At 40.1% G+C, this 273,575-nt stretch overlaps 1 protein-coding gene and 1 pseudogene across 13 annotated transcripts; one reads left to right on the top strand and one right to left on the bottom strand.

Moving 5' to 3' along the window:
* Nucleotides 1-19,401: 19,401 nt before the first annotated feature.
* Nucleotides 19,402-20,342, top strand: LOC139158618 (GTP-binding protein Rhes pseudogene; annotated as a pseudogene).
* Nucleotides 20,343-34,257: 13,915 nt separating this feature from the next.
* TNRC6C (trinucleotide repeat containing adaptor 6C) lies at nt 34,258-211,270 on the bottom strand. Of its 13 annotated transcripts, none has more exons than XM_070739827.1 (23): nt 209,563-211,270; nt 173,909-174,005; nt 163,319-163,340; nt 119,298-119,630; nt 99,119-101,695; nt 88,969-89,178; nt 88,552-88,721; nt 88,167-88,247; nt 82,107-82,164; nt 81,668-81,813; nt 70,658-70,807; nt 65,908-66,054; nt 64,936-65,055; nt 62,596-62,679; nt 60,907-61,138; nt 59,055-59,222; nt 57,893-58,084; nt 56,857-57,003; nt 48,043-48,141; nt 42,123-42,317; nt 38,935-39,005; nt 35,293-35,432; nt 34,258-34,681 (listed from the first exon to the last, which is right to left on the bottom strand). In XM_070739827.1, exons 2-23 carry the CDS (start codon nt 173,969-173,971, stop codon nt 34,321-34,323), a joined length of 5,766 nt encoding a protein of 1,921 aa, XP_070595928.1. In that variant the 5' UTR covers nt 173,972-174,005; nt 209,563-211,270; the 3' UTR covers nt 34,258-34,320. The 13 variants fall into 13 exon arrangements, with proteins under 13 accessions (XP_070595928.1, XP_070595929.1, XP_070595930.1 ...); XM_070739828.1 differs by having other exon boundaries at nt 56,857-57,000; XM_070739829.1 differs by having other exon boundaries at nt 88,969-89,175.
* Between the last annotated feature and the right edge of the window lie 62,305 nt (nt 211,271-273,575).

Here is a 273,575-nt window from a genome sequence, read left to right as displayed (position 1 = left end):
TTGTGATTAGTATTCCATTTGTTTATAGATTGAAACCAATTTTTAAAGACATAACTGTTGTGAGTGGTCCCCGACCAGTTCAATTAGTCACAGATTCTGAGGAGGATGAACCTGGTCTGTCTTGGTACCCTAGGCCAGTGTTCTTGACAGATGTGTCAGAGAGTGAGAGTGAGGGAGAGTTGGAACCTGTGAAACCTGGAGAACCACCAGAGACTGTAGAAATCCCAATGATGGTAATGTCTGATACAGAGGAGGAGGGGGACACTGGGGATCAGGAGCCCCTATTAGATACTGTTATGGTTGGCTCATGGCCGGCTCTTCTGGTCACTGATTTTGACTCAGAGGAGCCGGGTCCGTCAAATCAAAGAAGACCTGTTTGGCTTACAGAGGAGTCAGACAGTGAGGGAGAAGGAGAGGTGGATGTGGAAGGTGCCGGAGAGGCAGAGAGTCCTGCAGAGCCTGTAGGATGTCCAGTCAGAGCCTCATCTGGGTCAGATGAAGAGGGGGTGATGGATGACCCCATCCTCAATGTCAGGGTGTGCAAAATGATGGGACTCCAGGAGCAGCTGCACAGACACAGATGGAGATTCTAAGGCACAGCTGTCAGCAAATAAGGAAGCTGCAACAGGCTTTAAAAGGGAAGGGCTTGCAAAAGTTGGTGTGGGAAATTATTGTTTGGAATTGAGAGAAACAGAGACATTGTAGCTTCGTGGTTTAGCCTTTACTTTGGAAAACTTTGGAACACTGAAACTCAGCCAAGTGAGTAATTGGCAGAAGCAGGCTTGAAAGACTTTTGTTGCTGACTTGAGCCATTAAATCTGATCTTTGGATCGTAAACCAACATTCCTTTGCAGTTGCTGTGGCTCTAAGTCAATTTTGTACAGAAATAAAACTTTGCCTTTTGCAAACCTCTGTGTGTGTTTGTACACTGCTTTGTTGGGTGGCCAGCCAGCCAGCCAGAATAGATACCAGGGTCAGAAGGTCACAAAGCAGACAGGAATATCTTCATGGAAAAAAGTTCTAGAAGGTGATATCTCTATGAAAGAAAGTCTAGACAGTTATATCTCTAGGAAACAGTTGACCACGCCAGACAGTATATAAGTAAGGATGTATGGGTAAAGAGGTATGGAGTTTCAACGTTTGTAATGGAGAAGGTCTTAGATCCAGGGTTCCAGAAATGCTTTGCTGGCAAACTGTGGTTTTCCCTTTAAATTCATCATGCGGAGATGCAGCTGTCTGAGGAACATCTGAAGACTGTGAGTGTGTATTTTTTAAAAAAAACATTAGATCACTGAAGAATGTCTAAATCAGCTTTGGCTCTTGGCTGCAGCCATTCGATATCTATTAGGCAATTTGACCGGGAACGCTCCCAATATGGAATAAGAGACTGACCTTGTTTGTACAAATCATTTTTAAATATGCATTGTTCTCCTTTGTCCCGATCTGTTTAGGTCCAAAGCAGAACGATGACAACAGTGTATCCAATACAAAACAGCAATCAACTTGTGAAGAAAGCCTGAAATGATTAGCAGTGAATTCTACAAGCCAGAGATACTGTATGTTCTGTTATTGTTATGATTAGAAATCTGGTAACCTTATTGGAAATGACTGAAGTTTGGTCTTCTAGGAGGAAAGCAGTGTTCCTTCCTCAGAAGAACAATTAATATTTCTAACAATTGGTGGTATGGGTTCTGTCCTCCATGTTATATATAATGAGTATTCTAATGATATAAGTACTGAATCAGAACATATATAGGGATGGTTTTCATAGGGATGCTGATGTATTTGGCCAACTTGGGTCAAAATTAAAAAAAATCTATCTGAAGTATGTAAAATGATTTTTTAAAGTCTCTGAGAATGATCAAGGTGGGGAGAAGGTAATTATTGAGCTACAATGCAAAAGTGGAACTCTTGTTCTGTTTTAAGAGCTAAGATTTGTAAGAGTTGAGGGCAACCACTTATGGGAAAGAAAAACCATAATAAGCCAAACAAAGACATGTTTGTCTTAAGGGAAGTTCAGATATATCAAATAAGTTAAGTCAGGCCAAAATTTATTTTAGCCAGTATCTGAGGTGGCATAGCCTCAAATAGGCCTTATGAGAGATGCAGCTTAATTCAATGGAATAAGGGAGTTAAGTGAAGCATAAGAAATTCAGATAACAGCCTTTAAGAATTTAGATTGGATAATTTCTAAAATGGAACTGTCCCAAAGGATACAATCTAAATCTACATTCCATATAGCACGAAACCCAAAATTTCAGCCTCAAATATTTTTTATAGCTGCTGGTCCATAATTTTTGCAATGTTAATGTTATTATATAATAATAGCAAATGATTTTTAGAAGGAGCTTCTTTGCGTGCTTGATCTAGTAAGTAGAGGGCTGAAAATGAATTTCTAGATAATTAAAAATTGCAGTCCTCTTAATAATTAATCGTCTTCCATTGATCTTCCACCTAACTGGGACATGAAGCATTTTCTGGAATATTAGAACATTTGCTTTAGACTAATCTTCTGATGTTCCTTAAGACAATAAGAAATTCTTGGCAGAAGCTTTGCTAATCTCATCCTTGTGTATAGTACCTTCTAAATTTCAAGAGGTATTTACGTGATTTCATGTTATTTTTCTGGGTTAAATGCAACAAGAATATATTTGAAACAATAGACTCTACTGACCTATTTAAAATACATGATGACTCAACTGTTTCACATTTAATGCCCTGCATTGCAACTCAAAAAATTATGCAAAATGATCTAGCAACTAATCTCAGTACTAATCAGAACAGACTAAGAAAGAGAATTTTCATCTGGGATTTAGATCCAATAAGGAAATATGATCAGATCAAATTATGGCTGGAGGTTTACAAAATCATCTATTTCCTATCTTTCCCTATGCTTTCTATTGATTTGAAAAAAAGGCATGCATTGCAATGAAAGTCATTATCCAAGTATAATAATAATTATTAATAATAAATAAATAAATAATAACAACAGTAACAACAACAGACTTGGAAAGGGATTTCACTTTAATATTGTATTAAAGTAAAATCCCTTCTAAGTCTGTTGTTGTTACTGTTTAATATTGTATTAATATGAGCATTCCTACTGATGTCCAGGTAGAAAACATATGACTGACAGGAATTTGGATTGTCAAGATCAGCGGCAATTATAGAAGAATCTGAAAGGTTTGTTCTCATTCTATCAAAGTGATATTTATAAGCTAAGCCTGCTGCTCCAATCAGTAACCTGACTGCAGGCTTTGATATGAATTTGTAGGAGAAATACCTCTCACAAATTTTCCATTTGTTTAACATTGCTGATTTCACTGAGGCACAGATTTTTTAAAATATTGGTATCAAAGGCAGCAGACTTTTTTTGTATCAAACTTAAAAAGAAGCAGCAATACAAGCCTCTATGTATAAAGTGGAATACACTGGCAGAATATTTGATTGGATATAGCAGCCCATCAGGAATTTAGTGAGATACCGTAATAATGTACAACGATGAGGGAAAGAAGCATTTCATCAATATATTTCCCTTCAAGTGAGTAACTATTAAACTGTCTTTGGTTTTTCAAAATTAATGTCCATCTCCTAGTATCTTCTTCTCAATATATGGTATCCCTCTAAATATTTTATGATTGAGCTAACAGGTTTTTACCATTGTTTTTCAAATCCCTGGAAGGTAAATACAGAGGGTGTGTTTCCCCTTTATTTTAATCTTTTTTTACTTGTTTTAGAACTTGTAAGCCACCCAGAGTCACGTTGTATTGGAGATAGGTGGCATAAAAGTTAAAAAAACAACAACAAACAATTTCACTTATCCTTATCAGTGGCATATTTTCTTCTACAAGATCAAATCTTAAGCAATGTTAGATGGTGTGATCTGATAGAATTTTGGAAAAAATGTACTAATTGACTTTTGACCAATTCTTGGAGTATATTCTGCAACATTTTTAATTAAATTGCCTAGCATATAAGGTTTTATTTATTTTATTTTTAGTTTGTCAAGCACGTACAAAATAGCAGGTATGAATATGAACATGAATATGGACAAAGGAAATGAATACAAATAAATGGGGACAGGGACGGTGTTCTGTCTGGGTTTTCCCAGACCTCCACACCCACTGAAAAAACAGCCAGACACTCTGGTAAAATCCAAAAGTAATTTATAGCAGGAAAAAATAAGCATAAAGGAAGACCTGTCTTCACAGCAGACAGGTTACAATACTTTACAACAGGGTCCTGATGTCCAGTCAATTCCAAAAGCTTCTTGCTGGCACCCCCCCCCAAGGTTTCAAGAGTCCAAGGCACAAACCAGGATTGTAGCCACCAAAGTTCACAGACAGGTCTCACGAATCTCCAAGATAAAACTCCACAAGCCAGGAAGGGTGGGGCCACCTTTTATCCTTTCCCAAGAGCACCACACCCAAACCCAGCTGCAACCACTAATGCTGGTAATACCTAGCCAACTGCGTTCTTCTCTCGTTAGCTCTCCTCTGTCGCATATCTATGAAGTCACTAGCATCCTCCCCCAGGGAATCCAGGCTGCTTGCTGGGGAGAGCTCCCCCTGGTGGAACTCTGGCTGTCCTTCATCTTCAGCCTGGGATTCAGCTTCTTCGTCAGTCTGCCCCTCCTGGTCCTCAGCCTCTGAGCTGGACACCGACAGCAAATCAGCCATTCCCGGAGGGGTCCCAGGCTGAACCACAACAGACGGTAGGCAGGCTAGTGCACCCCCTTAGGAATGGGGTGAGGTCCATTATTTATTATTATTATTATTTATTATTATTATAGATGACTAAAAGCTGAAACATAAACACTGTTGCCTGGCCTAAGCTAACATGTATATACTTTTATAATTATTCTAAAATAAGTCTTCATCATCATTTGAAGCAAGGGGCAGCGGTAATAATAATAATAACAACAGAGTTGGAAGGCACCTTGGAGGTCTTCTAGTCCAACCCCCTGCTTAGGCAGGAAACCTTACACTACTTCAGACAGATGGTTATCCAACATCTTCTTAAAAACTTCCATTGTTGGAACATTCACAACTTCTGGAGGCAAGGTATTCTACTGTTTAATTGTTCTAACTGTCAGAAAATTTCTCCTTAGTTCTAAGTTACTTCTCTCCTTGTTTAGTTTCCACCCATTTCTTGTTGTTCTACCCTTGGGTGCTTTGGAGAATAAGTTGACTCCTTTTTTGTGGCAACCCCTGAGATATCGGAACACTGCTATCATGTGTCCCAAAGTCCTAATCCTTTATATGGATATGCAATGTATGTGTTCTACTTTAAAATGGGGAGGGGCTTCGATGACTTGGTCATACCTGCCATTTTGATGTTGACAATCTACCCTCCCACAGTAAGTGCTGCTTGCAAGCATAAGTCCAGAGAAGTGAAGCATATCAGTTCTAATGCAGCTGTTCTCTCTGTCCCTCTTTAGCTAATTGCCTGTAGGAAGAAGAAGATAATGAATCCCAGTGAAAATTTTGCTTAGTTTGTAACAAAACATTCTTTTTCTTGAAAATTCTCTTTTCCTAGTCTTAAATGCACTTAAAACTGGCGAGCAAACCTAGTTTCCCAGCTTAACATTCATGTTGCCTAGTAACTAAGGGCACACAAGAAGCCTGCTTATTTACTTGATCTTTTCTGCAGTGTTAAACCAGAGAGAATGTATTGTACAGAGCATGTTGCCTATCTTTACCAACTCTAAGACTTCATTTGATTATTTCCTTGCTCTGAAACTTGTGGCACGGCTGAACCAACAAAAATAGCCAACTTCTAATTCAATCTGCTCATTAAATTAATTCTTCTTTTCAAATTTTAATCAGCTTTTGTTAGCTACATCTTTCTCTATCGTATGCATGGAGTCTTTGTTAATAAAATATGTTCATCTGAAAAAGTGCAAGCAGACTTTTCTGCTTTTTAGTGTCATAAACAAGGGTCTCCCCCTACAGTGTCTTCTATCACAGAAACCCAATGGTTGGTTCAGGGAGAATCCCTAGTGAAAGCTTTGTCTGGAAACATCTCAAGCCTCTTTATATTAAAGTCCACTCTGCAAGGAAATTTGACCAAATCCCCTAGGAAGCTAAGTTATAATTTGATATTAAGTATGAGGATATAAATATACATGCAAACCAGGAGTAGCATGAAATGTTTTTGTTGACCTTAGACATTTCTTTGTAATATGCCCAGATGGCATATCAACAAAGATTTTGACACCTGGATATTTTCTAGAAGTTTCACTTTATTCTTTGACAGTTCTAAATGAGTGTGTCCATTTCCCTCCTTGTAATTCTTAACAGAGCTATCCTTTTGCAAAGAAAGATGATCATATTTAATTAAAGCATTAGAAAAATTTCATGGTACCTTCATTTGAGTGTCTGTTGCATTCTGTACATTGAGGGAGATCATGAGAAGAGTGTCGTAAAGACATCATTTAAGATCCAAAGCCGTAACTGTCTGACCTCCAGATGTTGTGGTACAGTTGCCCCTTTCTGGATAGAATTGATTGACTGCAACCATGTATAGTTTCAGATTTCCTCTCCTCCTTAGGCATGCCAGCTGCCAGAAGGTGTCATTCACAGACTTGGTTGATACAACCAGGAACACATTTTGCTGAAATATTAATAACATTAACAACCCACAAAATATTTGCTTAAAAAAGAATTAGATTATGTGCTGAAACCTCTTGAAAATCTAATTGGGGGACTTAGGGGAAATAGCATACATAGGGAAATGGCCTTTTGATATGCAGTAGTTGATTACAACTCTTTAATCACTAGCTGTTTTTCTTCATCAGTTAAATAATATGCCACACATTTTATAGACTGTTTGTAGATTATTTCCACAGTGAGAAGCACAGCAGTTGGGTGTTGCTGCTTTAATCAGCCCCTTGAACTTGTGTTGTGTTGTGTTGGCACATAACACCAAAAAAAGCAAGTGCTTGTGGCATTACAGCGCTTTCATTTCAATGAAAATGATACGATTTGTAAACACTTGTGCATCAGTACGATCAATTTCCGGTCACAATTCAAAGTGTTGGTTATGACCTTTAAAGCCCTTCATGGCACTGGACCAGAATATCTCCGAGACCGCCTTCTGCCGCACGAATCCCAGCGACCGATTAGGTCCCACAGAGTGGGCCTTCTCCGGGTCCCGTCAACTAAACAATGTCGGTTGGCGGGCCCCAGGGGAAGAGCCTTCTCTGTGGCGGCCCCGACTCTCTGGAACCAACTCCCCCCAGAGATTAGAACTGCCCCTACTCTCCCTGCCTTCCGTAAACTCCTTAAAACCCACCTTTGTCGTCAGGCATGGGGGAACTGAAACACCTCCCCCGGGCATGTACAATTTATGCATGGTATGTTTGTGTGTGTGCTTGTTAGTAAATGGGGTTCTTTTTAAACTTTTTAAAATATTTTAAATTTATTTGGATTTGTTACGATTTGCTATATTTTGCTGTGAGCCGCCCCGAGTCCGCGGAGAGGGGCGGCATACAAATCTAAATAATAAATAAATAAATAAATAAATAAATAAATAAATACTTAAGAGAAGAAAAACTGAGATACAACACCTAGAAGAGGATACACCTCCCATCGTTTTCAAATGATAAGTTAATGGAATCAAATATCCTTTTTGAAGGAAAAAAAATTCCACAGATCAGAACCAGGCCTGTTGCTATTCAATGCCTTAATCCAGCGGTCCCCAAACTACGGCCCGCGGGCCACATGCGGCCCACTGAGGCCATTTATCCGGCCCGCGGGTGAGTGACAGGAGCACATCTAATTTTCCATGAATAAAATGCGGTATTTTGTTAGTAACTAATATCAATCATCAAAAAAGTTGCAAAAGTTTTTTTTCTAATTTTGTCATCCAGTTACATTCATTTTCTTTTAATTAAATTCCCTCCTCAAAAAAGTGCAACACCAATTATATTTCTAACTTATTAACTATTATGCCAAAGTGCTTCCGTCTTTCTTTATACATTTTTCTATAAGCCAAGAAAACCTTGTATAGCCAATCAGATGTTAACAAAAGAAAATTAAAAACAAAATATAAACATATATGAATTTCAGATTTCTTTCCCCCCCCCTCTAAATAGTACATTCCCATTTTGTTTTTTACTTTAAAATAAGGTATGTGCAGTGTGCATAGGGATTTGTTCATAGGGGTTTTTTTTATAGTCTGGCCCTCCAACAGTCCGAGGGACAGTGAACTGGCCCCCTGTGTAAAAAGTTTGGGGACCCCTGCCTTAATCTGTCAGTATAACACATAAGATTTCACTTGCTTTTCTTGCCCTTATTTTGAAAAAAAAAGAAGAGGTTATGATTTTCCCAGGATTAAACTGAGTTCTTTACCTAAGCGTTCAGTCCAATGGATCCAACAGGTCATGTTGAGTCTTCCCTGTTTGAGGAATATTTTTAAAAGAAAATGGCTAATTCAATTTCAACTGTCTTTGAAGTGCAATTCTCCGAATTCTGTGATTGGAGAAAAAACTTGTGCAGACGTTTGGGTTAAGACAAGACATTAAAGGGAGCGAGCAAAGCAATCTTGTGGGATCAAAGGGAGGAGATTTAATGGTAGAAGAAATATCATTTTCTAAGCCCTGCCAAAGAAGAGATATTTTCTTTTTCTAATAGTGTTGACTTTTGGCGCCAGCATCAATTAAACGGTGATGAGTTTTCAGGCTAAATGGGCACTGTCTGACTTTTTGATAACTTGACATTTCACTGGCAGCTGTGGCTGGCATTTTCAGAGGCTAAGTGAACTGCTCAGCAGCATAATTCTCAGTTGTTCTGACTGATGTTTGATCATTCATTCAAACTGTTCTCTGGATTATTTCATGGAAATCAGTGAAAGATGATTCCTGATTAAATTTTCATCAATTTTTACATGATATAAAATGGATCTACCCCGTTCTCTAAGCGAACTCTTGTTGTATTCCCGGAACAATGTATCTTCAAACTTATTCCCACCTCTTTGCTGCCAGGGACATTTTAAGAAAAATGTCAGAATATAGAACTCTCATTCTGGTCAGCGAGAAGTTCTTCAGTCTCCTCAGGTCCCTGGGATACTTAGAAACATAGAAACATAGAAGACTGACGGCAGAAAAAGACCTCATGGTCCATCTAGTCTGCCCTTATACTATTTCCTGTATTTTATCTTACAATGGATATATGTTTATCCCAGGCATGTTTAAATTCAATTACTGTGGATTTACCAACCAGGTCTGCTGGAAGTTTGTTCCAAGGATCTTCTACTCTTTCAGTAAAATAATATTTTCTCATGTTGCTTTTGATCTTTCCCCCAACTAACTTCAGATTGTGTCCTCTTGTTCTTGTGTTCACTTTCCTATCAAAAACACTTCCCTCCTGAACCTTATTTAACCCTTTAACATATTTAAATGTTTCGATCATGTCCCCCCTTTTTCTTCTGTCCTCCAGACTATACAGATTGAGTTCATTAAGTCTTTCCTGATACGTTTTATGCTTAAGAACTTCCACCATTCTTGTAGCCCGTCTTTGGACCCGTTCAATTTTGTCAATATCTTTTTATAGGTGAGGTCTCCAGAACTGAACACAGTATTCCAAATGTGGTCTCATCAGCGCTCTATATAAGGGGATCACAATCTCCCTCTTCCTGCTTGTTATACCTCTAGCTATGCAGCCAAGCATCCTATTTGCTTTTCCTACTGCCCGACCACACTGCTCACCCATTTTGAGACTGTCAGAAATCACGACCCCTAAATCCTTCTCTTCTGAAGTTTTTGCTAACACTGAACTGCCAATGCAATACTCAGATTGAGGATTCCTTTTCCCCAAGTGCATTATTTTACATTTGGAAACATAAAACTGCAGTTTCCATTGCTTTGACCATTTATCTAGTAAAGCTAAATCATTACCCTCTCCATTGCTAAAGATAACTCTAATAAAAGTGCCCCCTTCAATTATGAATAATTTCATATCTTAATTATCAAACATGCTTTTAAAATGTTTGATTTTATTATGGAGGGAGAAGGAGATTCATAACCATTATGCACTTTCAGGTTTCTTTCAGTGGCTCAGCTTTTCTGTTTAATAGAACTTTAAAGCTTCTGTCAAGGAACTTCATTAAGTTTCCCCTTCTTAGGGGAATTGTTTTAGCAATAAATAATTGCATACATATATATATATACAGTACATACGTACATACACACAAATGCATGCATACATACCGTATATATGCTGCTCAAGTTGATTGAGGCTGCCTGACACTGTCATTCCATCTGAGTGCCAGGTTAAAGACAATAGCTATGTTTAAAACAAAATTAAAACTGCCTTGCAAAACAAATATTGAAACCTTCAGTGGATTAGATAGTTTTCATCAATTTCTAAAACACTAAAAGGTTGAGGTCATCTGAATCTTGGGAGTAGCATGATCAGTCGCAATGGGTTGTGAGCATGAATGCCTCTCCTTTCAAACCCTTGAGGATAGCATAGCTGAAGCCTCCCTACTCATGGCGCTCAAGCATGGTGCATAGTCTTTAGATGGAGAAGATTATCCTCTTTGTAGTTCTGAACCAGCAGTTTAAATTTTACTTAGAAACTCTTGGTAGCTAATGTCACACTGACAATATGAATGTAACACCATTCAAGCATTCTCCCCCCCACCAGCATGTGGGTTGTTGCGTTCTGTACCAAGAGAAGCTTCCAGGAAATCTTGAATAACTAAAATGCCCCTATTTTACCTATCAAGATGGGTTTTTCATCTGATCAAAACAGGGATAAACTCAACATTAATATTTAAATTGGATTCCTAGAGATCCTTTTGTCAAATAAAGATGTCAAAGCATAACTTAAAGTTATTATTTTCATACAAATCATTACTTTGATCCGGTGCCAAGGCATTCAGTTTCATGTATTGCAATTTGTAGAATAAGCAGACTGGATCCCAATCTCAGGTATCATGAAATAAGATTAGAAATAGAACTTCCAATTCTATTTATAAATCCACAGTAACTGAATTTAAACATGCCTGGGATAAACATATATCCATTGTAAGATAAAATACAGGAAATAGTATAAGAGCATATGGACCGTGAGGTCTTTTTCTGCCGTCAGTCTTCTATGTTTCTATCAAAAAATATCATCAAACATTATCCTTTGGCCTGTATCAAAATTCCATTGATCTTTCCAGAAATTCTTATTAGAGATTCTAAAGCCATATTTTAAAGGAAAGGAGGAATAGGGCATCTTTGACATGTATCTCAACATAAATTTAGCCAAGAAGCCATGTCATTAATAATCAGCATGTGATTTAGGAGCAGAATAGATTATTATGCTCAAAGTTGCAATATTTTCTACTCAACAGTAGTTCAAGCCATGGCACGCTTGATATGCAGTCCTTAAAAATGAACTTTAGAGACATTTGAGAATAGCAGATAGCTGCCTTTTCTTTGTGGCTCTTCATCTCAGAAGCAAAGGCTGTAAAAGAAGATTTAAAAAATGATGTTGGAAGGAACCTGTCAGGCACGAAGGTGCTTTTTCAAAAGGCAACTGGATTTTCTAGTTTTTCTTTGAAGACATTTCACTTCTCATCCAAGCAACCTCTTCAGCTCAAAGAAAAAACAGAAAGTCCAGTTGCCTCTTGAAAAATCACTTTGGGGACAACCGTGGCCTGGATGACTGAGAATCTCCATAGACTGTCAGGCACAGGCAGCCAGAGTTACTCATGGATAGGCTCAAGCAGATATTTTATTGTTGATCACTTATATTACAAGAATCTCACCAGACTTCTGCCTTCCATTGGGAAATGGAAGATACAGACCTAAGAGTTTGACTTCAGACCTTTCTTCTCCTAAAGAGACTATAAGTGTGTACAAAGTAATATGATTGGTGATTGATTGACTGATGCCAATTGGTCTCTGGGTGCAATTCAAAGTGCTGGTTATGACCTATAAAGCCCTACATGGCTTAGGACCAGACTACCTTCGAGACCGTCTTCTGCCTCATGTATCCCAGCAGCCGGTTAGGTCCCACAGAGTCGGCCTTTTCCAGGTCCCATTAGCCAGACAATGTCATCTGGCGGGACCTGGGGGAAGAACCTTCTCTGTGGCAACCCCGGCCCTCTGGAATGAACTCCCTCTGGAGATATGTACCGCTCCCTCCCTCCTGGTCTTTCATAAAGCTCTGAAGACCCACCTCTGCCAGTGGGCATGGGGGCCATGAACGAGGAGGTTGAACTTGATGAATGTGTATGTCTACATATGGGTTTTTAAAAATATTTTTAGCAATTTGCATCAGTCTTTTAAAGTAAGTTATAGTTCTTTTATACAGTATATTGTTGTATTTATGATGTTGTACGCCACCCTGAGTCACTGTGAGAAGGGTGGCATAGAAATCAAATGAACAAACAAACAAACAAACAAACAAACAAATAAATAAATAAAATTTCTCTCCTTATGACCTCTGGAAGGAGTCCGTCCACTTCAACTGGCGGTTCTGCCACAGAATCGCAGTGTTGTGTGAATTGCTCACCCTCTTTGTATTGTTGCAATATACTTCTGCTCAGGGAATTGCTCAGTTGTCACCCAATTGTAGTCATAGACACTGGCATTTACTTGTAGCTTTAAGTAAAGAAAGATATTTTGCAGCAATATACACAGCAAACTAAATAGTAAGTCAAATAGGAGCATCACGAGGTAAACCACAGAGTGCACAGGGCACACAGAAGAAAAAGGCGGGGGAAGGGGGAATGGAAACTCTTCCTCCACAATCAAAGCAACCAATCACAGTGCAGATTGCCTCACGCAGGAGCAGTACTCCCAGGAGTGGGCTGCTGCCCGGATGGGGGAGAACGCAGTGGGGTAGTGAAAATGGAGCCCCAACCCAGAGCCCGCAATTTTCACTGAACAATGTTGAAAGAAAATGCATAAGCCACAGCCACAGTGTGGTAGTAAAAAATTTGATAGCCCTTCAGTGAATATTCCCCAACCAATCAGCTGTAACTGTGTGTTTTGGCTCACCGTGCTACCTTCCTGCTCCGGTAACTAAATTTTAAACATCTCAACGCTTCTCTTGGCTGTATATTAAGGATGGAAAAGTATGGTTAGATGGCTCCATGGGCTCGGTAACCTGGGATAACCAAATAAGAACCATTGATGCTTAATAACGTAGATTGTCTATAGCTGACCTCTCGCCATTTCTAAGAGGTCTGTAAGGGGCTTGCATAAGCGCACCACTGTGCCTACCGTCCCTATCCTACTCTCCTATTGTCCTTATTTATCATTAATTTTTACTTATGTTATGCTTATACAAACTACTATGTTATACAGGTTTGACAAAAAAGCAAATAAACAAACAAACAAACAAAATGAGTGAATGTTAACTGAATCTTTTAAGTTTTAGGATGTTTTTTAAAAGTTTTTAAAATTATTATTAATTGGATCAAATTACTTTATTGTGTTTTCCTTGTTTGTTGTGAGCTGCCCTGAGTTCATGGAGAGGGGCAGCATACAAATCCAATAAATAAAAATATAAAATAAAATAAAATAAAATAATAATAATAATAAAATTAAAAAAATATAAATATAAAAATAAATAAATAAATAAAAATAAATTAAAATTAAAGAATAAATAAAATAAATAAATAAATAAATAAAAAAACTATGTGTGGAATTGGCAGCATCTCTTTCTAAAACTGGCATAATGAGTGAACAAAGATGCTAGATAGGGACTACGTAGCGTCCTACTTTCTTCCATGTCCACAGGCTCAAGAGTCAGATGGAAGCCTGCCCCAAAGAGGAAAGTGAGAAGGGGGAATTATATGCTCAGCCCTCTGTTGATACAGCTGTCCAGACCTAAACCCTGTAGGCTAATAAAGAACACGGCTGATTGCCGAGGCATGATTGTGTCCTAGAAATGAAGTATCTTGACAGCTCCGCAATCCCTTCCTCCCCCAGTTTCTCAGCTACCCTGGTGGCCAAGCCAGCAGAGCAATTGTGACAGCATGTCAATTACACTTAGCATGAGGGCAGATCTGGCTGTGGCTGTTCTTCACATGGAAAATTAGCTCCCAGTTTAACTGCATTAAATAAGCAATGAAAGATAAGGAAAGGAGAGAGGAGAAAGGGGAGACTGCAGCTGCAGCCCTTTGTGCTTGCTGTCTGGGGCGAGGGCAATCATTGCGATGAATAAGTAGAAACAATCGCATGAGGCGAACAGATAAGGGAAGCCAGAATGATTCCTTCTCCCTTTATTAAATAAGAGGGTAGCCCTGGGGGATAAAGGACACCCCTTTATTCAGAAGCGGCCAGCCCCACAAGCTTTTATAGACCAGGAGAGCTTGTAAATTTATGGCTTGCCTCTGTTATCAGCTTTGTTGCAGTCTGTAGCTTGGTACTGAGCAATGCCCCTTGGAGGTTACTGTCTTACGTGCCCAGTCGACAGAAAATACAAGGACATGATGAGTTTTCACACATTGCTGCTAAGTGGAGAGCTCCAAGAGCTGCATTGTCTCCAAGGGGACAGTGACTAGACCCTTCAGTTGCTAAACTACTCCCACAGGGGTTTAATTGTGCTTACAAGCAGTGAGATTGTTTTGATCACATCGGTGGGTGAGGAAAAACTTCCTCTTATTCAGTCCCCTGAACATCTCAGTGCTTTTCATCGACATCAGGCTTCTGGGTTGCCTGACAGTGCTGTCCCCCAGGCCATTATATAGTCAGAGTTTGTTCAGGTGGTCCTCCACTTACGATCACAATTGAGCTCAAAATTTATGTCACCAAATGATCGCATCATTAAGTGAAGTTTTGCCCCATTTTATGACCTTTCTAGGCATAGTTGTTAAGTGAATCACTGCAGTTAGGAACACTGTTGTTAAGGGAATCCGGCTTCCCCATTGACTTTGTTTGTCAGAAGGGGGTAAAATATAACTCCCAGGGCACGACAACCATCACAGGTAGGGATCAGCTGCAAAGGGTTTGAATTTTGATCATGTGACCGTGGAGATGTTGCAAAAGTTGAAAAGTGCAAAAAATGTTCATAAGTCACTGTTTTCAGTGCCATTGTAACTTTGAACAGTTACAATTATCACACAGTTCCTTTTATCACACCTGCTCTGCCATCCTAGAGGAATAAAAATATAATTATAATTATGAAACCAGGAGCCATTCCTTTCCTTTCATGACTTTCAAAGACTGTTTCCAGAAGCAAACCAAAAATGTAAAATTCAGACTGACTTTTGATGAAATCTTCTATTCTATTTTGATGAAATCTTCTATTAGAAAAAGTTCTACCAGCTTTGAACAGCCACTAAATGAATTGTTATTTTGTCGAGAGCTACCTGTAATTCATTCAGTTACATCCAGAAATTACTATACAAATGCCATTTCAAACAATATATGATGTCCTGTAAGGAATCTTGTCCTACATGCTATTTAATTTTTAAACTATTCAGAGCATTAGAATGAGGTAGCACTGCAATACTGATGGCATGTATTGCTAGTACTTAGGAATCACTTGTGACAACAGTGTGTCGTCACGGGTTTGACAACTCTGGTATAGGGTTTCCTGCCTAAGCAGAGGGTTAGACTAGAACACCTCCAACTTCTCTTCCAACACTATTATTTTGTTAGTGTGCATCCTGAGACTTCCAAACCATTTGAATAACTCAATCATTATTCACCCCTGAATTACATTTACTTTGGCTCTGCAATGAGGTCTTGCGGAACCATTCTTAAAAACATGCAGAAGCTGCAGTTGGTGTAAGTTAAGCTAAACTTCTAAGTTACATGGCACCATATGGAAAAAAACCCTGTCTTTTTTATTCTTTTCAACACTTTGGTTTTTCTTCTTCTTCTTTCTTATTTATTACTTCTGCTCTTTATTACTTTTTGATAATTTTATAAGTTTTGTAGAACTTTATTAACCAAATTTATCTGAAAAAAAGATCAAAGATCTAAACTTGGCATGCACAGGTACAAGGACAAGTTCATAGACTGCTTTCTATAAAATGTCCCTTTTTAATCATTTTAATAATTAAATTTTTATGCCCCTTTATTCTCCCCATTCACTATTTCCCTTTCCCTGGCCATGCAACAATCTTGGACTTAAAACATACCGTATTTACAGATGTTTGGAAAAGGAAACTTTTTCCCACTTCTTTCAATGCGATGTCTTTGAGTGTGTGTGTGTGTATGTCTGTGTGTGTGTGTTTGTTTCAAATGGACATCCCAACATTACTTGCAATAAAGCAATGGAAAGTGTCTTCTAGAAATTGTTTATATTTAAAAAAGGTTACCATGAGGAAATTTATGGAATGCATTTATATAATTTTGTAATTATATAAAAATAAATATAAATAAATAAATACAATCATCCCCACCTCCCCCCTACACACACCTTCACTCTACCTGTTGGTCTTTCTTTCCTTTAACCTGGATTAGGTCCCTCTATTATATATACATGTTGGTTTCAAATTCTGACTCTCTGGGTTGTCTATTTTTGGAGGATTGTCCATATTCTCCTCTGGTATGGCAGCAGCTTAATAGTCTACATTGATTGTTTTAAAGATTTTGTTTGATGTATATACAGTAACCCAATTTTCCACCAGTTCCTGAAGGAAGCCTTGTAACATCCCTGCCTTCAAGTATTTCCAGAGGAAGTTGGGCTGAGGGAGAGTGACTATCTTACAGCCCCCAAGATTTGCTGACCATGGATTTCAACCTTGGTTTCCTTGATCCTAAGCCCTGCAGCAAATACATAAAAACAGCCTGAAGCCCATGCAGCTCCTTTCACTCAAACCAAATTATGTGTGAATTGTAAAAGTCTTCTGGTTGAGAAGGATGCCATTTGGGGCATGTTTCCCACAACGATGCTCATATAATAATATAATAGAAGACTATTTAAAACCAAAGCATTATCTAAGAACGGAGTTTAGAAAGAGAGGTTGTTTGGAAGAATAATCATAGCTCTTGTGGCATTGTTTCAATAGCAAGATTTCCAGGAATGAGAGCAGAGAGATGCCATGGATGACCTTTCTTTTCAGCTTGCTTAGAAATTGTCCACATGAGTGATTCATTGAGCCATTGCATTGCTGGGGTTATATATGGTATATGAAAGACACTGTGATGTTGATGCTGGAAGCTATAAATTCCTAGTGTGAATGGCCTTTAAGTGTTGATTCACACATTGCATAATCTATAAAAAGAGGAGGCTTTGGTATGGATGAGGGAAGAAAGCAGGTTGATGGAGTGGCTCAGGTCCTGGACCAGACAGAGGGAAAGGTACATTTTAGTCCTCACTAAGGCATAGACAGTTGGAAGACAGTTGGGTTCAGTCACTCTTTCTCGCAACCCAACCTACTCCACATCATTTTTGTTGTGCGGGAAATAAAAGTCTATGCTTTTTGTTGTGCAGGAAATAAAAGTCTATGCTAAATTATCTATGCTACCTTGAGTTTTACCAAAAAAAGGTATTAAATCTCATGATAAATAATATTTTAAAATAAAATATATAATAAATGGATGATAATGTAGATTTTGCCAAATGGGCTCTTGAAAGGAACTGCTGCTATTGGTAGCATTTCAGTCTGACTATACCTGGGACAGGTGCCCATGGAGAAATCCAGAAAGACCCTGGAACGGTGAAACAGGAGGCCTATCTGAAATGTTTAGGAGACCTAATAATTTAATAATAATAATAATAATTATAATAATAATAATTATTATTATTTATTAGATTTGTATGCCGCCTCTCTCCGAGGACTCGGAGTGGCTACCTAGCCAGATCCTCACTTATTCACTTCTTCTCACTCCCTGTCAGCCTTTCCTCAAACACAGAGGAACAATCTGGGCTCTGAAACATCCTCAGGCAAGTATAACACCTTCCCATATTGTTCAGGGCAATGTCTTTTTCTTGGCTTGAGATGGGCATCTTAAGAGAAGAACCTCTGCCCTGAAATTCTCTTCACAGCAGAGCAATTTTCCCTTAAAATAATATATTTCTGAGGATCAACAAAGTTAAGCATATGGGCGATATTAAGAATTCATGATGGAAGTGAATCAATATCCACCACTCTTTGGAATCTCAGGTAAAATACAAATGCATTGTTATGTTTAAAATGTTGGTTGTCTTTCCCTCTACTGCCCAACCTGACAGGAATATACAGTATTATTTTATTTATTTATTTATTGTTTGTTTTGTTTTATTGTACTTATACGATTTTGATGGCTTTCCATATTAAAAACAGATCTGGGTGGCTCACAACAATAACATCCCATAACCATAAAACCATAAAACACAAAATTGGAAACAAGAACAACAATGGTATCTCAATCCACGGAGAGGGGCAGCATATAAGTCCAATTAATAAATAAATAAATTAATAAATTCATTCCCATGGGGTGCCCCACAACAACTCCAGATATTCTCAATTGGATATCTCTATAGCAGTGATGGCAAACCTTTTTCCCCATGGGCGCCAAAAGTTGTGCGCACACACACTGTGCAAGTGCCCACACCCATAATTCAGTGCCTGGGGAGAGCGAAAAATTGCCTCCCCTGCCCTCCCCTCCCGGGAGGCCTTCTGAAGGCCAGAAACAGCCCATTCCCCAACTTCTGGTGGACCAGGTAGGCCTGTTTTTCACCCTCCCAGGTTCCAGAAGCTTCTCTGGAGCCTGGAGAGGGCAAAGATTCTCTCCCCCATCCCCTGGAGGCCTCCCGGAAGCAAAAAATGCCCTCTCAGAGCTTCCTTGCGAGCCAAAAATCAGCTGGCCAGTACGCATATGTGGGTTCTGCTTATTCACACTAGGTTCATTGAATTTAGGAAATTCATTCCACTCCTGTCTTTCTTTTCCCTGACTGTATTATCTCCTCTTGCGCCAGAGATATGGCACTGAAAACCTGTCAGCGCTTAATGAGTGCATGAGGGTCAATTGGAAAGACTGTGTTGTCTAATCTCAGAGGGAAATTTTTTTTAGTCTTTCACATCTATGGCAGCTCAGAGCCAGACAAGCTTTTACAACATCCAGCCTCTTCTAGTCTCTCTCTCTCTCTCTCCCCCTCCACAGGCTGAGATTTGACTTCAGAAACAGCAGTCAGTGGATTGGTCCAGATTTTCTCTCTCCCCTACATTTTGCCCTTCCCTCTCCAGCACAAATTGGGAAGAGCTTTGAGACACTCTCTCTGTGTTTGTGTCTGTGACAGGAAGGAGTGTAAATAAAGAGAAAACAAGCAGGGAGACTTTGAACACAGTTGCAGTTCTCCTAGTAACTAGACAAAGTTGGTGACAAGAGTGGAAGAGGCTTGCAAGGCAACAGGGGAGAACGAGACTGCTCCCTGAAACCAGCAAGCCGGCAAGCTTTCTTCTCCTGGTATTTGGGACTTGAGAGTTTTGCCTCCACCCATCTGCAAGATCCAGAGAAGCATGTCTCTGGCCGTGAAGAAAAGCCAAGCACGCCTGGTGTTTCTGGGGGCAGCTGGAGTTGGCAAGACTTCCCTCATCCGACGATTTCTGCAGGACACATTTGAGCCAAAGCATCGCCGGACAGTAGAGGAGCTGCACAGCAAGGAGTATGAGGTCAGTGGAATTACCATCAAGGTGGAGATCTTGGACACTAGTGGTAGTTATTCATTCCCTGCGATGCGCAAACTCTCCATCCAGAACAGTGATGCTTTTGCCTTGGTCTACGCTGTGGATGATGCCGAGTCCTTTGAGCACGTGAAGACTTTGCACGAGGAGATCCTTGAGCTGAAAGAAGATAAGGTCCCACCGATTGTGGTGGTGGGCAATAAGGCTGAAGCTGGCAGGGTTAGGCAAGTGTTGCCCAAAGATGTTCTCTCCTTGGTGGAGCTCGACTGGAATAACCGGTTCCTGGAGGCATCTGCTAAGGAGAATGAGAATGTGATGGAAGTTTTCAGGGAGCTGCTTCAGCAAGTCAACCTGCCCAGCTTGCTGAGCCCTGCCCTGCGGAGAAGACGTGAGACTTTCTCCAGCGAAGCCCCACTGAGGCCCCCCATGAACAAAGCAAATAGTTGCATCGTCTGTTGAATGTGAGAATGTGAGCATCAAGATGGTGTTGTTTTTAGCTTTGTTTTGTTTTGCAAAACCCAGTCACTGTCAGTATGGGATGTTGTCTGTAAACAGTGTCATACCTCCAAATCCAACGTGACCTCCTCACCAAATTAAGGCTGCAATTTATAAAGTGGAAGAGACACCTCCTGTATGACACAGAGCTGTAGGAGCAAGATTGGCTACGCTAAAGGAGGGAATATGGGTCAGTTGGCTAATGTCTGAAACAATATTGCAAGGTATAGAGCATGAACTGTAAAGGCGAGCATTTGAGGACTCTATTAAGGAACATTTCATTTTGGGGGGGGGGCATTTACTGATGGTTTGTATTTTCAGATGGCTGAGTAGACTTTGTTTCAAGAAGGGGAAGGTAGACAATTTGATATAATTATGGAAAAGCAGGTGTGTGTGTGTTGCTTCCCAGGCTACATTGTTTTGTTGTTATTTTTTTAAATTTCTAATGTTTGCATGAATATGTCCTTGTACTGGTTATGTTTACACTGAGCTAAACCTTTTCGGTGACATCTCTGCATCTATACTGTGGAAAGAGATGCATCACCCAGTAGGTCAGTTGGCCTGAACGTGATTTTGATTTTTTTTAAAAAAAAATCTTTTCAAAGCTTGTATCCAATAAAAGAAAAGTCAAACCCTGCCAGTAACTCTGCCAGAAGCACATTGTATTTGCATTCTTATTGCAAGAGGCATAACTACAACAGGAGCATGTCACTGTTTTCTACATTCTGCTTTCTGTTCTCATGCATTTGTAGGTCATGCACCTGCTGAGCTTGTGTAGCTTTGTATGCTCTTAGGATTTCTGGGACAGATACAAGACTGAGAAGTTGTCCCTTAAAACAGTGTTTCCCAACCTTGGCAACTTGAAGATATTTGGACTTCAACTCCCAGAATTCCCCAGCCAGCGAATGCTGGCTGGGGAATTCTGGGAGCTGAAGTCCAGATATCTTCAAGTTGCCAAGGTTGGGAAACACTGCCTTAAGAGACATCGATTTCAGTTATTTCTTAGTTATTCCCTTCTGGTCATAGACTCTGCGAATGTCTTGTTCTCTCATCTGGATTTTTGCAGAATGGGAGTGATAACAATCCCTCTTATTGATTAGTAAGATATGAAAGAATTGTGTGTTATTTCAAGACATTCCTTTTTTTTGCTAGGATAAAAGTCCCAATAGCATCAGAAAGGCACCATTGTGACTGATGTGCTTTGGATTTCAGTTCACTTAAGCTATGTAGATTAATACGAAGTATTTCTGAGTTCTATCAAAAGAGGGACCAGGTAAATTTGTTCTGTGTTTGTCACAGCAGAAAAAAAAAGTGTGTATTTTACGAAGAAATGATTTTTCCTGCTGCAAAACAAAGCCATAAATACAGTAAATGGAGAATAAATAAAATTGCAATCAGAAGAAAGGAGTGAATATAAGATGTTCTAATAATCTTCATAAATTAAGCCAGAGTAGTGGACTACCCATTGAACTATCCCATTTGTATTTATTTAAGCATTTATGAGTCAAAGCAATCTTCCTACTTCTGGCTGCTGCTCCCTCTGGTATTTCAATTCCCTTTCACTAGCTGTGATCCTAGCGGATGAGTCTGTCATTCTCTCACATAGCTAGTCCAAAACAAAAGCACAATTTCTCTCTTCTGGGTTATTTGGTAAATACCCAGTACGGTAGGAAGGTATTGGGTGCCTCACCTGTCCACCTGTCCAGTGTTCAAGGTGCATTTCTGGCCTTGAAGAATGAAACAAGGTAAGATACTTCCTGCAGGGCTGGCTGCTAGTAAAGGAATAATTGTGTTAAAATGATAATAAGATTTCCTCCATGTATGCTCATTTCACAGATTATGGTAATACCTGTATTCTGATTGGTTGTAAGGAACTATTGAAGATCATAAATGGGAATCAAGCAGTACGTTTCTCAGGACCATCTTGCTACTGGCATGGTGGCGGGGAGAATGTGGTATGACTCTGTGATGCAGAAGTGGGGAAAAAGGTCCTCCCAGAAGAGTAAGATCTACTGGAGACGTGATGCGAAGGACAAGAATATGCATGAGACATACTTCTATTAGAATGAACTCTCGAGTCAATCTTTCCTTTAGAATGTCTGACGTTGGCCATGCCTTAGGAATGAGAGTTCAGATGAGTACAGAAGAACTGTGATTGGTCCCACCCTATTTGAGCAAAGAGAAGGTTCACCCCAGCAAAACTAGTGCATATTTAATTGACACCAATTTCTCTCCTGTCAAAATCAGGGGGAACTAACTTCCCTCCCTCCCTTCTGTCATAAAGGAGAAAAATTAAAAGATTCCAACAAAAAACCATTTTCCTTAGCAGATAATTTATTTTATATACAATACTTGGATGGCACCAAATATGTCTTATTCCTTTTTATTTGCATAGCATTTGGAGAGGGGAGGAGAGGAGAGGAAAGGTGGGGTGGATATGTCTATATCAGTGATGGCGAAACTTTTTTCCCTTGGGTGCCAAAACAGCATGCACATGCACTATCGCACATGTACCAGTGCCCACAACTATAATTCAATGCCTGGGGATGGCAAAAATAGCTTTCCCCACCCACTGGAGGCCCTCTGAAAGCCGTAAACTGCCTGTTTCCCAACTTCTGGTGGGCCCAGTAGGCTTGTGTGTCACCTTCCCCAGGCTCCAAAGGCTTCCCTGGAGTCAGGGGAGGGTAAAAGTACTCTTCCCCATCCCCCCTGGAGGTCTTCCAGAAGCCAAAAACGCCCTCCCAGAACCTATGTGTGAGCCAAAAATCTCACTGGCTGGCACACACATGCAGGTTGGAACTGAGCTAGGGCAATGGCTTGCGTGCCAGCAGATATGGCTCCTTGTGGCACCTGTGCCATAGGTTTGCCATCGCTAGTCTATATTATGGAAATGCTATATTAGGATTATTTTTTTCTGTACTTAGAACAGTAATGGGTCTCTCTCCCCCACCCCATCTTAATCCTGGAACTGGATTCACACTGGGCTAATATGAGTGGTCTGGAATTAAATCCATCTCTTTTTTCTTTTTCTGCATTTTGAAGATACTATGTAATGTCCCCTTTATCAATCAATTTTTTATAACACACTCAGCGACGGGCCACCATGTCTGGCGCCACCGCAACGGGGCTGGGAGGCGTGCACTTGTGCAGATGCACGGCGTGAGATTCAGTTTCTGTGCATGCGCAGAAGCTGAATCTCATGTGAGGATGCAGGATTTCCAGCATTTTTTTTCCTTCCATGAATGTGCAGAAGCAAAAAAGCCGAAAACAGCAAAAGCCAGGTAAGTTACCCCCACCACTTGCCCTGCCCACTTGCCTGCTCATAGTCTGTCCTGCCGAGAGTCACTGCTCCACCGCGAGTGGCCCAAATGCTCCCCGGCCCACCACCTGCCTTAACTTTCTCTCCGGTGCTCTGGTGCTGAAGGTGGGATGCAGCACAGGGAGCAGGCTGGATGGCCCAAAGCTCTAGCTGCAAGGCCTGTTCTGTTCTCTCCCATGCCGCAGGCATCTCTTGGTGTGGTGATGACACCCCGAGCGAGTCGTGGCCTTCAGGAGCACAGCAAGTGGTGCCAAGAGATGCCTGTAGCACAGAAGAGCAGAAAGCAGGCCATGCAGCCGGAGCTCAGGCAGGCTGCTGTTGCTGCTGGTCCCAGCTGCCACTCTAGGTGCCGTGAGATTCGGCTGCTGTGCATGTGCAACAGCTGAAATCTCGCAAGGACGTCCTTCTGGCAGCAAGATTTGGGCAAAAATCATCAACCTGGTAATTTTTACCGGAATTATGCCAGTTGCACGTGCATGGTGCATGCGCGCATGGTGGCAATGGAGCTAGACTACGCGCTCCATTTCCACCACCAGCACAGCATTCCCATTATTCCAGGGCCTGGTCCATCCCTGAATACACTCCACATGAGGGCTTTGTGGTCCCGAGATGCTGAAAACCACAGGTCTCAACTACCTTAACATACATAATCAATGATGAGAGATGCTTGCATCGATAGTTCAGCATCTTTAGGACCATGGATTTGTCCCTAATGTAAATGAACAGAATTAGCTCTGCAGAAGGCTTCTTAATGGTCCTTACATCTACCTAGATGACGTTCTAAAAGAGCTGCTTTATTATGCTTCACCGACAAGTTGATCTGTAATAAATAATCCACCACAACATAAATATGATTCGGACATTGCAACTGAGAGGTACACTCATGATTTTGAAAAAACGTACTGATCATCTTCCTACCATATTGGAACCGACAGGCTTTCCAACTGACAGGTGAAGTGAAAAAAAAAAAAGAATCTTTGCTTATGGACACCAACATCTAGAACACACAGAATTATTAGCAGGGGATGCATTCATATAGTTTGGTTTGTCTCATCCCTTTAAACTCTTACAACCATTTTAACCTACTCTGCCACTCTCCTTACTGATACCACTCTCGTAACAGTCAGTGTGCCCAACAAGCCAATCAGGGTTCTATCTACATGATTCATGAGACTCATGCAAAGATTGACAGTCTCGTCTCCTATGCTTTGGTTGCCTTCCCCAACAAAGGTTAACTCGAAAATTTTAACTGAATTTAAAAGCGCAGAGAAATGATGCTTTGGGACAGGTGGGCCATATTCTTACCATGATGAGGTACACAAAGAGATTTGCACACTGTTTCAACATTTTACAATAAAGCTTCTCAGGTTTTTATTCAGAAAGTAGGAGAATCCATAAGGAAATCGCCAGTCAGTCAGCATTTCCAAATTTCCAAATATGAGTTCAGGGAAGTAAATTTTACATAACCCCCTTCCTCTCACCCCAAAATTAAAAGGTGAATGTAGATTTGAATTTGTATAGACCTTTTGTGCAGTCTCATGTAACAGGATGAGAAGTTGTGGTTGAGGGTGCTCATGAGGAGGCCATGCTTTGATTCAACATAATTGTGGTTTTTTCCACAATTAAAGATGCAGCTTTAAGGAACTTAACTCCAAAGCATCTTTTTAAAAGAATCAAACGTAAGAGTGCTAAATGCATGTGCTTATTTAAGTACTGATATTTTTCTTGCATGTGATCGAAATCCTTCCCCCTGGCTTTCACTGATTAGTGGGCCTCTATAACAATATTACTACAATTTCTAGTCTAGCAGCCTAGTGGATATAAGTAGGCATATAAGTCCAATAAATAAATAAATAACATCCATTTTGATTCTGGCTGGAAAAATGCAGCAAAAATCGCATCAGCCTATCTTAGCCACTAGAAAAGATAAGCATTCAATAGATTTTTTTCCTGGTAATGTAGCTTTATACAGGGAATCTGGGGCAACCCAGAAATGTTATCTATTGGCCAAGTAATCTTAGTTTTATTTGCATCTAATTCATCAAATGTTTCAAATGCAGTTAATACATTAATGATTGCAATGATTTTCAGTAATCTCTATTGCCTCGCCCTTATAAATTATCACAGTAAAAGCAAAAGATGTGTGGAAAGACAGAGAGGCCTAAGTGGGTCAGAAAATGACAACTACATACAAAATTGTTGTACTGTATGCCCAATTTTGAACTCAAATCAACTACTCCCTCCAGTGACTTTCTCTGGAAGTATTAGTTAACATACAACCAACAGTGCAAATGTTTGTAAATGGTCTTGCATGCCTACTGTACCTCCAACTAGTGCAAATCTGTGGACAGCATCAAACTAATATACATCTCTCCTACATCTCTCCTGCACAAGCTAATTTAGATTTTATATTTAGGCATGGATACTCTAGAGAAGGAATGTCAATCTGGATGCATTAAGCCCTGGCAACTCCCACTCCCAGTTTAACGAAGGGGGAAAATGTTGCAATACATCACATGACAAGCTTGGCACCACTACTTTAGAACATAAACTATATACATTTGTTTGCAAAAATTGAGTGTTGCTCTCATTTAAAATTTAGGATTTGTCTCTTTAAAAACAACTTTGGAAGAATAAAAAATTTGCTTGCAGCTAAGTGTCTTTATGTCAAGTTGCAAGAATATTTCCCCACTAGAGGTTCATGCCATTTAAATCTAGATAGAACATATTAGCTGGGGAATTATGGGAGTTTAAATCCACATATTTTAAAGTTGCTAATAATAATAATAATAATAATAATAATAATAATAATAATAATAATAATAATAATGTATTAGATTTGTATGCCGCCCCTCTCCGGAAACTCGGGGTGGCCAGGATTGAAACATACTGTTCTAGGATTACCCAATCAACATTTAATAGAGGGAACATCAGTAGAAAAGGCATGGGGATTTGACTTCATCACATTTTTTGGGGAAACTACTCCATCACAATTTTTTTTATCCCTTGTGGATACTTTTATCCTAAGATTTAAAAAATAGGTAGATTTGATATGTGTTCCTCTACTGTCTCCTCCACATCACTGAAACCATATTAAAGAGTAGAGAGGCCCAAGGATGAGCTTTGAGGCACCATACTTGATGTCTTTCTTAATGAATAGTTTGCAATTGCATCCTAAACAAACACACATTACAGTATTTAAATAAACTTATTTTATACATTGGGACTGAATTAATTCAGATTCATAAATCAAGGGCTATATAACTAGATATTTTATTTTTTCAAAATAATTTGAAACAGTAGGTGATATGCAATGAATTCTCTTTGATTGCAAAAATCTTGTTTTCATCGTCACTTACATTGCTTTTAAATGAATATTGACCAGAATTAGTGATATTAACATATTAACAGAGTTGGAAGGGACCTTGCAGGTCATCTAGTCCAACCCCTTGCCCAAGCAGGCATCACTATACCTGCCTCTATCTAGAATAGAACTCACAACCTCCTGATTGTGAGGCAAGAGCTCCACCTCTTGGCCACAGCAGCCATCTCTGACATTTTGAGTTTGACCCAAAGTCTCACAATTACCAGTATTTGGATGTATCAACTGACTCATCCAATCACAATGTTCACATTTTTGTAAAAGATATACAGCCTTTGATGAAATATTAACTAAATTGGGGTTTCTATATAGCAATAGCACTTAGACTTATATACCACTTCAAAGTACTTTACAGCCATCTCTAAGCAGTTTAGAGTCAGCATTTTGCCCCCAACAATCTGGCTCCTCATTTTACCCACCTTGGAAGGATGAAAGGCTGAGTCAACTTTGAACCTGGTGAGATATGAACTGGTCAACTACAGCCAGCAGTCAGCAGAAGAAGCTTGCAGTACTGTACTCTAACCACCAAGACTCACTATATATTACAAGTATTTCAATAATCCTACTGAAGTTGGAGGTTCAAACCTTCTTCAATTCATGGAGAATTTTAAAAAATGATCTTGAAATTTTTAATCAGTGCAAATGTATACTGACTAGGTTGTAGTCAGGCTACAACCATATAAGGTTGTATATATGGCTACAACCATATAATTACTTGGTATGAAGAAGGAATTCAGATGAAAGTATTAAAGAACTTTCAAAAAGTGCACAATAGGTGTGAGTATGATAGAGGAAACTAGATTTACATAGGTATTTTCTTGACTTTAATAGGCCACAACTGGTTTAATAGTGTTGAATCTGTATTTAATGAGTAGTCTCATTAAAACAATGCGTTTAGTTTCCCTAATATGACTGGGAACTGCAAGATAAAGGCAATGAACATGAACTATTAAGGTGATCAACACTTTTTCCAGCAATATTTTTGTACAGCAGCCACATCCAAACTTTCATATCACCCAATAGTCATCCAGATTTTTAAGCTCGGTTCTATAACCCTAACGTTCATTCAGTTATATGTTTTGTTCCTGCATTCTCCTCCTTCCTGTAATTCTTACTTGACACTTACTGAAGCTCTAGGGCCAATCCTCAACACTGCTGAAAGAGAAAGGTGTGTCAGCTCTCATAACTGCACTCCTGTTCTCCTCTTGCTGGCCGAGAACAACTTCCTGATCAGTACTGCAAAAAGGAGAAAGAAGAGAGCTGAAGAATTAGACTCGGCAGTCAACCTCCACTGATCCCAGATTTCCAGAAGGAAAATATTGACCCTTCTGATACCTCCATCTGGCATTTAAAAAGTGGGATTGATACGATTTAGCTGTATATGACTTTTGCTCCCTAAAACCACAAGCTGGCTCCATTTTGTAAACCAGCAGCCTTGGCTAAGCACATGCTTAAGTTCCTACTTATGATACGTACTGTGTTGGTGATGGGTATGCTGCTTGTTTGATAAGAACAGCTAACCTGCCTTATATCAATTGCTGTCAGCTCCTTGTTCACAGAAAGGAAGCCCACAAAGCATGACCAAGACCTGGCTTTCCCCACCTCTCAAGATTAAACAGCAGTAGAAACTAGCATGCTGGAGCAATCCAAGTAGGAGGTAGAGCTGTGGGGGCTATCCGGCCTTGGCTTTTGCATCCTTCCTCCAAAGGAACAAACCAGTGGCTTTAAGATTGATAAGGGATGCTCCTAAATTATCAGAATAAGACTTGCTAAAACTTTTCTATGCCACAGAAGAAGCATAAGCAGCGAGCAATACTTGAAAAATGGAAGTTAAAATGAAACAAAGTGGTTCTACATTTAAGAGATATAACGTATTCCTTATCTTACAAATTCCTGCAATTTGCTCTCTGCCCTAACAGACCCCAAGGGTCCAATGGATACAGAACATAGTAACTTATCTACAGATATTAACTGGTCCACAGAATAATACCTATTTTGTGGGACTGATATTCCAGAAATAATTTAAGAATGCTGGTGATCACCTAACCTGTTACCTTTAGGACTGTCTTGTCTTGGTTAGAATCTTTCTGTACCCAGAAATCTAGGTAAAATAATATGATATTGATGCCCACTCCCAAGAGATCAAAGAGGCAGAGAGCCACAAAACACCTTCTCAACAGTAGCAGCTTTTGTGGAATTCTCTGATATCTCGCCTTCTTATATTTTATCATTGAGGAAGAGGAAAATAATCCTGTCAGAGGTAAAGATCACCAGAGCAAGTCTAGAATGTGCAAAGGCACTTCAAATTTATGTCTGAAATATGAACAAGAAAGAATATCTTATCATGTTTGTGGGAGGTGTAAAAAAACCTAGAACGTTCTGGATTCAAATCATCATACATTGATTTAGAGGATTTTAAAGACTGAGATCAGAGGTTTTCTTTTGGGATTCATAAAAATGTCATGGGACTTTGTTTTTGTACATTGTAACTGCACCAAGATTACTGTATGCAGCATAGTACAATGTTGGACAGAGTCAACACCCTCCATAATGAAAGATAGAATATGATGGAAGTACTGAGGTGGCTAAATGACTGGAAATGCCTTAAGGACTTATTGCGTAGAACAGATAAAATGCACTTATGACTAGTACCAGTTTGTGGCCTGTTAGGAATTAGGCCAAACAATTGGAGGTTAGCAGTGGGTGAGCTGCGTGGGATTTAAGATGTGCACTCCTCCCACTGGTCCATGGAAAAATTGTCTTCCACAAACCTGTCCCTGATGCCAAATTGACTGGGGACTATTGATTTGATTATCAGACAGACTAGATTATAGTAAGAGAGTTAAGTTGTAACACAGGGTTAACAGATAATTTTGTAACTGTATTTAAAATTACTATAAAGAAAATCAGAAGTATAGTACTCCTTTTCTCTCTTTTTTGCACTTTTAGCTTTGTCTTTATTATTTCTTATTTTACATTAATATGTATTAGTGTTTAATCTTTTAAAAAATTCTTTAATAAAACAATGGAGAATCCTTAGCAACTGACATCAGTGGAAGATTTTTTTTAACATTGTAAGCTGTCTAGATTCTAAGGAGTTGGCATACAAACTAATGTAATGCATACATAAATTCTAATAGGAAAAGTGCTATTTCTTTCCAATATTAACAGAAAGGAATCAGTGTTGAAAATACACACATTGCATCGTAACAGTAAGGAATAGAACTCTGACTGGTTAATTATGTAATATTTAGAACATATTATTACTTGGCGAGTTTAAACATGAAAATATCTGCCAGCTTTTCTGTGGTCTAGGAAAGTATAATATTTGGCAGTGTTCCCTAAAAGTCCTTTTGCCACTGGTTGTCCTAGTAGGTGTGATCAATTAAAAGAAACATACACCCATTTCTTAAGTCTAAGTAATGGGCACATTCCAAAGTCCTGCAGGACACAGATAATCTTTACCTTTTTTTCAGGGTTCATGTATGTGTTTTCAAACAAAGCAGGATTTTGAAGCTACCTCTTTTTTATTTTTTAAAAGGCCAATGGAACTCATCTGGAAACCTAACGGCAATCTTGTAAATAAGAAACTGGCGCTTTGGTTTATGATCTACAATAGTATTAAGAAAACTGAGCTATGTTGGAATTCTGTAGGTGTCTATAAGCTAATTTAAAATGACAAGAGTTGTGAAAGTCAATATACAAGCATCCTATATTAGCCTCTTTTCCCCTAAAGGAATGTATGAGCCTCTCTCAAAAGTCCAAGTTATTATGATTATTACAGGGAAATCCTAAAAATGAGATTTCACATATTACTATTGACCCATCTGAGAGTCCTCCTGGTCACTTTGTTGACTAAAACAGAACTATTTACAGATTTCTTTAAAAATAACTTATTCCAACATTTATACAAATCCTCCTGTTGTGAAACATACGCATGGAATAGAGTACTGTACACATAACAATTTTAAAAATGGGTATTTCATTATTTAAGCTAGGTCAAGACAATACATGTAAGTAGTCTGAGTTAGCTTAAAAAGTAAACATGGCTTTGGAGTGTATCACCCAGAAAACCTTACTTTCATGTTGAATTTCTTATTATGATCAATCCAATAAAAAACTTTAGTGTTTTACAAATCCTTTTCTTTCTGGAAGCTGTATAAAAGACATAAACGTTTATGTTGATGTAATATTTTGTCACATGAAAAAAAAAGCAAGCTCCCACACAAATATAAAGAAGGAAAAAAAGTCTTGGCAGCATTGGTATACCTAAACCATGTATAATATTGTTTGAAAACCTCCCAGTTATAGATATATGGAAATATAAAATTTGTTGTCAAAGAAGTCTAAAGCAAAGAGAATACTAGCCAGAAATATGACAATATGTTTGTAAAGTATATACGTTGAATTATGAGTGATCTTTTTCCATGTCAGAGACAGAAAAAGAAAAAAAGGGGAGAGAAACAGCATTTAACAAAAATACAATTACTTTACAACTTTTTCATATAAAAATCCAATTCTATCTTATATTGCAAAATTGAAAAGGCAACTAACAAACATAAATAACAACACTAAGCAATCACAAGCAGTGAGTCAACGATCTGTAAATTATAGCATATACACATTGAAAGTGACATTTTAATCATTTCTGATATTTGCTGGCTGAACAATTAACAGGTAATGAATGGGGCAAGTCTTAGAAATGCTAGATTATCTGTTAACAGTCATCTCTGTACACAAGAAAAATACACATGCCTTCTTAACAGCCAAGAAAAACTGCAATTTATTAAGTTTCAAAGAATCTTCGTACTCTTGAAAGCAACTTCTGGTGCATGTTTTTAACAATCACATTCTATGAGGAGAAATAACATTAAAAGCCACAAACTTTTAAAAACTTTTCATCTCAGAGTTACAGACATCTTGAGTTCAAAATTAAAGGCAAAACATTAAAATAAAAAATAAAAATCCAACAGGAATTATTTTAAAAATGTCCATCTCCAATTTCAAATGTTTGTGAGTTCTTTTTCTACAATTCATTACTAAATTTTAGCATGGAAAATTGTATTGACTATTTCAATCCGCACATAGGCACATATGTATTTTATATATAAATATGTGTGTGTGTGTGTATCTGTATGTGTGTTAAAAGAGATATATATACACAATACATATGTAGAGTGCGTGTAATGAGAATGAGATGCAATTGCTCTGAGAAAAGGGTATTCAGCTAAATACACTATGAAAACTTGAGAAAACACAAGTCTGGAACCCAATCTGTGCATAGTTCATGATCCTCTAAAAAAATCCCCCCAAATTTTGTTGATTTGCAATTTTGCAGGGCCCTTTTTAATTCAACAAAACCATTAAAAAGCTAACCTTGAACAAAACAAAACAAAACGTAATGCACAAGTTTCCTGATCCAAGCAGTCAGGGAGCACAATGTTCATATAATTTTTAAAAACATACTCAAAGGGTATGTTATTCCATTGTCTTTCTTCCTTTCAAAACAATCAAAAACATTGATCATTTTTAAACATAAAGCAATTTTTTTTTAATATATAAAGCACTCTTCAAACATCTATTTCTTTTGAGCCCATTATTTGGTAAATATGTAACTGCTACACATTAGATTAGGTATTTTTCTTCTTCTCTTACTGTCTTTTTTATTTTGTTTTTTTGTTTTTTTTAATAATATCTTCAGTGCTAGGAGTTGGGTTTAAAAAATACATGAAATGGTGTGGAGTTGCTCCTCGGGAAACCCGGCTTTCCTGAGACATCTTCCACCATGTGCAAGATAGTGATCACAATATTTTTCGCCACTCTGACGAAGATGAGGAAAAAAAAAAGAGTACACAGCAATGGCCAAAGAAAAGGATCAACAACAACAACAGTAACAACAGTAACAACAACAAACACTGTTCAATCCCAGAGCTCTGAAGTAGCATATCTTCATTCTGAAAATAGGTTTCTTTATGATGGAAGTCTTTTTTTTCTTTTTTTTAATTCCTTTTTTTATTTTAAAGTTTGAAGGAGAAAAAAAAAGGTTTGTAAACAGGTGGGAGCTGAAATCGTAGGCTCCTCCAAAAGCAGTCAAAACCTATGTCCAAGTGCTTGTTTCTGTTCCAGCTTGCAGGGAACCATCCACTCTTTACAAGTATTTATGGCCACAGTTCAACAAGAGTTTTTTTTTTTTAACCTTTTTTAAAAATTTTATATTCCGAATGGGAAAAAAATGGTGCAATACTCCGGTAATTATTTTCTTGCATTAGTCCACGATAAAAAGCTGCTAAAGGTAGATATACATATTATTCTCCAGAGATACACACTGTAAGTTTTTAAAATGCGGTAAGAGTCCTTGAGTAAACATTTACACGTGAATTGTCGCCAGCCCCTCCTATCAGTTTTTTTAAAAATTTTTATTTAAAAAAAAACAAGTAGGATTAGCTACAAGAAGGGCTGTGGACACTCAGTGCAAAGTTAGAAGCTAATAACAATTAAACATTTGACCGATAAGCAAATCAAAAGCATATACTGAAAAAGAAGGGGGGGGGGGGGGAAAGGTCACACAATTTGTTAAGTTGTACACCTGGCACACGCACACATCCATACATTCATACATCAGTCCAACTTGTCCCCAATGCATACATGTAAGAAAGAACCAAAAATAATAATAACCCTAGAGCCTGTTCTTTTGTTTTCTGATACCAACCTGGAAGTGTAATAATAGAAAGTGTTCACATTTTTGTTATTGGCCTGCTGGATTCAAGTATAATTGCATGTTTGATATGTTAATTTTTCTTTCTTTTTTCTTTCTTTCTTTCTTTCTTTCATTTCTTTCTTTTTTTATATAAAAAAAGACCTTTGAACTATTTGGGGGGAGAATTAAAAAAAATGACACAAAAAGTAATGAAACAAGTGTAATGTGCATAGGCAAGACCCACGGGAGTAGTGGACCTGGATATTCCACCCCATCTCTCAATCCAAGTCATCCAGCCAAGGGGGCTTAAGATTTGTTCCCCAATAGCTGCCGACAAGCTGGTCAGATGCCACCCCTCCCCCACCCCCTCTGATTACTGGATCCGCCTCTGGTAATGTGCATAATTATCACAGGCTCATTTTAAATAGGCTTTCTCACCTCCCCTTCATCCCAACCCCAACACCCCCAAGTTGATAAAATAACCCTTTCCAGCCCAAATTCTGAAAAGTGCCCTTCATGATAGAACTAGTCTAAGCAGCTTGTATACGTCTTTAAAAACACCATACAAACATAAAAATAAAATTAAAAAGCCGTTGGAAAAAAACCCACACAAAAATCTATCATTAGCACATGACACTGACCAAAGGGAGCCCATACTGTTAACGCAAACAGTTCACAAGGGACTCCAGCAGAGTTTCATAGTCAAGGTTAGACAGAGGTACTAAAAAAAGGGCTGCCAGTCTGATCTATTAAAGCTGGATCCTTCATGCTGCCCTGGACTGGAAAGGGTTACTGCTATTTCTTTCTTTTTTTTTCCTTTAGTGCTGATGATTGTTACTTCCATTTAGTTCTTCCGGCATCCTACATGGATTCCCCGCTGAGAAGATCCCCTGGGAGCAGAGTATTCAAAGGCGTTGGGCTTCCGATAACCCTGCCGTCATCGGTGCTGGGAGGACCCCAAAGGCTGCTTGAATACTGAGGGACCCCACCCCAGAGCAGATCGCTGCTCCCTTTCCCACCAAGGCAGGGGGTATTCCAGTGGCCTGCATCATTGCGCACCATGCCATGAGAACTGCTTGTGGAGCCCAAACGTGTCTGAGTTGTTCCAGTGTTGGACTGCCAACTGGAAGTGGGGGGCAGTGGCTGGCCTTGTGCTAAAAAACGGTTCACTTCCTCCTCTCCAGCAAACTCAGCCAAGATGGTAGTGTTCCCCAAAACGCACCTGAAAAACAGAGGAAAACTGCTGAAGCATACTTCTCATATACATTCCCTGACTGCTGTATATATATTCCCTTAAACATTATTCAAGAGTAGAACAGGGGTGTCAAACTCAAGGCTTAGATCTGGCCCATGGGGCCACCCTGGATCGCTCCATTTCTTTGGCAGAGGACTGCAGGAGGCCATCGAGAACAGACATTGCGCATCTCCCCTCCCCAAAGCCAAACACAACCCTGATGTGGCCTTCAATGAAATCAAGCTTAACACCCCTGAGCTAGAACAGTGTGAAATAACCAAATATTACAGTGGCAAACCTGACCAGGAATTTTTGAAAAATGGGATGTAACATAATGGACATTTAGACTGACACCCAAGGATGATAGGGAAGTCTTAAAGCAGAAAAGATCTTGGTTTAGTCTTTTTTTAAAAAAAATATAGGATTGTAAAATAAAATTAACTAGTCACATAACTCCCCAACCTTTCTATAAGCCACCCTTCTTTGTCCACTGTTCTCATACCTCTATTTTACTGTCAAGGAAATCATTAAATATATCACAAGCCCCAAGTAAGCATGTCATTCTTGAAAAACAGTAAACACTGAATCAAATAACATACATGTGCAGAGACTTCTGAGCCTTTGCTGCTTCCTCCTTGGAACTGTATCGGACCACAGCATTCCCTTGAGTCAGGTTCAGATGGAATGTAATAAGAGGACCATGTTGCAAGCATAGCGTACGCAGTGTAGAGCCATCAATCTAATTAGGGAAAGTGAAAAAAAAAGTGTGAGCGATTTCTCTCCTCCCCGAATGGAATTATTAGAATAGAATAGAATAGAATAGAATAGAATAGAATAGAATAGAATTCTTTATTGGACAGATAAGAAATCTGTATTGTGCGTATGCTCTCAGTGTACATAAAAGAAAATATATGTTCATTAAGGATCATGAGGTACAAGACTTAATGATTGTCATAGGGTACAAATAAGTAATCAGGAACCAATCAATATTAATATAAGTCATAAGGATATAAACAACAATTTACAATCATACAGTCATTTGTGGGATGGGTTTCCTCTAGCAGTCGCTGCTATTGAATGCGGTTTTGTCCAGTTTGTGTCTATTTTTGATTCTTCTTACCTACAGGTAGGATTTTACTTTTCTCCGTGTTGAATTTTATTTTATTGGCTTGGGACCAGTGTTTGAGTCTGTGGATGTCCCACTGGATTTTGAGTCTTTCCTCTGGAGTGTTTGCTACTCCAGCCAGCTTGGTATTGTCTGCAAACTTGGTTAGTTCTCCTGTTATTCTCTCATCTAGGTCATTTATGAAGATATTAAAAAGTACTGGGCCTAGGAAAGAACCTTGTGGTAGCCCACTACTTACTTTTCTCCATGTGGACTTGGAGCCATTGAGGTCTACTTGTTGGATACACCTGGTTAGCCAGTTGCTATTCCATCTGGTTGTGTAGCTGTCTATCCCGCTTTTTTTCTAGCTTATGAAGAAGTAGGTTGTGGTCTATTTTGTCTAACGCTTTGCTGAAGTCCAGATATATTATGTCTACTGCATTTCGCTGGTCTACCAGTTTGGCCAGTGTTGAAGAATGAAATGAGGTTGGTTTGGCATGACTTGTTCTTCTTAACTGTTAGTACTATGTACAAGACAGCTGGGCTTACAATATATAAACAAGCTAACAATGAATGTTTTTATGTATTGAAGTACTATAGCTTTTATTTATTTATTTATTATTTTTTATTTAGGTTTGTATGCCGCACCTCTCCGCAGACTCCGCAGCTTTAAGAGATAGTGTTGCAAAATTGCCATAAAGCACTATTCTCTCTCCTCCCTTTGTTTTTTTCTGCTGATTCACTGTGAATGATGTAGTAAGCTCTATGTGTTCAATAATAGTTTGATTTATTTGTAAGGTGTAAGGTATGTCTGATATGTACGATAAAGACAGCCTTGTAATATTATTATTGTATTAAGAGATATTGACTGATTTGAATGTGTATGACCGGACTGTTTAACTTGACTGTGCTATTTTTAAACACTAATTAAACTTTAATGTATCTGTTTTGTACGACTGAATAATTACTCATACTTCCTAGATATCTGCTGGAATCCCACATTTTCCTCTATGCATGTTCTTGATAACTCAAGAGTTCTGCATACTCTTTAACATTAACAAATCCATGTTGGCTGTTGGTTATTACTTGGTGTGTTTCTAGATGATGGGAGATCTGATTTTTAATTATTTTTTCCAATATTTTCCTAGGTATTGATGTTGGGATGATTGGTCTGTAATTTCCTGGGTCTGTTTTTTTACCTTTTTTGTAGATGGGGACCATGTCAGCTCTTTTCCAGTCCTCAGGTAGCTCCCCTGTGTTCCAAGATGTGGTGCAATGGTTCTACAATGACATCTGCTAGCTCTTTTAGGACTCTGGGTTCCGCGTGCTTTGTATTCGTTAAATTCAGACAAGTGACCTCTTACTGTATTTTTGCTTCAGTTGAGTCTTGTTTCAAGTCTCTTTTTGACTCGTGCAGTATACAGGTCCTCAATGGAAGACAGGTTGGCAGTATTTTTTTTCTGCAGTTCTAATTATCTTTTGAAGTCTGTGTCTGTCATGTTGAAGTATCCATTCAGGGACATGTTACTTTTCTTCAAGCTCTGCTGCCTATAGATTAGAACCTTACTATTCTTAGTTACCTTCAGAAAAGTGATGGCAGGTTAGGGTCAGAGCTCTAATGAGTACACTTTTGAGGGATGGAGTGGTACTACAAGCACTGGTATGCTTCGTGTTCAAGAAACCATCATTAGACCCAGACAATTTGGAAACCTGTCAACAATTTCAATCTTCCTTTTGTTGTGAAGATTATTGAGAAAGTGTTAGGGTTCCAGTTGCAGAGGGTCCTGGAAGAAAATTGTTTATCTGGGCTTTTTCAGGTCAGTTGTCAGGCTAGAGCACTATATTTAGAACATCTTGTTTGTTTTTGTCAATGATCTGTGGACAACCAAGATTGTGTGACTGTCCTGATCCTCTTTGATCTCTCAACTGTGTTCAGAACCACTGATCACTGTATTGTTCTGGACCATATCTGGAAGAGTGGGAAGCGAGTGTTATAGTAGTTGTCCTTTCCCTAGACCCAGCTCTGGTTGTTGTTGCTGGGAAGGAAGAATTGAAACCAGAAGGTGCTACACTACACTGTTGTGACCTATAGGGTTCAACTCTCTTTCCTCTATTCCTTTACAGATACATGAAGCCAGTGTGAGAGGTTATCTATTGACAGGGGGTCAAGTAACATCAGTTCACTGATGATACTTATTTGTCTATTGAGACACTGGACTGAGTAGAAGGTGTGATCTTAGTACTAACCCATTCCCTTGATGCTATTAAGATCTACATGGAGAAAAACATACTCAGTCTCCATCTCCACAAGGCAGAGTGATTGTAAGTTCAGAGGTCTGGTGAGTCTGAGCATATTTTTGGTTCTAGACAGAACTGAGCTCCCTATTTTTAATTTGTTCATAATTTGAGGACCGCCCTAAATTCAATATTCTTGCTCAATGAGAAAAATGGCAGTTGTGGCCAACAGGATCTTTGCACAATCTCATTTTCATCAATTTCTACTGGAAGTATTCTGCATGGGGCTGCCCTTGAATACCACCCAAACGTTACAATTTAAGAATGCTGCTGGTGAAATATTTTTTGGTATTCTTCCTGTTGCCTGTGAAACACTTTGAGAACTGAAATGATTAATAGTGATCTGGATTTAATAGTTGGTTGTCAATCATCCTACATGATTTAGGATCTAGTTATCTTTAACCGGTCTAAGATGATCTGCTAATCCAGTGAGATCAGGGACAGAAGGTTTTTTCAGATATCCTATCTTAAGAGAATGTAAATCATTATGGAACATGAAAATGGGCCCTCACTATTGCTGCCTCTCTTCTATAGAATAGCATCCTCCCTGTAATTGCAATAATGCCAGCCCTCCATCAAACCTTCAATGATTGAAGTACAGATGGCCCCAATGTAGCTGGTGCTTATGCCATTCTAGCACTCAATAAACAAATAAAAACCTCAAGTAGGTCAAACATACAACTTGCTGTTTTAGAAATAAAATGTTTAAAATGGAAAGCTCCAGGAATTAAGCTAACAAAATTTCATAAGTCACATCAAGAGCAGAAAGGTCCAACAGTTTACAAGTACAACGATGAGTATTTTTATGACTCTTCCTCTAATTTATTGTAAATTCATTTACCTGGGGAGTGAGGTTACGGAGAACTAGCCAGCTACTTGTTCTTCCTGAGCTGTCAGTACTCCAGGCTGAGCCTACAACCCAACAACAACAACAAAACATTAGGGAAAACCCAAACTAACAATTGAAGAAGAACAGAAGATACAGGGCACAAATCTGATGAATATAATTTCTGCAAGAACTAAGAACTTCTAACAAGAAATGTACAGGGGGTGGACACAAAAATGGAAATACTTGACTTTTTGGCATCATAATGTTTGAACATGTTCAAATCAATGAAAACTTGACATATTTTAATGTTTTTTTAAAAAAAAAAATTATTTGATATGTTTTTTTAAACTACCTTTTTTAACAGAAATTTAAGGAAATTGGTTATAACCTTCTAGAAATGGCAGACTTCTCAGCCTTTCAAAGAGGCCAAATTGTTGGTGCTCAAATGGTAGGCGCTAGTGTAACAGAAAGTGCCCGAATGTTTGGCGTTTCAAGAAGTAATGTCTCAAAAGTAATGACTGCTTTTGAAAGAGAAGGGGAAAAGTCCTCAGTCAAGCACAGGTCTGGTCGAAAGTCAAAGTTGTCTGAGAGAGACCGTCGGACTCTAAAGCGAATTGTTGGAGCGGATCGCAAGACCACAGCTCCTAAAATCACTGCAGAGCTCAATACACGTACAGAACCCAGTTTCCACAAAAACTGTTTGAAGGGAGCTTCACAAATCTGGATTCCATGGAAGACTTGCAATTAGAAAACCTCTGCTGTCAAAGGCAAATGTTTCAAAGCGTTTAGAGTGGTGTAGAAACCACCAGAAATAATCCCTCAAGGTGGCAAAATGTGATTTTCTCTGACGAATCATTGTTTACCATTTTTCTGATCTCCAGCCGTGTTTACGTTTGGAGACAGCCCAAAGCATCATTTCATCCAGACTGCCTTCTCCCAACCGTTAAACATGGCAGGGTTCAGTGATGATCTGGGGTGCTATTTCTTGCAAATCTGCTGGGCAGTGATTTCCCTTCATGGAAGAATTAACAACCATCACTATTTAGGACTTTTGGCCGACCAAATTCATCCTATGGTTCAAGAACTGTTTCCAGAGGGGGATGCCATCTTTCAAGATGATAATGAACCAATCCATAGAGCAAGAATTGTTAAAGGATGGCACGAGGAACATTCTAATGAAGTTCAGCATCTCATCTGGCCACCACAGTCACCAGACCTCAACATTATTGAGCATTTATGGTCAATTTTAGAGATTCAACTAAGAAGTCGATTTCCACCACCATCGTCTCTAAAAGAACTGGAGGGTGCTTTAACTGAAGAATGATCTAAAATTCCTTTCAAAACAATTCACAATTTGTATGAATCAATACCTCAGAGAATTGAGGCTCTATTTGCCCCAAAAAGTGAACCAACACCATATTAAAAGATATTTTGATGATTTTTCAAGGTGTTTCCATTTTTCTGTCCACCCTCTGTATTTGGATAAGAAGATTTAGCAAATGTTTGCTAGCCCTCCTTACCTCCCTTCATGTCTAATTCCTCACTGAGTAATTTTGCTTGTCATAAATAGAACCAATTCATAATTTAGATTTCCCCAATATGATACTTTACAAATATATTGGATAAAACTCACAGACTTTTCAACCAGAAATTCTGGAGATTGCGAACCAGTATACTGAAGGATAACCGATAGATAGACAGATAGATAGATAGATAGATAGGTAGGTAGGTAGATAGGTAGGTAGGTAGGTAGACAGATAGGTAGATAGGTAGGTAGGTAGGTAGGTAGACAGATAGACAGACAGATAGATATACTGGTTCACAATCCTCAGAATTTCTGTGTAACTAGTATATGTATGTGTATGTGTGGGTGGGCATGCATGCACACAGAAACACACATATGTATATCCCATGCTTGGAATTCTCTTAGATTTACAGAAATACATTAAATTGAGGATGGGGAAAACATCTGTTCCAACAGTCCTTTGAGAGTGATATAGGCTGATATAGGTTGACTGACTGATGTGAGGATAACAAGGAACTGAGTAAAAGCAGAACACAATGTGAGGAGAGAATAAAAGCATGTCTTACCAGATGAAAGCCACAATAAAATTACTACATTTCAATATAGACTTGTTGAACATTTCTATAGTGTTTTCAAAGCCACACATTATATATCATCTATATCTATCTATGAAAAGTAGTCTGAGTGTAATACAATTTATTGATAGATATATCTGTATAGGTTTGTAAAATATATTAAATAAATCAGACTCTAAACCAGGGGTGAGCAATTAATTTTGCCATGGGGCTGCATGAGAAATTGGGATAGTTTTAGAGGGCCGGACTAATAAAATTAACTCAGTTCTGTATATACTATATACAGTATTGGGTAGAACTTAGTTAATTATATTATAATTATAAATTATAATTATATTATATATGTGTGACCAGCCTCCGCTGGCTGGTTACAGACAGCAGGCAGGCCGGATGCAGCCCGTGGGCCACCCCTTGCCCAGGTCTGCTCTAAACAGAAGGCAGATGCCTCTGAACTCAGGTGACTTTGACAACATTGGACTGTCAGTCTTCAGAGCAGGGGTCTCCAACTCTGGAAACTTTTAAGACTTGTGAATTTCAATTCCCAGAATTCCTCAGCCAGGAATTCCTTAGAGACGGAATGCTAAGGTTACTTTTATTATTGGGTTACAGTAAAAAAAAATCTTGCATGACTGAAAGTACCTTCCCCCTCCCTGCTTTTATCTGTATAAGAACAAGGGAGGATCAATTCTGAGATACTTTCTGAAACTACCCTTCTGTTTTGAATTTAAATTTATCTGATTCTTGCCTTGGTTCTGACCCTTTCTCCTGTTCCTGAAGGTTATTTTCACAACCTATTACATACTCTAATTTTTAGATCAGGATTTTCCACATAAAAAAATCTAAACAGAAAGTAAATATACGGTATATTGTATTTATTTAGCTAAGGGAGTTGGACTGTTCCAAATTCTAATCCACCCTTAACCAAGAGGTTCAATGACTGTCTTTAGATTGATTATCCCTTTCAGCCCTAACAGGGTTGATTTTGTGGAGAAAAACTGGATGAGAAAGCCTTATGTATGCTGCCTTAAATGCTTAAAGGAAAGCAGATATAATCTATGCAGTTAAGTCAAAAGAAAACAGAAGAAAGAACTCAGGTATACCAGAGGAGTAAGAGCTGGTCCAACCCAATGGGCTGGCACCCCAGGTAGATGATGGCTTGGTGTTCGTTAAGCCGGGAGGTGGCCTTGTAGGAGCTGTAGTGTTCCTGGGAACCTTCCAGAGTTCATGTGACAAAGAGGCTTGTGTGTGAGAAATTGGACCAGAAGACCATGTTGATTTGATGTCTGACAATTTACCTGTAATAGAGAAATGCAATTCAGAATGTCAGAAGGTGGAGTTTTTGGACAATAGGAAATCCCCGGTTTCTGCTGTCTGTATATAAACACAGTGAATTTCAAAAAAAAGAGTGGTTCATACATTGTTCATCTTTGTTAATTTTATTGTTAATTGTTTTTCAGTTTTCTACTATGTAAGTCTCATTAATCCATCATAGACTCTAAAAATGGTCTCTATAAGGCTTAAAATATGAAATTCATCTGGTATCATAACTTCAGAATAAACCCAAATATTTATCAGTATCAAGCATATAGGCGCTTGGGGTTATTCCAGATACACTCGTCCACAGTTCGGCAGAGTCTCTTGCTAAGGCCTGGAACAAGGCTGCAGCGGAGGCTCTTGACCGGATTGCGCCGTTGCGACCTCTCCGTGGCACTAGACCCCGTAAGAGCTCCATGGTTCAATGAGGAGCTCTGGGAGTTGAAACGCCAGAAGAGACGTCTAGAGAAGCGATGGAGGAACAGTAAGTTCGAATCCGATCGAACACTTGTAAGAGCTCATATTAAGACTTACAAAGTGGCGTTCAAGGCAGCAAGATGCGCGTATCATGCCGTCTTGATTGCATCAGCGGAATACCGCCTGGCTGCTCTGGTTAGGGTGACCCACTTCCTTCTTAACCAGGGGGGAACTGGGGAGCCCTTGCAGAGTAGTGCCGAGGACTTTAACATGTTTTTCGCTGATAAAATCACTTTGATCCGAGTGGACCTCGACTCCGATTGGATAACAGAGTCGACTGACAACGAGTCAGTCGAGGTGACTGGGGCCCATACTTGTCCATCTGTCTGGGAAGAGTTTGATCTGGTGACACCTGATGAAATGGACAAGGCCATTGGAGCTGTGAGTTCTGCCACCTGCTTACTGGATCCGTGTACCTCCTGGAGATTGTCAATGCTTCTTTGGGGAGGGGGTCCTTTCTGGCTCCATACAAGGAGGCACTTGTGCGCCCCCTCCTCAAGAAGCCTTCCCTGGACCCAGCCATTCTTAACAACTATAGTCCAGTCTCCAACCTTCCCTTTATGGTCCTTGAAGAAGCCGATTATCTAGGCCCTCAGCAGTCAGGATTCAGGCCCAGCTACAGCACGGAAACTGCTTTGGTCGCGTTGATGGATGATCTCTGGCGGGCCTGGGACAGGGGTTTATCCTCTGTCCTGGTGCTTCTCGACCTCTAAGCAGCTTTCAATACCATCAACCATGGTATCCTTCTGCGCTGGCCGGAGGGGTTGGGAGTGGGAGGCACTGTTCTTCAGTGGTTCTCCTCCTACCTCTCCGGTCGCAGTCGGTGTTAGTGGGGGGTCAGAGGTCGACCCCTAGGGTTCTCCCTTGTGGGGTGCATCAGGGGTCGGTCCTCTCCCCCCTGCTATTTAATATCTACATGAAACTGCTGGGCGAGATCATCCAAGGGCATGGGGTGAGGTATCATCAGTACACAGATGATACCCAGTTGTACATCTCCACCCCATGTCCAGTCAACGAAGCAGTGGATGTGATGTGCCGGTGCCTGGAGCCTGTTGGGGCCTGGATAGGTGTCAACAGACTCAAACTCAACCCTGATAAGACGGAGTGGCTATGGGTTTTGCCTCCCAAAGACAATTCCATCTGTCCGTCCATTACCCGGGGGGGGGGAAATTACTGACCCCCCTCAGAGAAGGCCCACAACTTGGGCGTTCTCCTCGATCCACAGCTTACATTAGAGAAACATCTTTCAGCTGTGGCGAGGGGGGTGTTTGCCCAGGTTTACCTGGTGCACCAGTTGTGGCCCTATTTGGAGTCACTCATGCCCTCATCACCTCAAGGCTCGACTACTGTAACGCTCTCTACATGGGGCTACCTTTGAAAAGTGTTCGGAAACTTCAGATTGTGCAGAATGCAGCTGCAAGAGCAACCATGGGCTTCCCTAGGTATCCCCATGTTACACCAACACTCCGCAGTCTACATTGGTTGCCGATTAGTTTCCAGTCACAATTCAAATTGGTTATGACCTATGGCATCAGGCCAGAATACCTCCGGGACCGCCTTCTGCCGCATGAATCCCAGCGATCAGTTAGGTCCCACAGAGTTGGCCTTCCCCGGGTCCCGTCGACTAAACAAGGTCGTTTGGCGGGACCCAGGGGAAGAGCCTTCTCTGTGGCGGCCCCAACCCTCTGGAACCAGCTCCCCCCAGAGATCAGAATTGCCCCCACCCTCCTTGCCTTTCGTAAACTTCTTAAAACTCACCTCTGTCGTCAGGCATGGGGGAATTGAGATATCCCCTCCCCCCAAGACTATACAATTTATGCATGGTATGTTTGTGTGTATGTTTTGTTTTTTTAATAAGGGGTTTTTAATTACTTAAATATTAGATTTGTCATACATTGTTTTATTATTGTTGTGAGCCGCCCCGAGTCTGCGGAGAGGGGCGGCATACAAATCTAATAAATAGATAGATAGATAGATAGATAGATAGATAGATAGATAGATAAAAATAAATATAATATAATGTAATATAATATAATATAATATAATATAGTATAATATAATATCATTTTAATCTCCCAGCCCCCAACAGAAAAGGAAAGAAACTGCTCATTTTCATCAAGTACATAGAAGCTACTTTGTGAGCCACAAAGATCTTTGGGAAAGGGTCTGTAACTTTCAACAACAACAACAACAACAACAGCAGCAGCATATGCTTCACACAGACAACAACTGGCTTGATTCCTTTATCTACTAAAGCGCAGAAGCCCAGCAAAAATGAAGTATATTCTACAAACCTAATTTCTGAATTACAGGACTAAAACTGAAAGAGAGTTCCTCTCCCTGTTAAAAGGGAATGGGAAAGTGAGGATGAAGGATAACATGCAAGAGGATGCAAGATTCTTCATGCAAGATTCTTCATTTATTATTTTCATTATTCCATTTAGCTATCACAGGGAATGAAGAAGAAAGAGGGGTGACATGTGGACTCCAACTCCCAGAATTCCTGAGGTAGCATGATTGGCTCAGGAATTCTGGGAGTTGAAGTCCACAAGTCATAGAAGAGCCAACTCTGCCTACTATTCTTAAGTATTCTTGCCTCTAATGGGACAACTGTCATGCTGAAGGTATTTTGGTAGTTCTTTCCTTAAGTTTGCCTCACTATACTTAGATGTCAATTAATACAAATATAGAGTAATAGATTACCATTGAAATATTTTCCAAAGTCAATAAAGGAAGGTGGTTGATACACAGCCTAAAAGTGCAATCTTAAATACACATTCTAATAGATTATATCTACTAAACTCTGCTACAAGTATTGAATTTCAATAAAAAAAAAACCCTCCCATTCTATGCCACCATTTAAGATGGCTTCCCCTACTATTTTTCTTAGTTCTTAACCTTTTACGAAGTAAAAAGCTGTAGCTTGTATGAACTAGGTTGCTGCCAAGTTATTGATTTTTCCATTTCCAGAAACATTGATTATTTACACAAAACCAGTAAATTCTGAAAAATTAACTTCAGGATCTGAACCAAGTTTCACCCAAAAGAGAAAAGCACCACCACCAAAGGAAAATGCATCCTAGGTAAAATAAACAGCAAATATTTCTTTATTTTAAAACCTTTTGATTTGAAGATTCAACAGAACTTTCAGATTTAATTTTTTAACTGCCGATTTTAATTACATCTTAATTTTTTAAAAATTTCTTTAACTGGAATTAAAGATTATGATGAGTCTGTGGAAGGATGTCTATGGAAAGTTTCAATCATCCAGGGCATGGTTGTCCCAAAGATGCTTTTTCCAAAAGGCAACTAGTCTTTGGTTGGTTTTGGAAAAAGCACTTTTGGGAGAATCTGTGAAATGGGTTACAGATAGTTTAAATCAGTGAGGGCAACAAATTATAAAGGTGCATATGGTGGAGAGAAAGAAATAGATTTATATGTTGCTGGCTATATGGAGGTTTCCACATCTTTCCCCCCCAGGTTACGATGAAATCTAAACCTTTGAGGTAGTCTACAAACTAAAATGAAACAATATTATGATAACAGATTGCAATTTTGAAGCATTGATTAATTACCTTATTACCTTATTTTAGTGAATCGGTTGAAAAAGGCATAATAGGACACAATAGGGACCAGAAAATTCATGACTGTAGTGTGGTTGTTAAATGAAGCATCATGTAGTCACATTTTATAGCCTTTTTCTGCCACGGTTGTTAAGCAAATAACCATAGTTGTTAAGTGAGATATCATATGGCTGTGACTTGCAATCTTCCTGGAGAGTTTCCCCATTAACTTTGCTTGTTGGAAGCCAGCTGGAAAGGTGATTGTGTGGCATAGGACAATGCAATAATCATTGTAAATGTGTGACAATTGCCAAGCGCCCAAATCACAACTGCATGATTGTAGGAACAGTGAAACAGTTGTAAGTCACTTTTAACAGCACTATTGTTAAGTTGAGGACTACTTGTAGTACAGAACTTATACTACTGACAGTATTTTGGATGGCTCCCAAAATGTATAATTCTAGTTCTAATTCTTTAATTCTGGCTCCCATCCTGGAAATTGGGGGGAAGCCCAGTTGACAAATTAGCTATGACTAGCAAAGGTCCTCCTGAAAGATGACTGATGCACAAGTGCAACAAAATTCTTAAGAGTGGCTGCTGAGGAATAAAGTTGCCAGCATATTTTTGAATGTTGGGTCCAATATTATCTGATATACAATATAGACTGTGATAGAAAAGGTAGATCCATTCTTCCCGTTGAGTGAATAAAACATCATTTATGCATGGTTTTTTTTTCCATTTGCATTTTCTAACTCCATCAGTGTATACCAGTGACCGCATGATGAGGACCACAGCTAGCATTTTTGCCTTAAATTATGTAAAACAACAAGCAGATGATGAACAAGATTATTGTTTGTTAGTCTCATTTTACACAAAAATATACACATTATGATCCCACATCGTATATTGCTTTACATTTTTGTTTCCACAATGTAGGTGAGTCACATTTTTCTTACTGTTAGGTATCTGATGCTTCTTTTAAATATATTTTTAATCTTTATTCATCCTAGAAGGATTAAATCTTTATTTAATCTTAGAAGTTCTTGGTGACTGAGGTGGCTAAAAATAAGTGAACAAAGAAAAGGTGATAAAAAGCACGAACAAGAGCAGAGTTTAGAGATTGAGAAAAGCACACATAATAAAGTGTGCTGCTGCTTTCAAGTATCCTTCTCCCATGTCCTCCTTATGAGTCCCTGAATTCCTACTTGCACCAATGCTCTAAGAATAAAATAGCTGCCAGCCCCTTGAAAGCATGAGCACAGAAGGTGCAGATATTCAGCCTTACACAAATTGGTTATGACCATCTTGATCATTACGACTCTCTTTAAGACAAGACACAGTTGAGTAAGGGAGAGAGTGTGTGTAGAAGAGCAATAGGCACTGTACATCTTTGGGTCAAGTCACTCTCCCAAAATAAAATGCTCATTGTGGGATAGGTGATGTTCTTTGCGTAACTTTTGCTGGTAATTGTGTGTATGCTAGGTATATGAAGAAAATGTTTATGTCCTGAAATTAGTTTAATAATTGAAATTACATTCACTTGAACAAAGGAGCGCAGTATGCAAAATAAGCACACCTGTTGTACCAGTCGTTACTACAAAGTACAGAGGCCGTGTGAAAACCTCCTATCACAGGGGCCTCTTAGGATAAAGGCCATTGGTCATACCTGTAATGCTGTTGAAAGAGCTACTGTAGCCGGAGGCACTAAGTGGCCAGGCACTCGATGAAGGCAGCGTGGCGTTCTGAGATGATGTTGGGGATGACCCTGCAGAACCAGCAAAGAAGCAACTAAGAAAGATGGGCAGAATGGTGTCTACGATAGCATATGCAATTCTCGCACCATCACATGCAAACAAAAACCATGCAAGGGAAGATGCTAGCCTAGCCCTGCCTTTGATGCCTAGCCATGAAATGTTATAGAAAGCATGGTTCAATCTACGGTAGTGAACTCACTATCAAAGAACAACACGGTATTAAAAGATGAAGGTGTTCATGCAGAAATATATACCGGTATATCCCTTAACTCTGTGTCATATTTAAGATAATGATATTCATTGCCATTGTATCCACACTTTACAATTGCATGTGAAAAATATGAAAATGCAGCCATGTTAATTATGATGAGTCTGCCTTGCATTCTATGGTAGGTATTTTCAGAAGAAAAGGCACATTTCTGCCACATTTGCCTTTAAAAATCCCTTCCATGGCCACCATTGACCAATCTTGTCCCCCTGAAATTCCTGCAATTTTGCTGAAATGTGTCTTCTAGTAAGCCTTGTTACATCAAATGTTGACACTCAATATTATACCACAACACAGGATAAATTTATGATTGCTTCATAAGGCAAGGAGAGACTGAAAACCAAATGTCAGATTCTATGCAACTGATTTGTTAAAAAACATCCACCTTTAACACGATCACACTACTATGAACCATCTGGAATTTTATATCTGTGGCATTGCTTGTTTCAGAAAATGACACAAATTATTTCCCAATGCATAGATGTGCCTTGGCAGAAAATGCAAACATGATTTTTATTCCATATTTTCTGCCTAACCTGTGTACGTCACAAAATAAACTTTCATATAAAGTTTTTCCAAACAATCCAAACTAATAATGCACAATTTACTATTACTACTTTACCAACAAAACATCTATTCTAAATAAGTCAAGAATGAAAGAATAAGTATCACTCCCACATTTTAAGTACCGGTAGTTTGCAAATCACAAATTAAAGTCAAAGATCAATGCTGAAATGATGTGTCTGTCTTAGGGGGCATGAAGAAATCCTCCATTTGAGGGTCACGGTTTGCTTATGAAATATTATTCTAAAATCTGTGATTGTTTTGATATTCTGTGGAAGCAGCATCTATAAGCATATGATGCTATTAGGATTCAGTAAAAACTTGTATTATACCCATTGCCCACTGAACAGGTCATGATGGAACATCCATGCCACCTTGTCTATACTATACCTAATTCTAAGCATAAGTAACTTGTACTAAATTTCATAGAGAAAATGAGCTACTGATGGATTTAAAGATGCTCCATTCTCCCTTAGTTATCATGCTGCCAAGGAGAAAGTTGTCTTTTTGCATACCAGTGCCATAAATGGATAATATTCAAACTATATAACAATCAGAAAATAAAAAGTGAAAACCTAAACTTATTCCAATTATAATTAAATTTACACATTTACATCCAGATTTTAGGTATATAATGATGTACTAACAGCTGGAATTAAGAAAAGACATAATGTGTATTTTGAGTCTTTATTTCACCTTAATGTAGTAAATATATAAAACCTGCTTGGAAATCTAGTGCAAAATATCCCCGATATTCTGCAACAGTTATGGATCAGGAAATAAAGGCCGAAGAAGAATTTTGTTCCATTTCATTGGGAGTAAAAGTAATTGTGCAGATGTTCTTCCATATCAATAAAGGAAGACAAAAAAGGAAGTATCCTCCCAACTGTACTCTAAAAATATTGAGTGTAGTCCTTTGATGGGTCATGTGCATTTAGGAATTGATAAAGGAAGTGATCAATCCGTTAAAAGGATCTGTTTGGTAGTGAATCTAGCTTTCCACATTTTTACTTAGAGAATATTTGACTCTATTCAAAAATAATGGAAGCAGTAACAGAATTAACTGTTTTCCTTTGCTGCAGATTTTGGAAATAGGATGCTTTCAAACACTATGCCTGTGTACTACACATTGTACATATTTTTGTGCATCAGAAAAGGACATTGAAGATGAAGCTACTTCAGCTTACATCAGTATGCAACTAGTTCTCTTATTAAGAAACCTTTCTCTTGAGTGTTGCAACAAATTATGCTTTCATAGATATTATGACAGAAAGACTTTTCTAGTGTCTTCAATCCCAATTTGCCTAGTGTCAAATTACCAAATATTTCAGTGTATAAGACGAACTCCAGTATATAAGACGCACTTTCTATTCCCCAAGTGGATAGAAATGTCTGTGTGTCTTATAGAGCGAATGTTGCCGAAGCCTTGCCCACCTGACCCCCATCCTTCAGCCTCTGCCTCCCAGCAATTTGCCTCCTTGTGGCAAACAGCAAATAGCCTGATCAGATTCAGCACAGCCTGAGTTAGCATGAGCAGCTGATTGGCGGTTGAATCTGCCTCCTGAAATATTACCTATCAGCTGTTCCAGACTGCAGGGATCACTGCCTATCGCAATCTCTGAGGGCCCCATTTTTGGCCTCTGTTCATCCTGTTTTTAGTCTGTTCCAGGCAGCGGGGATTGCCTACATTGTGTCTGTAAAGTGTCAGTCAAATATTCCCTATACAAGACTCTGATTTTGCTTCAAATTAAAATACAGCAACTTTTTTCTCTTGTAAAATTAATAAGAAAAGTAAGGTAAGATATTAAAAGGGGAAAGGAAAGGGAAAAAGGAGTATTAAATTAATGGTCAAGGAAGATGTTCTTGATTCCTTTAAAAAAAAAAAAGTAATAAAATACAATAGGTTTCAGAAAAGACTAGAGTAAAATAGAATGAAAGATACGAATCCAAAATAGAAATGAGAAAGTTTAATAGATACCTCCCATATCTTCTTCCTAATAAAAATATCTAGCTACCCTGTTTCCCCGATAGTAAGACACCCCCGATTGTAAGACATATCGGGGGTTTCAGGGGGGGTCGGCTAATATAAGCCATACCCCGAAAGTAAGACATATGTCTTACTTTCGGGGAAACACGGGGATATTGCCGCCTCCCTCTCATCTAGCTGCGCGCCGCCTCCTGCCCACGTCCGCACCGTCCCCCTCTCCATACGTCGCTGCGTCTGCCACCTCCCTCTGATCTTAATGAGCGCCGCCTCCTGCCCACTTCCGCGCCGCCCCCCTCTCCATACGTCACCGCGCCGTCCCCTGCACTTGTCACTGCCGCCTCCTGCTTAAAATACGGTAATGCACACAGTATTAATCATACATCAGTAAAACATACACACTGGCATACTGGGGTATCATCTGCTGTTTTGTGGTGAATACAATACTGTTCAGGTTGTAAATAAATGTTAATTTTATGGTTAAAACAAAAAAAAATGACGATTTTTCCCCCAATATAAGACATACCCCGAAAGTAAGACATAGTGGGGCTTTTGGGGATAAAAAGAAAGTAAGATGCTGTCTTACTTTCGGGGAAACACGGTAGCTATTATAGGGTTTTGTTTTGTTTTTTGCTCCATGAGAAAAATACATAAGAGCAGGGCTGTCAACTCCTGGCCCATGGGCTGGATAAGTCACATGCTGTCCATGCCTCTGGTTTAGTGAAGGGGGAAAAAGTCCCGATTCGTCATGTGATGCCGCCGTGACCACATGAGTTTGACACCTCTGCATAAGAGCTACTCATCATAGTACAAGTAGCAGTAGCAATTGGAGATAAAAGTGAAAACAGTGAAAAGAAAAAAGTGAGAAAATATTAATAGAGATAATCTAACACCTCACAATTAACATTCTAATATTCCATCCAGAAAACCATTGCAGAATTTAAAAGGTGCAGCGGAAACTATTACTTTGGATGTCTTTCTGATCTATTTGCAAATTTCAACCACAGTGACTTTAATTCAACAGACCCAAAACAATCTAATGCAACTTGGTAATGGTTCCATCATAGATCTCTGAATTCAGGGAGAGAAAGAATAAAACTAATGTATAGGTATGCTTTTATGCTGACTTTCACATTGAGCAGATCGGTCAAGTGTGTAACTTTTTCCGATCAAAGGACAATTTGGCTTTTGAAGATATGCAAAGGTCCTCTAAGGAAAAAATTGTTGAGAATAACATTTAATATATTTTCCTTGAAAATATTTATTTCCGTTTTTAGCACATTAAAAATTATCCTCCTAGGGCATTTCTAAAAGGTCTTGAGAAAGGTTTAAAAGGCTTGTGAAAAGCTATATACGTTTTTCACTCTATTCCCGAGGTTCACCTAAAATGTTGGGAAAGTGCTGAAAAATCATGAATTTTTCAAATTTCCTCAATCAGCCAAAAGGTAGGTAGAAAAACTACCTTTAAACAATTAGACACTAACTAACTAAAACGATTAGCCACTGTACAGGAAGTGTCAAAAGCAAGGAAAAGAAAAGTATCACAGGACATAAAGAAACGAAAAGCACTAGATATTTACAAGTACATGCACATTAATTCTTCATCAAGAATCTCAAATCTACAGTCCCTGAATCATGTCCACAAAATTCATATGTAATTCACAAAACTAACATGTTAATTTTAAGCTTCTCTTCCTTAAAGTGTTGAGCAAGCCAAAGACTTAAAAATTTAACTTCAACAGAATATTCTTTTGCATTCTGTCTCACAAATACAATATGTTTTTTAACTATAAAGTAAGGCTAGAGCTTCTGGTGCCTACAAGCCACCTGTGCATATAGATTTTAAGATTAATCCCGTTCCTCAATTACTCTGAAATATAGCAACATATTTCACACAAAAAAGGGAGAATGAAAAATCCATGTTACAATACAAGAGGACTTTTAGAAGTACAGTGATCCCCCGCTCGTTGCGAGGGTTCCGTTCCAGGAGCCCCCGCAACGAGCGGGTTTTCGCGAAGTAGCGATGCGGAAGTAAAAACACCGTCTGCGCATGTGCAGATGGTGTTTTTACTCCCACAGCGCTAGCGAGGAGCCGAAGATTGGGGGCGGCGCGGCTGTTTGCCGCCGGCATGGAGGGCTTCCTAGCAGCCCCCCAAACCCGGGTTGGGGGTCCGGGGGGCGCTGTCTCTCGGCACTTTCGAGCCGAGTCCGGGAGCGAACTCGCTCACGGACTCGGCTCGAAAGCGCCGAGAGAGAGCGTGGACAGGCCCGTTCCTTGGCGCTGTCTCTCGCCGCCTTCGAGCCGAGTCCGGGAGCGAACTCGCTCCCGGACTCGGCTCGAAAGCGCCGAGAGAGAGCGTGGACAGGCCCGTTCCTTGGCGCTGTCTCTCGCCGCCTTCGAGCCGAGTCCGGGAGCGAACTCGCTCACGGACTCGGCTCGAAAGCGCCGAGAGAGAGCGTGGACATCGCCCGTATCTAGAAGAAGTTGCCACCCGAGCGCTCTTGCCCGGCGGGAGGCGAAGCATATGGGTGGGGGGGCTGTCAGGACACCCTCCCACCCCAGCACTTTGCATCCCGCCGGCAAAGAGCAATAAGGCAGCAGCTTCTGCCGGACACGGGCAATGGGCGGGACAGAGAAGCGGGAAGAATCAGGAGGTTCCTTTGGCGGCTGAAGCCTCCGCTACCCGTGCTCTGAGGAACAGGACAAGCTGATTGAAGAAGCGAACAAGGGGGGTAAGATTTCCCCCGAGTCCTAACGCTCGTCTTTTCTCCCTCTCCCACTCACTCATACGGAGGGGAGGCGAGCGAAGGGCAATAAACAAGAGGAAGCGCCGCGCATCACTCGCCACTCGCTGTCTGCTTCACTATGGACAAAAGCCCCATCCTGCCTTCCTTTTTGGGGGGGTTTGTTTTGGCACTAGGCGACTGGAGGGCGGGGAAATGCGAGTCATTAATAAGACGTTTCTCTACCGGACACCCAGCCCGCCTTGGAAAAGGGAATTGGAAGGTTTTCTCAAAAGCAAAAAGCGATTGAAAGACCGTTTTGTTTTCTGCTCCGCGCCCGCGCCTGTGCGCGCGCGGCGCTGTAGGTATTCCGATGGGTAATTCGCTGCTCTCCGCTCCAGCAGGGAGCCCAGGAAGAGAGAAAGGCAAAAACTGGCGAACCGTTTCTCGTGTGATAACGGCGCTGCTGGCTACGTGTGATCGGGAGGCAGGGCAGGAGAGAATTCAGAGAGAGGGTGGGAGGGAGGGAGACAGAACAATTTTCACTTTTTCCTCAACTGGATTAGGATTGCAGCAGTTAAACTGCGCAACGGAGAGCAACGAACCCTCCTGCTAGGAGCATGAAAGCCTCCGAAATGCCAGGTTTCCAGGGGGCCCATTATTAGATCAAATATTCCAAAAGCGCTAACAGACATTTCCAGGCGAAAATAGTAATTTGCGTCATTATTCACTTAACTTCGGATCGAGCTGGCTGCTTAAATACCTACGCTCGGCAGGCACGCTCGGAGATCGAGACGCGGCGCGCTCCCGGGTTTGAAAGAGTGGGGACAGCAAAGGTGCGCCGGGGAAGGCAAGTTTATAAAGCGGCCGGGTGGCCCCGAACGGCTCAGCAAGCTGGACAGACCTGTTTTATTGGTGACAGCCGCACGCGACTGAAAGGAGGAATTGGAAGTTTATTACTGGTGGCACAACACATCCGCCGCCATCCACTTGTCCGGCGCTCGCTGCATCTCGCTTGCTGGGAATATCTAGAAGAAGTTGCCACCCGAGCGCTCTTGCCCGGCGGGAGGCGAAGCATATGGGTGGGGGGGCTGTCAGGACACCCTCCCACCCCAGCACTTTGCATCCCGCCGGCAAAGAGCAATAAGGCAGCAGCTTCTGCCGGACACGGGCAATGGGCGGGACAGAGAAGCGGGAAGAATCAGGAGGTTCCTTTGGCGGCTGGAGGCTGCCTGGCATCCGCTGCAGCCAAAACAACAAAGCCAGGCAGCCCCCAGCTGCCAAAGGAGCCTCCTGATTCTCCCCGCTTCTCTGTCCCGCCCATTGCCCATGTCCGGCAGAAGCTGCCTCCCGTGCCGATGTTCCCCGCCAAGCCCAGTTCGGCTTCCCTGGCTGCTTGGCCGGAGGGGGGGGGGGCTCGGCCAAAAGGGGCTGGAGACGCAGCGATTTGCCTCCCGCCCCTCGCCCCTGTGCCACCGGCACGTCATCTTCCCTCCCAGACAAAAAGGCCGGCCTTTGGGAATGAAGGGGTGTGTTCAGCTCTGCGTCTCCAGCTCCTTTCGGCCGAGCCCCCCCCCCCCCCCGGCCAAGCAGCCAGGGAATCCGAGCCAGGCTTGGCAGGGAACATCGGCACGGGAGGCAGGAGACGATCGGGCGACCGGAGCAGCAGCCAGGGAAGCCGAGCCGCGGGCGGGACCAGGTGGGGGCTGGAATTTCTCCGCCAGGGCGAAGGGCGGGCGAGCGGGTGCTGGGGAGGGCTTCTCGCCCTCCCGACAGCAAGAGGGGGGAGCGAACGGCGTGGGCAGGCGAAGGGCGGGCGAGCGGCAGCGAGGAGTTTGCGTGGGCGGTGGGGAAACTCCTCGCTGACGCCAGCAAGAGGGGGAAGACCCAGGGAAGCCGCTGCCATCTACGCATGCGTGCCCGGCACGCATGCGTAGATGGTATTTTTGACTTCCGGGTTGAAAAATAGCGAAGTACCCTGTTCGCAATGGTTGGGGACGCAATAAACGGGGGATCACTGTATTACAAATTTAAATTAGGCAGCAAAGTTCTCTCCAAATAAAGCAGCTAGCCTTAGTTTGGTTTTCTCCTTAACCCCTGTGCTCCCTGACATTATCAGTGATATTAGCCTCCACCCCGGCAGTTCAAAACAGGACAGGGAACAATATTTATTTTCTCTCCCAGAATAGAGGAAAATGATCTATTCCTTTGCATGAAGATGCAGAGGATAGACCATTACTTCCATTTTCCGAACAACAACAGCAACAAAAATGAAATGCTTCTTTTTTCTGGTCAGCACACATTGTAGATATCTTACATTGTTCTATAGGATTTGGACATATACAGTAATATGGTTTAATACCATCATATTTGAAAAAGATCAAATAAGAAAGTGAAAATATTGTTAAAAAGAACTGTTACATTTTATACTGCTTTTATAATTCTGGGATCAGAATGACATTTTCTTTCAATAAGAATGAATATCTTGATGACTGACATAACAAGGTAATTGCAGAATGTTAGCTTAGATCTGAAAATATGATTCTAAGCTATACCATGCAGAAATCATAGTGAGAGATAAATCTTCATGAAGTCCCAAGGAAAACAGAGTAACTTCTATAGAAAAGAAGTTTCAGTGAGTTTCATTAATTTTTCTTACAGGCTGAAACCTCCAGAGAGGAATAAAAAACTTTACTCTTATATTTAAAAGAGACAAAGTATCAGGTATTCCAAGTCAGGTATTTCAATTTATAGTTGTATGAGATTGAATATTAAACTAGATACGGCAAGAAACAATATCCCTCCCCCCCAATTTCTTCTTTTCAAATAAAAATCTAAAAGTAATTTAGCATTATGTGGCTGTGAAGTTAAGCAGACAAGATGGGGCTCAAGACCTATAAATGAGTATATCTTTCCTTAAGACAGAGATAGCCAAGAAGAATTGCCAAAAACCAAAACAAAATAAAACAAAACAAATACCCCAAAACCAGTTACAGGAGAAGGGCTTCTAATCAATTTCACCGATTTAGTCACCAAAGCTGTTTTGAGGTTTAACCAATTAAATATGCACACTGCTGTATAACTAGTAATTCTGAGCCTGAACATAGTCTGTCATGTACTCTAAAAACCACGTGTTAGAAGAGAAACAAAAAAAAATTCAATAAAGACAAATGATTGTGACAATACCTCCACTTTTGAGTAAGTAGCGATTGACGTCCTGTATAGTGGTGTTAATTGTAGGACCTGTAGGAACACTTCCAGGGGTAACATCAGGATCATTTTCAGGGTCAATATTTTGTAATCCTTTCCATGGTACTCCAGGATGAAATTCTGCTTGGCAAAACAAGATACAAATCAATATTTTACTTCTCGAGTCATAGAAAATAGAGACTTATGGAGAGCTTCAACTACCGTGTTTCCCCGAAAGTAAGACAGTGTCTTACTTTCTTTTTATTCCCAAAAGCCCCTATATGTCTTACTTTCGGGGTATGTCTTATATTGGAAAAAAATTGTCAAATTTTTTGTTTTAACCATAAAATTAACATTTATTAACAACCTGAACAGACGGAGGCGGCAGACGCGGTGACGTATGGAGGGGGGGCGGCGCGGAAGTGGGCAGGAGGCGGCGCTCATTAAGATCAGAGGGAGGTGGCAGACGCGGCGACGTATGGAGAGGGGGACGGCGCAGGCGTGGGCAGGAGGCGGCGCGCAGCTAGATGAGAGGGAGGCGGCAATACCCCCGTGTTTCCCCGAAAGTAAGACATATGTCTTACTTTCGGGGTATGGCTTATATTAGCCGACCCCCCTGAAACCCCCGATACGTCTTACAATCGGGGGTGTCTTACTATCGGGGAAACAGGGTATGGTGGTTTTGGTGAGTGGATTTTACTGTAAATTTCAGACCTAAAGCATCACCGTTTATTGTTAGACCACTGGGATGCCTGACATTCTATATGCTTTGTCCAACAACAGTATGAGATAAAGTGTTTAGATAAAACCATAAAATAACATTTATTCATTTCATTCAGTGGAAAAATAACGAGGAAGTCAAACATAAAAAGCAACCCAGTGCATTTTGAATGCTAGGTAAGGAAATGTATATTTTTGGTCTGAAAAAAACAAAGCACATACTGTATTGGGTTCTCAACAAAAGTGCATTTCAGGACAAAGGACAACTTTGTTATCTCCAAAAAACATTTCTACAATATTTATTGAAAATTACCTGGTGGCCAATTGATGCTAGAGCCATTGGAGATTTTATCATTATCAGATTTGGCACGTGACCAGCTATGAGGAACAGCTACAGGAGGACTGGCTGGTGATTCACTATTTTGAATAAGATCATACCGGCCATAAGAATCATCAATGGAGGACTTTCCTGGAGGACCAATACTCAGACCTCCAGGGATAGCACCTGGAAATGGAAGAAGTACAGGCAAGAGATCATACATTTATTAACAATATTAAATGTTGGCGGTGTTTCTCATTGCATCTCACCATAAAAACAAATAAAACTACATTTCAGTCACAAAAGGCAATATGATTCAGTGCATTTAATGGAAGGATAGAAGTTTAAATTAGGAAAGGTCAGAAGATTACTACAAAAGATTCATCCAGTTAAAAACAGAAACCTTTCTACACTTTTGTAGGATCTAAAAAGGACAATGGGATTTTGCTAACAACTCAATCTGTAAATAACACTGGTATTTCTTTTAAAGAATACAGTAACACAGCTTCAGAAATGTCATTTTGCAACAAAACAAGCAACCAAATATACATTTCAGTGCTTATGTTGTGTTATAATGATTGTGAATATCATACATTATTTTAAGTATAGTTATAGATACAGCTGTCGTAAGCTGCATACAATTTACACTAATAATGGAATCATGGTTGATAATAATCTTCAGTTCCCTAGGATAATTTTGGAATTGTTCATTTACATGAAAAAATAAACCTGTGAATATTTCAAAATATTTCTGAGGAAATTAAAATTTCTAATAGTGCTAAGATAGGCACGAGTGCAAACTCCTACTGAGTTCAATAGGATTATTCTCAAGAAAAAAATAATATCCTAAAATCCTTCCTTCCTTCCTTCCTTTCTCCTTTCCTTACTTCTTTTCTTTCTTCCCTTCATCTATCTATCTATCTATCTATCTATCTATCTATCTATCTATCTATCTATCTATCTATCTATCTATCTATCTATCTATCTATCCATCCATCCATCCATCCATCCATCCATCCATCCATCCATCCATCCATCCATCCATCATTTTAATATTCTGGTTCACTCCAATTTACTTTTGATTCTGCCAAATAAATTATGTCAAAGAATAATTACAAAAAGAGTTCTATGACAAATGTATAAGTATATACATTACCATGCTTGCTGGGGTTCTGGTCAAGTGGAGAAGCAGCACTGGAAAGGTTATCCATTGAATTGGGGTGTGTCCACTGAGGAAGGCGAGACTGGGACTGAGAAGTATCCTTCACTGACAAACCACCAGGAATGTCCATACTGTTTACATTCATGTTTGGGTTCAATCCAGCTGAAAGGAAGTGGATAAACTGTCAGACTTTCTTAATTCCTGGCATTTAAGGGCAATTTATATTTGAGGTCATAAGTTAACATTATATGTCTATTTATAAGGCAAATGAGAAGAGGAGGGGAGAAAAAAAACCCCACCAGCTCACTTCATTACTTCTAAAAATGCAACATATAGATGTAAAAGGATCCTTTTTCTATCATTCTATCATCCTAAATTTTAATCTTCCTGGTGTTACAGGAACATGAGAGTAATATTTTTGAAAAGATAGACCTATAAGAGGTAGAGGATATAGATGTTCCCAAAAATATGTGACAAAATGAAAAACTCTGAAGATTAATGGTCACTTTTTAGGATTATTCCAATATGTAGGATCTAATCACTTGCACAGTAATATTAGCAAATTCTGTATCAGCCGGGCACTACAGAGAAATATTAAATATAGTATTTCAAATGCCACTAAGAGGTCCATTATATTCATCTCTTCCAAGGCACTTTAAGTCTGAAGCTGGAAAAAAATGTTCAAATACAGGACAACTAGCAGAAGTCTTTAAGAAATAGATATATGTACTGAAAATTTGCATGGTGAGTTTCACCTGTAAATGTCATCTTATTTTCTTTCTTCTCTCTCTAAAAATTGTGATTATATATAAGAAATACATGGATTGGAAATCAGAAGAGAGTTTATCCTTCTATATTTGCTAAATTGGGGAGTGAAAAAAATATTCTCCCAAAGAAGGCAATGACACTTTTATAATGCTGCCAAGAAAATGGCATGGATCTAATCCTTAGGAATTAAGCTCAAGTATGGTATGTTTTTATTTCTTTTTAATGACATGATCTAGGAAGATCATGGAACATCCACCATGAGTTTCTGCACTGCTGTGTCCTGGATTAAGTAACTACATCATCATAAAAATGCAAAAGGAATATAGAGAAGAGATTAAAGGAAGACAGAATCAAAGTATGAGGAATGTTAGTTATCCATGAGCAGGTGATTGGGCAATTCCTGGATATTCTGGACTGTAATTCTCATAATCTACATGATCAAAGACTAGTCGGGATCAAAATCCAGAAAAAAATCAGAGGGCACCAGGTTATCCATTCATATTTCCCAAATAGAAAGTTTTGTGCTTGCTGACACCTAGTGTTGTGAATAGGAATTGTCTACATTTTGCTCTTCTATTGACAGAAAAAAAGCATAGAAGCTGCATCTGATAGTGAGAAATGAGGCAAAAAGATCTGGGCAACAGGGGTGGGCTCCTCTTACCTTGATACCGGTGCGCCATGTGTGCACGCTTGCTACTCATGTGTGCATGTCCTCTCACATGATTTTGCTTCCTGCGCATGCGCAGAAGCAAAATCTCGCATAGGGCTGCTCTCTCTCATGCACGTGATTTTGGCGATTTTTTGCTTCTTGCATGCACAGAAAGCAAAAAAAGAAAGAAAGGGAAAAAGGTTCAGGAAAAAAGATGGGGTGCACAATAGGCCAGCAGACAGTACCGGAGCCGTCGCACGCAAATTATGCAATTGGCGGCCCGCTACTGGAATGGCAGAGTGGACCATACCGGTAGGCTGCTGGGCAATAATGAGGGGGGAGAGGGGGGAAAAGAGAGAGGAATGGAGGGAGAGAGAACATTATTAGTAAATTATGAGCAGTAAAGTCCTTTAGAAAACCCACGCTTACCAAGAGGGTAAGGAGCAAAGGTGTTCGGTGAAGACTGTTGCTCTTTGGTCTGCAGATCAGATAGGCCAGGAGCTTGGGGATGGGGTGAAAAGTTATCCATGGCTGATTTGCCTGCAGAGGGGTGCAAAGATAGGTGTGGAGGGGGTGGCTGCTGCTTCATAAGCAGGGCCTGGGCCAGCTGGCGCTGGTGTTGCTGAATTTGCTGCTGCATGTTATTGATTGTACGTGCAACCTACAAAATAACAGTAACGACAATTTCAAAAAACAGAAAACAGCCCAAAGATTATGATTTTGTGCTATGAACCAAAGAGCTGCACTAGCAATAAACTCTTTGGTGAAACTTAAATTGTTAAGGTTACAGAAAATGAAATCTGTTATTGCAGGTAGTCTTCAAATTACGACCACTTGTTCAGCAACCGTTTAGCTACAGTGGTGCTGACTGGAGTTATGATTGATCTATGAAGTTATGGCCCTTGCAATATCCCCATAGTCACCTGATCAAAATTCACGTGCTTGGTGCCTCTCACATAGGGGTGCTTCAACTCCCTCCATCTGATATCGAAACCCCCCCCCACACAATCTATACTCTTTGTATTCTGTGGTCCTTGACACCCCATCACTGTCTCCTGTGCTGACTAAGCATGCCTAGTGGGGCCCTCCAGTTTCCTTTCCCAGGTCATACATGGCTATTTTCTCACAACATCTGGAGTAGATAGCCTCATGTGGCCATCAGTTTCACGCAAAGGGCTGGGCTGGGCATTCCCCATCAGCAGGGGGAGGAAGAAGAAGATGGTAAAGATCATTTGACGTGGTAGAGCGCAGAGTGGAAGGGGCCTTGGAGTTCAAGGTAGTGAGGATGACTGTTGCTGGGTTTGCTGTAACTTCCCAGGGTGGCAGGAAGGTCCCTTGTGCAACTCTGCTTGGCTGGGGCTGGTTTGGGCTTTGTATTGCAAAGGGCTTCAAGATGCAGCTTAGGGGTTCTTGTAGAAGAAATCCCTTCATGCCATGCTGCTGGGTTGGGACTGGGCTGCATACTGTGAAGGGCTTTGAGATGTGCTGCGCCTTATGGGATCTTGCAGCCTCACAGCTGTGGCATGACATGAAGCCTCTTCATGCTACATTGCTGGGCTGGGCTTCATGCTGCATTGCTGGGCTGGGCTTCATGCTGCATTGAAATGCAGTGGCTTTTTGCAGTCCCCAGAGCCTCAGTGTACCAAGAAGCCATAAGCCACAACATATTCTTTCCTTGGCCTCTCTGCGGGCATACACATGAATGCATACATCCTGCACCCCTTGTCCCCAGGTTCACTGAGTTCCTGCTATACTGCAGCAACCCTAAATTTGTGCATGGTCTTTGGTGTCCCTCCACAGCATCCTGCGTTCCTTACCCAACATTCTTTCTGCTTCCCACTTAATGATCTAGACGCCTAGAGTTAGGACATCAATGAAGACTGCTGGGATTGACAGAGGTAACTAATGTGGTCATGTGATTAGTGTTTTACAACCGCATCATTTAACAATGGAAATTCTAGTCCCAACTGTGGTTGTAAGTCCAGGACTACCTGTACAATTAATGACTTATTCTTGGATAGAAGTATGCAGCACAGAGTGTTTACTTTATACAGAGTCAATGTTAATACCATACAAGATTCTTTACTGATGACACATCTGGAATTGAATGAAACCTACTTGCTGCTCCTGTTGTCTGATGGGTCCGGAAACATTACGCTGAGCCTGTAACATCTGCTGCTGGATTTGTAAACGTTGGTATGCCTGACAGATACAAAGAAAGAAATCATAAGATCCCAGAATAAGGAGACCCAAGTGTTTTAATCAGCATTTGAATAGGTTTAGTAATTTTCCATTCTGCCGTTGGACTGGATGATGCTTCCAAAATCTTGAAATTCCTAACAGCACTGAATATGAGTAAAATTCAGAGCAAACATTGGCTGCAATCAATATTTGGCCAGTTAAAACTGAGGATAAAGTATTAAATATACAACGAGAAAAAGTATAAGTATCCTCACCTGAACTTGATACTTCAAAAAGTAGAAATGAGAAGTGATACACATACTGTAATTTTATTGGGTATAATGATGCCCTTTTGTCTATAGCGGCCTAGTTTTGTCAAACAGACCTAAAAATGATATTATTTTAAAACATTCATTAACCATCTTTAGATTTCAGAATAAGTTTACCACTGTCTTTAATCTGACATAAAATAGCTTTTTAATTCTTTAAGTCTTTTGACAAATGCTTCTGGCTTTGGCCATCATCTGCTTTTTTCTTTGCCTTTTTGTCTACTTCCTACTTTGGTTTGGAATTTAGAATATAGATGAATTGAGTTTGGATTTGCATGGTTCCCAAGATAATTCCTCATGTTTTGGCTAATTCTAGAGATTCATCACATTTAAGGAAAATCTTTCCTTGATCCGCTTTCATGATTTATTCATAATGCCTTAAAAAAGTTTTATTATTTAAGAAGACACCTAAGTTCAAAGCCTGTTTCTATAAGTAATCTTGTTTGGAGCCACAACAATCCTTAGGACAATTTTGGATGCCTTGTGGGAATTATATCCTCTATCTGAATTTCTGACTGTGATGGGGAAGTTGATCACAGAGGACAAGAGAAACTGTTAAGATCTCAAGACAATTATAGGTAAAGAACCATTTTAAATTCTACTTTTAAACCAGATGTTTGTGGAACTTGCTTATTCTCTGCCCACTCTCCATCACTGCCAAAGCCTTTTTCTCTCCCTTTTCATAAGTGCTTTTTAAAAAGGCAACTGGACTTTCTTTGTTTTTTCTTGAAGATGTTTAGTTTCTCATCCAAGAAGTTTCTTCTGTTGTGACTGAATGGGTGGAGAATGGAGGGATTTATATTCATTGCTGCCATCTGGTCATTAGCACTCTTTTTGAGAGTTGCTGAGGCCACTTGAGTTTTGGAATATAAATCCTTCCATTCTTCACCGCTTAGTTAGAACTGAAGAAGCTTCTTGGATGAGAAGTAAAACATCTTCAGGAAAAAAAAAAGAAAATCCAGTTGTCCTTTGAAAAAGCACATTTGGGACCTGGATGACTGAGAATCTCCATATATACTACACTCTCTCTCCATCTTTTAGATCAAGATAGTTAGAAGTAAATAATGCATAAATCAATTCAATAGCATGGCTTAGATTCAGCTCTTGCAAAATAATACATTAAATTCCATACTAATATTTTAACATTTGGAGCAGCAGTGGGGTTGCTCCTGGTTCAGACTGGTTTTAAGAACTGGTAGCGCTGGCGGCCGGAGGCTCTGCCCACCCACCCAGGACACTTCTGCGCATGCGCAAAAGCATTGCACATGCGAGCGGCACACAAATCAGTAGTAAAGGGTTTTAGAACCCACTAATGATTTGGAGTAATGTGATGAAACATAATGTACTTTCTGTGCTCTGTATCCCATAAAAAAAAACAACCCCAGGTTAATCAGAGCCAGCTTGATCTAGTGGTTATGGCACCAGGCCAGAAACCAAGAGACTGTGTCTTGCCTTAAGCACAAAGATTGGGTAGATAACCTTCGGCCACGTTCTCTCTCTCTCTCTCTCAATCTCTCAGTCCTTCTCACCTCATAGGGTTGTTGTGGGGAAAATTAGAGGAGAGGGATATTAAGTATGTTAATTACTTTGAGTTTTTAATAAAAATAATAAAGATAAAACACCTAAGCAAAATAAGGCACAATTATATTTACTTTAAGAAGAAATCATACATAACTCTTAGTAAATATTAGCATGCAATAGATAAAATTATAGGAATTGAATTTTGGTAAAGAGAAACGCAATAGAAATATGGTGAACGCTCTGAGAAACACCGATTACCATTAGGGGATGGTTTTGGTGATGCTTCTGCTTATATGACTCAGAAGTTAAAGAGCAGAAAAATCTGTAAATAATCAGTAAAATATGAGTCTAAAATGTTCAAAACAAGATAGGATAGTATCTTAATTAATTTTATATAATTTCTTTGGGTTTTTTTTTTTAAACTTACCAGCTGCAGCTGATAGAGCTGGTTCAACATCGTCATATGCTGAGGATTAATTGGCGAGGTTAATAGTGCAGGATTGAGACCAATGTTTTTTGCTGCAAACTGCAAAAGCTGTGCTTGAACCTGAGATAAAATAAAAGCGTTTATAATTTGCACAGCTGCTTTACTCACTGACCAGAATTTCAGCAAAACACACTAATGGCATGTGATCTCACTTTCTGTGATTGTGTTTCTTTTTGATTAATATATAAAGAAACCAAGAAATTTATAGTAACTGCTCGTATCAGACAAAATAATAGCATTCTGTATTTGCTGCATATCATAACTTGGGTTTCCTTTCTTGAGATTGCTACTTGATATGTCTTGAACATGGTATAAAAATACATCATTGCTAGAAATATAACAAATCTTTGCAAAACTGAAGAAGAACTGAAGAAGGAAAAGTAGGATCCTAATTGCTTCAGGAATAATCATTGTTAGTGGTTAATGCAACCTGGATTTTTATATTCCTGGCTACCGACAAAGAAATTCTCCCAGTTCTCATTTAATTTAAAAAAAGTTTTCAAATGTCAATGAGACTTTTCTCCCTTATTTAGTTCCAAGGTAGCTAAGAGGTGTGCATGTCTGTCTTATCTTCAACTGTACCATCCATTTGGGGGGGACGTCCCTGGTGCTCTCTGAGCTTGCTTGTTTTCTTGCAGATGTTTCATTACCCAAACTAAGTAACATCATGTGGTAGCGATGTTAGCACTGAAGATATTCCCTAGTTCGGGTAACAAAACCTCTGTAAGAAAACAAGCAAGTTCAGATGGAACCAAGGATCTCTCATGCCAACCCTGAGATACAAATATTCTCATCTCTCTTTCCCCTAGAAATGACCCACCCAATTTCTTCTCCACAAATTTAGCAGAGACTTTTGATCAGCCATTTGTGTATCCAGCTCTGCTGCCTACAATGCTGTTGATTTCCACTAACCTGAGGGGAGAGAAACTGAGGCACTTGAGCACGAAGACTAGGCTGGGATGAGTTAAGAGGTTGCACTGGCGGTTGCTGCGGCTGTTGCATGGTCCTGGCTTGTGCTGCTCCGCTATTGCCAAACATACCTAGATTGCCACTCGGTATCTACAGAATAACAAAATTCACATTTTTCAGAATTACATTTTATTTGGTGGCAATTCTTTGAATTGCTCTACATGTTATTGAACAGGAGCTCCCCTGTAAAAATTAGCAGATCTTTCGATCAATGCTTGAGTGAAGTGTTACATTAACGCTCAGAAAGTATCAGTAGTAGATACCAATATACTGATGTTTTAGTAGATATCTCCACAAATATTTACTTTGCGGAGTAGAACTATCTAAAAGTATATAATATATGTAGTCAGCCATATGTGGGCACCTCCCTCTCCGGTGAAATATGTGGAAGGAGTGGCTACCTCAAAACTTTCAATTTGCAAATATCATTAGAAGACAGTCAACAATATGATCAAAACAGTGTATGGGGAGAATTGTTAACAGAAGTGGTTTAAATATGCATATGCATATGTAGGTAGGCATGTATATTTAGGTCTGCCTTACAGAATTATAGAATTATACTTAACATGCTGGTATCAATGTACATACTATATGTATATTCTTTTGATTCTTTACAATACATTCCAGCATATCGACTGCACTGTAACATGCTCTGTAGGTTTTTTTAATTATTTTATTCTTACTTGATATGCAAGTTATTCTATTCATTTAGTATCAACAGTGTTTACAAAAAGGGATTCACTTTCTGTAACTACATAGATACTTTTTGTTTTATGCCAGTTGGCAATCTATGTGATGTTTAGAACACTTAAGATTCCTAGTTTGATTTCCGGTTTCTCCTTCTGTGACATTGGAAGCCGGACCAAGAGCTCTGTGGCTGGCTCCGAATATTCCCACACCTAAGAGTCCTGGATTGGGACCTAAGCCTCCCCCTGCTGGAGAGGGGTGAAGCTCCGAATACTTCCACACCTAAGAGTCCCAGATTGGGACCTAAGCCTCCCCCTGCCAGAGAGGCGTGAAGCGAAGTGGGACTCCAGGAAGGTAGAGGGGAGCTGCATCTCTCCTCCCTTAACTGGAAAGCGCCTAGCCGACGATGTGGTGCAGAGGCAGCAAACATGCCTGTCACAAAGCCAAAGAAAGACCAGAAACAGCAAGACTGAGCAAGAGAGAAAAGTGAATGGTTTGCGATCTGGGATTGTTGTTTTAGAAAAAAAAGGACCCCCAAAAATACAAGGGGGGAAAAATATGGAAGCTAAATGTTGGTGGTGTGATACGCCTACTAAAAACTTGAAGAAAACATTTGGGAACTGGAAGATTTTGCTGGCAGTTTTAAAAGAAGATATGGTTTTGGAAAGATAACTTTGTATTAAAGAAAGAACATTGATATTTTAACTGGAAGTTGCTTCTACCTTATTAAAACTAAATTGATTGTTAAATACTTATCTATATATATGACTTAATGAAATTGAAAGTGCAGAACAACAAAGACTTTTAAATGTTTTTTTTTAAATAAAATTTACTTTTCAATGGAGAAAAGACATTACCCAACCTATGTTTAAAATCTTGGATTACTAATACCTGTGTGCCTTAAACAATCTCTCAATCAACATAATGTAAAGACCAATCAAAATTACTTCTGCTCAAGGTTTAATGATGTGTTTAAAACATGGGATTAACTGCTCTTTATGAAATATAATATGGCTTTGTTGTTTCCTTTTTTCGCACATGGATAATTGTGTGTTTTGTTTTCTATTTTTCTTTTGTTCCTCTCTTTTGTAAATTAAATCAATATAAGTAAAATAAACAAACAAGTCAATGTTTCCCACATTCTAATCCTAATAGATTTAAATAGACAGACAGACAGACAGACAGACAGACAGACAGATAAATAAATAAATAAATAAATAAATAGATAGAGATAGCTAGAACATTTGTTTGTTTTTAGTTTTAGTATAACAGTTTCGATGAATGTGTGGAAATGGTACTAGGTATTATATTTCCTTTATTACCACTCAAAGTAGCAAAGGTTTCAAAACAATTTAATATGATGGCAATGATTTTATGATTCTATTGTGGAAATGTTTCAGAATGATTCTTCTTATGATTCTTCTTATCTAAAGATAAGAACCTTGCTCTTCTTTGAGAATATAGAATGTTTAACCAAATTAGAATGTAAGTCTGCAATATACAATACAGACAAATCAAATGGAACGAGAAGTCAGTGCTGTGTTGCACATTGCAACACAACAGTATAAAAGGACTCATAAAATAGTATTCATATAAGCTACTGTGGATAGAATCAACTAAGTGTTCTTTAGAAATCTGGTACTACAACAGAGGAGGCTCTATCAGTCACACTAGTAAAGATGAGACAGATATTCATGTTTTCTTTCTTTCTTTCTTTCTTTCTTTCTTTCAAGGCATTTTAAAATGAATGGCTAAATTCCTTCCTTGCTAACCTTAAGTCTGTGCAAAAGAGTCAGTCACTTGGTCCACATAATCTTCTCTTAGGCATCTTCCTCATAGAAATTTTTTCTTAACTGTCTCATATTTAAGATTAGCAAAAGATACCTAAATTAGAGTTGTTTTCTTTCTATATTATATTTCAGTTATTTTGTACTAGTTCAATGTTTTTAAGTTGCCTTTACATAACATTTGTTGGGGATAGAAAGTTGGTAAACAACAATAAAAACATAAGGAAAGTCCTTAATATGTTTTCCTTTCTTAAAAAAGCTTTCCCATACGTTTAGAGTTTTTAAATGAGCAGGTTGGGCCTGGAAAGAATTCAGACAGGACAATGTATATGAAAATTAATATATATATATATAGAGAGAGGATAATTCTCTGCCTTACAAAGGTTGCAGGTTCAAGTCCCAGGGGGTATGGCTAGCTGATGAGGCCAAAATAAGGCTGAAATAGATCTATCCTAGTCTCCCTTAATTTTCAAATTCAGCAAAAAAACATGTGACACATACAGATAGAATTGTCGGCTATCAATAAAAATTAACTGCCTTGGAAATGGCCCTGGGTTGGGCCGAGAGGCAAATAAGGAGCTGTGATGTTCCTTCAAAATACACTAGGGTGATTCGACACAAAAATATGTAACTCTTCCCTGGTGCAGAGCTGAAGGGATTGGATACTGTAGCCTAGAGGATAATTCTCTGCCTTACAAGGCAAAGGTTGCAGGTTCAAGTCCCAGTGGGTATGGCTAGCTGATGAGGCTAAAATAAGGCCGAAATAGATCTATATATAGCTTTATCACTACAATCATCTTTGAGCATTAAGGCAACTTAATGCCTTACGTGATGAGTTGCAACTAAATTACATAGTAGGTTCAAAGATTGCCTACCCCTGCTCTAGATGTACTATGTAATTTTTGACAGACTCAATTTAATAAATTAGCAATTATTAAATGTACAGGCATCAGTATGCAAACTGGCATAATGCAGTAAGCAAGGGGATCTCAATGCAGTGCCTTCAGGCATCATAGTACCTGCAGAACCTTATTGGGCATAATGCTAGGGTCTTGCTCTCCGCCCTCAAATAGTCTTAAATAATTTTCAAATTGAACAAAAAAGAAAATAAGTAAATAGGAATCAGTCTTGCTGCAGAGCAAAATATCAGCTACTGGGACATTAAAAAAAACCCTGGTAGATCTGCAGAAAAAAAAAAGGAAGGCAGGAGGAGGAAATGGACTTTGCAGAGATCATCCTATAGGTATGGAGGTGGTGCAGTGGAAAATGAATGGGGAAGACTGAGAATACATATGTTAACTTGTGCTCATGTATGTGTGCCTCTTTAAAACCAACAGTTTGCATTCTGAGAAAGTGGTACCGGTATTTGTTTTGCAGGGAAGTATATGTGATTGACATTGGGAGTTCATCTCTGCCTTGTAGAATATCCTGAATGATTTTTTTCCTGGTTTTTTAGACCTCAAAATTAGGAAAGAACATAAAGTCAAGAGTTGATGTTTTGGGGTGTCAGTCCTCGCCTCTGCCTTATTTTCAGTTCTTCAGCAATATATGTTCCCCACGAACTGAAAATATATTTATGATTTCTGAAAGTACTTACAATCCATTCTGAAAATTCTAACAAAACTGAAGACCTCATAAATAATAGCATGAATGGAAATATTCAATTTCTCTGGTGCTAAGAACTGATTTCTCACTCAGGATTGGCAGTGCCACAACTCTCCTGACTGGGTGAACTGAAAATAGAAACTGGTTTAATTCCAACCAGTAACTAAATACTGCAGTCAAGAAAGCTTGCTTGGGGACCAGAATAACCTCAACACAGTCAATGATAATTGTTTGAGGATGAGAAAAGAAGAAGGATGGTTACAAGTTGGAAGAACTGTGATTTCTGCTGTCGTGCAAGATCACAGAAAAGAGTAACACTATCCAGGTATGCTGTGGAAAAACAGCAGGGAAGAAAAGAAATAGAAGCAGGAGTTGTGGAGAGAAGCAGCAGCAGAAGAGCAGAGGGATAATATTTAGCTAAAACACCTTTGTTTCTCTTCTAGAGTAATGGCTTTCCTTTGAAGAAGGTCTAGATGCCAAATTATGTTTTGATTTAAACTCAATTTACTACTTACATTTGAAAAAAAGGATATTGATACAGGAAATAAAAACATATTCCTTTTACTAAGACAGCAACCGACTTTCACACAGTTGTCACTGAAAAGGTACCTTACCTGTCTAGAAGAATTCAAGTTTTGCATGCCCAGCCCTGAGGCAATCCCACCCAGGGTCTGATTAGGGAGTGCACTGTTTGAAAGGGGGAGCTTCAGGCTTGGTGAAGGCAAAAATGGTGAAGTAGTGGGCTCTTCCACTAGGCCGCCATCCTGATTGAAAAAAGAAAGGGTGAGCTGTGTGCAGTGTCCAGGTACAGACAGTGCACAAAACAGTTTCCCATGGAAATATAAGTGGAACATGGATGAATAAAAGATCAAAATATTGTTTAAAAAGGCATGAGGAATACATAATGAAAAGTATGGAGTGGAAGGAAGAAGAAAAAGAGAAACAGAATTAAGATACTGTTTGTCTTTACTTTTCGCTTTGAAATTTTTAAATGCATAATTGTAAATATATAATCATTCTCAAATATAAAAAGCAACAAACATTTTAAGAGGCAGGAATTACATTGCAGACATTATGTGCCTCATTTGGAACAACAGCATGTCCTCCAGCAGGGGAAAATACTATTTCTATTTTTAATTTCTACTTTCATATCAAATTATTTTCTTTTCTATGATTATTTTTTAAACTATCCCAAAGACATAGAGTAATTCTGAAGAAAACGTACACTGCATTTTTGTATTACGTATTACTATTTTGGAACATACTGTAGTCACCTTTGTGACATTAAGAATGACAAAACTTCAGTGATCTCTTATTTAGCCTCTGGCAATATGCATAATCATCTGAAGTTTAGGTAAATTCTAACCTGCAAAAAGCTGTTAGGAAAATATATTCTATTAGCACTCTATACAATCTCCTGTTCATTGTGTGAATGAGTAAGACTTTAAAAAGAACACATTAGCACAGTACTGAAAGCATTGTAAAACAGTACTGTATTTTTTTTAAAAAAAAATCAGTAGTTTAGGAAATGGGAAAGAAGACAAGGAGATTGCTATGACAATTCATCTCAAAGCAGGGTGCCTTAATCTAAACACTATATAGGATTCTTGGATAAATTGTCAATTGCAGTCTAAAGCATAAACACAATTATATAGATCTGACTGTTCAGGTAAAAGGACTGAGCATAAATATTTAGGCTTAATAATGGTGCATAATCCTCTAGGTAACTATCTCCACAGCAAGCTTGTCTCAACAAAAACCAGTATATAATTATGTTTCTAACAATGACAGATTTCTTAAGAAGCTGAAGAAACAGATACTTTTATTTCAGTTCCAGTGATACACATAATAATTTTGATCCTTCAAGGAACAACCAATAAAATCTCTTTATCTGCCTATTTACTATGGAGGCTTCTTTATTCTCCAGACAGGGTGGAGGGGAGAAAAAGTAAAAATCAGAAGTCATCTCTAACATACAATATAAAGATTATAACAACCATTATGTAGGACAGGCAGGCAGAAGATCAGCAAGACATGTTCATAAATGGGTGAGATGAACCGTTGAACTTACTTGAACGGTCTTCTCGCTGCACTGCGAAGAGAGTCCAATGTGGGTATTACTTCAGCCTTATTGGCAGGGACTGAGTTAAAAATTAGCATAATTAATATGTCCCGCCCACCACTGCCCCCTTCTAGTCAGTGATAAAAACGAAGGAATAGTAAGGAACAAAATTTTATTTAACAACAATAACCTTCAAGAACTTCCAGAACTGTGCACCTGGGCCAAAAAGGCCAGGCGGGTTTGGACTCTCTTTGCAGTGCAGCGAGAAGACCGTTCAGGTAAGTTCAACGGTTCTTCTCCACTGCACTGCTCAGAGAGTCCAACGTGGGATATACCCAAGCCACACTTTAGGGAGGGATAGGCTGGACCAGGGGCTCTGGAACACAAACTCCCTGCAACACTCTTCTGCCGAAGGCGGCCTCCGATGAAGCAAAAGAGTCCAGGCGGTAATGTCTGATAAAGGTTGTAGGGGCAGCCCAGGTAGCCGCCCTACAAATGTCCTCGATCGGTGCCTGCGTAGTCCATGCAGCTGAGGCAGCCGCGCTTCTGGTAGAATGTGCTGTTATCCTACCCAGCAAGGGTGTTGATGTGGTCCGATAAGCTTCTATGCTACAAGTCCTGATCCATCTGCTAATGGATTTCGCTGATATTTTCCTACCCATTGAAGATGGGAGAAAGGACACGAAGAGGGCCTCTGATTTCCGAAAGGCACTGGTGCGGTTGATATAAATCTTAACTGCTCTTCGCACGTCCACCTTATGCCACCGCAGCTCTGATGGGTGAGAGCCATGGGTGCAGAAATCAGGGAGAACAATGTCCTGAGCCCTATGAAATCTGGTGTTAACCTTGGTTAGAAAACAAGGGTCCAATCGCAGGGTTACTCTATCCGGATGCAGAATGCACAGGTCCGGCCGAACCGATAGTGCCGCCAGTTCCGAGACCCTACGGGCCGAGGTGATGGCTACTAAGAATGCTACCTTTATTGAAAGGAAACGGAGTGATACTTCCCTCAATGGTTCAAAAGGGGGTCCTGTTAGTGCCCTTAGAACCAATGGTAAGTCCCAGGACGGAAAATGGTGTATGACCGGAGGAGACAGGTTCGCTGCACCTCGGAGGAAGTCCCTCACCCAAGGGTGATGAGAAATTGGAGAAAACGGGTCTGGTCGAAGAATCGTTGCAATGGCTGCCACCTGTCGGCGGAGTGTGTTGGGCGCCAGCCCCTGATCTAGTCCTTTTTGAAGAAACTCCAGAAGGTGCAGTATCGAAGATGCCAAGGGAGCGACTCCCCGTGTTCTGCAAAAGGTACAGTATGCTGCCCAGGTAGCCTGGTAGATGCGCGTCGTTGATGGTCGCCGTGCTGCTTGGATAGTGTTAATGACGCCTTCTGGAACCTGCTTTTCCCTCATGCGGTGACCCTCAATCTCCACACGGCAAGTTTCCACCACTGTGGGTCTGGATGCACTATCGAGCCCTGTGTCAGGACCAGCTGCTGGGGTGGGATCCTCCATGGTGGCAGGATTGACAATCCCATGAGGTCGGCAAACCAAGGGCGTCTGGGCCAAAATGGGGCGACAAGGAGAATTTCTGCCTCCTCGGAAATGATCTTGTCCACCACCCTGTGCAACAGACAAACTGGGGGGAAGGCATATAGGAGCCCCTTGGGCCATGGAGACAGGAGCGCGTTGGTCTGCTCTGCCTCTGGCGTCGGAAATCGAGAGAAGAATCTGGGCAACTGACGGTTGTGTCGTGTGGCAAAGAGGTCCACTCCTGGTACACCATACCTCTGGACAATCAGTTGGAACACCTCCGGGTTCAATGTCCATTCCCCGGGATCGATCGTCGTGCGGCTCATCCAGTCTGCCTGGGTGTTTTCCACCCCCGAGATATGCTCTGCCCGAATCGATGCTAGATGTCTTTCTGCCCATGACATTAGTCTATGGGCCTCCCGCATCAGGCGATCTGAACGTGTGCCTCCCTGGTGGTTCACATGTGCTCTTGTCGCCACGTTGTCCGTTAAAATCAGGAGATGTTGGCCCTCTACCATCTCCGTAAACGACTGTAGAGCTCTGAACACCGCTCTTAACTCCAGCCTGTTGATATTGGGATCCCTCAGGTCTTCTGGGGACCACCTGCCCTGGGCCACCTGTCCCCTCGAGTGTGCCCCCCAGCCTGAAAGACTGGCGTCGGTAGTTATCGTCACCTCCTGGTGAGCCAAGAAGGGGGAGCCCTTGGTTAAGGCCGGGGAGGTCCACCACGGGAGGGAGTGGCGAACTGTCGTGGTCAGGTGCACTTGCCTTTTTGAATTGCTGAGACGAGCCTTTTGGAAAGGGAGGAGGAACCATTGAAGGGGGCGAGCGTGCAGTCGAGCCCAAGGAACGATATTGATACAGGAGATGAACATCCCTAGCAGTTGTGACAGTTGTGCTAGGGAGGCTTTGTTGCGACGGGAGATGGAACGAACCAGGGATATTATCCTCTGCCTCCTCTCTGATGATAGGAAGACTAGGCCCGTCGTGGAATCTATGACGGTGCCTAGATGGAGCAGGCGCATAGTTGGCTCTAGATGACTCTTGGCTCGGTTGATGGTAAAACCTGCCCTTTCCAGTGAATCTATTGTCCGGGCCAGGTCCTGCCTGGCTTGTTGAGGGCTTCTGGATAGGATGATAACGTCGTCCAAGTATGCAAGAAGCCGGATGGATTGAGCCCTGAGGCTTGCTGTTAAAGTGTCCAAAAGTTTGGTGAATGTCCTTGGAGCTGAGGACAGACCGAAAGGCATGGCCTTGTACTGGAAGTGTTGGTTGAGAAGAGAAAAACGGAGAAATTGTCGATGTTGTGGATGGACCGGGACATGGAGGTATGCCTCCTTGAGGTCGATGGAGGTCATCCAGTCCCGGTGTCGGACTGATGCTAGTATGGTATGCAAAGAATGCATTTTGAAGCGTTGGTATCTGATGTATAGGGTTTCAGGTTTAAGATTAGGCAGCAGCCGCCGGAAGACTTGGGAACCACAAACACGATGGAATAAAACCCCAGTGTCTCTTGATGTGCCTGAACCTGTTCTATTGCTCCTATTTCTAGAAGGTGTTGAACCTCTTGTAGGATGATGGATCGCTTTTGCGGCTGATTTAGTGAGGTCTCTATAAATCTGTTGGGAGGTCGGTGCAGAAATCTTAGTTGGAGGCCTTGTGCTATGGTGTCCAAGGCCCAAATGTCTGTGGAGATGGACTCCCAAAATCCGGTGAAGTACTGCAGGCGGCCACCGATGGGATTGTCCTGGGAGGAGTCACTTTTGTTTGCGATATCCTCCCCTATTGCCTCCACGAAAGGGCCTGCGAGATTGTTGGAACTGCTGGTTCCTGTTCCCATATCCCCCTCGATCGGCACGATAGGTGGGTGTGTAGGCCCCCTGCCCGTAAGGTCTTGTGACCGGGGAAGAAGAGGAGGTGGAGTCCTGACGAAAGGACTGCCTGCGAAAATAAGGGGCTCCCCTTCTGTCTTGTCGCCTTGCTGATCGTGGCAAAACTTTCTTCTTGTCCCTGTCCTCAATGAGGACGGTATCTAGGGACTCGCCGAAGAGCTTGGAGCCCTGGTATGGGGCCGCGGCTAAGCGCCATTTCGACTTAGCGTCCGCCTGCCACGAGCGGAGCCAAACTAGGCATCGACCCGATAGGTTGGAGGCCAAGGCGCGAGAGGACAACCTAGCTGCCGCTAAGGTGGCATCCGCGGAGAACTCTAGTTGCAATAAGTTTGTTCACATCTTGGCGTAGCCTGGCATCCTCAGGGCCTAGTCTGGTAAGCATGTCCTTCAACCATAGGATGGAGGCCCTGTTAAAGAAAGAGGCGGCCGATGCCGCTCTGAGAGACCAGGCGGTCAGTTGATGAATCCTTCTAATCATATTCTCTGCCCTCCTATCATCAGGTTTCAGTCCATCTGCCATGTCTGATGGCACGACTGCATTGGACATTAAAGATGTCACCGGGGTATCCACCGAGGGATATTGGAGTAAATCCTGCACTCCAGAGTCAAAGGTATAAAATTTCCTGTCCCAGGCTGAGGGTCCTAGGGCTGCAGTGGGCTGCTGCCAAGGCTTTTTGATGTTCTCTGCAAAAATTGGTACAGCAGGAATATGCTCAGACTCCTTCTGGGGCTCATTGATGAGCCTGGCTGCTGGCATGATGCCCACATCCTGGGCTGCTGTCTTTGCCGAGTTATCAGGAGTCAAGGTGGCCTTGGCCTTATTCAACAAAACTCTAAAGAGAGACTGTTTGAATAATCCTGCTAGTGGAGGTTGTTCAGGTAAGGTGGCCTCATCTCCGGATAGTTCATCCTCCTGGTCCATGGGCATCTCCCCAAGGCCCTGGTCCTCCTGAAAGGAGTCATGTACAGATGCAGCAACATCGGGCACAGTCCAAGGGTCCTGTTTGCTAGGCCTAGGAAGAGGGGAAGGCCTCTGCTGGGCGCCCACTGCGATGCCCTGTGAGTAGGCCGAGGCAATCATGTCCTGCAAGGATGGAGACATTGTTTGCCAGTTGTCAATGGGGCCTCTAAGGCCTGCTGCAGTTGGTGTAAAAGTGGCTGCTGCAGCTGAAGGTGGTTGAGCCCTTGGCTGTACAACTGGTCTGGCCCATTCCGCCCGTTGAAACCCCTCTGTAGGTGGGGAACTTAAAGGTCGATCTGGTGATAATCCCCCTGCACCAGCGAGGTGGAAACCCTCCAATGGAATATCTGAAACCGAGGGGCTTTGTTGGTGTGGGGGTAGACTTGCTGAGGGGCTAGGCCCTTTTCTAGTCTTGGTTATTTCCAGCTGGGCTTCTAGGGCTTTAATCTTCTTTTCAGCCTCCTTTAGGGCTGAGGATTGGGAAGATTTCCCCTTAGACTTTGTGTCATGAGTCTTGTCTTTCCCTTTATTTGATGAGGGAACTGTAAGCTCACTAGGGGCGTTTTGTGGTAACTGCGACATAATGATATAATTACTCACAGACAGCAAACCAAAAGAGGCTTTTCCACGATGCCAGTAGATTGCAAAAGTGACTAAGCAATTGCGACGCCTAAAAAGCACGTCATCGCCCCCTTGTGGCCGATTGGTCTATGACTCGAAAGATTGTCTCCTGACCTCGTTGCCATAGCAACCTTGTCAGCCCAAGATGGTGGCCGTGAGCAAATATGAGTATCTGAGTCATTCATGCCAAAATGGCGGCCGTGACTTGAGGCAGGAAGATAGAATTGTCCCTTTATAAGGCAAGGAGAATCAACAATCTCCATAGCTTGCCATCCTGCCGGTTAGCTCAGGGGCGGCGTTCCAGCCCCCCTGCGGTAATTTAATGCCCCCCATGGTGCTCGTTTCGGCATCGTCGTCTCTCCGGCCGCCAAACAGCTGATGGGGACAAAAAAACTCCTGCGCGGCAATTTCGAGGCTTTTCTGCCGCCGCGCTCTCAACTGTGGTCTTTCTAGCCGCTAAACAGCTGATCTACAGCCTCGGGATCGTATGAGGCAGCCGGGACTCCTCGCACTCGGTATAAAAACCGATTCGGAGGTGCTGCCTCGCGCTGGCCACCAAGAAGGTATCTGGGCACAAGCAGGAATGGAGGGGGGTTTGATCGCTCGCGTCAGGGACCCCATACCAGCACACCCTGTCAGCAAAGCTTGCTCCGGGGAGCAGAGGCTTCTCAGGGGTGAAGAGTTGGAGAACGATACCCCAGAGGGCAGAGGCTCTCAATCCAGAAAATCCAGTCTTCATTCTGTAGAGAGAGATAAAAAGGGGAGAAGACAAGATTATTACAAGTAAAAGAAAACATACATTTTATTAAAGAAATTTATCTCCAACTGGAGAGAACAAAACTCATAGTCCCTACACTATGACTGAGTTTTTAAAACTGACTAGAAGGGGGCAGTGGTGGGCGGGACATATTAATTATGCTAATTTTTAACTCAGTCCCTGCCAATAAGGCTGAAGTAATACCCACGTTGGACTCTCTGAGCAGTGCAGTGGAGAACATCCAGGAACATGGGGTGAGGTATCATCAGTATGCTGATGATACCCAGCTGTACATCTCCCCCCCCATGTCCAGTCAACGAAGCAGTGGAAGTGATGTGCCGGTGCCTGGAGGCTGTTGGGGTCTGGATGGGTGTCAACAGACTCAAACTCAACCTGGATAAGACAGAGTGGCTGTGGGTTTTGCTTCCCAGGGACAATTCCATCTGTCCGTCAATAACCCTGGGGAGGGGAATTATTGACCCCCTCAGAGAGGGTCCGCAACTTGGGCATCCTCCTCGATCCACAGCTCACATTAGAGAACCATCTTTCAGCTGTGGCGAGGGGGACATTTGCCTAGGTTCGCCTGGTGCACCAGTTGCGGCCCTATCTGGACTGGCCCTCTCACAGTCACTCATGCCCTCATCACCTCGAGGTTCGACTACTGTAATGCTCTCTACATGGGGCTACCTTTGAAAAGTGTTCGAAAACTTCAGATCGTGCAGAATGCAGCTGCGAGAGCAATCATGGGCTTCCCTAGGTATGCCCATGTTACACCAACACTCCGCAGTCTGCATTGGCTGCCGATCAGTTTCCGGTCACAATTCAAAGTGTTGGTTATGACCTATAAAGCCCTTCATGGCATCAGGCCAGAATATCTCCGGGACCACCTTCTGCCGCACGAACTCTACAACGTGTTATATGCATTCTATTTTTTTAATGCCTAAATATCCTCTTAAGCAGTGGAATACTGTTCAACCTAAAACCTGAAGTATGATAGAAAAAGAAGTATTGAACTTGCTCTGTACTTTGCAAAAAAGTTCTTTAAGAATACATGTGGTTCATTAACTTCCTAAAAATAATTATTTTATAATTAATGTGTATGATCTCCTCACTTTTCACTGAGATTATCAGCAAGTACTCTATGTTCCTGAAGCAGGGAAAACAATGTTCAATGCCAACCAAATATTAAAAAATCTCTGATATTCTAAATAAATCCTGCTAGAGGTTCTCCCCTCCACTCTGCCCCCAGAAGCCTCAATATTTCTTTATTATCAATCAAATTGATGTTTATTTAATGCTGGAAAGCCCTAAGGGAAGACCCTGACATTTTCTAGTCATATCCTCAAGGTCTTTCAACTCAACATGCTTAACATTCTGCAAGGATATTCATCATGCTCCACAAATTGCAGCTTGCATGACAGTAACAGGTTCAAAGATTTCTTCCCTCCGCTCTTTGCAATCCTGCCGTGAGTCTCAAATATCCTGTATTCAATATCCTGTATTTCTGCTAATCACGAGTATTCTACTTTGTAAAACTGATACTTACATCCAACATATCATGGAATGTTGTTAAGAAGTTAACATATGGCTTTAAAGTTAATCTCTTTGATAAGTGCCAATTTAAATATGGGCAGCAAAATCTATAAAACTAATTTGAAAGGTAACCAAAACTCTAAAAGAATTAGAATTTAGCATTTATTTTGTATCTATCAGCTTTTGATAAGAGCAATGTCAAATATCAATTTGATCACATACTGGAGAAATTGAATTCAATAATTTGATTATGGAGCTTTCTATTCATATTTACTACCTGCCTATTAAAAACTAATACAGTACTATTAAAAGGATTCAAAGGCCAATTAGTATCAAAGTAATATAAAGCAAGCTAGGGAACACACACACATGCAAAACAAAGAAAGGGAAAAGTTCCCTTAACTTAGTAGAAAATATAACTACTATATATGCAATATTTACAGTAAAATTATCTTTCACTTAGCATATTTTATTTATTTATTTATTTATTAGATTTCTATGCCGTCCTTCTCAGATGACTCATTTATATAATTATATAATCCATGGCAAAAAGAATGTCTTTTACAACAACAACAACAGTTAAATTCTATTTTAAATATAAAGTTTATGATTTTTAATATCATTTTTGTCTTAATTATAGCTTCCTAAGATTAAAACATTTTCTTCCTGCTTTTTAGGGAAACTGCTCTTGAATTTTGGTTCTTCTGAAATAATTAAAATTGCTTACTATAGGAATATACTAACTTTGAAACTGGATGGGGTTGCACTGCCGCAGACAGACTCCATCCACAATCTGGGGATCCTCCTAGACTTGTGACTTCTGCTAGATAAGCAGGTGGCAGTCAGGGCTAGGAAGACATGCCTTTGCATAAGCTTTGGCTTATTTTCCAGTTGTGTTTGTTCCTGGATTTGCACTCATACCATTGCCATTTCCAGATTGAACTACTGTATGCACTCTACATGCAGTGTTGTTCTTGAAGAGTATCTGAAAACATCAACTGATACAGAGTGCAGTGATGTTGAGTAGTTATCTAAATTCTTAGCGTGCATTAGTGCATTAGTTGCAAGATGCTGTTTTTAACTTTTAAAAACTTTCATGGCATAGGACTGTGATATTTGAGAGACCATCTCTTCCCAATCACAGCAGCCTAGATCTGGAAAAGGGAGTGTACTATGGATACCGTCAGCTAGGAACCTACGTATGATGGGTCCCAGTGCCTCTTCATAGAACATTCTTCCCCTTGAAATTAGATTGATGCCAACTCTTTTGACATTCTGAAAAAGTCCCAAGACTTGGTTATATAATCAGATATGAGGTTCCCAGGGACCAGTAGATATGCTTAGATATACAGTGTTCCCTCGATTTTCGTGGGTTCGAACTTCGTGGAACGTCTATACTACGGTTTTTCAAAAATATTAATTAAAAAAATACTTCATGGTTTTTTCCCCTATACCACGGTTTTTCCCACCCGATGATGTCATATGTCATTGCTAAATTTTCGTCTGCCTTTAAAAAACATTTTTTTAAATAAACTTTAATAAACAAACATGGTGAGTAATAATCTAAATGGTTGCTAAGGGAATGGGAAATTGTAACTTAGGGGTTTAGTGTTAAGGGAAGGCTTGTGATACTGTTCATAGCCAAAAACAGTGTATTTACTTCCGCATCTCTACTTCGCGGAAATTCGACTTTCGCGGACGGTCTTGGAACGCATCCCCCGCGAAAATCGAGGGAACACTGTACTAGAGAGTTATTTTTCTTTTGCTGGGGGTCTGTATATTTTTTTATAATATTTATTTTTAATCTAGATTTTATATATTTTTTACATTTCTTGTTTTTATATTACTTGTTGTTCAACTGTTGTATACATTTTGTGAGATAAATGGTTACACAAATTTGACAAAGAAATAAATGAAGGCTATATCCAAAAGACTATTTCCCTACTCTAAAGGAGACTAGGATTTAAATTACAGACAGAAAAGAAAAAGTTATTTCATTGTTTTAACTTGCTGAATCATGCGAGTCCCTCTTGATTAAGACATTCTCTTGATTCCTATAATCTTACTACAGCACATTAGAAAGTTTAGAGAATGAGATTAATCAACAGGAGACAAGCAGAGAGCATACCCATCTCTATTATTTTCTCATTTGTTAATCAAGCTTTCACCAATTGTCATCTTTCATTAGATGATGGTCCGAGTCCTCGGAGAGGAGCGGCATACAAATCTAATATTATTTACTTATTTTTAAAATCCAGAATGCTGCCCCTACCTTGTCAAGGAAGGTGGGGCGGTCCATGGAAGACTCTTTGGAGATCGGTGGTGGGCGGCAGCCAAGGGGTTTGGTGACCATTCCATTGTAGTCAGCTACTCCCATTCCACGCTTGTCCATTTCCACCTTCTTTTCCAGCAGAGCGCCTGTAAATGGTAAGACAAATATGAAAATGTCACAAGAAAATTAGGAATCTTTATCCAGGTCAAGATGAAGTTACATTTACATTGCTTTCATTACACTTTTATTAGTAACAATACATTTTAAAACTTGAAATTTAAAATAAACATGCTATTCCAAAGCACCGAGTTAATACAGATTTACAGCCTACCCAATTCTTACACAAAATGGCTTTAAAATAATGCAGTTTATTTCACTGAAACAGAACAATCATCACTCATAGCTACGGGTACTGTATATCATTAACAAAAGTACTTACTCATGGCCTGATCTAGATTCATACTGTTACTCTTTAAGGCCTCTTCTGCTGGCTCTCTCTGCAAAAATAAGAAAATCTGATGGTTGCTAACTACATAAAACAGAGTTTATAACTATATATATATATATATGAACATTTTACAAGCATCTCAAGTATACTGTCCTTCTTAGGTTAAGAGATCACCTCTTAATAATTGACATTTCAATAGCTAATATTCAGACGTTTGCAACTAAAATGGGGGAGGTAGTGTGCCCTGTGGTCAATCAGCAAGTTAATATGTTGAAACAGCAAACAAAGCTTTTCATAGCAAAGAGATACATATAAATGATCACATGCCAAGACCTGCAGATCAAGGAATGTCTAGGCGTACAACAGTTGGTGAACTGGAAAAAACTGGCAAACTTAAAATATCAATTTTAGATTCAATCATTTGGAATAGGAAATAGCCATGATGCCAGCTTTCAAATTTACTATGGAAAATAAAAGTTCCCCAGTCCTGTTTCAGTGTCTGCCCCCTAACTGGAAACAATTGCCTACAAATTGGAAATAAGCAATATGATTGCCAATTGTTTGTTTGGCAATCATTTCCCATAACCCGTGTCATAGATGTAATAGATCTGGCCCATGGGGCCACCCTGGAAACAGTGAAGGATGGGATTACGATAACTCTGTCGGCAAAATGGAGCTCAGGAGGACTACATGTGGCCCTTCCAAGCTGCATATTCACTGGCAGAGAGTTGCAGGAAGTCATCGCAGCTGAAAACAGAGCTTGTGAGGGCCACACGCAGTTCTCCCAAGCTCTGTTTTTGCTGGCAGAAGGTTGCAGGAGGCCGTTGCAGCCGAAAACGGAGCCAGGAGCCTGCTCTTACTGACAGAGCGCTTGGGCCACCACAGATACCCCTGATATGAGTGACATTGAGCTGGCCATGTCCACCCTGGTCACACCCACTATGGCCCCTCGAGGTGAAATACAACCCTGATGTGGCCCTCAATAAAACTGAGTTTGACATCCCTGATCTAGCCTTTTCTGAGCCATCAAAAAATGCTTAAGCTGAAAACTGTTGGAACTAGAAAAAATCAATTGGGAATTGGGAAAAATCCTTGCTTTGATGATTACACAATTTAAAAAATTATCCTGGATTTTGCCCATACTTTCCAATAACATTTTACCACCCATTTTTAAATCAGAATTTTTCCAAAGGGTTAAATATTCATAATATTCAAAAAAATAATCTATGCCCCAATACGGGCCCCCAAATTCTGACAGTCTGGGAACAATTGTACTTCGTAATATATGTTGTTCTAAGAACTTGTCATGACCACAAGGGGAATAAATAATAAAATTCCAACATAACCCATAGAGGATTATATTTCACTAAATTTTAATTTGCAATGCTAATAAAATATAACCCCAATGATAGTTTTCAAATCAGATAAATTAAAGCTACCATTCTCAAATGGTAATTTCAATTTAGCTAATGGAAACCTTGGTGGACTACTATTGCAAATAAATTAAGTAGCCTGTCAATCTGAAGAAAATGTTTATTTGGTATTCATATTATGGTACCTCTAAGGACATAAATAAAGTGAAGAATATTAATTTTAATAATATTCATTTTACCCCACAAACATAAGGGGATTTTACTTTCTCTATTTATATCCCGTTCATTTTTAAAATAAAAAATTCAAAGTATTTATTTTCACATCACGTATCTAGAAATATTTTAAGTATAAAATCCAAGATACTTAATATATAGAAATGACAAAATCATATAACTCTATATAACTCTGTGATGTTAGAGCCAAAGGGAAGTAAGCAAGTTTTATCCTAGTTAATCTTATAGCCACAGTATTTTCTGAAATACTGTAGTATCTTTATAAAATTAGGAAAAAAAATGAAATACTTCTCCAAATCTATAAAATATCATCAGCATATTGTTTGTACACAAAAAATTGTTTGTACACAATTTGCAAACATAGTGCCTTTAATGTCCAAAGATTGCCTTACAATATCAGCTAAAGGTTCAACAATCGAATTAAATAGCAAGGGCAAAAGGGGGTAGTCAGAAGTAATTTGATTTATTATTACTTTAGTGCAGAGTTTCAAATAATGAACTGTAATCTAATGAAAACAATTCCTTAGAAGATCATATCTAATCATCATTTGTTTAAAAAAATATAGTCCATTCTATAGATTATTTGTAGCTCAGGGTTGAAATGAAGGTTGTTTTTTTAATAAAATAATTTTTGAACTGGGTTCTTTGCTTGAAGTCCATTATATTTAGGTACATCCAATACATTAATTTTTTTAACTAAACTATTAAGTTTTTAACACACTGGGATTGTACATGGCCAGAAAATTTGCAAATGTATTGCACCATTCCATTGAAAAATCACTTAGGCCAGGAGCTTTATCCTTTTAAAACAATTGTATAGAAATATGTAATAGAGGCAGAGGTGCTTTCAGAAGATAAATCCATAACATAGCTTGATCAAAAATCAAGAATATGTGTAACGTAGACTCTACTAGGATATTTCAAACATGGACCAAAGAACTGAAAGAGCCAAAATGGCCTTCAAAGGCTTAATATATAAATGTTAAAATGGTATCAACAGATTTCAAATTAAATGGTTCATAAAAATAATTATATTTATAGTAAATGGGAACACTCCAAGGAATATACTCAAAAAACATCAAACTTTCTTGTTGAAGATGTAAAACAAAAAATAATTATTAAGGGTTCATTGAACATATGATACTTTTCTGAAATAGTATCTTAATGCACATAAATAGATTTATGGGGAAACCTTTAAATGTTAAACAAGTTAATGTGATGTTGAATTATTTATCAAAAGCTTTGGAATCAGACTAGCTGTAAGGAATTATGACTATAGTGAGATGTCTAAGAATAATAATGAGAAATTGGAAAAATAACATGATTCTAGATATTAGATTAGCTAAGTCTTCGGAGAGGGGCGGCATACAAATCTAATAAATTGAAATTGAAATTGAACTGAATTTTAGAAATGTGCAATTTACAGTATCCGTTCTGGAAAAGGCAACATTTTATACCAAAGGATGAAGCAGTATGTTTTTCTTTAGCACATATTTTATATTTTAAACAATATTTTGTACCTGATTGTACTATAGCATTATAAAGTATTTTAAGTAAACTAATGGCTGTAAGTTTAATATATAGATTTTTTTCATTTGTTTGTTTGCTTTTTAACTTTAAGAATAGTTTGCTCTTGTGTTGTTTTCTTGGTATTTTATCTGCATTTTGCACTGTTTTAAAACAAAGAATACTAATACAGTGATCCCCCGCTCGTTGCGAGGGTTCCGTTCCAGGACCCCCCGCAACGAGCGGGTTTTCGCGAAGTAGCGCTGCGGAAGTAAAAACACCATCTGCGCATGTGCAGATGGTGTTTTTACTCCCACAGCGCTAGCGAGGAGCCGAAGATTGGGGGCGGCGCGGCTGTTTGCCGCCGGCATGGGGGGCTTCCTAGCAGCCCCCCAAACCCGGGTTGGGGGTCCGGGGGGCGCTGGCTCTCGGCGCTTTCGAGCTGAGTCCGGGAGCGAATTCGCTTCCGGACTCAGCTCAAAAGCGCCGATAGCCAGCGCCAACGAACGGCTTGTCCACGCTGGCTCTCGGCGCTTTCGAGCTGAGTCCGGGAGCGAATTCACTTCCAGACTCAGCTCAAAAGCGCCGATAGCCAGCGCCAACGAACGGCTTGTCCATGCTGACTCTCGGCGCTTTCGAGCTGAGTCCGGGAGCGAATTCGCTTCCGGACTCAGCTCAAAAGCGCCGATAGCCAGCGCCAACGAACGGCTTGTCCACGCTGACTCTCGGCGCTTTCGAGCTGAGTCCGGGAGCGAATTCGCTTCCGGACTCAGCTCAAAAGCACCGATAGCCAGCGCCAACGAACGGCTTGTCCACGCTGACTCTCGGCACTTTCGAGCTGAGTCCGGGAGCGAATTCGCTTCAGGACTCAGCTCGAAAGCGGCGAGAATGAACGGCGTGGGCGGGCGAAGGGCGGGCGGCAGCGAGGAGTTTGCGTGGGCGGTGGGGAAACTCCTCGCTGACGCCAGCAAGAGGGGGAAGACCCGGGGAAGCCGCCCAGCAGCTGATCTCCCGGTTGCCATCTACGCATGCGTGCCCATAGAAAAAACGGGCACGCATGCGTAGATGGTATTTTGACTTCCGGGTTGAAAAATCGCGAAGTACCCTGTTCGCAATGGTTGGGGACGCAATAAACGGGGGATCACTGTAATAAAAAGACAAAAATTAATATGCAATAAAAAATAGTAAAATCCTGAAACTATAAATACTAGATTACAAAACAAAAAAACTAAATGCCACACCCAAACTGCATACCATACCCTAACACAATCCACTTCAAATAATCTACAGAACAACGAAAGGATTTACACAGATTTCTCCGTACATCAATTCTTTTGATTTCCCCCCCTCCTAATTATCTCTCATTTACTTCTTTTTTTCAACCAGGCTTTTGGCAAGGGAGAATGAGACTGCACATTTTATCATTCTTGCTAATTTTTAACTTTTATTGATTTTGTTGTAATTTCTTTGACTGTTGTGAATCACTTGGAATCACTGAGACTTGGGCAGCATACAAATTTAATAAATTCTGGTCCATCACATAGTCAGCCAGATGTTTAGACAAGAGTTGGGATTTTTAATCCACCTGTTGAGTCTTTCTCAATGACCTGGGATAATGTGAAAGGTATTGTCATGGGATGTAAGCCATTCCAAGCAAAGCCATCTTTTGCAATTGATCGAAGGTGATTTTATCAATGCTGATGTTTTAGGATTGCACCCAATCCCTCCTTTCTCTTTCACAAATTTGCAGCTGAATACCTTGTTACTTTGAGCAAGATTTTTAAACTTAATTTTAACTTATTCAACTTGCTAATACAGGCAGCCCTCCAGGTAAAGAACGAGTTTGATTCCTAATTCTGTCATTCACTTGAATTTGTATGTAAGTGAAAACTCTTACTTACAAATGGGTTGTCCATTATTCAAAATGGTGGATGGCATTCATCTTCATCAAGCCAATGAATGGCTGAAATTGTGCAATGTTTTAAAGAACTATTGAAAACAGACTGTATATTAAAACACACAGCTTCAGTAGATCATAAAAATATTCTAAAGATTTAGTGGTTTATTGGCTTGAGAAAGGACAATGTGTTTTAGTAATAGGCAGCTTATTCGTAAGTATGGGTTATTAAGTCAGATGTTGTTAATCCGAGGCCACAAAATAAAACAAAATATATTAACATTGGATATATTGAAGGATATTTTTGAATGAAAACAGAAGCTAATTTTATCTGTGTCTAAGAGGACAAGGATTATCTGACTTGATTGCGACTACTTTGAAAGCCGATTTAAAAATGACAGACTGGAAGAATGGCATGGGAAAAAATGTTGCACTGGACATACAAAAGAATCTGCAAAACTAATAAATATTTTGTTTTGTAATCAGTTACTAATTACATTGACTTTCTCAGGTAATCTACAACTCATATAAAAATATATCCTCATCAGTCTTTAATCTGATTTTTAAAAAATCTTTTCAAAAGAAAAATATAATTCTCAGAGATTGATATGATTTAATTTTGTAAAAGGAAACTGGTTTCTAACAAGTTACCAACTTCTACACGCTACATTTTTTTACCTTTAACCAGCTTTCTGACAATTTTTTCAGAATAAAAATTGAGAGCCACTAATCCCAGGCATTAATTGCTTTCATAAATATGACAAAAGGAGCACTGTGACCCAAGCTCAGTCTCCTTCAATATGTACAACAGTGCTTCATTTGGACAAAAGTTTGGACATGAGTTTCAACTTTATCTCCTTTCTGTCCCCCACTCCATGATATTGCCTCTAGTCTGCTAGATATGCTCTGTATTTTTTAAAAAATTTATCAGCTAATTTTTTGTCAACTCACCTAGAGTCTGATCTTAATGACATGTTATGTATTGCTTAGAAGATAATCAACTTCACATTTAGAATATGTTGAAATTTGAATATAACTTACTGGGAAGCCCATGTCTGTAAGCTGTTTTATCAGACGATTCATGATCCAGGCCTCATCTTGCTTACTAGGTGTCTTCATGCCCTAGGAAAATGAAAAGAAATAAGAAAACCAAATTCTATAATATGGTTTTAATAAAAAACGTATGGTCCCACAAAATACATGCTGCTTAGAATTAGTTTTGTTAAGCATATTTGGAGTATCTGGCCCATACAGTAACAATAACATCAACAAAACAAAGAAATGCTTCTCTTCCATATAACAATAAAATATGCTGGCCTGTAATAGTAATAATTGATTTGAGTTATATAGTAAAAAGCAGTATCATTATTTGAACCATTTGACTATTAACTTGTTGATATTTGTAACGCAGCTGTTTCAGTCCTACCTTCTGAAGTCCTTTCTTTGGGACATTCCCCCAGGAGTTACAAGAGGAATTGCTCTCTTGTGAAGCAGTATTATTCCACATATCTCCTTCTTCATCTTCCCACTGACTTGTACTGAGATTTACTTCATCTCCACCACTGCCCCAGCCTTCTTGCATAGAAGATTTAGAAGCTGTGGGGGGGAAAAGGGAAGATTTAAGCAAACTTCCCTAATCTCTTTAAATTGTGCCATCTGTAATCATAGCAACACCATATTTTACTTTACTGGTATTCAATTGGAGAGTTTACAGATGACTCAATAAAAAGGACAGCCATTCTAGATGCTGACACATCTTTCAACTTCCATAACATAAAAGAATATCTATTTAAATTGAAAAAGAATGGAAAAGCCAAACCAATCAATGGATTACAGATTTTACCTGGTTTGCACAGTGCTGGGGCAGCAGCTGGCGCGCTCACTCTTCCATATGTCCCTGCTGACTCAGCAGAGTTATCTCCCCACCCTGTACCACTGCTAGGGGGCTTCCCCCAGGCTGAAGTGCCATTATCAACTGCAGCAGAAGGGGAGGGAGGTTCTCCCCATGAAGCTTCAGGCTTTGCATGGACAGCAGGCATCTCTCCCCAACCTGCTGAAATCAGAAATTGAAAAACCATGTTGAAGGCAAAACACATAATTAATTGTTAAACTGACACGTTTAATCATTTTACTTAAAAATTATGGACAACTTGAAGAAAGCTCATATAAAGTTCAGTCACCTCTTGTTAAAGGAAGATTCAAGAATCACTACACTACAATAAGAATTCTTTGCTAAATCCTTTCACAAATTACTAAGTTATAAAAATATAAGTTTTATTAACTTATAACTAAATGATAAAAATATTACACTTCCATAATAAACAAAAGCATCTACTCATTCATTTGGATGACTGAAATCACAAGAATTTTCCAAATAATTTAAAGCAAAGCTGTGAAATTCACTCTGAGAAAAACAGTGCTGTCTTCATTCATAACTTTTAAAAGGACTTTTAAAATACACTTTTTCTCTCTGATTTTTAATTGTTTTTTAATGCTATGTGCTATTCTTAAACATTTGATGTAAAATTTAAAACTATTAAATTTAACACACTTGTTTTTATATATTACTTGTATATCACCTTTATTAATTTTATAAATAACTCAACATACCTAACATACTCTATTTTCAACACAGCAAAAACCCTTGTTCCATATATCATGAAACAATAATTTTAACCCATAAACTGACTATTTTGAATAAGCCAGTCTGACAACAGTTATTGTATGTAAGGAAGTAAGTTCAATTGTATTGTTATTTTGGTAAAGTATTCCAACATCTTGTAGTCAAATATATAAAAAGGCAAGTTATTTCTGGGCCATCTACAGAATGGCATCTCTTCAATAGTGTACATCTCAAAACTAGGGTAGTGAAATCCCTGTTTATCCATCAGTTGGAAACATTTGGACAAGTCCTTATCCAAGAACAAGAAATGACTTTAGAAGCTTATCACAAGGATAATATGGTCTATCTAGCACATTGTACATTAAAACTGATTGGAATCAGAAACCCAGAATCTGGTTGACTTTATTTTCAAACAAAAGAGCCATGTTACATAATATGGCCTTAAAAAAATTGGTACTAAAGTAGAAAGTTTTTGAAAAATTGGTGAAAGACATAAAAAGCAATGGAATAAGGAATAATGGGCTAATGGGAAAACTGCAAAAAATAACTAATGAGAAAATCATAGCAGAATAGGATAGGAGTGTTTCATAAAGTAGGAGTTGCGAAGTAAGGAACATGTGTTCATATATAGATTTGAGATTGCTCCTAACAGGATTTAATTTTTTAAAAAAAACTTTACTAGCTGATTTATTATGTAACCATATCTTGCCACAATAATATTACCATTCAGGAAATTAAGTACAATTAAATGTTATGAAGGAAGTCACTAAATAGATAGTAAATACTATGTAAATAGAGAAACTTCAAGGAAATAAAATAGTAGAAGTCTGATAAAATAAATCGTAATTCACAGGTTACTTTGTCAAATAAGGAGGTATAAACTGGAACTTCCACTTTACCGAAGAAAAAATATGACAGGTTGAATGGATTCTTCTCCAAAGCAGCATAGCCCAAGTTTGTAAAAAAAATATTTCCCCTTTAAAAACAGCTGCTGGGAAGATATTGAAATGTTCTAAAATGTATTCTTTTAAAAGCTTTCAGCTTCTCTATTGAATTAGGATCAATACTATAATAACACTAGAACATCTACTTTTGTTAAAGAAAAAGAATGGTTTCCCATAGTTCTCTTTAAATTCAGTAATTATTAAAAACAATCAATCTGTAAGATATAAATAATTGCTAAATACATTGTGTAGTGAACCACATATTGTGTAAATTATTACTCACAATAAGGGAGTTCATGCCATGCCAAATTAGTTATAATTATATGACAACAATAACATCCATTAAGACACTCATAGTTTGTAAAGTTCTCCAGAGATCAAACTGATTAGAAAAAAAAATTGCAAGTCATACTGATAGTATGAAAAATCTTAAATAAGTTGAGTGGAACTGATATTTGAATCCTGGGAGTGGGGAATCCAAATTTTATTATTGTTTTAAGAATAACTATGGCTATTTGCACTATTTACAAATGTATACAAAACACTACAACCAAGCAAAGAAAGACATTAATAAAATTATTCTAAACCAACAAATTAGGCATTCAGGTCTTTTATAATAATAATAACAACAAATAAGAGCCGGGGTGGCGCAGCAGGTAGAGTGCTGTACTGCAGGCCACTGAAGCTGACTTGTAGATCTGAAGGTCAGCGGTTCAAATCTCATCACCGGCTCAAGGTTGACTCAGCCTTCCATCCTTCCGAGGTGGGTAAAATGAGGACCCGGATTGTGGGGGCAATAGCCTAGCTCTGTTAAAAAAAGTGCTATTGCTAACAGGTTGTAAGCCGCCCTGAGTCTAAGGAGAAGGGCGGCATAAACATTGAATAAATAAATAAATAAATAAACAACAACAGAGTTGGAAATGGGCCTTGGAGGTCTTATAGTCCAACCTCCTGCTTGGGCAGAAGACCCTACACTACTTCAAACAAAGGGTTATCCAACATCTTAAAAACTTCCAGTGTTGGAGCATTCACAACTTCTAGAGGCAAGCTGTTCCACTGATTAATTGTTCTAACTGCCAGGAACTTTCCCCTTAGTTCTAAGTTGCTTTTTTTCTTGATTAGTTCCCACCCATTGCTTCTTGTTCTACCCTCAGTTGCTTTGGAGAATATCCTGATTCCCTCTTCTTTGTGGCAACCCCTGAGATTTTGGAACACTGCTATCATGTCTCCCCTAGACCTGCATACCCACTTCCTGCCATCATTCTTCATATGTTTTAGCCTCCAGTCTCCTAATTATCTTTGTTGCTCTTCTCTGCACTCTTTCTAGAGTCTCAACATCCTTTTTACATTGTGGTGACCAAAACTGAATATAGTATTCCATGTGTGGCCTTACCAAAGCATTATATAGTGGCATTAATACTTCACGTGATCTTGATTCTATACGTCTGTTAATGCAGCCTAGAACTGTGTTGGCTTTTTTGGCAGCTGCTGCACACTGCTGGCTCATATTTAAAGGGTTGTCCACTAAGACTCCAAGATTCCTCTCACAGTTAATACTGTTGAACAAGGTACCAGATATACTGTATCTGCGCATTTTGTTTTTCTTGCCTAGATGTAGAACCTTACATTTTTCACCATTGAGTTTCATTTTGTTTGATAAGGCTCAATGTTCAAATCTGTCAAGATCCTTCTGTATCTTGACCCTATCTTCTGGAGAGTTGGTCATCTGCAAATTTTATGACTTCCCCATCTATCCCTTTGTCCAAGTCATTGATGAAGATATTAAAGAGTGTGCCTTCATGGCATCGGACCAGAATATCTCCGGGACCGCCTTCTGCCGCACGAATTCCAGCGACCGGTTAGGTCCCACAGAGTTGGCCTTCTCCGGGTCCCGTCGACTAAACAATGTCATTTGGCGGGACCCAGGAGAAGAGCCTTCTCTGTGGCGGCCCTGACCCTCTGGAACCAGCTTCCCCCAGATATCAGAGTTGCCCCCACCCTCCTTGCCTTTCGCAAGCTCCTTAAAACCCACCTCTGTCATCAGGCATGGGGGAATTGAAACTTTTTTCTCCCTTCCCCTAGGCTTATAGAATTTATACATGGTATGCTTGTTGGTATGATTGGTCTCTTAAATTGGGGTTTTTAGATGACTTTTTAATATTAGATTTGTTACATTGTTTTCTTCATTGTTGTTAGCCGCCCCGAGTCTTCGGAGAGGGGCGGCATACAAATCTAACTAAACTAAACTAAACTAAACTAAACTAAACTAAACTGGGCCTAAAACAGAACCTTGGGGTATTCCACTGCATACTTCCAAATGGCTCTCTGAGTGTTTATTTAAAGTTGCAGACCGCTGAACTAGACAATGGATTAGGAAAAGTGACAGAGTACAGAGTACAGTACTTATTCATCAAAATTGCTTTTGTTATCTTGGCACCTAGTGCCCACATAGGTTTTTTTTAAATGCTTTAGGAGTCTTTCCTTAGACCCAGACAGGGTAACTAGAGTGCCCTTAAGAGTCTGTTGCCATAATGATGGCAAATACTACTTCAGGACTGTTGAACAGACAATGAAGAAAATTCTGAAAGCATTTGAAAGGCTGCTGATGCTATTATCAAAAGCTGTTTTACTCTACAAATCTTTGGAGGAATAAAAGATGGACTGCATGAAAACACCAAACAGTCTTCAGCTTCTGATGTAGCTATAAAGAGAAGCCTACAGATCTGACTATGGATAGCTATGATGAGATTTTGGGAAGAGGGTTGAAGATTGGGAAAAGGGTTGTAGCACCCAGTGCTACAGTAGATAATCTAAGAATATTTACATGCTTGACCTCTACATCTTCTGTCTTTATGTTGCAGCTTGATTAAATATTTTATTTCTCCATATTTTTATCAGAACCATTTTTCTCCCCCTCTACAGTTTGATGTTGTATATGTTATTTTTTTGCCTTTTAGTTAACCAATAAGTGTGAATCTTTATCAATCTATGGAGGTTGCAATAAGCAAAATATGTATTATTATTATTATTATTATTATTATTATTATTATTATTATTATTTATTCGATTTGTATGCCGCCCCTAACTTTGTAATCAATGAGCCAAAGGGACTGGCAGAAAAGTTTCCTTTCTGCTACCTTTATTAGGCCTGGAAGTATTGTTATTGGTAGGAGAATATTTGGATAAATAATGCAGTTGCTCCTAATCTGCTTTCAATTGCTTAAGCACACATGCAGCTTATTGGCTTAATCCTTATTCCTTTGATTAAAATATACTGTTCAAAAAAATAAAGGGAACTCTCAAATAACAAATCCTAGATCTGAATGAATGAAATATTCTCATTGAATACTGTACTTTGTTCTGTACAAAGTTGAATGTTGCTTCTTAAGTGGGCTGTTTGATTTCACAGAAGTTTGATTTATTTGGAGTTATATTGTGTTGTTTAAGTGTTCCCTTTATTTTTTTGAGCAGTGTATTTATTTGCTTACTTCATATGGTTTATACTCACTTTTCTGCAGATATTCCATGGACACATTTCTATTTTATTCCAGATTATTAGGTACAGTGATACCTCGTCTTACCAACCTAATTGGTTCCAGGACAAGGTTCGTAAGGTAAAAAGTTCGTAAGACGAAACAATGTTTTTCATAGGAATCAATGGAAAAGCGATTAATGTATGCAAGCCCAAAATTCACCCCTTTTGCCAGCTGAAGTGCCTGTTTTTGCACTGCTGGGATTCCCTGAGGTTCCCCTCCATGGGAAACCCCACCTCCAGGCTTCCACGGGAATCCCAGCATCGCAAAAACGGGTGCTTCGCTGGCAACGTAAATCCAGAGGTGGGGTTTCCCAGCGAGGCAAGCCTCAGCGAAATCGCAGCATCGCAAATGACCCACTGGTGATGTCACGATGACATCACCAAACTGGATCGGTCAGTACCGGTATGTGGGCACTGACTTTTTTTTTTGAATTTTTAAAAATGTTTTCCAGGTTTTATTGTTCTTCTGCCCATGTGCAGAAGTCGAGTTTCAGCACTTTCTTGCCATCACTCCTGGGCTCGTCTAGACAGAGAGGCCTGCCAGCGCTCTCGATAGTTTCTCTGCAGTATTTTCTGGACTGGGACGACCTAAAACGGCAACTTCTTACAGTGTGCTTTTCAATGGCCCCAAGGGCCGCCCTCCTGAAGTGCCGCTGCCCCCACTCTGGAACCTTCCTTCTAGCATTGCTGCAGCTGGAGATCCCATCAGGATCGAAGACAGACATGCATATCGGAGCCGAGAGGGGCAGGGCTGGGGTGTCCAAGAACTCCTGGGGAGTTTCCCTGTACAGATTTGGACGGTGGGGATGTGGATGGGTTTGAAAAGTGAATTACAGATAACCCGCTCCCCCCCCCCCCCAGGCTGGTAAAAGCCATGTAGAAAAAAACTCGAGATTGGGGTGTCTTGGAACTCCCGGGGTGTTTCCCTGCACAGGTTTGGGCAGCGAGGGTTTATGGTGTGAAAAAGGAGCTGCAGGCAGCTCGTTACCAACCCCCATCCAGGAGGTGATCTGTGATGTCTGCATCCCTCATCCTTACTTTATTTCCCCCACCCCATCCTTTCCTAATTACTTTGTCCCGCTCGGGCCCTTGAGAAGAGCCTGCCATGTGCACTTTCTACCAAGGACAGGCTCATTTCAGGATGGCCTGGGAGTGGGTGGGGGTAGAGCATGCGTGGGGAGAAAGAGGCATAATTTTAAAGAAACAGGTGAGCCAGGGGTGGGGGAAAGTGGCAAAGAAGAGGCAGTAGCAACTGGGGCAGCAACAACCCCAGCACATACACCTCCTCACCCAACGTGGCTATCAGGACTCTAGGAGGAGGAGAGGATCCTGTTTCCTCCATTGGGAAGCAAGCTAAATTACACTTAAAGACTGTTTCACGTGACTTTTTTAGTCCCAGAAACAATGGTAAGAAACACGACAGATCTGGGGTGGGAAGACACCCCCCAGGGGAGAAAGAGAGGGGATGGAAGAGAAAGGGAAAGAGACAGAAACAAAGAAAGAGTGAGAGAAAGAGAGGGAGAGGAAGAGAGGAAGGAAAAGAGAAAGGGGAAAAAGAAAGAGGAGGGAGAGGAAGAGGGAGGAAGGGGGAAGAAATAAAGAGGGGAAGACAGAGGGAGAGAAAGAGGAGAGGGAGGGGGGAAGAATGAGAAAGGAGAGAGGGGGAAGAAAGAGAAAGAGTAGGAGAGAAGGAAAGAGATTGGGAAAGAGAAGGGGAAGAGAAAGTGATGGGAGAGGGGAAAGAGAGGAGGGGAAGGAAAGGGGGGAAGAAAAAGAGAGGAGAGGGAGGGAAAGAGAAATGATATTACAAAAGGTTTTCTTTTTTTACTAGAAGCTCTGTAACAGAAGTCTTCAAACTTGGCAACTTTAAGATTTGTGGACTTCAAGTTGAAGTCAACAAGTCTTAAAGTTGCCAAGTTTGGGGACCCCTGCTCTGTAAAAAAGAAAGAGCATATTAATCATTTCAAATCATCTGGGAGTAGAAGAAGGAAAACACCATCTCTTTGTGTATTCAGAATTTGAAGATAAATAAGTAATTGATTGATTGGGGGTAGGGAATTGAGGAACTATTGTCTATTTTTCTGTCCTCTTCATTTAAAATCAGCAACACAATTATTCAAGTTCTAAGCATGAATTGAAAAAGGCTAAATGTATTCAATAAATGAGAAAAATGACAGATAATGATATTTATGGATATATTGCTCTTTCTTTTTCAGTGAGTTGCCAGTAATACAGTGATCCCCCGGTTTTCGCGACCCCGATCACTGCGAAATGGCTATATCGCGAGTTTTCAACCCGGAAGTAAACTCCACCATCTGCGCATGCGTGCCCTTCCACGCATGCGTAGATGGTGGAGTTTCCCCGCCGGGCAGAGGCTTCCCTGGGTCTTCCCCCACTTGCCCCGGTAAGACAGCGGCGGTGCGAGCAACGGGGCGGGTGGGCGGCACGCGCGAGCGCGGGGATACCCCAGCTCTGCTTCCCAGCTGAGAAGCGGAGCTGGCAATGGCGGACGGCGCGCGCGAGCGCGGGGATACCCCAGCTCTGCTTCCCAGCTGAGAAGCGGAGTTAGGGTGTCCGCACGCGCGCGCGCGCTTCGGGACACCCCCAGCTCCGCTTCTCAGCTGGGAAGCAGAGCTGGCAATGGCAGACGGCGCGCGCGAGCGCGGGGATACCCCAGCTCTGCTTCCCAGCTGAGAAGCGGAGATAGGGTGTCCGCACGCGCGCGCGCGCTTCGGGACACCCCCAGCTCTGCTTCTCAGCTGGGAAGCGGAGCTGGCAATGGTGGATGGCGCGCGCAAGCGCGGGGATACCCCAGCTCTTCTTCCCAGCTGAGAAGCGGAGCTAGGGTGTCCGCAAGCGCACGCGCGCTTCGGGACACCCCCCGCTCCGCTTCTCAGCTGGAAAGCGGAGCTGGCAATGGCGGGCGAAGGGCGGGCGGCGGTGGAAGTAAAAACACCATCTGCGCATGCGTAGATGGTGTTTTTACTTCCGCAGCGCTACTTCGCGAAAAATCGATCATCGCGAGGGGTCCTGGAACGGAACCCTCGCGATAATCGGGGGATCACTGTATTGCATTAGTATTGGATACATGCAACTATTTCCTTATAGTTCAGGAAAAAATCCATTAATTACTTTTAGCAGAAAATAAAGCCTAACTTTTAGTTCCATAATGATAAATTATGTTTTTAGCATTCCTTTCCTACAAATCTTCAGACTTAATAAGGATCTAAATCAAGAATCTTCCTTAGAACTACTATATGTTTTTCTAGAAAATCAATTTCCACTGATTAAATTATTATTTAAAACATACTTGTCATTATTTACAGTGATGGGATTAATATAATTTCTGACTTCGCAATAGTGCTTTAAAGAAACTACCACAAAACATTTCATCTTTAGGTGTGCTAACTGGATATCCCTTATTTATTAAAATAATTTATATTTCACTTTTCCACAATCAGAGTGAGCTGCAATAAAATATGAAACTTCCACTTAGAAAACAGTAGAACATACAAGCTCAATTTAGTAGTTCAAATCTCACCAGACTCAAGATTGACATAGTCTTCCATCCTTCTGAGGTGGTAAAAACTGAAATTGTTGGGGGAAATATGCTGACTCTGTTACAGAGGACTGTAAAGCGGTATATAAGTCTAAGTGCTATTGCTATGCAATATCTTCCGCTGAGCCATTGAGTTACTTTCCATAAGATTAAATGAGAAAAAGGGTGTCCCTTTCAATAAATGTCAGTGAATTTTAGGTTAGCAATAACTGAAGAAGTATCTCCTTGGCAAAACAAAAACCATTCAGATGTAGTACCTGATTGCACTACCAGATCCAGTATCTGATAATGAAAATCAAAGACTAAACAAGACACGGGTCATGTGAGAAAACAGAACTAAGAAAAGAGGAAAAATATGGCACAAATTATGAAGACAGTATTTTAGAATCAGTTATGTGACGTGCTGATGGATTTGACATCATATGGAATATTAGCCAATGATACTGAACTGTCAATCTATGATCTATGGCAGTGATGGTGAACTTTTTTCTGGTTGGGTGCCAAAAGAGCATGTGCATGCACAGGCATGCCCACACCCACAATGCAATGCCACACCCACCCTCAGTGCATACACACACAACCCCCCTGTGCTGCCCCCCCACGTGCATATGCGCAGGTCTCACTGAAGCCTCCTAACCTCCGGTAGGCCTGTTGGGCCCGTTTTTCACCATCCACAGGCTCCGGAGGCTTTCCTGAAACCTGGAGAGGGCGAAAATAGCCTCCACCAGCCTCTGGAAAGCCAAAAATCAGCTGGCCATTGCACAGATTCACGCTGGAACTGACATAGGGCAACGCTACATGTGCCCTGAGATATGGTTCCGTCTGCCACCTGTGGCACACATGCCATAGGTTTGCCATCATGAATCTATGGTATTTATTTGGTTATATGTATTCTGAAGAAAAAGGGGTCACTAGTATCTACTTAATATGATTTCCTTTGCATCTCTTCTACTTTTTCTTCAGAATAAGGAATTTGTAATGCTATTTTTAAAAAATGAGTGTTTCACCGACTCATTATGTTGGACATTGCTTCATTTTTTTTTTTTTTACAATCCTGCTGCTCATTTAAATCTATGTAATTACATTGCTTTCCTAATTCAAGTGACAATCTAAAACACTCTTACCTGAAATTAAGCTTAACTGAACTTCCTATTTTATTTCGAGCAGCTATGGATAAAATTGTATTGTCAGTCTTTTCATGCCTGCTCAAGTTTTGCACTTTGGATGGAAAATAAATCAGTTTCATGTAAGCAGCATATTGGAAACTACATTTATACATTAGGTTAACAAGTGTTACTTCATGCTAAAAAAATATCAAAATGTGTATCCTACCTGGGCCAAGCAGAGGGGACCGGTTTGACTGGGCACTTGACTGGTGCGGTGGCTGAGGTTCAGCCATGTTTGCGTTGATAGTGGTGGTAGTGGTGGTAGCTGTGGTACTGCTCTGGATTACAGAACTGTTTCTATCCCACATATTTACAGTCTTGTTGTTATTGTAATTTGGATCACCCCAAGCTGAGGTACCATCATCTATCTCCATCTTGCGCCGAATGGAGGGTGGAGAGGGCTCTTCCCACCCAGTTGATTCACTGTTATCTTTCTGTTTGGCTGGGAGTGGTCCACCAACCCATCCTGATCCACTCTGTTTAACAGAAGCAGCTCCTCCCCAATTACTCACATTGTTGTCCTGGGATTTAGAAGCCCAATTTTGTTGGGGACCAGATTTTAAAGATTCTCCCCAGCTTGTACCTGTATTAACTTTGCTATTTGTGCCATTTCCCCATCCACTGGTCCCAGAACGTGTAGTGTCATTCCAACCAGACCCTGATCTGTTGTCAGCATCCCATCCAGAACCATTCTTTTTCCCATCACCCAAGTGTCCAGCGATAGACGAGGAATCAACCCAATCTCCACCACTTGAAGTCCAGCCTGGATTTGATTTCTGTCCATCTCCCCAGTTTTGAGATTTGGGTTTTTGAGGTTCCCCCCAAGAAGGTGACTTGTCATCCTGATTTGTGGTCCCACTCCAAGTGTGTCCACTTTTGGCAGCAGCAGCATTATTGACAGCAGTTGAATTTGTTAGCTCCCCCCATCCCCCGGGACCGTTGGGCGCTTTGTTATTGTTATCACCCCAACCTGTATTAGTTGGAACGGATGCAGGTGGAGAGCTGACCCACCCAGATACTGAAGAGGTATTTGTACTGTTCATGATGGACCCATCATTCTTGCCCCCTGCATTTGAAGGCTGAGTAGCTGCACAACCCCAGGCCTCAGTTCCATTGTCATTCTTTCGATCAGACCGTGAAGATTCTTCAAATTCCCAGGCAGTGTTTTGTTTTACAGGTGTTTGTCCCCATCCAGTATTGGAAAGAACCCTTGGGTCAAGGTCATTCCTTGGCAGTTGGACTTGTCCTTGGTCTATCATTCCCTTGTCTCTTCTTCGACAATCTCCAGGGCCTTCCCTTCCAGTACTGCCTTCGTTTTGACTTCCATTGCTATCATTGCTTCCTTCACTACCTGTGTTGCCAGTTGCTGCAGCTTTGGCCCAAGAGTTTATTTGATCATTGCCCTGCTGCATGGCAGGATTCTGGTTGGTAACACTAGAGCTATCCCACCCTGTTGATCCTTTTCCACTGATGTCATTACTGGAATGCTGGTTTGGGGGTTTGCTCCATTCACCATTAATACCATTGCTAGTGCTGCGATTTGAATGTCCCCAAGCACCAGAATGCATACTACCAACGCTATTGTTGCCATTGCCCCTGCCCCATGCTAAGACTCCAGGACTGGCAGGATCCCACGCACTTGTCCCATTCCCTTCCTTTTGCACAGCATTGCTGGATCCATTTTGCTTAGCAGTTAATGCTGAGTTCACAGTGTCTCCATTCCCCTGACTGAACCCAGAATTGCTGTTTCCTCCGGCAGGATTATTTGGGGATATTCCCCACACTGAATTGCCCATTCCTTCACCACTACCCCCACTGACTTGAGAAACTGATGTCCCATTAGCACCAGGAAGGCTTTGCAAATGGGGTGGGATGATGGCCCCCATGCCAACAGCCATGCCCCAGTTTGGCAGTCCATTTGTCTGCATTGCATTGATAGGGTTTGGTGAAGAGTTCATGGGGTTAGTGTTATTTGGTCCATCAGTGTTAAGGTTCTGAGGTTGTACGCTGAAAGACACATTCTGAGAAGTGGACGTTTGTGGTTCTGTGCTCTCTTGTGGCAACAAGTTTCCCCAAGCACCTAAGGTGCCTGCTGGGTTCCCATTCTGGTTGCCCATGTTCTGACCTATGGCACTGACTGGACTGCAAATACTGGAAGGGTTGCCTGCTCCCACAGTTCCCTCATGTCCAAGTACAGGCCAGGCAGCTGGATTGGCATTGGGGTTAAGGTTAAGATTAATGCCAGCATTTGAGTTGGAAGCACCCCAGCAATTCTGACTTCTACCATCTCCAATCATGTTGTCCATCTTCCCATCCCCACCACTAGCAGAGCAGTGAGCTAAGCCAGAGTTAGAATTGGTGGCAACACCCCACACTCTGGTTGAGTTTCCATTACCATTTGCTCCCCCAGCTCCAAGGGCACTCTGGTTAGAAGTGCTTTGGATGAGTGCTCCATTGGTGCCATTATTGCCATTGGGTTTCTTTGTATGTCCAGTGAAGTTGCCTTGGGCACTCCCTGTAGCCATGCTACTATTCTCAGAGCCACAGTTGGAGGCAGAGTCAGTGTCTGTAGTACATTCTGAGGCAGACTCAGTCTCAGTTCCTGTAATGGAAGGCCACGCTTCCTTGTCAGTCCTGTCTATTATCACTTTATCCCAGCCGCAACTGGCTTCACTTCGGAAAGTGGGCTGCTGTCCCCAGTGAGTATTCTCATAGTTGTCTCCCAATCCACTGTGGCCAAGGTCTGAAAAATCAAATATTATGCAAATTAATCACCTGACAATGACCAAATATACAAGTATGACTTATTACAATATTTTCACATACATTTCCAATTCCAAAGCCAGTCATCACATATGAAGAAAAAAAACAAAGCCTATGTGATGGCATAAAAGATACATATTAGAAAGGTGAAATACAGATTTTTCCACACATTAAAATATATAGTCTTGCATGGTACAACAATGCACTAAAAATTCCAAGCTATGATAAAATAACTCTTTTCTATACAGTACTAATACATCCAGGTTTTAAATACATTCAAAATTTAAATTTCTCTTGTAAGACTCAACTAACAAAATCAACTTTCTTAACTTATATTGTGCGGCATACAAGTATATATATTTTCTATAAATTACAGAATTTAAAGGTAAAAATTCTAAAAAGTATTTTCATATTTCAACAGATTTATAAAGTTAATAAATTCCTATAAGATGTATAATGTACCTTAAATCTTGTATCACCAATATTTAGGACTTGAACTTAGAAACAATAGGCCTAATAGGAGCCAAACATTACAATGATGTTACTTTCAAGACTTTTTAAACGTTACAATTAAAAAGATAGAAGTATTAGCTGTTTCACTGAAAATTAAGACTTGGACATAATGGTTAGTATTCCATATATATAAAAGGTGGACAGACGGATCAATATAATCCTGACCCACGAGGAAAGAGAGAGCAAGCGGCCTTCTAACTTATGTCCCAATCTAGCAAAGCATAATGCTAGCTTTTGAGACTAGGAAAAGCAAAGAAAATAAGAGTAGTAATTTGAACTGTTTATAGAGATTCAAGGGAGGTTATTCTTGTACCTACACAGGACATTTTAAATATTAATAAATTATCTATTTCTAATAATGTTTTGTTCTGCAGTGTGAATTACTATTAAATGTAAACTACATTTTCTGTAGTTGTCAGAGATAATTTGGGATTTTGAGAAAAATCTCAAACCAAGAGGGAAAAAAATTATTTTTAAGCCTTCTATAAATAACTTGCAAATTTTCAATGTAAAAAAATATTTTAATATTTTTGGGATGAAGTGATAAACTATATCTAAATTATGATTAATCAAAATAAAAACCTGGCAGTCAATAATTCTTTATATTAAGGGCCTTTAATTTTTTTAATATATTTTTTATTTTTCTCCACATTCAACATACATATACCTTCAATACAACTTAATATGGATAAATCATTTTTCAAGTACAATAAACTAGATCACATTCCAATTTTGCTTTACATTGTTTCATCTGTATCCTTCTTTCTTCTCTCCACTTCCTTCTTTCTATCTCAGGTGGCTGTTCCGCCTGTACTACCCTCCTTCTACTACCATTCCCTTCTCTTTCCGCCTTCTTCCTCCTACTACTCTCTGCCCTTTCTCTCCTTCTTTCCTACTTCCCATCCACCATCAAAATCCTTCCCTAAGTGGATAATTCTATTACAATTACATGACAGACTAAAATGCTTCTCTAGATCTTACTCTTCATAATAATCCCTTTTATTTCTAAACCTCCTATCTATTATATTTATATCTTACCTTTCAATATATGTTACCTCCTTTCACCTAGTTTTGTCTTCTGGGTCTACCCTCAACCAATTCAATTTTTGTTCCAGATTAGTTGCTATAGCTAGATTTTACAAGCCAATTGTTATTTCTTGTGCTTCTTAGTTTTAGGACTTATTACTTCCTCTCCTCTTTAATATCTTAGTTCATCTTTTACTACCCCTACAGCCATTTCTAAACATTCAATAAAAATTTTAAAATATAACTATCAATTTATCCTGTGGTCTCATGTTAACAATAGTATTATTCTCTTGTATCTTATTTTTCATCAATATTATCGTAGTTCTTACATTGTAGTTTACTCACATTATAGATTATTCAGATCCTGTATCAGGAAAACTTTGGATATAAACACATTAACTGTACAACTTGTGCTTACTTCCAACAATTATATTATAAATTTCCTTAATAGAAATACATCTCTCTGCTATAAGATATGAGATTGAATAAATAATCCTTTTTTAAAAATTCCATAATCATATTATTTATCTAATCCAAGTTTATGTCTCTTAAATCCAATCATATATTTTTCAATTACATCTTGTTTACTATTAATACTAAATAATATTATTATTTATAATAATATAAATAATACCAAAATCTAAGAAAGAAGGGGGGGGGGAGAAAATATACAAATAGTCATCTTATTGTTGATTCGCTAGCATACATATTCATCAGAAATCTTTCACTAAGTTAGATCAAGTTCACCAGTTATTCACATTATAATCAACAGAGACAGCAGTGATAGCTTAAAAGATTATACTTTCTTTAATTAATTTAATTTTTCATCCTAAGATAAAATACAAAAAAATAGTATAAGGGCAGACTAGATGGATTATGAGGTCTTTTTCTGCCATCAGTCTTCTATGTTTCTATTTTTAATTTTAATTTAATTTAATACCCTTTAATTAAGAGTATTTTTAGCAGTTAAACTCAACAGTGTACTTCTTATTTATTTAAAAGTCTAGTTAAGGCATTTTAAAAGGCAATCTTCTAAGTCTATGAATTAAATAATATTTCTATAGCAGAGTAAAAACAAAACTTATGTATAATAATGTGGATATTTAGGATGAAGACAAAAAAGTTTTTTTTAAATGCACAAAAGCTCTATTTTAGTCTGTAAAAGTTTATTTATTATCAAGAGGCTCTCCCTTATTTCTATAGCATGTATAACCTGAGGGGCAAGTCCTTTCTTAAAGGTGTTAGAAATCTATAAGCATTTGGGTTTTTAAAAATAATAATAGGTGAAGTATTTATGTCTGTGTTCTGAATTTTGTAACTATAAACATTTAGGTTCAAATTGCAAGTTTCGCCAACAAGAATTACTGTGTAAAAGCTTAAATTCTAAGACTGTGCCAGAAATACTAATGCAGATATGAAAGAGTTAAGGGACAGCCCAAAATAAAACAGCTTCATTTACAGAGAGAATCCAGTACTAAGCTGCACAAGTGGAAAAATCTAATTTCCTTTTCTATTTTTTTCTTCTCTTTTTGCCACGGTATGCAGCGAAGTATGCTCCCTCTGAACCTTTAATGTATTCAGGAAAAGAGCTGAGCAGCATAAAAGAGAACATTCTTCATTATTAGATAATGAGTACTCTGTGAAATACTAACACTCCAAAACCAAATAGCAGTAGATAATGACAAATAATAACTTCATTTTTCTGCCCAGCGCAGCATATCTATAGCAAGCAGCTCTTTCTCTGAGGACGCCATTTTATCAAACCTGAAAGGCAGCCAAAAGCTTAGGACGCTGTGCTGCTGCTGCCTCTAAAACATTATGTAATAAACTGATTTAACAGAAGCAGATGCTATTTGCCCCCCCTCCCTTTTTTCTTCCTCTTGTTGCTCTAAAGGGGCCAATGAGTAATAAAATACCTGACGAAAGGTGACGCCCAACCATCCTAGAAGACGCTACATTGTGTACAGAGCTGCCTCTCCTTCTGCATCTAGGTTCGCCTGGACTCTCAGCTTCAATATGTCGACTGTGTTGAGAGTGAGCCTCATCCTGTAGAGCTGCCAAGAAAACCGCTCAGTGCAAGTGTGCACCCAGACAACCTGCAAGCTTGCTCAGGCCTTAGATCTGCAAGCCTTGGAAATGCTCTTTCTATGCAGGGAAACTCTTCTACTCTGACCCCCCCCCTCCCTCCAGCATATAGCCCCCTTAACTCTGGGTAAGGCATCAACAGATGAGGATTTAAAAGCTTGATTATCTAATTGCAGCTGACATTAAACCAATCTTGCTTCCTCCTTAAATTCTTTCAACTGTCACAAAACATTTTCAGTTCGAAACCCAGCCACAATTAGCACGGTGGCTGCTTTTCTTCTGGTTTTGAAAGTCAGCCAAAAGAACAGCCGCATATTGCTGATTGGCTACATGCAAACACATTCCTGCCTCCTTCGTATTTCTACCCTCCTCTTCCCATCCTTAAAAAGAAGACGACGGGCTGTATACTTGGCAAACAAGCCAAGTATATTGGTAATGATATTGGGGAGGGGAGAGGAGGGAGGGGAAACCTGACATAAAACCAGGCAATTCCCCCAAGTCTTTTAATTGTTTCTCTGCTTTTATCAGGCAAGTGCATTAAAACCCACAGCCTTAGTCTGTGAGCATGTGGAATTGTTGCTACATGCCTCGGAATGACAAGACAAACTGCAGCGCTTTCCCCCTTCAATATTTCCATCTGTTCCACCATGGAGGCGCAAGTATTTGATGTCTAGTTAAGGCTTTTTAATTTTGTTTCTTGTCTTTTACTAAACATTGTGTAATTTTAATCTGAATAATAACATCAACATCTGATCCAAAATGTAACCTTTTCAAACTAAAAGGGGGGGGGGGAGAGATCCCTATTATCCTATTGACTTGCAAGGAAACAGCCCTGAAATCCCTTCACTTAAGATCAGAAAAAAAGAAATAAAATAAAACCTCTTTCATCTCACTCATATCTCAAGCCTTCCAGTCTGAAAGCTTAAGGATGAGATAAAATACATACATAAACACACACACACACACACTCTAGTTGACTCCAGGTAACCAAGAAATAATTATTTAAATATAATTACTCCAAAGAAAAACTAGCTTTTAAAACATAGATTGGGATATAAATGTATATATTCCATCAAGCACATCTAAATGCATATTTAACTTTCTGCAAAATTGCACAATCTGCAATGTTTCTCCCCCTTATTTATGGATCAAATTATCATTATATCATTCTGCTATACTAGTAAAATAGTTAAGAGATACCTTTAAAGTTATTCAAACATTGTGAAAAAAACAGAAGTGCAACTGAACCCGAGTTCAATGGTTAGGATTGTAAATATTAACAGTAGTAATTAGTCTGCATAATATAGCAAAAATAAAAACATTCTGATATTTGCAAGTTATATAGATTTGAGTAATTTTGTGCATATGATGGATAATCTTCTAAAAAACGGTATTATGTATCATATCTCTGATTATATAGAAAGTCCACATTTAACAAGCACCTGTTCAGCAAATGTTCAAACATAGGACTGCACTGAATGGGTTGTAATGACAGCTCCTCGCAGTTGTGGCCATCTCAGTTTCCATATAATCACGTAACTGCAGTCCAGTCACTTATCAATTACATCTTATGTAATCACCATTGATGACCTGCTATTGCCTGTTTCTAACAATGGGAAAGCCAGCAGATATTGCAAATGGAGACCATGTGCATGCTTATTGGTGATATGGGATTCATTTAATGACAGCAACTAGAAAAACCAGAATTGCTATTGTTAAGCAGTGAAATCACATGACATTCCTTTTTACGATTATGTTGTTTAGCGATGCCAAATCTCATCCCAATTACCATCATTAAGCAAGTACTACAAGTACTCTATCCTGAATTTTGTCAGTAGTTACACTGTTTTTTCTTGGTATCCAAAGAATTTTTTCCAGAATTTAGGTCGGAACATTGACTTGGCTGCTCCAAAGCAACAAGATTATTCTTTTTCATCCATTTTCTTGTCAACTCAATATATTTCAGAATTTACTCTTGTTCATGATTGATTCTAAGAGAATAAGAGATTCTTTTTGTAGCCTTATGTGGAGAAGAATTATTAAATTTGTTTGTACTTGTGCTGAAAATTGGAAGCAATTTAAATATTATTAAATATGTTAAATATTTCTTTTCTTATTCCTTCCTCTTTGTTCTTTTGTTTTTTTCTTAATTTTGCATTTTCTATACTTTCTTTACTTTTTATTTGAGTTTCGTTGCAATGCCTTTTACTACTGTTAATAAAATTACATTTTAAGAAATAAATTTGTTTTCATTAGAGCAGTTGTCACCAATCAGTGGTCCCTGAGAAAAGTTTGATGGTCCGCAATGCACTTGAGTAGAACTGCGGCGGAGGCTCTTGACCGGATTGCGCCTTTGCGACCTCTCCGTGGCGTTAGACCCCGTAGAGCCCCATGGTTCAACGAGGAGCTCCGGGAGTTGAAACGCCAAAAGAGACGTCTAGAGAAGCGATGGAGGAAGAGTAGGTCTGAATCTGATCGAACACTTGTAAGAGCTTTTATTAAGACTTACAAAGTGGCGCTCAAGGCGGCAAGATGCACGTACCATGCCGCCTTGATTGCATCAGCGGAATCCCGCCCGGCCGCTCTGTTTAGGGTGACCTGCTCCCTTCTCAACCAGGGGGGAGTTGGGGAGCCCTTGCAGAGTAGTGCCGAGGATTTTAACACGTTTTTCGCTGATAAAGTCGCTCAGATCCGGGCCGACCTCGACTCCAATTGTAAAACAGAGTCGACTGACAACGAGTCAGTCGAGGTGACTGGGGCACGTATTTGTCCACCTGTCTGGGAAGAGTTTGATCTGGTGACACCTGATGAAGTGGACAAGGATATGGAGCTGTGAGTTCCGCCACCTGTTTACTGGATCCGTGTCCCTCCTGGTTGGTTTCGGCCAGCAGGGAGGTGACACGGAGCTGGGCCCAGGAGATTACCAACGCTTCCTTGGGGAGGGGAGTTTTTCCAACACTCTATAAAGAAGCGCTCGTGCGCCCCCTCCTCAAGAAGCCCTCCCTGGACCCAGCCATATTTAATAACTATCGTCCAGTCTCCAACCTTCCCTTTATGGGGAAGGTTGTTGAGAAGGTGGTGGCACTCCAGCTCCAGCGGTCCTTGGAAGAGGCCAATTATCTAGGTCCCCAGCAGTTGGGTTTCAGGCCCGGTTACAGCACGGAAACCGCTTTGGTCGCGTTGATGGATGATCTCTGGCGGGCCCGGGACAGGGGTTTATCCTCTGTCCTGGTGCTCCTTGACCTCTCAGCGGCTTTCGATACCATCGACCATGGTATCCTTCTGCACCGGCTGGAGGGGTTGGGGGTGGGAGGCACTGTCCTCCAGTGGTTCTCCTCCTACCTCTCTGGCCGGTCCCAGTCGGTGTTAGTGGGGGGTCAGAGGTCGGCTCCTAGGTCTCTCCCTTGTGGGGTGCCTCAGGGGTCGGTCCTCTCCCCCTTGCTATTTAGCATCTACATGAAACCGCTGGGCGAGATCATCCAAGGACATGGGGTGAGGTATCATCAATATGCTGATGATACCCAGGTCTACATCTCTACCCCATGCCCAGTCAACGAAGCGGTGGAAGTGATGTGCCGGTGCCTGGAGGCTGTTGGGGCCTGGATGGGTGTCAACAGACTCAAACTCAACCCGGATAAGACCGAGTGGCTGTGGGTTTTGCCTCCCAAGGACAATCCCACCTGTCCGTCCATTACCCTGGGGGGGGAATTATTGACCCCCTCAGAGAGGGTCCGCAACTTGGGCGTCCTCCTCGATCCACAGCTCACATTAGAAAACCATCTCTCAGCTGTGGCGAGGGGGGCGTTTGCCCAGGTTCGCCTGGTGCACCAGTTGCGGCCCTATCTGGACCGGGACTCATTGCTCACAGTCACTCATGCTCTCATCACCTCGAGGTTCAACTACTGTAATGCTCTCTACATGGGGCTACCTTTGAAAAGTGTTCGGAAACTTCAGATCGTGCAGAATGCAGCTTCAAGAGCAGTCATGGGCTTACCTAGGTATGCCCATATTTCACCATCACTCCGCAGTCTGCATTGGCTGCCGATCAGTTTCCGGTCACAATTCAAAGTGTTGGTTATGACCTTTAAAGCCCTTCATGGCATTGGACCAGAATATCTCCGAGACCGCCTCCTGCCGCACGAATCCCAGCGACCGATTAGGTCCCACAGAGTGGGCCTTCTCCGGGTCCCGTCAACTAAATAATGTCGGTTGGCGGGCCCCAGGGGAAGAGCCTTCTCTGTGGCGGCACCGGCCCTCTGGAACCAGCTCCCCCCGGAGATTAGAACTGCCCCTACTCTTCCTGCCTTCCGTAAACTCCTTAAAACCCACCTTTGCTGTCAGGCATGGGGGAACTGAAACATCTCCCCCTGGGCATGTTTAATTTATACATGGTATGCTTGTGTGCGTGTCTGTTAGTATATGGTTTTTTTTAAATCTTCAAATATTTTAAATTTAGTCGGATTATTTATGATTTGTTCCACTTGTTGTGAGCCGCCCCGAGTCTTTGGAGAGGGGCGGCATACAAATCCAAATAATAATAATAATAATAATAATAATAATAATAATAATAATAATAATAGTAACTACTCCGGGATGACCAATGGGCCAGTCCTGTGATCAGGGCTCTGGAATATGGGACCGGCCAGGCAGCTTGTAGTGGGGCTGGAAATCTCCGCCACAGAGGATAATATATGCAACAGGCAACTTTGCAGGTGGTGCAACATGCAAGGAGTAGCACAGCTCTCACCGGCCAGAATGAGGTAATGGTGCTGCTATGGCAAGAAGGGGTGATGATGTAGGCGGGCCGAAACAACGGGTATCGGCAATCCACGGCTTTTGTCCACCTGCTGTGGCTCCTTGTCGGATGAACCTAATAGTTGCTGGCCCTGCCCCTTACCCTCCCCTTGCAGTCATTCCGCCCCTGGCCTGAGAAGGTAAGGGTGGCAGATGGACACTCACTCCATATTTCAGAGCAGGAGCAAAAGACCCTCTATTTTCTTCATCTCTTGCTGGGTCTCGTAACTGCTTCTTCTGGCCCTTTTGGGAGATGAGAGAATGGCAGAGACAGAGGGAGAGACAGAGATCTGTTTCCCATAGCAAACACCAGGAGCCACAAAATCTGGTGTAGGTCATGTAACTAGGTGAGAGTTAGTGACATCGAGTTGTCCATGCTCACCCAGGTTTTGTGGCTCCCAGTGTTTTGTTTTGTGGAAAACAGGTCCAAGTGGCTCCTTGAGTGTTTAAAGTTGCAGAAATAAGTGGCAAAACTAAGTGCCTGAAGGACCCCATCCCATCACTGGGTGTCCAGGCACTTCAGTGAACAGTGCATTAGATTCATATTAGTCATCTGCGCAATTTAAAATAATGAATTTAGTGGTCCTTGAATTCTAAAAGGATGGTGACCCCTGCAGTAGGGCATAATATTTACTAAGATCCATGCAGTAATGGCAGGAACCACAATTGTGATATTTTGGTAGGCTAGGCTAGTGCAAATCAGCCCTGTTTATGAAATAGTTGTATACACGGTCCCAGTTGTACTCTTATTTGAATTTACTGAACTGTGTAGGGAGTGGGTGGCAACCAGTTTCCTGTTAGTATATCTTGTTTTATGAAATAAAAGAAACAAGCCTCTAATGACAGGTACTATTTGTTCAATTAAATATTGTATCAGTAAGACAAGCTTTGATAACATTCAGTATTACACATATCAAAAAATGCAAAAAACCCAAACTGAATGAAAATTTTATTAACAAAACATTTATGCCTCCTAATGGTATCTAAATATGATAAATAAAGTAAAATGTGACTGAAATTAGATTAAGTATAAATAAGTATGGCCCCACTAAGTTCTTCAGATGCAGTAAATCAAGAAATAAGACTTGTATTATTACACCCTATTGCTCATGTTTTGGAGTACTGTATTCTAAAATCATACCCCTGCTCAAAGAATAATCTATTTCTCTAGAACTGTCATTTATAACACTAAACTTGATTTGCTTTACAATCATTCCTAACAGAAGACAGCTGTTATATCATACACTTCTTGAAAGAAGATTAAGACTTCTAGTGGACAGAAGGAGCAGAAAGAGCAGGTCAACTTCCAACCCGGCTAAAACCGATTAGCTGAGCTAAAAATATATAGTTCCTTTGTGACATAAAAGGTTGCCAATTAGCTATCATAGTTCTCATAATCTAAGTTCAAAAATGCAAAATTTAGCCAATTACCAAATGTAAATTCTTCCTTTTATCAATAGAATACCATTTCAATATATTGCATTTATTATATGTTAAGTAAATATTTTCATTTCACTTTTTTCATTTTTTTAACAATTATGAGTTAAAATTCTGAAGTTAAGTTAATTCATTTCTTCTTTTATAGTTATGCATTCAGAGGAATATAGTAACAACTGAATTTTAATCTCTTTGAGATTATAATATTTCAAGAACATCAGTTAAAAGAACTGATAATATTTTTCATTTGCAATACAATTGGTGTGTTAGGCATTAGCACAGCATACTTTGAATAATCTAATAGATACATTTGCATAAGATTTATTCTGTGATGAAAATGAATTTATGTTGAAATTTAGATTCCTAACTATAAGAGGTAACAGTTTGTAAATGGAATATAATATGTAGTAAGATTAAGAGATGGTAATGTATTTATCATAATCAACAGAATTTGGCGAATCAGATTCCTGCAACATGGCGTGCTGTATAATAGATGAACTATAAGTTCCAGAATTCCTAGCTTTGCATCACTAACCATAACAACCAGGAATTCTGGAAATTAAAATGTAGCATTAATAGAAGCAACTGGGATAAAGATCTCTGTTATAGTTATACTTTTTGCCTTCTTGGTGAATTGACAATTAAACTGCATTCAAAATATCAGACATTTTGTGTTTAAATATGTCTGAGACAAAATACCACTGCAGTTACAGACACTATCATCCTGAAGAAGTTGAACTCATCTGAACCTATGGTCTGAGTTAACTTTCAGACTACTCTTCTTCCTTGCAATTCCATCACACCTGAAAAACTCCAGTTTGGTGAGATCTACATATAGTCAGGATGTGATCTGAATATCTGGTTTCTTTTTTATTTTCATATCTATAATACATTAACATAATATGCAAAGTAACATTCGTAATAATCTGAATGCATTCATTGAAGCACAGCTAAGTTGTCTTGAAAGCTGACCGCACACAATTCATATTTAAACGATTCTAGGTACTGTACTTGAAGAATGGATGTATATGGCATAATATTATGATTGTTAATCATAGGTAATGTACACGGATGCACATGTTTCATATATTAAAAATAAATACCTGTACACATATCTGTATTAACAGGTTTGGGGGGAACTCCTCCTGGACTTGTGGTTCCTGCTTAAAGAACATGTTGCAACTGTAGCCAAAAGGACCTTTGCACAGCTTCATGTTATGTCATTTCTGTCCATTTCTAGATCAGGGAGTCCTATCCACAGTCACGGGTAATTCAACTACTACTCTATATGGGGCTGTCCTTGAAGAGTATTTGGAAGTTTCAGCTGGTATAAAATATGGTGGCATGGACAGTTATGTGTTATTCATTCAGCCACTATAGTATCTCTGCTTTGTGAGCTGTACTAGCTACCAGTATGCTTCCGGGTACAATTCAATATGTTACTGATCACCTTTAAAGCCTTTCATAACTTGGAACAGGTTATGGACAGGACAGCTCCCCAGGAGTGTGCACTTCCCCTTTAAAAAAAATAATGTAGTGGCTACTCATCCTGTTACATCCAGAAGGAGGAGCATGTTCTAGGTCTCATCTGCAAGACAGTGCCATCTAGTGGGACCCAGGAAAAAAACATTTTCTGCCATAGCTCTGGCATTTTGAAACATCACTTCTCCCAAGATCAGATTTGGCCCTATTTGGCCATTTGCAAGACATTAAAAATTTGTTTCTTCTTTAACATCTGGGGTCCTCATAGTGTGAGTGAGCCCATTTCTTGGTTATATTCATTGTGGAACACTGTGAGTTTCACAGTTGCTGTTTTTGATTATTTATGTTTATAATATATTGGTTGTGTTTTATTCTTTTTAAAAATCATATTTTAATTGTCAGCCATCCACAATCATACATAAGATGTATGCTGTACCTAAATTATTTTATTATTCATACAGTTAAATTATTTACTGGAAAAATAAAAGATCACTGTCACTGCCTCTTTGCTCTGTCCTTTTTTTTATTTAAGCGTACATCCCGTTCTAGCCTTCTCCACTTACATATTTAAATTTCAGAAGCATCAGCACTTACAAATCTTTGTAAGGCTCTCCGCCAAAAATTGATTTCATCATAAAGACATGTAACTCTTTAATACACCACCAAGATATTATTATCATTGGTTTTAAAATTAAGTCTTATCTGGTTTGGAATCCAATTCAGAATCTAGATGACAGATTTATATTTGCATCTAATAAAGCTATGCTTTATTGACAATAAAGCAACCTATTTTGAATTGTTAAGAGTATTTAAAAAATAAATAAAATTATACAGTATATGGTGATAATTGAACTACTATTCTAAAACTACTCACCAACAAAGATGAACCTTATTACATGTACACAGGTAGTCCTTGACTTACAACCATTTGTGCTTAGCGATTATGAAGTTACAATGGAACTGAAAAAAGTGGTTATGGCCGGTTTTCACACTTAAAGCCACTTGCAGCATCCCCATGTTCATGTGATGAAAGTTCAGGTGTTTGATAAGTAGCACATGTTGATAACAAGTTGCACTGTTCCAGGTTCATGTAATCATCATTTGTATCCTTGCCAGCTTGCTTTTGATAAACAAAGTCAATGGATTCACTTAACCCTGCTGTTCTGTTTAAGAAAAGTAACAAATCTTATGTTCCCGGGTCACCCTGACCCGGACCGAAAACTCTTCATTTGCAGTGCTTATGTTTGGTCTTTTTGAAAGCTTTTTTCACTTGGAAAGTAGTCTGAACATTTCTGCACACAATGATATGAAAATTGAAATGAAAAAAGTAAATCTTATTGGTTTATTTTGCGGATATAATGCACGCCCCCCCTGTTTTTGTGAAATTTTTTTCAATTTATGGATAGTTTTGCTTGCAAAATGCATTCTATTTTACTAAAGTTGGTATGGGATTGGTAGCTTGAACATTTCTGAACATAATGATATGAAAATTGAACTGGAAAAATTGATGCATATTGGTTTATTTTGTTGATGAAATGCACGCCCCCCCGTTTTTTTTAAATAGTCTTCACTTTATGGATAGTTTTGCTAGCAAAATACATTCTATTTTACTAAAGTTGGTGTGGGATTGGTAGCTTGAACATTTCTGAACATAATGATATGAAAATTGAACTGGAAAAATTGATGCATATTGGTTTATTTTGCACATAAAGTATGCCTCAATTATTTCAATTTATATAAAAATTATGCTGTTAATTTCAAACTTACATACTTTTTTTTAGTAAAATGGATTTGTTTCATAAAATTAGTTCTCTGGCTACAATGTGGTTGATTTTCAAAAGGATATTCCAAATATTTCTAGACAAATATGTATAAACAGTGACAATAATGGCACACAGCAAGGCCGAGGGGGGGGGTGGCCCTTTTGTGGCAAAAATAAACCAATAAGAACCATTTTTTTCAGTTCATTTATATTTTTCTTATATTCAGAAATGTTCAATTTAGTATATCAAACCTTTTGGGGGAAAATTCCTTAGGGATTTGTAGCCTTAAAAAATAGAAATTGACACGAAATTAAAAAAGGATGGGAAGAGGGGCTTTTTGATCAAAATAAAAATATAAGTCTCAATTTTTCCAGTTCAATTTTCATATCATTATGTTCATAAATGTTCAAACTAGTTTTCCAGTTGAAAAAGTTTTCAAAAAGATCAAATTCAAGTACCTAAAAAAATATTTTTGGTCCGGTCACATACGAACAGAAACAAATTCAAAGTTATGATTTTTTTTTGCCCAGAAAACAATTAGCCACCACCCCAAAAATATTTTTTGATGATCAGCATTGTTAAATTGAGTAAATGAATGCCTAAGATTTTAAAGAATATTTCGGATTTGGAGCATAAAAAAATAAAAAGTGAAAATGGTTGCAAGCAGCCAAGGGGGGGGGGGAGGCCTTATTTCTGATGTTAAAAAACCAATAAGAATCATTTTTTTCAGTTCCTTTATATTTTTCTTATATTCAGAAATGTTCAAGCTACCAATCCCACACCAACTTTAGTAAAATAGAATGCATTTTGCAAGCAAAACTATCCATAAATTGAAAATTTTTTCACAAAAACGGGGGGGGGGGGGCGTGCATTATATCCGCAAAATAAACCAATAAGATTTACTTTTTTCATTTCAATTTTCATATCATTGTGTGCAGAAATGTTCAGACTACTTTCCAAGTGAAAAAAGCTTTCAAAAAGACCAAACATAAGCACTGCAAATGAAGAGTTTTCGGTCCGGGTCAGGGTGACCCAGGAACATAAGATTTGTAACTTTTTTTGCCCAGCAAAAACTAAGCCCCCCACCCCCCCAAAAAAATTCTCATAGAGAGAACCCCTGAAATGATGAACCAACATGAAATTTCAAGTTTCAGATATGCAGGGAAAATTTTTTACAGGGACTCAAACTTGGCTTCGGGTCACATACGACCCGAACAGAACAGCAGGGTTTTTAATAATGTGATTCACTTAAAAACTGCAGCAATTCATTTAACAACTGTGCAAAAAAGTTTGTTTTATGAGGCACAACTCATTTAACAACCAACTTGCTTAGAAATATACATTTTGGGTTCCCTGGTGGTCATAAGTCTATGAGAAAAATGGTTAATAAAAAGCATATGCTATAGGGCAGCAACAGTTAAAAACAACTGTTTAACTTTGCTGTTGTAAATAATATATTTGACACTGTCTTGCTAAATATTCCATTCACAGTAAAACCACAATGTAGGACACTTGTCAAGTTCAAAGGTAAAAAACAGAACTAATGTTAAGAATATAATTTTAAAAATGACACTCAACATAGACAGCTTAGCTTAGCCAGGAAACAAATGAACAATACCAGGAAAATAAGGAAGTACAGATATAAAATCAAAGAACTTGAAAAATGGTTTAAACATACGGTACATTATAATAAAGACTGGAATATAGTATGTAATCTTTCTCTCTTGGAGAGAGGAAAAAAGAGGAGAATTTTCCCATGCACTTGGAAACACCTATTAGCACTTAATAATTCATCTAAGTGCCTAAAGCAAACCAGCAAGGATGTACAATCAGAAAATGAATATTTACATCTAAATTCATTTTTAGACACTTTTTAAATTTAGAATGTATAAACGCATGCTTTGTTGAATAAATCACAGTAGCTTATTTGTACACTATGGAAAACCATAATGCTACATATTCTTAGTCATATATTACATTAAGCCCCAAACAAACAATCCCCAAACAAATCAAACTACAATATGGCTTGGTGTAAGTGTGAAGATTCAGTCCAATATAAATGATGACAGAGGATAAAACTGTAAGCACCACTTCCAAATCCCGTTAACCTTTTCCTGTTAGCTGTCTTGAGTGCTTTTTTGGCAGAACAGCCAACTTCTTAGGCCAAGATGCTGTAACTCATGAATGTAAGAACAGTCCTTTAAATCAGACTCAAGTCTATTGAATCTATTATAATTTCACACAAAGTCCAACTAAATGCCAGTTCACAATCTTCAAGCAAACATGAAAGAAATAACATTTCCTTAATATTGTTTGCTAGTAACCAGAAACAAAAGATACAATATTATGAATAGAACAATTCTATTAGGAATCAAGTTTAAACAATTCTTTAATTGGTCCAACATTCTTAAGATCTTGCCTAAATCTCTCAAAGTCAACAGCTTCAACATATTTTGTATTTACAAACCCCATAATTTAAGTTTGGAATGTATAGTATTCTTCTTTCCAGTAACTTTTAAAATGGAACTTTAAAACAATATAACATACAGTCTAATGTACCGTCTAAAAACTAGATTTAAAAGTATGGCAATACTACTGGCCTCCCTTTATTTACTGAATCAAGTGCCTGATTTTTAAAAAAAATTATTCTGTGTGCTTTTTCATATGATAGAAGATGCTTTCTCCTTTCACTTACTTACTCCAAGTAAGTCTTGTATTTATCATTGCTCGGTCAATTTCAGTAGACTCTTCAGCTCTTATTTTCTCAAGCTATTCTTAGGAAGAAATATACTGTGAGATCCACAAGTAATTCCACTCATCTATGATACAAGTTGGACTAATGCCCATTAACTCTCACAAGAACAGTTCATCCTGCTACAATATCTTGTAATACATTTAGAGTATGCATGATTGCCAACTGATGGTCTGACATTTCTTAAAGCAACTGCAAAAAATCATGACTGACTTAATTATTAAATAGTTAATAACTTCACAGTTAGATTTTGAGAAGGCAATTTGCAAATACAGTAGTACCTTGTGATACAAACCCCTCGTCATACAAACTTTTCGAGATACGAACCTGGGGTTCGGAAAATTTTTGTCTCTTCTTACGAACTTTTTTCACCTTATGAACCTGCCATCTGAACGCCGAATCCGGAAGTTCGGCAAAAGTTCAGGTTCGGCGTTTGGGTTTGTAAGGTCGCCGAGAAGCCCCGCCACCTGGCTATCACCTTGCCAGAAGAGCCGCGGAGCTGTCGGCTGGTTGGGAGGCTCAAACGGAGGAGGGGAATCCCAATAGGGAATTCCATGGGCGCAGCTTTGACGTCACGAAGATGTCTTTCCTGGCCGGCCGAAACGTGGACTCCAGGAAGGACGTCTCCATGACGTCAAAGCTCCGCCTATGGAATTCCCTATTGGGATTCCCCACCTCCGTTTGAGCCTCCCGACCGCCCGACAGCTCTGCAGCTCTTCTGGCAAGGTGACAGCCGGACGGCGGGGCTTCTCAGCGGCCTCCCAAACCCGAACGTCAAACTTCTGCCGAACTTCCAGGTTCGGCATTTGGGAGAATGCTGAGAAGCGCCCAGCTGTTTCAAAAGGTGACAGCCAGGCAACGACGCCCAGCGGAGCGCCTTTTGCGAATTTTTTTTTGCTTGCACACATTAATTGATTTTACATTGTTTCCTATGGGAAACATTGTTTCGTCTTACGAACCTCCTCCTGGAACCAATTAAGTTTATAATACGAGGTATTACTGTACAGTATTAGCAATATTCTCTATTAACATTTCAAACATCTGCATGTAAAATCATTCAGTTTTGAAAAAAAATATTAAGACAACACTATACAAATAATTCAGAATTAATTCTATATTCCTAGCATTCCTGCTTTTGTGTTTATCCATATAGGTGGACTGACAATTCATGATGTCTCCATGAACTAAAGTAGCATTTCTCAAACAGTAAAGCATGGATATAACTATAAACACAAACTATTTGTATCATGCATGTTTCACTGTGAATAGTCAAATATTTATTTCAAGCACAAAATGAATCTCTACAAACATGGGAGCTCTGCTTTGCATTCCAAACACTCAAAACAATGATTTTATAGTTTACTCTGATTATGGTTTCAACTTTGGTTTTATTTCTGCCTCTTCTATAGAGACTAACTCAAAGAAGTACACAGAAAAGTCCTCTAGTTAGATTATGGTCACAAGAGGCCCATAGTCAACAAATGATTTCAATGAATCTCCTGTTTAGGAAACTACCAATATTACTTCATTCAGGTCTTGTCTCTGTATTGCTCACCTATACTTTCCAAGTGAAACTGATTCTGTAACAGAGAACAATGTGTCTTCCTTTCTACATGACCACAGTGTTTTAAATCAGAAACCAACCTTTCTGAGGTAAATTTTAACTATTTAGCTGACCACCTGGCCAATTGTCCTGCCTATAACACATTTGTTTTGACCATATCACTCACCTGTGGGGATCTGAGTCTTACTGGGGTGGTGATGTCCACCTACTCCTGGTTGTGGAGGAGGACTTGTTCCAACTTGTCCAGTACCTTGCGCTGGGCTTGTGCTGATCAGAGTTCCAGCAGGCAGAGGCTGGCCTCTTTTTAAGAGCTGCTTCTGTTCTTGTTGGCGGAAGCGTGGAGGCACCTCACGAGGCAGGTATCGGGATGCAGCTGGCTGCTGCCCATTGGCAGATGCACGCTTGCCATTATTATTGTTGGTAATAGTGCTGGTGGAAGTACTGGTACTGGTACCGGCAGGTTGGGGCTGGCTTAAACTGGTCTTAATAGGTTCTGGCACTAAGAAAATAAAAAGTTAAGAAAATATTAGAGAATTAAATACAATTCTTCTAAAATGCACTTGAAATTAAAATTCATCAACACGCTCTTTGCTTGAAAGAGCAAGTGAAGTAATTGAACATATAACACTTAGGAAAAAGAGTTTATGCTACATAAATGTTACATTCTTTAGGTTTCGTTATATGACTGAAAATTTCAATAACATTTCTGGACATCTCAGTGATTTCTAACATTTTATCCTATATATTAAATTGTTTTTCTTCATCTCTCCAAATGAATGCCATAATATTTTTCTGTCTTCTAATATTAAGAGCATATCAAATTTGGGGAAACTTACAAAATGCTTCAACAATATCGCATTTAACAACAACAAATGGTTGTTAAATAAATAATCATAAATTAAGAACTACCTATATGGAATTAAAACTTACTAAGAGAAGCATGAAAAGTAAATTACTTCAAAAGAAAAACTCCATTAAATACACAATATTTACTTGCCCCATGTTTTCATTGGGCATTATTAAGGCAAGCAGCAACTGAACCACCTTTCCATAGTCAGGACACCAAATTAATGTGTAACATTTTATATATCCAACAATCTCACTTCTGTAGGTAAAGAACTGCAGAAGAAGCCTTTAAAAAGATGCATCCCTCCTTTGTCATCTGGGTGTTAATGGTTTTATTTGTTAATGATTTTACTGGCTGTATTTCTATTATTGAAGCTTTTAATATTTTCAATGCTTTAATGTTCATAAGCTGTCCAGAGTCATTGCATATGAGATGGGCGGCAAATAAACTTCCTATAAATGCTGGCCAGAGGGCAAGGCCATGCACGTGTGAAACCAGACTGTCCTTAAGATATTCCAGCTTTGCATTGTTTAGAGTTCTTAAAGGTCAAACTAGTACTCTGACTTAGAACTGGAAACGAATCAGTAATTAATATAAGTTGCATGCTGCCAGGGTTGTGTGCTCTGTGTACTGAGATCTATTTACAAGTCTTGCTTTGGGACTGTGAGCCAACTGATGTTTTTGATCACTCTTAAACTAGAGCCACGTGGTAGGAGAATAGGCGTTGATTGCTTACCTGAACGCCTCTTCTCGTACGGTGAGTGGGTACAGCAGTCACATGGGTTGCTCCTGTCCAATCCGTTGGAACTGAGCCTAGTATTAAAAAAGACTGCTGGATCCGCCCCTTCCCCAGAATTCGCGAATCCATAGACTAGGCTCAGTAGTGAAGCTCTTTAATGTTCAACTCTCATGTGTTATAAGAAAATAGAATAGAAGGTAAAGAAGACCACACAAAGGGAGGGAAGTGACTGCTGTACCCACTCACCGTACGAGAAGAGGCGTTCAGGTAAGCAATCAACGCCTATTCTCCGTACTGAAGGAGTGGGTCCAGCAGTCACATGGGACATACCCAAGAGATAGGTCCCTAGGGTGGGAGTACATTGCTATCGTGAGAGATAACGGATTGGAGTACTCTTCTGCCAAAGGCAGCGTCCGCTGATGCGTACGAATCGTTGATGAAGGAATTTGGCGAGACCCAAGTGGCTGCTTTGCAGACTTCTTCCAACGGAGCCTGAGTCGCCCAAGTGGCAGATGTGGCAGCACTTCTGGTGGAATGCGCTGTAATATTCCTTGGAATGGAAAGGGAAGCTGTCTCGTAGGCCTTAGAGATGGTCCCTCTGATCCAACGACCTATTACTGTAGAAGACACTCTGGATCCCAAGGATCTGGGATGGTAGGCTATGAAGAGTGCTTCAGACCTCCGGATGGATCTTGTGCGTTGGATATAAACCTTTAGCGCTCTAGTGAGATCCAGAGTGTGCCATCTAGTTGCCAGGGGATGCTCTCGTTGGAGGCAGAAGGAAGGTAATATGATATCCTGAGATCTGTGGGACATGGAACTGACCTTTGGTAGAAAGGTGGGGTCCAGTCGCAGAACCACCTTGTCCTGGTGAAACTGACAAAGGTCCTGTCTGATAGAAGGGGCTGCCAACTCAGATATGCGTCGGGCGGATGTAATCGCCACCAGGAATGCTACCTTGAAGGATAGGTACCTGAGGGACGCAGAGTTCAGGGGTTCGTAAGGTGCCTGAGTAAGAGAGTGGAGAACCCGTGGCAAGTCCCAGGTGAGATATCTGTGGATTTTAGAAGGCCTGAGGTAGGCCACTCCTCTTAGAAATTCTTGGATTTCTGGAAGGGAGCGGAGGGGCTGCCTGCGAGGCCCCGCCAAGACGGAAGAGATGGCGGCCAGGTGTCGGCGGATGGTGCTGGTAGAGAGGCCTTGGTGGGAGCCTTTCATGAGGAAGGTGATTATCCTGTGGATGGGAAGACACAGGGGAGATAAGCCCTCCTGCAAGCACCACTGATGGAATTTGGACCAAGTATGGTCGTAGATCCGGTTGGTAGACCCTCTTCTAGACTTCAGGATGATTTCCACTGTGTCCGGGTCATACCCTCGCAGGTCTAAGTCCCTCCGGATAATAACCAGGCGTGAGGTGGAACCACTCTGGGTCTGGATGGAAGGAGGCCCCCTGTCGCAACATATCCTCCGAAACGGGGAGTCGCCAGGGGTCCTGGACGGACATTGTTGGAGGTCCGCGAACCAGGGCCTGCGAGGCCAGTGAGGGGCAATCAGAATTACTCAGGCCTTCTCCAGGAGGATTTTGTTGATCACGTCTGGCAGAATTGGAATTGGAGGGAAGGCATACAATAGACCTGGAGGCCAAGGACTCCTGAGAACAGTGATTGCCTCTGCTCCCGGAGACGGGAACCTGGAGATGAAGTGAGGGAGCTGGGCATTGGCTTTGGTCGCCAATAGATCCAACACTGGATGGCCGAACCTGAGGCAGATTTGGTGGAACAGCGACTGATGGAGATTCCACTCGCCTGGATCTATGGTCGCTCGCGAGAGCCAGTCCGCTTGGACGTTGAGGCTCCCCGAGATGTGGTCGGCTAGAAGCGACTGGAGATTCTTCTCTGCCCAAAGGCCTAACTTCAGGGCCTCCCTCCTGAGGGCCTAGGCTCTTGTGCCTCCCTGTCTGCAAATATGGCTTTTGGTGGCTATATTGTCGGTGAAAATCAGCACATGCTGGTTGGAGATGTGAGATTGGAATTGTTTTAGAGCTAGAGACACGGCTCTTAATTCTAATCAATTGATGGGCCTGGAAGCCTCCTCCAGTGACCATGTGCCCTGAGCTAAAAGACCCTGGGCGTGGGCTCCCCAGCCCGAGAGGCTGGCATCTGTGGAGACTACAACTGGTCGGGGCACTGGAAGGGAGATCCCTCGTCTAGGGCTGGAGGAGTCCACCACTTGAGGGATCTGCGAACCGTCGGTGGAATGGTGACGATTCGAGTTGCTGTGGCCCGATCTCTGGAAGGTAATAGAAGCCACTGTAGTTCCCTGGCGTGAAGACAGGCCCAGGGGACAATACCAATAGATGACACCATTTACCCAAAAGGGAAGATAGGGTGGCAATGGAGGTAGATTGCTGGGGCAGGATGCGAGCAATGAGATCCAAAAAGCTGCGTTTTCTCTCAGTGGAGAGGAAAACCTGGGATAACTCAGAATTAATGATAGTTCCCAGATGCAGAATGGAAGTGGATGGACCAAGGTGGCTCCTTTTAAGATTTATGGAGAAACCATGATTCTGTAGAACCGACATGGTAAAAGAGAGGTCTGCCGCCACCCAGTTCTGGAATTTCCATGAATTAAAATGTCATCTAAATAACATAAAAAATGAATGGGAGAAGCCCGGATATGAGCCGCCAAGGATCCCAAGAGTTTAGTGAAGACTCTGGGAGCTGAGTAGAGCCCAAATGGCCTGGCCCTATACTGAAAATGCCTGCCTTGAAAGGCAAAGCGCAGAAATTTCCTATGGACCTTGACAATGGGGATATGGAGGAAGGCCTCCGAGAGATCCAGAGACACCATAAAGTCTCCCCGATGTAGAGCTGCTAAAAATGGAAGATAAGGAATGCATTTTGAAAATCCTATATTTTATGAACCGGTTCAATTCTTTTAGATCTAAGATGGCTCTCCAGCCTCCAGGGGTCTTAGGGACCATGAAGAGGATGGGAGAAAGGCCTAAACCTCTCTGAGAGAGGGGACCGGTTGAATAGCTCTAATAGTCAACAAATGAGAAATAGCCTCCTCCATTCGGATACGAGATGGAGGGGAACTGGGAGAAGGACAAGAAATAAAACGGTTAGGGGGAGGTGAAATGAACTCTAACCTTAGGCCCCTTTCCACAGTGTCAATGACCCAGGGGTCCTTACAAGAACGGTGCCAGGCGGAAGAGAACCAGGCTAGGCGACCGCCTATGGGAAAGGAGGAAAACTTACCATCTGGCTCTTTTGGAAGCCCTGGTAGAAGAGGATCCTCTCTGATAACGGGAACCTCTGCCCCTGGTGGTTCTAGATTGGGCTCGAAACCGAGGGGAATACTGACCTGGACTCCTTTGAAATGCGAAGCCCTGATCCTGTTGACGCCCTGTGCGCCGAAAGGGCTACGGTTTAGGGGCCTTCTTGGTGGTAGGTCCCAAGACCTTTTTCTTGTCTGTGGTCTCTGTAAGGAGAGGGTCCAGAAGGTCTCCGAAGAGGAGGTCACGTTTCAGCGGACCCATGGCTAACTGCCACTTCTGTCTTACTCCCGCCTGCCAAGGGCGGAGCCATAGAAGTCTTCTGGCCGTTGTGGAGGCTGCTACTGACCTGGCTGCAAATCTGGAAGATTGGAGGGTAGCCTCTGCTACATATTGGGCAGCTGCGAAGATTTTGTTGAAATCCTGTTGGCCCCGTAAGTCATCTGGAGGCAGGTGTGGTTGGAGCTGACGAAGCCACAAGAGCATAGCTCTGGAAAAGAAGGATGCCGCTGCAGCCCTCTTAAAGGCCCATGAGTCTGCAAGAAGACTCCTTTTGAGCATTGCTCAAGTCGTTTGTCCTCTGGCCGGAGGACCTCCTCTGCTTCGCCAGGCATGGCGGCAGTCGAGTGGAGAGTCTTCACTGGTTCATCTGGCCTGGGACATGTTAGGAGTTCCTCATAGACGGAGGAGAGCTTGTAGAGCTTCTTGTCCTTGGGAGTGGGAGTAAAGCCAGCAGTTGGGTGGTCCCACTGTTTAAGCAAGGCATCCTTAAACAACTTGGGCATAGGAATTACCTCATTGTCTTCCTGTTCTTTCATGAAATAAGGAAGATTTTCCTCCGGAGGATCTGAGGAAGAAGTAGCCTGTTTTTCTTGCCCGGCTAGCCCCGTGGATACTCTAGCTTTAAGCAGGAGAGATTTGAAAAGCTGCGAAGGAAAGATAGCAGCTGGGGCTGGAATCTTAATCTGAGATTCCTCATCTTCCGACAGACGCTGAAATGGGTCATCATCCTCTTCTGCATCCACGTCCTCATCCTCTTCCTGAGAGGAGTCAGAGACCTCCATGGCTGGGGCTCTGTAGGAAGGAGAAGAACTCACGGGACGGGAGGAGCGTGGAGAGGGATGAGACAGAGAAGGCACATTGAAAGATGAGAATTTAGCGTCAATGGTGTTAGTCAGAATAGTCAAGATAGACTGAAACTCCGGTGGCAAGGAAGAAATATCAGCCGGAAAAGCCAGAGGATCCCTGAGGGCCTGAGCAGGTTCTGGCTGGGAGGAATCCTCGGTAATATCTGGCTCCTCTGGACCTAAACCCCATAGGTTAGGTTGGGGTGGATTTAGGTTTGGCTCATCCAGGGATAGCACAGGAACCCCAGAAAGAGGCAGGTTAGAGGCCTCCGGGGGGGTTGGATTGATATGCACTTGGGCCTGCACCTTAAAAGTTTGGCTGGTTTATCATGTATTTTTTGTAGGGCTGGGTCCCTTCTCTTCTCAGCCCTGGAGGGCTTGGCTAAGGAATGGGTGCCTGAGGAAGAGGAGGAAGAGGCCTGGGGAACTTCAGTAGAATTACCAGTAGGCCTAACCTCTTTGGGACCTTTGGTAGTGCCTCTCTTGGGAAAAGAAGCCATAGTCTGACAATTAACAGAAGACAAGGCTGAGCCAATAACTGAATAATAAGGAGAAGAATTTCAAGGACTTCCCAAGAGGAATGGATCCTGCTTCGAGGCCTCGAAGCTGCTGAAACTTGAGGACAATCTGGGCAAACCCAGAGTTCGTGCCCCCAAACCCAGCGGGGCCAGCCTCCCTAAACTTTATAATTAAGTAAACCAAGGCACTCTGGTTGGAGGCTTAGCCGGTGGAGAATTTAGCCTGGGACCCCCAAGGCCCGCTCCGGGATCCACGCGGTGGACTGAGGCCTACACGGCTGGCAGGGGGCCAACACGAGAGGCCTAGATTTAAAAAAGGGCGCGAAGGCCTTCGCGCCGAAAAAAATCGCTCCGTAAGATTTCTTAAAGGGGAAGCGATCGACTAAGTCCAGGAGACTAGCAGGCGTCTCACTCCGCAGGAGGTATTTCTTAAGCCCTTAAATATTTTTATATACAATGAATAATTCAATAGGTAAATACTTGCACCAGGACCTCCAGGCCTAAGGATTAGAAGAATCCACAAGCGGCCGCAGGAATCGTAACCGGCAAAACCGCCGGGGGAAAACGAAACCGCAACTTCTCCCAAGGAAAAAAGCCTAGCCGCTTTTTTTCTTTTTTTCTTTTAAACGGCTGGCGCAATTAGTGCAAGTAAATAAATAAAGACAATAAATCTTACTACTTTTTGAAGGAAAGATCGAAGGGAAGGTGTTAGAATGTTGAACGAGCTATCACAATACAACCGCAGGATATGCGAACTGAGCGAATTCTGGGGAAGGGGCGGATCCAGCAGTCTTTTTTAATACTAGGCTCAGTTCCAACGGATTGGACAGGAGCAACCCATGTGACTGCTGGACCCACTCCTTCAGTACGGAGAACAGTATATACTGTATACTTTACTTTGAATATTACCAGGCATAATGAACAATAACACAATATAGATGTAAAAGTGAGTATCTTCAAATTATTATTATTATTATTATTATTATTATTATTATTATTATTTAGATTTGTATGCCGCCCTTCTGAGAAAATTGAGCAAATCATGGCCCTGATACATACAAAACTGACTCAGAACATCAGAACTGTAACAAAGACTACGGGCAAATTCATGCAATCGTACTATTTTCTTAACAAATTACAGTGAAGCTTTAATTTTGTCTTTCACAAATGCCTCAATCAGTCTCTAATTGTAGAAATCAGGAACTTACACTTAGGTGGAAGCAGAGATGCCAATCTTCTTCTCCCTGCTACTCAGCACTACCACAGAATAAAAAAATAGCTTAAATTTCCTACAAAATTCACATCAGCCTTTGTGTTTTACATTCTTTTCAACTTCATTTGTAAAACTCAAAGTGACTGTGGTGAATTACATTTGCAGTGCATTTAATACAAACCAGGAATGTATATAATGGGAATACAGATGAAACACTGACTTTGTTTAAATCTCTGCAGCTGTTCAAAACTAGAAACATTTCCTGAATTTTTAACTAGAATAAAACCCAGACCCTGATCCCCACTGAGGTAACATTATCCAAGAACAATGCACTATCAAACAGAACAAAGATTCTATTAATACATTTGGTTTCTTTTACCATAACCTGCTAAATCAAAATATATAAAAATAGATGAAATCACACAGAAATTAATGGGGCAATACAACATCATTCACTATATCCACAACTGTGAAATTGACCAACTGATGCAGAACATTTTGCCGCAAGAATTAAAGTTCTGATTTTTTAAAAAACCATATCTTATTAAAGCTATAAAAACATGAGGCTGAGCGCCATGGCACCATCAAAGCCTGGGTTAGAGGAGGAGGAAGACGTAATGGAGGTAGGTCTGATGGAGGAGTGATTGGAGGAGCAGGATGAAGCAGGCCCAGGTCTCTTGGGCCTGGGAAGAAGGAGAGAGGGTGCAGGATGGTCGAGCAAGTGGGGAGGAGAGGGCAGGCAATGGAGCAGAGGAGCGACAGAGCTCCGGGGATGAGCAATCCCCCCCCCCTCCCAAAATCCCGGAGCATGGAGAGGAGACAGATCAGTGCAGAGCAACCGAACAACTTGGGAGGAGGTGCCCCACCCCTCTTTACAAGGCTTAATTGGGGGAATTAATTCAATGAGACTCCATTGGGAGGGGCACTTGTCAAGAAGAAGTGTTGCATTTTTGCAGTCTCACGTTCTGTTACCGACGTCTGGATACTTGGCTGTGTCTTGCCCTGCCTGCCTTGGCTTGCCCTATTCGCCTTGTCCTGCTTGCCCTGTTTGCCTGGTCTGGCTATGTGCGAGTTCGCAGTGACACAGTTATGCTGCAGTCCCAGTGAATTCTTCCTGTGACGAGGAGTCCTTGGAACCAAATTCCCTGAACTGTGCCTGCTCTCAGAACTGTGTGGCTGCTCTGGACTAATAGCAGCCAGGTGCATGTTTGGAGCTTTGCTCCTGGAGTTGCAGTGAACAGTGGGACTTTTGAAGGAAAGTTGGTGCAATAAAGGGGAGTTAAGCCTTCGTTCCAGTTTTGTTGCTTCCATGCCCAGCCCTGGGTCATCACACTTAGGCGGGCCCTTACAGATCATTTTATCAAATCCCACGCTCAGTGAGAGCATCCACTACCACAGAATGCTACACAATGGGATATCTATCTAAACATTTTAAGCAGAGTCTATATACAGTGTTCCCTCGATTTTCGCGGGTTTGAACTTCGCGAAAAGTCTATACCGCGGTTTTTCAAAAATATTAATTAAAAAATACTTCGCGGGTTTTTCCCCCTATACCACGGTTTTTCCCACCTGATGACATCATATGTCATCGCCAAACTTTCATCTGCTTTTAATAAATATTTTTTAAAATAAACTTTAATAAATAAACATGGTGAGTAATAATCTAAATGGTTGCTAAGAGAATGGAAAATTAGGGTTTTAAAGTGTTAAGGGAAGGTTTGTGATACTGTTCATAGCCAAAAATAGTGTATTTACTTCCGCATCTCTACTTCGCGGAAATTCAACTTTTGCGGGCGGTCTCGGAACGGATCCCCCACAAAAAGCGAGGGAACACTGTACTACTAAAACTCTCGTTCTGACAAGAGAATTAACTGGGCAAAGTGTTATTATCACAGGCAACACTTTTTGAATCGAAGTGCCACAAATAGGCTAACTTATACACTGTCCAAAGTTTGGGACCCGTAAGTCCTGAGGGAATGAAAACTGGAAAAGTTGTGGCTCCTTCAGTGCTACTGGCTACTGTTGTGGTCACATGATTTAATGTTCCAGGACAGTTTCTCAGCCACTCTCATAATTCCTCTTTCCATCCCCCACCCAACTGCACTCCCTTACCTGCCTGCTGGAAACAGGAAGGAAGGAAGGAAGGAAGGAAGGAAGGAAGGAAGGAAGGAAGGAAGGAAGGAAGGAAGGGAAGAATTTACATTGTTCCCTGCCAGATTATCCCAACAGAACTCAACTGGGGAGCCAACAGGCATTCCTACTCCCACTGCTTCTTTGTCCACTCTTGGTCATTCTGTTTCTCTGTTTCGATAAGGAAATATTTCTGAAATGTCATACTGAAGTATGGGCTGTCTAGTAGATTTCATCACCTTCTATGGTGGTAGAAAATACAAGCAGAATATATATATTTTCTAAAAACAATTAGAGCTGAGGAAGATACTCATGAATATTATTTACTTATTATACTTCCAAACAAAATGGTTTTGTCTCATTTAAATAGAAAGGTTTAGATGGGATATACTCATATGATTGTTATCTGATTAATCTACTCACAAGTGAAGCTTATGTTTATCTGAGTTGAAGTTTCCATCTGCATTTACATGCAAACCAAGACATTTTTAAAGCAATATTTTTGCTCAAGTCTATAGTTGCTTAGAATTTAACATTTTATATAGGAAATATTTTGAGTGTTTCAGTTTACTCTAGATGATTAATCCATCCAAGTATTATATGGCAATTATGCATTAAAATATTACATGATTACCATTAAAGGTTTATGAGGCCTTTATTTCAAACAAAATAAACAATTACCTGATACAATTGTCAGATTACAATTTTCTCTCCAGTGAAAGTAATTTGTTAAAGGAGACAGCACTGCTTTAGGTTTTCAAATGTAAGATATTGCAGATGCTCATTACCTAAAGCAATATATTACAAAGTTACCTAGGTGGTGTTTTGGGACATATATAGGGAGAAACCTGCCCTCAAATACTAACAAATAAATCACACATACTAACCTTGGCAGAAATAATAGGACCAAGCATACTGGGTTTTACACCAGCTCCTACCCCAGATCAACCAAAGGTCTAGACAAGAAAAGGCACTATGTGTGCAAAACCAAATATTTCTGGCAGTTCTCAGAATGGCTTAAATGGGAGAAGTTTTTCCTCTAAGAAAAAGCATGAGCATTCTTTCTACAAAATTCCAAATACTACTGTACTACCCAAAGAGAGTCTTAAAGAAGAAGATATGGAAATATATCTATTGGTTAAATAAAAAAGCATACCAATAACAGGGAGAAAACCCCACATGGCTGGCTTGAGAAACAACTTAGCTATGACAACAGGCCAACTACAATTATTTTTAAAATAATTTGTTTTGCATAAGGGCAATCTGGAAAAACTAAATATCAGATGTACAACAGGACTAAAGATTAGCTGACAAAAAATGTAGGGCCAATATCAAAAGCATAAAATTCCTTCAGTAGGTAAACAGAAATTTTGCCAAAATAAACTCTAGTCATCTTTCTTGAAATAATTGCCATCTGTTTTTATGATATAAGAAATAAAAAGAGACAGCTTTAAAAATTATTACATTAACCAAGTAGACAAAAATGTCTTTTACTTCACGTGCTCAAACAGCATTTAAAAAGCCAGCTGCTTTTAAGGGTCAATTCTGATATTATGTTAAAGTATGCTTAGGGTTATATATGAACAAGTCTACACAAACTTCAGGCTCATCCTTTCCTGGTATCCTCTTTCTCCTCTGCTGCATCTGCAAAAGGACAGAAGTATAGTGGTACCTCGTGATACGAATCCCTCGTCATACGAACTTTCCGAGATACGAACCCGGGGTTCGGAAATGTTTTGCCTCTTCTTCCGAACTTTTTCTGTCTTAGGAACCTGCCGCCCAAACACCGAACCCGGAAGTTCAGCAAAAGTTTGGGTTTGGGTGGCCGCCGAGAAGCCCCGCCGCCCGGCTGTCGCCTTTTGAAACAGCCAGGGTGGTTCTCGGCGTCCTCCTGAACCCGACGCCAAACCCGAACTTTTGCCGAACTTCTGGGTTCGGCGTTCGGGAGGCCGCCGAGAAGCCCCGCCGCCGGGTTGTCGCCTTTTGAAACATCCGGGGGGGCTTCTCGGTGTTCTCCTGAACGCCAAACCCAGAAGTTCGGCAAAAGTTCAGGTTCGGTGTTCGGGTTCAGGAGGATGCTGAGAAGCCCCACCGCCCAGCTGTCAGCTTTGCAAAAGAGCCGCAGAGCTGTCGAGGCGGTCGGGAGGCTCAAATGGAGGTGGGGAATCCCAATAGGGAATTCCATGGGAGGAGCTTTGACGTCACAAGACATCCTTCCTGGAGTCCACGTTTTGGCCGGCCAGGAAGGACGTCTTCATGACGTCAAAGCTCCGCCCATGGAATTCCCTATTGGGATTCCCCACCTTTTAGGGCACCTTTTTTGTATGAATCTCTGGGAGGAGCTTCTTTCATAGGGCTAGAACCACCACAGAGAAGGCCCACCAGATGTCATTGTTTGGCTGATGGGACCTGGAGAAGGCCGACTCTGTGGGACCTGACTAGCTGCTAGGATGTATGAGGCAGAAGACAGTCTTGTAAGTAAAATTTACAAAAATTAAATAACCATCTAACAGAATGGCAGTTCCCTACCTTTACAGCTTGGCAGCCTGACTATGGGGTGGGGGAGAAGGGAACATGCAACCTTACATGAGTGGTGGGCTGTTGCACATATCTACTACTCCACCACTCATGCAAGTTGAGCTATGCGCATGCACACTCTGGCCAGCCACTCACATGGCCCAATTCCAAATAGGCCACAGCCTGATAGTGAGCCACAGCTTGGGGGTTGGAGACCCCTGTAATAGAAGATAGAGTAGAATCATTGTTAATGACTTGGACAACATTTGGAGACTATACTTATCAATGACTGTTATTTAGAATGGATATATCCAGCAATTTATTTCTGATTACCAGAAACAAAATAGTTGCTAAACTATAAAAAAGAGAGGGTGCTATTGCTCTCATGTCTGCTAGTCTGTCCTCCAAAGGAATTTGTGTATCATGCAGAAACAGAAGGGAAGCATTTTGCCCATCAGATTTTGGTCTGATCCAATGTGGTTGATAGCAATTAAGTTAAAGTATATTTCTTCTCTAAACTATAGGAAGCAGAAGCTGACATTCAGCTGAAGCAAGTAGCAATACACAATTGAATTTATATAGCTAGATCCTATACACACACACACACACACACACACACACACTTACACATATATAGAAAAGTTCAGCAGTTTTATATCTATAATCTGTCTGTCTGTCTATCTATCTATCATCTGTCTATTCTATCATCTATCTATCTATCCATCCATCCGTCCACCCACCCACCCACCCACCCACCCATCCATCCTCTATCTAAAACAACAGAAGTTGTCTCCTCTATACTATTATACCGGACTGTGTCTGAAAAAGAAAAGTTATTGTTACCAATATAGCACAAATTAAACCTATATTTCAATCTCAAGATGAAAAGGGCCTATTTTCTTATCAACCTTATAATGGCAAAATGATTAGTATATTAAAATATGTAAATTTATTTAAATGTAATCAATCAGTTAAGAGCTATAAAATAATTTTAAAAACTAATCAGCTGACAGCAATGGTAAGAATAAAGAGGTAATCAGTTACCAACTTAAAATTAATGACCTTAAAATTGTTCTGTAGGGCTTGTTCAGATGGTATAAAAACATAGGCTTCTTTCATATTCATTGAGAGATTGGGAAATACTACAAAGGAGTGCGCCTGTCATAAATAAAGCTCACCTGATTATACAATTTGGAACAATCTATACTACTAAGATAATTAAAATCTTATAAATCACAAATGAATTGGATCCAGGACTCCTTGTGCTTTAGATATCAAATACTGTAATTATTTGCAAAAGGTATTTTAAAGTAATAAAGAATAAAGTTATACTAAGATAAAATCCTTTGCATGCAATTTCATAATATCAAACCTTAGCTAAACAACAGTGGATTTTTAAAAAAGCATTGTGGGAAATTGCCAGCAGATTTGAATTAATGTATCAATTTTGCAAATATTTTCTTTATGATAGTGGAGCCAACAAATGTCTTCTAAATGGTAGATGATTTAAAGGTACAGTACTTTTCTTATCACAATTGAACTTTTTGAAAGCAATAGCTCTTAATATATTGTAGATATATTAACACATTCTCTTACACAGAGATCTAACAAACAGTGGACATTGATCAGATCATTAAAATCTTGCATGCCATACACTTAATCAGATCCCAAACCTGATCTGTCAATCTACAGAAAAGACCAAGCCAGTTACACAGGACATTATCTACAGAAGACACTATCTTTTTAATGAAAAGAAGGACTAGGATTGACATGATGGCAGAGTTCTAATATCTCAGAGGCTGCCACAAAGAAGAGGGAGTTAACCTATTCTCCAAAGCAATTGAAGGCAGCACAAGAAGCAATGGATGGAAACTAATCAAGGAGAGAAGCAACTTAGAACTAAGGAGAAATTTCCTGACAAGGAGAACAATTAATCAGTGGAAAAACTTGCCTCCAGAAGTTGTGAATGTTCCAACACTTTAAGAAGAGATTGGAAAGCCATTTGTCTGAATCAAACTGGAAATCAGCCAGGAGAAGTGTGGCAGAAAAGTGTAATAAATTCAGATTCTAAAGGAAGAAGGTGGTGTCAATTCCATACTTTGGATTCTCAGGGCAGTACATCAGAAAAGGTATAGAGCAGAGGGTTGGACTAGAAGACCACCAAATTCCCTTCCAACTTTGCTACACTGTTATGCCCTTTTACTGATGGTGATATATTTTCATGGATCTTATTATTTAAGCAGTAGCTTATGATACAAACAATGAAATCTAGTCTGGTGCCATAATGATGGAGTTAAAGAAATACAAGAGTAAATATTTCACTGTGCATATCAAATATTTTATTTTTACTAAAGGGATCATCCCAAAACTATATAATTCATCTTTTTTTAAAAAAAATTGTGACACAAAACCAGAGTAACATGGAACCACATTTCTTTGGATTTTTCTAATAAATATCTCCCACATTCCCAAAATAAAGCTAATTAATAATCCCATATTTAAATTTCATAATTCAATGAGGAAAAAATATTTCAGAGACATCACAACTCCAGGCAAAGGCATTAAGGAATTCCATATATTATTAATGCAATGAATTGGATCAATCACTCAGATCTTAATTAGTCAGCTTTTAAATACATTTCTGAAAAGATTAACATGGAAATAAAAAAGCTACATAAACTTCACATTGAGTTATTGGTTTTTTTGATCCTCAACCTCCTCACATGTAAGGTTGTACAATATATAATTGTATGTATGCTGTACATCATACAACCCTTTTGCTCCCAAGCAGTCCGAAAACATTGCCCAATTTGCACCATTCTCCAAAAATATTAATGGTTCTCCAAGAAGGGGAGCACTGCAAGAAGCATTCTGGTGATGGAACAGTTAAACCCAGCAATGCATTCTTAGCCACTGCTGTGACAGGATTTATTTACAGCTTCCATTAAATACAGCAAGCTCCATTACAAAGTGCTGTATGTGAGAAGAATTTTTGATTATACAATGCAAGTGCTTCACTGCATTAAACATAGCATACCAGTGTATTCCTCCACCCAACCCCCTGTAATTGGTTGGGTCATTGTTTGATGGGTTTATGAATTCATTACAGGAAACAGATGGATCACATAAATCAGAGTTATTCATCCAGCCAATCAAATGGCCAATTTTTCTCTCCTGTTCTCTTTCCCTCTTCTCTTCAATCTTAAAGAAGCCACTTCCTTCGTGCACAAAATCGTATACAGAGTATATATAGAAATAAGTTGTTAAAGCAACCTGGAAACAGGAAATTGAAGCAGGAAACACCTTTTAAATGGAACTAAGCTTACTACACTCACTATTCCCTATCAAAGCCTGATACAAAGAAAACTTACCCAAGTAAACACTGTAACTCAAGCAGAAAAGGCAAGATTACTTAAGAATACACCAACTTCTGTTTTTAATGGCAAGGAAAGAGTTTCATATTGGAAAAGCTTATTTTAACCCCTCAATTCCCATTTTCAAATGGAGAGTTTTTATTCAGAAAATTATTTCCTTTGTCTATTAAATTCTCAAGTTTGACAACAGAGACATCTGCTGGCAAAATGAAAGTATCACAAAGGTTATATAAGCATTAATATTTTTAACATAAGCAAACCTTTTGTCATCTACTATGCAGAAAAATATATAAATATCCAGTGTTTTATATTAGATAATGAAATAATTTGACTTGTAGGAAATTTCATTGTATGAGGTAATTAAGGGGGGGCACGCTTTGTAAAAATAATATTTCAATGGCTACCAACAGATTTCTGCTGGGTTTTTCAAGTCCTTTTTTTTAACAAATAGGGTGATTAAAGACCAAGAAGCTCTTAAAATGTGAAAGTCATTCATAACCACATTGACCTAATTCTCAAGAAGAGGGTCTAGTTATATATGAGTGGTTGGGAAATCAGAAAACTTGACTATCAGTACATGGTTTTCGTAGACATTATTATAAAATCATAGGGCTAGAAGGGATCTTGGTGGTCCAATCCCGTGCCCTTATACCATCCTAGTATTTTCTTGAAAATCTCCAGTGATGGAGCACCTTCAGCTCTGGGAGGAAACTGTTCCACTGATTGATTAATCATTCTCACAGTCAGAAATTTTCCAGGTTGGATCTCCCTCTGACTAGCTTCTACCCATTCCTTCTTGTCCTGCCCTCAGGTGCTACAGAGAATAAATCAACACCCTCTTCTCTGTGACAGCCCTGCAAGTTCCGGGAGACAGCTATCAGGACTCCCCTAAGCATTTTCTTTGTTAGGCTGAACACAACGTTCCCTTAGCTGTATTTAGTCTCCAGATCTCTAATCATCTTTGTCATGCCTCTCTGCACACTTTTAGGGCACCTTTTTTGTATTGTCTCCACCAGAATTGGATGCAGTGTTCCAAATGGGGCCTCATTATACAGTACAGAGTGGTACTATCACTTCTCACAATCTTGGTGTTATCCCTCTGTTGATGCAGTCTAGGACTGCATTGGCATTTTTTACCAATTAACTTTATTTGGGAACAGCTATGTACTAAATTCTTCTAGGATAACATTTTCTTTGAGTATTTTTAGTAGAATGTTTGGGCTTATAAGGTAGAAAGGGGAATATCAGACAATTGCTACTCCATTTGCCAGGCTTAGCCTGCTCAAGCAATTTCAAGAACTGAGGATGAGGGTAGGGCTTGAGCATGGTGAGGAAGTATGAAACTTCTGAAGGACAAACTGCTTTAATTCTCAGCTTGAAACAGCAACAAGTGAGACTGCCAATAAGATGCCAGGATGGATGCCTACAAAAGGGGGGGGGGGGGACTATTCCAATTAGATTTTAGTCTTTACATTCATGTACTTTTAAATTTTAAATACTTCCAAACATCATTTTACTAAGTTGGTATTACAAAAGTTGTTTTTTTCCAGGGCATTATGAAAATTCTAAATATATTTAGGTTTCATGCTAAACTAAGGCATGTATAGCAAAACACTTTTGGTGGATTAATTAAATTATTCAATTTAACATTCACATATTCATCTCGAGAAGAACCATTGTTGCCATGAGGCCCCAAAACTGATCCCAGAACAATCAAATAAATAAAAAGATTAATGTGCTATCAACACAAGGTTTAATTTTTAAAGAAAAGATTACTCTTGAAAAGATTTTCAGAACTGAACATTCTATTTTTCAAAAAGCATTCCCTATCATAATTACACGGATCACTTAGATTTGTTTCTTATTGTCCCTTAAATGTATGATTACGCTAAGAATCACATTTAATTTCTTTCACCATAATTTTGAGAGCCTTACGTGTTTGTTTTTATATATACTTTTCTATGATAACAGTCTCTCTCAAAATTGTGCTTTTAAAAATCAATTATTTTTCCATCTCTTCAGAATCCCCGGAGAACTACTGTCTTACTATCTATATTGAATCTTTGTAGAAAATAGGGAACAAGAGTTGCTATCTTGGTTTAAAATATACTGACTCCTTTCTTTCTTAGCTAGTTTAGCTTTCTTGATAGCACACTTCTATTGCCTCATCAATAACTGTCCTTATGGGAAAATGATGCCTATATTTGACCCAATGTTGAAAATGCTGATATGCAAGGAGGGATCCTATATCATAGAAAATACTGAGATATACAGTTCTTATACAAATATTTACAGAAACTTTAGGGTGACAATATAACAATTGCATTACTGAATTACATCTAATAATGTAGTCCTTGATTTACAATCATTCCTTTAGTGGCCATTTAAAGTTATAATGGCATTGAAAAATAACTGTTTTTCACGTTTATGACCATTGTAGCATCCCCATGGTAGCATGTTCAGAAGTTGGACACTTGGAAAATGGCACGTATTTATGACAATTGCAATCTCCTAGGGTCATGTGTTTACCTTTTGCGACCTTCAGAGCAGGTAGATTCTTTTAACAACTATGTTACTAACTTAACATCTGCATTGATTAACTTAAGAACCATGGGACATACTAACAATTATGATGTGATCTGACTATTTCTTTTCCTGCCTTTATTCCTTTTCTAAACCTCAAAACTGGTTCCAAAATGTCACGGTGTGATTATACAGTGTTATTTCATTTTCTTTCATTCTGCTTATAATCCAAATTTTATCTGGAACTCTATAAAAACATAGAAGTCTGACGGCAGAAAAAGACCTCATGGTCCATCTAGTCTGCCCTTATACTATTTTCTGTATTTTATCTTAGGATGGATATATGTTTATCCCAGGCATGTTTAAATTCAGTTACTGTGGATTTATCTACCACGTCTGCTGGAAGTTTGTTCCAAGGATCTACTACTCTTTCAGTAAAATAATATTTTCTCATGTTGCTTTTGATCTTTCCCCCAACTAACTTCAGATTGTGTCCCCTTGTTCTTGTGTTCACTTTCCTATTAAAAACACTTCCCTCCTGGACCTTATTTAACCCTTTAATATATTTAAATGTTTCGATCATGTCCCCCCTTTTCCTTCTGTCCTCCAGACTATACAGATTGAGTTCATTAAGTCTTTCCTGATATGTTTTATGCTTAAGACCTTCCACCATTCTTGTAGCCCGTCTTTGGACCCGTTCAATTTTGTCAATAATTTTTTGTAGGTGAGGTCTCCAGAACTGAACACAGTATTCCAAATGTGGTCTCACCAGCATTCTATATAGTGGGATCATAATCTCCCTCTTTCTGCTTGTTATACCTCTAGCTATGCAGCCAAGCATCCTACTTGCTTTCCCTACCGCCTGACTGCACTGTTCACCCATTTTGAGACTGTCAGAAATCACTACCCCTAAATCCTTTTCTTTTGAAGTATTTGCCAACACAGAACTGCCAATACAATACTCAGATTGAGGATTCCTTTTCCCCAAGTGCATTATTTTACATTTGGAAACATTAAACTGCAGTTTCCATTGCTTAGACCATTTATCTAGTAAAGCTAAATCATTTACCATATTACAGACGCCTCCAGGAATATCAACCCTATTGCACACTTTAGAGTCATCGGCAAATAGGCAAACCTTCCCTACCAAACCTTCCCCTATGTCACTCACAAATATATTAAAAAGAATAGGACCCAGAACAGACCCTTGTGGCACACCGCTTGTAACCTGACTCTGCTCAGAATACTCGCCATTAACAATAACTCTCTGATGTCTATGCTTCAGCCAGCTGCAAATCCATTGAACTATCCAGGGATTAAGTCCAATCTTCACTAATTTATCTATCAGCTCTTTATGTGGAACCGTATCAAAGGCTTTGCTGAAGTCCAGGTAGGCAATATCCACGGCACCACATTCATCCAACACCTTTGTGACATAGTCAAAGAAATCAATGAGATTAGTCTGACATGATTTGCCTTCAGTAAAGCCATGCTGATTTGGGTCCAATAAGTTATTGTCTATAGGTATCCTATTCTGAGGACCTTTTGATGGCTACCTCCATCCTATCTGAAAATGTATAGTATCAAAATGCATTATAATTGTATGCATATAAGGAGGAAGAAAAAGGTATAACTACAATTGAGTTGCTGAAGTTGTGTCTTAAAATTGCTCTAATGAAACAATTTTGTAATTAGCAAATGCAACAAATACATTTATGTTGCCTGGTTTATATATTTCACTCTCACTAGAACTATCAACCAGAAATTCATTCATCATTTTGAATGGAACAAAAGCAATACTAATTATCCTGATTAGCTAATGTCTATATTAAGTTGATTTTCACTCCTTTCACAGCAATGAGTTTAGTGAAGGAATCTTAGTGGCAGGAGTTTGCTTCCATTTCTAAAGGCCTTGAAATATACAGTACATATAATATTCAGAGGCTAGGGACTCAAAGAGAAGTTATCTTGGAGAATCTTTGTTTCTAACATCATGAAGAAGGTAAAAAATCTATTTAGCTGACTCAAAGTAAAAAGACAATGTGAAAAGTCTCTGAGAGTTATTTGGGAAACTTCAACTGTATCTTAATGAAATCTGGACGTTTGGAATTAAGAACTCTGCAGTGGACTAAGCCGGCTAGCAGTCAATCTGCAGATTACCACGTTTTGTTGTTCTACTATATATGAAATCAAGTACTGTAGTTCTTCAGCTTATATGAGTATTGAGGTTTATTTTTGTACCTTTGTGGAAATATAGATATACTGTATAGGGATGTGGAATATTATTTTTTGGCTTGCATACAAAATAGTTATTAAATGTAAGGCTTTTTGAAAGGCCTTAAGGATGTGGTTTTGTGCTAGGACTCTGGGATGCACATCTTTGACGGAACCTGTTCACTGGTTACATTAATTTGTTATTGGTACTTTTATTTAAGCTTGGCTACTGATTATATTTGTGAAGGGTTTTTTTATATTATGCTTTTTGTATATTGTTATTAGCTGCCTAGTCGAGTCAATAATTCGAGATAGGATAGGTTAGGGCATTGATGATGAACCTTTTTTTCCTCAGGTGCCGAAAGAGTGTGCATGAACGCTATCGTGCATGTGCGAGTACCCACACCCATAATTCAATGCCTGGGGAGGGTGAAAACAGCTTCCCCCATCCCCCGGAGGCCAGAAATGGCCTGTTTCCCAACTTCTGGTGGGCCCAGCAGGCTCATGTTTTTCCCTCCCTAGGCTTCAAAGGCTTCCCTGGAGCTGGGAGAGGGTAAAAATGCATTCCTCCATCCTCCCGGAGGTTCTCTGGAAGCCAAAAACGCCCCCCCCCCCGAGCCTCTGTGTGATCCAAAAATCAACTGGCGAGCACACACATACACGTTGGAGCTGAGCTTGGGCAACAGCTTGCATACCAGCAGATATGGCTCCATGTGCCACCTGTGGCACCCGTGCTATAGGTTCGCCACCACTGGGATAGAGTATAGAATACCCTTATTGTATCTCTTAGTCTTAGGCAGAGGACAATAGGCAGCATTAATCACCCAACTTTAAGAATGAGGATTGAGTTTACCCCATTCTCTCTTTTTTTTAAAAGAAAGGTGCTGAGTCACAGAATACAGTGGTACCTCTACTTACGAACTAAATTCATTCTGTGTCCAGGTTCTTAAGTAGAAATGTTTTTAAGAAGAAGCAATTTTTCCCATAGGAATCAACGTAAAAGCAAATAATGTGTGCGATTGGGGAAACCACAGGGAGGGTGGTGGCCCTGTTTCCTTCCAGGAGATTCCTAGAGAGGCCCCATGCCTTTCTCCCTGCCTTTTCCAACCCTGTTTCCTCCCAGGAGATTCCTAGAGAGGCCCCACAGAGGCTTTCCCCCTCCTTTTCTGGCCCTGTTTCCTCCCAGGAGATTCCTAGAAGGACCCCACGGAGACTTCTCCCTGCCTTTTCCGGTTACAGTTTCGGAGGCTCAGGTTTGTAAGTGGAAAATGGTTCTTGAGAAGAGGCAAAAAAAATTTGAACACACGGTTCTTATCTAGAAAAGTTCGTAAGTAGAGGCGTTCTTAGGTAGAGGTACCACTGTATCCTTTTTCTGTTAGTAAAGAAAATGAATGTTTCCTCTTAATTGTTTTAAGATTAACTACTACATTTTGCTGATTTATTTTTAAAGAATGTTACTCTAGATAATATATTGCTATTTAATTATGATTACATTTTTGTTTATTGTGTACCACATTGGATGCAACATTCACTTAATACTCATATAGGTAGAGTGAGCTGCAAATGACTTTAAAGTCTCGTTATATTATCTAAATATTCTTGAGTCTCCCTGTGACACATTTCACTATGTTTGGGTCAAATTGCAAAGGAGATGGAGAAAAAACTTGTCCTCAGAATTAATGACTGTATATTTACTGTATCTGGCATTCAGACTAGGAATATGAAAACTGATAGTTTCAACTTAGAATTTATTTCAGGGGCTTTACTTTTTAACTCACTCCAATATGAAGCTTTAATTTAGATCTTACAAATCAGAAATAATTATCCCCCTCGCCCCCCATTAAATTCTGAACAACAATTCTCATTATTTCTTTCACTTTTGCTTGCTTCCTTTTTGCAGACCATTCTTAGTATACAGGGTTATTCAGAAAGAGTGAACCAATTTCACGACACAATATTTTATTAAGGGAAAGTAATACAAAACTCCAGCCAAGTCACAAGTATTCTATTCACAATCAACTTTTATTTCCTGTCTTACAAGCAGTGTTCCCTCTAATTTTTTTTTTGGGGGGGGCGGAAAAGTATAGTGTCTGAGCGGCAGTCCCTTTGGGACTGGGCGGCACAGAAATAATAAAATAAATAAATAAATAAACAAACAAACAAACAAAAAACCTACCCTGTTTTGCCTCAGACAATTTCAAAATAAAATACTGTACTGTGTGTCTATAACAGTGAGCTCACAATAGGGCAACTCTATCAATATCAAAATGCCACTTAAATAGTTGAGCTAGTTTCAAACTAGATTTTGATTTTCTTTCTCTCTTCCTTACTCCCATTCTTTTTCTTTTGCCTTTCCTTCCTCTCTTTTTTCTATCTGTTTCTCTCTCTTCCTCTCTTCCGATCTCTCTCCTTCCCTCTCACTCTTTCCCTCTCGGCTTCTGGGCAGGTTTGGAAAACTCTGAGTTGATGATGATTTTTAAGTGAGCGATTGCTCACTGCTCAGTTTAGAGGGAACTATGCTTACAAGTGTTCAATATGGCCACCACCTACAACATGGACAACATCAATGCAATAAGAGAATTCCTCTCAAATGCAGCACAGATTCTTGCCACTTGTTTCCCCAAAACCCATGGTCATCCTGGACTTTTTCCTTTACACAGACATCCACTCTCTTGAAACTGTCGAAACCATCTTCGAATGTTCTTAGGAGAAGATGGGTTAATGTCAAATCACCTTCAAAAGCACACTGCATCTTGGCAATTGAATTTGTTAGCAAACTCAAAAACGCAAAATGCCTTTTCCTGAGGACTCACCATTCCAAGGGTAAACAAACAGCTGAACATTGCCACTACATCGCCCCTGTGGCAGCCATTCACTACATCAGCCCTGTGGCAGCCATTTCAAATGGTCACTGACTCATTATATAGCAATGCTTGAGAACTGAAACAATGTGTCATGAAATCGGTTCATTCTTTTTGAATAACCTTGTATATTCAACATAATGGAAAATCGCTTAGATTACTGAATGGAAGCACCATATTTTTCGAAGTATAAGACGAACTGGAGTATAAGACATACCTTAGTTTTTGGGGAGGAAAATAGGGGGGGGGGATTTACCAGTTATGGATCTGGCTAGTTTCCTTAGTCTGTTCAGCTTCAGCACATGATTTTATCCCCTGGTTAGGGCTAAAAAGCCTTTTTCAGAGGGAGTAGGAATGAAAACAAACCTGCAAAGACTTAGGGGTGGAAAAAAAACTTCTTCAGAGAGTAGGAAGCTAGGAACATTGTTAGCACCCAATTGGGGTTGGGGGAAAAAAGCTTTTAAAAAAGCTACATTCAGAGTTTAAGGTGCAACCAAATTTTCAGCCTCTTTTAGGGAGGAAAAAGGTGCATCTTATCCTTCGAAAAATAAGTAGTTAACTTCATTCATATCCATTCATATATTTTATACTCAAAAGAAACATGCAGAAAAAAATGAAAAGGTCATGAACAATATTTTATTTGAACATATTGATATTGCAATACACACAGGTATTGCAATGTGTACGTAAACTCAATAATAATTCCTATCTTCTCTTTATTCCAGAGCAAAATGTGGAAGGAATTTAGCTTTTATTCAATATTCATTTGCCTGTAATCTTTCAAATGCTTAATTTTCTTGTTTTTGTTAAGAGAATATATTTGCTCTAAAATAGTCTGGAATCTGCTCTACCTTGATCATCTGCATTCAGTAATTTGTTGCAGACAGATTATATAACAATAGTGACTACACTGCCCATTAAAATCTGATGATGAAAAATAGTGTTAGACTTCTCTTAGACTGATTCAACTACTGATCCTTACTACTTGTCAAAATTTTGGTTTGTCAGATCTTGGGACCTATTTTGGGCGCTATTTTAAGATCTAGTAGGATGAGTGAGGTCTAAAATCCTGTTAATCCTAAAAAAAAAAGTCAATGAGGTCTGTAGGTGTTGTTTTCAGATGTGAAACAAAGAAACTAGAGGAAAATGGAATTTTCCAAATCACTGCGAGGTTGAAACTTAATAGAAAAACATTACTTCACTACCCTTACATTACTTCACTACCCTTACAGAGTAGTGCCGAGGATTTTAACACGTTTTTCGCTGATAAAGTCGCTCGGATCCGGGCCGATCTCGACTCCAATTGTGTAACAGAGTCGACTGACAACGAGTCAGTCGAGGTGACTGGGGCACGTACTTGTCCACCTGTCTGGGAAGAGTTTGATCTGGTGACACCTGATGAAGTGGACAAGGCCATCGGAGCTGTGAGTTCCGCCACCTGTTTACTGGATCCGTGTCCCTCCTGGTTGGTTTCGGCCAGCAGGGAGGTGACACGGAGCTGGGCCCAGGAGATTACCAACGCTTCCTTGGGGAGGGGAGTTTTTCCATCACTCTATAAAGAAGCGCTTGTGCGCCCCCTCCTCAAGAAGCCCTCCCTGGACCCAGCCGTACTTAACAACTATCGTCCAGTCTCCAACCTTCCCTTTATGGGGAAGGTTGTCGAGAAGGTGGTGGCACTCCAGCTCCAGCGGTCCTTGGAAGAAGCCGATTATCTTGGTCCCCAGCAGTCGGGTTTCAGGGCCGGTTACAGCACGGAAACCGCTTTGGTCGCGTTGATGGATGATCTCTGGCGGGCCCGGGACAGGGGTTTATCCTCTGTCCTGGTGCTCCTTGACCTCTCAGCGGCTTTCGATACCATCGACCATGGTATCCTTCTGCACCGGCTGGAGGGGTTGGGAGTGGGAGGCACTGTCCTTCAGTGGTTCTCCTCCTACCTCTCTGGCCGGTCGCAGTCGGTGTTAGTGAGGGGCCAGAGGTCGACTCCTAGGTTTCTCCCTTGTGGGGTGCCTCAGGGGTCGGTCCTCTCCCCCCTGCTATTCAACATCTACATGAAACCGCTGGGCGAGATCATCCAAGGACATGGGGTGAGGTATCATCAATATGCGGATGATACCCAGCTTTACATCTCCACCCCATGCCCAGTCAACGAAGCGGTGGAAGTGATGTGCCGGTGCCTGGAGGCTGTTGGGGCCTGGATGGGTGTCAACAGACTCAAGCTCAACCCGGATAAGACGGAGTGGCTGTGGGTTCTGCCTCCCAAGGACAATCCCATCTGTCCGTCCATCACCCTGGGGGGGGAATTATTGACCCCCTCAGAGAGGGTCCGCAACTTGGGCGTCCTCCTCGATCCACAGCTCACATTAGAGAACCATCTTTCAGCTGTGGCGAGGGGGGCGTTTGCCCAGGTTCGCCTGGTGCACCAGTTGCGGCCCTATTTGGACCGGGACTCATTGCTCACAGTCACTCATGCCCTCATCACCTCGAGGTTCGACTACTGTAATGCTCTCTACATGGGGCTACCTTTGAAAAGTGTTCGGAAACTTCAGATCGTGCAAAATGCAGCTGCGAGAGCAGTCATGGGCCTACCTAGGTATGCCCATGTTTCACCATCACTCCGCAGTCTGCATTGGTTGCCGATCAATTTCCGGTCACAATTCAAAGTGTTGGTTATGACCTTTAAAGCCCTTCATGGCATCGGACCAGAATATCTCCGAGACCGCCTCCTGCCGCACGAATCCCAGCGACCGATTAGGTCCCACAGAGTGGGCCTTCTCCGGGTCCCGTCAACTAAACAATGTCGGTTGGCGGGCCCCAGGGGAAGAGCCTTCTCTGTGGCGGCCCCGGCCCTCTGGAACCAACTCCCCCCGGAGATTAGAACTGCCCCTACTCTTCCTGCCTTCCGTAAACTCCTTAAAACCCACCTTTGCCGTCAGGCATGGGGGAACTGAAACATCTCCCCCTGGGCACGTTTACTTTATGCATGGTATGTCTGTGTGTGTGACTGTTAGCATATGGGGTTTTTTAAATATTTAAATATTTTATATCTGTTTGATTGCTTATGATTTGTTTTTTACATGTTGTGAGCCGCCCCGAGTCTTCGGAGAGGGGCGGCATACAAATCTAAGTAATAAATAATAAATAAATAATAAGTGCTTCAGCAGTAGGGTTGATGTCTTTAACAAAAGTTGAAGAACTGCTTTTCCAAGGGCAGATGGCAGATGATCTTCCTACATATGAGATGCTACCCTTCTACAGGCAATCAATATCCTAGTTTCATAATGTGGCCCTGTACTGTTTATGGGTCTATTTTATAAAACTAACTGACTGTAACCCATAAATTCTGTCATTACAAGATTGAGTTACAAGTGACCATTATCCAATTTAAGCCCACTCTATTACACTACATTCCATGCTAAGACAAGCTAAGCAGCAACCAAATCTCCCATTCTTTAACCTGAGCTGCATTATGTATACTAACAGACTATTACAACAATTCAAAGGATTCTTAAATGCAGCAGTCAAGGTCAGCAATCCACTTATTTGAAAGTTCAGCAATATGATCAATTCAGAAACTATATCCTATATCCATATCCATGTTAAGCCAGGGATCTCAACCTTCAAAAGATTATGTCACTATCATTAACAATTCCAACATGAACAGCACCTATAACCACTTAGACAGACTAGAAAGTTGATACAGCAGTAGTCAAATCACAAGCTTCAGATACATCCTGAAATTATGTGTATAAGAAGTCTTAACACATTCAAAATTACCCCATAATCAACTCAGGCAGATCAAGGAGACATTTGGTTTCTTTGGATGTACAATGGCACTCTGAGTATGTTTCAGCATTAAAAATAAACAAGGACAAGCATAACTGAGTTTGGAGATTTGAATGAAAACATATTAGAGGGAAAATAGTTTTGAAATATGCTACACAATATTACTTATGTTTTAATTAATGGCTGGGGATGTATGTATGTATTTATATATACATATATACATACATACAAATTATTTATATTTCCAACTTGTAAACTCCGATTCTGAGTTGCTAAAATGAAATTTAAAAGCAAACAAACCAAAAACAACCAATTACCGTATATACTCGAGTATAAGCCGACCCGAGTATAAGCCGAGGCACCAATTTTTGCCACAAAAACTGTGAAAACTTATTGACCCGAGTATAAGCCGAGGTTAGAAAATGCAGTGGTTACTGGTAACTTATAAAAATAGAAACCAATAAAATTACATTAATTGAGACATGTTTTAGAATATTTATTTTAAAGAAAACCAGTAAACTAGCTTTAAGCGATCAAGAGATGAATGGGTGAATGAATGGACGGAGGGTGGGAAGGAAGGAAGGAAAGAGGGAAGGGACAGGAACAGAGGAAGGAAGCAAGGAAACTTATGAAAGGGGAGAGTAAGAGAGGAATGAGTGAAGGGAGGGAGGGAAGAGGGTGGGAAGGAGAAAGAAAAGAAGAAATAGAGGAAGGGAAGGTAAAAGAGAGAAAGAAAAAGAGCAAGAAAGAAAGAAAGAAAGAAAGGGGGAAGGGACAGGAACAGAGGAAGGAAGCAAGGAAACCTATGAAAGGGGAGAGTAAGAGAGGAATGAGTGAAGGGAGGGAGGGAAGAAGGTGGGAAGGAGAAAGAAAAGAAGAAATAGAGGAAGGGAAGGTAAAAGAGAGAAAGAAAAAGAGCAAGCAAGCAAGAAAGAAAGAAAGAAAGGGGGAAGGGACAGGAACAGAGGAAGGAAGCAAGGAAACCTATGAAAGGGGAGAGTAAGAGAGGAATGAGTGAAGGGAGGGAGGGAGGGAAGAAGGTGGGAAGGAGAAAGAGAAGAAGAAATAGAGGAAGGGAAGGTAAAAGAGAGAAAGAAAAAGAGCAAGCAAGCAAGAAAGAAAGAAAGAAAGAAAGGGGGAAGGGACAGGAACAGAGGAAGGAAGCAAGGAAACCTATGAAAGGGGAGAGTAAGAGAGGAATGAGTGAAGGGAGGGAGGGAAGAAGGTGGGAAGGAGAAAGAAAAGAAGAAATAGAGGAAGGGAAGGTAAAAGAGAGAAAGAAAAAGAGCAAGCAAGCAAGCAAGCAAGAAAGAAAGAAAGAAAGAAAGAAAGAAAGGGGGAAGGGACAGGAACAGAGGAAGGAAGCAAGGAAACCTATGAAAGGGGAGAGTAAGAGAGGAATGAGTGAAGGGAGGGAGGGAGGGAAGAAGGTGGGAAGGAGAAAGAGAAGAAGAAATAGAGGAAGGGAAGGTAAAAGAGAGAAAGAAAAAGAGCAAGCAAGCAAGCAAGAAAGAAAGAAAGAAAGAAAGAAAGAAAGAAAGAAAGAAAGGGGGAAGGGACAGGAACAGAGGAAGGAAGCAAGGAAACCTATGAAAGGGGAGAGTAAGAGAGGAATGAGTGAAGGGAGGGAGGGAGGGAAGAAGGTGGGAAGGAGAAAGAGAAGAAGAAATAGAGGAAGGGAAGGTAAAAGAGAGAAAGAAAAAGAGAAAGAAAGAAAGAAAGAAAGAAAGGGGGAAGGGACAGGAACAGAGGAAGGAAGCAAGGAAACCTATGAAAGGGGAGAGTAAGAGAGGAATGAGTGAAGGGAGGGAGGGAAGAAGGTGGGAAGGAGAAAGAGAAGAAGAAATAGAGGAAGGGAAGGTAAAAGAGAGAAAGAAAAAGAGAAAGAAAGAAAGAAAGGCAACTTCAAAGAAAGGCTCACTGAGCATCTCTCACTCTCTCTCTCTCTCTCTTTCTATCCCTCTTTCTCTTTCTCTCCCCCTCTTTCTCTCACTCTCTCTTTCTCACTTTCTCTCTATCTCAGTGTTTCCCAACCTTTTTTGAGCCGCGGCCGTTAGCCCGGCTGATTTTTCCCTGCTGCCGTTTTCGCGCAAAACTGTCCTGGACTCCCGGATGGATCGCTCGCTTCTCCGGCATCGCGCCTTTTCAATGCCGTCAGAGGGGCGCGTCAGCGGCTTCCGGAGCACAGGGAAGGGCTTAAGCCGCCGTCTTTTCCCCGTGGGAGCGCCAGACCTCTTGTCTGCCCGGCCCGAGGCACGAAATCGCTGCTTATGCCAGGCGGCTCGCCTGGAACACAAGCAATGCCGCCTGGCATAAGCAGCGATTTCGTGCCTCGGGCCGGGCAGACAAGAGGTCTAGCGCGTCAGAGGGGCGCGTCAGCGGCGGGACCCGGCCGCCGCCGCCCCCCCCCACGTAGAAGCCAAGCCCCCCCCAGCCGAGCCTGGTGGCAAGCTCGCCCCCAACCCCCGGAGATCGAGCGCACGAAGAGGCATCTCTCGCCTTCTGCCGCAGCGGAGGAAGGCGAATGCGGCTTGGAAGCTGGGAGGGGGGCGGAAGAGCTTCCAAGCCGCATTCGCCTTCCTCCGCCGCGGCAGAAGGCGAGAGATGCCTTTTCGTGCGCTCGATCTCCGGGAGTTGGGGGCGAGCTTGCCACCAGGCTCGGCTGGGGGGGGGCTTGGCTTCTACGTGGGGGGGGGGGCGGCGGCCGGGTCCCGCCGCTGACGCGCCCCTCTGACGGCGTTTGGCGGCTTCCCCGTGGGAGCGCCAGACCTCTTGTCTGCCCGGCTGTTTATGCCGGGCGGCTCGCCTGGAACACAAGCAATGCCGCCTGGCATAAGCAGCGATTTCGTGCCTCGGGCCGGGCAGACAAGAGGTCTAGTGCGTCAGAGGGGCGCGTCAGCGGCGGGAGCCGGACCCCCACGTAGAAGCCAACCCCCCCCCCCAGCCGAGCTCGCCCCCAACCCCCGGAGATCGAGCGCACGAAGAGGCATCTCTCGCCTTCTGCCGCGGCGGAGGAAGGCGAATGCGGCTTGGAAGCGGCGGAAGCTTGCCACCAGGCGCGAGAGAGGAACAGACGATGCAAAGGTGGGGGGGGATTCCTGCTTCATGAGTCCCCCCCCCACCTTCGCATCGTCTGTTCCTCTCTCGTCGGAGCAGTTGGCTGGCAACTTTGCTGGAACGGAGAAGTACCGTAGCTGCAGGAGCTCCAAGCAGGAAGTAAAAGGGGGCTCCGAGTGACGCGGCTGTGGGAAGGGTAGGGAAGGTACCTTCCCTTCTCCGTTCCAGCAAAGTTGCCAGCCAACTGCTCCGACGGCGCGAGAGAGGAACAGACGATGCGAAGGTGGGGGGGGGACTCATGAAGCAGGAATCCCCCCCCCCACCTTCGCATCGTCTGTTCCTCTCTCGTCGGAGCAGTTGGCTGGCAACTTTGCTGGAACGGAGAAGGAAAGGTAGCTGCAAGGCGCCGACACGAGCTCCAAGCAGGAAGTAAAAGGGGGCTCGGCGGCTGTGGGAAGGGTAGGGCAGCTGCCGGGCTCCCGCGGTGCGCCCTCTTGTGGTCACCCGGCGCCCTCTTGTGGTGACCCGAGTATAAGCCGAGGTCGGGTTTTTCAGCCCATTTTGGGGACTGAAAAACTCGGCTTATACTCGAGTATATACGGTAATAACTTATAATATCATAATATAAAACAACACAATTTAAAGTCCAAAAATAAAACATGTGTAAAATCTATTTTCCAAACTAGCTCACCTGACTTTCCAATCCAGTGCTACTCCAATCAGCTGGTGTCACAACAGAAAAGGCACACTTTCTAGGTCCCACTAGATGGCATTGTTTCATGAAGGGGACCAATCAGAAGTCTATCAATGCAAAAAATCAATCAGCAGCCTGATTCTAAAACCAGCCAATCAGGAACTAACTGGAATTTCTTCAAAACAGACCAATAGGAAGTCTATCTAGATTAGGAACAAACCTAGAATCAGTTTTCTTGCACTCCTGTAACATCAGTCGATCAGATAGCAGTTTGCTGCATTCAAATATATAGCCCATTCAGCCTGTATTCAGTTGCCTATGAGCTGCCAAGAGGTACACCATAAAGCACCTCATTCTAACTCTGAAGATGCCAATCACAGGTGCTAACACAATACCAGGGCATCAAAAAACTAAACTGTGGCCATAGAGCCTGAAAGCTCCTTACTGCTTCATACCTATTATATTGGATCCCACAGAAAATTTGATACTATTCCATGGAGAGCTTCAAAGGTAATAGTCATCACCTGAAAGCCAATGTGAATCCAGTGCAACTCATTAAGTAGTGGTAGCATAGACATAATGTGGCAGATGTCCCCAACCCCTGGGCCATGGCTCACTATCAGACCATGGCCTGTTCGGAACTGTTTGGGGTATGTGTGCACATAGCTCAACTCATATGTGGATGGCTGCCACTTGTGTAGGACAGTCCCTCTCGCACTCCCCCCAAACTGCTAAACTATAAAGGTTGGTCTGTAGTACTATGATACACTTATCACTAACATGATATTCCATCCTATACTCTGCAACTTTGATAGACTTTGTTGAAATAGCCCAATTGGGAAGAGAGTATATATAGAATCACCTGATGCAAGAATGGAAGCAATTGGCATAAGATCTGGTGTTGTGTAAAGCCTCTCTTGGCCACGACTGTCACCCACTCTTCAATCGGGATCGGGATTCCAATTCTGCTTGAGCGAGTGAACCCTATCTAGAATTATGGGACAGTAAATCTCCAAATCCAGAGGGCTCTAAAACGTGCATACTGGCAATCTTTTAAATAATCTTCCCTAAAAAAGAGAAAGTTTGGATGTAAAACAAACTTTGTCTAGCACTGTTGAATTCAGAGATGGTTTCTTCAAGAGCAGGTAAAAGCTCCTTAAGCTCCAGTGGAATCACTCCCTTCCTCGTGGATGGACCCATTACCTGGATTTAACCACGTTGCCTCCATCAATAGAATGGCTATGGACAGGTACAGAAGCCTTGCCCAGCTATCTTTACACAGCTTCACATATTCAACATGAAAATATAAAAAGTGTTTATATGCATTTTACTAAAGATGCTCCTTAAGATTAAAACCCATTCCTGAATTTAAGAAACTTAGAAATGTTTTTCATTTGAACACACTTGTCAATTTCTACAACATCTTTGCAGTCTATTCTAAGCATACTTGGGCCCACTGAGATATTATATATTTGACTTTCTTACTTACATACCTATATTTAATGTTTCACATCTTGCAGTCAAATAAGTATAGTTAAGTAATATTTGCATTGTATATGTTGAAACTGCTGATCAATTCTGATCACTTCAAAGGGAAAGATCAAAAGCAACATGCGAAAATATTATTTTACTGAAAGAGTAGTAGATCCTTGGAACAAACTTCCAGCAGACGTGGTAGATAAATCCACAGTAACTGAATTTAAACATGCCTGGGATAAACATATATCCATTTATTATTTATTTATTATTTATTTATTTATTTAGATTTGTATGCCACCCCTCTCTGCAGACTCGGGGCGGCTCACAACAAAGTGGAAAAAAACAATTTACAACAAATCTAAATTTCTACTAAAAACATTTAAAAACCCCATTTTCTAAACACACGTGCATACACACATACCATTCATAAATTGTATATGTCCGGGGGAGATGTCTCAGTTCCCCCATGCCTGACGACACAGGTGGGTCTTAAGGAGCTTACGAAAGGCAAGGAGAGTAGGGGCAGTTCTAATCTCCGGGGGGAGTTGGTTCCAGAGGGTCGGGGCCGCCACAGAGAAGGCTCTTCCCCTGGGGCCCGCCAACCGACATTGTTTAGTTGACAGGACCCGGAGAAGGCCCACTCTGTGGGACCTAATCGGTTGCTGGGATTCGTGCGGCAGCAGGCGGTCTCGGAGATATTCTGGTTCAGTGCCATGAAGGGCTTCAAAGGTCATAACCAACACTTTGAATTGTGACCGGAAATTGATCGGCAACCAATGCAGACTGCGGAGTGTTGGTGAAACATGGGCATACCTAGGTAGGCCCATGACTGCTCTCGCAGCTGCATTTTGCACAATCTGAAGTTTCCGAACACTTTTCAAAGGTAGCCCCATGTAGAGAGCATTACAGTAGTCGAACCTTGAGGTGATGAGGGCATGAGTGACTGTGAGCAGTGAGTCCCGGTCCAGATAGGGTCGCAACTGGTGCACCAGGCGAACCTGGGCAAACGCCCCCCTCGCCACAGCTGAAAGATGGTTCTCTAATGTGAGCTGTGGATCGAGGAGGACGCCCAAGTTGCGGACCCTCTCCGAGGGGGTCAATAATTCCCCCCCCCAGGGTGATGGAAGGACAGATGGAATTGTCCTTGGGAGGCAAAACCCACAGCCACTCCGTCTTATCCGGGTTGAGTTTGAGTCTGTTGACACCCATCCAGGCCCCAACAGCCTCCAGACACCGGCACATCACTTCCACTGCTTCGTTGACTGGACATGGGGTGGAGATGTAAAGCTGGGTATCATCAGCGTACTGATGATACCTCACCCCATGCCCTTGGATGATCTCACCCAGTGGTTTCATGTAGATATTAAATAGCAGGGGGGAGAGGACCGACCCCTGAGGCACCCCACAAGGGAGAGACCTCGGAGTCGACCTCTGACCCCTCACTAACACCGACTGCAACCGACCGGAGAGGTAGGAGGAGAACCACTGGAGAACAGTGCCCCCCACCCCCAACCCCTCCAGCCGGTGCAGAAGGATACCATGGTCGATGGTATCGAAAGCCGCTGAGAGGTCAAGAAGCACCAGGACAGAGGATAAACCCCTGTCCCGGGCCCGCCAGAGATCATCCATCAACGCGACCAAAGCAGTTTCCGTGCTGTAACCAGGCCTGAAACCCGACTGCTGGGGACCTAGATAATCGGCTTCTTCCAAGGATCGCTGGAGCTGGAGTGCCACCACCTTCTCGACAACCTTCCCCATAAAGGGAAGGTTGGAGACTGGCCGGAAGTTATTAAGTACGGCTGGGTCCAGGGAAGGCTTCTTGAGGAGGGGGCGCACGAGCACCTCTTTATAGGATGATGGGAAGGATCCCCTCCCCAAGGAAGCGTTGATAATCTCCTGGACCCAGCTCCGTGTCACCTCTCTGCTGGCCGAAACCAGCCAGGAGGGACACGGATCCAGTAAACAGGTGGCGGAACTCACAGCTCCAATGGCCTTGTCCACTTCATCAGGTGTCACCAGATCAAACTCTTCCCAGACAGATGGACAAGTACGTGCCCCAGTCACCTCAACTGACTCGTTGTCAGCCGACTCTGTTTTCCAATTGGAGTCGAGGTCCGCCCGGATCTGAGCGATTTTATCAGCGAAAAATGTGTTAAAATCCTCTGCACTACTCTGTAAGGGCTCCCCAACTCCCCTCTGATTAAGAAGGGAGCGGGTCACCCTAAACAGAGCGGCCGGGCAGGATTCCGCTGATGCAATCAAGGCGGCATGATACACACATCTTGCCGCCTTGAGCGCCACTTTGTAAGTCTTAATAAAAGCTCTTACAAGTGTTCGATCAGATTCAGACTTACTCTTCCTCCATCGCTTCTCTAGACGTCTCTTCTGGTGTTTCAACTCTCGGAGCTCCTCGTTGAACCATGGAGCTCTACGGGGTCTAGCGCCACGGAGAGGTCGCAAAGGCGCAATCCGATCAACAGCCTCCACTGCAGCCTTGTTCCAGGCTTCCGCAAGAGACTCCGCCGAACTGTGGACGAGTGCATCTGGAATAACGCCAAGCACCGTCTGAAAGCCCTCTGGGTCCATCAGGCGTCTGGGGCGGAACATCTTAATTGGTTCCGCCTCCCTGCGGGGAAGGATTGGAGCCAGGAAGTCAAGCTGTAGTAGAAAATGGTCTGACCATGACAAAGGCAATGCTTCTAAGCCCCTTAGTCTCAGACCATTGCTCAATTGCTCAGAGAGGAATACCATGTCGGGTGCGTGTCCTCCCTCCTGAGTCGGACCCTGTATTACTTGAGTCAGGTCCATGGCTGTCATGGTGGCCATGAACTCCTGTGCCAGTCCAGAGGCTTTGCCGAGTGACGGCAAATTGAAGTCCCCCAAGACAATAAGTCTGGGGAAATCCACCGCCAACCCAGCTACCTCCTCGAGCAGCACAGGCAGGGCTTTTGACACGCAGCTGGGAGGCAGGTACGTGAGAAACAAGCCCACCTGAACCCCTAAGTCCAACTTCATCAAGAGAGACTCACAACCCGCAATCTCTGGAGCAATGAGTCTACGTAAGCAAAGGCTCTCCCTGGCTATAATAGCCACTCCTCCCCCCCTTCCCTGGGGTCGAGGTTGATGCCATATCTGAAACCCAGCTGGGCACATTTCAGAGAGAGGAACTCCTCCCTCTGGGCCCAGCCAGGTTTCAGTAATACATGCCAGGTCGGCCTCCTCATCCAGGATCAGATCCCGGATGAGGAGAGCTTTATTTACCACCGACCTGGCATTAAGCAGCAGCAACCTGAGCCCAGGGCCAGAATTACACTCATCACCAGTACCCAAGATTGAGCTCACAGAGCCAGAACAAGGGACCGTTATTAAGCAACGGTCCCTCGTTCCCCTGGAATGGCTAACTCTGTGGCCCTCGCCATATCTGCCTCTTTTATCCATCCTAAGATAAAATACAGAAAATAGTATAAGGGCAGACTAGATGGACCAGGAGGTCTTTTTCTGCCATCAGACTTCTATGTTTCTATCTAATACTGCTACAGAAAAAATATTTGGAGCTCTATGTTTTTGGTCCTTTCCACCTTTAAATAACAGAAGCTTTCAAAATATATTTTAAGCAGAGGCACTATTCAATTGATATAAGAGATGGGCTAAGATGACAAAAGAATTTCCTTTCTCAGATGGCTAATAAATTTTTAAAGCAGACATATTCCAGTGTCTAAAAGAGAAAAACTGGAATGATACACTATCAGGAAGGAGTCTTCATTAATTCATCTGAATCTTAACAGAATGTTATGTCTGTAGGGCTATCATATATTAATGACATATATGGGAAGCAGCATTTAAATTATTCAGGAACACTGGGAATGCAGATCCAGCAGTTTTTTTAATTCTCAACTGCTGTACAAAAGAAATGAAGGAAGAAAGCACCCTCTCTTTCATCTTCAATCTCCTTTTCTCCCATATATACAAGCATATGTACACTCAAACAAAGCTGGGCAAAACCAGGTCTATAATCACTGAGATGATGAAAACTAGCAATACTCCTTTCAGTTGTTGCACACATAACAATGAATCCTTCTGTGCACATATATCCATTTGTTTACATAATCAGACATGCCTTCAAATACATACACACACACACACACACAATCTTCCAGGGCAATTTTATCAATTATAAATGCATAAATAAGTAGCTTCCTCTAAAAACACTAAAGAGACCAAAATCAAGCATAAAGCAAACAGAATCCATACATCTGTGTTTACAGACTAACAACAACGGTGCCAATGTGCAGAGCTGGCTTATTCTATTTATTGCTTTAGTTGACAGCTCTTGCTTGAGCACCCATCACTATGGCAACAGTGAGCACAACTCACAAAGCACCCAAACGAACTCAGAGCTAAATTAACTTATTGCATGTCACCAATGAGAAATGACTGTTCAGAGGTAATTTTCTGTACTAATATGTAATAGAGTTAACTCTCTAAATTAAATTAAATTAATTAAATGCCACTCCCAGTAAATCAGTTTCTATTACATCAATGTTAAAATGAATTAAATGTTTTATTAAAATCACTAATAATATTATGCTATTACTTCAATTCATTCAAAATCCTGTGCTGTTTATTTCAAGATACATGCTTTGTATTAAGCATCAATATAACTAACAAATCATCAGCATTTGTTACAGCTTTGCTGATATCAAGTTATGATAGGAAGTGAAAAAAATGATTTCAGGGAAGTCATCCATTCTACACTATTATTGACTTAAATATAAATAGTTTTTAGAAGTATTACTATTTGTAATTGGACTAAGTAGAATAAAAATCCTAATTTATGAAGCACAATGCAAAATAAGGATACAAATAAAGTAGGTATTAATGGTTCCATTTCTGATGAATTGTAGATGCAAGCAAAAAGGTATTAGCCGCTAAAATGCTTCATTTCAAGTTTAATAGTAGCCCTCTAAACCACCAGAGACTAAACCCAAGAATCACTGGCATTTGGTTCAAAGCAGTCATCAAAAAAGACATTCTGGATATTAAGACGTATTCAGCAGCAACTGAAGGATCATAAACAATTCAGATTTTCCCAGAATCACAGAAAGATGCAAGATGTGGAAAAAATATGCAGGAAAAGCAACAATACCCTAATATAGCACTTTGCAAACAGCAGAGGGAGCACTCAATATTCTTAGTTTGATCACTGCAGTGAACCTTTTATTAAAAGTACAGAATAAGAAGATTCTAATCCTCTAGGTTTTTCTCTTTAAAAATCAATTTTTCCAAGTATGTTTTGAGGTCTGTTAATCTTTTAATTTTTATTACCTACCTGAATAGCTTTGTAAACCTGAAATTTTCCTCAAGCATATGAATATTTTCCTCTTATTTTTCAATGGTTTTATTTTGGCTATAATTCTGCTGGCAATACTGAGCAGGAATATCACCAGGAATGGTAAGAGGAAAGTTCAATTACAATGTTTTAAATGCCTGCATTTCAACAGATTTTTCCCCCAAAACAAAAGTATTAAAATAGCTGGAAGAAAATGCGGCATCAAATGATTCAGGAAAAACAATTTTATGATAATCATCATCTTACCAATTATTATCTATTAAACTTACAATATATACTGCCCAATTTTTTATGCTGTGGCACATAAAAATATTGTATATGACAATATAAAATTAAGTCCCTTGGCTGAGTCGGACATTTCAACTACTGATGATTTAATACATACATCCATGTAAATTTAACTAATTTGGCTTTGCCTTCTTCTGGAATGCTTTTTCAATTTTCCAGCCTGTACCCCTGATATTCTCTGGAGAAGTCTACCTCCCCACCACCACCCGCCCACCTTCCATTTAATCATATCTGATTTTCTGAGACTGCCTGGAGAAGTCACTGCAGTTTTCGTGGCAAGGCTTCAGAGGTAGGAAAAAAAGTGAAGAGTTGTCCTATCCAAGTTCTAAATTGAATCAGCTTAGACAAGACCAACCAGGTGCTGCCATCTGCTGAGATTATGATGTTGGTAAAAAGCAAATAAATCAGTGCCAATAGAAGTGTAACATATAAAACGTCATGTCTAGGCAACTGAAATTGATAACATAAAAAATACAGTCACTGGTATTAAGACTGTCCCAGAAAATCAGGAAGCAAATGATACTAAAGGATAGAACCATCTGATATTCCTCATGAAGATCTTATTGCAAAAAATGTTGCAATAGAAGTATATAATCTATTTTAGAAATATTTCTGATATTATGACAATCAGCGGAAACCGCTGTTAAGAATAGCTTGATATCATTAATGGTCAAAGATTTGATAACCATACTTCAAATAAGATTTAACTATTTAATTTTTTACTGTTGCCTACTTCAACTGCGTCATTCTGTGGGGCGTACATTTCTTAAAACAATGAAACCTTTTAAAATAATGCAAACAATGCAAAAATAAGTAAATACAGCAGCCAAGGCAATTATCCAATTTAACAGTGAAGCCAAGAAATTGGGCCTTGAACACATTCAGCATCCTGACAATAATTTCTTAGAATACAATAGGCTCTAAACATTTAGAAGTTAAAATATAACAAAAATAATAAACCTGATAGAAAGAGAGAGAAACAAAGGAAGGACAGAAAGCAGAAGGTCCTGGAACTTTTGATGGGGGAAAAAAGTAACAATCCTTGTAGGATTATGCCTATAGTAGGTAAAATATCTTCTTGTCTAGGACTCAGGGTGATAATAAATTCATCAGTGATAATAAATTATCACTGATGAATACCTAAGTGGAGGAAAAAGAAAGCTGAGAGGCAAACAGTGCAGCAAAAATCATCTTAGAAAATGGAGGATTATTACTGGCTCCAGTTTAACACCGGACAAAGAAAGGACATGTTTGTTGAAACCTGATTCATCTGTGATTTTCACCAATTTCTCCCTCCTACTGAAGGCCTGGACACAGCGGTGGGCTACGAGCCGGAATGCTAAATTGCACTTGCCGCCGCGGCTCGTACGTTATTGCGGGACCAGCACAATTTTGCTGCTCCACCTGTGCAGATCGCAAAATTGCACCCGTGTTTCGGTGACGTTTTACCTGCTGCGCTGGTCCAGCAAGAACTTACGAGCCGTGGTGGCAAGTGCAATTTAGCATTCTGGCTCATAGTCAACCGCTGCCTGGACATCATATCTGCTGGCATAGTACAAACAAGATTCAGGATCTAAAGTCTGAACAATAGTTGACAAGGTTCACCAGCTGATACAATCTGAATAGGTGTTGAAACAAAATATGTGTTTTGGGTTCATTCTGGAGGATGCATTGGGGAAATCACAGCATGATGCTGCTGAAAGTGGCACAAGAGAGGAATTTAGCTTATCTACATAATATTTGTTCATCAGCTTCTCTCTAGATTATAAATTTGTGTGGAGGGCTTTGCAGTTAAATTGCAAGCCATGTCCTCAGAAGCAGTCATGCCCTTTGGATTTCAAAATAACCGGTAGCTTAAACATGAGAAATGATTCCAAAAGTAGACTAAGTAATGGAAGTGCTGAGGTCAAGCAATGAAGTAAGTGATATATACAAAAGTTATCAGAGGCATACAAAAAGTATTGACGAAGCACTCATTGAAGGACCGATTTTGTCTTATTTTGTAAGTTTTTGGCTACAGGAACAGGAATCAATCAGATAAAGAAGCAAGTAGGGGAAAGTATGCTAATTCACTAAATTGAAGAACTGTCTGTGTCACAATAATTAAATGTAAAAGATGCATATATATCACACAATTAAATAAAAACAAATACAAATATATATGAGCCGGGGTGGCGCAGCAGGTAGAGTGCTGTACTGCAGGCCACTGAAGCTGACTGTAGATCTGAAGGTCAGCGGTTCAAATCTCATCACGGGATCAAGGTTGACTCAGCCTTCCATCCTTCCGAAGTGGGTAAAATGAGGACCCGGATTGTGGGGGCAATAGCTGGCTCTGTTAAAAAGTGCTATTGCTAACATGTTGTAAGCCGCCCTGAGTCTAAGGAGAAGGGCGGCATAAAAATTGAATAAATAAATAAATTGAATAAATAAATAAAATGAGATAGATAAGATTAAAGAATGTACTAAATGTTGGATATTTTTTCAAAATGCTACTGATGTGATAATACCGTGTTTCCCCGATAGTAAGACCCCCCCGATTGTAAGACATATGGGGGGTTTCAGGGGGGTCGGCTAATATAAGCCATACCCCGAAAGTAAGACATATGTCTTACTTTCGGGGAAACACGGTACTACGTAAAAGCGAGGGAGCTGTGCGCGGTGGTGCGCTGCGCCCAGAGCTTGGGCCACCCGGCGGGCGAGGCGGCGGCCCTGGCTGAAGCGGCGCGGCTCTGGCTGCGGCACGAGCGGGAGCTCCGACTGCGCTTCCTGTGTAAGCCCAACGCCGACAAAGAGACGTCCAAAGGCGGACGCTTGAAGCTCAGCGACATCGGCGCCGAGGACAAGTCCAGCTTCAAGCCTCCTCGGCTGGCGGAGGAAGCGCGGTGGCGGCGGCGGCAGGCTCCGGAGGGAGCTCGGGCGGTGGCCGAAAGATGCAATTCCTCGCCCGCCGGGTGGCCCAAGCTCGCGCCACCGCCAGCTTGGGCCACCCGGCGGGCGAGGCGGTCCTGGCCGAAGCGGCGGAGCGGCCACCGCCCGAGCTCCCTCCGGAGCCTGCCGCCGCCGCCACACTTCCTCCGCCGGCCGAGGAGGCTTGAAGCTGGACTTGTCCTCGGCGGGCGAGGCGGCGGCCCTGGCCGAAACAGCGCGGCTCTGCCTGCGGCATGAGCGGGAGCTCCGACTGCGCTTCCTGCGCAAGCCCAACGCCGACAGAGACGTCCAAAGGCAGACGCTTGCAGCTCAGCGACATCGGCGCCGAGGACAAGTCCAGCTTCAAGCCTCCTCGGCCGGCGGAGGAAGCGCGGTGGCGGTGGCAGGCTCCGGAGGGAGCTCGGGCGGTGGCCGCTCCGCCGCTTCGGCCAGGACCGCCGCCTCGCCCACCGGGTGGCCCAAGCTCGCGCCAGCTTGGGCCACCCGGTGGGCAAGGCGGCGGTCCTGGCCGAAGCGGCGGAGCGGCCACCGCCCGAGCTCCCTCCGGAGCCTGCCGCCACCGCCACGCTTCCTCCGCCGGCCGAGGAGGCTTGAAGCTGGACTTGTCCTCGGCGCCGATGTCGCTGAGCTGCAAGCGTCCGCCTTTGGACGTCTCTGTCGGCGTTGGGCTTGCGCAGGAAGCGCAGTCGGAGCTCCCGCTCATGCCGCAGGCAGAGCCGCGCCGTTTCGGCCAGGGCCGCCGCCTCGCCCGCCGAGGACAAGTCCAGCTTCAAGCCTTACTCCAAACCCGGCGCGGATAAGGAGAACTCCTCGGCCGGCGGAGGAAGCGCGGCGGCGGCGGCAGGCTCCGGAGGGAGCTCAAGGCGAAGGGCGCTTCGGAGACGCCGGGTGGGCGGGCGAGGCAAGCGGCCGGAGCTGCGCCCTCCTTCGCCCGCCTCCTTTCCGGCAGCTCCGGATGGGGTGGGCAGGCGGGGATGCGGATGTGTGTCCGTGTGTGGGGGGGAGGGTGCTACTACTTTTTACGGGACACGGGTGTTGCGGGTTCGGGTAGGTGGGTTGGCCGGGTGTGTCTTATTTTTTCCAATATAAGACATACCCCGAAAGTAAGACATAGGGGGGCTTTTGGGGGTAAAAAGAAAGTAAGACACTGCCTTACTATCGGGGAAACACGGTATTAATAAGAGACTGGATGGAGCTCAGACAACTAATGCCTAAACTAGTGCTATGCTTTCCTTCCCTGGCAGCTGTGGGTAGATAGGTATGTGAGACCCAGTTTGGTGTAGTAATTAAGGGTTAACCAGATACCAGAAAACAATGAGTTCTAGTCCTACTTTAGGCATGAAGCCAACTTGGTACATTGGGCCAATCTCTTTCTCTCTCAGTCTAAGAAGGAGGCAATGGCAAACACTTCCAAAATCCTTATAAAGAAAACTTCAGGGTTTAGTCTAGGCAATTGTCAAGAAACAACATTTACTCCAAAGCAAACAAATAAACATAGATAAATAGATATGGCACATCTGATTTTAGTTGAATTAGGAGCAACAGATCTGCACGACTCAAATAAAATCTTTATTATAGTCTTTGGTCCAAAAAGCAGGTTTAGATACTGATATTAGAAAATATGCTGCTCAAATAAAGGGAACACTCTAATAACACATCCTAGATCCGAATGAATGAAATATTTTCATTGAATACTTTGTTCAGTACAAAGTTGAATGTGCACAACAGCATGTGAAATTGATTGTCAATCAGTGTTACTTCCTAAGTGGACAGTTTGATTTCACAGAAATTTGATTTACTTGGAGTTATATTGTGTTGTTTAAGTATTCCTTTTATTTCTTTGAGCAATGCATATATTAATTAATGAACATATTTCAGAAGAAGCCCAGTAAGCCAATGATGGGCAAATGCAAATCTGCTGAAATGCATTTCACTGCTAAACTAATTTAGGAAATGCAAAACAAGTGGTGGGACATAAATAGTTTGTCTTCTAAGTAATGGCAGTGACAAAGGGGCTGCCTTTGTCTTATTTCACCGTCTCATGATATAGGGCTAACCTGCCCTGAATATGACCTTTCAATATTCAAAGCAGATGAATATCAAGAAGTCCACAAAAGGAAAGAATGAAGAATTAGATTTGTAGATGTATTAATTGTATTCCTTCAATGAACAGTTCAAATACAATATCCACTATTTTAGAGGAAGGTTAAGCAGAACTCTATGGATTTACTTTTCAGTGAACATACAGTATCTAAATAGTAGTGAAACTTTAAAATTTAAAAACAAGCTTCTTTTCTGCTCAGTTTCCAATTTCACTTTTTGAACATGGCATTTAGGTTTCTCGCAGCATCTCAGCTATAGTGCTTTGGATGAAGCAAATTTATCTCAAATCCAGTTCAGACCTTTCTATGTGATAATCTATCATTCTGATTGACAATCTGTGTCAGAAATTAAACTTGGGAAGCTCTCCACACAGTTGACAGAAAACCCAATTTCCTTGATTTATTTGCAGTAGCAATATTTATCTCAATCCAAAGGCAATGGAACATGAAGGAAAAGGAATCTGCTTATTATGCCTAAACTAGGGCTAGAAATACTCTTGGGCAACATATTTAGCACAAAGAACAACAAAATGGTTTAGGGAGTATCTCAAAATTTCAAAAAGTTTTAAATAAGAATTATTATTTCTGAATAACAAGAATCAGTCTATTACTTGGCTATTTTAATTGGGCCCAAATACTAGAAAAATTTCCCAGATAATGCTTGACTGTTTTACCATCTGGTTTTTAGACATAGATTTAATACTGTAGTGACCTTTTTAATGAATGCAGTTTCTCCCTGTGGGTTCTAGAACTACTAAAATGAATGAGCTTATTATCCATTGTTATTTTTAAGAGTTACATGAAATGACTTGGTTTTACACTTTCATTGTCTCTTTTTTAACATGAAAATGATAGTTATGTTATTTTCCTGTTATTAGATAAGTACGGTAGTAAAGCAATAATAAACCTGACAAAAATTATTGCAATTTTGCTGTCATCTACAAGCTGGCTATATATTCTGTCCATACTTCATGTCATTTAAGTCTTGTACTGCTAGGATGGAAGTGCTATAAAGGTACCAACTTGCTTATTAATTCAGTTAAAATCAGTACCAGGGTTAATTTGCAGCCCTTTTGTAATCACAAAATTGAATAATACTATGAAACATGATCTTGGGCAGAAGACCCTACACTACTTCAATATATCTAATACATATATTCAATTACCTTTGGTTTTTTGTTCAGCAGCCTGAAAGACAAAAACAACAAAATAATCAATTAGTAGCCAGTTTTTTATTTAAGACAACTGGGGGGTGGGGCATATGTGGCCCTCATAATTAGTCATAGTTAACATGATCACCATGTTAATATTGTCAGGAGGGAGCATACTGCTTACTTTTGCCTTTTAGCCCCACTCCAGGAGCCATATAGTATTCTTCCTGTTAGTGGCTTTTGAACCCTTATAGAATATGTAGAAATGGGATTTCTCTGTTGGTTATGTAAATATGGAAGTGTTTTCAGAACCAATTTAGTATCATGAGGACAAACAAAATTTAATATTGTTGACTTGACTCTGTAGCTTAGTCATATACAAACTTGATTTTTTCAAAAACCCTTGAGTGTAAACTTCACAAACCCAAGAATTAAGCAATTAGAAAACATCAGGTTGCACACCTTTCCTGCACCACATATATTTTATTCATAACTTCATTTAAAAAGCATAAGCTCAAAACATTTTTGTTACAAATAATGAAAGCAACACAGTAAACACAATATAATTTATACTTGCTCTAGTTTATAGTGATCAAAGTACCTTTGCTTTGCCACCAGAAAATATTGAATATACACTATGTATGCTAAAGTGACATATTATAAAATACAACACTTTAATATATTTACACTGAACTCTTCAAATTAATTACACATTTATTTGAATAATTATACAAATTAAGTTATTAAAAATGTAGACTGACAAATATTTAATTAGTCTGGGGAATGAAATATGTACGTAAGTGGGTATACACATATGTATATGTGTATACCTACATACAAAGTATAGTTTACAACCATTCTAGGGCAACACAGAAAGGATATAAATACTTAAGTATCTCATGAATGTTTGCGTCAATAAATGATATTAAACATATTAATTTTAATGTTATAATGAACATGATTCAGATAGTTTTAAATAAACAAAGAACTTAAATGTATTTAGAGTTCTGGATTCTCTCTGCTGCTTTAACCCTGCTATTATGTTTCGACTCTGTGAGACTCGAAATCGAAGTTTGAGACCCTGCAAAAAATTTTCCCTGTATTTCTGAAACTTGAAATTTCAGGACTTTTCATCATTTCAGAGGTTCTCTCTATGAGAATTTTTTTTTGTGTGTGTGTGGGGGGGGGGGGCAGCTTAGTTTTTGCTGGGCAAAAAAGTCACACTTGTACTGTTTTCGAGTCTGTATGACTCGAACCGGAAATTCTTTATTTTATGTGTTTATATTTGGTCAATTTGAAAACTTCTTTCCATTGGAAACGAGGTTGAACATTTCTGCACACAATAAAATGAAAATTGAAATTAAAAAACAATGCTTATTGGTTTATTTTGCTCATAAAAGCCCCCCCCCTTTTGTGATATTTTTTTTTCAATTTAGAGATAGTTTAGCCTGCATAATGTGTACAATTTTACTAAATTTGGTGTGGGATTACTAGTTTGAACATTCCTGATCATAAGAAAAATGTACATGAACTGAAAAAAATTAGGCTTATTTGTTTTTTTTAATCAGAAATAACCCCTCCCCCCCGGCTGCTTGCAACCATTTTCACTTTAAAAAAAAGTTTAGGCTCCAAATCTGAAATAATTTTAATATCTTAGGCATTGATTTACTAAATTTAACATTGCTAATCATCATAAAAATATTTTTGGGAGAGTGGGGGCTAACTTTTTTCTGGACAAAAAAATTCATGTTGAGTCTGTTTCAGGTCGTATACGACCTGGACCAAAATATATATATTTGGTCTTTTTGAAAACTGTTTTCACTGGGAAACTAGTTTGAACATTTCTGAACATACTGATATGAAAATTGAACTGAAAAAAATTGATGCTTATATTTTAATTTTGATCAAAAAGGCCCCCGCCATTTTTTGAGCATTTTGTGTCAGTTTATATTTTTTTAGGCTACAAATCTCTAAAGAATTTCCCCCCAAAAGTTTTGATTCCTGATCATAAGAAAAATAAAAATGAACGGAAAAAATGATGCTTATTTATTTATTTTGCTCACAAAAGGGCCACCCCCCTCGGCCTTGCTGTGTGCCATTATTTTCACTTTTTATATAGATTTGGGTAGAAATATTTGGAATATCCTTTTGAAAAGCAAGCACATGGTAGCTAGACAACTAATTTTATGAAAGAAATCCATTTTACTAAAAAGTATGTAGTTTTGAAATTAACAGCATAATTTTTATATAAATTGAAATAAGTGAACACAGCAGGGGGGGGGCTTTTATGTGCAAAATAAACAAATAAGCATCAATGTTTTCAGTTCAATTTTCCTTTCATTATTTTCAGAAATGTTCAAACTGGTAATTCAATGCCAAAGTGATGTCACAGAAAATGGACAGGTGGAGGCACCACTCTGCATGGTCACCGCTGTCTGACTGAGCCAGTTCCCTTGGGTATTGGAAATCCCAGAGATATGGTCCACCGAAAGTGAGAGAAGGTGTCTCTCTGCCCACAGTCCCAGCTTCATTGCTGCTCACATCAGCGTCCTTGAACAAGTGCTGCCCTGCCAGTTCACATGGGCCTTGGTCGTAGAATTGTCTTTTAGGATGAGAACATGGCTGCCGGCTAAGAATCGTTGGAAATGTCTGTGGACCAAAAACACTGCTCAAAGTCCCAGCCAACTGATTAAACACCTGGACTCTGCTGACAACCACTGGCCCTGAGCCATCTGTCCTTGTGAGTGGGCCCCCCAACCACTCAGGCTTGTATCTGTAGTGACAATCACCCTATGTGGATCCTGGAAAAGGCAGCCCCAGCAGGCTACCGGTGAGCGCCACCAGGAGAGGAGCAGGGAACCTCTAGAGGGACAAGGACTCTGGACATCAAAGTGCTGTGCCCATTCTCAAGAAGGGCAAAAGGAACTATTGAAGATCCCTAGAGTGTCGGCATGCCAAAGGATTGATGACAATGCATGAAATCATCTTCCCCAAGAGAGTGGACAGGAAAGTTGGAGAGACCCTACACTCATGTTGGACCTGATGACAAGACTCTTGATGCTTTCTTGACTCTCCTGGGAGAGGGAAACCCTACACTCTAAGGAATCTATAACAGTCCCCAGATGAAGCAGGGCGACTCTTGTCCAAATTGATAGAAAACCCATGCTATCTCAGAGTGGAGATGGTTACTTGGATATGATGCACTGCAAGTGGCCCCAAGTCACCTGTGCCAAAGTATCATCCAGATAACACTGGGCACGCATGGCTAAGGACTTAAGGTGAGCTTCCACAGCTGTGAATACCTTCATGAAAACTGGGGGGTGGAGGAAAGGGTAAAGGGGGGCCCCAATACTGGAAATGCCTACCTGCATAGCAAAACTGGAGATATTGTCAATAAAGATGAATAATCAATATGTGCAGGTAGGGTTCAGTCAGGTCCAGGAAGGCGAGGAAACACACTGCAGGATAGACTACAATGAATGCATTTGCACCAACTATATTTAATATATCAGTTCAGATGCCTAAAAGATACAGAATTGCCCTCCATTCCCCGAGGATTTGGGGTCTACAAAAAGAATGGAATAAAACCCCTGCCCTATTTGATCCTGAGGTACCTGCTGGATGGCTCAAATGCCCAGCAGGTGTTGGACAGCCAGATCCATAAAGGCTTTCTTTGAGGGCACTTTGGAAATAGGACATCAGATGAAAAACCTTGTGGGAATGGAAAGGAATTCCAGAGGACCCACCTATCCTGGGTGGTTCATTCCCACACCGCAGAAGAGAGTCAGATGACCACCTTTGGGGGGGGGGTCACCAGGAACACTAATGAGGGTGATGGAAGGAGCAACCCCATCCTCCACCTCTGAAACATCACTTGAACTGCTTCCTCTTCCCGGATCTATCCTGAAACTGCATAGATCCATACCAACTTTATGACCAGGAAAAGCTGAAGCCCTGGTCAGGGACCTGAAAGGGCCACGGGGAATCAGGAGACTGGTGGAAATTGCCCTTCCTAGATAGAGACAGCAGCATTTTTCTCCTGTTCTGAGTTTTGATTCGAATCAAGTCCAGAGCTTCTCCAAAGAGATTTTGAGCTCAGAATGGAGCGGAAGCCAAACACCACTTGTAGTGGGTGTCCATTAGCCACTGGCGGAGCCAATGCATGCACCTCACTACCACCAAGGCTGCTATTGCCTTGGAGGCAAAATGTGACGCATGGAGGGTGGCATCCACCACAAACTGAATAGCCGCAAAAAGTTTATTAATGTTGTGTTGCACCTGCATGTTAGATGCCATGATTTCTATCTGAATAAGTCATAACCAAATCAAGGAAGAGTGTGCAAAAAAGGAGGCTAATGAAGATGCCTGAACCACCTAGGCAGCCACCTGATGAACCTTCATGAGGGCCTGTTCAGTTCTTTTGTTTTCAGCTGAAATAGATCCTCCGATTTGACCAGCATGGCAGTCAGTGCATGAAAGGCATGACCGGAGCGTCAACAGCAGGCACATTTAGAAGAGAGGCCAACTCCAGGGCCACATTTAAATGCTTGTGGTCAACTGAAGATGGCATGAGCCCCGATGCCGGAGCCGGCCACTGTTGTTGGATATTGTGCCAAAATAGCTGTGGAGCCGGCACAATGTCCACTTCTGGCGTGAAGTCTGCAAACAGTGGATTAAGTTGCTGAGATTCCAAATCAATGATGGAAGGAGACAACCCTGTCTAAACCAGCGGCCACATGGCCCTTGTAGAAAAAGGACTTTAAAAGACCTGGGGGAAAGTGGGCCAAAGCGGCAGTATATCTTTGTCCTCTTGACAGCTCATAATCCCCCCCCCCCGGTCTAAGCCCATCAAAGGTTCTCTGCTGTCAACATCTGACCCATCTGGGTAGCAGTCTGGACTGTGTTGTTGAGTATTGACACCAGGTCTGAGGAGGGACCTCTGGGAACTCATTAGTGCAGAACTGCCCAAGAATTGCACTGTAGCCACCATCAACATTTGCAGGTCTGCAGGGTCCAGAGGACTTGGGGCCACTGCAGATGGGGACCCAGATGTAGAAGACAGGACTGGAACCCCCAAACCCAAAAAAGTTTCAGGGATCAGAGGCAGAGTAGGTCTTGAAAAGCCACCTGACCCTCAAATGTCTGTATGGCCCCTAGAGACAACTGCTCCCTCGGCAGTCGTGAGGCCATGAACTCAATCTCCTGGGTCCTAGAAGAGGAGCTTTGATCATGGAGGAGAGAGGAGTCACGGTTCTCCGCCTGGCTACAAAGCCTCTACTTGTTCCACTCTCTTCATGGCCCTATAGCCACAGGAACCATGGAAGGAGTCATCTACAACCTAGATAGAGGGTCCAGGTTGTTCCTTTTCTGGAGCTTGGCAATTTGTTTTATGCAGCTGTTTGCCCTGCGGCTTGTCTGACTGAATCGCCGACCACCATTTTGAAAGCCTGACCAACAGCTGAACAAAATGGCCACTGCAACTGTCAGTTGAAAAAGGTGGACTGGAGGGGAGCCAGGAAGCCGCTGGTGCTGACTAGAGCAAGCCCTGTGTGGTCCAGGCACCTATGAAGAACTGATGTTGAGGGCTCTGGCTAGCTTGCCGAGCTAATAGAGCTCAGAGACAAAAGTTCCAGTCAAGAATCAATTGAGGAGGCTGTGCAAGCATGTGATCTAGTGACTGATCAGTCCTTTTCCTCAAGCTGGCAAAGAGAAGGTGGGAAGTGGCAGTGGCAGTGGCAAAAGCAAGAGGAAGTTCCAAGAAGAACATAGAAACATAGCAACATAGAAGTCTGACGGCAGAAAAAGACCTCGTAGTCCATCTAGTCTGCCCTTATACTATTTTCTGTATTTTATCTTAGGAAGGATATATGGTATGTTTATCCCAGGCATGTTTAAATTCAGTTACTGTGGATTTATCTACCACGTTTGCTGGAAGTTTGTTCCAAGGATCTACTACTCTTTCAGTAAAATAATATTTTCTCATGTTGCTTTTGATCTTTCCCCCAACTAACTTCAGATTGTGTCCCCTTGTTCTTGTGTTCACTTTCCTATTAAAAACACTTCCCTCCTGGACCTTATTTAACCCTTTAATATATTTAAATGTTTCAATCATGTCCCCCCTTTTCCTTCTGTCCTCCAGACTATACAGATAGAGTTCATTAAGTCTTTCCTGATACGTTTTATGCTTAAGACCTTCCACCATTCTTGTAGCCCGTCTTTGGACCCGTTCAATTTTGTCAATATCTTTTTGTAGGTGAGGTCTCCAGAACTGAACACAGTATTCCAAATGTGGTGTCACCAGCATTCTATATAGCGGGATCATAATCTCCCTCTCCCTGCTTGTTATACCTCTAGCTATGCAGCCAAGCATCCTACTTGCTTTCCCTACCGCCTGACTGCACTGTTCACCCCTTTTGAGACTGTCAGAAATCACTACCCCTAAATCCTTTTCTTCTGAAGTATTTGCTAACACAGAACTGCCAATACAATACTCAGATTGAGGATTCCTTTTCCCCAAGTGCATTATTTTACATTTGGAAACATTAAACTGCAGTTTCCATTGCTTTGACCATTTATCTAGTAAAGCTAAATCATTTACCATATTACAGACGCCTCCAGGAATATCAACCCTATTGCACACTTTAGAGTCATCGGCAAATAGGCAAACCTTCCCTACCAAACCTTCCCCTATGTCACTCACAAACATATTAAAAAGAATAGGACCCAGAACAGACCCTTGTGGCACACCGCTTGTAACCTGACTCTGCTCAGAATACTTGCCGTTAACAATAACTCTCTGATGTCTACGCTTTAGCCAGCTGCAAATCCATTGAACTATCCAGGGATTAAGTCCAATCTTCACTAATTTATCTATCAGCTCTTTATGTGGAACAATATCAAAGGCTTTGCTGAAGTCCAGGTAGGCAATATCCACGGCACCACCTTTATCCAACACCTTTGTGACATAGTCAAAGAAATCAATGAGATTAGTCTGACATGATTTGCCTTCAGTAAAGCCATGCTGATTTGGGTCCAATAAGTTATTGTTTTTTAGGTGCTGATTTATCCTCTTTTTGAGTAGAGTCTCCATCATTTTAACTACAACTGATGTCAAGCTAACTGGCCTGTAGTTACCAGCTTCTTCTCTACTGCCCTTCTTGTGGATAGGCACAACACTGGCCATTCTCCAATCCTCAGGAACTTCTCCTGTTAACAAGGATTGGTTAAACAAATCAGTCAGGGGGGTAGCAATGACAGATCTGAGTTCTTTAAGAACTCTGGGGTGGATGCCATCTGGACCCATTGCCTTATTTATCTTTAATCGTTCAAGTTCTTCTAAGACATCGGCTTCTAAGATCACTGGAGCTGAATCCATACAGCTGGAAGCAATGCTATATCCCTCTATAGTATTATTTTGTAAGGTGTCTTTTGAGAAAACTGAACAGAAGTAGCTATTGAAATGGTCAGCGATCTCCTTATTCCCATTAATGCATGTATTATTCCCGGTACTGAGCTTCGTGATGCCGCAGTTTTTCTTCTTCTTATCACTAATATATCTGAAGAAGGTTTTATCCCCCTTCTTTACAGATTTGGCAATTTCTTCCTCTTTTGAGGCTTTAGCAGCATATATTATCTGTTTCGCCTCCTTCTGTCTCATTTTATACACCTCTCTATCAGCTATACTTCCAGACTCTTTATACCTCCTGTAGGCAGCCTTTTTTTCATTGACTATAGCCCTTACATCATTGCTAAACCTTAGCGGTTTCTTCTTCCTTTTACCTTTAGTTATTTGTCTTACATACAGTCCAGTGGCTTTTAAGATGGCCTTTTTTAATACAGTCCAATAATAGGGGTTAGGGTGACTGGGCACGGCACTCTAATGGCAGACCCGATAATAAAAGTCACTAATTCCTGCCACCCAGTATAACTATGGCTGGGAGCTGTTACTGCTAAGTCCATGCCACCCCTTAATGTCCGAGCTGCCTCAGCTTTGGTGAGCACACCACTCCAATGACAGACCAGGGCAAGCCCTGCACGGTCAATGTCAAAAGGCTGAAACACTGCTGCTGTGGCAGGAGCCAAAGCTCAACTGGCAAAATGCCCAAGTGCCTCAAATGTTGCTGAGGCTTTGGGCGAAGACTCACAATATGAAGAAACAGTCCAAATCAGATACAGAAGAGAGAGGAAAATACGCATTCAGGACGGGAGACCCAAATAGCCACGACTGTCTAGTTTGAGGACTGAATCAAAGCTGGGTCCTAGGGGGGCAGATCCTGCAAAAAGTAACAAACTTAGGCTTCATTCTGAGTGGACGAGGACAACTCCATCCTGAATGCTGACTCCACCCAAGATGGAGAAACTGATGGACTCATTCCATACTGACAATTCAGTATTTTACTCTGATCCCAACATAGACACACAGACTTCAAGCTTGCAAGAATGTCAATGTCAATTCAATTTAATCCTAAATGCCAAGTAAAGGAAGGAGTGCAGGGACGTTTGGTAAAGTACGTTATGAATAATAGTCTACTTTGCAATTAAGATATACAGTAATATCTCATGATACGAACTTAATTGGTGCAAGGAGGAGGTTCGTAAGACGAAAGGTTCGTAAGACGACACATTGTTTCCCATAGGAAACAATGTAAAGTCAATTAATCCGTGCAACCAAAAAAAACCCCGCAAAAAAACGGCTTTCGGCTACTGCTGGGAAGCCGCGCGGCTGTTTTAAAAGGTGACAGCTGGGCTGGGGGGCTTCCCAGCAACCTCCCGAACCGAACCCGGGGTTCAGAAAAATTTTGCCTCTTCTTACGAACTTTGTTCGAGTTACGAACCGGCGTTCGGGAGGCTTCTGGGAAGCCCCGCCGCCCGGCTGTCACCTTTTAAAACAGCCGCGCGGCTTCCCAACAGTCTCCGAACGCCGGTTCGTAACTCGAAAAAAGTTCGTAAGAAGAGGCAAAATTTTTCTGAACCCCGGGTTCGTATCACGAGTTGTTCGTAAGACGAGGGGTTCGTATCTTGAGGTACCACTGTACTCAATAATAGGTTATCAGTTTTAAGTAGCTGATTCATTCAACTAGCTTTAATCAGCCAAACTTGAATGTGAATAAAGTTCAAGTTTTTCTAATATTTAAACATTTTTGAGTCCAGTTAAATATCAAAATAATGTTCATGACAGTTTAATTTTCAGACTTGAACCCTGTACAACAAAGCCTAATCTCTGACCTGATCTGATAGTTTTACCATTAATGCTACATCTTGTTTTCTTAAATTCTGAACCAGACAGGGACCACGCTATTGTATATATACATACACACAACAGACTATTTGGGCAGGGAGTCTCTTCTCACAGTCACTCATACCCTCATCACCTCGAAGTTCGATTACTGCAATGCTCTCTACATGAAGAATGTTTGAAGAACATTCGGAGACTGAAGGTAGTGCAAAATGCAGCCACACGAATTGTCATGGGCCTTCCAAGTTATGCCCACGTCCCACCATCACTCCGTGAGCTACATTGGCTACCAATTGGTCTCTGGACGCAATTTAAAGTGTTGGTTATGAGCTATAATGCCCTACATGGCTTAGGACCAGATTACTTACAGGACCGTCTTCTGCCCCATGTATCCCAGCAGCTGGTCAGGTCACACAGAGTTGGCCTTCTCAAGGTCCCATCAGCTAGGCAATGCCATCTGGTGGGGCCTAGCAGAAGAGCCTTCTTTTTGGCAGCTCCGGCCCCTTAGAAACCACTCCCTCCAGAAATTCATACAGCCCCCACCCTCTTGGCCTTCTCCAAGGCTTTAAAAACTCACCTTTGTGGGCAGGCCTGGGGCCATTGAGTGCTAATTCTGGCTGACCATATGAATGTATAATTTATGATGGGATGAATGTGGATAACTGTTTTTAAGGACTGGGGTTTAGACTACATTTTAAATTTAGATTTCTTATATGTTCTGTTGTTGAATTTATCTTTGTAGTGAGCCACCCCGAGTCTACGGAGAAATGCAGAATAGAACTCTAAATAATAAATAAATAATAAATAAATTTATAGAAAATTATGGTTTCCAGACCTCAAATTAGAGTACAGTAGCACCTTTAACTAAATACTATAAAAATCAAAATTATAAAAGCTAAATTTACAAGTTAAGAGAGCAATATCACCTGTGGTCATTGTAATATATTTGTTCTGAAAAAAAGTATTACCTGAAAATAATATTTGTTAATAAATAAAATCTACTGGTTACAGAATGTTATGGAATATTAGAAGCCACATAACCTCTAAGTGTTCAAAGACTTTTGTTATGATTCTGAAATATGTAACTCACCCGGGAATTACTTCAGATGGTAATGTTTACCTACTGTTCATAGACTACTTAATCTTTGCTTTAATAAAAACATTTGATCAGGCCAGGAGGAAATCTGCTTGTAGTAGAATATAATAGTCTGAAGCAATTAAAATAAGAACAAACTTATGCATAAAGTTTGGTACTTTTTACAAATGATGAAACCTAATTAGACTATATTTCTCAACAAAATATTTTTTTTCCAACTCACACTAATGAAATTGGCTAAGTGTTAAATTATATAACTGAGATCTTAACAAACCTTTTTCTGAGCACCTTCCTTCTTTTTCTTTTCTTCCTGCTTTTTCTTTTTCTTTTCTTCCATCAAATGTTCCTCTTCTTGTGTTTGTTCTTTTTCCCTATTTATAAAAAAGAATAGAAGCTCTTTAGACAATTAGATAAATCAGGGAAGCCTGATTTACAGTAGACACTAAAATTATCTGCCATCATATATTTAAATTACTTCCATCACAGAATTTAAATCAACATCAATTTAAATTAACAATCATATATGAAATACTTCTTACATATTACACTGCTGCCATTTATTTTACTTGTAGTTACTAACTGAACACTAATGAAACATTATAAAACCAGGTTTAATTACACCAGTGTATTTAAAAAACAAAGATATAAACCAGAATTGCTTCTGTGGCTCTCAAAATTAATGTAGCTCTAAATGTACCTCTGTTTCTCTAAAACAATTAGAAGAAATCAAAAGAGTTATGAGTATTTCATTGATTCTAAGGACTGCAAAAAGACTACTGTATATCTAACACCGCTTTGAAACATTATATTTATATTTAATTTTTAATGAAAAATCTCTGGGCAGGAAGAGATTAATGGAACAATGATTAATATATAAAACAAAAGATGTTAGGACCTTTTTGATAATCTTTTGGGAGGTTGAATCAAATATTCTTTGCCTGTAAACATTATTTACTTTTCCCCATTTACAGTATTTAAATTTATTTTTTTTAAGTGTAATTTTTACAAGCAAATGCATACCAATTATATGTTCTGTTATTTTATTATTTATTTATTTAGTATATGGCTGTAGTTTTTTTATACTTTGTCTACAAAACAGAAAAAAACAGATTAACAAACTTTTCTTCCTATTTACTAACTTCCTTTGCATAAAGCATCTCCTTAAATACTCACTTAAAAATAAATAAGTTTGATCATGAAATTATCAAATCATCAAATTATATTTTAAAAAATGTAAAAAAAGGGAAAATTATGCCAAAATCCCTAATCTGCATCCAATAGTGTAATTTAATTTGGACAGAATTAGAGGTTATGTGTTCCAGTTTGCTGTTTGGGTCTGATTCTGTTGCTTCATATACTGTAAAAGCCTAAGTTAAAAAAAATATGGAACAAAACAATTATAAATTGAGATGAGGTGGAAGTCAGAAATCTTGGCAAAAATCATAGCTGATTCCAGTGTGCCGGAAATGTAAATCTTGCAGGAAGTGTAAATAAAATAAAAAACAGAATGTCTATTGTAATTAGAAAAGGCTAATTTCAAAAGTACCCAAAAGAGTGGCAGTAGGAAGGATGTAGATTGGAAAATCAATTTAAGAACCAGCAACAATTCATGCTTTATTATAAACTCTATCCAAGACAGCACTATCATTCCTTTTATAGATCATCATCTGCCAGAGGATTGGATACTTTGTTCCCCTCCTGCCAGGCACTTCCCAACTTACTTATAACTTCTTTGTAAATTATCTTTAAGCAAAGTCCATTGCACAGTCAATTTGCATAATGAGCAAACAGTCTCTTATTTTAATAATATTTTAACCCTGCATTATAATATACATATGTGTTTGAAAATAGGCAAGCATTATATTACCAAAAAAAACCCAAACTATAAACTAACATTGGCAGAAAGATATTTCCTAGCAGCAATAATCCCCGGTCTGTATTGTACTACACCAAAACAGATTTCATGGAAACCTTAGGTATCTTATAGGACAGTGATGGTGAACCTTTTTTTCCTTGGGTGCCAAAAGCGTGCATGAGTGCACGATAGCACACATACACATGCCTACACCCATAATTCAATGCCCTCCACATGCCACGCCCCCTGCGCATACACGCACAACCCCCTGCTCTACCCCACCCAATGCACATGTGCATGACCTCCCTGCTCTCCCATTTTCTGACTTCATGTGAGTCCGGTAGGCCTGTTTTTCACCTTCCCCAGGTTCCAGAGGCTTCCTTGGAGCCTGGGGAAGGTGAAAATGGCCTCCCTTGTCAGTTGGAGGCCCTCTGGGGGCCAGAAACAGCCCATTTCCCAACTTCTGGTGGGCCCATTTTTGGCCCTCCTCAGGCACTAGAGCAGTGATGGCGAACCTTTTTTCCTCAGGTGCCGAAAAAGCGTGGGCGTGCGCATGTGCGAGTGCCCACATCCATAATTCAATGCCTTGGGAGGGAGAAAACAGCTTCCCACACCCTTCTGGAGGCCCTCTGGAGGCCAGAAACGGCCTGTTTCCCAACTTCTGGTGAGCCCAGTAGGCTTGCTTTCACCCTCCCCAGGTTCCAAAAGCTTCCCTGGAGCCGGGGAAGGTAAAAACGCCCTCCCCCATCCCCCTAGAGGCTCTCTGGAAGTTAAAAATGCCGTCCCAGAGCATCTGTGTGAGCCAAAAGTCTGCTGATTAGCACACACATGCATGTTGGAGCTGAGCTAGGGCAACAGCTTGCGTGCCAACAAATATGGTTATGTGTGCCACCAGTGGCACCCATGCCATAGGTTTACCATCACTGCTCTAGAGGCTTCCCTGGTACCTCGGGAGAATGAATAGCCCTCCCAGAATCTGTGTAAGCCAAAAACCAGCACATGCATGCTGGAGCTGAGCTAGGGCAATGGCTCGCATGCCAGCAGATATGATTCCGCATGCCACCTGAGACACGCATGGCATAGGGTCACCGTCACGGTTATAGGAAATAAATTAATTTGTTTTTTTCAGTTTGGATTCAAAAGGGATACATACTGATAAATTAATTAATAACTTATATTGAAGTTAATTTAAATAACACAATTTTGACTTAATAATTATTACGTATTTGGATTAAGCTAAATCTTAAAATTAGAATTTCTTCAAAGCAGAATTATAAAAAAAATTCTTCACAGCATATTACTATGTTGCTTTTCAATAGGAACTGTCCCAGCTCATTTCTCAACTTTTTCCTGGCTGATAACAACAAAACTCTTTGTCTCGTGGGCATTGTGCTAGAGTTTGTACATTGGCAAAATTGGGAAAATAGGCAGTCTATCATTCTCCTGCCAATTTCACTCAGTGTCAAATATCCAGGGCAAAAAATCCTGACCTGTTGTGATAGCAGATGAAACTTTTGACCCTGTACCACAGCTCTGAGCAACCAAAATCAATAAACTGTGAATTATGCTGTTATACTGACAGCAGCCATGAACTTAACTATAAACAGGGATTTTTTTAAAAATGTTCAAAAATCCATTATCTTTTTATTCAATTACAGCTTGATTTTTCAAAGGGGAACACAAACAAAATACAAGGAAACATATAATTCAAAACATGTTTTTTGTTAAAGATTGCATAACTAAGAATTTTAGATGTACTTAGTTTTACTTATGAGAAGATGTATAATATGCAGTTTTTTAAAGTATTATTACACTTGAACTGAGAGAGTTTGGAAGTAAATGATTAACACCCTTTAACTTCAAATGGCAGTTTATCAATTCATATATACCAGTGATGGCTAACCTTTTTGTTGTTGTGTTCCAAAGTGCACATGTGCGTACGACATTGCTTGTGCGTGCCGGCACCCATAATGCAATGTAGAGGCAGGCCTGCGCTTGCGTGCATGTCCCTACTCCCCCACGCATACACATGTGACCCACACACACACACCCCCTGTGCATGCACACAGGACCACCCACACCCAGTTTTGGACCTAGTAGGCCTGCCTACAGTCTCCTGGGACCAAAAAGGTCATCGAGAGGCCCAGCACGCTTTACCATGCTCCTTCCCTGCAACTGGCAGATGACCTCAACAAAATTTTGCAAGTCTGAAAGCACAATTCTGCTGCTGTCTTTTCTGAATCTTTTCTGAACCTCTTGTCCTGCCCACTATCCAAGGCTACACTGCCTCATATCTAATCATTGTCTAGGCCCATTTTTCCATGGTCCATTATTCTCTCCTTCAGGTTTTTTCGTTCCTCCCGAGTTTTCAGGAGAAACTGGGCTATGAGACTGAAAGGTCACTGTCATTTCCCTCTTTTGCTACTAACTCCTCAAGATCACACAAGGCTATCTATAAATCAGCTGAGCCTATAAAGGTGACAGTCATCCCTCCATTGGAAATCTGTTGGTCTTCCCACCTCATGACCTGCCTGATTGATGTGGAAGGAACTGGTTCATTTTCCATATCCTCTACTTGGTTTCTTATTATCGCCAAAGTAACCCTACCTTACTGAATTCCCTGTTCATCTTTGTCAGCACTTAAGTCCTGCAAGGCTAGTAGTTGACAGAAACAGGATTTGTTAGGGTATTGTTCATTAAAGATGTGCACTAACTGCTAAGCATGGACATCCACTGCTGCCTCCCATGACTTCTCCAACTCTGGGAAGTCCTTCCACTGTATCAAGTATTCAGGCTGCCTCCCTATGTGTCTGGAGTCTAGTATTTCCACCTTGTATGCTTCCTCCTTGTTTACCAGAATGCCAGGGACTGACAGACAAAAGTGTGTTTTGCATTCTCGTAAGATAATTCAGCAAGAGATACAAGATCAGTCCAGTTGTCTTGCTGGTATGAAGCATTTAAATATTGCTGCAATAATTGATTAAATTTCTCAAATTCACCATTGGACTCCCAAAGTTGCAAGGAAAACAAATAAATTTTAATATATAATAAGCACAAGATAGTCATCCAAAATTTGGAAGTAAATGCCTTCCTTGGTCTGAAATGGTATCCAATTCTCTAATCCTCAGACTTCTACCAGTCCGTGGCCTGTTAGGAACTGGGCTACACAGCTGGAAGTGACTGGTGGGCGAATGAGCAAAACCGAAACCATCACCACTACCCACCCCACCTGTCTGCAGAAAAAATGTCTTCCATGAAAGTAGTCCCTAGTGCCAAAAAGGTTGGAAACTACTGCTCTATATCTAAAAATATACCTGTTTCCTAGGTCATTAGGGAACCCTTACAAGAAATAAAATGAGCCAACTTGGTAAATAAATCTATCATTACCGATATGTTAGTATATCCCTTGAGGGAAGATCAGTGATCAAATCTAGAAAAATATTGGCAAAGTTGTAATTTGTTAAAACTCCACGGATTGGGGCAAATTCTGGCCCAGCTCTTCTGTTAGTTGTAACATGGCATTCTGAAAATTGGTCATCCGTGTATCCACTTAATGTTGGTACTGCAACAACACTGCTTCCAAATGCTCGGTGGGTAGTGGAATTTTTTGAGGATCTGTGGCCATTCCTGAAATTCATTTCTTTAGAAAAGATTCTGAGATATGCAAGATTGATATTAAACTTATTAAGTAGACCAGGTAGGAAATACAAGCAGATGAGCTAATTCTACTTTACTCTGAAGCTACACTAAAAGAATCTCCCAAGGTCTTTCAGGCATACAATTACAGCAATCCAGATTGCCACTGTAACTTTAAGAGTTAGAGTGGGTTGCACGGTAAGCAACATGGGGTGCTACAAGGAAGACAGAGAAGCTGCAGGATGTCTTGGAGCCTGGTGCATGCTGGGTGCAAATACAGGAGGGCCAGGGGCTGAAGAAAATTGGCAGGGTGCAAATGCAGAAAGGTCAGGAGAACTGAATAGAATGACTAGTGACATTCTCTGGCAGTTTCCCCCCAGCAAAATAAATGAGTTGCAAATGGTGATCACATGACTGAGGGATGCTTCCAACTGGCATAAGTATGAGCTGGTTGCCAGGGATCCAAATTGCGATTACATGACTATAGAGGTGCTACAAGTGTTGGCGTTTTAAAGAATGTTCGTAAGTACCACTTGCACATCTCTATCACAACTTCAAATGGTCACCTAACAAGTGGTCAGAAAGCAAGAACTATCTTGCCATACTACCTATGGCATAAATGGGTAAAAAAAAAATGAGGATAAGTGAATCTGATAAGTGACATCTGACTCAAGTTGGAAAGCACAGACTCAAATGATTTGGACGGGACGTGGTAAGCATCAATTATAAATTTTAATCAACTAGAATATATTAGTTGAATGTTTAAATATAGATATGGAGAAATTGAGCACAGAATGCTAATATTTGGAAATATTTGTTTTACTTAAATAAAAGATCACCTTTGCTCTTTACAAGAAATAAAAGATGCTAACATAAATTCTAGACACAAAAGAGTTTGTGCATTTTTTTCTTTTCCCTACATATTTTAAGAAAATATTCCTGTGTATAAGAGGAGGAGGGAGAGAGAGAGGAAGAGAGAGAATAAGAAAGAGATGCATAACCGTATCATGACATGGAAAGAAATATGACCCAAGTGCTCTTTGTAGCACTACATAGCTTGAGTTATATGTCAATTTAATATCTCACCATTATCATCTGTGAAGTCAAGGAAGAATACACAACACTCCCTTCTCAGTTTTTCCCACAACAATTATCCTTAGATGGTTTGTTGAGGAATATGATTTTTCCAAGAACATTGAGAGATAACATCATTTTTAAAGGGAGAGGCCAAGGCCAGCAGTCTCTATAAGCTGCAATAATGTACTCAAGTGAGCCAAACCTTTTCTCTGATTATGATTCTCCTCTTATAGGGTGATTGTGGTAGCAAGAGCACCATGGAAAAGCACCAAGAAAAATGCAATCTACTTTTCTCTGTTGCAGAAAATGTGTGTGAGATTAATTCTATCTGCCTTAAATCACCTGGTAGCATGGTCTGTCCTGAAGCCTCCCTGGTCTTAGTTGCTTTTGACAATTTTGTTTCAGTTTTTTATAAAAGTGATTGAGAAAGGAATTAGCATATCAAACCCTGCAATTATATAACCAACTGAGGGACAAGGAGGCAAAAACTTTATGCCTTTGAAGTTTAAGAAATGTTTCCACAGAGCTTTGATGAATATATGTAGAATGTTTTCTTACATTATTCTTACCCTTACATAGATATATATGCATTTACAAGATAAGACTGGTTATTTCTGCCAGTCAAGGGAATTTTTTATGCATTAGATTATCCATTAATAATAATAATTTCAAAAGTGCAAGAAAAGATGTAGAAGAAGAAACAAGGAGTCTTTCTGATAATATCTAGCAGGCATCACTTAGATTTTCAGAATATTACTTCAAATCAGCACTTTTATATGCTGGCAATTTCCTCTATTCCTCAAAGTTCCATATACACTGCTTGAAAAAGTTCAATATTTTTTAAAAAATTCCTTTCTTAGCTAGGAAGAGAGATTATTCTCTATATTTTCAATACAATAGCACAGGGAAATTTTAAATCAAACATGGATTTGAAAAACACTGAATTATACTTGGCACTCTGCATAGTCATTTTGGCTTTTGTTTTCATTGGAGGAGGGACATTTGTGTCCTCTATTGGTGTAACAAATACTTATTTTCATAATCTGTTAAACTGCATGTAGTTCTCACTTAACAAGACGGCTGGGAATGGCAACTCCATTGTTGTGGCATGGTCATTAAGCAAGACACCACATGATTGAGACAGGGGTAAAATGTTTCTGGTTCACTTGTGCCTATCAGTCGTCGGACAACTGGTCGCGAAGGGAGCATGAGGCTCCGTCCACCTGCCTGGACACCTCCATTTGGGTTCTTTTACCCTCTGTGCATACAAGCAAGAGAACTAGGAGCATTTCATCCCTGTCACAATGTAACCTTCCCTGCACTTATAAGTTAATCACCATAGTTGTTAAACGAGATATTGTGTAACTGCAACTTTCTGGGTTAATCGGTTAATAAAGAAATAATGCTATTGCTAGAGATACAATTTTTTGAAACAGAATTGTTTCTATGAGGGAGCAAGTTAATTTCTATTTTGCCATATGGGGAGGCTTCAGCATGGAAGACACATCTCTCTATTTGTCATGTGAGAGACTGAGGGGGGGGGGGGGCGGGAAATGTGATTTTGTCCCAGAATTTTGATATTCTTGCCACATGATATTGATAAATGGTGATCCAAAAGCACAAAGAATCTGAAGCATAATGCTACCATTCCATGGTGTCCACTTTCAAGTTCTCTTTTAACAATAGGAACCGAACATTACTTCCATTAAAGTCCTGAATGGGAGGCCTGCACATGCATGATTATGCAATTGGATCAATGATGATCTAGAAGCAACTCATACCAGCTAGGAAGAGCTAATGGCTAAATTTTTAGGAATTTGGTAAGCCGCTTCACATCAGATCTGAGCTACAGCACGCAGAACATCAGCTGCTCTGTAGCTAGCAGTACACCCCTGGACTGGACCCTATACAAGTTCACAAAAATGTAGGGTGAAACATCTTCTAGGAATTCTTGGCAACCTTCAAACAGATAGGCAGTATGATGGTCATAATTAGCAACCAATTATATGTATATGTAATATAGGTGTATATTTTGGGCTAATTGCTGCCTATTCTATATTTAGGAGAAAAGTTACTCCTTGGGATCTGACAATATAGAGTAGATTTAATAGATTTCAGCTATGGAATCAATACTGCAAATCTCTCTTGATATTGAGTCCTTGGAGAGGGGCGGCATACAAATCTAATAAATTATTATTATTATTATTATTATTATTATTATTATTATTATTATTATTATTAATTATTAAAGACTTTGTTGCCAAGGCCAATGCTCTATTCTGAAAAAATTCTGATCATGCCAGTGCATATACAGCACTCTACAGCAAATCCAGCCCATTTTATTTCCTGTGTCTGACAGTTGTGGCCTTACCATGTTCCAAAAAAGATTTATCAGCTTCCAACTGATGTGAGCAAATGGGCCAACTGTTATCCCCTTAGTGCTTTCAACAATAGGTCGGAATATAGCTTCCAACCATCCTATTTCAACCTCCATTGTGTGAGCATTTTGGGAAATTTTCCAGTCCCTTTTTCTACTAATAAATCAATATATTGTAATACAGGGATGAAATTAAATAAAAGTATATTAAAACATTTTAATGCGGTCTAAAAGTATTTTGTTATAAATAAGTTGAATACCTAGCCCATGTAACCAGCAATGAAGGATTCTAGGAAAACTATTACTGTAATGTTTCGATGTCCACAAACTTATTAAATCTGGTCTAAATCCTGGTATGGCATTCTGGGGATTTGACAAAGGTAAGCCAATATTGTCTGTGAAAAGAAACCTAGGCAAAAAGAAAGACATGAAACATTTTAAAAGATACTCTAACCAATTCCAGAAACACAAGTCTCACTGCCTATTGTTCAAATAGCCACTTATTACTTCCATTTCTAATTCACTCTTTCTGGGAAAGATTGTCAAGACTTAGTCACTATTAGACACATTAGAGTTGTTCCGGTTAATAGTTTCAAACAGTGGGGAGATCAGTTGGCCAGTTGCTGCTCTGGGCTATGGCAAAATTTGTTGTTTTTTTTAACTTCTACAAAAGTGGTTGGAAAGGTAATCTATCAGTACAGGCTGCAGTATCATCAGTATGCTAGGTAGAGAAAGCTATCAATATCTTATCTGAGTATCATGAGATTGCTAGAGTCTGGATGGGATAAAACACGAAGAGGCTGAATCCCAGCAAAGGGGCACTGGTCTTACCTGATACGCCTCTTCTCATAAGGTGGAGCCATATTGATGTCTTCCACTATTCTCTATAATACCCTTTGGCCAAAGGCCTCATCGGCTGATGCATACAGGTCAATTTTGTAATGGTATATAAATTGAGATGGCAAAGCCCAGGTGGCTGCTTGACATACTTCCTTTATCCAATTTCAATTCGTGCATCAGCTGAATCTCTATCTTGAGCGTTACCATGCACACTTGGACTACTGTAATGTAATCTATCTTGGGCTACCTGACATAACTTGCTTCACAGTAAAAAAAGAACATACCGAGATACATTTCATCAAGACATATATCAATACTCTTAATTTCTTCATTGAGACAGTACCTAATGGCTCTGATCTGGCTCTCTGTACATTTTTAATAGGCAAACCCTTAAAGTCATGGGGTCTAAGACTCCGGTGCTTTCTAAAACTTTAGAAAGATAATAGCATTACATAAAATGGAAACAGCCATGCTAGATCAAATCCAAAGACTATTGAATGGCCTACAGTATGCTTTTGTAAATAACTTGGAAAGATACTGCTGGGTCTATTAAAGCAACCACATGTTCTTCTTACATTGTACTGTTGCCACTTTATCCTAGGGAAAAATTAGGCTGCTTGAAGGAGTTGTAAAAAGGTTCTAAAGCACCTTTCTGAAACTGAATTTGAAAGCATCACACAATCCTTCTAATAGTAAACCACTCTATTCCTGCTGTTTCCAACCAGATGCATTTGGGAAGCATGCAACTGAGATGTGAGTGCAATAACATTCTCCTCGTTCTTTAACAAATGGTATTGAGAGGAATATTATTTCTGACAATGGAAAACATATGCAATCATTAGGACTAAGCCACTTACTCTATCCAAATTGATTATTAAACAAAAGGTTTATTAAGAATAAATCCAGATGGAGAGAATAAACAAAAACAAAAGGCATTGTGGTTGTCTTCAAAAGGAAAATTCTCTAATGTTCTTTTGAAGACAGCCACAATGCCTTTTTATTGTTATTTAAGAATTCAGTTTTCACTGAAATATCTGAACATGATTTCTGCTGAAAATTCCAGAATTTCGTATTTCACTAGATTACAAAAATAGATTTGAATGCATTTTTAATTATCATCAAATTTAAGTTTATAAAAACTTTAAATCCAATAGTTAAAATATAATGCTCATATTCTCCTTCAAAACCTTAAATATTGAATATTACATTTTTACAGTCTCTAAAATGAACTGAATCAGCAAATAAATCAAAGAACCCATAGAACAGAAAATCCGAGTCTTATTTACTTGTAACATCAAATCCACTAAGCATAGAATATGTACATTTTGTAACTCTATTAAGAGATTTACTGGTAAGAAACATGTACTCCATATGAGCTCCAAATACACTTTAACCTCACTGATATTACTCAAATGATGTCAATTTCTTCAGAATACAAATGTAGCATGGCTATTTGCAGGGGAAAACTTTATTCTGCCTCCCCCCCCCCCCATTACTACATACACATTTTGCTTCTTTGTGGGCAACAAACTGCTATTATAATCAAATGTATATGAAAAACCTTTCATTCTCCAGACCTTCACATTGTATTTGTGTTTTGAGGAAGGTGAGGTCATTGGAGCAAAGGGATAGACCATATCAGGAATTGTCGAATGATTACAGATATGCTTATTATGAACCAGACTGAATTTCTCAAGGGACAAGGGTAAATAATAAATCCATAACAAGACATGGAAACAGATTATTTTTCTATGACAAAAACAGAGCAGTAGTCACCTGCATTTTTTATTGTATGGTGTTCCAGGGAAAAACCAAAATGAATCTATTTGAACTTCTAAGTTATTATTGTGTAAATAACAACTTTAAGATACTGTATTTTTCGGAGTATAAGACACACTTTTTTACCCCAAAAAAGAGGGTAAAAACTTGGGTGCATCTTATACACGGAATGTAACCCCACCCATTCACCCCCACTCTTTGGCCTCTCCCTGCTAGCAATTTACTTCCTCGCATCAAAAAGCAGCAGAGCCTGCTTTGCACAAGCCACTGATTATCTGCCTCCTGATACTCAGCTAATTGATTGAAATTGCCAGCAAGCTCACATGTTAAAATGAAAATGAAACTAAAGCTGTACAGAGGCAAATTGCTGAAGGGATCATATTGTGCTGAAACTGGCTGTTTGTTTTGTGCTGCAAGGAGGCAAGTCAATAACTATAAATGCCTATAAAATGTTCAAATTATTAGATTTATTTTTTAAAGACTGCTTTATTATTAACTGACCAAAATGAAGAAGCTTTTTAAAATAAATGCTTGATCTGAAGAGGCATAGTGCTATTGTATCTTCTTTTAAATAGCAGAGAATACTTCCAGAAAGCCACATCAATTTTAAAGATCTGTAAAAGTATAATCTGAAAGGTAACAGTGTCCTGTTTTAGTATTAAGATAAGGCAGCTGAGTTAAACCCTGACTTGGTCATGTTTGGAGTAGATCTATTTAAATAATTGGAAGGAGTTGGTGAGATTATATTTAAGAAAACTTTCTGGGATTAATATACTGCCATAATGTACATTTCTCCAATTCTTTGCTATTTATAGGGATCAGGCACACATGGCCAGAAATATGCAAATTCCTGGAAGGCAAAGGTCTTTTTTTTTTTTGTCCCCCCAAAACTAAGGTGCCTCTTATACTCCGGTGCATTTTATACTCTGAAAAATACGGTAATTCAAAGTCAAACTTTTTTTATCCTAAGCTAACACCATAGCATTATAGGCAGTTTTGTAGATAATAATTTTATATTCTCTCTAGCATCATTTAACTTGATAGTAAACTTAACTCAATTAATTTAATAGTTCTTAATAGTAATTAATTTAATAGTAGTTATATTTTTAAATATAGTTTCTTGGCTTTTCCCTCCTCTCCCAATGACACAAAGGGAAGGGAGAGTGCTCAGAAAATGACTCATTCTTATCTAGACGTCTGTCTTTTAAAGCCAAAAAGAATTAATATAACTACTGTATATGGCACAAATAAACATTAAAAAAACATTTGTTTTTTTAAATTATCTTCTTACATGTATTTTGGATCCTAAGTAGGGGAATAGTTAGACATTCAGCTTTTATTGGCCATTCATCCTCAATAAGATTATTCCTAAAAACAGATCTGCTCTTAGGGAATTAGGTAGCAAATACAGTCAGAAACTATATACCAATAGCACATATTTAGAAGATGATGTGCAAGAAAATATATTCTCTGTGACACTTTGTGGAAGCAAAAGTTGAAATTGGAAGAAGCAGAATAGGAAGCGTATTAATGCTATTGAACTATGGGTTAGAGAAGATTTCTGAAAATACTAGAGACAGACAGGAAAATAAACAAATGGATCATTGAAAATATCAACCCAGAGCTTCTAGTTGAGGAACAAATATCCGTGCTCAAATTATCCTACTTTGAACACATTATATGAGGATATAATAGAACCTCCCTAGGGATGGTTCTAATGCTGGGGAAGATGGAAAGAAAGAAGAGAATGACCAGCAGCAAAGTGAATGGGGTCAGTTACTGTGACAATGAATGCACTATTGAAAGACCAGATGAGGGAGAGATTTGTATGGACAAAAATCTATCTATACAGTTTCTAGGAATCAAAAATTACCTTTCGTACATAATCAATCAATCATGGAAAGTACCATATCAAGATATTTTTATGTAGTTGTTACTAAAAATCACAATTAATAATTAGTTATAACTAAAACCCACTATTTCTTGTTTTCTTATTACTGTTGCTACTATACAGTGGTACCTCGAGATACGAGTTTAATTCGTTCCGGACCTGGGCTCTTAAGTCGAGCAGCTCTTATCTCGAACGACTTTTCCCCATAGGAATTAATGTAAATAATTTTAATTGGTTCCAGCCCTCAAAAAACTCACAAAGTTAGTCTAAATTATGCAGAAAGACATGTTTTTAATGAAGAAATGTACATGTACATCTAAATGAATAATGAAGTTTCTTTCACTTAACTTGTAAACTTTCTTAAACTTTTAAATTTACATATGTTCAACTTCTCTGCCACCCAATCCTGTAAGACAGAGGTCCCCAACCCTTTTTGCACCAGGGACCGGCTTTAAGCGATCAAGAGAGGAATGGGTGAATGAATGGACGGAGGGTGGGAAGGAAGGAAAGAGGGAAGGGACAGGAACAGAGGAAGGAAGCAAGGAAACTTATGAAAGGGGAGAGTAAGAGAGGAATGAGTGAAGGGAGGGAGGGAGGGAAGAAGGTGGGAAGGAGAAAGAAAAGAAGAAATAGAGGAAGGGAAGGTAAAAGAGAGAAAGAAAAAGAGCAAGAAAGAAAGCTGCAAGCACCCCCCCGAGCCCCCCAGGCCGGCTGCAACCTTTTAAAACACGTGCGCCGCTTCGCAGCTGTCTCCTGAAGCTGAACGCGGAAGTTAGCGTTTGGCTTCAGGAGACAGCTCCTTGGCGCTTGTATCTCGAATTTGGGCTTGTAAGTAGAACAAAAATATCTCTCCCCTCCCAGCTCTTATCTCGAGTTGCTCTTAAGTAGAGCAGCTCTTATGTCGGGGTTCCACTGTATTATGAAAAACTGTGGCTCTATTATTTACTCTTTTACTGAATCTTGAGAGTTATTACTTTCCTTGAACATTCTCTGAAAACATTTAACAATATAGATTTTTAAAAATATATATATTTTACTTTCAAGCTGGAAGTAGAGAGAGTTATATGAAACAAATGACCAAGCTCAGGGAGCACCAAGGACTCCATAGTTAAAACATTCTGCATGCAATTACCTCCTTTATTCCATTAGTGGAAAGGAGAGAGGGAAAGAGAAATATGAAAACTTATCTTGCTCTTCTTTATCATATTGCAACTGCCTTCAAAAAGGAAGGCTGATCTCTGTCCACTTCAATAAGGATTTCAATACAGACTGCATATGGGGCGCTGACATTTCCTTATATGAATAAATTAGTCAATTAGATAATAAAAGCAAATGGTCTAATAAAAGTCTTACTAGGAAGTAAATTATAATGGTTTAAAGAAATAGGTTTTATCCTCAGTGTGTTCTAGAATACAGCCTTTTTAATTTACAGAATGTAAAAACTCATGAGAATCTAGCCAACATCTCCACAAGGTAATACGGATTGCACTTATTGGTTAAGTCAGGGGTCCCAAACCCCTAGTCTGGAAAAATCTTTCTCCATGGAATCGATCCCTGGTGCCCAAAAGGCTGGGAGCTACTGAGTTAGGTGGCAGAATCACATAGCATGAAATGTTAAAGGTTAATTTGCAATATTTCGAAGAGAATCAGATTGCACAGCAGCATCTATTTCTAGCTCATAGGAATAATTTGGTTACAAGTATTTGTCATTCTTTCCTTGTTTTCTTGGCTTCTCTTGTAATCGTCCAACTCTCAGATAACTTTTGGTCACTACCAGTAGGTTAAATTTATATGATGTTAATTTTGTTTGTTTATTTATTTGCTTGCTATGTCTTGCTGGCTTATTTGTTCAGTTCTGCAGGGTTGTTAAATCCTCTATTTCAACATAAGAAATACACACATACTGTATATACAGTACATATATTTTCTTACTTTTCATACCTTACATAGTTCTAACCCATACATACTTTCTACTATATATTTACCACATTTATTTCCCATTATAGATGCTTGATTACTATTTATATGTCATTTTATAATTCTAATTCACTAAGTGATGCTTTAATATTGTTTTAAATATTTCAACCTGGTTTTATTGTTAACCTTCAATAAATAAAATATTAAAACTTTAAACAAATATGTGCTTTGTTTTTACCTGTAGATTTTTTTCCTTTCTAAATCATGAAGTTAAAAATTTTGATATCAATTATTAAGCCAAGAATATCACAAGACTAATAGTAAAAAAAAAAGAATCCATAAAATATCATGAAAATTAAATTTTAAATTAGCAACAAGCAAAATAATATATGCACATAATTACAAATGCACACATCTATGCACACACACACACCAGAAAAGTCCAGTTGTAACATAACAAGTATTAAACATTGATATTTCACAGAACTATCTTCTCCTCTTCCCTGTTTTGCATTTTACCTATCCTAAAATAACTGCACCTTCAAATTTAGCTTTCACTTAAGCATTTAAATCATTTAAATCAACTTCTAAACTTATATGGATACATAAGAGCTTTATCCTTGAGTCAAACTTAATTTCAGGTATATTCATGGGAACATCCATGTATCATTCTTGATAGCATTTTCTTCCTTAACAATAATCTGTTTAATGATTATTTACTTATTTGTTTTCTGTTCATCTTGCTGCAATTTTAAATTTAACATTTGAAGTTACAGCAATGCTGAATAAATGGTAGTTACTAGAGGTGGGTTCCTACCTGTTCCAACCAGTTCTATAGAACCACTAATAAACCGGTGGTGATGTCACGAAGCGGATTCTGACGGTCCCAGTCTGTAGCCGCAACTATTTTGTTTTGGACTTCTTTTTGCTATTTTTTACTTCTGCGCATGGGCAGAAACCAAGCTTTCAGCATTGTGCAGGTGTCGCTATCTTGTTTTTGGCTCTTTTTTTGCTGGTTTTTGCTTCTGAACATGCACAAAAGTTGCATTTTTGGCACTGCACATGCACGCGTGGCATAGCCACGTGGCGTGCAATACACACGCTGCCACATGGCGCAGGAGGAAACAAACAGGCGGTGATGTAAATTAGAATCCGCCCCTGGTAGTTACAATTGGTCCTTGAAACTGCAGCCACTGCAACACCCTGTGGTTATGTGATCAAAATTCAGGCACTTGGCAGTCCGCTCGTATTTATAACTGCTAACTATGTCAACTCCTCCCACCCTAACCCACAGATGATCTTCAGTATTTTCTTTCTCCCGCTGCTGGCCTAGGATCCGGGTACTTGTGGTGAGCACAGCAAAGAAACAGAACCTGGTCAGTTGATGACAGTATACCTAGCCTGGCTAGGAAGGAGCCAGACTGATAAGACAAGTGACATGCAGAACAGTGCTTGGAAGGCAAATAAAGGTTTAGCTGAAGTCTTTGACTTTGTCCAAACAATACACAGATTAGTCATGGTTTTAATAAACCACAATTGAGTTCAACAACACAACAAACTATTAACTTGTTCTGCTCTATTCACCAGATGTGGTAGTAAGTCAATAATATTCAAACACTTAACCTACTATGTTTTACTGAAAATACAACCTGCCCTAAAAGTAAGCCCTAGCTTGACTTTTTACATGTGTGCCCAATATAAACCATTATTAAGACCCCTAAGTCCAGGGTGCATATGTAAAAATTCAGTTAGGGTGGGGATGGGGGAAGTGGAGCTGCCTTGCTACTTACCTTTGGACAGTTGCAGCCAGGCCCCGCATACCTGACACCTGCCTTGACAGCCCATTTCTTCTGCAGCTGGCAAAGCTTTCCTAAAGGCCTCTGCAGCCAATAACAGAGCTCCAGATCAATCCTGACAGCAAAAAAGAGGCCAAGGGAAATGCGCGCAAGTGAAGTGAGACCCCAAAATAAGATCTGGTACTTTCTTTGGTGGCAAAAAAATATAAGACAGTCTTATTTTGGGGCAAACACTGTAAAATTTAACTCTTGGCTAGACTTGCAGAGGATTCCAAGATCCAACTTGGTTGAATTAGATAATTTGTTGTAGACAGATAAATCTCAAACTCAAGAGTTGATTGCTCATATCTCTGTAAAGAAATAAAAAGCTTACATATTCATGCTTCAGGTTTAAATTCTAGATTTCTTAGTGTGTGCTATTGAATTAACAGACATTTGTCAAGTTGCTTCAGTTTGAAAACACTGGAGTTGCATTTACATAATAGCCTGTGAACCATTAATTCAGTGTCCTTTCAGCAAATTCAGCTGACATTACGTGCTATCCCAGCATAGGACCATCCTGTTTCCTGTAAGCATCTTCTACTCATGAAATCAGCAACATGTAAATGACAATGTCCTATCTTATGTCGCTGAGTGTGTAAGTTTCTGTCCAGTTTCCATTCACCTCTATGAACTATGAGGGTCACCCAGAAAGTAAGGCACCACATTTTTTTCTTCAACAATTATTTATTGAACACAACAAAACTTGCACACAAGAAAGAATGATGTTTCTTCTACACTCCCTATTTTTCCACATAAACTCTGTCCCATTTAATGGTCTTCCTCCAGTGAGACACAAGAGTGTGTATGCCCTGTCGGTACCACTCCTTGTTCTGGTCACGAAGGCCCTTTCTACACTGTGCGAATCACTTCTTCATCATCCTCAAAATGTCTTCCGCAAATGGCATCCTTTAATGGCCCAAACAAAGTGGAAGTCTTGTTAAGTGGAATGTTTGTGAATGTTCCCAACAGTTTGTTTCTCCACAGTGAGAAATTCAATGATGACATGCTGCTTGTAACATACATCAGTCACAGACGCCATTTTGAAACACTGCTGCAGCTACTCTATCTGTCTGAAGAAACTTTACACAACAAAAGTTACACATGTACTCCTGACAATTCAAATATCTATAAGTTTCGCATTCATACCCTTACTGTAGGCTGAGAAAAAATGTGGTGCGTTACTTTCTGGGCAGCCCTCATATTTCTATGCCCCGTCCTTGATTGTGATTCTTTAGTTCCTTACACTCCATGTAACACCATATATTACTTGAAATAATGAAGCTGGTCATGTCACTTGTTTGCAAAAGCTAATAAAAATAGAGTATGTGTCTATCCAAACAGAAGAGCACACTTACAAGGGGACTGACACACTGATCTATTAAAAAAACCAACGGTCTCACTGAAATCAATAAGCAAGTACCCTTAACCAAGTCGTCACAAGGAATTTTATTTTTCATATTGTGTTTCTCCAAAAGAAAGCATTAAAAGAGCTCATTTTTCCCATCTTTTGAAATGGCTGAACCGTAACCCTGAAACTTTACAGTACATGTTCAGCCTGAGGCAAAAAGCTTTTCACAGAATGTTTCCCTGCCTGAATGGTTTAAGTTTGCCAAATTAAATTGAAAAGAGGGTTTTATAGGAAATACAAGACCTATAATGAGGAACTTGTTAACATATATGAAAGTCTTACAGCATTTAAGGTAACTCTTAATTAGGTTATCTGTTCATATTTACATCATTTTATTACAGTCCTGGATACTGAAGTTTCTTCAAAATCATGCTAGCAGCAGGGCTGTGTGTATACTGCAATTCTAGCAGTATACACACAGCAAAGAAATAATATACAGATAGTCCTTGGCTTACGACCAAAAGGGGATCACATGATGCTGCAATTGTATAAATATAAACCAGCTGCCAAGCATCTTAATTTTGATCATGGGTCCATGGGGATGTTGCAGCGATCCTAAGTGTGAAAAACGGTCATAAGTCACTTTTTTTCAGTGCTGTTGTAACTTTGAATGGTCACTAAATGAACTGTCGTAAGTTAAGGACTGCCTGTAGTTGTAAGTTGACTCTTATCTACTTCCTGAGTAGAATCAATGTGTCTATTTGTGTGCATGTATGAGCAGGTGTTTATCTAATCTAATCTCTATTTGCAAGGGTAGCAAGAACAATATCCACCGAAATCCTAGATGTCAGAATCATAACCAAATTACTAATAATACTAAGCAACTGGAGCAACATTAGCAGCACCCTTGCCTCTGTACATGATACAGAATACTTAGGTTAATAAAATAGGTCACATAACTTCTCTTGGTAAATAGGTATCAGGTTGCAAAGGATCACAAAGCCATGGCTACAGTGATGATATTTAAGAATACTTTTTAAACATCTGCACTTCCGCAGTACTATAATTTATGGTACATTCAGTGCTGCATTTGACTATTTACTGACTGAACAAACACCATTAAAACAACATACTGTATCACACTGGGCTGATATTCACTGTGTTAGAAAGCATACGTGAAGCCCTAATTTAATAGGGATAATCAGTTCCCAGAAGAGGTAGGTTGAAGCAGATGTTTCAATCAATGAGATGAATATCAAGTGCAATTTGCAGGGCTCTTGCCTATGGGGAAAAAACCCACATACACCATTGATGCTACCACTGTAATCTCCTCTGTGCATCATGAAATTCATGCTTCAAACAACAAGATGTATGCAGAATTCAGTAAAAATAATGAGTAAGCACAAGACAAGAAACCATTGCCAAATACTCTGTCCACTATCAATCCATGGTCAGGCAGATAGTGTAAAGAACATGCAACTCCTTTCAGAAGTCGTAAAAAAAATCATACAAAAGCAGAATACATAATACTCTGGAAGCTTTTAAAAAAATCATTGTTTGATGTCACTATCTATGCGTCCATCATAAGGGAAATAATGAACATGAGTGGTATGCATAGAATTATTTTTAGAAACTATAACTTTTCAGAAAGCATATCGCTTTTTAGTTCAGGTTTGCTAGTAATCACCTAGAATCTAGGTCCTAAATGATCCAGCAAGCTACAGGAAAGATTTTCAATGAACAGATGAAATGACAGAACTTTTTGCCAATAATGAGAAGATTTTGGAGAAAATGAAAGACTATATTCCAACATAAGTCTCTTATCCTAACTATAAAGCACAGCAGGAAGAGTCTGTTTAGAGCTGCTTTGCAGCTTCATAACCTAGATAGTTCACATGTATTGAAGGAGCAATGGATCTTGGAAAGTATGAGCCAAATTCTGCAGAGGAATATTAGGGGAACTCTCTGGGTTTAGGGCATGTCATTTTACGGAGTGAAAAATAATTTTTGCAATTTTTTTCAGTGATGGCTTTTAAAAACATATGTTTTTACACCAAGAACTCAAATCTGCTATTATTTTTGCAATTACACATTTAGCTAGTATTTGAACATATACCTGACAAATACTGTTAACTTTATCCTCTCATAATTACACCTTGTGCCACAAAAATTAAAGTTTTTTTCTGCACGACTCTAAGCAAAATATAATCCATGCAATCATAAACTAACATCAGAAAGCAATTATCTGAATTATAAAAATGTTCAAGTGGGTTTCATCAGGTCTTGTTTTGATTTATTCTTTGACATCAGCTGCCAACTTGCTTTTTGCCCTCACATTTGTCGTGTGTATCTACTCTGCTTGCTGCCTCTGTGACCTGTTTCACACATATCTCTATTGATTGGGCATGACAGTGCCACTGTGGTACTTGCATTGGTTCGTCAATGAACTTCTTTATTCCCGATGAGTCAGTTTGCACATCAAAGGTGGCTCATATATACCTTCGGACCAGTCAATCAGCTCCAGCAGAGTGGATGCTCTGGCGCTGATTTAAATGCATTTTTCTTCCACATACAGAAAAATCTCCCAGCGCGTCATTGTCTGAACCCGTCAAGTCAATGATCTTTTGCAAACCAGCTCTCTTCACTTGAATGTCATCTGAACACAAAAGTGTCTGGATTATCATTTCACTGGAAGAGTACCATGCTGAGAACTGAATGGTTGGCAAAACGGCATCTACTATAGCCTTCTTTTGCAGTGTGACTTGCTGCAGCTGGAACAACACATGATGTGAGTCTTCAATCCAAGAATGTTTTACTTTGATATTGAATAAGCAAGAGTGGTAAACACCAATGACACATTCCACTATCATTCTTAAGTTTTGGAGAGCTTTGCCTTTAAAACCATGCTTCGAAACCCACATTCGGCAAAGCTTATCTGCAGTTGTCAACCAGTATGAATGGCTTATTGGGCCAATTTCCAGAAGAAATAGATCTATGAGGGGTTCTCCTGTCCTTTATTGCCTTTGTGATCCTATATCCATGGAGAGATCATTTACCAACACTGTCACTCAGTGAAATGAGAGGCTCACCAATTAAAACTCTGGTGAATAAAGGATCAATGTCAAATTCTGTTGCAATGTCTAGCATGTTGCCAATTTTAACTTCCCATCTAATTTTGTGATTACATGTCATAGGAGTAACTCATTTATGTGGAGTGCATACGCTAACCAGATCAACTTCCAGTCAATCTTGACCTTTACCCAGTGCATGGCACCACCTTCACAGTGAATATTAACATTTGTAGAATCTCCTCAAGTAGCCTTCAAGCTTTTTTCAATGCCTTTCTTTTTCATGAAATACATCAAATTATCTGCAATCACTCGACCAGGTTTTCTTGTTTTTTAGTCTTTCTCTGGAGTAAAATGTTAAAGATATCTTCCACCCGGCTCACTGCACACAAAATAATGTTCGTCTTTGATGGTACTGGGGAATTGTCTGAATTGCTTGCTTTCAGAATAAATTTAGTTGCATCTATATGGCCGTTAGGGAAGATGCATTCTATTTTGCCCTTCTTACAGAGCTCACCAAATTCTTGATCTAGGGACTTCATAATTTTTTCCCCGGGCTCTCTTGACTTTATCGTGGTCAACTTCAAGTCTCTTGTCTTCTTCAGTGATCAAGCCAGGATCTATGAAACAGCTGTGAAAATGGCATCATGGCACATAAACCAATACTGTATCTTATGCTTTGCATAGCAACATTTGTTATTTCTAATCGGTTGTGCTCTGTCTTTTCTTTAGAAGTAGAGGGCACATGTGTTTGGTCTAAGGCAAGGTTCGACAAACCCAGGCGCCTGGTCGCCAGTGGCGCCTAGAAAATGTTGTCTGGCGCCTAGAGCCGCCTGGGCAGGGCGCTGCGGTGCCTCTGACCTCTCCGCTCCTGCCCGATGCCGGGGTTTCTGGCGCTCTCCTGCTGGGTCCCAAAGAAGGCAGGCAGGAAGGAGAGCTCCATTCTTCGCGCCTTTTTCCCGCCTTCCTTCTTTGGAGCCCAGCAGGAGAGCGCCAGAAACCGCGGCATCGAGCAGGAACCGGGAGGTCGGAGGCACCGGCACGGCAGCGCCCGCCCAGCTGAAGGTTCCCTGTCGCCATCGGCAAGTGTCCTTTGGGGCCCGGCGGGAGGGCACTGGCGGTGGGAGCGGGGGGGGGGGGCCGCGGCTGCAGCGGCACAGGCAGTCGCGGGGAGATGGCGGGGGGAGCGGGGGGCGGCTAAAGCGGCCCCGGGCACCGTTCCCTGTACGCTTTTCCAGGGGCGCGCAGGGAGCCGCGGCCACCCGCCCGCCTACCGGATTTCCCTCCGCGCGGCTGGGGAGGTGGATTCGCCGCCCCCGCCAGCCCGATCTCCCTCCAGTGGCTGGTGACGTAGTTCTACCGCCCTCGCCAGCCTGATCTCCCTCCGTGGGGGGGTGGGGGGCGACGAACCGACGACCGGGGGCTGTCCGTCCGTGTTGGGTGGTGCAGGGCAGGCACAGGCAGCCCCAGGGGAGAACAAGGGAGGGAGAGAAAGGAAAGAGAGAGTAAGGGAGGGAGAGAAAATTGAATGAAGGAGGGAGAGAAAGAAAGAGTAAGAAGCAGAAAGGATAGAGAAAAAGGAAGAGAAAGGGAGGGGGAGAAAGGAAAGAGGGAGGAAGGGGGGAGAGAAAATTGAATGAAGGAGGGAGAGAAAGAAAGAGTAAGAAGTAGAAAGGATAGAGAAAAAGGAAGAGAAAGGGAGGGAGAGAAAGGAAAGAGGGAGGAAGGGGGGGAGAGAAAATTGAATGAAGGAGGGAGAGAAAGAAAGAGTAAGAAGTAGAAAGGATAGAGAAAAAGGAAGAGAAAGGGAGGGAGAGAAAGGAAAGAGAGAGAAAGGGAGAGAAAGGGAGGGAGAGAAAATTGAATGAAGGAGGGAGAGAAAGAAAGAGTAAGAAGTAGAAAGGATAGAGAAAAAGGAAGAGAAAGGGAGGGAGAGAAAGGAAAGAGAGAGAAAGGGAGAGAAAGGGAGGGAGAGAAAATTGAATGAAGGAGGGAGAGAAAGAAAGAGTAAGAAGTAGAAAGGATAGAGAAAAAGGAAGAGAAAGGGAGGGGGAGAAAGGAAAGAGGGAGGAAGGGGGAGAGAAAGAAGATATGAAGGAGGGAGAAAAAGAAAGAGAGATAGGAAGGAAAGAGGGAGAGAAAGGAATGAGAGAGAAAGGGAGGGAGAGAAAGGGAATGAAAGAGGGAGAAGGGGTGAGAGATAGAAAGGATAGACAGAAAGGGAGAGAAAGGAAAGAGAGAAAGGGAGGGAGAGGAAGGAAAGAGATGAGAGAGGAAGGAGGAGACAGAGGGGGTGAAAGCGATGTCAGGTGGAGACTCGGCAAAAAACCAAGTTTGCTTAAAAAAAATTCTGGCTCCTAAATTTTTTGGCTGGCTCCTAGATTCTGAACAACTTTGTCGACCCCTGGTCTAAGGCCTCATCATAACTTCCATCACATTCCTCTTCATCTTCATCATCAATTGTACGTCCTTCATTTTTCATTATGAGATACTTACTTCATTTTTCGGTTCCTCGGAGAGGGGCGGCATACAAATCTAATAAATTATTATTATTGTTGTTGTTATTGTTATTACTATTATTGTTCCAAAATGTCTGTGCCTATATTTACTGAGACTTTGCCTCTCATCAACTTGCTGCTTTTGCCTTTTGCCTAGTCATTTCTGCTTAGGCACATTTGGCAAACCAATCTGGTGATATCCAAAAGAACCAATCTTGTCTCTCCAACCTTAATGAAAGCAAGTTCCTTCAATGGTATCTTCGTCTCCTTAGGACAGGTACAGTTAATGGGAGCTTTTCTGCAGCCAGCAGGATAGCCGAATTAGACACCAAGAACAATTTGACACTTGCAGTTGAGATGTCAAATATTTTGTCAGGTTTCGCAATGAGTCTCTTTGACATCTAGCTTTCCTCTACCAAGAGCTATGTTTTTGGGCTGATCTCAACTTTCTTGGACCTTGTTCAAGATTGGTTATTTGTGAATTTACAACAAAAGTCATAAAAGAACTGTTCACTTACTCCCACTTTTCAAGCACTTTTAGATATATGTTCTTTGCTGGATAGTTTCCAGTATCATCACTACTTTGTTCTCTTAACATATCTGAGAATGTCTTGCAATGTTGGTAATTCAAACAGCAACAAGTCTCTGCCAGTCCCAATTAGGCTATGCATATGAGTGAATGTCCCCAGTCTTGTTCTTTTTTTTTAGAAGCCATTACATTATCAGTTATTACACTCATAGGAAACAAGGTCAGCAGTATTAACACTCTCAGACAAAATAAACTTTAACAAAAAGAGAAAGACAGCTGAACCTGTGAAATGAAACAAACAAAATGTTTAAAAGTTATGATATTTATGTGGTTATTTACCAAGCACAACTACATTATATTAAAGTAACCAAAATATCTTTACAATCCCCAAGGCATGTCACAACCTTTGAGCACTCCTAACGTTTGGAAATTGAAAGTTGAAAACGGGGTCAAGCTCTTCTAGTGCAACAATAATCTTAAGCACAAAAGTAAATCTACAAGTAAGTCTGAACAGCAGGACATGTGAAAAAGAACTGTGTGATTTCTGCTCTTAGGACTGAGTCTTAACTGGGGATTGGACGAGTCAACCCATAAGTCCACCCACTATGGAAAAGACTTTATTCTTCTCTTCGGTATTCTCCACAATTTAGACTATACCTAGAACAGTGATGGCGAACCTATGGCACGGGTGCCACAAGTGGCACGTGGAGCCATATCTGCTGGCACACAAGCCATTGCTCTAGCTCAGCTCCAACGTGCATGTGCATACCAGCCACTTGATTTTCAGCTCACATGGAAGCTATGGGAGGGCATTTTCAGCTTACAGAGAGCCTTCGGAAGAATGGGTGAGGGGATTTTTGCCCTCTCCAGGGAAGCCTCTAGAGCCTGGAGAAGGTGAAAAATGGGCCTACAGGGCACACCAGAAGTTGGGAAATGGGCCATTTCTGGCCTCCAGAGGGCCTCCAGGGGAAGGGGGAAGCCGTTTTCAGCCTGCCCAGGCACTGAATTATGGGTGTGGGCACTCACACATGCACGATAGCGCACACATGCTCACTTTTGGCACCCATAGGAAAAACGTTTGCCATCACTGACCTAGAATATTACATTGAGTTCTGGGCACTAGATTTTATGAAGGAGATTGATAAACTGAAGTGTATCCAGAAAGGAACATACAAGACGGTAAGGAATATGTAAGAAAATACTTATAAAGGGGAACTGAGCTAGGGCAACAGCTTGTGTGCCAGCAGATATGGCTCCATGTGCCATTAGTGGCATCCGTGCCACAGGTTCGCCATCACTGCTCTAGATGAATAATTTCTGAAAATCAAGAAATAGTTTGCTTGCTGTATTTGAAAAAAAGGTGACTGGGGAAGAGAAACTAATGAAACTGCTTGCCATGAAACTTTTTCATGACAAGCAGCATTGCAATAAGGTATTTGATGTTTAAAAGTAAAGAAGTATAAAATATAAATTTAATATGTGAAATGCAAATTTGAATACAGTTTCATTATACAAATCAACATTTTACAAAATATTTTCTTAATTAAAAAAATCCACACATTCTATCAGTAGTTTCCAACTTTGATACACTTGGTACTCTTACTGTTTAAGTATTTTTTTCATGGCAAGCATAGTTCCTAAATTATGTGTCATGGTGCCCTGGAGACAGGACAATGACATTTGTCAAATAGTAAAATAATCTGGCACCCTGTGAGTATGCTAAGGTGCTCTGGGGCATAGATGAAGAGTTTGGGAATCATGGCATTATACTGAAAGACAAACATATAAACAGAAATGCTTTCAATAACTATCTTACTGTCTAAAGTTAATGGAAACCTGCCCGGTAGCATCATTTAAGGGGAAATATGTCTATCTTTAAGGTCTGTCAGCTGGTTTTAGTATTTCCTAAAAAAAATATTTTCCTGTTACACATTTTTAAGTATAGAAAATTTGGTGCATACTCTTTAGGACAGAAAGAGGTAACCTGAAAAAATAATTTGACTTGCAAAACTTGCTTCTTAGATTGCTCTTATTTAAATTTTTGTTTTATGCACCTCATGAATATATTTCTTCATAGCTTACCATATTTTTTCAGTTTACTTAACTCACCCAATATCATGGCCCACAATTTAGCCAATTATGCTTCAGCTTGTACTATTTTATTAATAGCTTAGCATGTCTTGTGACACCAACCAATTGTGATTGATTCAATAAACCATGATTAACCAAAACATGGCTAAAGTGATGTATAAATCCAATCAACAGATTGATAGAACTCAGAAATGTGAAATTCATTTTATTTTAGAAAGGATGACAATACAATTGCAATACAAACCAGAACAGGAGACACCGTGGCACAGTGGTTAGAATGCAGTATTGCAGCTAATTCTGCTGACTGCCAACTGCCAGCAGTTCGAGTCTTATGGGTTCAAGGTTAACTCAGCCTTCTATCCTTCTAAAGTCAGTAAAATGAGGACTCAGATTGTTGGGGGAAATATGTTGACTCTGTAGAGAGGGCTTTACAGCTTAGAGAGGGCTGTAAAGCACTGTGAAGTGGTTATAAGTCTAAGTGCTATTGATATTGGGTAGTGAAATGTCTGCAAGAAAACAAGCAAGCTCAAACAACACCAAAGGCCCCTCAAAAGCAGAAGAAGGGAGAAGCAATCTGCAGATTCATCCTCTATGCCAGGGGTTCTCAACCTGAGAGTTGGGACCCCTTTGGGGGTCGAAAGACCGTTTCACAGGGGTCACCTAAGACCATGGGAAAAGACAAATTTCCCATGGTATTAGGAACTAGAGCTTCTATTCTGGCACCTTGAAACATATTTTTACAATCCAATCAGGGCTTTACAGTGGGGGTGTCCCTCTGACCTTTCTGTCAATCAGCTTAAAGCTCTGTTGGGAGAATTGGTGCTAGATGTATGGTTGGAGGTCACCATAACATAAGGAACTGTATTAAGGGGTCACGGCATTAAACGTTTGAGAACCACGGCTCTATGCTTTCTTCACTTGAGGGCCACAGTAAACCAAAATGTTTCTTGTTTAAATAAAAACTATGCAGTTCTTAGAAACTCAGCAACAAAGTTGAATTACAAAGAAATAGTACTGTACTACTAATCTGGTTTCTTAATTGTTTGGTCCATAACATGCTCTTTTTTTATTATTAGCAAGTAAATGTGAAGCAAATGTACCAAGTAAAAACATTTCTAAAATCATATTCTTTAAGATTTGTCCACATTTATATCTGCATCTTCAGTGTATTAAAAAAAGATGTTTTCTGCTTTTAGAATAGTATTTTGGAAGAATAATTATATAAAAACCGGCTGGAGGGGTTGGGAGTGGGAGGAACTGTCCTTCAGTGGTTCTCCTCCTACCTCTTCGGTCAGTCGCAGTAGGTGTTAATGGGGGGTCAGAGGTTGACCTCTAGGTTTCTCCCTTGTGGGGTGCCTCAGTCCGGAGGTGGGGTTTTCCAGCGAGGAGAGCCTCAGCGAAACCGCAGTATCACAAAAACACGGAAGTCCGGAGGTGGGGTTTTGAGGACTTCCATGTTTTTGCGATGCTGCAATTTCGCTGAGGCTCCCCTCTCTGGAAACCCCATCTCTGGACTTCCGTTGCCAACGAAGCACCCATTTTTGCGCTGCTGGGATTCCCCTGCTGAGATTCCCCTGCAGCATCACAAAAACACGGAAGTCTGGAGGTAGGGTTTCCCATGGAGGGGAGCCTCAGGGGAATCCCAGCAGTGCAAAAACGGCCGGCAAAAGGGGTGAGTTTTGGGCTTGCATGCATTAATCGCTTTTCCATTGACTCCTATGGGAAACATTGCTTTGTCTTACAAACTTTTCACCTTATAAACCTCGTCCCGGAACCAATTAAATTCGTAAGACGAGGTATCACTGTACTTCACAAATGTAAAAAAAAAAAAAAGAATGTAATCCTTTTTACTCGTTAAAAGAAATAATGGAAAAACTATAAAAGCTGTAAAACAAATATTCAAACTATTCTATATACATGTAAATGTATATTTAGGCATTACTTTCTAGTTATATTTAAATCTTAATTCCAAAGTAGCACTATTTTGAAAATGTATTAATACCAACTATAGCAATAACACTTAGACTAATATACCACTCCATAGTGCTTTATAGCACCCCCTGAGGGGTTTACAAATGTCAGCCTATTGCCTCCAACAATCTTGGTCTTCATTTTACCAGCTGGAAGGCTGAGTCAATTTGAGCCCATTTGGATCAAACTAATGGCTGTGGGCAGAGTTAGTCTGCAATACTGCATTAAAACCACTGTGCCACCATGGCTCCTAACTATAGACATTCATGTCTTACAAGAATAAATATTACTCAATGACATTTTATATAATTGTTCATTCAACACTACTACCTTTAAAACTGTAATATGAATACAGAAATGCTTATGCGCATCAATAAATATTTTTTCCAATGCATAAACTAAACTCTTTAAGACAGTAAAAGAAAGCTATAATTTTACTTACTGAAAATCAATTTATGAACAGCTATGAACTATGAACTAATCTTGAATTTTTATGAAATAACATCATTTAAAATATGTCAACCAATGCTGTTACATTAAAAGTCCCCAAGTTCTCGGAGAAAGACGGCATACAAATCAAATCAATAAATCAATAAATCAGTAAATCAATCAATAAATGTAAAAGCAAAAGAAGTAAATGTCTAATTATTGTTTTCTTGCTTATTTTGCTCAAACTAGTCAGTTAACAAGTTACCATATAAACAGATCAACTAAACTGAAATAATACTGAGTTAATTAAATTGTTTTCACATTTCATTCTATCCTAATAGATTTAATAGAGAAACTGTGCTTTGAATAGTTATTTTAAATTATTTTTCTACCTCTAAAAATCAGGTGGGAGAGACAGTTTAGTGTGGTGGTTTAGGCACAAGGCTACATAGTGGGAGCCTGAGTTCTAGTCCCACCTTAGGTATAAGGTCAGTTAGGTGACCTTGGACCAGTCATACCTCCTCTCAGCCTTAGGAAGAAAGTGATAGTAAACCGCTTCTAAAATCTTGTCAAGAAAAACTACAGGTACAAGTACAAACAGTTGCCAGGAGTTAAGACTGACTTGAAAGTAGGGGAAAAATAATAAACACTGGAAACTGGTAATAGTGGATGTCAGCTACACAGGACAGGCAAAATACAGTAATAGACAATACTTTTTTATACTTCTGTAACTATTCTTGACGATTCAATTCAATTTATTAGATTTGTATGCCACCCCTCTCTGAGGACTCAGGCCGAACTAGATGAACTAACAGCAGTTTATGTTGTCCACAATTTTCAAAGTAAGCAGATATTTTTTAACAAGGTGAAAAAGCTTATTAGTTCTATTTGTTCCTTCAACTTCACAGGTGGCAGATATTATTTCCATATGATTGACAACTAGATGATACTGTGAGTAAAGCAAATCTGCTATTGGACTGAATCTTTCATTTGCCTACAATCCCTCCTAGAGTATATTCATAGAACAAATCTCTAGTTACTTTGCCAATAGTTTCAAAAATGTGTCAGATATATAAAGAAATTGAATCAAATATTAAATATCCATCCTTGCTATTAATTACAAGCAGGTTTAACTTTTTAACTAAAAATTCCTGGAGATCCTTTGAAACTTTAAACAAAACAAAAACTGGATTAGAAAAACACCCTAACTTACGATAAAAGACCAAGGCCAAGCAAACAAACAAATTTAATAAACTTTTAGTAACAAAGTATTACCAATGCTGCTATAGAAAAGTATGTAAATGATTCTTCTTGTCTATAATATACCACAGTAGTGAGAAAATTTGAGAAGGGCTTTACAGTAGAATGTTTAATTATCTGTTTATGTCAAGTGCAAATAATAGCTTTATTTTTATGGCTACTCCAAGGAAATCAATTTATTTTTTTAAAAAAGCTAAAATTATTTTTAGGTTCATTGTTGAAAAATGTTTTCAACTTGAATAATAAACAGAAGCAATCTAGACATGTAAAAAAACCATGACCTAGAATTTGTGTTTTATGATAATGTACAGTTTATTTAAAAATTAAATGACAAAACAATATTTCCAAAAGAAAAAATATCTGTAGAGGTAAACTTGTTTATTAAGAATACATTTCACCTTTCTAGCACTCCAAAGACAAACCACAGAGCTGTGTACAAAGCTAGACAATCCAGGCAGCCAGCCATAAACCATTACTTCTATAGCAGATTCTGCTTTCACTCCTTAAGCTCTCCATAGCTGTAAAATATAACTAGAGAAGTTCTGGTAAGGGGCCTATGTGCAGCAGACTATTTATGATTCAAAGGCTAAAGTTTATTTCCTTCACTTTGAAACCTTTCTTTAGATACAAAATCACACCCAATTGGGTATTCCAGGTTAACCTTCAAGATTACAGAGAAAATAAAAACACAAAAATGGCTTGTTACATAGTAACATCTGATGACTTTCCCAATAGCTTTTACTGAGAAGATGAAAATAGTAACACTCATGTAAATAATACTGATTAAAGTATGACTACAGAACAGAAGCTTACTTAAATACTTTTGTATTTGGAAGATCACAATTGAAAATATTGTTTAATTCAAAACATTGACCAAAGTTCAAAGAACCATACAACATGCCAAATGACCAAGAGTGTGGGTTTTTAAAAAAAAGTTTCTTAGACTCATCCAATTCCATGACATAAACAAAATTCAAGCACTCCTCCAAATAGACACAACCAGAGGAATGAAGAAATAAAATAAAAATCTGCTATCTCCCTTATGTCAGCAATAGTATTTTGTGGCTCTCTAAATCTCAGCTCTTAGTAGTACAGTTTAAAGCAAGTGTCACTGAACTCAATGAACAGTCCAATTTATAATGTTTTTATATGGTGACTCATCTTTCTTTACAACTTGCTATATTTATGCAGACATGTAAGTCATGCATCATAGAAAACTAATTTGGTAAATCAGTTTGTTATATCCAAAGCATGTTACAATTCAAGAAAATATTTGAGTCCTTCAGATGTGCCTGTGACCCAGCTAAATACCTTTATAAAGTTACTGCAAAGCTCAAGACATTATCACCAAAAGGCATCAGCTGATACTAAATTGGCTAGTTTGCATCATCAGGCACTTAAGAGTTCTTATCATCCATTTATAGTACAAAAATAGAATGATCAGTTCTTGTCTACAGCTTGGGGGGGGGAGGTTTCAAGTATGACATTATCTTGTAATGTGGATTTTAGTTTTTAACAATTTGATGGTGAATCACAAGATAACATCTTGCAAAGCAAGGAATGCAAATAACTAAGCAGCAGCCCAAACAATAATATTATAGTTCATAGTATATTTCCGGCTTTAACTAAAAAAATTAAATTTAATACTTAAAATGTCTTTATATGAAGTAATGGTATCAACTAGGATAGTGACAGATTTGAAAGGCAAAGAAATTAGCATTTATTCTTTGGATAAATTGAAAAAGAAGCAGCTAAGCATTAAGGCTGTAAGTGTTCTCACAGAGAGTTTCTTAGCAATTTTTTCCATCTGAAATCCTCCTTTGCTGAAGGAAAAGGCTGCCCCACCCCTGACCTCCTCCTCCTCCAGCTTGTTTTGGAAAGCAGCCAGATGACAGTATTGGGAAAAGTGCATATTTATCTCAACAAGACCAGCTGCAGAGAACAACTAAACGTAATTTTAGGTATTATTCATTCTTCCTTCTCAATGGCCTTGTTTTTTTATTCCCTTAAGATGCTGAGTTCTAAATTATATCTACATTGATGCTTTAGTAACACTATACCTACAGCTATCATTAAGGAAACAATCAGCCTTATAAATAAAAGTGAACTGACCATTGGTGGAAATCCATTTGCATCTTTAACTAATGCAAGAAAAATATATTTATATGCACTTTGCTACAGTGAATATTCCTTTTTGCCCTTTTTCACACCAGGATAAAATATTGAAACATATCCAAAGATACCACACCCCAAAAAAACCTGTTGTTAGACATATAATACTCCAATGCTTGCCATGTGATCCTTCAATTTATGATACACTGAATACAGATGTAAGATTTAAATCAGCAAAAATAGCTGGAAAGTTTAATTAATACCTTAATATTTGTCTTCCCAGCAATGATAATCACTATTGCAAAAGGGTATACAGTATTAGCTACAACTGCAGATTAAAGATTAAAAATTACTGCTTTCAATGGGGAAATAGTGATTATTATATGAAATGATTTCTTTCACCCAATAAAAAAATCTGTTACAAGGACAAAATTTCAAAATAGAAAACATCTGATTAGTATACATTTCAAAAAGTGTGAAGTTCAAAGCAGAATTTCTCACCAAGAGGTAAGTGCATTATTCACTTTTCTTTTATCAGCTTATCTATTCAAAAACTATGATCAATTCCACAAAGGCATGGCATGGAATCACAAGAAATATCATATACTGTATACTGTTTCAGAACTTAAGATTTAAGACTACAAATACCCGTCGTGAGATTGTGCCTGCTTAGCTGATAAAGAGACTAGCATTGATATAGTATTTTTAAAAATCAATATCGGACCTCCAACATTTATATTGTGAGGAAGAACAAACTTACATTTGGGATATTTTAATTAATTGTTTAAGTAAAAGTGTTTTGCAGACTGCTTGTTGACACCAAAACATCGGCCTACTTAGTCCTTTATTTCTATAATGGCCAACCAAATTCCTATGGAAATCCCAAAAGAAAGGAATAACAGCTTCCTCTGCTGCTGCTTCTCAGTATCTGATAGTCTAAGCATGCTTTCTCAGATCCTGAAGGCAGCATATTTAGTAGCAATTTTCTTCTAAATTAATATATGTAATCCCTTTTAAAATTATAAAAGTTGCTGGCCATAGCTGTCTGTTGTGATACCCCCACATTTCAGAATCTATATAATGTGTCAAGAAGCATTTTCAACACTCAGCATCATTTGACAACCTTTGATTCTTGTATTTTGAAAAAGAAAAACTTCAATAATTTCTTTGTATACTATGTACAGTTTAAATGCTATTATGCCCAGTTACTTTGCATTATTTTCTCAATTAAAAAGCACTAAATGATAATTTACATACGAAAATGATGGAATTGTCTAATAATTATGGTTACCATTTTCTGCACTGTTTTCAGCTTGATAATATGCTTTTTAGTATACAGTTGTTGAGTGCATATATAGCATTTCAAATATGGTCACGTTATACCGGTATATTTGCATCAAAACACTGCAGAATAGTATTATTTGTGGCTCCATTGTAATGATCTCCAGTGTGGAATTCACATTTTTTTTCATAGCTGCTGCACACTGCATTGACATGTTCATTGAGTTATATCTATTATAAGCCCCCTATTCCTTTGCTCGGGTCAGTCGCTCTCAGCTTGACTATTCTTTTTCAGGAAATATGAAAAATCAATAAGAGAAAGCAGAATGCATTTCTATCTTCTATATTGTACTAACCCTATCATTAAGTCCATTTAATTTTTGATCAGTGAAAACATATTTGCATTAAAATTAAGAATACAGTACAACAAAATTATTGCAAAACTAGAAAGCTTGTATTTTGTTCACAGTCTACTTAACATAGTTATTAAAAATGAAAAGCATGTTATGTTAAAAATATGCTGAAATGTAATCCAAAATGTATTGATAACTATAATTACATTGGAAATAAAGAAAATGCTTTAATGAATTTTAAAAAGGCAATAGCTTTTTTCAAAAGTTACCTATGATAAAATATTTTATTAATTGAAGGGCTGCTAATATATCTGTGTAGAAAATTTAAATTTAAAATTTAAAAGATAATAAAAATAGCAATAAAACATGTTTGTATCTATGAATGAAATTCAAATATTTCTGAGGCATTTTAGTCAAACTTGAGAATATATAGTTGAAACAGAACCTAGAGCCCCTCAACTGATGATAATCAGAAATTCCTGTAACAAGTTATATTAAGTCTTGAGTTTTTCCTGGGTAAAATGTTCATTTTTCTAAATTCTGATGGAAATAATTATACTATATGGCCAAAACTAATAGCAAAACCTCAAATATGCAGAAATAATGAAACACATTATCGGCTTTTAAAACCATTTCAATAATTATAGATGCTTTATTTCGTATGTAGGTATTTCTCACAATCTAGGTTTCTATGTTATGAATCTACTGATATAAAAACATTTGTCTAGAGTACTACAGAGATGTTATTTTGTTTGCTGTTCCACATGCAGATTTTAAGTAATCAAATTATCCTTTAGCATTGTTTATAAAATGACAAAAACATTAAGGAATTTTAAATCAGCCTTAGTTACCTTTGGAATATTAAAAGTATCATAACACTCTTCTATGCTTGAACTTTATTTCTAGAGAGCCTAGCTTTTGATTTAAATAATCCAAGGATTTTGGGTACACTTTCAGCAAAGTTCCATAGTAAAATTACATGCAAATTGTCATTCTATCTCTCTTTATTTTTAATTGTTTGTTCCATTTACTATAATCAAAAATATTATGAAAAGGATAAAAACAAAATCTAGCCTTAATCAGAATACTCAAGCAAAGAAATAGAGACATCAGAAAAACTACTTTGAGGGGGTGGGGGGGAAGGCTGCAGTCCTTTGTACATACAATTGATAAGTCTTACTAAACAAAATGGGATTTAATTCAAGTAAGTCTATACAGAACTGCACCGCTCATTATTTAAATGCCCAACAGTAACTAATCATAGATGAAGTTCAGGTTTTGACCACTTGGTTACATTCAATCAGCTTCTCTATTCTAGCAATACTTACCCTGAAATTGCCAAGATTAATTGTCACTATGTTCAAAACAGTGCATCACATGATATTAAGAGTTTCTAACAACAGCCTGCAAATCCTAATAATTCATAAGAAATCATTTCTCATCGTTTTCATTTTCTTCCATATTTTTTTTCCATAAATAAGACATTTGGAGGTTTCAGTAGCAGCAAGGATTATGAGAAACATTGAAGTTTTTGAAGTAACTGAAGCTGTCAATTGGGGATATTTTTAGCTTGTGAATATATGTATTAGCATGAGAGGGAGATTTGTTAATTTTTCATTTTAAAAATTATATAAAGATTTAAAAACAGATCACAGTTAGATAGTCCTGGATCAAGAGCTACTTCACGAGAACTGCAGACACTGAACTTCATAAGAGGTCTTTTTCCATCTGCAACTTTTCTGCCTCCACATTAAGAATGGAAATGGTCCTTTTCTTACCTTGCTTCGTTTCCTTCTGGGGCTCTTTGGCAGCTTTCGACTCGGTCTTCTTGAAAAAGAACAAATGAATATTTTGTCCGGCGCCTGGGAGTTTCACTACCGTGCTCCTTTCTTTTAATGCTTTTTCTTACAAAAAATACCCGTATTTTTCACGTTGAATATGAAAAAAATCTCTCACGGCCAATAAAGTCAGGTTTTTTTAAAATGTCTATGCTCGTTCCAAATTAAAACAAAAAAACAAAAACCACCCAAAATATTCTGCCACAAAAGAGGAGGAAGGGGGTTGGGAAAACCAGACAAGAAGCCAACAGTACAAGAGCTGTATGCTCCAGTTTTATTTCCAGCCCAGAAGATAAGTGCAGCAGAGGCAGGTCCAATTCCAAAACAAGAATATATATTTTTTCTTCAATGAGGCAAAACTCAAAATTAGGAGTTCTCAGCTAAATTCTGCACGGAGAATTTAAAATTAAACATAGATGGTTGCAGCAAAAAATATACTGTCAGGATGAGCGTGAAATCTGAATGTTTTGTAGTTGTTCAGGGTACGGCTTTTTAAAAGCTGTTGGTGGATTCTCAGTTTACATGGAGGAGCATCTGAATATTTTCTTTTCAAAAGTGCAAATTAAAATGGATAATATCGAACCCATTCAAAAGTTTAAAGGTTAGCTCAGAAAAACAAAAACAAAAAAGGAGCCAGAAGACTCTGAGACAAGAGATCTAAGTACCCAGTAAAGTCTTTTTTTAAAAGGGGAAAGCGAGACGAAGAAAAAAAAATATAACAGTTTCTTTTAGGAAGATCCAAAGGGGAGAAGAATCCAGGCAAGGATCCACAAATGCTAGGGAAATCCACCAGCGGTGCTTTTCATACGTGGATCCAAGGAAGGGAGCTCCAGCAGTCTCTCTCTCATGTACCGGGATCCTAAAAAGGGTCCAGAAAATAGGCTTCGTGGTGAGGAAGGAGCCCACCACTCTCTTTCATACGGATCCACCCAGACCAGCCAAACATAGGTGGATCCAGAGAAGAAGGCAAAATCCAGTCTCTTTCTCACAAAAGACAAGGATCCGCAAAACCCGGGGCGATCCCGCAGCTGAGTTTCTCACAAGGAGATCCGTCAGGTCGTTTCCTCTGCCCGCTGGGATCCACCCAGTTTAAAGAGCAGAATCCACAGCAGCAGCCGTTCGCTCTCCCGTCCCTCCCCAGCGATTGACGAGAGATTTCTCTGGGGGGACCAGTGGGATTTATGAAGGCAGCAGCAGCCGCAGGGACGGCTTCCTCGGACCGAGATTTCGCTTGTAAAGGGAAAGGGGTTGGGCCGCTGGCAGGACGAGCAACGCCGCTGGGTTCAGTGATGCCGCCGACCCGGCCCTCCACTCCTCCTTGCAGTAGTAGTAGTAGTAGTAGCAGCAGCCGCCGCCGCCGTCGCCTCCGCCGCCTGTGCCCTCCGCTTCAGGAGCAGAGCTGCTGCCACCGCAGCCATTTTGTTACTAACTGACAAGAGCCCCGCCAGGCAGCCAGCGCGAGACCACAACCGGGCGAGGGGGAGGGAGCGAGGAGCGAAGGAGAAAGAGAGAGCGCGAGCGGGCGAGAGAGAGAGAGAGAGAGGAGAGGGAGAGAGAGAGAGAGACGCCAGAATCCCTCCCCCTCCCTTCTCTGACCTCAAACAGGAAGTCCCGACCACCTCTCCGATCACGTGGCCAAGCCGAAGGCATTAAAAAGCAGGCTCCGAGACATGCAAAGATGATTACAAAAGGCCAGCCAATGGGACGACGGGAGCGGTTTAGCGGGGCCCCGCCTTTCTCTCAAAGCCTCGTCTCGTCGCGTGAGAGTGGGGGCGTCGAAGCTTTTTTTTTCCTCCCCTTCCCTGGCTGGGTTGTGAGTCGCTGCTCAGTCGAATGGCTTTGCTTTTGCTCCGTCCATCTTGTGTGTTAAGCGAACTCTCCATAGAGGGGGGAAGGGAGTGAGAATCGCAGGTCGTTCCCGGCGGCTTTACGCAGAAGGAAAGGCTGGGAAAGCGAGAAGGCGCAGGGCGTTCGTTTCAAAGTAAAACGTGTAGCAACCGCGCTTGGAAAACAATATAGGTGGTTTGATCCGCCTATTTGTTTATGTAACTGTATCCTTGGTGGGCGTACGCTGAAGCCATTATTTTAGTAGCCTGCTTCGGTCTTCGCAACACAAACGCGCAGTGGTAGTGGCTGGAAGGAGAGCCGGAATAAAAGAACTATAAACATGCGATGCGGTTGCTATTTTATAATTTTACTACCCGCTTTTTTTTAAACAGCTTTAGCTCATTTCTGAGTTTACCATAATTGCCGTACAATGATCAGGCAAAATTGATTTCGACCTACACCCAATTAGAAATCCATTGTTTAGGTTAATAACTTAGACCTGTTTGCCAGAATAGCCTAGGTGAAGTAAGCTACACCTGTTGGTCCAAAGGCTGCTTTCAGAAAGGGTGAAGGGAGCCTTGGGAATTTACCCAGCTTTCTGAAGGTGAAGAGAGGCACCAAGCTAAGGAGGTGGCTTGATGTTTGTTTGTTCCACACAGCCTGCACTGGCTGCTGATCAGTTTCCAGTCATAATTCAAAGTGTTGGTAATGACCTATAAATCCGTAAATGGCATTGGACCAGAATACCTTCAGAACTGCCTTCTGCCGCACAAATCCCAGTGACTGATAAGGTCCCACAGAGGTGGCCTTCTCCGGGTCCCGTCGACTAAGCAGTGTCATCTGGTGGGCCTCCGTAGAAGAGCCTTCTCTGTGGTGGCCCCAGCCCTGTGGAATCAACTCCCCCTGGAAATTACAATGGCTCCCACCCTCTTTGCCTTTCACAAGTTACTCAAGACCCACCTTTGTCACCAGGCACTGAGATACCCCTGAGTTCATATAGCTTTTATGAATGGTATGATTGTATTGTATGGTTCTTAATGATGGGTTTCTTAAATGTTTTGTTTTCTTTTTAAATATTGGATTTGTATATTGTGATTGTTCTGAGCCGCTCCAAGTCGCCAGAGAGGAGCGGCATACAAATCTAATAAATTAAATTAATATAGTCTCTCTAGTGAGATGGAGAGGAGGTGAAGACAGTCAATTGCTTTGGTGGTCCTTATTCTCAAGGGTGCACAGAATCCTTGTGGCCAAAGATTGTTAACCTTCCCAACCTGAAGGAAGCACCAAATTAAACTGAGTGTAATGCCTGCAGATGCAAATTTTTGGAGAGAAAGTAAATAGATTTAATCTTTTGAATCCCATGGCTTGGTTGGCTACTGTCCACCAAAGGTTGGCCAGACTTATTTTTCAGAGAAGAACCAGCAATTTTACAGGGCTAAAAAGGTAGGTGTGTTGTTGTTTTTTTACAATGTTCACCATCCAAATTTATCAAAAAGAATAACACTTATGTAGAAAACAACATTACTCTTTCTTTTATTTGACCCTCTGAAAACAATTGTTACAAATGTAACCGGTAAGTAGGCTTGGAAACCCAACTCTGGGAACAAATTATCTTCACTGAGTGTTCTCATAATCTCTAGTTGTAGAGGTTTTTATATAGTATACTAACTTCTATTGTATTTAGTGTGAGTTTTGCTTAGCACAATGTGTAAAACCAATTGCTGGGATTTGTAAAGATTACCTTTACCTTGTAAAGATAAACATTGTGTAAACAGGGTGACTAGACCTAACTTTAAAAAGGTTAAAAACAAAATGGCTTACTACATTGTGTCAACCTAACCATAGAGAGCCAACTTTGATATACATTGATTGATTGATTGGATTTTTATGCTGCCCCTCTCAGAGGACTGAGGCAGCTCACAACATATAATACATAGTATTACAACATCTTGAATCCAGTTAATTAATTAAGAGTCTAACACCCCCCCCCCCAAAAGCATAAAAAGCAATATTTCCATTAACTCCACATTCTTTCAACACATTCATGGTCCAGGGGGCAAAGATCTAATGGCCCCAGGCCTGGTGGCATAAATGAGTCTTCAGATTCTTACAGAAGGCGAGGGCGGGTAGTATGAATCTCCGGAGGGAGCTGATTCCAGAGGGCCAGGGCCCCCACACAGAAGCCTCTGCCCCTAGGCCCTGTCAAATGACATTGTCTAGTTCAGTGTTTCCCAACCTTGGCAACTTGAAGATACTTTGGACTTCAACTCCCAGAATTCCCCAGCCAGCAAATGCTGGCTGGGGAATTCTGGGAGTTGAAATCCAAAGTATCTTCAAGTTGCCAAGGTTGGGAAACACTGGTCTAGTTGATGGAACCTGGGTAAGTTTATAGATAACGGGGATGTATTTTATAGATTGCAACAGAGCCAAAGTTAGTTACAAGTACTGTACAGTGATACCTCATCTTACAAACCCCTCGTCATACAAACTTTTTGAGATACAAACCCGGGGTTTAAGATTTTTTTGCCTCTTCTTCCAAACTTTTCACCTTACAAACCCAAGCCGCCGCCACTGGGATGCTCCGCCTCCGGACTTCTGTTGCCAGCGAAGCGCCCGTTTTTGCACTGCTGGGATTCACCAGAAGCTCCCCTCCATGGGAAACACCACCTCCGTACTTCCGTGTGTTTGCGATGCTGTACGGGAATCCCAGCAGGGGAATCCCAGCAGCGCAAAAACGGGCACTTCAGCTGGCAAAAGGGGTTTGCCCGCATTAATCACTTTTCCATTGATTCCTATGGGAAACATTGTTTCATCTTTCAAATGTTTCACCTTACAAACCTCATCCTGGAACCAATTAAATTCGTAATACGAGGTATCATTAAATTCAGTGGTATGAACTGCAAAATAAGCATATACAAATTCACCTTGGAGTTCCCTGTTTAAAGACATAATCATGAAGACTTTTTAAAGTATGCATAGGTGTATCACATAAAGCTTTAGGCAATCCAAAACCATGCTATTGCAACTCCTAAGAAACTTTCCGAAATCATAGAATTACATTTGATCCAATAGTTGCTTGGAGCACAGACACAAATCAACTTTCATTAATAGTTAATATGCACCTTAGAAAGTGACAACACCTTGCTGACCCTGGCTAAACTGAGCAGCTGAGCAGGTATTACTCTAATTAATAATTGGGTAGAAGAATTAACTGGAGATTCTAAGGCTATTGGCTGGTGAGAGTAATTTTAAAGTACCGTATTTTTTGGAGTATAAGACACATTAGTTTGGGAGCAGGGGAAAAAAAATCTGCCTCTGCCTACAGTATTCATCTGGCTAGCATCCTTGCAGCAAACAGCCTGGTCGGCTTCAGCACATTATCACAGCCTGATTCAGCATGAGCAGCTGATTGGCGGTTGGATTGGCCTCCCGGAATACTGCCAATCAGCTTAGACTTCTCCTTAGACTCAGGATGGCTTACATGTTAGCAATAGCATTTTTTAACAGAGCCAGCATATTGCCCCCACAATCCAGGTCCTCATTTTACAAGGATGGAAGGCTGAGTCAACCTTGAGCCGGTGATGAGATTTGAACCGCTGATCTGCAGATCTAGCAATCAGCTTTAGTGGCCTGCAGTACTGCACTCTACCCACTGCGCCACCTCAATTTCCACCCACTTTTAGAGGGGCAGGGCAGAAGTGCGTCTTATACTATGAAAAATATGGAAATTGCAAACCCCTGCCAAGAAAACTCTGGGAATGCAGTTATCAAAAGTCTCAGGCACATTTTCTTTCTTTTTTGTAGAAACAAAGATTCAGGTGTACACTCTGCAATAAACTTTGAATCAACTGAAATTATATACCTTAAACTCTCTTACAAGATGACATAAGATTTTGAAAGCGCCAAGCATAATAGTTGGCATGATTTTTCAACACTCCTACCGATAAAATATTATTGGTATTACAACACTATGCCTCATTATGTCTTGCACTCAGAGGTTTGACTAAAGCAACAGTATGCTAAACAATTAGGAAAGTGACTCAATGTCAACAAGTATATAACCTTATGGCAATAAAATTTAAAAGATTAGCATGAGATGAATTAGCACTTATGGATATTGTGCCAATAATAAATGACATACAGTTTAAATCTGAAAATTAAATTAGATGGTAAACCCAGGTCTATTTTCCCCCTATATGCCGGGATACTACAAATGTTGCTGTTATGTTTTATCTATTTCCAATAAAAACTATTTTTCATGAACTTGAGCACTCTGATTTTTAGATTGTTTTCACAATAGTATCGCAAAACAAATTAAAAAATTATTTTCAAGTTCAAATTCATTTTTAATTACCATTCAGTGAGCATTTATTCTGAATAAATTATGCAAAAGAGAATTGTTTTTCAACAACCATCAAAAACTTCATGACATATTTGACCCGATTTGATTTCACTTGCCTAGATTACCTATATGGCTATTTACTACTAGACATAGTGATTCCTCTGAGAAGAAAGGAATCAAACTGATCCATGAGTTTTCTGTTTCAACATCATTTCTGTGTTCCCTTTGTAATGAATGAGTTGTTTTTGTCCATGTAACTTATTTTTATTGTTTGCTTACCATAACATTGCTCCTTATCTTTCTATCAAATTTAAGTCGCAGTTCTTGCAAACAATTGCTAGAATGTTATTCTTTGTTTGAGAGACATTTGCTCTGGCATAGAAGAAAAAAAATCTGAGAACTCCGTGTGATGGATATATAACAGATATTGGTGAAGATGGATTGGCAAGTACAGTATGAAGTCCTGGACTTGTCATTCCCCATCGGGGCACAATGGGTCTATTTTTAGCTATTGAGGATAAGTCTGATAATATCTTTGATGTGAAATGTAATTAGAACCAGTTTTTGCCACTGGAGGGAGACCACATTGCTTAAGAAAGCAATAGGAAGAGAAGTCCAGAACAAAGCCAAACGCACACACACACACACACATGCTGTATATTTAGTCTAAAAAACTTTGTAGACTAGACATTGTTATGCACAAAATCTTTTAGCTGTTTTTCACAGGAAAAAAAAAGGACTAGCAACAGAATGTAAGTATTTCTGCTGGCAATTTTCAGCAGACCTGATTATACTTGCATTGAAATGGTTTCGTAGAGGAACCAATCAACCGTGACTTTACTGATGATGGATAGGGGCATGATTTTGTTTGCTGCACATCTAAATCTAGGCAGGGGACAAATAAGTTGTAAAGGAGTAACGGAGAAACAAAAATAGCAAATGGAATTTCACTTTGTAGTGTTTATGAATATAGGTCAGCAACTACAGTGCCTGGCAGGCCAAAAGGAGTGCGGAAAATTATTTTACTGATGCTTTCTGAAATCAAAAGTCTCGTACAAACTGAATAGGCATAGCCATGTGACATCATTGCTGCTGTCTGTTGCAATTTATTTCCCAGGCTTGAATAGGATTTTAATGTCACAAATTAAATATACATAGCTGTTGCCCGGTGAAAGTGGTTTGTTTTGCTGCGTTATAAGGAAATGTGTGAATTGAAATTTGCTTCCATTTGAAGGTTTTACAAAAGGCCATTTTAAATATCTTAAAATGCAGTTGTTTTTAATTGTTTTTATTGTTACATTTAAAATGTCAGATATTGTGGCAGAATAAGTGTGTGTTATTCACCGGTTAAACCTGATAGAAAAGAAAGAAACTACCCCAGTCTTCTCAAAACACATCTTACATTTGTAGTACTTACTTGTATTGAATATAATTTAGATCTGTTTCTAGTTAAAATGAAGAATATGAGCAACTTTTTTTTAGCTTATTCTAAACTAATGAACATCTATTAAAACAGATGTTAATAAAAAGAAGGACTAGGGGTGACATGATAGCAGTGTTCCAATATCTAAGGGGCAGCTACAAAGAAGAAGGGGTCAACCTACTCTCCAAAGCCCCTAAAGACAAAAAGTAATGGATGGAAACTAAACAAGGAGAGAACCAAACTAGAACCATGGAGAAAATTTCCTGACAGTTAGAACAATTAATCAATGGAATGACTTACCTCCAAAATTTGTTGGTGCTCCAATACTGGAGATTTTAAAGAAGAGATTGTGCAACCATTTGTCTGAAATGGTTTATGCTTGAAACAAGGAGTTGGACTAGAAGATCTCCAAGGTCCCTTCCACTCTGTTATTTTGTTAAAATGGATTTAGTACACTGTTTCTCTCAAAGTAAGACATCCCCTGATAATAAGCCCAATCTGGCTTTTAAGCGCATAGCAATAAGGCCAAGCACTTATTTCAGAGTTTAAAAAAAATTAAGATGGTTTTATTTTCAGGAAAACATGGCACAATCTCACTGCTCTACATAATACTGGAAATCCAATATTCTCTCTTCCCACTTTTTGTGGCATAGTATTGCCAGATAGCTAGGTTTTATTTTGGGCAATGGGTTTTAAAACCCGGTCCTCTCCCCCCCCACTGCTGTTTAATATCTACATTAAATCGCTGGGTGAAATCATCTAATGACACAGGTAGAGTTACCATCAATACACTGTTGACACTCAGCTGCACATTTCCACCCCATGCCAATTCAGTGAAACAGTGGAGGTGATGTGCCAGTGTCTGGAGGCTGTTAGGGTCTGGATGCGTGTTAACAGGCTCAGGCTCAATCCTAACAAGATGGGGTGGCTGTGGGTTTTGCTTCCCAAGGACAATTCTATCTGTCCGTCCATCATCCTGAGGGGGGACTTTAGACCCCTCAGAGAAGGTCTGTAACTTGGATGTCCTCCTTGACCCACAGCTGAACATAGAACATCACCTCTCAGCTGTGGCAAGTGGGGTGGTTGCACTGGTTTAACCTGGTTTAACACCAGTTGCAGCCCTATTTGCACAGGGAGTCTCTTCTCACAGTCACTCATACGCTCATCACCTCGAGGTTCGATTACTGCAATACTCTCTGTTTGGGGCTACCTTTCAGGAACTTTCGGAAACTGTAGTTGGTGCAAAATGCAGCCACGCTAGCCATTATGGGCTCATAATATCTCAACACCACTCCGCGAGCTGCATTGCCTACCGATTCGTCTCCAAACTCAATTTAAAGTGTTGGTCATGAGCTATAAAGCCCAACATGGCTTAGGACCAGGTTACTTATGGGATCGTCTTCTGCCTCATGAATCCCAGCAACTAGTCAGGTCCCACAGAGTTGGCCTTCTCCAGTCCCATCAGCTAAACAGTGCCATCTGGTGGAACCTAGGGGTAGAGCCTTCTCTATGGCAACTCCGGCCCTTTGGAATCAATTCCCTCCAGAGATTCATACTGTCCCCCACCCCCCTGGCCTTTTGCAAAATTTTAAAAACTCGCCTCTGCCAGCAGGCTTGGAGCCATTGAGCTTTGGCATCCTGCTCCAGACACCTGTATGGTTGTAATGGAATGAATGTGGATGATTGGTTGTTGTTTTTTTTAAATGGGGGTTTTAGATTAGACTTTGATTAGTTTTAACGTTTGGGTTTCTTACATGTGCCTTTTTGTATTTATTCCTGTTTTGTAAGGTGCTCTGAGGCTACAGAGAAGGGCAGCCTAGAAATCCAATAAATAAATAAATAAATAAATAAATAAATAAATGTAAGAAAGTAAGTAAGTAAATAAGTAAATAAGTAAGTAAGTAAGTAAGTAAGTAAGTAAGTATGTAAGTAAGTATGTAAGTAGGTAAGTAAGTAAATAAGTAAGTAAGTAAGTAAATAAGTAAATAAGTAAATAAGTAAGTAGGTAAGTAAGTGAGTGAGTGAGTGAGTGAGTGAGTGAGTAAATAAATAAATAAATAAATAAATAAATAAATAAATACTAAATTAATAGTCAAGCCTCTGGGTGGGTCATAACAGATTAAAAATAGAAATTGATATAAAAGACTGTATGACCCCAATGGATGTTGTTAAAAAGGCTCTTTACAACAGGGCTGTTTCAGAACGGTGATTTTGAAATGTAATGAGGGAGGTGGTTGCACAGACCTCTACGGAAAAGAGTTCCAGACTGTAGAACCCATCAGAAATTTCTGACCTCTGATGGATGAGGGAGATTTCTTTTAGCAAGCCTTACTCCCTACTAACGGGCAAATTCATTGCTGACAAGGCAGCATAGTATTGCAGTGCTAGTCTGTACAGCATAATGATTTAAAGGTGATGGCCAGCACTTTGAACTGGGCCCAAAAACCTGCAGGTAAGCAATGCAACAATTTTAGCACTGCCATTGCAATTTTGCAGCTCTGTAAACTGACTCAGCAGGACTCTTGTCACCACATCCCCAAAGCAACTGCAGCTTCTGGGCTCTGCAAAGGCTGCTCCAGGAAGTATCATCTTTTACAATAATCAAACCAGATAGATGGTGCTGAAAAGATGCCTTGCCTTCTTTAAAGCCTCCTGGCCCAGGTAGGATTAAAACTAGAATTTGAGATTAAGATAAGCCACACACACTGCCTGTTGTTTGAGCAATAGGTATGAGTCCAGAAGGACACCCAGTTCTTGAATCAGTTCACTTGGAATACACACAATTTTATTTAGAGTATCTATCAATATTTCAACATACAGTGATACCTCGTCTTATGAACCCCTCGTCATACGAACTGTTCGAGATACGAACCCGGGGTTTAAGATTGTTTTGTCTCTTCTTCCAAACTATTTTCACCTTATGAATCCAAGCCGCCACCACTGGGATGCCCCACCTCTGGACTTCCGTTGCCAGTGAAGCGCCCATTTTCATGCTGCTGGAATTCCCCTGAGGCTCCCCTCCATGGGAAAACCCACCTCCGGACCTCCGTGCTTTTGTGATGCTGCGATTTCGCTGAAGCTCCCCTCGCTGGGAAACCCCACCTCCAGACGGTTTTTGTGCTGCTAGGATTCCCCTGCTGGGGTTTCCCTGCAGCATTGCAAAAACACGGAAGTCCAGAGGTGGGGTTTCCCATGGAGGGGAGCCTCAGGGGAAACCCAGCAGCGCAAAAATGGGCGCTTCGGCTGGCAAAAAGGGTGCGTTTTGGGCTTGCATGCATTAATCGCTTTTCCATTGATTCCTATGGGAAACATTGTTTTGTCTTACGAACGTTTCACCTTACGAACCTCATCCCAGAACCAATTAAGTTTGTAAGACAAGGTATCACTGTATTTGCATTACTGTATCTATAGAAATGATGGTGAACCTTTTTTTGCTCAGGTGCTAAAAGGGCGTGTGTGCAATAGCATGTGCATATGCCCACACCCATAATGCAATGCCCACCCCCTGCACATGCACCCTCAACACCTAAACACCCACACTGTCCCCCCATGCATACATGCAGGACTCACTAAATCCTCCAGACTTCTGGTAGGCCCATTGGACTTCTTTTGCCCTCCCCAGGCTTCAGGAAAGCCTCCAGAGCCTGTGGATGGTAAAAAATGGGCTCAATAGGCTGAACATCTGGTAGGCCCATTGAGTCCATTTTTCATCACGGTCTCTGGAAGCTTTCCTGAAGCCTGGGGAGGGCAAACCCCCCCATCATCACCATCCAGAAGACCGAAAATCAACTGGCCAGCATGCACATGTGTGCTGGAGTTGACATAGGGCAACACATGTCGTCTGGTTCGCCATCATGGATATATAGCAACTCATCCTTGGATGGATTTTATCTGAGTTTATTTTTCCCTCTTCAGACCTCCAGATCTTTGTTCAAACATTGCATTTCAACTTGACTAGGTAATGTAATATATCACTGAAAATTATCAACCTAATGATAGCAGCTCCGTTCATATCAGCAGAAGACCTCACCTAGCAACTTGATATAGAAGGGGGAAGAGCAAGCACCCTGAAGCAGCTATAGCCTCAAATACTGTATCTCATCCTAACAGACTGGAATCATTCACTCGGAAGCAGAATCACTGAAGATTGGTATCTTCAGACTTTGCAGGCATCCTAGCAGCACACCATCTCTGATATTGTCAAAAGCTACTGGCAGCATCTAAAAGGACCAGAAAGTGAGAAGTTTCCTCTCTCTTAGTCCCAACAAAAATAATCTGTCTCTAGGCAATTAATAATGACCTGGTCTGAATTCAGGCCATCTGTTTCTTTCTAAAATTCTATGCACCTGAGTCACTTTACACTTTTTCCTATGCTTTTGGGTTGGTTGATTACCTTTTTATTTCCTGATATATTTTTGGGAGAAATTTGATAGAAATGTGTATTTGTTCCATATTAATAAAGCAAAGTTTTGTTGTTTTTTTATTACCATTTCTCGGCTCAAATCTGTACTCGCTATAACTTAATCTTCAATTGGATCAGATATGGGTTTTTTTTAAATCATACCCGTAGTTATTCCTATTCTGTTGGCTTTCTGGTTTGTACATTATCGTCCACAGTAGCAAGAGGATGGAAGGCAGCCAGTGGCATAACTGAAAATATTGGAAAGGAGATCATCCAACTGGATAATATTTTTGCATATGTTTGATTAATGCTTGATTAAAACCATCTTCAATTTATCTGCAAAGGGGGTAGTATTTTTCCAGTTCAAATCAGTTTGGGAGAACCGGATACTTCGACAATCAGCTGGGAGCGAACCAGCTTGTTCCGACGATCAGCTGTGTCCGCCTGCCCGTCCCTGCGCTTTACTGACCTATACCTTCTCAGCTGATTTGTGTGGCAGAGTGGATTGACGTGCCTCAGCTGTATTTACTGCTGTATTTTTCCACAGCAGTAACGCAGAAGTTAAGTTTTTGTAAAACTGCACGCACGCACATGAAGTGAAGCACGCGATCACCAAACTGGTGGTTAAACTGTTTTAACCTTTAGATCAGCGTTTCCCAACCTTGGCAACTTGAAGATATCTGGACTTCAACTCCTCTATAACTATTTGGTTCAGTTTTGCAACCCAACAAGACAGAAACAGACTTCAGAGGATAATCAGAACTGCAGAAAAAACAATTGCTGCCAACCTGCCTTCCATGAGGACCTGTGTACTGCACGAGTCAAAAAGAGGGCCGTGAAAATATTTATTGACACCTCACATCCTGGTCATAAATTGTTTCAACGTATACCCTCAAAATGATGCTCTATAGCAGTGTTTCCCAACCTTGGCAACGTGAAGATATTTGGACTTCAACTCCCAGAATTCCCTAGCCAGCAAATTCTGGCTGGGGAATTCTGGGAGTTGAAGTCCAAATATCTTCAAGTGGCCAAGGTTGGGAAACACTGCTTTAGATGACACTATAATAGCAATTTGAGCAGAGGAACATGAGCCTAGGAGCAAAGACCTCTTTACTGTGGTTCATTCACGAATCAATGCATATTGGTTCTCCAGCATTGCTTGTCAGTAACAATTTTGTTGAGTTCCTGTAAAGTTGTGTTTGTGTCACAATTTATTGATTTATTTATTTATTTATTTATTGATTGATTGATTGATTGATTGATTTGATTTATATACTTCCCCTCTCTGAAGACTTACAACATATAAAAAACAATAAAAAATATCCTAAATCCAATTTAAATTTAAAACTAACTAATCTAAAACCCATGTTCTTTAAAAATCAATCACTCCCATTTAAACAGGCAAACATACATTTCATTCATCAAGCAGGGGGCTAGTATCTAATTGCACCAAGCCTGAAGCCACAAATAAGTCTTCAAACTCTTGTGGAAGGCGAGGATGCTGGGGGCAATGCGAATTTCTGGGCGGAGCTGGTTCCAGAGGGCCAGAGCCCCCATAGAGAAGGCTCATCCCCTAGACCCCGCCAGGTGACATTGTCTAGTTGACAGGACATGGAGAAGGCCAACTCTGTCCGGTCGCTGGGGCTTATGTGGCAGGAGGCGGTCCCATAAGTAATCTAGTCTAATGCTTTATAGGTCATAACCATCATTTTGAATAGCGTCTGGAAACCAATCGGCAGCCAATGCAGCTCACGGAGTGCTGGAGAGACATGGGCACACTTAGGAAGGCCCATGACCGCTCGGGTGGTTGCATTATGCACGATCTGTAGTTTCTGAACGGTCTTCAAAGGTAGCCCCATGTAGACAGCATTGCAGTAGTCGAACCTCGAGAGGATAAGGGTATGAGTGACTGTGAGAAGAGATTTCCTGTCCAAATAGGGCTGCAAATGTTGCACCAATCGTATCTGGCAAACGCCTACCTCGCCACAGCTGAAATATGATGTTCTAAGGTCAGCTGTGGATCAAGGAGGACTCCCAAGTTGTGGACCCTCTCTGAGGGGGTCAAAAGTCCCCCCCCGAGTGATGGGCAGACAGATGGAAGTGTCCTTGGGAGGCAGAACCCACAGCTACTTCATCTTGTTGGGGTTGAGTATGAACCTGTTAACACCCATCCAAACCCTAACAACCTCCAGACACCGGCACATTACTTCCACTGCTTCACTGAGTGGACACGGTGTGGAAAGATATAGCTGAATATCGTCAGCATACTGATGATGCCATTGGATGATCTCACCCAGTGGTTTCATGTAGATATTAAACAGCATCTTGTCATCTTTTCTATCTCAGTTGCTCTGATTTTTCCAAGAAGCAGGGTCTTCTCCATTGAGTATTGCCATTGAGTTATATGTCCAAAACATCTAAGCTTTCATTTCTTTATTAGGGTTTCTATGAGCAGTCTGGTTTTGCCTCATCTAACACTGACTAATTATTTTCATTACAGTGCAGGGTATTCCCAACCATGTTCTACAGAGTCACAATTCAAAGGCACCAATTTTCTTCATTCAGCTTTTTTATGATCCAGTATTCATAGCCATATGTTACAACTTGAAAAGCTGTAGCCTACAGCCTATTTGTCAGTGTGATGTCACTGTATGTTAATGTCTTGTCAGTCTTCCTCCCAAATAGTTATATCTCTATGAATTATTTAGTCAGGAAGATAAAATGTGTTACTATTTCAAGTTCCTCTTTCCTTATTTGTGCTCAGTTGGCCCTGCATGTTGGTGTAATGTGAAGTTCGATTCTTTTAAAAAATGTGGAGCAGCAAACCAGGTTTTGCCCTCTTCTTTTTATCTTCAAGAAGAAAGTTCTCAGTTCTTTCTCTTTTCCAATCATCAAAGTGACATCATTAGCAGGTCCATTTATTTTTATTTATATCTGCCTCTTGTATACCAGCTCCATATGAATTGCCACCTCTTCTTTTTCCCCTCAACAACAACACTGTGAGTTAAATTGGATTAAGAAATAGTGAATGTCCCAAAGCCAACCAGAGAACATGCATGGCTGAGGTTAGAGTAGAACAGGGCTTCCTAACTCCTAGCCCAACACTGGACTATAAGCTGTTAGAACTAAGCTGCCCAAAGTGGCAGATAAATGTGCCCACATCCCCTCTTGCATGGGCATCAAGTGAGGGTGTTCACACACGTTCTATTTGTACGAGGGGCAGTTGCACTTCCCTGCCACTCATGCAAAACCAGCCTTCCCCCTACCTCTGGTCCACAAAACCAGAAAGGTTGGGGAACTCTGAACTAGAACATAAGTTCTGGTCCACAAAACCAGAAAGGTTGGGGAACTCTGAACTAGAATATAAGTTTAGCTCTCATTTCATCATATTGTTGGAGTTAGAACTCACATAAATGCAATAGTTTCAAAACTGTTTAGCCTTGCCTATCCTTTTGGTGTGTGTGAGTTGGAGTATAAATTAATCTTTTCCAGTCCTTGGGCCCCTGCTATCTTCTTTAGTTGCTTCCAATATGCAAGTAGCACTTTAATAGCGTCTTCTCAAACATTTATACTGAAACTTCATCAACTCCCGCAGCTTTCATGTTAGCAATATTTTCTAGGGCCCATTTAACATTAACTTCCAGAATATTCGCTCTAGTTCAGTGACCAAATCTTCAGTGACCAAATATTGGCTCATATCTTTGATACTGCGATCTTTTTTGTTCAATTCTTCTGTACAATAATTGTGCTTCTATACTTCTTTTTTCCCAGTATACCAGATATGGTAGAAGAAGATAGGTTGCAGATTATTTCTGTTTATAGAGTGCTGTTAAATTACTCTATTAATTAATAGCCTCCTTGAGGCAAAATACAACAGTTGCTGGTTTGATTTCTTCACATGCTACAAAGGCAGTTTTGTTTTAGTAGAGGCTAGAAACTGGGAGACTATAAATTCTAGTTCCACTTTAAGATTAGGGTAGAATGAAGCACACTGGATTACCTTGGGCCAGTCATTTTTTTAAAATCCTAGGAAGGAGGCAATAGCAAACTACCTTAAAAATACTTTGCCAAGGAAACTTCAGGGACTTTGTCCAAGCAATCTCCCAAAATTGAACCCAATTGGGGGGGGGCACTTTGAAAATAGCATCACTAGTGCCTTGCCACTTGATTCTAATTGGCTAATGGCTGTGGTTATGGTAGTTATAAGCTGGTGGAAATACAATTCCAAGATTTCACACTCAAAAATCTCCACAAATAGAAATTCTGAATGCTGTAATTCAAGTGAATCAGATTTTGGGGGGGAAGGGGGATAGATTTGATTAAAATATCGGAAGAAGGATAATCGATGAATGTTAATTTTGCATAACAATTATTATTTGAAGGCTGATTACAGATTGATCATGGGAAAAAAAAATCCTTTGATCTAGTTCGACTTTTGTGGGATGCAAGTAACCATATTTGTACAACTCTAGAGGAAAACTTCCACAATTTATTCTGATAGTTATATTAAAAGGCAAAATATTTAGTGACTTGGTTTAGCCGAAAAATAAAGAGTTCATAATTTCTTGACTTCATGAATGTATCAATGTATTATTATTATTATTATTATTATTATTATTATTATTATTATTATTATTATTATTATTATTTTGGCAATGCTATAGAAATAGTCCATTGTTACCTTCTTTCGGGATTTTTAAAAAGACTTCTAATCCAGCCTTATAACCTTAGTGTTCTTTGGTGGTTTTTCATCCAAATAGTAATTAGAAGCAATCCTATCCTTCTTCAGAATTTAGAAAACTCTGTTGGAGCCTGCAATTTGATTCCAGAATATTGGGGTACTGATTGATTAATAATACAGTTGTACTTCTTTTTGCATTACATATCTACTATGTATTCAAGTACTAGATGCTAGGAGATAGAAACTTCTATTACCTAACTCCTCGGAGAGGGGCGGCATATAAGTCTACATAATAATAATAATAATAATAATAATAATAATAATAATAATAATAACAACAACAACAACAACAACAACAACAACAACAACTAAGGATTCCTGCCTTCAGTGTATCTCTTAAAATAAGCAACCCAAAGGTAGATTAGTGATTATAATATTCTTTTGGTTAAATTAAATGGCTTGTCACTACTACAAAAATGGTTTTTAATTGGAATTAGACTGTTTTAAAAACAAGTATAGGCATACAGTACTAATCTAGCAAAAGGATTGAATATACATCCAAGTGTGGTAGTCTTATGGTGGTCCTACCAAAATCATAAACCTCTACAAAAGAGATATTGATGGCTAATGTGTTGGGGCAGTTGTCCATTATACCTGCTATAACTTGAAGTTTCTGTCTGATAGTAGTCAGGGGGTCAATCCTTTGATGTTTTCTAAAATCTAAGTGATACACTCATGTGATCTCAGTAGCCCAATGTTGGAAATATTATGTACATTTCTGCTAGCAATGTTTGTACAATTTGTAAGATTAGAGTGAACATTGAAATGACACTTCTTTTACAAGGATCACATTCCCTTAAGATAATTAAGGATTGCATATTAATAACATGGCGCCCCAAGTTAAGGAATAGATCAGTGGTGGTATTCTAGTGGTTCACACTGGTTCGGGCGAATCGGTAGTGGCAGCAGGAGATTCCGTCCTCCGGCCCAGATGTCATCTGCACCTGCGTAGGAGGTTCTGCGCATGCGCACGATCCCATGTCTGAAACAGTAGTGAATATCACTACTGCAATAGATCACATCTATTGATCTATACTATGGACTAAGAGTAGCTGACAGCTGCGGGTGCCAAATCTGACAGCTGTGAGCTATGCAGGTGCAAAATTGTCACAAAAACCCATCATCACAATTTGAATTATGGATGGGATTTTAGAGCAAGGGAGCAGAAGAACAAGTCACAATGAGAATTTACAAACAAGACAAAGCATGTTTTGAGCCTTTTATAGTCTAACTTCAGTAGCAGTGCCAAAGCTCCTAATCAGGAGTCGGATTTCTTTGGCTTCCCAGAGTTTGTGGAAACCTGGCTCTTTCATCCTGAGATCGTTTTGCTAGGACTAGCTCAAATTCCAGATGATTCTTTTTGTCCCCTTTTGCAATTGGGAAGTTTTTACAATTGAAGTGTCATAACTATTCAATGTAAATAGAGTCCTCGGAGAGGGGCAGCATACAAATCTAATAAATTATTATTATTCTTATTATTATAATTATTATTATGTGATTCACATATGAATTTAGTTCCGTTGTACCCTGACCTACATTATTTCTGCATGGCTCCTATTTATGAGCGCTCAACAAAACAACCTGGAGGGGGAAGGGGTTCCATGAAGGTGAGCTTTTGTGGCAGCCATTTGCAGCTCTCCAAGATGAATCTGCTCCACCTCAGATGAGTTTCCGTGTCTTATTCTGTCACAACTGTGCACCATAAAGAAGCTCTTAATTTTCCTGGCTCGTCAGCTCTACTGAGTGATGACCACATGGGTGACAAGCCTGACAGCAGAAGCCTATTCTAGTGTCACTTGTTACTATTAGTGTCATCTGTGAGAAATATGTGCCTGCCGTGAGTGTTAAATTGCCGCGGCAATAAGAAGCATGGAGGATCTCCATGCAACCCTGCTAGTGTTATAACAACAACTCATTTGGTCCAGCATTTTTTTAAAATATTTTTTTTAATTTACAGGGCATCTAGGTGAGCCAAAATAGAGCAACAGACAATATAATGCTTTGGTTTTGGCAAGCTGATCAGATGATTTAATGCTTGTTTGCATTTAAGATAAGCTAACTCTTGTGTACATTAACTTTTATTAGCTTGAGGCATCTTCCTTGACGTGCTAGTTTGATATATGGAGGTTTTGTAGTCATACATCTTGGGAAGGATTCAGTGGTTTTCTGGCCTCCCTTCAACTGAATAAAGCTTGCACAAAGTGTTTGGACAACTACAGGAATCCTAGCCAGTATGGGGAGTTGTAATTCAGAGGTGCTATCTCAACGTTCTTGAAGAAAGCTGTGTAGTAGGAGGAACCAGCAGCACGTACAACTAAGGCAGCTAATTGTGTATCTTTATATCTCAGTTTAATCAAGGTCAGTGGAGTTCTGAAATGGACTTAAGGAAGAAGCAAAGGTAGAGGCACCATAACTTACGACCATCTCTTACGTTCTGACTTTGTATGAAGGTCATTGTCAGAAAATGTCTAGAAATTGCAGTTGGTGCTACGCATATGCTGCTGCACCATATAATGAACAGGGATTATATGATGCCTGTGCAGAAATAAAGCTGCCCATTTAGAAATATTTATAGTTATATTAAAGCCCTAATTGGTTTAGGATCTGATTATGTGAAACAACATTCTCTCCTGGTACAAGCCTGGCCAACAGGAGATGCTCTCACTGACCATCAGACATCAGATATTATACTCACCTTCTGGAATCACCCTCTGGAGATCAAGTTGGCTTGATCCTTCATAAAGACTTGAAGACATGGTTCTCTGCTTGAGCTTTGGGTCCTGGCTTTGTGATATAGCCGACACAACAGTTTCTTGCCTGTTTTAGTTGATGTTTTTGTGATTTCACCTGATGGTGTATGTTTTATTTTTAAATAGGTATTTGTACATGCTTTTATCTATTTTTAACATTGCTAGCCAGGCAGAGTCACCTATTTGAGATGAGTGGCCGTATAAATCAAATAAATAAGAAGGATATTCTTGTATGTGGCTTTCAGGATATGGAATATGCTCAAGAGGTACATTTATTTATTTGTTGTTTGTTTGTTTGTTTGTTTGTTCGTTCGTTCATTCATTCATTCATCCATTCATCCATCCATCCATCCATTCATCCATTCATCCATTCATCCATTCATCCATTCATTCATTCAATTTTTTTGCCGCCCTTCTCCTCAGACTCAGGGCATGTTAGCAATAGCCCTTTTTAACAGAGCCAGCATATTGCCCCCACAATTCGGGTCCTCATTTTACCCACCTCGGAAGGATGGAAGGCTGAGTCAACCTTGAGCCGGTGATGATATTTAAACCGCTGATCTACAGATCTACAGTCAGCTTCAGTGGCCTGCAGTACAGCACTCTACCTGCTGCGCCACCCCGGCTCATAGAACCTCCTCTCCCAATATTGAGGAAATGGTAAAAATATATTCATTCTATCAACTTTTTTGGCCATTTTTGTATGATTTGCAATCATTCACTCCATTGTCCCTGTTAAAAGACCCTAACTTGGTCTTCGAAATGTTAAGTTTCAGATCAAAGCTCACTGCATCATGCAATGTATTCACAAGAAGTCACTTGAGTTCTATAGCAACCCAAACCCATATCTCACTATTTCATCATAGCATTTTTTTAAATTCATAAATACATTAAAAATCTAAGGGAATATCACACATCATTGTCCTAATACTTGCTCCATATTGAACCATTTTGTTAGCATTCAGTTTATTCCCATGATTGCTACTCCTTTCATTCACTTCTCTAACCTCATTCAGCAACCGATACTAAACCAGTACATTCCATCCAGGGGTGGGCTACTACCTGGATGTGGGGAATACAGTGGGGTAGCAAAAATGGAGCTCCACACCAGAGCACCCAATTTGCATTGAAAGATGCTGAAAGAAAATGCAGGTAATCCTGTATTAGCCATGCCCACAGTGTGGTAGTAAAATTTTTGGTAGCCCTTCACTGATTCTATCATATACTTTCTCTAAATCCAAAGGTATACAGTCACCTGCTTTTCTGATATTCATATATTGTATGTTTCATTGAAATCTTTTGCAGCCCCCAAAGATAAAGATTTTGTAGTCCTCTAAAAGGAGCTACGGTACTAGTCATGTTTAAAAATATGACAGGAGATTAGTGTACTCATATTAACTACAGTCTTTGGAGAGGGGTGGCATACAAATCTAATAAATAATAATAATAATAATAATAATAATAATAATTATTATTATTATTATTATTATTATTATTATTATTATTATTATTATTATTATTATTTCAGTACAACACAGCAAACGAGATCACTATGCTGGATTTCGTATTTTATCACCAGTCGGGCACTTCACAAGCACCTAGGACTGCGTGATGTAGCGGCGAATTATGTTTGCAGATCCCAGTAAAGTGGCCTTTTGCAATTGACAGATGGAGATTTTGTCAATTCCAATGGTTTCAAATGTCCGCTGAGATCCTTTGGCACTGCGCCCAGCCTGCCAAGTACCACTGCAACCACTTTCACGGGCATATGCCAGAGTTGTTGCAGCTCGATTTTTAGATCTTTGTATTATTATTATTATTATTATTATTATTATTATTATTATTATTATTATTATTATTACATGTATTTTCAATTAACTTTAAACTTAAATGAATTCATAATTATTTTTTGCCTTTGAATCCACTCACTCTAGTTTCGAGTGCAATCTCTTAGATGAGCAATTCAATCACTAAGTGTGATCCTCAGTCTGGAAAATGTAGTTCACTTTTGGTTTATGATGTTTCTGTAGTAATTGGGGACATTGAGTACTGGATTTGTTGGAATCATGCTGACTGGGAAATTGTCAGTTTTAAATAATCACCCAATTTCTTCTTCAAAAGATAAATATTTGCAGTACTAGTTGTTCATATGCAATAAATTACTGCACCACCAATCAATTGAAGCATTCCAAGATAAGCATTTGCGTTTTTGAAACATGGCTGCTAATTTTGGATTATTAATACTAGTGATGCTGCTTATTATTAAAAAGTGTGTATGAATTTAAAGATTATGAATCTTTAATAATAAACATCTTTATATAATAAACATACTGAGATTAAATTATACAGTTTTGAAGAAATAGATTTCTATATATGTGCATATATGTGCAAGGCAGATATGGGTACATACGGTGTATGTGTGCACACGTGCACATATACACAAGTGTGTGCGTGTGTATATACTGGGTTGAATGGTGAAGCAAAAGTACAACCCTAATACACAACTCACCGCTCCATTCCTGCTCTGCACTGCATGTTTCAGCCAAAGAAGCATTCTTTTCTAATCACATCACCCTCCTGGATTTATCATTTTAATGTTCTCTGGGCCATTGAGCCCTACAGCTGTAAATTATTTTTTTGAAGTGATATAGGTTTTAAAACTTCAATTTGTTTTAATGAGCATGAGGGACTCGCCTTTCTTCCATCAACAAAAAAAAGGCACAATTATTTATGCATTCTTGCATTCCAACACTCTTAAGAACTCCCAACTACAGGACACAACTGATCCTCTGTAAAGTAACTTGGTATAGTTGTGTAGTTATAGTGCAACACACCACCTGCCTGCAATGTGCTTTCTGTGCTGAGAATAGCCAGAGCCAACGAGGAGCTCTCAAAAAAACATTAGCGAGTCTCTTGATAATTTTCTTCATCACCTTTCGATTTCTCCAGCAGTGCAAGGTAGAATTATGAGAAGGCTAATGATCAGCATCAATTTAGGCTGCCTGATGGAACTAGATCACTTGCCTTTACTCCCCAACCTTCTGTGACTGGTTTGTAGTAATCTGCTATACTTTTTTCAAATAGCGATTACCCTAATAAACAATGTTTTCATTGCAAGGATGCAGATTACTCACGCCAAATACTATAAAGAAGAGATTATTGCACAGTCATACATGAAAGATTAGACGATCACAAATAAATATGTCCAACTACTGCTTTGGGGATAGTGTTTTTGTTTTGTGCTAGGCATGTTTCTCATCTGTTTGGTGTTTTAATCCCCTTTAGAAACAAAACAATATTCGACTTCCGGTTGTGGTGCGGTGCTGTCGCTGTGTGTCTCCCGGTTCTCCGGGTTACATCTGGCCTTTTGCGTTGTTTGATTGCCCTATCGGGCGACCGCGGACCCGTAGAGCCCAAGGTCTTTGAGGGGAAGTTTGCGTGCACCCGGGGGTGTTCGGCGGACCCCCCCCGGGGGACGGGAGATCCCCCAAATCATCAACCAAAGAGATCAGCTTTTTTTTGCTGATCCGGAAGCGCTGCACTCTGCTTTATCTTGGAAGCCGCGGTAACGACAAATACCTTTGGGGGTGTTATTGCTTGCTGCAGAAGGACTGAGGACGGTTTTTGGATTTGTGGCATACGTGTTGGATTACTCCTTGCGAAAGGGACATCACGACTCTTTTTCTGAGTCTGAAGAGTGAGAGGCGGCGACTTCGATCTGTGAGTGTTACGAGCCCCCTGGCAAAGATGGCGACGATGACTCGGCGGATTTTACTTGAAGGTTTTTAGAATGAATTTTCGCCACGTCTATCTGAGATTTTGACTTGCCTTAGAACTATCATCTATACTTTAAATTTTTGCAAGGAGAGAAGGTTTAAGTAACGTGCTTTGAAGGTAGGAGAAAGTTTAAACCCCCCGCAACAACTTTTTTGCTATTTGTCTTTGAAATAACACCTTGACTAGTTGGAAAAAAAAAAAAAGTAAAGCAGATAAGACTTAAAACAGCAACCGGAAAACTCCGACCCTATTTTTTTTTTTTCTACCTACCACTTACCCTTCCTTTCCCTTCCATACCCTTTTTTGCCTTAACTTTTATTTTTCTAGTTTAATAATAAATAAATAAAGTTTGTTTACTTTTGAATTTCATACATAGATATTTTTGCCTTTTTTCACTTTTTACTACTACTACCTTTTTTCTTTTGGACAATTTTGCACATATTGGATTACTTTTGGATACTTTTGGATATTTGGAAATTGAATTTGGACACTTTGATACTAGGACACTTGAATATCGGATGTTTACTGACCCGGAACTCTGGACAACTTGTTAACTCTTTACTCTCTCTCCCCCTTTTTTTTTTCTCTCTGGAACTGCGTCACTAAAATTTACTTCATTAACTGCAAACAAATCATTGACCTTACTCTTTGATAACGAAACCGAACTGTACCGAACTTGATCAATTTAATAACACCATATTGCTGAACTAAGAACTCTTGGATTTGGATCGATTGGGATCGAACTTCTTCTAAGTTATTTAAATTTTATTTTGATATTTTTGGACTATATACATTGACAAAAACCCCTTACCCAATTCTGTAATTCATAAAATATTGTAATATTTACTCTAGCAATTGAACTATTTATATAGCTTAAATTATATTATATTACATTAAGATAGATTGTGCTATATTTAGGTAGAACATACTGATAGATTACTTTGAGTTGATAGTTTTACTGTATATTAACATTAAACTTTAGACTTTAGACTTTATTATTACTTATCCTTAATTAACTTTAAATACCAGATAGTAACTGGATTTCTTTTTGATTCTACAACTTATAGTAACTTATAGTAATTCAATGTTTTAAGATTTATTGGATTTAATCAACTTAACTGATTCAACTGATTTAAACCCTTAATAGAATAACCCCCGGATTGATTGATTGACTTTCCCCTTATATTGAATACCGAATAATTGTACTACTGAATTATTACTTTTTCCCACTTTCTCTCTCCTTCCTTTTCTTTTCCATAAATTGTGATATTATTACTGGAAACATATTGATTCAAATGCTACTCTATTGATAACCTGAATCTTAAATATAAATTGTCCTTTTCTTGTTACTTCTTAAGTGAAACAAATTTAAATTCAAATTCTGATATTCTCTTAACAACTCTTTACTAATTGTATCTTAACAAAAACCAAAAAACAAAAAAACCTTTACTACATAAACTGCAACTTTCTATACCACCTTAATCACTTTAACCTCACTACTTCCGACAACATTACATACATATTACATATTACATATTACATAGATACTACATATACATTACATACATTTCTTTACACTACATAAATCCTTTTACTACATTATACATACTATTTATATATTGCTCTAAAGACCTCTCCTTAATATAAAAATATAAAAATGTCTGCCTCAAATCAACCAACCCTTATGAAATCTTGGAAGAAAAACCCCAACCAGCCTGCAACACCAAATCCAACTCAGCAACGTTCAACTGACTTGTCAGACAAAACATCTCTCCAACAACAAACACAGGAAATTCCCAATATATCACTAAACGCCTTACTGGAGAAGATGAACAAAATGCAAGACACATTAGATATTAATTTTGAGTCTATTAAAGGAACGATGGGAGAAATGAAGCAGGACATCAAGAAGATTCAAGATCATGCGGGTCATCTTGAGGAGTGAACGACCAAATTGGAAGACCAAATGGATGTTGTTTGTGAAACAATTACCAAGAATACAGAAAAAATAAATAATATTGAAGAATTAACCAACAGGATGGACACCAAATTCCAATTTTCAGAAGCGAAGGCAGAATACACCAACAAATCCCTGGAAGAGTCCCTTATGAACCTGGAGCTCGAGAAATCAGCCTTTTTTTTGCGTTTTCAAAATATTACAGAAACTGATCAACAAGACCTTCCTCACACGGTGGCGACAATAATAGCTAAAATCATTGATAAATCAACGGACGAAATTTTAGCACAAATGGACGAGGTATACCGGCTTACAACTTCATATGCTAGACGGAACAGACTCCCACGAGAGGTCCATGTACGTTTCCTCAAAAGAAAATTCAGAGACGAAATTTACAATGCCTCCAAGGATAATCCAACTTCTCACCAAGGTCGAGATATAGTAATACTACGCCAAATTCCAAAGCGAGTAAGGGAGAAACGCAAACCCTATCAAACGCTAGCCACCAAATTAAATAGAGAATCTATACAGTTTAGATGGATGATACCAGAGGGAATGACGGTCACGCTTCTGGACAAAAAATATAAAATTTCCACTCCCGAAGATGCAAGAGACTTCTATGCCCACATCTTGAAGATGGATCAATCGGCCCTTAAGGAATACGACAGTAGAGACACTCCCCGAAATGAAGAACCTACCTTTGATGACAATCAGACAAACAATGATCAAGAATTACAAATTCAGAATGGCGAGTCAAACAAACATGGACCAGTTACCCGGGCAAGAGCTGAGGCAAGAAAGGAGAAATCTAAAGAACCAACACTACAACAATAAACAACCCCAAATTACACTATTCTCAACAAATATAAATGGTCTGAACTCATATAAAAAGAGACAAAAAATATTCCATAAACTATTTGAAAACAACTATGATGTAATTTCACTACAAGAAACCCACATTAAAAATGAAGATACCACTCTTTTAGTTATCCCCAACTTTAAAATCAAATCTGAGTTTGAATTCTTTTGTGCTTCCGCCCCCGAAAAAAAGAGAGGTATAGTTTTATATGTTAAAAAAATTTATTCCCCAACATTAATATATAACGATGAAAATGGTCAATTACTAATTGTGCAAATAACCTTACAAAATAAAAGAACAATAAATATAATATCAATATATGCACCATCTGTTAGACAATCTCCCTATTTTAAAAATTTACACAAAAAAATATTAGAATTAGATCTTAACAATTTCGTGATAATTGGAGACTTCAATGCAATAGTTGATGTAAACAAGGATTATAAAGGTAACTCCAAGTGTCGTACTCGCAACATCATTCCCTCTACCTTTCAACAAATAATCTATGAATATGCCTTAAAAGACATTTGGAGATACTTTCACCCTAAATCTACACAATATACCTTTTTTTCTCCCCCCCATCGAACATGCTCACGTATTGACATGGCTTGGTCTAATATAGAAATAATAAATCAAATAATTGATGTTCAAATACTCAATGCAACTTGGGCAGACCACAATCCCCTCCTACTTACAATAAAAGACAACACTTACAATATTCCGCATAGATGGTCAATGTACTCAACAGTGATAAACCAAAAACAATTTCAACATAAAATACAGAATGATATCCCCCCTTTCATTCAAATTAACTTTAATGGCGAGATACCCAACGAAATAGCGTGGGACGCCACTAAAGCATATATACGCGGTGTGTACATCTCATATACAGCAAACAAAAACAAAGAAAAATACGCACAACTTCAAAAACTAAACATCTCTCTTCAAGAAGCAGAAAAGCTACTCTGCAAGGATCCTAAAAATAACATAACCCTATTAGAAATAAATACGATCAAACATCAAATAAATTTAATAACACAACAACATATTGCCCAAAAGGTTAAAAATGCGAAACAAACATATTTTGAAGCGGCCAATAAACCAGGACGTTGGCTTTCTCTCAAATTAGCTCATCAAAAATCCGATAGAAACATAGATACATTAGTTGATCCTTTTGGACAACTGAAAACGACCAATTCCGAAAAAAAACAAATTATTCAAAATTTTTATCAACAACTCTACCAAGTCTCAAATTTGGATGCCGATTTAATATCAAAATATTTACAAAGAAATGAACAAACAACTATGATAACAGATGACCAAAGAACTCTTCTAAACAAACCAATTTCTATTTCGGATATTGAGGCTGCAATAAACAAACAAAAAAACAATAAAACCCCAGGACCAGACGGAATCCCATCTGAATTTTATAAATTTCATATGGATATAATGGCTCCCATACTCTTAGACATCTATAACAATGCGCTCTCACATGCAAAACTGCCCGCGTCCTGGTTTGAATCCTATATAACCCTTATTCCTAAAGACATTGAAAACAGACACCATTTGGAGAATTATAGACCGATTGCATTACTTAATACTGATTATAAAATATTTGCATCAATAATTGCGGACAGATTAAAAAATATATTAAACAAAATTATTCATTCCGACCAAAACGGATTCCTTCCGGGAAGAAATATTTCCACAAACACAAGAACTATATTAAATGCCTTGGAATACTATGACAAAAACTATGATAAAGCAGCTGCATTAATATTTATGGATCTCAAAAAAGCTTTTGATAGTCTTCAATGGCATTATCTTATAAATCAAATTAAATTCATGAATTTTGGCTCCAAATTTTTCAATCTAATCCAAACTATTTACTCTATTCAATCGGTCAAAATTCTTTTTAACAATGATATCACTAACACAATCACTATAACTAAGGGTGTACGCCAAGGATGTCCTCTGTCCCCACTTATTTTTATTCTGGCCATCGAGACCTTTCTCAAGACTATAAGAAACAACTCACAAATTCACGGTATTATGATTAAAAAAGAACATTACAAACTGCAGGCCTTTGCGGATGACATTGTATTCATCCTACAAGATCCAATTCGAACAGCACCCATTCTATTTGACGAAATTTATAAATTTGGTGAAATATCTGGCCTACAAATCAATAAAAACAAAACACAAATTTTGACAAAAAATATGATACCAAAAGAGATACTTACCTTGGAAGAATTAATTAAAATAAAGACCACAAAAAAAATTAAATATTTAGGAATTTGGATGACTTCGAATTATGCTACGATCAAAAAAGACAATTATGAACGATTAGCTAAAGAAATACAACAAGATCTTAACAGATGGTCAAAATTAAACTTATCTATTATGGGAAAAATAGCTGCCATAAAATCAAACATTCTTCCAAGGTTTCTTTACCTATTTCAGGTTGCTCCAATAAATTTGAATAAAACTTTTTTTAATATTCTTCACAAACAAGTAAAGAAGTTTATTTGGACCAAGAAGAAGGCCAGAATAAAATTGAAAAACCTTCAAGACCTTAGATCCAGGGGTGGACTTGGACTTCCAGATTTTTACCTGTATTATCAAGCTACCATTTTAACTATGATTAAAAATTGGATTACATTCCAAAACACAAGACTCTTAACTCTGGAAGGATTTGATCTTCTTGCTGGGTGGCATACTTTCTTGACAGCAGACTACCACAAAATACCCAAATACTTTAAAAATCATTACTTACGTAAAACACTAATAACAATCTGGTTTACTATAAAAAAAAATTACTACACCTCAATACCAAAATGGATATCCCCCAATGAAATAATAACTTTTCCCAATCTTTTCTCGTACTCCAAAACTCTGAGATACCAACAACTACTTGATGAATCAGACGCTCTTATTTCTAAACAACAATTGAACAATCAAGGAATTAATATAGACTGGTTAACATATTTACAAATTAAACTAAAATATGAACAACACAAAAAGCAATTTGGATTTCAAAATAATAATGTAATAGACACGATTCTTTTTGGCCCTTCTACAAAAATGATTTCAAAATTGTACAACTACTTACTAATTCAAGAAAATCCTGAAGAGCAAGTGAAATGTTGTATGATAGCTTGGGCTCAGAATTTTGGATATACGATTAACTTAATTGAATGGGAGAAAACATGGACATCAAATTATAAAATGACAACTGCAATGTCCTATAAGGAGAACCAAATTAAAATGTTTTATCGTTGGCATTTGCCCCCAGCAAGAATATCCAAAATGTTTCCCAACTTCTCACCGACCTGCTGGAAGTGCAAGATCAAACCTGGAACCTACTACCACACATGGTGGACATGCCCAATTGCACAAAAATACTGGACAACAATTCAATCCCTAATCGACCAAGTCATGTCAATCAAATTACCACTCAAACCTGAGCTCTATCTTTTGGGGATATTCAGACAAAATCTTACTAAGACAGAAAAATACCTTATACTACAAATAATAACTGCTGCCAGAATATCATATGCCTCTCTCTGGAAATCGGACCAAGTACCCTCTTTCTTTACAATAATTACGAAAATTAACGAATGTGCTGAAATGTCCAAAATAGCAATGGAAACACAAAACAAAAATGACTCAGAATATTACGAAGCATGGGAAAGTTGGTATAAATGGGTTTCTCAGAAAAAATACAAAAATTTTTTAATGTAAAGCTTATACATTATCATACCCAAAACTACCTTCAACACTTAAATTAATATTAAAATAAATTAGAAAAGAAGCACCAAAAACTAATCAAATTTGCAACAAGAAAATATATCAAATCTCTTTTTATCTGTTTTCTAACTAACTTAATACACATTACAAACATACTGACTACTTTCAAAATAATCAATCTTTATACACACCCATCATATCACCCACATACTCCCCACCCCACAATTAAACAAAAGTCGTCCATAAAAACGTCTGCATTAAATGCAGACTCTTCTCTCTTTCTTTCTTTCATTTCTTTTTTTTATATATTCCTTTTTTCTTTTCTTTTCTCTCCTTCTCTTTTTCTTTATTCCACCTCTTTATAACTAAAACTTTAATGTCAATATATGTATACTAAGGAATACTATATTTGAGTTACTTAAATAGTAAGATGAAGAAAATAAGAGTTATTACGTTTTTTTTTTCTAAAACACTCGTGTACTATAACTCGCTTGTATTACAATTTTATTATAATATGTTTTGTTTTTTGAATTCTCCCCCCCTACCCTATCCTACCCCCATCCTTTCATTCTGTCCCCCCTCCCCCCAATCCCCCTCCCTGTTTTTAATTATTCTTGTAAATAAATAAAGTATTTTTCAAAAAAAAAAAAAAAAAGAAACAAAACAATATTCTGATGGCTGAATGGGAAATTTGCCAATTCACAGAGTGCTTCAGAATTTTAAGTTGCCTACAGTCAATCTGACAAGAATCCTTGAATGATACAATTTTGTCATTGTAAGTGTGTATTGAAGGTATACATTACTGGGTATAAAACAATTCTCTCCTTTATGTACTGTAATCAGTTGGATATTATTGAAATCAATAGGGCTTAAACCATCACTAATTTCTCCCACTGACTTCAATAAAATCTTAGTGCCAGGAATTTAATCTGGGTCTAACCCAAATAGGTTTGGGTCCAACCCAAATATGGTTCTCTCTGCCAATTTTCAATGAATTAATACCTAAATGCCATATGGGAGTCTGCATGTGTAATAAATATTGATTGCTGTCACTGGCATGAACATATTTGATTTGATCAAATTTGCATTGAAGTAGGATAGAGATGGTGAGGCATGTCATACAAATTATGTGACAGAAAGCAAAAAGAAATTAATGAGGCCATGCTAAGTATTAGAGATAGTGTAATAATGATTACATAGAATGAATAAAGGCCCACATAATTGAATAGACTGAAAACAGCCCTTCCATATTGTTAGAAACATTGACTTCATAGACATGCATGGCCACTGATTGCTAATTTAAAAAAATACAAAAACCTTTTTTTTAAAAACCCACCACATTGAATTCATGGTTGTAGTCAGTGTCATGAACACTATAGAAATCTTTTCAGGTCAGCTCCTCTCCCTTGAAGGTTTATAGGATTATAATGTACATAGCAAATGCAAACATAAATCATAGATCTGATCCTAATCATGCATATGTACCTCTGAAGCATCAAATAGGCCTTTTTTGGGCAAGGAGATTAATTCTTTGACATAGGTAAATGTGATGTCTAAGTAGGTGTATAGCCATTGGGTGATTATTTATTTAGATTTGTATGCTGCCCCTCTCCGAAGACTCGGGGCGGCTAACAACAATATAAAAAGACAATGTAAACAAATCTAATATTAAAAATAATCTTAAAACCCCAATTTAAAGAACCACTCATACATACAAGCATAACATTTATAAATTCTATAAGCCTAGGGGGAAGGGAAAAAATTTCAATTCCCCCATGCCTGACGACAGAGGTGGGTTTTAAGGAGCTTGCGAAAGGCAAGGAGGGTGGGGGCAACTCTGATATCTGGGGGGAGCTGGTTCCAGAGGGTCGGGGCCGCCACAGAAAAGGCTCTTCTCCTGGGTCCCGCCAAACGACATTGCTTAGTCGACGGGACCCGGAGAAGGCCAACTCTGTGGGACCTAACCGGTCACTGGGATTCGTGCGGCAGAAGGTGGTCCCAGAGATATTCTGGTCCGATGCCATGAAGGGCTTTATAGGTCATAACCAACACTTTGAATTGTGACCGGAAATTGATCGGCAACCAATATTATATTATGAAGTTCACCATTACTAGATGTAGCACTAGATATTGGGATATTCATTCATTCATATATAAAGAGTTGGTCCTGAAGGCTGTTACACAGTGCTTTATTACATTTAAACATTATTGTTGGTTGCATTTCTATCATGTTTCCTTCAAATTGTCCAGAGAAAAGTTCCTAAACTCATTCCATCTCTCCACCCCCCCAACCCCCCGCCAAACAATCCTATGCAATAGCCTTGGCTTGTGAAAAAATCTGACCCAAAGACTCTCGGGATACAATTTGGCTTCCAACACCACGTTTTATCTTTTTTGACATGTCTAAGATTCTGAGAGGTATTCAAGGTGAGGGAGAATAACAGTCACAGAACTTCCAGAATGACACATACACACACACCTATCTCTGGGTAAAATTTTATTTATTTATTTATTTATTTATTTATTTATTTATTTATTTATTTATTATTTGTTTGTTTGTTTGTTTGTTTATTTGTTTGTTTATTTATTATTTATTGGATTTATATGCTGCCCCTCTCTGAGGACTCAGAGCGGCTTACAACATAACAAAAAAAAACCACAGTATCCTAAATCCAATATCAATTTAAATTAACTAGTCAAAAATTCAAATTCGTTAAAAATCAATCATTCATACAATTCAGACATTCTTATAATCAAGCATGCATTCCATTCATCGGCCAGGGGCTAATTATCTAGTGGCAGCAAGACTGTGGGCACAAATGGGTCTTCAAGTTCTTGCAGAAGGTGAGGAGGGTGGGGACACTACAAATCTCTGGGGGTAACTGGTTCCAAAGGGCTGGGGCCCCCATAGAGAAGGCTCTTCACCTAGGCCCCGCCAAGTAACATTGTCAAGTTGATGGGACCCAGAGAAGGCAGACTCTGTGGGATTTGACCGGTCGCTGGGGCTCAAATGGCAGAAGGTGGTCCCATAAGTAATATGGTCCGATGCTATGTAGGGCTTTATAGGTCATAACCAACACTTTGAATAAATAAAATATGCTCCCCCGCTTTGATATTTTGATCTGACAAGCTTGTCATTCCCATGTGAAATGACCACTCAGTGTGAGAGCTTCAACATTTGAGGCTTTCAAAGGGAGATTGGACTGCCATTTCTCCAAAATGGTGTAAGGACTCCTGCTTGAGTGAGGGGTTGGACTAGATGACCTACAAGGTCCCTTCCAATTCTAATAGTAATAATAATCAGTATATTATAAAAAATCTTCTTTGCATGCAATTTTTAAATGAGTTTTATTTGCTTTTATTTTTTAATGATGTTTACTTTTTATACTTGAAATTTAGGAATGGTTTACAGTGGGGGGAGAGATGAACTGAGAGATTTTCCCTTTGTATGAGAAGCGGCTGCCACTTAACAAAGAAAATGGTAACGGAAATATTAAAAAGTCACAAAACAATCTTTGATCCAATAAAAAAAATATTTGTTTCAGAATGAAATTACAGTGATAAAACCTATTAAAACGTTCCTGGATAATTAATTGGACAAATTTAAATGTATGAAATTCCTGTAGCTCTCATTATGAGAGTTGCATTATTATGCACAGCAAAATCCCTAAAGCAGAAACAAATACGTTCATTTGCAACATCCATACCTCAGGAGATACCAGCAGTCAGGCATTTATGGCAGGGCTGGATCCTGTAACCTGGTGGAGTTCACACCTGCCTGAATGATTTGGCCAGGCAGTAAGCAAGTCAAAAGCACTCTTCTCCCTTCATCTAATTTGTGTTGCCCTCCCCCTTCTAATCACATTTAATGGATTGGCACCTGTTAATCAGAGGGCTGTATCCCTGCAATCTTCCTGCAGATATTGCAAACACACATTTTACATAACCCACTGAATTTTCCCAAAGTGTAGTCACCTTCCATAATCTTGGGAAAGTTCCTTAATGTGGCCTGCCAGCTGGAACTTCCCCAAGATTGTGGACAATGAGGAGGTTGGGGAGGAACCTGGGCTGGTTCTGGAGTCTGGCAAAAGCTCTGGTGGATGCTCTTGTGTTGGATGCAGAAATAGAGCCCCAGCCGTACGACATTTCCCAGCCACAAAGCCTTTGGAAGTTGCTATGAGTGAGGAGGAAGAACAGTTGGGGCTTGTTCCAATTGCATGTATATGCAGAGCAATTAGGAGAGGTGAATAGCAGGGGACAAGAAGTCAACTCAGGAAGCAAAGCAAACACGGCCCCTCCCCGGCTGGGAGATAAATAGAAGGAAAGGGGAGTGGTTGTTGTAGGAGACAACAGTTCGTATTTCTGAAGATTTTGCTCATTGTGTTTCATGTCACAGAGGCTGCTCACCAGAGCTTAACTTGCAACCTTTCGTCTGGGAGTTCACAGCCTTGCAATTATCACAAGGAATTGATAAGGTCTGTTACTGCAGTTAATTCTTTGAAGGACCATTGCCTAGACTTTTCAGTGGGTGAATGCAATTAATTTACAAGAGGTAAATAAAGAGTGGGTTTTTTGTGACAAGGAGTCTGTTTCTTGTTTCTGCTAAGGCTGGGTCAGAACCCTTAAGCAACTACTGTTTATGTACCATGCTTCGGAATGTGCTTCGGAATGTAAAAAGAAGTATATTGAACCAAGTAAGCCTTTCTCAGACTGGTGCTCTCCCAATAAGTGGGCTACTATACCATTATCCCTATATATCTGCAATTGACATAATGCAATGGGAATTGTAGACCAAGTTGTAGGGAAGACTGTCTTCCCACCTCGTTGTTGCTAGGTGGGCAGCAACCTTCATAATTCTCATCATTGTTTTAAAAAGTTGAGCACTGTAGTCCAATACATCTGTGAAGCACCAGTTTAGATAAGATCGATCCTGAACTCTGGCTTTAAATAGAAAAAACCCTTCCTTCCTTCCTTCCTCCCTCCCTCCCTCCCTCCCTCCCTCCCTCCTTCCTTCCTTCCTTCCTTCCTTCCTTCCTTCCTTGTCAAAGTCTAAAATACTCATCTACTTATTTTATATAAAGTTTTTACAATAAATTCTTTCAAGAGATGTTGCTGGAGGAAGTCCAGAAGAAGTTTTGGCAGTACAGCCCTCCTGGAAGCATACATTGGAAGAAAGAAGAATGCAGCTCTTTCAACCCTTAAGTTGTGTTAGCAAAACATATAAAACCAGGTGTTCTCAAACAGTGAGTCATGCCCCCTCCCAAAGGGGGCTACAAGTAGCTTAATGTCAGGGTCACGAGGTGGCAAAACATTTTGTTTCAGGCATGGTAATGAAGTCTCAGCCTTTTGTGTATTATTAAGCAGTATTCTGTCTGCTTGCTTTTAGCAGAGACACAGGAATTCTGTGAACTGTTTTTTTTCCAATGTTGGTTATAGAATATCAAGAACTTTTAATACTGAAGCAATGAAATCTATTTGTTTGACAAAATGCTTAGGTCTATTTAAGCCTACTGTTGTATTAACAAGTGCGCCATTTTTGTGATTTTATTTGATTAAAGCATAATGTGTTTTTAAACTACTTAAGGCATTTGAAATGGAAATTTGTGCAGGGTATAAATGATACTATTGAGCATATAAAAAAACCTATTAGATACATGCACTGATCATGAATAGCTTTGATCAGCTTCTCTTGGAAACATTTCTGTCCCCAATCTCTCTCTCTTGATGTTCTGTGGAATAGCATATCTACAGTCATTGAAACATTTATGAAACTAAATGTGTTAATAAAATTTAGTCTTTCTTAAAAATCTGCTTTATTTTAAAATTTTGTTAAGTTCTCTCATTACTCTTCACCAGAGGTGGGTTCCTACCGGTTCTATCCGGTTCTTTAGAACTGTTAGTAACCCGACGATGATGTCATGAAGCCAGTTCTGTCAGTGCCTCCATGAGCACTATCATCTTGTATTTTGTTTTACTATTTTTTTTTTCATTGTAGTCAAAGAAGGAAAGGAAAGGAAAAAAGAAAGGAAAGAAGGAGGGAAAAAGGAAAGGAAAAGAAGAAAGGAAAGGAAGAAAGGGAAAGAAAAGGAAAGAAGAAAGGAATAATGAGAAAGAAAAGAAAGAAAAGAAAGAAAGAGAAAGAAAGAAAGAAGGAAGGAAGGAAGGAAGGAAGGAAAGAAAGAACGAAAGAAGGAAGGAAGGAAGGAAAGAAAGACTTATGATCACAATTGAGTCCAAAATTTTGGTTGCCAAGCAAGAGTGCTGTTAAGTGAGTTTCACCACAATTTACAAGTTTGACCACTCCCACCTGACCATCAAGCCATGCATACAGAACCAATGCTCTTCACCAAATGCACCTCTGTTAGCCTCTTTACCTGAGGTGGTGCTTTTCCTGTTAACACCTAACTGTGGCATGAACAGATTCTATAAAGATTGTCCTTTATCTCATCTCCCTCTGTGGCAAGTTAGCCATCTTTAGCTCTTCTGATAGGAAAGTAGCATTTCTACTTGAATTAGGCAAGAAGCTGAAGGATATAGTCCGGAATGTCACCAAACCTATGACCCGAAGGACCCTAACTCTTGGCAGACCTCAGACCCTTTGAATGAACTTGCATAAAACACTTGTACCCAGGGGTGGGCTGCTGTCCGGACGGGGGGGAATGCTAAATGGAGCGCCAGCCCAGAGCACCCAATTTGCACTGAAAGATGTTGAAAGAAAATGCAGGGTGTCCTGCATAAGCCACGCCCACAGTGTGGTAGTAAACATATTGGTAGCCCTTCACTGCTTGTACCCAAACAGAGCAAGTTGTGATAAAAAGATGTAGCCATCTGGTCAAACTAATATTTCCCAACTTCATCTCAAGAGAAAGCTTAGTGGATTTCGTTTTCCCACTAGTCAATGATATTTACTGGAAGGAGAGAGGGGAAAGAAACACAGAGCAATTTACAAATCTATTACTTTAATATAACCTGTTAAGCTAAAGTTGATAAGAAAAGAGAAATAGTTATAAATACAAACAATCAGTGGATGGGAGACCCTGTTACAGGACCTACATGGGCTCTTAGTCCATCATATAAACATTGTCTGAAGAAAAACTTCAAAGAACTCCCAAGAACTCCCACCAGTGAAGGAGGGCTAGAGGTTTCCTATCTGATTTCTTAAAATGTTGTCCTGTAGCTTCTGATTCTTGGCATTAAAAAACCAATTAAAGATCGTATGAATCTCACTTCCTTGATCATGCTCTGTAGTTAAGGGATTTGACACTAGCACTTTGTTGACATTGTGCCTGCAACAGGATGATGTTCACTGTGGATAGTGAATAGATCACTACAGCGTTTTGATTGTTCAAGGTAGGTAGCCCTTTAACTTGGCCATGGGGAGGAGCTCACTGTGTGCCCAAGTTAATACATAAGTTTCCCACATCCTTACCGAAGGCATGAGAGAAGCAGCAATCTTTAAAAAAAAAAATAAATTGAAAATTTTGAAATTCATTGGGAGAATCATACACAGTCACCGCAATCCTCTCAAACAATCACCGTGCTCACATGGAGCTGAAATGATCATTATCCTTGGATATAACAACAACCACGACAAAACCCCACACTCATCCAGTCTGTTTCTGGATTCTCATGTGACCCTTGCAGAGTTGATGCAAAGCATCTCCATTGGAAATGTCGCCGGTCTTGGCATTGTTTCCAAGCATCCTTTGGAGATCTCAAGAACCGGAGCCTCAGAGCTACAAGCTAAATTGCCTATGGAAAAAATAGCGCTACACCGGGAGTCTTATTTCTTTTATTCCTGTGCCTGCAGGTTCACTACATTGCGAAGTGCTCCTGCTTTGCTTTTTTCTTTTCTCTTGACCAGGGGAATTTGCTCCAACAGTAATATTAAGTTTGCTAGCAAGCTCTTGGAATGAGGATGAATTGCATTCCTGCTTTTGCTCCTCCTCCATCAGGCAGGCAATCTGCAAAGAATCTCAGGGCTGCAGGCTGCTTATTCATGGCATGAGAAGGTTAAACAAAGGCCTCATTCATCCCTGCTCTCTTTCTGCCAGTTTTCCTTTCAGCCTGCCTTGCGTTTTTTCTCTCTCCAGCATTCTCTTTTGCAAGCTCTTGTCACTTAATTCCATTGACAGTATCATTCACATTGGGTGGGAGCAGGGGAAATCTCTTACCCCATTCAGAAAACACCACTTGGGTGCTTTCTTTCTTTCCCCAGTTTTCCCCCTCCCTTCCATCTTTAAGTCTATCAGCATCCACAGATTTGAAAGCCAGCCAGAGCGGATGAATGCCGGAATTGCAGTCAACGTAGTTCCAGAATGTGGCCAAAAGAGAACATATGTCCATCTTCTGAGTTCCATCTCAGCTATAGAGTTCACAGTTAGCACTTTGGAAAGCTCAATGTATTTTATAATTAAACTGGATTCTAAAATGCAATTTAGATGTAAAGAAACCAAGAGGCTGGTTCAGTTTTTATGCATGCTGCATCCCACAGACCTGTTCTGCCCCAGCTACAGACCAGAGAAAACACAGCACACACTCAGTTTGTTCAAACCTATATTTAATTGATTACCCACTACTAATAAAATGGCTTAAACGTGTTCACACACAAATAAATCTTAAACCAGTCTTTTTGGGGGGGGAAACCCCAGCAGTTAATTATATGGCATTAACACCTGGCATAAATCCATAAAATCAAAAAGCAAATATAAGTAATAAGTCCTGGATATCTCAGGAAGCTTATGGAGGTTGGCAAGATGTCTGGAATCAAACCAAAAACAGGTAAGCCGAGCAGAGGTTTTCCAGACGAGGCACACGATTGAACAAACTATCAAACAAGTTGTTTCCTGCAGAGTTGTTTCTGTCTTCATCATTCCTTAAGTAGGCTTGGAGAGTGGCCACTTAGCCCCAAGCCTACTCCCAAGGAGACCTCCTCCTGAGTAGCCATTCCTGTCTTTTGGCAACTCTGCATACTCATGCATTAAGAAGAGCTCCTCCTCATCTTCCTCATCTCTGCTGTGAGGTGTTGGAGGTTCCAAAGATTCCTGGTTGAACCTTTGCCTCTGGCATCAAGTCCTCACGAGCCTCCTAACTGTCCAACTTGGATGCCATTTGCACAGTCCACTTGCACATCACCTTATTGGCCTTGTCTCGGAAAGGATCTGCTACCAGCTGCATGGGCTGCTGGTGGGTCACAACAAGGCCAACCATTCATTTCCAATCTCACATGTTACCTGTGAAATAAGTGTTTTATGGATAGCAAGCTATTTCTAGCTGAGTGCACTTATCACACATATAAAAGCTGGATGGCATCTTAAAATCTGCTTTCTTGTAATGCACACTGGTTTTCCCTCATGCTGAGGATTGCTTCAATCCTGTTGCTCAAATGCTCAAAGAGAGAAATCACACATTCAATGTGGCTTGTTCTGGTATCTGTCTGCTGCTCCAGGGTTGCTATTTCTAGTCTCTTCCTGTCGAACACAGAACTGACACTCATAAGTAATAGTGTCTGAATATGTCAATATCAGAGTTTGTTGGAAAATTCAATTTCCAGAAGCACACGCAGGTTCAGCTGGATTCATTAATTTCTTTATAAATACAGTAATAGATAGATAGTTAGATAGATAGATAGATAGATAGATAGATAGATAGATAGATAGACAGACAGATATTGATATAGGTATATATTAGATATAGATATAGATATAGATAGATACAGATATAGATGGATGGATGGAGAGAGAGAGGTATAGGTATAGGTATAGATATATACACACAATACCATAAACAGATTATTTCTTCAAGTAAACAGAAGCAGGAGAGTTCATTTCATTTCAGCACAGTAGACAAGCACAGAGTGGGCAGAAAATACAGAGTGGACAGAGCAGAAAGTGGATCAAGCCACACCCATCCTTAAGCTTAAGTTTTCAGTTTCAATTCTCTGCACAGACTCAGAAGTGTTTAGCTCTCATTGGCTATCCTTCTTAACATGGCTCTCCTAGTTCATGAATATCTTATTGGTCAGATGAAAGTATGTATCTGAGTGAATATGTAATATGGTAGATTCATAACTCCTCTTTTCCCTTTCAATTTTGAAAGAGATAAATTATTGTAATTGGCTGGACTGGACAGATGCCTTGCATCATTGCAGCATTGCCGTGTAATCATATTTCTCAGTTTAAAAATGTAAACTATGTTTTATTCCCAATGGTGTCAAATTGCATTTTTAATCTCCTTCCCTTCCAAAACATAGACAAACAGAGAAAAGGCATCTGGAAAAAAATTGCACTCCTAGCCTAAACATTCTACATTACAGAGGTGCTGTACCTTTAGTGATCTAGCTTCTTTCTTGCTTTATATATTGCAGCCTACTTGGAGATCTCAGAACAGTTGTAGAAAGCAACCTATATAAATTTATTATTGGCAGGAATTCTGACAAAGAAATATTATATTTTCCAAACTCTGTTTCATCATCATTTTCTGCAACAACTTCCTTCCTCCGAATTATTATCGAAAAAACTTACATTTCTGATTTATGTGATGCACTTATTTATTATTCCATTGACAAAGTGAGAAATGTAAACCTAGCCTCCATTTAATATAACTAGATGGTAAGGGAATTACCCTGAATTCAGACAGATCTTGAACCCAGTTAGGATAATTCAGACACATGTGGAATCCATCTGAAATGCCTTGAAGTTTTAGAAACAATGCAGATATTTGGAGAGATGTGAAAATAAAAAGAATATGTTTCCAAAATTTTATCTAACTTGCCACATATGATTAACATTAGGTGAAACAGGAGATATAATTTTGTGGCTACAGAATTATCATGCTTGTTCTACATCTTAGGGAGGTTTTAGGGATAAACTTTGCAGAGCATTTCCACCATTGGTTTTAAATTAATTTTGTGACACCATTCAGCATTCCAGTTTTACTTAGGATCTGGGGTAAACAAGGGATACATTTTACCATTACTCTGATTCAATAGTGGGGCGTGTTTAGCACCCATGTCTTTCCTTAGAACTGGGCAGCAATTGCAAAACTTAACTGCCTAATTCTGGGCAAAGCAAACATTGCTTTAAAGAGTTCCAGACAGGTGCTGTGTTCATTCTTCAATAGCACCGTTCTGGAATTGAACTGGAAGTTCAATTGAACTGGATTAATATTATGATTTATAATAGGAATCAGCTGTGCTATTGGAAAACAGAGCAGAAGGTGGTAGTTTCTCTGCTTTTTCTTCCACCTTTTATGGCAGGTGTGTCAAACTCAATTTCATTGAGGTTGTGTTTGATCTGGGGGGGGGGGCTGAAGGCATGGTCAGGGTGGATGTGATCAGCTCAATGTCATTCGTTGGGGCACCTGTGGTGGCCTGAGCATTCTGCCAGTGAAAATGGGTTCCCAAGCTCTGTTCCCGTTGCAATGGCCTCCTGCAACCCTCTGCCAGCGAAAATGAAACTCCATTTTCACTGGTGGAGGCACCAAGGGTCGGTCCTTTGCTGTTTCCACGGCCCTTGAATTTGACACCCTTCCTTTATGGTAAAACGTGGTGAGGAAGTATTCTTCCACTGAGGCATGGAGGGAGACAAGATTTTCCTTTTCTGCACAAAAGCATGTAAAAGTACAGATATCCATTTCTGGCTATGACAATGCTGAAATAACCAAAGGAGCAACTTGAGGCAAGGTCTGTCTTTTCATATTTGCATCATGTCAACACACACATGTGTAAAAGGCAGAATTTGCATAACAACACTGAGACACACATTGCAACTAGGGCCGCCGATAGGCCGGTACTACTGGTACTGGCGTCAGGGGCCTGGCCAAATTTAAAAATGAGGGGGGCAGTTTTGCCGGCCCCCTGGGCCCTGGCGCCCGCAGTAAATTGTGCCCAGTGAGCACAGGCACAGTTACGGACCGTCTCTTGCCGGCTGCCTGCCTAACCAACGGGAGCGGGACTCATTTGCAAGAAAAAGGCGCGCCCAGGACTCGAAGCCCCAACGGAGCCTTTGGCAGCGCGGTCCTCCCGGAATAAAGTAAAGCACGTGGCGAAGGTCGGAGCCCCTTTGGGGGGGTGGCGGCGTTGGGGAACGAGGCTTGAGCGGCCGGACGCTTGCCTCATCCGGGCCCGGGCCGGCAGAGTAGTTTGCTTTTGCACCCCATCTCGAGCTCCGTTGGTGCCAACCCAGCCCTCCCCACTTCAGAGAGAGGGGGGGAGAAAGAGAGAGAGAGAGAGAAAGGGATAGAAAGAAAGGGAAGGGGAGAGAAAGAGAGAGAGAAAAAGAGAGAAAGGGAGAGAAAAAGAGAAAAGAGAGAGAGAGAGATAAAAAGAGGAAGAGAAAGAGAGAAAGAGAGGGGGAGGGAGAGAAAGAGAAAGTGAAAGAAAGAGAGAAGGGGAGAGAGGGAGAGAAAGAGATAGAGAAACTGAAAGAAAGAGGGGGGAGAGAAAGAGATAGAAAGAGAGAGGGGGAGAGAGAGAAAAAAGAGAGAAAGAGATATAAAGAGAAAGAGAGAGAGAAAGGGAGACAAAAAGAGAAAGAGAGGGAGAGAAAGAGATAAAGAGAAAGAGAAAAAGAGAGAGAAAGGGAGAGAAAAAGAGAAAAAGAAAGTGAAAAGGAGAGAGAAAGAGAGATAAAAAGAGAAAGAGAGAGAGAGAGAGAAACAGAGAGAGAGATAGAAAAGCAGGTGGGGGGGGGACACCTATTTTGCCAGTCCTCGGATGGGCCATAGGTGTATGTGGAGGGAGAGGTCCCCAGCTTCTGTTCTGCAGAGGGGAAGCCAAAGCCCCCGCATGGGTTATGCAGAGTGCCAGTGTTTGGGGCAAGGTGGGGGTGGGTGGGGGTCTTCCTTAACCCCCATTTCTTTGGCGGGGCTAAGAGGCCTGCCTAGCAGGGCTGGTGTGTTGCTGAAGGTCTTGTCGAGGGAGAACAGTGGAGCCCCCCCCCCCGCTCCCATCCCCAGGGAAGGGGGTTCTGGCATCACTACCACTGGCTTTGGAAAGAAGCCCCCAGCCTCTTCAGGGGGTGGAGGGAGAGATCCGTAGTGCAGGGCTGGACAATGGCTGAAGACCAGTTGACTGCAGCTTTCAGAATTCCTCAGCCAGGAATATAGAGAAGACAGTTTGAAAATTTAAAAGGGAAGGAAGGAAGGAAGGAAGGAGGGAGGGAGGAAAAGAAAAAGAAGAGAAAAAAGGAAAGAAAGAAAAAGAAAAAAGAAAGAAAGAAAGAGGAAGGAAGGAAGGAAGGAAGGGGATGGGGATGGGGAGGGAGGGAGGAAAGAAGGAAGGAAAAGAAAAACAAAAAGAGAAAAAAGAAAGAAAAAGGGAAGGAAGGAAGGAAGGAAGGAAGAAGGGAGGGGCCCCCAGACACTTAGGCTGTATGGGGCCCCAAAATTCCTGATGGCGGCCCTGATTGCAACACTTGGCCCTTTACCCCGCATATGAAGAGAACGATCATCGAAGGGGTTTATTAGCAAGGAGGGCTTTTGCTTGCGGTGAGCACTTTGTTTAGCATTGAATACAGCAAAAATACAAACGTTGCTTATTAAAAAAGTAGAGTCAGGTGGAACAGTGTTTGAAAAATACTGATTCTTAGAAGTTCCCTTGTTGTAAGCAGTATGCAAAAGCTTCCCTTGAGGCACCATTATGCCTACAAGCATAGCTGTGAAACCTTTCTTGGTGCTCACTAGGCATTCTTGCCCCTTCTGGTTTTTAACAAGTTCTTTCAATCTATATACAGTATATAAAAGCCAAATGCCACTCACACATCATCAGGAAATCTCTAGAACTGTAAAGCCTACAAACTTGACAAACATGTTCCTCTTAGCCTCTAGGTGCTCGCTAAGAAAGGATTTTTTGAAATGACTATCAGATCATTAATTATTTATCATACTATTATTAATTATGCTCTGATGCTAAGGAGTTACATGTTCTACTCCCCCCCCCATCTGAAAAGAACTCTGTTCCAACTGCCAGTGGGCATGGCCAGTGTGTGACTCATTCAGCTTGCGGACTGGGAGTTTAGACATTCTACTTCATGCTAAAGAGTTCACTTTTGTACCGAAGCATAGGTATCCAGTTACTAGTTAAAAATAAAACAAAACAGAATATAAATGCTACAATACCAAACACATAGCATTATATTTATTTAAGTGTTCCTGGATACAATAAAGTATTTTCAGATCAGCTTACAGATATGAGAATGCATTTGTCAAATAGGTGTTTTGTGATGGCCAAGTTCATCATAGCACCCATTTTGTAACTGGGCAAGTTCTCCTTTGCCAACCACTTTCCCCCCCTGTAAGTAATTCTCCCATGATAGCTATTTTATGAATGGCTAGGTTTTCCATGGAAGCCATTTTGCAAGTATGTTTCTTTTATATAGGTTCATCACTCCCAAAATACCTATAGCCCTAAAAAGCTTCTCTTTGCCTCCATTCTACTATTACATTCATATCTTTCCTCACTGAAATGTTATACCTCCATTGAAGAGCTTTTATTAGTTTGGCCCTGTCAATAAAGTAGAACCCTCTCCATCTTCCCTTCTGCTGTTCTTTATAACTCTTCTTCATCCTGTCTTATCCTAAAGTTTGCAGGATTATTCACTTCATACAGAGTAAAATATCGGGGAAGTGATGTGAATTTCTTCTCACAAAGTCCAATTCCATAGGCTGATCTTATTTATTTATTTATTTATTTATTCATTCATTCATTCGTTCGTTCGTTCGTTCGTTCGTTCATTTATTTACATACTTACTTACTTACTTACTTACTTACTTACTTACTTACATACTTACTTACTTACTTACATACTTACTTACTTACTAACTTACTTACTTACTTACTTACTTACTTACTTACTTACTTACTTACTTACTTACTTATTTATCTATCTTCTATGCCACCCAATCCCAAAGGACTCTTGCAATAAACGCCCTGATACAATTTTACAAATTACTTCCTAACACGCATTGTTCTCATGCCTGCATAAATGCTGCCATAAAAAACACAGGGAAGAAACTAAATATTCCAAATTCCTCTGCATCAAGTTAAGAGGCTTAAGAAACTTTCCCCATCCACCATTTAATTCATGCAGCTACCTTTATAACTTCTGTAACATTTCGTATGCTGTATATCAGCCTATCTAGGTAGATCAGTTCAAGAAATCAATTCCATACAAAGGCTAACACTAATTTTATATTATTGTCTAGAACAGGGGTAGGCAAAGTTGGCTTTTCTTTGACATGTGGACTTCAACTCCCAGAATTCCTGAGCCAATCATGGTAGCTCAGGAATTCTGGGAGTTGAAGTCCACATGTCAAAAAAAAGTCAACTTTGCCTACCCCTGTTCTAAAACAAGGGTGTCAAACTAACGGTGTCACACTGTCAACACATGATGTATCACAACTTTTCCCCCTTCGCTAAATTGGCGGTAGGCATGGCCAGCGCACTATAGATTTGGCCTGTGGGCCACAAGTTTGATACCCCTGGTCTAGAATAACAAATTTATACAAGTCTGATTGTTCTATATCTCTTCCTTTTTCTTATAGTTTGATGAAGTAGGGAGGCATCTGAATGTTATCTGATGGTTCTGGATTTAAATAATGTTTCATCTCCTTTTGCTTAGGCAACATTTCTATATATTTCCATCAAGGTAATTTTTCTTTACTGTGTACAATAATTTTTAATTTTGATTTCACCAAAATATATCGAGACAAAGGTGAATCGTGGTTCTAGACTGACTGTGCTAATTCTTGCTATGTTTCTTTAGTTTGGACTTTGGGTCTTTCATGAAACTAGCTACTGAACTTTGCAAAACATGGTTTATCATTTAGCATGACATGTGGATGAGGCCAATTGTAGAGCTTAATCAACTGAATCAAGATTTGCTGCATTATTTGCAGAAATGCTGCCTCAAAGAAACTCTGAATTGTAAGAGTTCGTTCCCTTACTATAAATCTTTGCTATTGTATGTATGCAGACATATAAATGTATCATGTTTCAAGATATCTTATGTTGGATTGCTTAATGAGCATATTTCTCAAATATTCAAAAATGCCAATAAAGCTATTGCTGGCGAGACAAATTATGATCTTCTAGTCTTTGTTGAACAAAACATACAAAACCTATGCCAGACCCATTCTCGAATACAGCTCATCTGTCTGGAACCCACACCACATCTCAGACATCAACACACTCGAAAACGTCCAAAGATATTTCACCAGAAGAGCCCTTCACTCCTCCACTCGAAACAGAATACCCTACAAAAATAGACTATCAATCCTTGGTCTTGAAAACTTAGAACTACGACGCCTAAAACATGATTTAAGTATTGCCCACAAGATCATATGCTACAACGTCCTTCCGGTCAATGACTACTTCAGCTTCAACCGCAACAACACAAGAGCACACAACAGATTCAAACTTAATATTAACCGCTGCAAACTTGACTGTAAAAAATATGACTTTAACAATCAAGTTGTCGAAGCGTGGAACTCATTACCGGACTCAATAGTGTCAACTCCCAACCCCCAACATTTCTCCCTTAGACTCTCCACGATTGACCTCTCCAGGTTCCTAAGAGGCCAGTAAGGGGGGTATATAAGTGCACTGATGTGCCTATCGTCCCCTGTCCAATTGTCTTTCCTTATCTCATATATCATATATCTTCTCTCCCTATCTATCTATCTATCTATCTATCTATCTATCTATCTATATATATATATATATATATATATATCATATATATTCTCTCCCTGTCTCTTATATCATATATATTCTCTCCCTCCCATCTACTTCTCTTCTTTTTTACTTTCTATCTTTATATATATTACTTAATGTCTATTCTCTTCCATATGTATTGTATATTGGACAAAGAATAAATAAAATAAATAAATAAAAAACTTCCATCAGTCAAAGGCAGAATGATAATGGGAAGTATAGATCAGCAACATTTGGAGGCCCGTAGGATGGGCATCTCTGATCCACGGTGACCTCATTCTGCAAAAGCTAATTCTCAGTGGAAACTTCTTGTTGTGCAGAAAACTGTGGCGGCTGCCTGTGTTAAGCTAAAATTAAACTATACAGTACTCAAAAAACTAAACAAAACAGTAGTGATTGCTGAGATGGCAGTCATACATTGCTTTTTAAACTTTTATAAAGTTAGGAAACTGTGTTTGTTCTGGTGTTCTTGCCAGGAGACAGTGCTTGTAAAATGATCTGGATTTTCCATTTCGCAGCACCTTGTGATTTTTCTGCCTGAATAGGACCGTGCAACAACCATGTTGTTCTTTAATTTCCAGTCCATTCAAGAACAAGAGAGAACTTGAATTGATTAAGCCAGGTGTTAATGCAGTTCTTCTCAATTGTTTTCTGTTACGCCCCCCCGCCCCCCGCCCAGGAAGCAGTAAATATTTCATGCCTCCTCGACTCTCTGATCTGGGCCTCCAATGGAATTCATAGAAACATAGGAGATTGATGGCAGAAAAAGACCTCATGGTCCATCTAGTCTGCCCTTATACTATTTTCTGTATTTTATCTTAGGATGGATATATGTTTATTCCAGGCATGTTTAAATTCAGTTACGGTGGATTTACCAACCACATCTGCTGGAAGTTTGTTTCAAGCATCTACTACTCTTTCAGTAAAATAATATTTTCTCACGTTGCTTCTGATCTTTCCTCCAATTAACCTCAGATTGTGCCCCCTTGTTCTTGTGTTCACTTTCCTATTAAAAACACTTCCCTCCTGAATGTTATTTAACCCTTTGACATATTTAAATGTTTCGATCATGTCCCCCCTTTTCCTTCTGTCCTCCAGACTATACAGATTAAGTTCATTAAGTCTTTCCTGATAAGTTTTATACTTAAGACCTTCCAACATTTTTGTAGCCCCTCTTTGGATCTGTACAATTTTATCATTATCTTTTTGTAGGTGAGGTCTCCAGAACTGACCACAGTATTCCAAATGTGGAATTCTAGTGTTTTGACACAGGGCCAGGACCAGCTTAATCAAGCTGATATTTTGGGGTTGCCAGTCTGGCCCATAAGTACCACCTCTGCCGGGCACTCACAGCAAATGGTGTGGAAAGAGACTTTAGGGTGCTGTTCAAAGCTTTTGCCCAACTGCAGAGGATATTCCTCCTTGTCTAGCAGCAGGCTCACCATGTTTTCATGGCTACCACGGCGCCCGCTGAGAACAACAGGAACCCAAACAGCCACCCCTCTCTGCCTGGTCACCTTCTCCTCTGGCCTTGAAGCAGCATGCAACTGGGATAACACTCCCTGTCTGAGGGAATCGATCTAAAGGGACCATACATGTTCCCTGGGATCACACACGCACCCCTGGCATCACTCCGTGCCCCCCCAGGGGCCCCACCCCACTATTTGAGAAACACTGTGTTAATGATATTGCCATAAGCAATGACTACTTCAGCTTCAACCACAACAACACAAGAGCATACAACAGATTCAAACTTAATATTAACCGCTGCAAACGTGACTGTAAAAAATACGACTTTAGTAATCGAGTGGTCGAAGCGTGGAACTCACTACCGTACTCTGTAGTGTCTTCCCCTAATCCCCAATATTCTACCCTTAGACTTTCCACGGTTGACCTCTCCAGATCCCTAAAAGGACAGTAAGGGGCGTGCATAATTACACTAGAGCGCCTTCCATTCCCTATCCTATTGTCTCTCCTATATCTCCTATATCTTTTCTTCTATTCCTATATCCTTTCTCTATTCTTTCATTGATATATTTTATTCCTATATCTTCTCTTCTATTCTTTCTCTGATACAGTTTACTATGAGTATATCCTCTATAACATTCATTGTGTATTGGAATATAAATGAATGAATGAATGAATAAATAAATAAGTAAACAGATAGATAGATAGATAGATAGATAGATAGATAGATAGATAGATAGATAGATAGATAGATAGATAAATATCCAATGTACAAAGGCTGGGATTTGCAGCCCTGCTTTGCTACCCAGAACAGAGCAGAAGAAATCGCTTCAATTTTGTTGTCCAGTTAGACAACAGTACATGGGAAGCACAGGGCCTCCTGCCTTCCCCTCCCCACTTTTCATGTTTGGTGGAGAAATAAACACCAGGCTTAGTGAATCTGGATGGACACATCAACAACCTTGTTACCTTTTTTCAGACAGATTTTTCATGTTTTCAGAAAGCTGCATGCTTGAGATACTGAAGTAGCTGGATAGTCTCCTAAAGACTTTGGAATGTTCTAATCATATATCTTGTGTCCACAACATAATATAGGATCTTCGTAATTAGGAAGGCAGATGTTGCATTTTACATAAAATATACCTTCCCATAAGTAAAGAAAAGGGTCTCATTACTGAAATAGATGCAGGAAGTGGGAAACAAGTATACCTGAAGCATCTTCTTTTCTGACTCACTATCAGACTAATATATGCATATATTAATATATTAGTAGTAGTGACATCATTCATTCATTCATTCATTCATTCATTCATTCATTCATTCATTCATTCATTGTATTTATATGCCGCTTACTCCAAATGGACTCTGAGCAGCTAATAATCGGAATAAATATAACAACAATAAAAACAGAAAATCGAGGGAACACTGTACTGACTTTTACTATTAGATTTTAATAGTAAAAGTCAGTACAGTACTGTGTTCCCTCGATTTTCGCGGGTTCGAACTTCGCGAAAAGCCTATACCACGGTTTTTCAAAAATATTAATTAAAGGTTTTTCCCCCCTATACCACGGTTTTTCCTGCCCGATGACGTCATATGTCATCGCCAAACTTTCGTCTGCCTTTAATAATTTTAAAAAAAATAAATTTTAATAAATAAACATGGTGAGTAATAATCTAAATGGTTGCTAAGGGAATGGGAAATTGTAATTTAGGGGTTTAAAGTGTTAAGGGAAGGCTTGTGACACTGTTCATAGCCAAAAATAGTGTATTTACTTTCGCATCTCTGCTTCGTGGAAATTCGACTTTCGTGGGCTGTCTCATAACGCAACCTCCGCAAAAATCGAGGGAACACTGTAATAACAGTAATATTAAAAACATACATACTTGCAATCAGCCCAATTGCAAGCCTTCTGGAAAAGCCAGCTCTTAACAGCTTTCCAGAAGCTTGGTGGGGTGGAAATAATGTGGATCTCTGGAGGCAGTTAGTTCCAAAGGGTCAGAGCCACCACAGAAAAGGCTCTTCCCTGAGATTCCGCCAACCAACATTGGTGGACGGGATCTGGAGAAGGCCAACTCTGTGGGCCTCTACTGGCTTTAGCGAGGTACGAGGGAGGAGGCAGTCCCGTAAATAGTCTGGCCCTGAGCCATTTAGGGCCTTAAAGGTGATAACCAACACTTTGAGTTGCGTTCGGAGACCGACTGGCAAACAATGCAGTATGCGTAAAGTTGGAGTAATACGGGCGTACCTTGGTATACCCGTTATTGCATGTGCTGCTGCATTCTGCACCAGCTGAAGTCTCTGAACGCTCTTCAAGGGTAGCCCCATGTAGAGCGCATTGCAGTAGTCAAGATGGGAGGTGATGAGTGCTTGAGTGACATTATTTATTCTTAGACTCATTTAGCTTATTTGGACCGTCAATGTGCCTGGCTCTTTACAGACCAGTGTCTGCCCTGAGGATCCTACAATCTTTAAAAAAAATGGTAACAAAGGTATGGTGCATAAATATATCAAGAAGATGGGCTGCAACTGGAGATTCTTTTAATGATTAAGTGCTTTATTAGTACACCTGCATTTCTGTCTGCACTCTTCAAATCAATAGAGGTAGATCAGAGATCAGCCACATAATACCTGCAGACAATAAGGGCATCTGCTGGCTCTTTAATATGCCTAAGATTCTCCCAATTGACAGAAAGTCTAATAATGCTTTGAAAGTCCATCAAAAGGTTATAAGATTTGGCAAGCCTACAGAGTTCAGTCTTCTTGGAGTTCTGGGCATGGAGGTGTGACATTTCTGCACAGGACATTCAAGGCATTGAGGGAGCCGGCAGCAGTCACTGTACACAAAACCATGGGAAGATTTTGTTCTGAATGAAGACCCATTTAGGTCAGGATTGTTGACATTGGCTGGCTTCACACAGGGATGTTAAGCCATGGCTTCATTGGCCACAGTGTAGTTAAATGACTATAATTGGCTGTTTGGGTGAATTTTTATGGCACATTGAGCCATAAATCGCCATTTGCAAACCATTGTGGTAGGTTCAAATAACACCCTAGACTACAAACAAACGAAGAGTTATAATGTGAAGTTGAACCCTGACACTGATTGGCATCATCCCTCTAGAATTTCAGGCTGGGATTTTTCTAGCTCTGTGAAGTTGCTAGGGATGATGTCATGCCACTTTGCCTGCTCTAAAATGGGGCTCTTTGCCTAATCCTTCTATATAAACTGGCTCCCTTTAATTCTGGTCTATGGCTTGCTTATTTGTTTGTTTGTTTGTTTGTTTGTTTGTTTGTTTGTTCGTTCGTTCATTCGTTCATTCATTCATTCATTCATTTATTAGATTTGTATGCCGCCCCTCTCCGTAGACTCGGGGCGGCTCACAACACAATAAAACAGTTCATGACAAATCTAATAATTTACAATTTAAAATATTTTTAAAAACCCATTATTAAAAAGACATACATACAAACATACCATACATAAAATATATAGGCCCGGGGGAAATATCTCAGTTCCCCCATGCCTGACAACAAAGGTGGGTTTTGAGAAGTTTACGAAAGGCAAGGAGGGTAGGGGCAGTTCTAATCTCTGGGGGGAGCTGGTTCCAGAGAGTCGGGGCCACCACAGAGAAGGCTCTTCCCCTGGAGCCCGCCAACCGACATTGTTTAGTTGACGGGACCCGGAAAAGGTCCACTCTGTGGGACCTAATCGGTCACTGGGATTCGTGCAGCAGAAGGCGGTCTCGGAGATATTCTGGTCCGATGCCATGAAGGGCTTTATAGGTCATAACCAACACTTTGAATTGTGACCGGAAATTGATCGGCAACCAATGCAGACGGCGGAGTCTTGGTGTAACATGGGCATACCTGGGGAAGCCCATGACTGCTCTCGCAGCTGCATTCTGCACGATCTGAAGTTTCATATTCATATTATGGATAGGGGCAGCGGTGGGTTACAAGCCTGAATGCTAAATTGCGCTCGCCGCCATGGCTCATATGGTCTTGCGGAACCAGCGCGATTTTGCTGCTGCACCTGTGGAGGTAGCAAAATCACGCACGACCTGCAGGTAAAACCTTGCTGAAACACAGATGCACCACATTGCACCAGCAAATCACGCTGGTCCTGCAAGAACATACGAGCCATGGTGGTGAGCACAATTTAGCATTCTGGCTTGTAGCCCACCGCTGGATAAGGGGGAAGGATGACAGGTGCAGAAGAATGGACAGCAACTACATTCCACATTTTGGAAAAGTTTAGGACAGTGATGGTGAATCTTTTTTTCCTTGGGTGCCGAAAGAGCATTTGCTTGCGCTATTGTGCATGTGTGAGTGCCCACACCCATAATTCAATGCCTGGGGAGGGTGTCCCCCAGCCCCTGGAGGTCCTCTGGAGGCCAGAAATGGCCTGTTTGCCAACTTCTGGTGGGCCCAATAGGCTCAAGTTTCTCCCTCCTCGGGCTCCAAAGGCTTTCCTAGAGCAAGGGGAGAGTAAAAATGCCCTCCCCCAAATCCCCGGAGGCATTCTGGAAGCCAAAAATGCCCTCCCAGAGCCTCTGTGTGAGCCAAAAATCAGCTGGCCAGCACACATATGCACTTTGGAGCTGAGTAAGGACAACGGCTCATATGCCAGCAGAAATGGCTCTGTGTGCCACCTGTGGCACCCGTACCATAGGTTTGCCATCACTGGCTTAGGACATGGAAGACACAGTCCCCACACAGCAAGGACTGACCACCTTTTAACAAACCCACTTTTGAATTATATTAGGAAGAGAGGTCTCTCCATAGACATAATCTTATAAAAGAAGAAGAAGGTGGTAGCGTAATCCTCCTAAGGCTAGCTTTACCTCAAGCCTGCTTTCCTAAGGCACAGAAAATCTCCAAAGCTCATCATGTGCCAACATACTTTGCGCTTCTAGAAAAGGTCAAGTTTTGCTTCAGTTCCAGTCAGAAGGCAGACGGTTGTCAAGCAAGCATTAATAATTATTTAGCATGCCTGTTCACCTAAGTAAGGATCCCTATGCCGCAAACATGTCTATGAATTAACAAGGCATCTGGCCTCTTTTACACAATATGGACAGCTTGGATCATCAAGTGTCTGCAGCAAATAAAAAGTGCCTTCCATCTGTCTCTCCAAAGCAGAGCTCGGTAGCACCAAAGCAAACAAATCGCTCGTTCCAACCTAGCCTCCCTTCCACCTGCACCTTCTCCCCTCCTTCCTGGTTCCATGTGTTACTTAAACAAAAACCTACAAGTATTTCTAAGAGAGCATTTCCTGTTTCTGGAATTTCTTGGATGGATAATATTAATGGAGTGGCAGTGAAGGGCTGCAAAAATGTTTACTACCACACTGTGGGCGTGGCTTATTTTGTGGGTGTGGCTTACTGGCCATATAACAAGGGAGGTGGCTTAAAGATCGTGTGACTGGCTTAAAGGTGGCCAACTTGACGTCACTCACATCAAAGGTTTGGGTTAGGGTGCCTGGCCTCTCCTGGCCTCAAAGAGATACAATTTCCCTATCTATTTACTATTACTGAACATCCAAAGTGTACTCTTTAATTCTATGTATATGTGCCATATGTGTACATATATATATTACATGCAGGCACACAAAAATATACATTTCGTAAACTACTCAAGACTCATTTATGCCGCCAGGCATGGGGGAGTTAAGATATTCCTTCTCCCTAGGCCATTACAAGTTATGCATGGTATGTTTGTGTGTATGTTTGGTTTTATTATAAGGGTTTTTAGTTGTTTTATTAATTGGATTTCTACATGCTGTTTTTATCATTGTTGTTAGCTGCCCCGAGTCTGCGGAGAGGGGCAGCATACAAATCAAATCAAATCAAATCAAATCAAACCAAACCAAATAAAATAAAATAAAATAAAATAAAATAAAATAAAATAAAATAAATAAATAAATAAATAAATAAATAAATAAACTGTATACACACACACACAGAGCTCTTCTAAAATTATACGCATTCAACCTCATTTACTGCGATAGGAAAAACATACTCAGAGCCCAGAAGGAAAAAAAATCAAACTTTTTCTACCTGTTCTGCATACCTGACTGTACCCATAGGAGCCCATCACTGGGATGCGGGAGAAAAGGAAAGAAAAGCAACATTGGGTCTATTAGTGGCAAAAAAGGTGATGTTGCAAAGGAAAGAAAAGGTTCAAATTATTAGCAATGGTACTTAACGCACATTCTGCATCATTTCAAGCAGCAGTGGCACTTGGGAGAACCACTAAAAGTGACCTCTCTCTCCCTCTCTGTATAAGTGGTTGGCTTGGGTTGAGATGCACCTTAAGTAACTACATCCCAATCTGTGCAGGAAATGAAAGATAATAAGTACACATTAAGTGGTAGTTAGAAAAATGTCCGTGGGGAAAGGTTGCAATGCAAGAACCTAATGATCAGCCTAGCAACTTTGTTTTGAATGGGCTGGGTCCTAGTTACTTTCAGAGACAGGCTATCTGAAGCAGGTTGTATTTGCCCAACCTCCTTACTTTCTGCAAGGCAAGAGAGTAGGTTGAGAATCCTTCTCCCTTGAGAAGTCCAGAGGGAAGGAATCAGAGATCAAGTGTTCTTGGCGACAGCCCCTTTGAGGAGAAGGTGGCAGCTGGCCTATTCTCCTTTTAGAAAGCAGAAGAGAGAGGCTTTTCCAAAGGGATTTTAGTAGGGATGGTGCAACTTAATTAGGAACAGCTGATCTAAGGATGAAACCTTACCATATAGGAGCGGCACAATAGATGTATACACTATATATGCACATATATGCCTATGGTTTTAACATTTGTTAAGGGATGTTTACTTGGCTCCTGCAATAACCCCATTTTTATGCTTTCTATGGGAAGATATAAAGTGAATCATGTGCCAGTGCTCTTTAATGCTGAATAGAAAGCAGAATGGAATCACACTAATTCCCAGTGATCGATAAGGGCCCACAGGGTTGGTCTTCTCTGGGTCCTGTCAGCTAAAAGGGCCCACAGGGTTAGTCTTCTCTGTGTCCTGTCAGCTAAAAGGGCCCACAGGGTTAGTCTTCTCTGTGTCCTGTCAGAGAAAAGTCTTCTCTGTTGGGGCTCCGGCTTCTTGGAACCAGCTACCTCCTGAGATCTGGACTGCCCTCTCCCTATTGGCCTTCGACAAAGCTGTGAAAGACCTGGCTTTTACAACAGGCTTGGGGCCATTGACTGGATGGTGTGCCCTAAATGGTACATATGATTTTTTTTTACTGTGGGTTTTAAATTATTTTTACATTGTTTTTTAGATGTCCTAACACTATTGTGTATCTCTTGCTTTTTGGTTGTGAGTCTCCCAGAGTCCCTGACCCTTTTTCCGTTTGTGTGCCAAAAGGTGTGTGTGTGTGTGTGTGTGCTTGCATATGTTCACATGCCCACACGCCTTCCTCCCCCCCCACACGTATGTACATATATCCCTTGCACTGCCCCCCACGCATGCACACAGGCCTTTCTGAAGTCTGGTAGGTGAAAAAAATGCCCAAATGGGAAAACCGGAAGTTCAGAAAAATGCACTTCCTGTTTGCCCATTGTGCTGTTTTTTGCACTCCAGAGCTTCAGGAAGCTTCCCTGAACTCTCCGGAGTGTAAAAAACAACACAACGGCAAAACAGAAGTTCAGAAAAAGCACTTCCAGTTTGCCCATTGTGCTGTTTTTTGCACTCTGGGGCTTCCCTGAACCCTCCAGAGTGCAAAGACAGCACGGCAAATCAGGGGCATTTTTCCAAATTTTGTCTGTTGGGGGATTTTTTTGCCTCCAGGACTTCAGGGAAGTTTCCCTGAAATGTCTGGAGGACAAACGGCCTTTCCCAAGACCAGCATGCACATGCCCACTGGAGCTGAAACATGGCAAAGTCTCATGTGCCTTCTGATGTGGCTGCACATGCAACCTGGGGCATACGTGCCATAGGTTCGCCATCATGGCCCTAGGGAGTTGGGCGGCCTACTAATTGAATTGAATTAATTAAATAAATAAGTATATAAACAAACTAAATAACTAATTAACAAATAAATAAATAAGTGTAGGGACTGTGGGTTAGGGGAAGAGTAGAATACAGTACATATTTTTCTGAAAATGCTTTAAATTGCTTTGACTATGTGGGAATGCATGATATATAGGAGAAAACTCAGCTGGATTTTCCTCTAGCCCCCAGCTAACAAAGTTAAAAGAAGACTCTGATAATTTGCTACAAATAAATCCTAGGGGCATTGGGAATATTGATCTCTTGATCTTCGATCTCTTCCAAGAGATTGAAAGATCAAGATTCCCAATATCATGAACCCCTGAGTGGTTCCATCTTCATCTGTGACAGGCCTGTTAGTGAAATGATTTTTTGGGGGTGAGGGGGAACGACATGGAATTTTCAAGGTGATCAATAAAACTGGATCAGCCTTACACCTCCCTCCAAAATATTCTGGATGGCTAGATACGAAGTGTGAAGGAGTACCTAGATTCCCCTTGTCCATCTTGTCACATTTGCAAAAAGCAATTGTTTATTGTTCTTCCTGCCACTGAGAGATGTTGCTGAATGGGATAGGATTAGAGATAAAGGGGGAGGGAAATACAAGAAGGAATCCACCAATTGCTACAGTGCATCTGGTAAGGGAAGCAATACTGCCCACCTCAATAAAATCCACCTAATTTATGTCTGTATACTTTTCTACCATGGACAGGAGTAAATCACATTGAAGCCACGATCTGGAGGAGCAAAGCATTGGGCTGGTGTCATCCTAATTCAGAAGGGGAACTGTGGTTCTTCTGTATATATCATAGAAACATAGAAACATAGAAGACTGACGGCAGAAAAAGACCTCATGGTCCATCTAGTCTGCCCTTATACTATTTCCTGTATTTTATTTTACAATGGATATATGTTTATCCCAGGCATGTTTAAATTCAGTTACTGTGGATTTACCAACCACGTCTGCTGGAAGTTTGTTCCAAGGATCTACTACTCTTTCAGTGAAATAATATTTTCTCACATTGCTTTTGATCTTTCCCCCAACTAACTTCAGATTGTGCCCCCTTGTTCTTGTGTTCACTTTCCTATTATCCACATCCTTCCCATCACATTCTAAGAATGGTCTCCTCGTGGCTCTACCCATTCCAAAGAAAGACCGAGAAGCCCTTAAAAAATGACAATTGGCACCCCACAATGATGTTCTCTCTAAAATAACAAATTCTGTTACCTTTCGTAAGAACTCAGTTGTATCTTTGCTGGCACAAGCACATTTCATGAAGAAATAATGCAGATAGTTTGCTCTTACAGAACGCTGTCCAAAATCTAGACCAGTGTTTCCCAATCTTGGCAACTTGAAGATATTTGGACTTCAACTCCCAGAATTCCCCAGTCAGAATTCGCTGGCTGGGGAAATCTGGGAGTTGAAGTCCAGATATCTTCAAGTTGCCAAGGTTGGGAAACACTGATCTAGACAACTCCTTGCACATAGGGACTTTGGCCAGTTTGTGCTCAATTGCTGCTCATTTTGTGGATCTTGAATCCAGCTGGGATGCACAATCAGATCTTGACTGTTTGAAAATTAAGCATAATTACAGTATTTTTTTTAAAAAAAGAAAAGAAAACAAAATGAAGACATTCAGACTTATATTGCATCTCTGCCATGTTCCTGCAAAATTTCTGTTATATATGGAAGAAATATGTCATCTGTGCACTGTGATAACAAAGTGTTGCTATAAGTGACATTTTCCACATAACAACAATCCTGTGAGGGAAGTTGGGCTGAGAAAGAATGACTAGCCCACACCGCATCCAGATGACAACTTAGATTGATTGATATCATACAGTCCTTATCCCTCTTAACTTTTGAAAAACTAACCAAAGCAATAAGTAAAATAAAAAAGGGGGGGGCAAAAATTATTAAACCCATGTTATACAAACTCAAATATTCTAAGCAGTTAAAATGGATGCAGTTCTCACACAAAAGCTGATTCAACTCCATCACATACACTGAAAATGGATCTAAAAGCTAATCCTGAGGGATTAGTCGCATTGTATAATGTGGAAAAAAACTGTGTCCTTAATTTACTTTTGAAATGACATCATTTTTGTTCATCTCCAAGTGCAGCCAGCACCAGAATGTGTCCCTATATTGATATCTTCTCCAATGAAGAGAGATTGCTTGTCCGAAATAACCATCGTGCCCTTCCTCAATATAATCGCCCGCCTTCTCATTCCAGCTCATCCCAGAGTCTGCATCCTAGAACTCCACGAAGCCTTCTTTAGCCCTTAAGGAGTTGCCCTCCGGGAAATCTGGTTTTTGACCCTCGTCCTGCAGCCACAGCTATCAATGCCAGCTTTGTCATTGTCTTGAGTAGAAGCAGAATTGGGCTCTGTATGCGCAAGAAAAACCTTTCAAGCATGAAAGCTAATTTAAAAGGAGCAGCCTTCCCTGCATTCAGAGAGAGGGAGGGAGGGAGGGAGAAACACAGTTGAATTTAGGTGTATTTTAACTGGGTTATTGTCTGCTGGGGATTGAGCTAAAACCACAAACATTGTTTCACTTTCCAGCTAGCCTTCCATGATGACTTTGAGTTGCAAAGCAGAAAGATTTGGGGTGGGGTGGGGTTGTTTCCTGCTTTTAATAGTGAGGGACTAGACTTGCAAACACCTCGACACTGCAGCACGTGACTCTTCAAACAAAGATTCTTTATTGCAATAAACAAACAGCTGAAATTTGTCCCAGCCTTACGAAAGACAGCGCTGAACGCAGCCAGAAATTTCCACTCGACCTGTGCTAAGAATATTCTGTTTAATTGATTTTCTACAAAATCTATTATGTTGCTCCAGGCCTGGTTATTGATCGATGGTGCTGTGGAGGTAATGAAGGAGCCTTGAAATCAATAAGGCAAAAGTATATCTCAAACTGTATCTGCTTCAGCAGCACATCAAGGATGCAGCCAGTCAAATTCCCTTGACAAAGCCGGTAGTACAAGCCGCCTCTCCACTGACTGCCGAGATTTATTTCTATTGGCATAAACATAACTAATGAAACCCCTATGACTCTTGGTTCTATGGACAGCAAATAAAATCTGGCATTGCTAGTGAGAAAACGGGCAAGGGCAGAAGCTTCAGACGTAAAGTAAATAAAACGTTTTAAATCCTTGGGCACTTGTGAGCAGACAGGTTCATTTGTATGTTAGTACAGACGGCACTCAGCTCACACACACACCCCAGCCGTGATCCAGCTACACTGTTTACCTTATTTAGATTCTGTGTTGGTTGTTATCGCAGCATTTCCAATTCCAAGAGTGGCTGGTTCGCCTTCCCCCTCCTTTCCATCACCACAATGCAGGCGACAGCAATCAACATCTGATAAATAATGTTTGGAATCAAGTATTGTACTGTAGCTTACCTACTCTGCAAATGCTGCTGCCCTAGATAAACCACCTGGGCTAGTTAAAACACTGTCTCTCAAGGAATTAACCTCATTAAAGTACAGAAGCCTTTGGACTGTCACAACCCCCCCCCCCAAAAAAAAACTGGATTGCTGTAAAAATAATAATCTACAGGATTTCCATGCTTTTCTGTTCCGTGTTAGGTATCTCAATGCTCAAAACAGCTGAAAATGTAAATGTTATGAAAGATGTGCCTTTAACAAAGATTGGAGGAATATACACTGCTCAAAATAAATAAATAAAGGGAACACTTAAACAACACAATATAACTCCAAATAAATCAAACTTCTGTGAAATCAAACTGTCCATTTAGGAAGCAACACTGATTGACAATCAATTTCACATGTGGTTGTGCACATTCAGCTTTGTAGAGGACAAAGTATTCAATGAGAATATTTCATTCATTCAGATCTAGGATGTGTTCTTTGAGTGTTCTCTTTATTTTTTTGAGCAGTATATATTTTACCCTCTTACAAAACATCACTAAGAAAAAAGGACTACAAACTACACTGGGTGGGGCTACTATACTGATAAAGAAATCTGTAGGGGAGATATAATCAACACATCTAGAATACCAAAGGATATATTATACAGCAAGTTGTTTTATGATACATGATAACAGGAAGCGTTGGGTCCTAGATGTATATCTAAGATAAATACAAGCACCCAAGGATGTCCACACCCCATTTTTTTTCTTTGCTTCTGTATGCAGAGTTGCACTTGGAGTTAAGGGACCATCCGCTCTCATTAGACAAGTCCAACTGCACAATGGAGGCTCTGGATCACAATAGATTCTTTCAAAAACAGCCAGGTCTTGGGATAGAGACACAGCATGCAGTAAAAGAGAATCAGTTTTCAAGGCATGGCGAAGAAAGTAGTGCCTGCCAATAGTTTGTTTGTTTGTTTGTTTGTTTGTTTGTTTGTTTGTTTGCTTGCTTGCTTGCTTGCTTGCTTGCGTATGTATGTATGTATGTATGTATGTATGTATGTATGTATGTATGTATGTATCTGTTCTGTCTGGGTCACTCCAGAAGCCAATACCAACCCAAAAAGAGAAGCCAGACACACTGGTAAAAGGCAAAGGCAGTTTATATAATTCAAGGAAAACACAGGTAACAGAAAATGTCCTTACAAACAGGAAAAACGCTGGAACTTCAAATATATACACGAAGGGAATAGTCCATGAAGCAATACCAGATTCTTGCTGCCAAGAAGAAGCTGTAGATAGCAAACAGACGCCTCCCACGAGTCTTCCAGACTGTGAGGCCACAAGCCAAGATCAGAGACGCTGAGAATCAAAACAGGTCACCACAACTCCAATTGATAACACTCCACATGGCTTCAAGGCCTTGCCTGCCTTTTAAACCCTGCTGATGAGGACCACACCCAAACCCAGCTGTTTCTAATTCACTGGTGAAAATATTTCTTTAACTGCTCCTTTCGTTGCTGTGAACGTCTCTGTCTCATGTCAATGATAGCTTGTGCGTCATCACCTAATGACTCCAAGCTACTGGCTGGGGAGAGCCCCCCCCCCCGGGGCTCTCATGCTGTTCTCCTTCATCCCATTCCTGACTCTCCTCTCCCCCATCCGACTGTTCAGCCCCCTCCTCTGCACTGTCATCCTCCTCCGGGCATGGAGCCAGCAGAGACACAGCAGGTCCCTGAGCAGCCTCAGGCTGAATCACAACAGTATGTATATTGAAAAGGACCTCACAGGTCATCAAGTCCAACCCCCTGCTCAAGCAGGAAACCCTACACCACCCCAACCAGATGGCAGTCCAATTCCTGTTTGTTTCCCAGGCTTTGTGCATTTGTGTGAAGGCATTTGAGTTGTTTGTGCCTGATACTGGAAGGCATTTTGTATCTTGTGGCTGGTGTTTGAGCTTGACTTGTTCCCCATCCTTATTTTGTTCATTGTTTGATCTCCTAGTTTGGTCACCCTCCCCTCTCGGTCTCAGTTTAAAGCCCTCCTGACAAGTTGGGCTATATGATATTTGACTTGATGTCATATTACTATTATTCCAAATTCTGGATGAATTTCCCATGAGCAGTTCCTGGAATAAATCAATCAGAAGCCATTCCTTTGTTCTCATACTCAGTTGGAAAAGATCAAGCTGCAGTCAAGCTGCCTGATGGTCAAGCAAGCCTGATGCACTGTCCTCCTAGCTTAACAAGGTTGATACCCCTGGGGACCAGAGAGGCAAGAAGCAGGTAAGCTAATCAGCAGAGCCATACTATTCATAGTTACTAGAGGCACTAAAAGGGGCCTGGATTGAAGATCTAAACCCATCTGTTCTGATCCACTCCTACCCAATACCCACAAAACGAGGCAATTCAGTGGTTACAGCAACTCAGAATATTTCCAACAAGCAACTTTTCTGTTCAACTTTTCTGGGCCAAGGATTTTCATGCTTTGTCTCCTTCTTCAAAGAAATTATATTCTTAAAATGCTAAAGAATGGCACTAATTCTGTCCTTGATAATGTCTGATATACACTGCTCAAAAAAAAAAAAAGGGAACACTCAAAGAACACATCCTAGATCTGAATGAATGAAATATTCTCATTGAATACTTTGTTCTGTACAAAGTTGAATGTGCACAACAGCATGTGAAATTGATTGTCAATCAGTGTTGCTTCCTAAGTGGACAGTTTGATTTCACATTTGATTTACTTGGAGTTATATTGTGTTGTTTAAGTGTTCCCTTCATTTTTTTTGAGCAGTATACTATGTATAACACTGGACTGATAATAATGGTGCAGAAAGAATGCGATGTCTCAAGGAAAAGAAGATTTGCAATTAACTTTGTACAACCTGGATTGATGGGTCCTCAGTCAGGTCACGTTGTGTCCACAAGGAGTTGGGCAGCTTATAAATTTAATAAATTAAATTAAATTAAGAACTAAACATTCTCCAGGTTTGATACTGAGGTTTATTGCTCTTCAGAGAAGGCAAGGACAAGAAACAGAAATAGCAGGAATGTTGCTTATTGTTATATGATATAATAAAAGAATATTGAAAGTCGGACCTATATTTGTTGAGAAATCCCCAGCTAGGCAAGGAGGAGAGATCAAGAGGGGAATTGGACTTGAATCCTTGTGCAGCAGCAATAAACCCCACCATGGAACCTTATCTTTTTGTTCTCATGGGAAAACAATAATCTGGAGAAAAATTTTGTATTATAGGTGGAACACAATAAAGTGGTCAATTTAAATCTTTCGTGTTTAGATCTGGTTACTTAGGCCTGACAATATTTTACCAAACAAAATCAAGAGTTTTGAGTTTCTTTCTCATCTTTTCCCAGGACTGGGTAATTGCCACAACCACACAAGTAAAGATTGATGGAAAGCCATATGAATCTTCATTGATGCAGGAAATTGCAAATAGAAGACGATTGGAAAGAGATGGATGGATGGATGGATGGATAGCTAGACAGACAGACAGGTAGACACCTGATTGATAGATGATACATTTTTAATTGTGTGTGTGTATGTACGCAGTCTCATATGTACATACATACACACACACACAGAGGAAAACATATAGAAAATGAAGTTAAGGCAGAGAAAGAGAGAGAGAAGACAAAGAGAAAGTGTAGCAAATAAGAAAAAGTAATTTAAAGAAATGACTTGTGATCTTCCTTTCAAGAATTACAAATAAACCTATTGTCACTCTTTTTCCAACAAGGTTACATCGCGTAGTCATTTTTGGTAATTCGTCACTGTGATTGTCCAATCTTCTACTGTGGATAGGTCTGCATTTTTACATTTTTGTGCATATAGTAACTTCATTGCAGTCACCATATATAAAATTAATCTTACATGAGTCTTTTCTAATTGGCTATCCATTAATCCTAATAACAAAAATTCTGGTTTCATCTGAGTATTATTTTTAAAAAATCCTGCGCATCATCACATGCATTTGTTTTTCAGAAGTCCACTATGTATGATAAAATGTCCCTTCATTTTTCCTACATTTCCAGCAATGATAAGAAGTACCTTTATACATATATTTTTTCTGGTGAACTTCATTTTATAGAAGTTTTTTTATTAAATTAAAAGACAATGTGAATTTCCATCACATCAATTTTTAACCACATTTTTGTCATGGGGTTTCTTTATTGAGCCACTGGGAAGTGAACGATACATTTAGAGTCCAGCTTTTGGAGACAAATACAAGAACATAATGAAAAGCCACACAAGATTCCGATTTTGGCTCTGTGTGTTTAACCTGCTCCCCTCTACGCAGTCTCATTTGTGAAATTGGTGGTCATTCATAAGTCTACTACTCCTACAAGCTGTACTTTATGGCCTGAATCTGCAAAGAGTAAAAGAAACAATAGTGTGTGTTCGCTTCTTATGGGCCTTCTGAGGGCTCTCCTTCAAACTCAGAGCTATTGGGACAGAGGCCTGGTTTTGATCACAGAAATGAAAAAGACTGTTGGTGCTGCAGGCTACTGGGCTGCTGGTGGTTGAGGCAAGCTCTGTCTGAACCGCTGTTGCA

Source organism: Erythrolamprus reginae, chromosome 2 (assembly GCF_031021105.1).
Source record: "Erythrolamprus reginae isolate rEryReg1 chromosome 2, rEryReg1.hap1, whole genome shotgun sequence".
Lineage (NCBI taxonomy): Eukaryota > Metazoa > Chordata > Lepidosauria > Squamata > Dipsadidae > Erythrolamprus > Erythrolamprus reginae.
The sequence above is the reverse complement of the archived record's forward strand: the minus strand, read 5'-3'. Positions and strand labels throughout refer to the sequence as shown.

Coding starts and splice junctions, on each gene's coding strand:
- TNRC6C (XM_070739827.1), bottom strand. CDS start 173,971: ATGGAAGAAAAGAAAAAGAAAAAGCAGGAAGAAAAGAAAAAGAAGGAA. Junction 82,165..88,166: donor TTACAGACATGGGCTTCCCA/GTAAGTTATATT, acceptor TTATTTTTGCAG/AGAGAGCCAGCAGAAGAGGC. Junction 34,682..35,292: donor GCTCAGAAGTCTCTGCACAT/GTATGTTATTTG, acceptor TCTGTTTTTCAG/GTGCGTTTTGGGGAACACTA.